The 205,763-nt window shown below is 52.0% G+C and overlaps 6 protein-coding genes and 2 long non-coding RNA genes across 35 annotated transcripts; 7 read left to right on the top strand and 1 right to left on the bottom strand.

The window, feature by feature from the left end:
* Positions 1–2,349: 2,349 nt before the first annotated feature.
* Positions 2,350–11,368, bottom strand: CRYBG2 (crystallin beta-gamma domain containing 2). Its single transcript, XM_064525023.1, is given in 20 exon segments — positions 2,350–2,842; positions 3,017–3,176; positions 3,701–3,859; positions 4,756–4,879; positions 4,991–5,130; positions 5,333–5,462; positions 5,590–5,702; positions 5,821–5,853; positions 5,962–6,088; positions 6,166–6,308; positions 6,587–6,713; positions 6,795–6,922; positions 7,007–7,042; positions 7,194–7,320; positions 7,400–7,539; positions 7,628–7,784; positions 8,168–8,286; positions 8,369–8,413; positions 8,504–8,803; positions 8,805–11,368. Coding segments are annotated over 20 exon segments (3,948 nt in total). The 5' UTR covers positions 10,356–11,368; the 3' UTR covers positions 2,350–2,753.
* Positions 11,369–17,470: 6,102 nt separating this feature from the next.
* Positions 17,471–31,621, top strand: LIN28A (lin-28 homolog A). Its single transcript, XM_064525046.1, has 4 exons — positions 17,471–17,748; positions 18,484–18,662; positions 26,773–26,957; positions 28,223–31,621. Exons 1-4 carry the CDS (start codon positions 17,718–17,720, stop codon positions 28,434–28,436), a joined length of 609 nt encoding a protein of 202 aa, XP_064381116.1. The 5' UTR covers positions 17,471–17,717; the 3' UTR covers positions 28,437–31,621.
* A 696-nt stretch (positions 31,622–32,317) lies between these two features.
* DHDDS (dehydrodolichyl diphosphate synthase subunit) lies at positions 32,318–46,424 on the top strand. Of its 13 annotated transcripts, XR_010392672.1 has the most exons (11): positions 32,320–32,392; positions 33,507–33,592; positions 34,463–34,579; positions 35,030–35,172; positions 36,586–36,702; positions 36,933–37,034; positions 37,688–37,802; positions 39,811–39,918; positions 43,112–43,353; positions 44,884–44,954; positions 45,093–45,561. XR_010392672.1 is itself a non-coding variant. In XM_064525043.1 (10 exons), the coding sequence occupies exons 2-9, from the start codon at positions 33,530–33,532 to the stop codon at positions 44,926–44,928; spliced, it is 810 nt and encodes a 269-aa protein (XP_064381113.1). In that variant the 5' UTR covers positions 32,320–32,392; positions 33,507–33,529; the 3' UTR covers positions 44,929–44,954; positions 45,685–46,424. The 13 variants fall into 13 exon arrangements, 11 of the variants coding, with proteins under 11 accessions (XP_064381106.1, XP_064381110.1, XP_064381113.1 ...); XR_010392671.1 differs by having other exon boundaries at positions 43,112–44,954; positions 45,093–45,517; XM_064525043.1 differs by lacking the exons at positions 43,112–43,353; positions 45,093–45,561 and adding an exon at positions 45,685–46,424.
* A 277-nt stretch (positions 46,425–46,701) lies between these two features.
* HMGN2 (high mobility group nucleosomal binding domain 2) lies at positions 46,702–50,537 on the top strand. Its single transcript, XM_064525047.1, has 6 exons — positions 46,702–46,910; positions 47,842–47,886; positions 48,242–48,271; positions 48,603–48,653; positions 49,053–49,148; positions 49,629–50,537. Exons 1-6 carry the CDS (start codon positions 46,896–46,898, stop codon positions 49,662–49,664), a joined length of 273 nt encoding a protein of 90 aa, XP_064381117.1. The 5' UTR covers positions 46,702–46,895; the 3' UTR covers positions 49,665–50,537.
* A 13,942-nt stretch (positions 50,538–64,479) lies between these two features.
* RPS6KA1 (ribosomal protein S6 kinase A1) lies at positions 64,480–106,785 on the top strand. Of its 13 annotated transcripts, none has more exons than XM_064525026.1 (24): positions 64,480–64,943; positions 72,010–72,054; positions 76,711–76,896; positions 87,777–87,830; positions 92,957–93,073; positions 94,264–94,345; positions 94,655–94,735; positions 95,565–95,644; positions 96,264–96,370; positions 96,962–96,999; positions 97,132–97,274; positions 97,817–97,887; positions 98,120–98,208; positions 98,430–98,494; positions 99,512–99,614; positions 99,920–100,047; positions 100,541–100,666; positions 101,150–101,239; positions 101,483–101,641; positions 101,868–102,029; positions 102,684–102,760; positions 102,936–103,053; positions 103,191–103,328; positions 103,654–106,785. In XM_064525026.1, the coding sequence occupies exons 1-24, from the start codon at positions 64,902–64,904 to the stop codon at positions 103,774–103,776; spliced, it is 2,424 nt and encodes an 807-aa protein (XP_064381096.1). In that variant the 5' UTR covers positions 64,480–64,901; the 3' UTR covers positions 103,777–106,785. The 13 variants fall into 13 exon arrangements, with proteins under 13 accessions (XP_064381096.1, XP_025953887.2, XP_025953884.2 ...); XM_064525025.1 differs by lacking the exon at positions 64,480–64,943 and adding an exon at positions 65,951–66,114; XM_026098099.2 differs by lacking the exon at positions 76,711–76,896 and having other exon boundaries at positions 64,488–64,943.
* A 5,365-nt stretch (positions 106,786–112,150) lies between these two features.
* LOC135330682 (uncharacterized) lies at positions 112,151–115,499 on the top strand. Its single transcript, XR_010392674.1, has 2 exons — positions 112,151–114,698; positions 115,034–115,499. It is a non-coding gene; the product is annotated as an uncharacterized LOC135330682 (long non-coding RNA).
* Positions 115,500–120,295: 4,796 nt separating this feature from the next.
* On the top strand, positions 120,296–140,643 carry LOC112982111 (uncharacterized). 3 transcript variants are annotated; one of them, XR_010392673.1, is made up of 6 exons: positions 120,296–122,256; positions 123,232–123,397; positions 123,899–124,145; positions 126,097–130,369; positions 134,397–134,518; positions 135,708–137,026. It is a non-coding gene; the product is annotated as an uncharacterized LOC112982111 (long non-coding RNA). The 3 variants fall into 3 exon arrangements; XR_003258905.2 differs by lacking the exon at positions 135,708–137,026 and adding an exon at positions 140,471–140,643 and having other exon boundaries at positions 120,296–123,397; XR_003258904.2 differs by having other exon boundaries at positions 120,296–123,397; positions 135,708–137,025.
* Positions 140,644–141,600: 957 nt separating this feature from the next.
* Positions 141,601–204,949, top strand: ARID1A (AT-rich interaction domain 1A). 2 transcript variants are annotated; one of them, XM_064525022.1, is made up of 20 exons: positions 141,601–143,265; positions 165,883–166,095; positions 166,783–167,244; positions 168,423–168,536; positions 183,221–183,461; positions 183,854–183,943; positions 184,624–184,791; positions 185,418–185,736; positions 187,037–187,182; positions 187,264–187,373; positions 192,034–192,240; positions 192,797–193,004; positions 196,920–197,052; positions 197,407–197,579; positions 197,766–197,916; positions 198,075–198,206; positions 198,317–198,413; positions 199,871–200,744; positions 201,043–201,173; positions 202,004–204,949. In XM_064525022.1, exons 1-20 carry the CDS (start codon positions 142,111–142,113, stop codon positions 203,726–203,728), a joined length of 6,849 nt encoding a protein of 2,282 aa, XP_064381092.1. In that variant the 5' UTR covers positions 141,601–142,110; the 3' UTR covers positions 203,729–204,949. The 2 variants fall into 2 exon arrangements, with proteins under 2 accessions (XP_064381092.1, XP_064381091.1); XM_064525021.1 differs by having other exon boundaries at positions 192,031–192,240.
* Positions 204,950–205,763: the final 814 nt, after the last annotated feature.

Here is a 205,763-nt window from a genome sequence, read left to right as displayed (position 1 = left end):
GCGCCGGCCCGGCTGGGGACGAGGGACCCGGCCCCGGAGCCGAACGGCCGGGGGCATCACGGGTTTCCTGCCTGACTCCCCCCAGTGCCCGAGGGAGGCCGGGGCCCGCCTGGACCCGGGGATGGGGCGCAGCAACCGGTCACGGCAGCCCGGGGCCCCCGCGGCCCCCACGGGCCGGGGCGCCTGGTCGGCAGCTGCGGCACCGCCCGGTCCCCGCCCTGCGCAGCGATCCCTGCGGGCCGGGCGGACTCGCCCTCCCCCCGGCGCAGCTGCGGACCAATGGCACAGCAGGGCTCGTTATTCCCACCAATCCGGTGCTGCCACCTAACTGCTCCCGGCCTATCCCAGCCAGCCGCTCCCGGGGCGGGGTATATAAAGCCGGGCGGGGGGACAGACCTGCTGTGTTAGTGTGGGCTGTGCTGAACTCCTGTGAGCTCCTGCCTCCACTCTGAGATGATGGTGCTGGAGCTGCACCCAGTCGTGTGGTGCAAAGGATGGTTTGAGGCTGATGCCAGCATGGGATTGGCTTGTGGCAGCAGGTGAGCACCAGGTGGCTGGTCCTGGCTCCCTGCTGGCCTCAGGGGAACCGAAGAAACTACCTTGAAAACCCAGCTGTGCTCCATCTGCACATCTGCCTGGCTCTCCAGAATACGGGAACATCAAGCTTCATCTTTGTCTCACCAAGGACTTGGAGGGGACACAGGCACTGTGTCCGCCTGTAGTGATGCCACCCCTGCCTGCACTGAGGGTGGAAGCCTCCTGCTCTCAGCACGGATGCATTAGCTCTCTTGCCATGTTGTCTGCTAAAGCAAGCTCAGCTGAAGGGGTGAGCTGGCCTGGAGCCCTTCCTGTCAGTGCCGTGACCTGGGAATGCCTCCCAGGGCTGCTGGTGTCACCCTCCGTGCTGTGGTGCTACCCTGAAGCCTCCTTGTCCTCCAGGCCCAGTATCACCCTGGGCTGTTCTGGTGCCTCCTGGAGCAGCGGGTGAAAATGCAGCCCTGCCTCTCACTGCCTCCATGGGGTGATGTGGACTCTGGCCAGCAGAAACCTGCCTGGTCTGGCACTGCAGAAGTGATGTGAGCACCTTTGAGCTCAGCTCCCTGGTGCAGCATGCTCTGCCCTCCTGTGATGTGGTGGTGTCCTCAGTGCCCGAACAGGTCTCTGGGCAGCTCAGGACATGCTTCAGCATAAAGATGGACATTTGATCACAGCTGTCCCTGGAAGCCAGAGTAATCACTGGCCACCTGAAGACACCTGGGATGTGGACTTCAGCCTACCTGAGTCTGCCAGAGAAACCTCCAGGGAGTGCCAGGATGGCTAGGTTGCACTGGGGGGTGGTAACTGATACTGCCCGAGTGACCTGCGTCTCCCCAGCTGGGCTGTCTGTACCTGGGGCTGTCCCGACCAGCTCAGCAAACCAGGTGCTTGTCAGGTGCAGGCTCCTCTCCAGCAAAGAGGACTGGAGCAGTTACTGTCTCAGTGCATGGACTTCTTCTCCCTGCATCCCTTCTGACTGGGCCATGTCGCTGAGGAGCTCCTGCCTCCTCCAGCCCTCTGCTCTGGTGGTGGAAACCTCTTTCCCGATGAGCCTGAGGACAAGTACCGACCTGTGCACTCTCTGCCCAGGGCTGGGCCAGGCCCAGAGCCAGGATGCAAAACACTTGCCAAAACACCAGACAGGTCTGGGGAGGGGGCACTGGTGGGCTGGGCTCCTACTTGAGCGAGGTCCCTGCCAGGGGCAGGGGGTGCCCGGGCCCGGGGAGAGCCTGGCAGGTGCCTGCTGCAGAGCCCCGTGCTCGCATGGGCTGCTCCGAGCCCCCTCTCCGTCCCAGCAGAGGTGTTTCTTGGGGGACTGGGTGGCCTGCCGGCAGCGCTGGGGCAAGGCGCTCCTTGGGGCAGGCCGGATAGTCTCCCCTGTGTGTTTGGGACCTCTCCTCTCTACATCCCTTTAGAAATGAGGAGTGAGATGTATCCAGAGCCCCTTTTATTTAGCAGCGGTGCTGCCCTGGGCCGGGGCCGCTCGGGGCTCGAGCAGCCCGCGTTGGGCTGCAGCCAGGCTGATGCCGTGTGACGCTGCACCGCTCCGGCTGGCACAGGGCATCCGGGGCCAGGCACGCTGCTGCCTGGGACGACACGCCAGCCTCTGCCTTGCCTGTTAAATCCAGGTCCCAGCTGCTGCATGTGGTCTCCGGACACTAGAGGGCACTGGGCTCCCATCCAGGGAGCAGGATTGGGCCTCTGCCCGGCTGCCGCAGGGCTCACGGGGGTGCCAGGCCCTGGCCTGGGGTATCTCGGCCCGCGGCGAAGGGGTGCACGGTGGCCAGCGTGCAAGAAAACCAACCTCGCGTGCAGAGCTGGCCCAGCGTGAGCGGGGCTGTATCTTCACACACACATAAATACAGTTTGGAGGGGGAAGCCGGGTGGGGAAGGAGCCTTGCCGTGCAGTGCTGCGCGCAGTCCTGTGCCGCGTGTCCCCTGCGTGGTCGTGGGGCCCTGTGCAAGCTGCTTGCTGGGGCTTCTGGCTCCCCTGTGCCCCAGGAGGGCGATGGGGTTGGTTTCCCCTCGGTGGTGGAGGCAGCACAGTAGATTGATGATTTTTTGGGGCATCCTTCATACCAACAGCCGGGGCAGAGGAGGACTTGGGGTGCAGCGCGCACAGGGAAGGAGACAGCCCGGCCTGGAGCGGAGGAGCTGGCGAGGTGTTCCCGTCCTGTCCCGCGGCACTCCTCGGAGCCAGGGCTCCGTGTGGCCCCTCATAGCACTTGTATGTCCCAGATCTGCGTGGGTCTTTCCTCAGCCGTGTCCCAAATGATGGCGTGATCCCGGTCGTACGACCGGCCGCCTGCGGAGGGAGGTGAGGGTTTGAGGAAGGCTCAAAGTACCTTGTGAGCAGACCGGTCTCTGTTCCCCCTGCTCCCGAGGGTGGGGAAGGGGTCGGTGCTCCATCTCGCAGCCAAACCCCCCGTTTCAGGGTGTCCCTGGAAAAGCAGCCCCCATGCTGCAGTTGAGGCCTCACCCTTTATATCCAAGATCATGTCCTCAAACATCTGGCTGTGGATCCGTCCCGAAGAATCGATGCTCCAGGTCTGCCGCGGCATCCGGTTCTGGGACCACAGCACGGCCTTGGCGCCCTTCCCGGCAGGCCCGATGACCTGCAGGCTCATGGTGGGGGCAACCTGGAATGAAACGCAGCCACCGGCTCGGCCCGTTCCCCTCCCTCATCTTCATCTGACGCCTTCCCTGCCACGGGTGCTAGCGTGTCTCAAAGGCTTTTGACCTGGAAGGTTTCCTTGATGGTCAAATGCAGCTGGTTTTGGGGTGGGATGCAATGTGGGAAAAGCAGGAAAACCTCTCAGTGAGAGGTGGTCAGGGCATGATCAGACAATAAAAGTCCTCCAAGGAGACAGAACATTTGGATCTCCAGGGGAGACTTGAGGAAGAGAGAATCAACTGATCTTCCTGCGCCTTGGAGACCAGGTAAGAAACCCTGGGCTCGTGCAGCAGAAAGGGAGCCTGAGGTTAGATGCTAGGAGAAGCTCTGTGCCGTAAGCCCTGAAAGATCACTCCAGGGTGGGAAATACCCAGGCAGGACACAGAGCAGGTTTGACACAGGCGGAGCAGATCCTGCCGGGTGTCTCCTGGTCCCCTCCGGCTCCCGTGCACCCCTCTGCGTCGATGGCGGTCACACGCAGGCCCTGACCTGGTTTTTGATCAGCCCCTCCTCGTAGTACCAGACAGAGCTGCTCTGGTCGCTCGGGCTGGAGAGCACCACGCGCCCTGCTTTCATGTCCTCGGTGTCATCGGGGACGGACAGGAAGCGCTCCAGCTCCCTGCTCCTGATCCGGAAATATATCCGTCTCTGGAAGGAGAGAGGTTTTTGCTTGGCTCTTTCGCTTGGGCTCTGCTCCCTGGCTCTGCGCCCCGAGGTCTCCCTCGCGTTACAGCCCTGGAGATCAGTTTGCTGCTCTCTGCAGCGCTGGGAAGTGCCTCTGCGTGTGTCCTGTGCCGTTCACCTGACGAAGGGCCTCTCCCAGCTTGGTGGCTTTGGGAAGGGAGGACCCGGACTCCGTGGCTCCCGCTGGGACAGGCCCAGCAGCCCTGGCCAGGGGATGCTCCACCCCTGTGTCCCCCAGCAGTGCCGAGGCGATGGCCGTGACTGGCCCATCTCCTTTGTAGCTGGCACGGTCGCGGCTTTCCCTGCCGGGATGCCGGCGCGTTTTGCAAGCCGCCTGCCCACAGGGAGGGTTTCACCACAAACGCAGCCGCTCCCAGGGCGGGAGCGTGGCGCAGGGATTAGGGGGGTGCTAATGACGGGCTGGTGGCACCTTTCATGGGCCAGAGCTGTCAGCGGCGTGCTGCTTTCCAAGGCCCTGCCCGCCCTGCCTCCTCCGGGTCACCCAGAGCTGCGGCTGTGTCTGCCTTCGGGCCTCTCTGTCAGGCTGAGGCTTTGGTGCTCTAGATCCTTGTGAGCTCTCCATGAGTGTCCCCAAAGCATCCGAATTTATTCTTGGGGACTCCCTGTCTCGTGGGCCCTGGGCAGCCCCCTCCTTGCCCATCAGCCTCATCTAACAACCAGCTTGGTTCCCCTTCCCCTCCCCTCCCGCAGAGCTCTGATGGGGACAGACCCCATCTCCATCCTCTCTGCACCAGCCTGCCCTGGGCTTGTTTCGGGGTCATCGTCGCCGCCTGCTCCCTCGGGTGCCGGCACGGGCAGCGCCGCGTCCCGTGGCCGGGCAGGGAGCCGGCGGCCCTCACCTGGCGGAGGGGGTAGAGGGAGCCCACGTGCTGGAGGCCGCTGTACGTCATCCAGCTGGTGATTTCGGTGCAGTCCAGCAGCCACTGGCGGCCTCGGAAGTCGCCGTGTTCGCACAGCACCCAGCTGAGGGCAGAGCGCCGTCACCCCGGGGCGCCGCGAGACGCTGCCCGCCGGCTGCGGGGCCGGCGGGTGGAGAGGGGTCGGGGAGCCGGGCAGCGCCCCGGCCTCACTCACATCCCTCCCTTGACGCGCACCGACAGCACGTGGTTGTTGAACCCCTCGGCCTGGAGGCTCCGCACCTCGTTGTTCAGCTCGATCTCCTTCCCTTCGAAGCACTCCAGGCCGTGCAGGAAGATGGAGGGCTCCGAGAAGAACTGGGGGATGGGATGAAGAGGCGGAGGCGTGAGGGACAGGCCAGGAGGAGCTGCAGGTGCAGAAGGGCTCCCGGGGCAGAGAGCCCGCGCGGGGCAGAGGGAGCCCGGGTACCGCGGCGGAGGCTGCTGCGGGGTTTCTCCCGCGTCGCGGCCCCGGGGCGGACGGCGGTGCTGGCGGAGGGAAGGGAGGGCCTGTACTCACCACCGGGACCTTCTGCAAGGAGCGGATGACCGTGGAGGAGAGGCAGCCCATGGCGCTGAGCGTGGGGTACTCGCCCTCGGAGAGCACGTGCTGCTCCCCCGCGAACGCCTGTCCGTCGAACAGGGTCCAGCTGGCAGAGAGGAGCGTTCCCGGGGGGGACGCGGCCGTCATGGCGGGGGTCTGATGCCTGCAGCCCCCCGCGATTGCCGGACCCACCTCTGCCCATCCCTGCACCGCGTCTCCCCGGGGCGTCCTACCTGCCCCCGCGGACTCTGCAGGAGCGCGGCACGAAGGCGGCGGGCAGGGCGCTCTGGTCGTCCTCGAAGCAGACGTGGTCCCCGAGGAAGTCGGGCTCCGAGAACAGCTGGATCTGGGGAAGGGGAGCAGAGGGGCTGCGTGAGATGGGGGCAAAGCCACCGCTGCCACCCCGCAACAGGCACCGCAGCGAGCGGCAGCTTCGCCCTCCCGCCGGCACCGCGCCGTCTCACCTTGGAGACAAAGTGCAGGTCGTGCTCCCCGACCTGGAAGCAAGCAGAGCGCGGCTGGTCGGCGTCTCGCTCCGGCTCGGCCACGGGGCCCTTGCCGCGACGGCGCCGGGACCCGGCCGCCCCGGGGGACGCCGCTCTCACCTGCAGGACGGGCTGCGCCGAGGCGATGTGGCAGTCAGCGGCGCCCCAGTCTTCGCAGCTGCGGTAGACGCCTTTCTCCAGGACGTACTGCTCGCCCGAGAAGTTGGGGCCCTCGTAGGCCACCCACCTGCCGGGGAAAGCCGCGGGCGCGCTCAGCTCCTCCCGCGGCCCCCGGCCCCCGCGGCCCGCCAGCGCCGCACTCACACGCCGCTCAGCACGTGGATGGAGCGGGTGACGGGGCCGTAGCCGGCCAGCTGCGTGTCGGGGAGCGCCTCGCTCAGCTCCACGCTGCCGCCCGCCTCGAAGTCCATGGCTTCGAAGAGCACCAGCGCCGGGGCGGAGAAGTCCTGCGGGAGAGGGGACCCCCCCTGAGGCCCTGAGCCTGCCCGGGGGCCGGGCTCGCTCCTGCGGGGACACCGGGGACTGGGGGACCAGCCCTAGGCACCTGGTTCATTGCGTGTGATGAGTTTGGGGGATCTCGGGCCACATCCAGGTGCCTGAGGCAGAGGAAGGGCTCTTTGGGAGACGAGGGCAGGACCGTACGGGGTCGGCTCGCCCTGCCCACACCAGCTCCAGCCCTGGCAGCCCCCCGGCAGCCCCCTGCCGCCGCCGGCCCTGCCCTCACCGTCCGTAAGAGGCGCAGGGACACCAGCTCCTCGTCGTAGCCGCCCCACTGCGTCCAGTCGTGGTACTCCCCTTCCTCCAGCAGGTACTGGTGGCCCCGAAAGCCTTCCTTCTCGTAGCCGACCCAGCTGGACACACGGACACGGTGACGAGGCCGCGCCGCTCTGAACCCGTCCCCTCCCCGCGGGCCACCGCCGCGAGCTGCTCACCAGCCGCCCAGGACGCGCAGGGAGCCCACGGTGGGCAGCGGCGGCCCCGGCAGGCGCCGCAGGTCGTAGACGTCCCGGCTCACGGCGAAGCTGCGGCCCTGGAAGCCCGCGGCCTCGTAGATGACGGCCTGGGGACACGGGGCGGGGGGTGAGGACCGGCGGTGCCACCGGGGCACGTGCCACCCCGCCGCCGCTGCCACCGCCACGCTCACCTGCGGCTCCCCGGCTCGCTCCACCACGGGGCAGCCCTGCAAGGAGAACAGCCCCGGTGAGGCCACCGCGGGAGGGGACCGCGCTCCTCCCAGCCCAGCTGGCACCGATGGAGCCCAAACCCTATTTTTCGCTCAAGAAAAGATCTTTTTGGCTTCGTTCTGCTTGCCGCCGGGAAGCGGCACTCACCAGCCGGATGGGGTGCATGGAGCAGATGGCCGGGTCCTTCGCTCCCCACGCCGTCAAGTTGGGGTACCCGCCCGGCTCCAGAACGTAGGGGTCGTCGTCGAAGAAGGGCTTGGAGTAAAGCAGCCACCTGGAGAAGGGAGGAGAGGCTCTTCCCACCGCCCGAGCCCCAGGCGCGGCCCGAGCCCGCTGCCCCGGCCCCGGCTCACAGGCCCGAGTGGACGATGATGGAGGCGGCGGCCAGGGCCTGGCCCCCCGCGCGGGTGTCCTCCGCCGAGTCGCTGAACGTCAGCCTGGCGCCGTCGCCGTTCTCCTCCGCGAACAGGCTGATGGCGGGGACGCGGTAATCCTGGCGCGGGGAACGGGCGCGTGAGGGGCGGCCGGGGCGGCGAGCACCCATTGCCGGCACCCCGCGCGCTGCCCGCCGCGGCGCTCACCCGCACCACCCTCCTGAAGGAGCCGATGCGGAAGGGCCGGCTCCCGCCGCGCGGCCCAGCCTGCCCGAGGGCCGTCCAGGGGTTGTCGATCTCCACGTCGCCCTCGGCCAGGACGCACTTGCGCCCGTGGAACCGCGGCTTCTCGTACATCACCCACCTGCGAGCGGGCGAGAGCAAAGGGAGACGATCCCGCGTGGACCCGCCGCCTCGCCGAGACCCTCTCCCAAGGGACGGCGGGGCGGGACGGGTCCATGCACGGGGACAGCAGCACCCGGGGTGGGCGGCCAGGCAGCCGGCGCAGGTAATGGCAGCGGGAGCGGTGCAGGATGCGGCCCCACACCCAGCTATAAGGAGCTGCCGGCGGCGCAGCGCGGGTGGGGACGCCCTGCCGCCGGGACGCTGCCTAACAGCCACGATAATTAGCACCGGCAATAATTAGCACCGGCGGGACGACGACGCCCAAACCCCAGCCCCGGGCGGTGCAGCCTGCCGCGGTGTCTCGCTGCCTCGGTGCTCCCCGCGCTGCCGCCGCGCGCTCACCCGCCTCGGACGACGCGGATGGAGATGGTGGGCGAGAGCTCCCAGGACGTGGCGTCGGGGACGTCGCCCCAGATCTCCCGCCTCTGCCCGGCGAAGCCCGGCTCGGAGAAGAGGATGATCTGGGAAGGGGCGACACAGCAGAGGTGGCACCGCGGCGCTGCCGCGGGGTTGGCAGCCCTGGCCCCGGCCCCGGCCCCGTACCTTGCCGGGTCGCGTGTTGATCTTGAAGGTCTCCTTGTCCTCCTGCTGCAAACACCCGAGCGCGGAGCGGTGTGAGGAGCGCGCGGGGACACCGGCCGCGCCAGCCATCTCCCCACGGCCGAGGGATTCACTCACCGGCGCGCCAGCGGGGCACGGGGCGCTTCCTGGCGCCGGCTCTTCGGTGACGAGAGGGACGTGGCCGGGACTTGGGGCTTCCAGCAAGGCCGTCTCCTGGGCCGCGTCCGGGCGGGCCGTGGGGGCCGCGGCGGGGGCCACCAGCCGGCTGTAGAGCACGCTGTTGTCCAGGCGCGAGTAGGGCTTGGCCTCGTCCGCCGCGGCCGCCCGGTGCGCAGGGAAGCCGGGGAGCAGCGCGGCGCCTTGGAGGACGTTGCCTCGGAAGAGCACGCTGTGGTCCAGGGAGGCCCTGGGGATGGCGATTTTGGCTCTCTCCTCCACCTCCGCGCCCGCCTCGGCCCTGCCTCCCCCGGGGAACGCCGCGCCGGGGTGCTGCCGGAGCCGGCGGTGCCTCGTCCCGGCTCAGGTAGGGGTTCTGCACCTCCTCGGGGGCCGCGGCGGCGGCGCGCTCCAGCAGCTCCCGCAGGGCAGCGGGCAGCGAGCCCTGGGCCCGTGGTGCCACGCGGCCCTCCTGGATGGGCGGCAGGGCGGCGCGGCGGCCCAGCGCCGACGGCCGCGGCTGGCGCGGCCCCTTGGGCCCCTTCCGCATCTCCGAGGGCTCCATGTTGCGCAGCGTGTCCACGAAGAGCTCCATGTCCACCACCAGCTCCGGGTCCTCCTCGGCCGCGGCCGGGGGGCTTTCCGCGAGCTGGCCGGTGGCTGGGGGCGGCTCCGTGCTGCTCGCCGGCTCTCGGGCTGGTCCCTGGGGGTCTTCGATCGTCTCTCCAGCCTCCTGCTCAACCTCTGGGTCCTCCAGAGGCCCCTGGGCTTCAGGTGATGGCTCTGGGCTGCTGCTCTCCTCTGCGGAGAGGTTTTCAGGGGTGCCACCAGCTCCCACGGAGCTCCCTGTCCTCGCTGGTGCAGGCGAAGCAGCGCCGTCCCCCTCCTCCGTGCTCCCCTCCTCCGCGGTGTCACCATCTCTCCGGCCACCACTTGTGCTTTCGGCTTGCGTGGAGCATTTGTCCCCCCGGGATCCCTCGGCCGAGGTGGCCGGGGGGCTTTCGCCACTGCCCGCGGTGTCGGGGACGTCGCTGCCCTGCCGCTCAGGGCTTCCCCCCGGTGCCACCGCGGTGCCGGGAGCCTCGCGCGTCCCGTCGGGTGCCTCCCTCCGCTCCGCGAGCCCCGGCTGGCACCCGGCTGCTTCCCTGCCCGCCCGCAGCACGGTGACCTGCCTGGCCCGGGGCACGGCGGGGCGCGAGCCGGGGCCGGACCCGTGCGGGGTGCTGGGGACCGGAGCGGTGCTGACCACCCCGGTGCCATCGTGGGGGGCCCCCGCGGGCGAGGGGCTGTGGAGGGGCACCGCTGCGGGTGGCTCGGTGGGTCGGGGAGGGCTCAGGGCACCGTGCACGTAGCTCTCGCAGTGCACGGGGGTTTCGCAGGGGGACCCCGCGGGTGCCGCGTTGGTGCCGTCTGCCCCGGGCGAGCCAGCGGCACAGGCGCTCCCGGCTGCAGCGTTTCCCCTCTCATCCTGCCTCCTCGGCTTCTGAACGGGGGAATAAACCTGCGAGAAGACAGGGCCGTGCGGGGCGAAGTCCTTGGGGAGGCTGCTGGAGGGGGAGCGTCGCTGGGGCACGGGCCCCGTCGCCGCCTGCTCCACGAGCTCCCGCTCCCAGGCCCGCAGCAGCACGGCCACGCGCGATGGGCTGCTGTCCCGGCCCCGCGCCGCCGCCGCGCTCTCCAGCCGCCGTGACGCCAGCGAGACCTTCTGGAAGCGGGGCCGGACCTCGGACGTGCCGGGCGCCGCTTGCCGCGTGCTCGGCTCCGTGCTGGAGGCGACGCGTCCCGCCGTGGCGCGGCGGAAAGGCGGCTCCATGGCGGCGCGGCGGGGAGGCTGCTCCGGCCCGGCACCGCGGCGCGGTTCCGGCAGCGATGCCGTGCAGGGGCTGGCGGAGCTGCGGAGAGCGGGCAGGAGAAATCAAGCTCGTGGGAGTTGGACGTGGGGCAGGAGCCAGAGCCCTGCCCCGAGCCGCCCGAGCGAGGCTGCCGGGGCTCACGCGGAGGCGGCGCTGCCCCAGAACGGTTTTATTGCTGGGTTTGGGCTGCGGAAAGCAGCTGACGAAGCACCTTGGCCTCGGCATCTCCCGGTTAAGTTATCTGGTGTCACCGAGGCGGCGAGAGCGGGCGGGGAAGGGGGCCGGGACTCATCCCGCGGAGGTTCCCAGCTGGGAATGGGGGCAGGAGGGGATGGACCTTCCCGCTCGCAGCTGGGAGGCTGGAGGGCAGCAGAGCCCGGCCCCGCGCAGCCAGAGCAGCTGGATTTTCCGCTCCAATTAGCTCGCGTCCCGAATTGCGACAGTGCCGCTCTGCCCCCCGACACGGCCCTGCCGGCTGCTGCCTGCCACCCCCAAAGGGCTTTCCCCGCCGGATTCCCAGCCCGTCTCCGGGCCGTTCTCCAGGGTCCCTCCGGCTTCAACACGCAGCCTCGGTGCAGCCCGCCGGGTCCTTTCCCAGCCGAACAGGGCCGGGGGCGAGCGTGGCACCTCCCGGCCCGTTGCCTCCCGGCGCAGCCGCTTCGCCCCGGTGGCCTGCCGGGACACGCCGTGCTGCCACCGAGCGCTGTTGTCGCAACGGGGCGCCCGGCCCGGCTAATTAATCACCCCGTGTCCAGGCAAAGCCGAGCCGGTCGGCTAATTTGTTGCCTTCCGCGGCGAGGGAGCGAGCTGCCATTCAGCAGCATCTCCACGCGCCTATTCAGGGCTTTGAGCAGCCGATTAAAAGGCCAAAAACGCCTTTTAGCGTCAGGCAGCGACAGCGGGGCCCAGGGCAGGTGGCCTCATCGCAGCAGTCGCCGGCTTCGAACCGGCGGCCGGGGGGAAAACCGGGGTGCCGGACCTGGCACCGCGCCGCCGTGGGGCCCCCACCTACCTGCGGGCCGGGGGTCCTGCCGCGCTGTCCTGGCCGGGCGGCGGGACGGGTGCCGTGCCGAGTGCGCCGCGCCGGGTGCTGCTCCCCACTCCGGGCACGCCGCGGCTGGGCGGACCAGCAGCGTCACCCGCCGAGCACCCAGCCCTCGCCGAGCACCCAGCCCTCGCCGAGCGGAGGCTTGGCATTCCTCCGGCGCCGACAGCCGGCGAGCCGGTCGGGCTGGTTCGCCGGGAGCCGGCTCCGGCGTGTCCTGGGGCTCGGCGTGGCCGGGAGGAGCGCCCGCCGGCCCCGCGGCCCCCCGCCGCTCCCCTGCCCTTCTCATCCTCGCCCGCCTTGCTCAGGGTCAGTGTCACCTCGTAGCAGACCCTGGTACCCCCCCCCGCCGAGGTGGCCCCGCGGCGGGGTCTCCCGCAGCCTCCCGCGGCCCGGCCCCGAGCTCCGTGGCCACCGCGAGGGGCCCGGGCATCCCTGGCTCCGTGATCACCGCCGGCATCATTGGCACCGCGGGCGTCCTGCGTGGAGCCTCCGGAGCAGCCCTGGGCTCTGGGGGGGCTCCAAGGTGGCTGGGGGACAGCAAGGGGCTCGCGGTGGCCCCAGGCCACCGAGAGAGGCTCAGCCTCCCGTTTCACCCTGGCCCGGGGCGCGGGTGCGGGCCCTCTTCCCGGAAAGGCTCTGAGCGGCACCGGAGCCGGCACCCGCCCCGTATCGGCACCCTGCCCTGCCTTCTCCCCAGCACCCATGGGTGCCCCACCAGTGCTGCCGCAGGGCACCACTCCCAGCCCTCACTGGCACGGCAGCACCCGGGCCACCCACGGCCCCAGGGCATGGACGTCTCCGCGGCCACCGGCACCCATGGGTGCGCTTGGGCCCCCAGAGGCCGTCTCCAGCCCGAGGTGCCCGGAGCACCTCCTTGCACGGCACCGCCCGGCCCCCGGTGCTGCTGGCACAGCTGGGATCCGGCCTCCAGCGCTGGCCATTTGGCGAGTTTATTCCCATTCTCCCTGGCCAGGAAAAGCTGCTGGATGTGGCCCCCCCACCGGAGCATCCACCTGCCCCCCCCCAAGGTGCCCCGCGCACACAACGGGGGACCGAGGCGCCCAGGCGTCCCCTCCGCACCTTGCCCGGCGGCGTCTGGGTCCGGCTGGGGTCGGGGAGCTCGTGTCCGTGCCGGCCTCCTCCTGCCGCCGCCTCCTCTCTGCCCGGCCTCGAGGGAAGCGCGGGGTCACGGCGGGGCCCGGCGACGCGTTCGGTGCTGCTGCTGCCGCCCTTCTTCCCACCGGCGAAGAGCCGCTCCGGGCATCTCCGGAGACCTCCCTCGGCCGCCGGCGGCTCAGCCCGCTCGCCCATGGGTGCTGGGGGCCGGCAGCCCGTGGGGCCCCCGTCCCCGTCACCCGCCGGAGCGAAGGTCGAGGCGGGGAGGCCGGCGCGGGGAGGCCGGCGAGGGCCCCGCCGAGCTCCCGCCCGCTTATCTGGAGAGCAAACAAGGCGGCCGGCGGCGGGTGACGTGGGCCGGCGCTCGGGGGCCGGGGTGGCACGGGCAGCGGGCAGTGAGCCTGGGCACCTGCCAGCACCTCCGGCCGGGCTTCGCCGCGGTGCACCGAGCGCACCGGGTCTCTGCGGGGGCACGCGGGCATCGGGACGCCCCATGCTGCCTCCCCAAACCCCCCCGCTCACCTGGGCAGTATTTCCAGGGGATTTTCAGCCCTGGATCAGGCTGGATCGCTGGCGATGGCTGTTTCCCCCCTGCTGCCTGGGTTTGCTGTTGGGGCAGCGGGATGCAGGCGGCGAGGAGAGGCTTGCGAGCCTCGATCTGCCCGAGGCTGCTGCCTGCGGAGAGGCCGGCCTCGGAGGAACAGCTCTTTCGGCTATCGATTTCCCTTTATCAGAGAGCAGGAATATGCATGGGGCCGCGATCCTGATCAATCCCCGCTGGCAGCCGATCGACCGGCCGCTGCCAGCCGAGGGCTCCGGTCGGGAGGCGCTGGGGACACGAAGGAGAGGCGCTGAACGCGGGCAGGACCCGTCTTGCCGGGCTGCCGCCAGCTCCTGGCTGCATTTCTCACCTTCCCAACTTATCCAAAACGCAGCGAAATGGCAGAAAAGCGGGGAGCGCCGCTGCCGACGGCGGCGATGAGCCGCGTGTCCCCGGCACGGGGGCCAGGGCGGGGTGTGCGGGGCGGCTCCGGGAAGGGGGATCCCGGCAGCAGCGGCCCCGCAAACACACCTGTGTCTCCGGCGGGTCGATGCGGCCCCGGCCCCCTTCCCCGCGGCCGGGGGGACCTGACAGTTCCTCAATCAGGGCCGGGGCTCATTAGAGGCGCCGAGCGGTGCGGCGGCACCGGGGGAGCAGGGGGAAGGGCTGGGGGGAGGAGCGGCACCGCGGCCTCCGTTATTGATCGCTCCGTAGCCAAAGGTCAGCGGCGTCGCTGCACGGCGTCGCTGCACGGCTCGGGGCGGAGGGAGGCGCGGGGCTGGCTGCTGGGGAGCGCGGCCTGGGGGGCTGCCGGGCTCGGGGACGGGGAGCACGGAGAGCTGCGCCGGAGCGGGGAGCCCGGCGCGGGATCGGCCCGTCTGCCTCCTCGCCCAGCCCCACGCGTCGGCCCCTTTGCGCTACGCTCCCGGGTCGCAGCGTGCCTCAGTTTCCCCACCCGCAGACGGGGCCGGGGCTGCCCCGCGGAGCGGTGCTCGGAGCCGCCGGGGCAGGGAGCCGCGGGAGCGCCGGGGCGGAGGCACCGCGCCGAGAGCTGCCTCGTGCCCACCCGGGGCGCGGAGCCGGCCATCTCCGGATCTCGCCGGGGCACCCGCGCTCGGGCCGGCGCGGGAGGCGGCGGGGCCGGACGGGCTGCGCTCCGATGGGGCGCTCGCTTTCCTCGCCTCGGCCTCGCCGCGCGGGGGAAGATTTACAGGCTGTCAGAGCGAGGGCGAGAGGTCAGCAGGGGTCAGAAAGTCCATTTCGGAGAGGTCACTGTCCACTTCTTTCAATCTAATGAAGCCATTATTTGTGAAAGCGGCCGCTTTGCCGGCTATTCCCTTGAAGCCGAGCAGAGCACAGCGCCGGGCGCTGAAAGGACAGGAAGGGCTCCCCTTCCCTTTCGCAGCCGCCATTCAACAGGCCCCCAAAACAAACACGCCACACACGGCAATGCAGCGCGGCGCTGGGCCGGCTCCGCTGCGGGCTGCGGCGCAGGGCTCGGCACCTCGAGGGTCCGTCGTGCGGTGGAAGCTGCCGCGCTCGGGGCTGCGGCGCCGGTGTAGAAAGAGCCGGTCACGGCGAACGGGCAGAAATCGGGGGCCGCTGAGGAACTTGCTGCCGCGTTTAAATAGAATTGCAGGAAAGAGGCATGTGGGGCTGCCGGGCTCTCCGATTGATCGGCTGCGGGACGGGAAGCGGCTGGAGGGAGGAAGTCGATGCACAATGATGGATTATTTTCCGAAGGATTAGTTTCACAGAAAGCGAGGACTGATTCCTTGCCACATCCTTCCCAAGCGAGCCGGCTGGCCGCTCCGCAGCTCTGCCCACCTCCTGCGTTGCAGGATGTCCTGCCTGCCCCGGGACACCCTCCGTCCACGGTGGGGGCTGTCCCTGGCCAGGCTTCCTGCAGCCGCTGGCGCTCGCGTGTCACCTCCGCCGGTGGCAGAAGGTGCGGGACGTGCGGGACGTTGCTGTCGGGGCTGTCGTGCCCCGAGGGCACGGGGGTGGTGGAGGTGCCTGCTACCCCCGGGGGCTCTGGACGTGCTCGTGGGCTTTTTGCTTCGCCTCTTCCAGGGGTGATGCAGGAGCGAAGCGCAGGAGCAGGCTGCGCCGATGGCTTCTTGAGCTGCAACTGGAATTGTCCGGCAGGAGAGAGTGAAAAGGAGGAAGCAGGAACAGAGAGATGGAAGGAAAAGACACGGAAGAGTCTCCTTTTTTTTTTTTTTCTCCCTCCCCTCTCTTCCTTCCTTCCTTCCTCCAAATTATCCCGAGCAAGCAGAAGAACAAGCCGAGCCTGGCCTGTCGCTGCGTGGCCGGGAGAGGGGGCCAGACGCAGCGCGGCTCGCGGCGCTCCCGGGCCGGGCCGGTGCCCCGGGGCCGGCGGCAGCCTGGGGCCGGGGCCGGTGCCCCGGGGCCGGGCGGAGGGAGCCCAGCCGGGCGGGCCGGTCCTGCCGAGCAGGCTCAGGAGAGGCCGCTGCGACAGCGAGTCGCCCCCGGGTCCCCGCTCGGTAGTGACCGAAAGTGACCGGTGTCGGAGTGCGCGGAAGGAGCCCGGCGGAGACCCGGCGGATGCCGCTTCGTCACCGCGTGGGGCTGAGGGCTGAGGCTGGGAGGAAGGAGCCTCGTTGGCGGAGCTTCTCCCCCCGCCCCGTCCGTCCCCGCGGCGCTGGCACAAAGCCGAGGGACAACCCAAGAGCTCCGCTGAATCATCAGCCCTGCGGAGTGCTGATAACAGGCCATTCCTGCTCCTCCTGTCCCCAAAGTGACTCTGGCTCATGTCCGCTGCGGGAGGTCACAGCCCCCCCCCCCCCCCCGGGCGGGCGATAGAGGGGAGGAAAAAACACCAAAACAAAAATAAAACCCCGGCTGCTCCGCTTTTGCCCCAAACGCTGCTTCTCGGAGCGCGGCGAAGCCGCGAAGCCCTGCGAAGAGGGGAAGAGGCGGCGCAGAGCCCCGGGGGGGCCCGGGGGGGCCCGGCCTTGCCCCGACGGCGGCGCGGGGCGGCGGGAGGAGGAGGAGGAGGAGGAGGAAGGGCGGGAGCCCCCAGAACCCTGGACAGGGAGCGGCGGCGCTTCAGCACCATGGCCAGGGCCGGCGGCACCGCGGCCGCGGCGGGCGGCGCCCCCACGCCGCGCGCGGGGCCCCACGCGGGACGGGCCCGGGGGGGGGGGGCGGGCAGGGCAGGGCATGGCAGGGCAGCCCCCCCCCGGCGTGGCCCCGCCGCCCCCCCGAGTGCCCAGCCTGGCAAGCGGGGTGTGCCGCCCCTTTCCTCCTCGCGGGGGTCCACGCGGGTGGGAGTCCCGCGTGGGGCACCGCCGGGGCGGCTCTCCTCGGGGAGCGGGCGGCGGGGAGAAGCTTTTGCAGCTCGTCCCCGCTTGCTCTGGGGGACGGTGCCGGGTGAGCTCCGCGTGGGGGCACCCCACGCAGCGGCCGCGGTCGCGGGGGGGCCCGGGGGCAGGGGCCGGGGCCGGGGCCGGGCGGGGCGGGGGGCGGCGGCGGGCGGCGCTGTGCCTCCGCCGCGGGGCCCGGCCGGATGGCGAGCGGGGCATTGTCCGCTCCGCACCGGCCACCGGAAATGGAGGCGCTGGTCACTCGCCCTTTGTCCCCGCCCGGCCCGGGGGGGGCCCCGGCCGCGGCCCCGGGGGGCCCCGCCGCCCCCGGGCCTGGTCCCGCCGCAGCACCGCGCCCCGTCGGGGGGCGGGAAGGGGTTGGGGGCGCCGGAGCGGGGGGGCGCGGGGCCCCGGGGTGGGGGGCTCAGGGCCCCGGGGGGGCGCACGGCCCCGCTCCCGGGGGGGGCCGCGGCTCGGGCCGCCCGAGCACCCCGCGTTCCCACGAGGTTTTCTCGCCCACTCGCGGTTCTGGCCCGGGCGAGGGGCCGCGGGGCCCGGCCGCCCCCGGGGGATCGGCGCGGGGCTCCGGGACCGACCCGAGGGGGGTCCCCGGGGCCCGGCCGCGGGTCGCAGGTGGCTTCGCTCGCGAGGGGAAGGGGCGAGCGCGGAGAAGCGGGGTGGAAGCCCCGTCCCCCCCCTCGGGGTGGGGGTCCCACGGCCCTCAGGCACCGGGAGGGGGCTCATCTCTTCCCCTTGACAGGTGGCCTCGCCCCGATTGGGGGTGGGGGGGACGGGACAGACCTCCCCCTCCCCAAATCCCTCCCGGAATGTATCGCTATTAACGCGGGGGGGGGTTAATTAGGGTCACGTGGGGGGGAGGGCGGGCGCCCCCCGGGCGGGCTCGAACCCGCGGCGCGGCGGGGCGGGCGGCGCAGGCCGGCGCGGCGGCATGGCGGAGGGGGGCCCCGCGCCCCCCGGCCCCGCGGGTGGGTGCCGGGGTGTTGCGAGGCGGGCGGGGGCGGCGGGGGCCGCTATTGTCTCCGAGAATTTGGGAGCCTTTGAAAAAACCCTCGCGCTCCCTCCCACCCCTATTGTTGGAGTGAAGATGGAGTCAAACCTCTCCCGGCTCCCTCCTGTCGGGGTCTAAGCTGGGGTTTTTTGTTGCTTGCTTTTTTTTTTCTTTCTTTTTTTTTTTTTTTGGCTGGGCTGATACCCTCAAAGCTGGCCGAGGAGGAGGAGGGAGGAGGCGGTAACAGCCACAGCGCGGAATTTGCAAGCGAGTGTCGGGATGGGGTCTGTTTCCAACCAGCAGTTTGCAGGTTAAGTTATATTATTGTCGCAGCCGGCCTCGGCTCGGCGATTATTAATAACGGCGCCGCGGGCCGGTCGCAGGCCCCCGCGCAGCCCCGGCCCTCCGCGCCCCGCTGCGCCCCGCAGCACGCCTGGGCCCCGCCGCCTCCGCTCCACGGCTTGGGCCGGGCGTTTTTTTTGCTTTTGGTTTGGTTTGGGGTTTTTCGCCTTGCTCCCTGTCCCGGGATGAGCCCAGAAGTTTGGGGCTGTCCCCGGGGGTCGGGGTCGGTTTTGAGCCGGGGGCTCCCGGTGCCACCGGACGGCTGGGGACTTGGGAGGGGGGAAGAGAGCTGCTTTCTCCAGCGCGGCTTGCTGGGGACAGGGCGATTCGGGGTTGGTATTTTGGGGGAGATTTTCCTTTTTTGTGTTTCAGGATTTGTTTGTTTGTGGGTTTTTTGGGGAAGGGGTTCAGCCTCTTTTGGGGGGAGGGAGGGACGGACTCGGGGGTCCCACCCCGGCACTGCCCGGCTCGTGCCGGGAGGAGCTGCCTTCGTTTCCTCCGGCTCCTGGAGCGATCCCTGCGCGCACCCGGAGGCAGAGCCGACCTCTGCGTTTGGGGAGAGGAGCTGCCTTTTCCCCGCAGGACCCGAGCAGGATTTGGCCCCCTGGGGCAGCGGGGAGCAGCCCGCGCTGCGAGGGGAGGCTCCGGGGTCCCGGGGCCCCTCGGCTCCCCGGGGCTCAGCCGCTTCCCGGTCTGTCCCCAGGTGCGAAGACGGGCGAGGAGCCGGTCGGAGAGTCGCCCAAGGCCGAGGACGAGCCCCAGCTGCTGCACGGCTCCGGCATCTGTAAGTGGTTCAACGTCCGCATGGGCTTCGGGTTCCTCTCCATGACCGCCAAGGGCGGCGCGGCGCTGGACTCGCCCGTCGACGTCTTCGTGCACCAGGTACGGGGCGGCGGGGACGGCGTCTGCCCGGGGGGGGGAAAGGGGGCACCCCCGGGGGATGCCGGTCGGGATGGGGACCCCCACGCCGCCTCCAAAGGCACAACCGCTCCCCCCGCTCTGGCATCCCCGGGGAGCTGGGGACCCCCCCAGCTCAGGGCTTGTCCCCCCCAGCCCGTCTCTCCCTCAGCCTGCCGGAGGGAGGGCAGGGGGGGCCGCTCGCCCCTCCGCGGCCCGGGTCTCCCCTCCAGGGACCGGCCCTGTAAACCGATCCCGGAGCGATTTCATTTTCTCATCATGGTTCCCCGGGGAGCCGGGCGGGGGGCCGCGGGCCGGGGGGAGCAGGTGCCCGCGGGCTCGGGAAGATGCCGCTCGCCCCGCGGGGCAAGGGCAGAGCTGGCTGTGCCCCCTCGCCCGGTGCGAGGTCCCGGCAGCCCCGAGCCGGGGCTCTCCCCGGCTGGCGGCTCATCCTCGCGGGAGGCTTTAGCTCTGCCCGGGGCTCCGGCGCTGGGAATTAGGGGAACAAAACGGTCTTTGGTGCGGTGCTGTGCGCCCGGTGCCTGTGCTGCACTCGGGGGGGACAAAAGTCCTCCCCGAAACTTGCCCTGGTGCGGGGATGGCGAGGCTCTTCCTTGCGTGGTTGCTCCAGCTGCGGCTGGCGCAAAGGCACGTGGAGTCACATACATGCCCCTATGGATGCTGTATAACATGTATAGTGTGTAATAGCGTATCGTGGTGACTGCCGGGTGTCGGGGTGGGAGCTGCAAGCGCCTTTCCGAGTGGGGCAGTGCCGCGTGCGTCCGGTCCGTGATCTGCCCCAGCGCAACGGGGAATCGCCGCTTCGGGGCTGCGGCTGCTCGAATCGCCTTGCCGGCGGGCGAAGACGCTGCCCGTGCAGCCGGGGCCGAGCCGGGGGAGCTGGGGACGGGCTCTAGGACGGCGCCCGAGAGGGTGGCGGGGGCTTGGAAACGCGGCTGCGCTGAGCGCGCCGGCTCCCCTCTCCCGCAGCCTCGGCTCTGCCGGGGGTCACGGGAATGCCGCGGGAATGCCACGGGAATGCCACGGCTGTTGGGGCCGGGTGGCACCAGCATCTCTGGAGCAAACACGGGTGTTTCCCTTGGTGCGGCTGGGAGCAGCCACGCGGGATTTGTGCTGCCCGGACCGATCTAGCAAGTGAGCAAACGTGGCTGCTCCGCATCCCTTTCCCTCGGGATGCAGCACGAAACGCTGTTTGTGGCAGCCGCTGTCCTGGCCCTAAATGCGGCTCAATCCGCCGCAAGGGCCCGGCTCGGCCGGGGGAGCCCACGCAGCCCCGCCGGCCCCCAGGCAGCCGCAGCGGCGCCGGGTCCTCGCCGCGGGGAGCCCACGGGGCTTTGCACGCCGGGGCGATTCGGTGCCAGCCAGTGCCAACCGGAGGGGCTGCGCAGGGTTGTCGCCCCCGGAGAGTCGAGTTTGGTGATTGCTCCTACCCGCGTTCCTGCGGGAAGAGGGGATGAGCCGGGGCGTCTCTGCCCGGTGCATCTCGGCGCCTGGGGAAGGCTGCAAGCACAGCGGGACGCGGGGAGCCCCGACTGTGGCGGCCGGCGGCGTGCGACGTCCCGGCACGTTCGGGACCGCGCGGATGGCTCCGGGGAGGGCAGCGGGGAGGCAGCGGGTGCCACGTGCGGTTGCCCCGTGCGCACGGCGAAGGGCAGGGAGCTTCCTCGCGGATTTGTCCACGCGAGGAACCATCAGCCCCAAGCTGCCTAATGGGCCGTGGGCTGCTACCGCGGAAAGTCGTTTCTCTCCCGCGGCTGAGCTGCGGAGAAACCAGGAGCATCATGGCTGGCGGCTCAGCCGTGCCGTCCTGGGCGTCCCGGGGAGAGGGAGCGGGCAGGCTCCCCGTCCCGGCATCGAGGCCCTCCCGCAGCATCGGTGCCGTCTCTGCTCCCCGGGCAGCGTGTCAGACCTCAAAGGGCAAAAGCCAAACGCTGCCGTGGGGGGGACGTGGGGGTGCCGGGCTGTGCACGGTGCCCCAAGCCAGACATTCAGGTTTAGCGGCGCCCCGATACCCCGTCCCTTCCCCTCCCCTCCCCATTTCCATACGTGAATGATGACCCACAGGAAGTAATTGTGGGAGAAAGAAGGGAATTGGCCTCTTTAGATCTATTAAATCACTTTATTACAGGAACCAGGTCTGAATGGCCCCTCTCTGCGGGGAGCGCGTCTCCATCTCTCTCGCCCTTTATCTGATCACAAAGAGATTAAAATCTCGGCAGGACAGGAGACTAACAGGGCTCCTCGGGGCTGCCTTTCCCCCTCATTGTGAGCCCAAAATGAGGCATTTGGGTTAAAATGCCTCCCCTGGACGCTGGCGATGGATTCATTTGGGGGCTGTGGGGAGGCAGAGGTGAAGCCCAGCGGAGCAGGTCGCCCCGGGGATGCAGAGACCTGAGCAGCGCCCACGAAGGGGCTGGGGGTCTTCGGCCGGTATAAATCCAGCTAATGCTGGTGAAACCCCCCAAACTGCGGTGTTTCACCCCGGGGATGCGGCCCTGGGTTCGCACCTCCGCTCTGGGCGTCCGGTTGCAGGAGCATCCCGGCTCGCAGGGGCTGCCCGGGCCGGGGGAGCCACACGCTGCCCTGCGCCTCGGCTCAGCACCTCGGGGCGTTTCACCAGCCCGGCAGCGCTAAAGTCTGGGAAAAGGCAATTTTAGCCGGTTCGTTGGCCCCTTCCCGTGCCCTTGGCAAAGGGAGCTTCCGGGCGAAGCTGGGAGCCGTCCGCAGCGCTCGCCGCGGGGGTTTGGTCCCCGGGGTCGTGGCGAGCCGGTCCTGCGCACGAGGGATGGATGCGGTCGGGCCTCGGGCAGGATGCGGCCTCCAGCCCTGAGCCGGCGCATGGGCATCCCGGGCACCACCGAGCGCCCCGCGTCCGCGTGCCGGGAGCACCCGGGGCCGAGCGCGCCCCTCGGGAAGGGGTCCCTGGGGTCGAAATGCACTTTGGCATCTCTGTTTTCATGGGGGAGGGGAGGCAGGAGCAAAAAATTTGTGTTTTTCCCGGTTGTTTTTTGAAACTGCTGCTGGCGCAAAGCTGCGTAGCGTGCGCGCCGCGTCCCGGGAATCCGGCCGCGACATCCGATCCCGAGCGGCGAAAGAGCGCGGCTTTATTCCGCCCCTGCAGCTCCCTCAGCGCACACAAAAAAAGGCTCCTGTCTCTGTCTAAAGATTAACTGATGGCTGCAGGCACATCCCTTCCCCCAGCGCCCCGGCCCCAGGCCGCGCCGGCAGAGAAAACACCCTTAAATGGTCTCCGAGATAAACTGGCCCAAATGAATGGGATTTCTGCCATTCTCCGAGGGGACTGGCGAGGCCAGGAGCCCCGCGGCTCTGAGCCCCGCTCCCGCCTTTCCCTGCTGCCCTTTCCCCCCTCTGGGGAATAAACCGGGTCCGAAGCCGGGCTGAGCGACGCGGCCGGGCTCACGAGCTGGGTGCAGCCGCCCCGCGACGCGCAAACCCGCCCTGCTCCCATGCTGAATTTGGGAGCATGGAATTAATACGCAGCAGCTGATCCCGATTAGCTTCCGTGCAGAGCCCGGTGCTCCCAGCCGCCTCCCCGCGCCGGGTCCGGCTTGGAAAGCCGGGGAGGTTTGGCTGCGTCAGGGGGGTTTGAAAAGCAAACGGAGCAAAGGGAAGCGGTGGGTTTGGGGCAGATGAGCTGGTGCGTTGGAGCCCCGATGGATGCTCGTCCTCAGAAGTAGTGTCTAGTGTTTGGTTTGATTTGCTTCGCTGCAGAAAATTAAGAGTATGAGTAGCTAAACCCGTATCTTGGCAGGAAAGTAACTTTATTTTGGTTGGGTTTGGATAAGAAGAAAACCCTTTGGGACTGTTGCTGCAGAATACAGTAGGGCAAAACTAGAAAGTAGTGGAAATATTTCGGTGAGGCTCCCTGTGCTCCCCGGACCGGCTCCTGCAGGCGGGTGTCCTGTTCATCTGCGTCCCAAGGGCTTCGGGTGGAAGAGGCTCCTCTTCCCGGGCCGCGTGTCCGAGCGGATCCCCGCTCCGCCCTGCGCGGGGCCGAGCCACGTTGCAGCAGACCGCATGGCTCCCGGCGCCAGGAAAAACCGGCGGAGCGATTGGGGAAGCCGCAGGGAATGGGGCGGGTGGGAACGGCGCGGCGTCCGCACGGGCTGCAGCCGCAGCAGCGGGTTCTCCCACGGGTGCTGGAAAATCCCGCGCTTGCCGAGCAGTGCGCTGGGTCCAGCCCGCGGCCGGGGCGTCTGCGGCAGAGCTGCGCCTGGGGCCAGGCTGTGAACGCTGTCTTCAAGCTGGGCCTAATGCCGTCTTCAAGCTGGGCCTGGCGCCCTCAGCTCTGCCAAGCTGGGCTCGCGGGGCTGCTGTGCCGGGCGCTGCCTCGGCCAGCTCCCGACCGCCCCGGCCTCGCGGCCCCAGAGCCGCCCTTAGCTCCGCGCCCGGCGTGTTTTCCAGGAGATCCGAGTTTAAAGGATGCCGTTTTCCCACGTAGATAAGGCTGGAGGTGCAGCGGCTGCTCTGCCCCGGGCCCCTGCGCACACAAAGATGGTTTGATTAACCGGCCGGCCCGGGAATAATGTGTCCTTGTGCGGCGCTGCCCGGCGCCGGGGCAGCCGCGGGGGCAACGGTGACCCCGGTGCTGGCCAAGCCCCCCCGGCGCCCGGCTCCTCGGTGGCCAAACGCTGGAGGTCCTTTGCCAAAGCAGCACCTCGAGGCTGGAGTGAATGGCGCAGCCTCTGCTGCTGTTCCTCGCCCCGATGGTTGACTCTGGATCCTAATGATGGCAAATTAAATCCCTGAGCTAGGCTATGGTTTAAAGCACGGTTTTATTGTGAGGATGCCAACGCTTTGTGAGGCCAACCCTGGAGCGAGTCTGGGGTGTTGCTACGCTACCCCTCACCGAAACCAACCCCTCGGGACTGATCCAGCCGCCGTGGGGCCAGGCCTGAAACCCTGGCACTGCAGCGGCGGGTCCCGGGGTGCTGCCCGCTCCCTTCCTTCCCGCGTCGCCCCTTTCCCCAGGGGTCCGGCTGGGTGAGGGGGAGAGCAGGGCTGGGGTGGGATCACTCCCGGGGGTTGATGGCTCCCCGGGGCAGGATCGCTCCCGCCTGGGCCGCCCAGCGCCCGCTCCCAGGGTTGACCACCACCCAACGGGGCGCGCGGAGGCGATGCCGGCCTCGCCGTCCGGCTCTGCCCAGCGCGGGGCTCGGCGAGGCCGTGTCCGCTCCGGCCTCCCTTCCTCCCCCCGCCGGGGGCCTGGAACTCGTGGAATTTGCCCGGCGCGCGCAGCGGACAGGGACAGCCCTTTGTTCTCGCTGCCCGGCCGGTGGCGCGGCGGGGGCCTCCCCTGCGCCCCCCGCCAGCAGCGCCGGCTCCTCGCGCTCCGAGCCCCCCCCCCAGCCTCTCTTTATTTTGGGGGGGGGGGCGGGGGCCTGGGAAGGCTCCCGCTTTGTGTGTGGTGCGGGCCGGGGGCGCGGGGCCCCTTCCTTTCAGATGCAGGAGGTATGCAGCTAATTCAATGGGCTGCAGTTTGATTACCTATCTGATAACAGAGGAATGCCAGCAATGCCTGTGTTTTGGGAAGGGGGCAGGGGATGCGCGGGGACCACCAGCCACTCGCAGCTCACTTCAAAAGGCCGCGGCGGGGGTGGGGGGGGGCCGGGGCGCCCCGGCCGCTGCCCCCCTCCCTCCCCGGGGAGAGGGCGTTTCCTTTGGCCTTTTGGCGGAGGGGGCCGGGGGGCCGGGGAGGCCGTTGTCATCCTCGCCCGCTCCGGGAAAATAAATAGCTTCCCCGGCACGTTGCGGCGGCTTCTGCCTCGGTCCCGCTCTTCCTCGCTGGCCCTGCCGAAACGGGGTGCCAGGCGTTTTGGGCTGGGGGGCTGTGGAGGCAGAAGCTGGACCCGGGGCCGTTGCATCCCGGGTGCCCACGGGTGCCGGTGGCCGGAGCCCGGGCCGCTCTCCCGCGGCTCGTCGGGGCGGCCGGGGCCCTTCTCGCCCCCCGCGGCGGCGCGGCTTTGTCCCGGCGCGCAGGGCCAGCGCCTGGGAGTTTTCATCCCGGCTCGTGTAAACACAGCTGGGCCGGCTGCGGCTGTAAACACCTCCGATAAAGATCTGCGGGAGGCGGCTGGCGCTCGGCCCCCGCGCTCGGAGATGCCCCCCGGGCCAGGGAGCGCAGCGCGGCTCCTCCTCGCCTCCGACGTGCTCCTGGGGTGCAGCGAGTTTGCCCGTCCTCAGGGGCCGACCAGGGCTCGCGCCTCGCTCCCGGTGCCAACGCTCTTTGCTGGGCGGCTGCTTCGGAGGCGAAGCTCCTGCTCCCGGCAGGGACAAGTGTGGTCCTGCCGCCAGGGCTGGGCACCTCCCGGGGCGCTGGGCACCTCCCGGGGCGCTCGGCACCGGGCAAACTGAGCGGCACCCGGCTGCGGCTCAGCGCATTCCCCGGCCTTAGCCCGCGCGGTATGGGTGGCGGGGCTGGCTGGACCGGCCCGGCCGGGCAGAGCTGGGTGCTGACGCCCGGGACCCCAGTGCGTCCTCACCAGGGAGCTGGTGGCTTGTGGCTCGGTGCTGGTTTTGGAGTGGGCCAGAGAGCAAAGGTTTCGCGCGATCCCCTCCCAGGGAGCCCGGCTCACCCTGAACCGCCCCAGCGGGCAAATGGACGGGGCAGATGGGCGACTCGGCCCGGCAAGCGGTTCTCCTTCCCCAGCACGCCGGCTCCGTCCAGCCCGGAGCCAGGTCCTGGAGCGGGGAAAGCCCTGGGAGAGGCTTGGGAAAGGAAGGGGACTCGGAGCCGCAGAGAAAGGGGGCTTGGGGGTCACTCCTGCAGCCGCACCGCCTCCCCGCCCCCCTTCCCCTGCCCCTGCGAGCAGGCACATCCTGGAAGAGCCCACTCAAAAACCAACCAGCCACCCTATTCCTCCCTCCCCGCCTTTATTGGGGTGTTTGCAGGCGGGTGCCGGGGGGGGGGGGGCGGGGGGGGGGAGGTGAGGGCAGCGCCCCCGGGGGCAGCGCACGCCCGGCGCCGCCGCGGGAAGAATGGGCAGCGGCGCCACGTGACGCTGACTCAGGAGCCCATGAATGGGCGAGAGGCTCCATTCATAAAAAAGCAGGGTCCCGCTCCAGGCGCCGGGCTCTGCCGGGAAGCGGAGCCGCCCGCGCCAGGCCGGCAAGGTGGAGCGGCTCCTCCTCTGCCAGCAAAGCCCCCTTCGCTCTTCGCTCCCCCTCCTTCGCCCTAGCAACCCCCCCCCCCCCAATCTGGGTCTTTCCAAACTCCCGAGTTTGATTTTGGGGTGTTGTGGCGATCCCGGGAGGGAAAAGAGCTGCAACCAGCATGGATGATCCAGGGCCAAACGGCTGCTTAGTTTGGGGAGCGTTTAAAGGGCTTTAGCTGAATGGAGCTGCAGCAAAAGCGATGTATCATTTGGGTTTAGCCAGACCCGGGGCCAGCAGCGCCAGGCTCCGGCAGAACAGGTTTTTAAGGATGCTCGGGGAAAAGGACCGCCGACCTGGGTGAGCTAAGGCCAGAAGAGACTCACATTTTTGGTAACAGCCTCGCCGTGTCACACCGGGAAACCGTAGCCTTCGGGCCCCAGAGAAAAGCTGCTCATTGTTCTGGGAAGCCGAGCAGGGAGGGACGAGCAAAGGCCTCCCTCGGGGCCCCGAGCTCTACACCGGCGTGCTACAGCCTCTGCGCTGTGGCTGTGGTTACAGAGAAACCTGGGTTTGCCAGTGCACGTGTGCGGGGGGGTCACTGCGCATCCCACAGGCCCTGCCTCTCCGCAGGGAAGCGCGAAATGCCAAGTCAGGGGCCGTCGTTTCGCTGGGGCAGGATCAGGTTGGGCGGGCATGGGGGGACGTTAGTGTCCCTCACGTCATGGGACGATGCTTGCGGGGCTGGGGCTCGTCGTGGCCCACCAGCCATGATGGCAAGCTCGGGTCTGGTGCAGAAGCGAGGGGCTCAGGACCTCTGCACCCCTCATCTGCACCCTGGGTAATGTCTGTCTGCAAACGCGGGGCCTCAGGGGCACGTTGGCATTTTGGGGCCCTCGTGCGCCAGCCAGAGGGTCCCTCAGCCGCGGCGCTGACCCCCTCCATCCCTCACCTCCCGCAGAGCAAGCTCCACATGGAGGGTTTCCGCAGCCTCAAGGAGGGCGAAGCTGTCGAGTTCACCTTCAAGAAGTCGTCCAAAGGCTTGGAGTCCATCCGGGTGACCGGCCCCGGCGGCGTCTTCTGCATCGGCAGCGAGAGGAGACCGAAGGGCAAGAGCCTGCAGAAACGCAGATCGAAGGGAGACCGGTAAGGGGCGAGCGGGGCTGGGGCCGGGGCCGGGAGGAGCCGCTGGGCTCCAAGCCGGCGGGGGCGAAGCACTGAGCGTCCCCGTCCGCTGGCGCCTCTTTTGCACCCCCGAGGGGTGCTTTGGCGCTGGGAAAGGCTGGGAGCAGTGGTCTTTCCTTGGGGGAAGACGCTTCCTTCAGGCTTTAATGCGTGGCAGATGCAGCTTTTTGGAGAAAGGGCAGAAAAGCAGCAGCGAGAGGGCAGAGGTCGGGGATGCGCCAGGCTGACGCTCCCGTCGTGCACGCGAGCTGTGGTCGCGTGATGGGGCTGAGCCGGCCGGGGGGATTTTTTCCCAAGAAAAACCCCTTGTTGGGGGTCAGGAAATGGCCGGACGTCCTGGCAGCATCTCCCGTGGCGGCACTCAGCCCCGGGGCGAGTTTCCTGCCAGCCTCCGCTGTGGCTCCCGTCACCCTTCTCCTCCCAGTCCCGGCTGCCTGGCGAGCGGCGCCTGCACCCGGCCGTCGCCACGAGCGATTTGCCGAGGGGTCGGAAGGGGACCGGGAAGGAGAAGGAAAGCAAATGGTTGTGGCCGTCCTAGACCCGAGCAGGATTTAAAATGGATATGAGCCAGCTCCCTCTCCGGAGGGGTCTGTGCCCATGATGTCTCCGGTTTTTGTGCCCGCCGTCCCTGGTTTCGGCACGTGGGTTTGCTGCCATCTCCTGGGTGCAAGCAGCACCACTGGGCCAGGCCCAAACTGGCCGTGCTGGAGCGGGACTGGGAGCTGCGGGGGCTGCGCTGCGAGAGCCACCGTCCTCCCCCAAAGAGCGAGCTGCTCCCGCGGCGCCGGGAGCCCCGCTGGGAATGGGGCTGTGCGGAGAGGCTGGAGCCCCCGACCCGGCTCCCGCGTCACCCGCGGCAGAGCCTGGCGCTGACCCTGGGGACAAGCAGTGCCCCACGTGCCAGGAAAGCAGGATGGATGGATGGACGGATGGATGGATGCCACCAGCATCCTCCCGGGGTGCGCGACCTCCTGCAATGGGGACGGGTCTCCGGACAGAGAAGGGGTGACTTCAGGGTGGCAGCGTGGGGCAGGGGACGTGTCCCTTGCAGGGCTGCTTTATGCATGCAGAATTTGTCGGGTGCCACCGGCCGGCCATGGCCGCTGGACCCGCTTGCACGTGGCAGCCCGGCGTCGGGACGTGCACGAGCGCGTCGGCCAGGCCCCGCTGCGGCAGCACCCGGCCTCGTTGGGGTCTCCCCCCTCAAACCTCTCCCCCGCCCCCAGATGCTACAACTGCGGCGGGCTGGACCACCACGCCAAGGAGTGCAAGCTCCCGCCGCAGCCCAAGAAATGCCACTTCTGCCAGAGCATCGCCCACATGGTGGCCAACTGCCCGGCGAAGGCGCAGCAGTCGCCCGGCTCGCAGGGCAAGGCTGCCTGCTGCCGCGAGGAGGAGGAGATGCACAGCCCGGGCCTCCTCCCCGAGAGCCGGGAATGATGGCGGGCGCCGGGGGGGGCTTCCGCCGGGGCCAAGCGGCTTTGACGGGGCACCGGGCGGTGCTGGAGGGGGGGGCAGGACGGGCGGAGCGGGCAGGGAGGGCGACGGCGGCGGCAGGGTCTCGCGGAGGGGCCCTGCCGCTGCCTCCCCGCGCGGCCCTCCGTGTGCCAGGCACGGCCTGGGAAGAGCCCTGCTTTAATTGGGATGGCTCCAAAACTGGGGGGAGGCGGTGCCCAGTGCACCTCTTCCAGCTTGAAAAAAAGCCGCATGCGATTCGCTTTTATTCCTTTTCTAAACGAAGCCAGTGAGCAGCATCGCTGGGAGAAGCAGAGCAGCAACATCCCGGGGAGCCGCTGGCGGTGCCTCCTCTCCCGAGCCTCCCACCGGCTCCGGCCGTGGAAGAGCATCGCCGGCGAAGGCAAGCTGCGTGGGGACCACTGCGGTGTCCCCCCGCCCCGTCCCTCCCCATGTCCCCAGGGATGCAGGAGTGACGGGGCGGTGGGTGCAGCGCGGGCAGCGCGGTTTCCTGCCGTCGCCCCCATCGCTGTCACCGGCAGGGCCCGGATTTGGGCTGCGTCCGGGAGGAAACCGCACGGGAAACCTTGAGCCCCAGACACAGCAGTGCCTGCTCCCCGGGATGTTGCTGGTAGAGTTTCCCCCAGATGCTGCATATAAAACACGCCCGGGGGCTCCGCGTACCGAAACGTGGCTTGATCTAGACACCGCGTTGCCCAGGTCTGGATCAAACCCACGTGGGATACAAACATGCCTCTGCTCCTCCCGCCCGGGTGTTTAAACCAGGCCCCGGACGCCCCCGGCCCGAGCCCCCGCCGCGGGCGGAGGAGAAGGGTGACGCCGCGCGTTGGCCGCTGCCGTCCCTCCCGGCAGCCCCGCCAGCCCTGCCTTTATTTATCGGCTCCGGCGGACCGCTCTCCCCCAGCCTCCCCGTCCGTGCCGCAGCCAGCGCCGAGTGAAACCTGCACTAGGATGTGCGTGAATGACGTATCTTTGGGTTTGTTTGTCGTCTTCGTTTTTTTTTTTTTAATATAAATATTCTGTTTTTGTATTTTTGTATATTTTAATCTTTAAGGAAAAAAAAAAGAAAAAGAGAGAGAGAGAAAGGACCTAACTCCTGCAACTTATTCTCAGGTATTCGAGCAATCTCAGGGATAAAATGCCTCTGCAGCCCAGCGCTGGACAGAGAGGAGGGTTTTTTCTAACAGCACAAAGACGTGACAAAGTTTGTACGGGAAGCGTAGATCTACCTCACTGGATGTTCGCTAGGTCGCCTGACGTGTCGTTGAGCTTTTTGGTTGTGTTTTTTGGTATGTTTGGGTTTTGTTTTCTTTCGAGCTGTATTTTCATAGTCTCTTTCCCTTCCCCACCGGACCGAGGAGGAATTTGGGGCTGTCGCTCCGCGCGAGGGGACGGAGAAGCCAGGCGGTGCCAAGGGGAAGGGCCCAGCTGCTAGAGCCCGCGCTGGCTCCCCAGCCCCAGCGTTTCTCCCAGCCCGGTGTCTTTGCAGACTCTGCTCTGCTCCTCTCTCGCGTTCGCGCTCGGGCACACGCGTCCGCTCGCGGCGGCCGGGGGAAGCTCTGCGCTCCTGGTTTGGGGCCGCGGACGGCGACGCTGTGTTAAACCTCGCCGCCCCGGGGCCGGCTGGGCCCTGCCCTGGGAGGCCACCTCGCCGGGCCGGCGTGCCGGAGCGTGGACACGCTTTCCACTGTTTTTTAGGTAGCGATAGGTGTAGATGTAGATCGGGACAGGGACAGGTAGGGAGCACCCGCTCCGTCCTCGCCACCAGGACCCATCGTGGGGCTGGCTTAGGCCGTCTCGTGCCGTCCAAACCCTACCCGTGCCCGGGGCGCGGAGTCGCTCCCCTGGCTGCTTCCCTGCTCTGCTACAGTAGTTTTTATGGTGAGGTGGTGGTCTCTTTTTCGGGAGGGTGGGGGAAGGCCTTTTAGTTCTTGAATAGCTGTGGGATCTGTACGAACCTGCTTCAGGATGACCGCTTTTGTCTGAACGGGGTAAATGCAATAGAGCGCACTGGGTTGCGTGTCTAAGCCCGGGCTTTGGGTCCCGCTGGCACGTTGCGGGGGGACCCCGGCCTTCCCGCGTCACCTTGCTTGTGCCGGGTAAACTGCTGCCCCCCAACTCTTGTATCTGTCTTGAAGAATCATGTAGAACCTCTCCCCTCCCCCTCCAATTTAATGGTTTGGTGACTTTCTGCTAGATGTCTAGTATGTGTAAATATCTCTGTAAATCTCTCCATTTTCTCTCAGTATTCTCCTCGATTATTGTTTACAAAGGTAAGAGAAAAAGAAAAAAGGAAAAAAAATAGCCAAAGCATCTAATAGGTTTTGGACCAGGGAGACAGGCTCTTCTCTGTGTACTCTGCCTTGCACCTCTGCCTGTGTGGGGAGATGACTTCTGTAACCATCCCTGTCCTAGACTAAAGCAAATGGTAAATGGCTTAGTGAATTGCTCAGGTTTTTCTCAGGGCCAGTAAGGTGCCAGGATTCAAGGAAAAAAAAAAAAAAAAAACAGGGATTTTTATCTGTGAAGGGAAGCCACGCTGGAGAAGATAGAATTTCTTGCTTTGCATCTTCTCATTGCATTTGCTCTTGTGGTTCTTCCTGTATGTTGACAATAATTAATAAATTGCTGCATCATCACCTGCCCTGCCCATGCAAGGGCTGCAGGCGCTGGGCACTATGCATTACGGGACCGCGTGAACTGCAGGTGGACGAGGCTGCGCACTCAGGGTCGAGCTGTAATAGGGGAGCATTTGAATGTATAAGGAAAAAATGTCCCTCAAGAGATGTTTTCTCCCCTGGTGCAAAAGCCTTGAGTCACACGATTGTCTACTAGGAGACGGAAGAATGTAACTCCATGTTTACTGCTAGCAACCAAAGCTTGTTTGTGTGAAACTCTTGAATTTTTATGAAGTGGGTGGGAGGGGGGGACAGAAGTGGTGGCTGTGCACCGCTCAGGGGTCTCACCCAAGCCGGGCTTTCCAAAGAGCAGATTTCCTGCTGGAGTCCCTGCAGCAAGATCCAATATTCCTGTCGCTGCAGGGTTTTTCCCCCTCCTTTCGTTTTTTTTAAATTTGTTTTTGTACCAACTATGTAAAATGTGTTTTTTTCTTTTCTGGAAAAATAAAAATAAAGACCATGGGCAATGGCTGCTGGTGATGTTTTGGGTACGGTTTCTTTGTTTTCCTCCCCCGGGGCTGCGAGGTTGAGAAACCCAGACCCAAAGGAGCGGGGGCTGCCAGCGGGCTGGGTGGAGGGGGCGAGCGGGAGGCAGCGCCGGGGATGGGGGCACGGGGGTGCCTGAGCCATGGGCAGCACGGCCCTGACCCGAGGTGGGATAATGGTGCCAGTGCTCCGCTCCTCCACCAGCCTCCGCCATCCTGCTGCGAACATGTGTGCGGGGGGGAGGCATGATCGGCCCGCAGTGCCCCACGACGGCCTTGGCCCTGCTGTCACCCTCCAGCCCCCCAAAACTGCTCCGGCCTCGCTGTCACCTTCCTGCCCCCCCCCAAACTGCCCTGGCCCTGCTGTCACCCTGAGGCCTCCCGCCCTAAAAACCGCTCTGGCCCTGCTGTCACCCTCCAGCCCCCCCAGAACTGCTCTGGCCTCGCTGTCAACCACCTCCTCCCGCCCCCAAGCCACCCCGGCCCTGCTGTCACCCTCCAGCCCCCCCCCCAAAAACAACCCCGGCCCCTCTGTCATCCTGCAGCCGCCATGACACCCCCGCCCCGCCCCAGGCGCCTGCGCACGCGCCCCGCCCCGCCCCCTCTCCCCGTGCACGCGCCCCGCCCCTCCCTCCTCGCCCGGCGCACGCGCCCCGCCGCGCCTGCGCGCAGCCCCCCGCCCCCGGCGCCGGCGGGTGACGTAAGCGGAAGGGCACGTCACCCTGCCGCGGAGGCTGAGGCGGCGCCGCCGGGCGAGGTAACGGCGGCAGCGGCGGCGCGAGCCGGGGCGGGGGGAGCCGCTGCGCGCGGGCAGGGCCGGGTGGGGGCCGCCTCCTCCTCCCCCCCGCGGCGGGCAGGGCCCCGGCGGCAGCGTCCCCCCGCGGTGCCGGCGGGGAGCGGGGTCGCGGCGGTCGCGGAGGGTCCCGGGGCGGCGGCTGCCCGGGCTCGGGCCTGCTGGCTGCGCACCGGCCGGTCACGTCGGTGCTTTTATTTCCCCCCTTTCTCGTGGAAGAAGCGGCTTTTCGCGAAAAGGGCTGGGGGCTCTAGCAGCGGAGCCCCAGGTTCAGCCTTCCCCTGCCGCCGCCTCCCGTGGGCGCCCGTCCCCTCCCGAGGAAGCGGGCAGGGCGGCAGGTTCGCAGCGTCCCTGTGGCCTCAGCCTGCTTCAGCCCTGCGCTGCCTGTTGGAGGGCTGGAGCTGGGCTTTGCCCCCGTAGCTCTCTTCTGGTGGCTGCTTTGCTGGCCTCGAAGTGCTGCTGGCTGGGAGAGTTGAAGGTTAACCTGGAAGTTTAGTGAACTCCTGTGTCCTGTTAGCTTAGACCGGTTATTAGTGTTCGTTGTGCAGGTGATGTGGTGAAAAAACAATGTTTTTACAGCTGCAGAGGCTAAAGTTCTCTACTTGGGAAGAACAAGAAATGTCTGTGGTGACAGTAGTGCAGCTGGTGATGTAGACAATTGCTTTGTTTTAGGGGTTTCCAGCAACTTCAACATACAAAAATATTGAAGGTTAATTTGCTCTTGTCCCACTTTGCGATTAGCCTGGTGGCAGCCCTATGCAGCACAAGTGCTTACGCTCCTGGGTCTGTACCGAGTCACTGGCTAGTTTTGTTGGAAGAAGCAGTAATTTTTTTTCTTACTACCAGCTAGTACAAAACAAGTCTGGTAACATATATCTGGAAAATTCCGTAGCTCATTTCTGAGATGTTCAGCTCCCTCACTGTCTGCTAAACAGTGTATTTGTACAAATGATAAAAAGAGCTCCAAAGCATAATCAAAGCTTATCTTTCCAAGGTGATCACTTGTAGTGTTACTTTGGGCTCAAACAGAATCTCCTGTATCTCTAACTCCTTTATTTTCATCTTCCTAATGAAAAAGAGAAGAAGCCCTTGGGATAAGACATGTCGTGGATCAAAGAAGGTGAGCTGACCGTCATAGAGAGACTTTGTGCCAACATTATTAAGGTAAGCGTGAACCTTACTGTGGTAGGCTCTGTGACAGCTCTGCTTTGGAAAGACAGTGTTGCAAGCAAGGTTGCGTATTAATGCTGGCACTGACTGTACATACCTAAACAGTATTCGGGGCTGGAAAATTACTTAGGCTTGGCCTTGCAAATTAGCAGGGCTGTAGGCAGCACTTGCCAGTAATGAGCTGAGATTACCAGGCTTCCAGTGTTTTATGCCCTTGCTGATCAAGGCAGGGTATTGGAGGAGGGAAAGCAAGATGGTCAGAATATGATTCTAAGAAATGAAGCTGAGCTGCTGCTGAGTGAAATAACAGTCCACCAATTCCAGGAAAATTCTCTGTGCTCAGCAGTCTTGAAACTGGTTCTGCTGTCCTTCTCTCAATAGGATCTGTCAGGTTTAGTGAGGTCAGCGGAAGGAAATGCTGCCCTTAAAGGGGGAAAAATCTGGTGACTTTATTTCTCTTCACTTAAGTTAATTATGTCTGCAGCAATACTCTTGAACTTTGAAAGAGAAAATACTTAGGATGACAGTAGTGTGGAACTCCCCTGTGGCTGCAGAGGTATCTGTGTCAGTGCTGTTCTCTCTCCTGAGTCTCTATCTCAACAGAATAGGGAAGAGCAGAGTTGTTCTTCACCTGAGGCAATCATCAGTACTGAAATGTTTTAGAGACAGCCTAAACTAGGGTTACCAAAAAGGCAATTAACCTCTTATACACTTTCCAGCTTCAGGACTTAAGGTGGGACTTAGCTATTGCACTCCCACAAATAGGTGGTGCTGCCAAGAACAGCAGGGCTAAACCATCTGTGAGGCAAGATGCCCGCTTCATCAGTAGCCTTCTGGTCTGTGTTGTTTTTCCTTATTTTCTAGGCAGGTCCCATGCCCAAGCATGTTGCCTTCATCATGGATGGCAATCGCCGTTATGCCCAGAAGTGTCACGTGCAGAGACAGCAGGGGCATTCACAAGGCTTTGATAAAATGGCACAGGTGGGAAGGATGTTTGCTGCCTCTGAGTTGGATGTTGAGAGTTTGAGCTGTGTTCCCTGGCTGACTCCATTTACCACTTTATGAATACATTTTGTTTTTTCTTCACTGAAATCTGGCCTTGTGCAAAGCTAATTCTGCTTCAGTTCATGAAGCAGGCTAGTCCTGTGGTTATGCTCTATTTAGAGTCTGTGCTGATAGAAATTAATTATGGATTAGACCTGTAAGTAGAGACATTTTTCCCCAGCTCTTTGAGATGCATCTGAAGTTCTCATCATCAAGTGGAATTCATTATCAGCTCTTGATGGTCTTAGTTTCTTTTGGCCCAGACTTACTGTAGTGGGGAATTGCAGAAAAGTTCTAGCAGCTGAGCAGGTGGGTCTTGCTGACCTGTTTGATTATCTGAGTCTGCTTATCTGACTTTAGTTTCTAATTATTTTTGTCTCCTTACAGACACTACGGTGGTGTTTAAATCTGGGTATCCAGGAGGTCACTGTTTATGCATTTAGTATTGAGAACTTTAAACGCTCCAAGGAGGAGGTGGATGGACTAATGGATCTGGCAAGACAGAAATTCAGCCGCCTACTGGAAGAGCAGTAAGAATCCTCTCGTGTCGGTTTCCCACAGGGTGGACAAAGGCAGAACATGCATAAGAGATGTTAAAGGAATGTTGCAACTTGTGAAAATGGCTTAAATGAAGGAAGCATTTCTTCACCTCTACCTAGAGACTTATGTTCAGGATCTGTGTTGACCTGGATGTGAAGTACAGCTCCTGAACATGCTGTGTCTCCAAGCACACAAACCTGTGTCTGTATCATATGGCTTACTATGTAATGATCCTGTCCATTTGCTTGAAACAGTACAGCTTTCAGGTGAACACAGCACAATTAGACATTTCTGCTTAGGACTTGAGTCCTAGGTGCCTTGTTTCCATGAAATATCAAAGCTTTATCTTGAATTCTGTCCCACTATTGTCAGGGGTCAGAGCTTTAACTCTGCAGCTTGCATCTGAGGAAACTTGAGGCTTGTACATACAGGCATGTAGTGTGTGCAGTCACTTCTTGGAGTTGGAGAACTAGTCCATGTGGTCTGTGTAGGTGGAACTAGTACAGCTTTGAGTGACCAAAGAGATTAGTGACCTGTTGCTCAGCAACTTGGTGCATATATTTGTACCCCCATGGCTGATGGGTGAGAAGAGCATGCCTATAGGGAGAGGGTGCTTATCCAGCTGAAGTAAATCAGTAAGGCAGTAAGGGAACCCAGCTGGAATAATGGGAGGGAAAGGACAATTTCTGTTCATTGGCAGAACTTGAGAAGATCAGGAATACCTGAGCACTGCAGTATATTATGAGTCAAGGAGGCCAAGAACTTGCAATCTGTGCTGCTTGCCCTGTTTTCTACCCAATGTGGCCCTTAATCACTAGGGAGCTTGTAGCACTAGTCAGACAGCAGCAGGAACCTGTGAAATGCCATGCGTTGTCCTGTCTGCTTGGAATAACACTATAGCAGGCAGGGATGGTTTGCCATCTCAGCTCGCTTCTATTTCTCAATTCCCTTGTTGATGTGCTAATCTTTCCTGAGACCAGAAAGTATTTCTGCTGTTGCGTGACGACCATTACTGATTGTTTTCTGTGCTCTTAATTTTCGATTAGTTAGATGTCTGTGGTTGTACTTTGTTTTCCAAATATGAATTTCATAACCTCAAGTAGGAACGCCTAATCTGTGATCATTAACTAGTCCTTTGATTAAGTCTGTAAATCAGAAATCCATATGTTGAATGATCAGCTTCCCTTTAGGGAGCGGTTTGGGATGATGAAATCTGAGCCAGCTGTGAGCATCTGAAAAATATTTGGTCATTATGCCTTTTTCTCATTTGTAATTTTGTTATAGTTATACCTACGGCATGCCTGCTGTTTTCATTTGGTGGATGTTATGCAAGGCAAACCTGGCAGTCATACAGTAGGAACTGATCTGTTTTCTGCAGTCCTCACTCTTGTTGTTGGGTGTAGGGAGAACTTGAAGAAACATGGTGTGTGTATCCGTGTCCTTGGGGACCTGCCACTTCTGCCACTGGATATTCAGGAACTGATTGCCCAAGCTGTGCTGGCAACCAGAAACTACAACAAGTAAGTAATGAGAAATGCACTGTTAAAAGTGGCCGGTACCTGATGTCTTCCTCTTGTACCTGAAGGCTGAGACTTGGCGGACATGACACAGACCTTTTTTTTTTTAATTTTTTTTCCTTTCTTTTTTTCTTCTCCTACAAGCACATATAACTCTCCTAGATAGATTCTTCCCTCTGCCATCTGCTGGGTCCTTCTCTAGGTTAGTTCCTTTAACATCTTTCTCTTTTCAGATGCTTTCTAAATGTCTGCTTTGCATATACATCAAGGCATGAAATCAGCAATGCGGTGAGGGAGATGGCCTGGGGGGTGGAACAAGGACTGCTTGAACCCAGGTAAGTCTTGTCTTTCACAGAGTAAGACTGTCTGTCTTACCTCCTACGCTTACTAATAACCTCCCAGAAACCAAATGGCTTTTAAATAGGTCCTATTAAACCAGTCTGACTGGAACAAATGACTTAAGTTACTATGCAATTGTTTGGTTTTTATTATTTCAATTGCCATGGTGATGGGTTCACAACCAAGACAGAAGAGAAACTAGGTCTGTGTCTTAAGTTAGTTTAAATGTGAAGGCAGATTTTATGCCACAATAATTGGCTTCTTGGCTGGCAGTCTTAGCTATGAGGTCAAACAACAGATGAATCATGAATATTGAACTGTTCCTCCGCCCTGGAGGAGATGGAGCAGTTAGCACTCTGCTCTCTCTGCTCCAGATGGAAGTTTTCACAGTCTGGGTCTGCCAGTGCAGTATGTTTCAAAGAGCATCAGGGAGATGCTCTGGGGGCTCAAACAGCATTTGAAATAGCCTGTGGAGCAGGCGGCAGCGTCCATCCAAAGGAAGCTAATGACTGGCTGTGGTACAACTCCAGCCACCTGATTTTAATCTGCAGTTTCATGTTTGTAAAAACTGTCAGTAATTCTGATTATTTAGTACTACCTCCATCAGGTTGTGAGAGTTATCTTAATGGAATGCACCTGTCTTCCTTAGCGATGTGTCAGAATCTTTGCTTGATAAGTGTCTGTACACCAGCAACTCCCCTGACCCAGATCTCCTGATACGAACCTCCGGAGAGGTCCGGTTGAGTGACTTCTTACTCTGGCAGGTAAAGTCTTTGACTTTTTCCTTAAAATTTTCCATCTTTGCATAGGAGAGTTCTGCTGGGTCCAGGCGTGAGCTGATGTGAGGGCTCTTAAACACTGTCTGCCAGGTTGTAGGTAGATTGTTGAATGGACTGAGTGTTGGGACAAACACCTCTGAGGAATCTGTTTCTTGCGGTTTCTGTGATTACCTAAAATACCTTCCAGCACAACAAGCTTGAAATTGTATCGTCCTGAAAGCACTTAATAAGAAATCATAATTTAGTCTAGTTCACAGCAGTCAAAGAAATCTTGAAGCAGTCATCTTTTGCTCCTCTTTTCACATTCTGGTAATTCCTCATTTGTTTGGTAAATTCTTGGCTTCAGATAGCTTAATCTGAAAACAGGTTTCTGGGGATGAGGAAATTCCTCTCCCAGGAATCTAGAAAGCCTTCCTGGAATGTGTCAAATGTTGTTTCTGTCAATAGTAGGTATTGAAGACTTACTCTGATAATGTATGTATAATTTGCATGACTGACTGTCACCATTTCAGAACTTTACTTGACTTTGGTAATGAAACAAGACCCCCCCCCCGCCCCCCCCCCCCCTCAGAACAGGTTCTGAGGATGGGAAAGTTGGATTAAAATGCGTTAGGCCACTAAGCTAAGACATAGTAAGTTCTTAACATGTGAAATTAATGTTCTGCAATTCCACTGCTATTTCTATTTCTCTTTCATGTGCTAGGCAATATTGAATTGCTTGTAACCCAGGCTCTGCAGAGAACATTTGAGTCAAACGGCTTTACTTAACATAATTTCTTTTACAATATGTGTAGTTTGGAGCCAAGAACCGGTTGCCTTTAAGCAACCACATCAAATATTCCTATTCCAAGTTATTTAATTTGCAAGTTCACGGAAGTTGCCTGGCCTGAATTGCAATTGCCCAGCAAGGTGTCCTTCTCTCCTCCCCATATTTTTGGGCACGTGTACACCCTGGACAGGTGACAATGCTGCAAACTAACGTTTCTCTTGTTCCTCTTGTTGGTAGTCCTGGCAGGGATGCCTTGGAGACTGAGCTTGTATGTAACTGATGAAGCATTACTGAGCAACTGAATGCTTTGTGAGTCTGGTTGGCAAGAGGCCCCTCTCCCATGCCACTGATTACAGCTTGTTCAACAGAAGTTGTAGAGGAGAATGTGTGCCTGTGCTCCTGCCCTGCCAGGTCACAGGCCGAAGTATTAGTGCAAGTTTCCCTTCACGGGCAGTGATCTGAGTCCTGACAACCCCCAAGCAGGAAAACTGTGCTATTCAGGGTGATTCTGTGGCATCAAAACATCCTTGCAGTGTTTTCTTGTGTAGAAGTGACGCTGAGATTTTTCTGTAGCACTGCGATTTTTAAAAAGAACATGCAAGGTCCTTTTAAGTGTTAAGTTTTATAGCAATGTTTGCTGAAAGGTTATCCGCTTACCTGAAACTCTGAGGGAATTGATGGCAAAAGTAGGTTTTTAACTTGAAAGCTTCCATCTTGCAGCTCTGGGATATCATCAGTGCAGCACAACTTAGATTCATTATGCAGTTTAAATGCTGTGAGTGGGCAGTGAGGAATATCACAAGATGTCATTTGGTAAATGTCTCAAATGTCGTGTCCTGATCCTCAGTTCATCTGTTGCTCCCCTAACTCAACCTTTGATAGTCCAGGATGGCTATTTTAGTTTTGCTGCATGTCTGTTTTGCTTAAGCTATTAGAAATACTTCTGTGAAGACCAGTATAGCATTTGAAAGAATTCTGCTGGGTACTTGTACACGAATGGATGACTCTTGTCACAGCATTAGAAACAAATTAGGTAGAAAGACTCTACATTGTACAATTTCAAAGTCTCCTGGCTGCTTTTTATTTCATTTCGAGTAGAATCTGATAACACAGCCTAAGTAAAGTCTTTGTGGAGAAACTAGCATAGTTTGACTGACTGAGCTGCATCTTGATGACTTTTCCTTCATCAGATGATTAAATTCTTGGTGATCTTGCTTTCTGCAGACAACCCATTCATGCCTGGTGTTTCAGTCAGTGTTGTGGCCAGAATACTCCTTTTGGAACCTGTGTGAGGCTATCCTTCGGTTCCAGATGAACCACAGTGCTTTACAGGTAAGGGAGCCTTAGGGAGCTGGAGAGCCCAACACAGTACGTTGTCTCTACAACAGCTCCGTAACATGCCGGAGAGCAAGTGAGAGTGCGTGAAGTGTGAACAGAGGAATTGTGCCCTTAGTGCATTTAGTTAAGATCTTGTTTCAGTAGCAGCCTATACCAGATGTGTGGCTTCTCCTGTACCCCTGTGGCTTGTTACAGCATCTTAGGATGTGGATAGACTCCTAGTCTTTCTCAAATGACTGAGTTATCTGAAGTCACCAATATCTCCACTGCTCATTGTCACTCCACCAGCTGGAAGGATTTGTCCCCGCTCCTCAGCTGGCAGAACAGAACAAGTAAGGACTTCTGACTTGCTACACGGCAAAACCAGCCAGTTTAACTCGATCCAATTCATGAGTGGTTTAAGCAAAGACCGCTGAATTTACTGTGGAGTGGGCAGGGAGATTTCACATGCTCTTCTGCTAATTCTGCTCTGTGTGGGGTTGTAAAAAGTGGATTTAGGGTTTCCTTTCTGGGAACTGACGTGAGGCTGCCTGGACTGTGAGACTGTGGACTGGTGTGCTCCTCTGGATGTGAATGTGCTTGTTGAGGAGGTTATTCCCACTGCTGGTTGTCATTGTTCCTTCCCTCCTAGATCTGCTGGTGTGAGGTCCTTCTGACCTGGTTCAGCTAAATCCAGCCAGTTTAGTAATGACTTGCTAATCTGGCTATTTTTAAGCAGGACAAGTTTGGGAGCTGGAGCTCTCTAATGAGCAGGTCAATAGGGAAACCTGGGCAGCAGCGGCCTGTGGCACAGGGACAGCAAGTAGCTGGCAGCAGGAGAAGGAGCTTGGGGTAGTGACTCTTACCTCCACCAGTCTAGCTGCTGAGTGTGTCTGTTCCTCAATTATATGGATCCTCTCTTTTTAGAGAGAGGCATTTTACTGGCCTCTGACCTTCAGGAACCTTGCTCATTTCTGAGATTTATCAAAGAGATTATAAACTGTGGTGAATTGAGTAAGATCCAACTAATCTGGAAGCATCCAAATTCTCCAAGTCCTTAACCTCTCTTTTATTCCTGTTTCTGCCCTGAGTCTGCCCTTCTGCTACCAGCAATTCATTGTTCTAAAATGTCTAATAACAATTCACTTTCTGAGTGAAGAAGAAAGCTAAAAGGCAAAAGGGTTTGGCATTGACATTAGCTTTACCTCCCTCTAGAATAGTAAGGTCACTGTTCTGTTTTTTGCTCCTAGTGCTAAGTTCAGATGGGGTAACAAATGCTCCTTCTGTTCTAGCTAGTTGTGTCTTTCTCAGTTCTTGTCTGTGTCTCTACGTGTCCATGCTATGCTGTTAGCAGGGTTCCTTATTGGCTAGATTTGTTCTTTGGTCGGTTTTCTTGCTGCGAGACCCACTTGTCTGCAGTGTATGGAGGCTGTCCTTCCTTCTGGGGATGCAGGTGTGTTTTGCAGAAGGACGGACTTCTCACTCAAAGCGACTGCTGAGGTTTAGGAAGTGGGGTTTTTTTGCATTTGAAATAGATGCTATTGAAAGCCAAAGATAGATACTTGGAGCTCAGAAACAAATTGCTGTGGTAGAAGTGATTCTTGTCAGTGAGAGTGGTAGGGTTAAGAGGCTGACTTGCTGAGAGCCAGAATGTATTACAGCAGCTGTGTCTATTTTGGAGGGTGCTGCTGTGTTTAGGACACCAGAGGCAGTTAAGACACAGAGGGGCAGCTGGATGGAAGGTTTGACAAGGCACAGAAGGAACGTGGAGGTTCTTGGAAGCATTGGACAAAGATAACCTCTTCCCTCCCTCCCCTTTGTTCTGATGGCACTACTGTGCCATCTCCTATCTACCAGACAGGTCATGCACTGTAGTCTTTGGGCTAATCTATTTTGAACTCATACAGCATCTGACTTAATTGCCATCTTCATTTTCCACAGTGAGCTTGTCTCCCAAGAGAGGCTGCTAGCTGGTTGTTCCTCCCCACTCCATCCCAGGGTCGGCTGTACCCGCTTTTGCTGCGTGGTAGTCCTAGGGGAGAAAATGTGAATGTTGGCTGGCAAGCCGCCTCCTTGGAAGTGGTCACACTGGGTCTTTTCTGGTTGCATGGGCAGAATCTCGCTTAATCCAAGGTAGAAGTGTTATGCTGAACAGGCTGATTAGCTGTGTATTTCAAATTTTTGTATTTTATTTGTATTTCAGAGCTACAGCAATGGATCGCTGTCGATTCAGTGGGCTTTCTGTAGCTAAGGATGTTTCTACCCTCATTCCCAGCACAAGAAAAGTTAATTTACAGTGCCAGAGCATAGACTACTGGGTTGAGCAGGGAGGAAGTGTAGTGAAGAGTGGGAGAATCCCTCATTAGAAAAAGTATTTCTGACATCTTGCTTGTTTGAAAAGCCAATATTTGCTTAGTGTGTGCATGTCAGGTTGTATCACAGTGACCACAGTCTTATTTCTTTGTAATGAAGGCTTAATCTACCCGCATGCAGATGCAATTCTTCTATTAGAGGCTCTGTGACTGCAGAGTAGGATATGTGCAATGAAAAGAAACCCAAAAGTGTTGCTCTGCAATATATTTCAAATACTTGAGGGTAGACAGAAAGACAGCTACCACCTTTTCCTTTCTCCTGCCCATCATGCTGTGTCTTGAGCTGGTACATTATTAGATCACAGGTATTTGGCAGTGCTGAGCCTGCTCTTGCTTTATTGCTGCAGCCAATTAGCTCTGTACCCAATCATCAGCTCAAAGAATTGCCCCATAAATCATTGCTGCTGAATCCCCCAAAACCCTTCTACTGCCATGTGAATAGGTTCAAAGATTCAGTGATGACACTGGCAAGGATAGCTCGTGTGCGAGTCTGTGATTTGAAAGTGCTCTTCTGCGCTGTTCCTCTCTGATTCAGATATCTGAGGCTTTTTCCACAGTCTGTCATGACCTTTATCTGTTTTAACTAGGAGTTAATGCTGTGAGCAGACTTGTAGCTCAAGGAGAAGGTCCTGAAGGATATCCCTGTATTTTCTGTAACCAATCAAGCAGCTACCTCAAAGCGGAGGAGGTGCACACAGAGCCTCTCTTTATTTAACCCGCAGATTGATGGCCAAGCAGAGGCTATTTCTGCTGTATTCTTTGCTGCCTTGTATGTGTACCACAGATAAGCTGAAAGGCCTGGTGAAGTGCTAATGCTCTACTGCTTTTCACTCTAGAAGGCCAGAGACTCCTACATGGAGGAAAGGAGGCGACAACAGATGGAAAGGGATCAGGCTTATGTGACACAGAAGCTGCAGCAGGAGGGGTTTGCATCTCATGGAGACTCTCGGCGTCGACGGACACTGTTGCAGAAATGTACCACCATGCGGGAGGAGAGAATCCAGGGCTTTCTACAGGCACTAGAGCACAAGAGAGTGGACTTCTTTGAAAGATTGTGTCCAGTGTCTGCATGACATAGGTGCTGGGTGGTTCTTGGGAAGATGGTTTTTAACTATATGAGAAGCAACAGCTGCCGCCCAGAGGAATTTGCTTGGTGTGGCCCTGCAGTCGGCATGCAGGGCTGCTGCAGGACTTTACATCCCCAGCGGCACTATCCACATGCTGCTGGGGATGTGCCAGCCTTCCTAGTTCTGTGAATGCCACTGAGGAAAGTAATGTCATCTTTCTGTCTTGCCTCTGTGCCCCTGATGATAGAGAATGCATGCTCCCTGCTTGTTCTCCACTCTCTGGTACTTTACAGGCCTGGATGTTTTGGGGGGCAAGTCGCTTACTAGAATGAGCTTCCAATTCTGTTAGGCTCCTCGTGACTTGGCTGAGGCAAAGCAATTCAGTGCTGTTAAATCGGGCTGGACTCGAATATTTCTGTGGCTTTGCAGTGGGGAATCTTTTGGTAAGATTTCCTTTGCTGGTTCCATGAGGTGTCCAACTTCCATTCCATATGGAAAGGATTATTCCTGGTGTATAAGGGGCCTGTACCAAGCAGTGGCAGAGATACTCCCCACTCCCTAATAGCATCTTGTCTTTTTTTCCCCTCCTGACTGCTGGGTTTGAGGTATCTGCTCTTGGTTTCCAAAGAACTAAATCAAGGTGGTGATAGCCTTACTAGGAAGAAGGTACAAAGCTTCACCTTGCTGTCAGGTCCTGTGAAATCTTAGCAGTGGGGGCAGGAGGGACCCAAATGCACCAAAAGCATAGTTGCTGTTGTTGGAACAGATTAATCCTTTTGTGGGAAGGAGGGGGAAGGCTCCCAGGAGGCAAGGAAAAAGGATTGATAGGGACCTAAATTAATAGCTTAAAGAGGAAAAGAAGTTAGCTAAAACCAGGTGATGGTTTCAGTATGCCAGATACATGTGAGACCTGTCTAAAGCTATGACATCCTGCTTCCAGGGTATTGGGATAGGCTTAGTTCAGCAATACAGTAGCCAAAACTAACCTATTCTCAATCAAAATGGTTTAAAAGTGCTATACGGCAGATTTGAATGGGAGTGGTTGGAGTAGCCGGGGCGTGGTATTTGTTCTCAATTCTCTATCAGCAGGAGATGGACTAGCTAATCTCCAAGATTATTTCCGTCTCTAACTTCTCCTGTTTCCGTCCCCACAGAAAAAATCAACAGAAGATGTTGTCTTGCTTTTGTTTCTGCTGCACGTACAGGTGCAGCAGTCGCAGCCATTGCTGTTTTTTTTAAAGAGTTCCTTTTTACCTCCAGATGAGAACTACAAAATGCAGATTTAAAAGATTAAGTGCTGCAAACTCAGCACACTGAATGTGATTGTGAAGAGGATAATTAAGTTGTCAAACCACAAATAAAGCATTTTCGTACCAAACATTTTTAAAATAAGCTGAGCATTTAAAACTCTACAGAACTTCTTTTCTAAGTTCTAATGAAGTTGGCATCCAGGTCTAATATGCTGTTGTTTAACCTGTGACAGATTCCTTATCTGATTCCTGTTAAAACAGAAAGGATTTCAAAGCTGTATTCTTTTACAGCACTATCTGAGCAATTTGCTGATGTCCCAAGACTTGACTGAATGAAGCACTGTGCAAATACATCCTCTTGCGTAAGTAGCCAACAGTAGCTTGGATGACAGTATGCTGAGTTGATGGGAGGTGACAATTTAAACTTATTTTGTGGTATTTTGTCTATCTTTACATTTTTATTTTCCTTTATGTTTTTATTTTGTCTGTCTTTATTTCAGGAAGTTGTCTGTGGAAATAGTTCTTATTCTCTGTGAGATTGAGCACTCTCCAGTGGGTTTTGCCAGGCAGATAGGGAGATTGTCTTCTCTCCAAGAACGTATATTTGCCTTGAAAAGAGGGGGGGAAAAAAGATCAGTAAGTCAGTTGTGTTTATGATAGTACAGACAAGCAGAACTACAGTGGTGACTTTCTGCAGAGGAGTAATACTGTTGCAGCTGTGGTAATTGAAGGATAAAAGTTGCACAAGGTTTCGAGAGAGTTTTGATACCTTTTATAAGAGTGATTGCTGTAGCTGAGAAACATCAAAACCTTCAGGCCCACGAGTCCTTTAGAAGAAGGTGGGGGGAGCTTGTGGTAGTACCTGACAGTTTGTCTTATTCCAGTTGCATTAGTTACTGTAATAAAATAGTAACTTTCCTTGTAAGCTTTGCCTCCTAAAGGGTGGACGTAAGTTACAAAGGCAAACCACTCCTTCTCAGGGGTCTGTCTGTCCAGGGAGTGTTTAAGTCACTGTTATGGACTTCTTTGAGTGCGAATCTAGCTTCCCTAATTCAGAAAGGTTGTTTACACTGTGAAGATGTGAATATTCAGCAGGTGACTGGGAAAATGTGCTGCTCTTGTATTTTGGGAGCCGAAAAAGCCTGAGAGAGCCCCTGGTGAGGGGGAAGGTGTGCTCCGTGTGCTGCTTTTCCAGGTAAGGCTCAACTAAAGGCAAAAAGTTTGGTGCGGGAACGAGGTGTATATCTAACTGGATGCTCTTTTAGTAGCAAAGGCACCTCAGAAAGAGGCTGTGCTTGTATTTAAGTGCGAGCAATGTCTCCTGTTGGCACGAGCCTAACTTTGTGAGCCACTTCAGCGTAAGTACCGTACGCAGCCAGATTTCACCTGGGGCAACTGCTTTAGCGTAAACTTTATTGCATTTGGACACGGCTTGGGTTTGGCCCTTTAGCCCTGCCTGCTCACCTCCCGCCCCCCCCCCCCCGGTGCGATTCCCCCCTCGAGGCGGGGGACGAAGCCTTTAGGACGGGGTGCGGGCCCCGGGGGGGGGGGGTGCGCGGCGGCCCGAGGTGCGCCTGGTGCTGAAAGAACAGCTCCGCTCACCTGCGCGCCGCGCCGGCATTTTGTGGCGCCCCGGCGGCGGGGGGGCGGCCCGGGGCCCAGCGCGCAGGCAGCAGCGTGGCCGCGCTCCCCCCCCGTCCCCGCCGCCGCCATGGCCTTTCGCGTCCCCCCCCCTTCCCCTCCCGGCTCTTTCCCGCCCCCGCGCAGCCGGCCCGCGCGCGCAGCTCCTCTGCGGGGCGGCGCGCGCGGGAAAAAAAAGGTGGGGGGGGAGAAGGGAGGGGGCGCGAGGCCCAGTTGCGCGCGCGCCGCCTCCTCGGCTCGCTCCCCCCTCGCCACCCCGCGCTGCCTGGCTTGGCCCCACCCCACGTGACCCGCGCGGGCCAATGGGCGGGCGGGGCGGTGGGGATCCGGCTGGAACCGGTTGGGCCGCGTCCGGCTCTATATAAAACTTTATAAACACCCGATTCAAATTAGTGGGGTCGGGAGCCAGCGTAGCGAGCCGGGAGGCAGCCCCGCCGCGCCGCCCCGCGCCGCCCCGCCAGCCAGCGCCGCCGCGGCACCTATTTTTCCGCCTTTCTTCCCCCCCCTCGCCCCCTCCCCCTCTTCTCGCCGCCGCCCCGGACCTAGCGAGCTCGGCTCCCCCACCCCCCTTTCCTCCGCCTTCTCCCTCCGCCCCCTCTCACGCCGCCCAGCCGAGCTCTCCCCTCACGCACGCACAACACCCGCACGCGCCGCCCGGAGACATGCCGAAGAGAAAGGTACGTGGCAGCGCCGGGTGGGGGAGCGGGGCACCCCGCCCCGCCGCGGCGCCCCTCGCCGCCCTGAGGGCCTACATTTCCCCCCCCCCCCCCCCGGCCGCCCGCGCCTGTGGAAGGGGGGGCGGGACTAGGCGCCTCATCCCCCTCCTTCCCCCCCCTTCGGGGCGGTAACGGTTGCGAGGTGGCGCGCGAGCGGAGGCCGCAACGGGCGCGGGGTGGGGGCGGGGCGGCGCGGGCCGCCGCGGGGACCGTTACCGGCGGCGCGCGCTGGGGCTAACGGCCGCGGGGCCGAGGGGGTTAAGGCGGAGGGGAGGGGCGCGCCGAGCGGAGCGGAGCCGGTCCGATCCGGCTGGTTTTGGCGGGAGGTCGGCGCGCGGGGGGAGGGGAGCGCCGGTGGGGCTCGCCCCTTTCCTCCAGCGCGCGGGAAAGGGCGGGAAGCGGCCGCGCTCCTGCAGCCCGGGCTGCTTTGCCGCCAAAACCGCCGCCCCATGGGGGCAGCCGTGGGCGGGAGCGGGGCCTCCCTGAAGGGGCCGCTTCGCCCCCCCTTCCTCCTCCCCTCGGGGGAGGGGGGGCCGCTCGTCTCCGCTCCCGCTTCGCGGTGGGGCGGGTCGGTGCGGGCCGAGGATTCGCCTCGGGATCCCGCCGCGGCGGGGCCGTGACCCGTGCCAAAAGCCCTGGCGCCGCCGATGCCTGCGGCCCCTCCCCGCATCTCTGGCCGCGCCGGGGCGCCCGGCCTCGCGGCCCAAACAGGCAGGTGGGGGTGGAGCCCCGGCGACCTGAGGCGCCGTTAGGGCCTAGCGCCCTCCGGGAGCCCGCCGAAAGCGTTTGCTTTACAGGTATTGGGGTTAAAAATAAATGTGCTGCTGCGGGTATGGGGGCTGAGCGTTCCTCCCCTTAACTTGTTGGTGCAACTTACGTTTCATGTTTCTAGGCTGAAGGAGATACCAAGGGCGATAAGGCCAAAGTTAAGGATGAGGTAAGAAGTTAAATATTTTGAGAAAGTTAAAGCATAAGGTGTTTGCATTGGAAGACTAGGTTTAACTTCATCGAAATAGAGAGCTAGAGCCGGGGAAACTGTTCTTAATTGATGCTGTCCTTTTAAAGTATTAACTGTGTGTCTCTTAACCGTGACAAACCTACTTAAGTACTGTTCCATATTATTCGTAGTGGCTTAAGCAGGATATCTTCTTCTTTCTTGATAATAGGAAAAAGAGAAGTGAAAACTTAAGCTCCTGTTCTGGGGTTGTGCTCCCTTGAAATAGACTTACTTCAGAGTTTTTGATAGTTTGCGTTCTGTCACATTAATTGTAATCATTTTTCTTTTTAAATAGCCGCAACGGAGATCGGCGAGGTTATCTGCTGTGAGTATCCCGTCGTTGAGGAGAGATGTCGCAACGTTTAATAGTATTAGTCTTGAGTATTAAATAATGTATCTGTGAGAACTGTAGGTATTCTGGAGGGATGCATTGTTCAGCTGAAAGAATGTTGTTAGCTTAACAAATTGCCCCATTGTGTAGTGTTATGGGAGTGGTAGAATAATTGTCAAATCAAGTAAGTGCTTCGATTTCAAATATTGCTTTGATTTGCTTTCCTAAAACTAAACTATTCGGTTTGAATTAAAAAAAAAAAAAAAAAGACTCAGTGTGTTTGTTTTAACTGCTTATATAATGAGAGGATTTTTTTTTCTTACAGAAACCTGCTCCTCCGAAGCCAGAGCCTAAACCTAAAAAGGCAGCTCCAAAGGTAAGTTGCTGTGTTAATCCTATTACTGAAAGGATTATAGGTTATGAAATGTAGGTTTGTCTAGTCATAATCAATAAAACTTCAAACATCGGTGTATTTATCAGTAACGGCAATCATTTGAGAATTTAGTTGCATTGTTGCTTCCATGAAGTTGGACTGAAAACTTAGATAGTTTTATGCAAGTTTTGTAAAAATATAAAAGACTAACCAGATATATGAAGAAACTTTTGTAAAGTTGTGAATCTGTCTCTCTCTTAAACACAGAAGTATTTGCGTGTCACTGCATTCTTTTTAGACCACCGTCCAGTGTTGGTTTTACTGTCCTAGTTTTTGGATTCTTGGGGCTTAACGAGCGGGTATCGGTAATTCTAATGGCATATGTCATTTTACATTTGGCAGAAGAGTGAGAAGTTGCCTAAGGGAAAAAAGGGGAAAACTGATGCTGGCAAGGAGGGAAACAACCCTGCAGAAAATGGAGATGCCAAAACAGACCAGGTATAATAGCATTTCTAGCAGCTTGCGTTACATCAGTGAACTATTTTTTTTTTCCATATCAAGTATTGGCAGGTCTATAGCTGTACTAATGAAGTGAAATTATTGCTCAATTATTTAGACCTGTTGCTTATGACATTAACAGTATGTCTGCAGATGCCTTTTAGAAAATACTGTTTGTATTGTTTGGTTGGTAAAGAGTTAAAATGAAAATTGTCTGTTTGCCAGTTGAAATGAAGTTACTATATGAAAGTTACTGTTACGCTTTGTTCTAAAAATGAGTAAAGTTAACACATAATAAAGCGACTTCAGGTTTGCTTTTAAGGTACTTCTAATCCTAGATTTTGTTTTGTTAAAAGTTACGGTGATGCAGCTCAGATAAGGCTTTTTTCTGTTGGGAAGATTGTTAATCAGGAAAAGGAATTTTCAATTGTTTGACGCAAGTATGTAGCGTATATTGACTGGTTCCCCTTTTTCTTCTAGGCACAGAAAGCTGAAGGTGCTGGTGATGCCAAGTAAAATGTGTGAATTTTTGATAACTGTGTACTTCTGGTGACTGTACAGTTTGAAATACTATTTTTTATCAAGTTTTATAACAATGCAGAATTTTGTTTTACTTTTTTTTAAGCTATGTTGTTAGCACACAGACCGCTTCGTTGTTGTGTTGGGGGGGAGGGGCAGTGGGGACAAATGTCACTTAGTCTATTTCTTGGAACCTGAATTTTAAAAAAAACAAAAGTTTTCCCCCTCCCCCGATTCTTTGGAAGAAGGGCTCTTCCTGAATAGAGGAGGAAGGATTCCTTCGTGCTGCACGTCTGTCAAGTTCTGTGAAGTGCATCAGAGTGAACGTTGAAGCTCCCAAGATGCCTGTTGCCGACTTCAAATCTGCCGTTTGTAATGCCCTCTGTGTTTCCTTTCGTGTCCTCATTATTTGCCTAGAGCTTATCACTCCAAAATACGGCAAAAATGGCATTTTGGGACTTGACCACTCTAAATGCATTGTCAGGTGATCCGGACTTCTCGTGTTCAATTTGGGATATAATGGCTCTAAAAGGAGCTGCATTTTCTCTTTTATATTGTGGATCTTCAGATTAAGAAACCTGCAGTTTTAATTTTTCCTCTAAAAGTCAGGGTAGGTTTGTGAAAAGTTGTTAAACAACATACTAAATGTGAAAGTGTCCACCCTCACTCTAAACTTTTCCCTCTTCAAGTATGAAATGAAGATTCTTCAGTTTTATAGCAACTTTTACGTTTTGGTAGTCCATGAAGGGAGGGGAGTTTGACAGTTGTTGTAAAATGTTGCAGATTGTAGCCCATGTCCTGCCTAAATTACCATGATTGTTTATGAAAAGTACCTTTAATAAAGCTGGATACGGTTTGGCTTGGACTGTTCTTAATGCCTTTCTAATTTCTCTTGCCTTTGTTTCATCTCTAACGTGGTACATGCTAGAAGAATATAGTTGCTGTGTACGTGCATGCATTTATATTTGCGCAATGTTTCACTAATGGTCAAGAACTTGTTTTAAGCACCTTAATTCAGATGCATAGGATAATCTTCATTCATAAGTGGAAATCAAGTTCTCCTTACTTCAAAGTTAGATGAGGTAACTTTTCTGTGGGATGTTTCAAAACTCATGACTTACGCGCTGCATTTTGGGCCTCCTAGTAAGTAAATCAATCTACAGAGATAATTTATCTTCATTGGCTAAGAACTAGTACTGTATAAAATGGGGGGGAAATACAGCAATTTTACAGTTGCTGCAGAGAAAAACAAATTGTGTTAAGCTTTTCTTTGTAGTGAAACCAATAATAGCTCCATAAAACTGCTTGTGTGTTAGACTTCTGCACTTAAGCTTGAACATTGTTGCTTCTACTAATCAAATGCGGACTTTGCTGTGGTAGTAACTAAGCAGGAAACAAGATTTGTTGAGTGAAAATGCACTGTTTCTTGTAGTTGCTACTTGTGACTATAGTATGGTGCCAAACCAGAAACACTAACGTATAAATGTCTCCTTCAGCTAACTTTTTCAGATGGAGTATTTTTTCCATCTCCTTGGTATTTCCTGGGACTTTAGCATCTGTTCTTGATTAAGTTCAGTGACTCGTTCTGACCTGTGCTGCTTTGGGGGAGAATCCAGTGGGTACTGAGGGGGAAATGTTTCATATCAAGAACTATTCTGTATCTAGTAAAAGTACAGTATATACCAGATGAAAATGTACCAACATAAGCTGTTTTTCAATCTTGCATTATCATAACTGGTAAGTCTTAACCTTTGCCCCAGCAAACATAAGAAAAATGATGTGGTGGGATAAACCTGCATGTATCCCTATGCAGTTTGGAAAAGGTCAATGCAAATACAGACTAATTCCCCAAGCTGCGTTTCAGTGACCAAGCGGTAGGATGCAGCTACTCAAAGGCTGCAACGCCCCGGAAATGGGAACGGGGAGGAGAGATGGTCGGTCTTCCAGGACACCTCCAAGAGGTGTCCCTTGAGAGAAGCCCTGGAACATCAGCGTGTGGGCCATGAGGTGTTGGGGGGGGAAGGCAGAAAGGTGAAGGATTTACAAGCTGCTTTGATAGGTGTGATCTGTTCTCATCCTCCAGAAGAGGTTCTGATTGCTCTAGCAAGGATGAGCAGTTAGTGACCCAAGGGAGAGGGCTGATGGCAGGTTTGAAGCAGTCTGAATTTCCCAGTGAGTCTGGATTTTCAAGTGCCAGAGTGAGATGAGCCTCGAGGCTGTGGGATGCTCTCAGACTTGGTCACCACAGTGATGGTGCTATAAATGCTTCTGCGACTCTGAAATTGGGATTTTAATGCAAGACAAGTCTTGAAATATCCAACCTGCCTTGATAGAACCTCATGGTGTCTGGGGCTCTACTAAGAGAAGGAGCAGTTCCAAATGGATTGGGTTTTGATGGGGTTGCTGCTGGATAGCAACTGCAGTGCTAGGTTGTTCTCAGAACTAATACCCTGATGGTTGGAAGGTCTTTTCATCCCCTATTCATTTAATAAGGTATGGCTAATAAAGTATAGTTACAGATTTTCTTTCTGCTAACTTACTGCTTAACTGTTACTTTATCTTTTTAATACCTAAAAGTCTTAATTGTGTGAATTGTGTGCTGCTACATTGTGCATTACAATGTTGAACACTTTCTCCAGCCAAACAGGAACGTGATTCTTTATTCTGTGTGATAACTACCATGTAAGTTTGTTTGTGGTAATTCAGCCATGTTATCTAACTGCTAACAATTGAACTTCAAGGTGTCATTATGTCACAGATGCTCTGAAAAATATACTTTAATGTCTGTGTCACGCATGTAACTTGGTGCTCATAGAATGATATATTTTGGAAAGTACTTAATGCTTTGCTTCTTGCTGCAAAACTCTTGCCCTGTATTTTCCTTTATTCTGGGCTGAAAGCTGCTTGCTGATGAGAATGTTCCTCCTCCTCCATATATCTAAAACTTGCTAGAGGAGTTTTAAATCTCCTTGATGATCTGCATCTTGACTACAGGAGGTGTCTGCCTCTCTCTTCTCTACATACGGCAGTGCATATATTAAGCACTGCAAGATTTAAACATCTCGATAGTTCTGAAGTGTGTGCCAGTGGATGTGCCCTGATACTAGAGTTATTTTTTTTCCCCGTTGGACATGATGTGACACGCAGGGCTCATCTATTTCTCCTTAAGCAAATAGTGGGTAGAGTGTACTAAAGACAGTAAATCCAGCTAATTAGTTCTGTAAATTAAACCATAAAGATTGGCCAACCCTGTGCTGCAATCCATGCATGTTTAGTGGTTAGAATAGCCGCAAATCTGCATCTCTGGCTGCCAGAATGCCTTAAGCTAAGAATAAATTTTTTTGTTGAATCATAAGCATTTTACATGGAGAATTGTCTCTGTGTATCATTTGGGAACGTGATTTATGCTATCAGACGTGTTAAGAAAGTTGGCCTATCTGGTTATCTTAGCATTGTGTTTTGTCCTATGAGTTTTGAGACTACAAACCACTAAGTTGGAGACCACCAGCATTTGAAGGAAACAAAGCTAATGTATGAGAAAATACACAATGATTTATAATGAAGGATAGCACCTTGCAGTGTTCCAGCAATATAATACTGCAGTACTATGCACTAATGTGCATTTTTTTGCAATTTTTCCCCCCCAAACTTAAGGACAGAGAACATCCTGTTTTGAATCGGACTGAGGAGTTGAGCATTACATTAACTTTCCTCAGAATACACAACTGTTCCCATATGCAGCAGATGGTAGGGAAAGACCGTGAATTGCGCTAACTTCAGGTAAAAAGAGTAAGTACTAGGTGTACTGATAAGTAGCTCTGTCCGAGTTCAGTTGCGTTATTGAGTTTTGCTTTAATTACTCTTTCTAGCAATTTGTCTCTACAGAAGAAGATGGCCTTTCTCTATTGTTGGTCCACTATGCTTCAGGACTTCTCAGTGTCAGTATCTTGGGGACCAACAATAACTTTTTTTTTTTTTGTTAACTAATTTATGATCCTGATCACATGCCAAACAGCTGTAGGGCTTCATTTTAGATACTTAGTATATGTCCTGACATCTGCCAGGTTGTCAGGCAGGGTAGTGCTGGGTGCATTGGAGGCATCCTGTCTTTAACGTAAGAAATGACAGCTTCTTGCGTTTCTGCGAATTATCGCAGTTCTACACGTTCACAGTCAATTTACGTGATAACTTCTGCTTTGCTGGATATGCTATGATACTGATATTTTGCTTTGCTATGATACTTTTCATACCTTTCCCACCTTCATTTTGACAGTCCTCTTACAGAAAAACTTGATTTGCACAAATGATGTGCAGTAAAACAGAACTTTGATTCAATATGCTGCTTGTTTCTGCAGCTGCTTCTATACAAAAGAAGTGACCACATCCAGGGTCCAGGAAGTCATCGCTGACAGCAGAAAGGCAAATGAGCAGGTTCAGTGTTCCTCACCAGGCCTCGAAGCAGTGGTTGTGTACCAGTATGGCTTGAGTCCATGTAAAATTAGTGGCTGTGTCAGTAAATTCTCAGGTTATTTCAATTCAAAGTGTCTGGGAAATAGACCCAAATCCCCCTTATCGTTTGTTTGATACTGGTTTTGTCTGAACTGATCTGACATTTTGAATCCGAAATCATTTTTGTGCCTAACTTCACAGGTAAGGTTGCAAAGAATGACTGAGTTCCTAGTGGTGCGGAAACCTTTGGCATGCTTCCAGCAGAGCCTGGGGATGATTTTCTGTTTTCCCAGTACTTGGATTTTTGTTGGCATCTTAAGAGCATTTAGATTACTGAGAAACGATAGTGACGTCTCTGGATTCCCAGAAGCAGAGCACTAAGTGATGATTAAGACTCAAAGGCTAGAACTTAACGTGAGCTACAGTTGCAGGCCACTAGTCCCTTACCGTACTCTTACAGAACCACCTTTACCACAACTGTTTTCACTTTCAAGTGAAAGTGGATAGTAGACCAAAAAAAAAACCGTGGGAACCGCTGAGCCACATCATTCTTAGGGAGTGTTCCCTGCGTAACAAATCCATGGCCCCTCTCTTCCCAGTGTGCTGTCCTTGGATAATGATTTTGGGTTTCAGGATAACTTACGCTTGCAGCAGTTTCATCTCGCCTTCACAGAGCTCAATTATATATGTAAAAAGTGATGGTATACTCACCTTGGCCAAGCCCTGACTCGGGTGGGTAGCAAAAGGAGCAAGGAAGGAAAAGAGACTCAATTTCAGTGTGTGCACAGTGAATATGGAGTTGCAGGATCATTTGTGTTGGAAAAATAGCCCAGCTCCGTAGGCACGGATTTCATTGTCCCTAAATCATCGCAGATGTGGTAATACCATATCCAGGGATGAATATCACTGACTATAATTTGTGAAGAACAAGTCCTTATCCAGCAATTGGTAAAGATAAAATGGAGCTATCCTTAAGCAGACAATTTATAACATATGCTTGTTCTCAATTGCAAGGGTTAGGGAGGAGATAGCAAAGGGGAATCTAATTCTGAGTAAAGCTTGATTGAGGCTAATGAGGATTAGGTACAGACTATTACAGAGCTTCAATAAAATGATTTTAGGAAGAATTTTGGTATGAATGACTGCCTGGTATTTTGTTAACTACTAATTTTTTGGTTTTTAACCATCTTCTTGCAAAGGGAAGTTTTAGGGTGCCAGAAAATGTGCGGCATGATAGAAGAAATAGCAACAGAAAACCTCAACATCAGGGAAAGGTTCCTAACTATGAAACCCTTTAAAATGTATTAAGGCCTCCAAATAACACAATTCCGTTGCCTTAGGTGCTTAAAACCAGCCTGGAGAAACTACTAAGAAAATGTGTGAGAAAGGCTGGCCCTGCCGTGGCCGCAAGTGACCTAGATGCGGGAGCACCTTTCTTTCGCTCCAACTTCTGACCCACCTGGAGGTACTGGACATCTTTGCATTTGCTGCTGGGCACTTAAAACCCAAACTTTCCAGGTTTCATCTTCTAAACAGCGGATTTCTGTTGCAGTGAATTTCACTGTATCTTCCTCCATTAACCCTACAAAGTTTATTCTGGGATTTTTAACAATTTTTCCCCCAGGCACCAACTCTCCTCTTCAGTTTTCTGGTTGCAGTTGCTTCGTAGAGGTCAGTATATACGATAACTATGGAGCAAGAGAGGAGTTACCCTAGATGAGAAACACCACTTCAGCATTGCGCAGGCAAGAAGAGATTAACTTTTGTGTGCCTTTATTCTACCAAAGTGGTATCTCTGTGCTTATTGTTGATGGGAATAAGAAGTATTATCTAAGTATAAAAACTGAATCTAGGTATATTAGGGGTTCTAAGTCTAGCCTGAGGACTAATGGTAAACTTGGGCAATGAAATTACTTTTTGTCTTAATTTCCTTCTCACTGGAGATGATACCCGAGATAGTTACTGTGCTTTGGGTGTTTGGTGGATAGATTTTGCTGGATGGTAGCCTGCTTCTAAATGCCCAGGTTTCCCTGTCAGAGCATAACGAAATGAGCTTCCTTGTTGGCAAGTGCTGCAGGACTCAAGGAAGGGAAATTCCACTGATACTGAATTTATCTCACTTGCAGAAATACCCATGGCTGCAGGAGGAAACTGGATCCGAGGCGTGTTGGCAGGGGAGCCCTGTGCTTGGCAGTGTCTCGACGTGTGTTCGCCACAGTTTGGCGGATTCAGGGACTGGGGTAGTCCTGCTTGTTCATTAACAGCGGCTTGATTAAGAGCCTATTCCGTCCCTCCACCACACGGTGGTACCAGGAAACACAGAATCGCTGCTCGGAGCCCGCAAATGGCAGCGGCGTCCAAAGACATCACGAGCTGCCCGTCAGCAGCCCTGGGGGGCTGAAGCCTGCTTTATTACAATCTAACACGCTATTCACTTTTCGAAAGCAGTGGGAGTGCTGCTGCGGTGTTCCCTATTGCCACGGTGCAGAAGATCAGTGTGAGACGGACAATAATCGCTTGAGCAACGTGAGTCTGCTTTTTGATCCCGTCTAATGTATTTATACAACCGTAGTATGTGAGCACTTTCTTTTTTTTTTTTTTTTTTTTTTTTAAGTTTTTGCTCAAACCCCATGTGGAGCGCTCAATTTATCAGTTTGCAGGCATACCTGGCATCTCACAGGAAATCCGCAGTATAGCAGGTCTTTGAACTTAGGCCTCCCAACGTCTATTTTAAGAATCCCTGGACCCTGGAATTCCTTTTTCTTTTTTTTTTTTTTTTCCCCCAAGCATTTATTACAGCTTCCATGACAAATGTCCTGAAAATTTAAGCCCAAACTAGACCTGTTATCCATCTCATCTGCCCTCAGCTGGGTAAGGGATGGATACTTCATCTTAAACCTAGATGTAAATAGCCTGGTCAGTTTGAGTTTTTCTGGTACAAATTATTTATATCAGACTTGCCAAATCTTCAAGCTGAGATTCCAGTATAAATTTTATTATTTCAAGAAATAATACTTTGCTTTACTGAAAAGCTTCCTACACTTTTTGTCATGCCTCCCTTTATGTTTGGATGCAAATATTTTGAGCGATTTTGTTTTTTCTCTGCAACCTAAGTACAATCTAGAAAGCAGAATTTTATTACTTGTGCTAATTCACAATGCTCTTTAGAAGTATAGCTTGAATGATTTTTCTGCTGCTGTAAAACTCAGCGCTACAGTTTGTTAGCCTGCAGCTCTTACCAGCCTGGCGTTAACGTTATCACCAACTGCACCAGAGTGACGTCCTGCGATACGTGCTGGGCTGGAGCAATACCGTCGTCCGCAGCGAGCTGTTTGTCCTTCAGCTTGTGCACTATGAAACACCTTAGTCTCGGGGTTATCTTCTCCTCACACGTGCTTTCCATGTTTACCTTTAACGAGCAGCCGTGCACAGTCGGGAAGGAAGTGGCTGCATCCAGGAGCTGGAGCAGCTGCATGTGAAGCACTTAACACCCTAATGGTACTTCCTTGAAGTGGATACGAAACAGAAAGATGAGCTCCTGGTAAGCCAAACTCATTATTCCTTTTCTCCGGTTCTCCATACTTGACCGGGGCAGGGATTACCTGGAAAGATGTATGTTTTGGGAGAAGTGGGCAAAATACCACACTAGATTACAGGGAAAAGGCAGAGGTTCCCAGTCACTGACAGATGCAAGTGCTGTGACTGAACATTGAAACTAACAGTTTCAGGGACATCTGATTAGGTGCCATAACAAAAAACATGTGACACAGATTTTATTCAGATGTCTCCAACAAACAGGCCCAGCCACTGCTATATCCTAGATAACAAACCTGCCGTGATTAGTCAGTGATTAGTCAAATGAGCAGACCAGAGTTCGAATCCATTTGCATGAGAATGCAAACGGGAGTTTGGTTTATTGATTAACTCAGTAAATGAACAATTTATACCAGCAAAGCAAGGATGAGCCAGCCTTAAGTTGCAGGTAGAGTTTGAATTGGGGGGGTGAAGGCAAACTCAGCCCAGACTGCTCAAGAGCCAGCTCTCCACCCCGTAACGGGGATGCTGATAGACCCTTCTTGCCTATCATTTGCTGAGGTGGTCCGGCTGGAAGCCTCACGGCAGCCTGAGCGAGCGTGCTGGCTGGACGTAAATGTATTGGCCCAGCTAGCGTACGTTAGACCCAGTGCCTAGCTTGCACACATGAGTAATCAGATTGTTTAAGATAGAACGGCCCAATGTCAGCCCAAGGTCCTCTCGCGCGCTGTGCGTGCTTGGCACGGGGTTTGGGCATTCGCCGCCTCTGTGCACCAGAGCAGTGAAAAGCACAGTGATTTATTTTCTGAAATCAAAGGCGTTGGATTCCTGCCCAGCATGTGCAATGGTGTCTGCACGCTGAGCAGGTAGCTCATTGCACAACCACGCACACGTGAAGGCAGGACTGAGGCTCCTTGCGTTCGTGTGCAGTTAAGCAGCAGCCGTTCTCACGCGCGGCTGGGTTACGCGAGGCTTCGTGCAATGCTCCGCTTCCCTCGCGCGGCTGGGTTACGCGAGGCTTCGTGCAATGCTCCGCTTCCCTCGCCAGAGGGATTCGCCGCCGCGTTGCCGCCTCGCACGCGCTCTGGGTCTGCAGCTGAGACACCGTCTCCATCTCGCACCGGGAGGCAAATGCTGAATTTCTCCAGTGACTGGTGCTAAGACCTGCAAGACCATGAAGGGTAACTACCCCGTGCTGCAGGTGTGCCGGTGTACCCTGTTCCTTGAGCCAGGCCAATTTGCTTCCTATCAACAACCCTTTTACTCTGCTGAATAATTTCTAAGGCCCTAGTGATGCTCTCTACGCCCAGCCATTTCCATGGCTGTTCCTGCCACTCCTGAAATGCTTCTGGCAGAGGGTGAGCTCGTACCGACAGCGATGCTGGTGATCTTGCAGAAGGGACGTTGTCCACTGGCAAAGTGACTCTCACGTTAATACTAGAGGAGCTGGCAAACAGCTGCCGAGTGACTGTTTTCTATTTCTGTTGATCAACATTACCTTTCAACGAGACACAGCGTTAGCTAATAGCACGTTGAGAGCCTGAAACACCCGTAGGCACGGGGGTACTCGGTGGTGGTGGGACCCTCTTCGCTACACCCGCAGCACTGGTAGTGCTTGGTGCAGCCCTTTTTTTAAATGTGCTTATTTTATGAATTCTTTAATATGAATCTTGGGACATGTTTTACTGCAAAAGAAGATATTTAGGCTCTGCTGATTAAATGCCCTCGTGGTAAAACTCTGCCATTTGGGCAACGCTGCCCTCCCCTCCTGGCAGTTGCAGAGAGAGGGAAGACGCAGCCCCTGGGTAACAGATCACTTTCAATCACGCAGAAGTCCACAAAGTTTGGAGGAAGAAAGGTAAAAGTAAACTTGCTTTTGATCTTAGCAATTCCAAAATTGTCTATTCTGAGCAATTCTGGAGACCGATGATGAAGTGACAACAGCACACGCGAATCAGGCAGGCAGAGTTTTAGCCTGCTAACACAGAACTCTGGGGCTGAACCTGGTAGCGCCTCTGTGGTCACTGGAGGGTAATTTTGAAAGAGGATTTTTCTGTTTAAAGATCAAGTAGCTCCTCCCCATCAGCAGAGGTGTAGGAACTCCAGGTAAACTCGCTGAGGAGTGCACCAAGCTCGCTCCTCTCAGAGAGCCAGAAAAGGCCCCGCTGGACAGTCCTGAGATTTCTAGCATAAAACATGAGGTATTTCTGTTCCAGCTTCTGGAAAGAAGCATGGCCCAAGAGCAAAGCCTCCAAGCTCCCTTCCTTTACTCCTCATAAAGGTGAGAGGAGGAAAAGGGCAATTTAAACAGCAGAAACAAAAAGTTCCACCACCGTTAGCAAGCTCTGCCCTGTTGTCAGATATTGATTCAGTCCTTGGGGGAGCAAAGGGGTAGTATTAGGAAATATTTGAGCAGAAAACTATCAACATCGCATTGCAGCACTGTTTTAGGGTGTCCTAAGAGACGTGCAACACAGCAAAGTATCTTGGGAGCTCACTAGCTCCAGAATCCTCTTTTTATGCTGATGAGGGACTGACAGATTTTCCTTTGCCAGGTAATTGTATTTCTGACATCGTTAAACCTGTTGTGCCTTTTGTTCGCTGCCCAACAAGGAAACCATTGAGCATGGTGCAGATGTATCTGCTACCTGTACCTGCAAGCCAGCTGAGTCATATCTGTGCTGCTGGGCTCTTTTAATCATCTTCTAAAACACAGACAGCAAGTGCTATTGGAATAGAAGTCGGAGACCGTTTCTCTCCCTAAATGATGAAGGCACCTCTTTCCCACACCTCGTTAGAAAATCTTGCTTGTATTTTGTTCTTCCTACATAATACAGTATCTATTGGTCGTTATACCAAAATAATTCCCAGACAGGATCACTTCTCTTATTTTGGAAGTGTCCTCTCTGTTTATTTTTGTGATGTGGCTTTTCAAGGCTGGGTGTGCGCAGCAGTCCCTGTTTTGTAACAGGAAGGAGAAGTAAAACAGTGCCGGTCATGAGCATATCAGTCTCGAACAAATCAGAAAGAAAGAAAGTTGCTATTTTTTTTTCCTAAGGACTGAATAGTTTTCTTGACATGGGGACTTTAAGTAAAAGCAAGCAGATGAGCATCAGGACTTCTGAAATTCACTTCCAATTTTGAAGTTGTTTCCTTGCTTTATTTTGAAAGATCTCTTCCCAAGCTGTGTGATGGGGTAATCGGGAATGGGTATTCATGTGTGCCCTCTATTAAGCAGGACGAGACTTGTTCGGTTGCATCATGAGACTGCGAATAGTGGAATGACATTTTCTTCCCCCTGGAGCTGGGTTTCTGCTGAAGTGTGTTTTCGTTTGCTGCTGCCGGGTTCCCTCACGCTGTCTGCGGAAACTGGGACCTGGGCGCCTGGGTTTATCCCGTAAGTAGCACAAAACTGAGGAAATATATTTGTGTATACTTAAAAGCCCCATCACTTGTTTACAAGATCTTAAACCTAAAAGAACTACAAAAATGGGCTGTACTTAGCGCAGCTGTTTACTCAGCTTTCTCCCTGGCGAGGGGACAATGAAAACAGGCCTGACAGTCTCACCCGTGTTTACAGTTTCTAATAGTTTTCTCTTTCATGTTATCACTCCCTCGCATAGCGCTGCAACGAAATAAGCTACAAACATAGCTGCATGCTAATAAAAAGCAAAAGTTGCCAGCTAACTGGAAATAGCTCACCACCTGGGCTGCAAACCCGGAGAAGCTTTAAAAACACCCCCCCAAAAAGTTTGTATTTATAGCAAACACTGGGTTTTGTAAAAGCCTTTCTCAGGTGTGGTTTGAGGCCACACTTGTCCTCCCGTTTTTGCTTTGAAAGGGAAAACTGGAGCCTTTGGGACCCGAGGAGCTCTGCCGGCGCGTGTCTGCCCGCGGGCGCTGCTGCCCCGGGCTCCCCGTTGAGCAGAGCAGCTCGGGGCCGTGCAAATTGCTCCTCGGAGGTCCTAGGAAATATCCGAAGGTTACAGCACGGCCAAATGCAGTTGGTCGGAGCGTGATCAAGCTCACACAGTTCAAATGCTGAAAAGGCAGGTCACCCTCCACTCTCCCGCAGTGCCGAGAGGAGATGCCTGCGCTTGGAGCAGGCTATTTCCCCTCTCTCCGGACACCAAGCGTCCTGTTCCGCGCAGAAACGAGCACAGACCACCACCCATTTACTTGCATCCGGGAAACGGAAGGTAACCGATATCGGGGAGACTGTCAGAGCGATTGTATCCATGACAACCGGCAGATATGGCCTCGCTGCCTCGGCAGCCTCCCTGCCCTCCCCAGGCGCAGTCGCAGCTCCGGCGGGTCCCTGTCCCCAAGGCCCCTCCTGCCTGCAGGCCGGCGTTCCTGGGAGGGAGGTGACGAATTCCCAGATTAAGAGAGTTTCCTGGAGGCAACAGCTTAACCACTTCTTGTCTCTGTTAGTAAAACTCTTCCTTGGCTGGAGCTGCATGTGCTTATGGCTGCTGCCCCCGGGAGCCCTGGGGGGGGGGATTTTAAAAACGGGTCTGCGGAGGAACCGCATGGTTCCCGGCGATGGAGGAGCAGCAGGCTGGGCCCAGCAGGCTGACGGTCGGTTTGCCAAAGCAGCAGGCCAAAGGCATTAAATAGTGCAAAAGAAAAAAGGAGTTTCAGACACACCAGGTGCCTTGATGAATGCAACGACTGGTCAGCTGAGCAGGCCCTAGGAGGTAGCACGATGCTTCCCTTCGCAGGCAGCACGGACAGAAGTTAAAGGTGTCCGGTCCGTTAACAGGCCTTCGCCTGCCGATACCCCTTTTTGGGAGGATGAGCACGCTGCCTGGAGCAGCTCTGCATCCCACCGCTGCTCCGGTGTGTCCGCTGGTGCCGGCTGCCGTCCAGACCGGCCGCAGAGCACGCTGGCATCGGAGGCAGCTGCAGTCGCGCAGAGCGGCGAGGAGCAGAACGAAATCCGTCACGAAAGGAAAAAAGCAATCGGCTGTTCAGCGCAGCCAAAGTTTCTCATTTACAGGGCCCCTGCTTTCTATCTCCCACGTGACGTTTGCACTGTGCTAAGGAAAAATGTCTCCCTGGGATCAAAACAAGGTGATCTATCATCCTTCCCTTCACAGTGGAAAAACAAAGCAGAAGATGCAAGGAAATGAGCTCTCAGACTGAGAGCTGGGGACGTGAAGACAGGACGTGGAGTTCGAGCCCCAGCCTGCCGACCTGGCGAAAACACGACTCGGTTTCTCTGACTGTAATGGGGATAACAACGAACTGAGGAGCTGATCAGTGAATCTTTAAAATGCAAAGAAGGCTGCTATAAGCTCTAATTAAATGACTGTCGTGGTGTGTACGCAAGGCAGATTACACCAGTCTGTCTCTGTAAGCTGGAGCAGGCGTTTGGGACTCAGCTTGGGAATTCTCCGGCGTGCAATCTTTCTGCATTTCCTTATATGTAGTGTAGCATGCAGCTAAAGAAAGATGCTCCCTGGCTCCAGGAAAAAGAAAAGAACGGATACAGCGAGCCATGGGAGCGCTGTGTTATTGCATGGTGAGGTGGAGAATCACTCAGGCAGCTTTTAACGTAACGAGGAAACCTCTGTGTCTTCAAAGCCCGATTGGATTTGGTAATGTGGATAAGGATGAGTCTCAATACTTCCGCTCTGGAAGTGGCTCTTTGGGGATAACTTAGTGGCTTAGTGAATGCTGTCAGCCTCCCTGAAGAGCAAAATGTGACAAACCAAAAGCCAGGCAACTGCAGAGGCAAAAATATCTACAATTATATTTGAGGATTAGATTTAAAAAAAGAAAGAAAAGCTGCAGCATTTTGAATTTTCAGCAAATGTAATAATGACGAAAGGGCCATCCAGCCAACGTGGAGATCTGTTTACCTGCGGCAGCAACAGTCTAAATGGAAATGTAGAAATCCTGCTGCGAACCTTAATCCAGCCTGCAGCTGTGTCAGAAGAATGCCAGTATATATGTTTTAATCACTGTATTTAGCCATAACAGTTACCCAAACAACAGGCTTTGGCGTTCAACTCAAAAAAATCATTTTTTCACCCAGCTTATGGCAAAGGGGCCGCGAGGATTTTGAGGATGCTGTGGAGCTACCTTAGCAAAGCTCTTTCCTAGCCTTCAATAAAAGCAGCTTCATAAATGGAGGACATAGGCGCACACAAGTCATTTTTGGTCTCCCTAGTATCTCTAATTTGCTATTTTATTATGAAAACCGGGCAGGATGAGTTGATACAGGTGCCACGCACTTAAACCAAAGTGGGTGCCGAGCTCTGTTCCTTCCAGCCTAAAGAAATCGTTGCTCCATAGAGCTCTGTAACTTCTGTCTTTTGTCAAACTCACTGTCAGCCTGCCTGTCCTTCTGCTGTGAAATATGAAGGACTTTCTGCATCCAGCAGACCTACCGGGGGGTGCGGGGGGAGCAGTGGATTCCTTTCTCCTCCCTTGCTGAACTCCAGCAGGCCTCATGCTGCATTTCGCACCGCTCCTCCGGATGCTGCTCACCAGCCTTTCACTGCGACCCTGAAAATTAAGCCTCGCTTTTCTCCTGGTTGCTGTACCACTCTGCGACTAGCCGGGTACCTAGTGGTTTTCAATATCTCAAAAGGAATTTCATTTTTTTAACTTTTTTTTTTCACTGTTTAGGGTAACAGTCATGACCTTGGGGTCGGAGGTTTCTCGGGGTTAATGACCAGCTTGATGCAGATCATCCCCTCAGCTGCTGCAGATCACTGCTGGGCACCCAGTCTTGCCTGACTCCCATGCACAACCCTCCTTGAAGCCGAGGGGCACCTGTGTGGGGAGCTGATGGGAAACGGCCTTCGTGCCTGTCACTTGTTATGGTTTAAATACTCCACTTTGGTTTTTCCATCTGGGTGGGAATCTCCAAGGGTGCTGGGATGTGATGTTCAAAGGTCGGCTTCAAGGGGCTGAGCGCTGAAGCAGAGCAGGTCGCGTCAGTGTTTCATCTTGTTCTCCTTCCAGAAAGCATGCGGAGCGTCATCCTTTGCTCATCTGTCTGCGCGTTCCTGTCCCGGCCCCATCTGACACGCACCCGCGGAGCAGAAGGAAATCCAAAAAGGGCGATGAATTTTGCAAACAAGTGAAGAAGGTGAACGGGATGCCAGTGCTGACATCATCGTGTTACGGATGCCATTTAAAGCAGGTTTCCGTCTGCACCAGCTGGAGGATGCACGTAACCAGACGGCACACTGCGCACCAGGCGAGAGGGGAAATTATGGACAGCTTTGGCGCTAAATGAATAACTCCGTGCAAGATCTGCTTCGGCTCGCTCCCGCAGTAAGTGACGTGAGTTTAATTGGGTATAACAGGACCTTGCTGGCACCATTCTGGTGGGTATTTAATGCTTTCGCGTGGGAGACCGACACGCGTGGCACGGAGAGGGGCTCTGAGCACGGGGTGGGAGAGAGCAGTCCCCAAACTTGACTCAAACAGCCACTGTGACCTGTGGGAGCTTTTTCTACTCAGTACCCCCCCCCCCATGTGAAAAAGATGACAGCACTGACACAACTCACAAGCAGCTTCTGAGGAGGACTTGCAAATTAGCTTCAAGTGCTGTGGAGAGCAGCTGAAGGTGTTAGGAGTGCTCTGCTCTGCTCTGCTCTTACTTCAGCTGCTCCCGCGCTCACCACGCTGCCGGTTTTAGGGCAGCGCTGGCTTTTGGAGGCAGGTGCCCCACGGCGTGCAGAACCAGAGCTGTGCGTGCCTTCACTCGGACTCAGTAAGTGATATTTCCAGCTGCGCCTGGATGAAGTCGATGCTTAGTGAGGCACCCTTTTAAGAAGAATTTGTTAGAAATTTTTTTTTTTTTTGTACAGAAACATGAAAACACTGTGCTTTGGCTTTTGGTATTAAAGAGTGAGGAGTACATTTCTCTATTTGAGAAGCTTAGCAAGTGAGGATAGCAATGAATTATGAATACTTGTGCTTAAGGCACTTTTCCTCTGAGGACTTCTGAACACCTCGGAAAGGTGGGTGTGTTTTTGATCCGTGTTTTGCTGGGAACAGGAAAAAGGGGGGGATGCGCTGCGACCGGTGCGGAGCGGCGACTCACGGCGCATCAGGGACCCAGGATCCCGCTTTCCCGGGGTGGTTTCCCGCTTTAAGCCGCGGTCCGAGCTGTCTGTCACCGAGTTCATCCCCGCAGCCCCCTTCGGGGGGGGGGGGGGGGTTCTTCCCGGTGCGGGCGGGGGATCCGCCGGCTCCGGCCCGAGGTAGCGGCACCGGCCTTCTCCCCCCCCCGCCTTCTCCCCGGGGCGGGCGGAGCCGCGCCGCCCCGCTCCGCCCCGGCCCGTCCCGTCCCGCCCCGCCGCCGGGGCCCGGGCAGCGCGGGGAGCCGGTGGCCAGCGCAGCGCGGCCCGGCGCCGCGGGGCAGCCCGGCGGCAGCATGCCGCTCGCCCAGCTCGCCGAGCCCTGGCCCAACATGGAGCTGGTGCATCTGGACACGGAGGTGAGCGGGGCCCCGGGCCGCCGCGGCGGGGCCGGCGCCGAACAAAGGAGCGGCGGGGCCGGGCCGGGGCCTCCCGGTCCCCGGGCGGGGGGCGGCGGGGGCGGAGCGCGAGCGGCGGGGGCCCGAGGCTGCCCGGCCGCCGAGGGTCCGGTCCGGTCCGGTCCGGCCCGGCCGGAGCACCGGGGAGCGAACGCCTCCCGGGTCGGGTCTCTCCCTCCAGGGCTCCCTCTCCATCCTTCCCCCCGGACCCGCTGCCCGGGCAGGGCTGCCCGCGCTCCCCGCCCCGGTACCCGGCACGCTTCCCTGTTATCCTGGGGGATGCTTTGCTTTTCCCCTTGCGATTCCTCCGCCAGCTGAGGCAGCGTGCTCAGGCAGCCTCTGCTTAAGCTTTGTCTCCTCCAAGCTGGAAGCAGCATCTTTCCTGAACGAACGATACGGGCGTTGGGGATTTTGCCCCGACCCCTTTACCTGGACTCAGCAGCCTCCCCTGCTTTGGGCCGTATGCGGTGTTCCCTGTCCTGCTCCCTTTCCTCCTCTCATGCCTAGCGATGTTGTGGCGGTTGAGTGGTTAGATTTGCTCGTTCCTATTTAAAATTGCCTCTGAAAAGATCTCTGCCTTCAGCAGAGGCAGCGTTTCACTCCTGCTGCAGTGCTAACACAGAGGTCTGCTAGCAGAAGCAGGTGAGGCTGCCTGACTTCCATCGGCCAGACGTGGCGAGGCTTCTTCTGGAGGCTTCCCTGGGCCCGAGGTGCCGCACGTGCTGGGGGGTCGCGGCGTCTGGGCTGGAGGCGCCGGCAGCGGCCTCGGAGCGTCCGCTCGGAAGCGGCGCGGGAGTCACGAGGACGTGTTTGTGCTCGAAGGTGGGAGAGGAGGGAGGTTGCTCAGCCTGCAGCGGCTGGCTTGTGATTCCCGAAACCGCGTCGTGCCTTCGGAGCCCAGCCGGGGCACCGGAGCAGCTCAGAGCTGGAAGACGGGGCTTTTCGAGTCGGCAGTTTCTCTTTTCCTAAATAGGAAGCTATCCTGAAAAGCTAAATGATGAAACTAAACTCATAACAGGAGAAAAACAATGCCAGCGCCCAGGGCAACAAATGCCGCTGGCAAGATCGGTTTACGGCTTAATCCTGCGCCTTTCAGGTGCCAGTCAGCTGGCTGTGTCCCATCACGAGATCTCCTCCGACCGGAAGCTGCTGCGGGAGCTCCCGTATATTTGTCAGCTGGAGTCAGCTGTGAAGATCAGGGTCCTTGCTGGTTTCCCCCTTGCACTAGTAACCGATGTGTTCATTGTGAACCGAAACTTGGGGTTCTGCCTCTCGGGTGTCCCCTTCCCCGTCTCACCTTGGCCAGGGCCCTAGGTCAGCTCCAGGGCTGGCAGCCGTTTGCGTGCGGCATTTCCAAAAATCGCTTTCTTCAAGCCTCGGAGGGCCGCGTCGCTGCGGTGGGCGGGACGCTAGCGATTTGTCCCCCCCGGTCTGGGGTGAGCAGGTCCGTGCTCTTGCTCCGAGGAGGAAAGCAGCATGGATGCTCTTGGCCTCCAGACCTGGCTGCGGTTGCCGCACCAGCATGTTCCTTCAGCTGCAGCAGCGAATCTGCAGGCTGCAGAGAGGCACCTGGGCTCGGGGGGTTTCTGCACCTCGCCAGGTAAAAGCTGCCGAGGGTAGGGGCCCGGTGGGAAGGTTTTAGCCTCTCCTGGGCAAGGTGGAGACGTTTCTGGAATGTCAGTTACGTAAATTGCCCTGGGCTCGCTGCCACCGGGGCTTAACCCGGCTTCCTCGTACCTTTGCTTTCTGAGTCACGGAGCGGCGGTGCTGCCACCGCGCCGGCGGAGGCATCGGGCCTCTCGCCCGGAGGTTTGGGGTTTTTCCACTGCCCCGCAGGAGCGCTGGCGGTCTGATCCCGGGGCCTGCTCACAGCTGGCACCCGCCGTCCTGGCCCGCCGGAGCTCGGCTTGGAGCTGCTCCGCGGAAAATGCATGGGAGTGGGTGGCAGCGGGAGTGAGGACTAATCCATCGCGGGAGAGAAGTGGATCCACCCCGGTCCTGGGGACTGAGCTAGTTTCCTCATGGGTTTTATTTTTCCCTGTTCTCTCTCATGCTTCTCTCATTCAGAATATTGCTTAGGCAGTCGAGAAATCCGGCTGGGGCAGAGAACCAGTGACAGAGCCGAGCTGGGTGACTTCATCGCCATAGCGATGGAGAGTGTCATCTAGGCCATGCTTTTCTTTAAACTCTTGTCTTGTTACCCAAACATACAGCAACGTAATGACGTGGGATTACCACAAACCCAACCATTTCAGGCTAATTATTTTTGCTTGTATATATGTGTCCTCTCTTACTGAGCAGAAGCTATTCACGAGCAACTATCTTTTCCAAGCATCTTAGCTGAACCGCGCACAAAACAACGATGAGAAGATGCAGGAGGAGGCTGTGTGACTTTGGCCTCTGAGCCTGGTGCACGGCACAGCCGACTCCTCAGTCTGCTTGGGCTATGGTGGTTTTGTTGGAGATCTTTATTTTTGCAGAATTATTTCTTTTCTCCAAACTGCACTAGGCAAGAGCCCTAAATTCCCCTTCAGAAATAATAACAGTAAAATGTCTTGTGTCAAACGAGCCCCGGGGTGACGGCTGCCTCCCCCCACTCCTCCTCGCTTGAATGTTTCGCAGCCCGTCGAAGCCGGGCGAAAGAGCTCCTTTGGGTACCGCCTTGTGTTATACACTGACCAGGCAAAGCCCAGAGGTCCAGAAATAGCAGCTGGCCGCCTGTCTTAGCAGAGCTGTCGATAATCCGGGGTGACTTGTGCTGATCGCACTAACTATAGCGCACGGGCCTTGGTGCACGGTCTCCCGTGCTCCTCGCCCTGGTCCCAGACCACAGCAGCCGTGGCCAGTTGTGTAAACTGCTCTCTGTGCTGTGGATTAGGTGGAATTAAAGGGGTTTAAAAAGCAAGATGTCCTAAGATAAATATCTCCAAGTTCAGCCTCGGCTGGCCGTTACGTAACTAAATACTCTTGTTTTCCCGTATACATTCCCGCGTGCTATTAAGGAAACTTATTAGAGCAGCAAGCGTGCAGAAGGGCCTTTGCGCTGCCTCGCAGGGGTTTAGCTGTCACCTCCCCAGAGGTGACCGAGCTGCCAGGCTGCCGCTCCACGTGGCCATCGGGGAAGGAGCTGGGCCGCCTGGCGATGCTTGCAGCAGGTATCGCTTGGTTACGGCCCGCGGGGAGCCCCTCCGAGCCGCTTTCAGGGTAGGACGTTCAGGCAACTCCTTTCCAGCCACGAGAACAATGTGCTGCGCGACTGTATCTGGCACAATCGGAGGCAAACGCACACGCGCTCGCTACCACGCTGCGCATGGTATGCGGGAGGAGGACAGAAATAAAGCATTTTAAAGAGACAAACATCAAACCGAGAAACCCACAGACTGTTTCAGCTGCACTTCTAACACGGTGAATAGCTGTTTTGTGAGGCGATGGCTCTGTCGTGAGCGTATTTCCATCCTGGAGGTTTACGAATGGCTCTTGAATCCCATATCAGGGAATAAATACTCCATTTTCCCTCTGGAGTGGAAGGAGAGCATTTGGCTCTAAATACTGCAGTTCTCTCTTTACAAATCTGTCCTGCACCAGCTTGAGAAAGTGACGGTTGCAGCAGGAGTTGGTGGGATGAAGCGGAGGAAAGCTGCTGAATGAGTGACCGAAAGGGCAAGTCCCCGCTGCCTCGCTCCCCGCTCTGCTCCGAGACCTTGTTCTGCTGGTGTCTTTCATCTGGAGAAGTCTGGCAGGTCCGGGGGTGGCAGCTGGTGTCTCCCAGCTTCGCCCTGAAGCTGAGGGTTGAGCAGACCCTGCATTCATTCGCCACGTGCTGATCTTCCCGAGGGACTGGAGGAGCTTGTCCCACGCTTCAGCTCATCCCCTCTCCTGACACGGGCCGGGTGGATCTGTTCTCCAGACCGTGAGCCGGGCTCCGCTTCCCCGTTTGACATGGAAATTCTGCTTCTTGTGGGACATGAGCTGTTTTAGACATAAACAGCCCTCCCAGAGTTATGGTTTTGATTAGCAGCAACTTATGAATTGTTGATCAGTGACAGCTGAGCCAGTAAACATGAGCCTGTTTCCAAGTCCGGCTATCTCGAGCACGTCTCCCCCCTCTTTGTGGAGGATATACATAAACACAACATCTTACTTCACTTCTTAGATATTTTTTATGCTAATGGCACCAACAGCTTTGTGTAAACATCAGGGCTGTGTTGCTCTGGAAGAACTCGGCTTGCATGGCAGTGCTGTTACTTTTTTCAGCCACTGGCTGAAAATATGTAGGAACTTAAAACCCGCTGCAGTTGGTACAAGGGCGGTTTGTGGAGCGCAGAATGGGTCCAGATCAATAGAAATACAGCAGGGCTAGGATCAGTCTAAGAGGCAGGTCTTCCTCTGCTCAGCTGGTGCCGCGGTGCTGTGTGTTGTGGTGGAATTAAGCCGTTCTGTGATGTGCTGCAGGCAGCACACCTTGAGTTGCAATGGGCGGAGGGAGGCCTAAGTATGGAGATACAGGGAGACTTTGGGCTATTGGCTGTGGATTTGGAGCATCTGAAGGCTAAACTTGTACAGAAATGAGTCTTTTGGCTCTTCTGTGCTACACCCTTTATTAGAAATTAGCTGCGAGCTGGTACCCAAGCAGTTTAAAAATGGGAGCGATGACCCTCCTATGGAAAACAGAAGGACGTAAACCTGGAAGCACCATTTGAATGGGGTAGAAACCTGCTGAGGCATTAGCATCAGGTTTTCCCAGTGGCTCCGAAAGCTCTCTGAAGATTAACAAATGCAAGTTTTCTCTTGCTTTGTGTTAAAAGGAAGTAAAATAAATGTAGCCCAAAGTGTAGAAGAGGGTAGCATACTCCTAAGACGTGTCAGACTGAAGTCTCCTTGCTTTTTCCAGGAAGGAGCTGGCCTTCTTTCTGTTAAACTCTTGAAAGGTTGTAAAACCCAGACACTGAACTAAGAATCTGAAGCTGAACTATAACTGCATTGCATCTCTTCTCTTGGGCCATAAAAGCAAAAGACAAGTGAATAACTTTGCTTTGATTTTTTTCAAAGAACGTGAGGACTTCCATGAATTTTTGCAGCCTGAGACTATAGTGTGAATCGACATCAAAGCAAAATCTTCTTGCCCTTGTTTCTCTCCGCAGTCTGCAGAAAAGCTTTTGTGCATGCTTATCGTGCTCTGAGTATCTGTATCTAAGCAAATCTCACCCACCTTTGCTCCTGCTCCTGCCGCCTTCCCCCGGCGCGGTGCTGTGCTGAACCTGATCCGCTTTGGTTCAGCTGCGAGCGTGACCGGCCCGATGCCATTCCAGGCGGTTGGGGTCACCTGTTGTGACTCTGTTAAAGAGCTCCAGCAGCAGAAACTTGACTTGCAGGCCGAAGGGGGTCTGGAGGCTGTGCAATGCACTCGCCGCCTTCGTGTCTGTGCTCCATCTCCCCAGCTCGCCGCTTCTAGCGGCTCCGCAGCGACAGCGGAGGGTGCAGCCGCGACGCGAGCGTGGGAGGTGGGACGGTGCAACCCCGTGGCTGTGTCTCTAGGGCAGTTTCTGCAGGGAGGGCTGCCGAGAGCGGGACTCCTGCGCACACCACCTCCGGGAATCCTAATTAATTGCTGGGGAGAGCGTGGAGGCACACCTTGGGCAAGAGGCTTATTTACACAAGGTCTCTTCCTTGGTGGAAAGAGTCTTTTGCATGTCCTCTAGACACGTGGGGAATTTTCAGCAATCCTGTACGATGTCTGAAAGTGGCATCCTCCTCTCTGTCCTGCACGAAAGGCTCTTGAACTAAGCAGTCCCGGGGGTGCGAGAGCAGCGGTCCCCGCGCCTGGCGTTTGCTAACGGAGGTTCTCTTGCTTTGCAGAATGGGCAGGCTGCTCCAGAAGAAGGTGGGAATCCTCCATCCCAGGTAAAAATGCAGCCGGCTTAAGTCTTTCACTCATCCCTCGGCGCTGCATGTGGTGCGTGAACTGACTCTGTGAATGGGTTGGGGAAGGCTATTTTTAAACCCTTTAAGCTGCTGCTTTGTAATCTGGATGAGTGCATGTGGGTGCGTGAGGGCCTGACGTGGGGGAAGACAAACCCTCTTTTTTCCTGTCTCTCTGGCCATCCAAACGCATCTGGAAAGCTTCCCCAAAGCAGCGTTCAAGGTGATCTTGAACTGTGCGCAGGAAGAGCCACCTCAGTCCAGCACACGGGAGATGGACCGGTGGCCAGAGCAGAGGGCCAGAAGCGAGGATCCCTGGGGTGTTCCGGTGCCACGTCTACACCCTGCTCTGTGTTGTCATCTTGCCAGATGGGGTGACAAATGCAGGAGTATTTAAGTACTTTGGGATAGTTGTCGTTGCTGAGGGCCTGGTATCTCAGTTTATTCCCATGGCCTCGTGGGGCTGGGAGGAGTCGCAACGCAAGTTGCCCTGTGTCCCCAGCGACGTTAGCAGGGAGTAGTAGAGGCAACCGAGCTGCTGTCTCCCATGTTTTGGGCTGTGGTCTTACCTGCTGGGCCTTCTTCAGACACCTAAAGTTCTTCCTGCTCTGCACACGAGCAACAGCATGTTGCGGGTCTTGATTTCTCTGATGTGAGCCCTTTCCAGGCAGGAGACCTGTTAACGTGGGTTTTTCCTACCAACGTAAATTGTGCCCGTACTTCTCTGTCCTGCAAGATACTGTGCACGGCAGTACCTGAAAGTGTAAGTCTTTCAGGATTTCCTTCTCTAATACGTACATGATGTGACCATGAACAATGTGTGTGTTTGATTTGGCTTGGGAGACCTTGCTGAATGGCTTGTCTAGGGTTCGTCCCACGCCCTACACTCAGTGAGTGCCCTGAATCATCTTCCTTTTCTGTGCTAAAGGGCAGGGAAGCTTCTTGTCCAACATCCCACAGCAGGTTGGGAAGGGAACTGCAAGGGCCCTGTGCTGGTACAGGTGTCCTGCTTTGCACTTTTCCAAGGCACCGTGGCCAAAATGCCTGTGCACAGTGTCCGACCATCCCATTTTCGGTAACTTCTTAAACGTGTGAAGCTCTGTTACGTGTTCCTGAAATAGCCGCTTTAGCATTTTCCAAGTTTGTACAAGGTACGTATTCTACCAGCACACAGACAAGTGAAATCCCTACTATAAACACATACCTTAAACTTCAGGGCTGACTCTGGCACTCCAGACCAGCCCTGATGCTCCAGATGGGGGAAGCAGGCAGGCAGTGAACTGAATGTCGGAGTATTTTTATGTTCTTTTGGGGGTAGACGCTGTCATCAGCAGCTTCTGGCACTGACTTCTTGTTTTTGCCCATAGCAAGGACTAAAGGAGAGAGCTAAGGCAGCAGTAGAGGTTTTGAGTTGTGTACTCTTCAGCTGGAAGCTGTTCAGGATCCCTTACGTGCCCCTCAAATTTAGCATGTGCTGTAAGGGTAATAGGCACCTTTATTCTAGGATTGTATTTGCTATCCTGTTGCAGCTAATTCTGTGATCTCTTCTAAAAATAACCCGAAGCAGCAGACAACGGGGATTACTCAACACCCAAACAGGAGTGCCAGCCCTCCCCCGTCCCCATAAGTGGGATGCTGCCAGAAGCACAGTCTTTATTTAGCTGGGCAATAACCAAAGAAACTTTGAAAAGGAGGAAATCCAAGAGTTCCTTAAAAGAGCTGGGAACTTTGCACCTGGTAGCACAGGACTGATGCTGTCTAGTGCCTTAGTCTTCTCTATCCCACCGTCCCACCTGCTGTTGCTGCGTGTTGGGGTCCCTGGGCAGGCAGCACAACGATGGTCACTAGAGGTGCAGTGAGGGGATGTTTTGGGCCGGGCTGGCTGTGGTCTCTGAATAGCCTGATGCTTTCAAGCTGCCTCTCTAACTGCAACTCGGCTTCCTGCTGAGGACATCTGGTGCATTTCACAACTTCTTGTGGCTTTTTTTCTTGTGTGGATTCCCACCTCGCGAGAAGAATTGTGGTGCACAAGTCCCTGCAAGTGTCGTACCATGGTGTTTTTATCTGAGTATCTTGGAAATGCCTGCAAGATCCTACGGGCTGGGCAGAGTTACCCGGAGTGACTGCCCCTCCTTGCATGGCCATGGGGAAAGGAACCTGGCTCTGCAGGGTCAGGGCCACGGCAGCCTCTTTCCAGCTTGGGTGCCGTAAGGAATTTGCAGGTTCGGAAGCCGAACCCTCTCCTGCCAGTGAGCACTGTCCTGAATTGCTGATGCCTGAATCTTTGCTTATCTGGATGTTCCCTACTGTAAGGAGCTTGTGATCAGCCAGGCAGTCCGGCCTCATCCCTAAAACCAGATTGCTAATCCAGTGCTAAATCGAGCAGGCCACTTTTGGAAGAGAGAGGTCTACAGGGATGGCTCTTTTTCCCCCTCCCCTTGGGGTTGTTGTTTGACCCGTTGGCATTTGGCATTGGCTGTAGGATGGCAGCAGTGCAGTCGGCACAGGGTTTCGGTGCAGCTTCTGGGGGCTGCTAGCAGAAGAGCTGTTCTTCCAAATTCATGTTGGCGGTGGAGGCCCCGTGGGGCAGGACTGCTGCCCCCAGCATCCTCCGCGTTTCGGAGAGGGCTCAGGGTCTGCTTCCCTCCGGTTTTACCTGTTTCCTTGGACACAGCCCGGGCTGCTGGGTGTCCTTCCACAGAGGGAAACATCTCCCGTGACAGTCTCTGGTTGACCCTCCAGCCTCCCCAGCGGTGCTGCTCGTCTGCACTGGTCTTGGTCTCGGTCTCGCCCCAGAAGCAGAGCGGAAGGTCTCTTGCCTCAAAAGCTGCTCTGTGCCAGGGCTAATTGGCAGTGCTGCGCGTTGGTCTCTAGGTACTGAATCTCATTCCCTCCTATGTTCTTTAGATTTTAATTGCCAGGTAGGCTGAAGACTTGTTCTCGTTCAGCTGGGGAACAGCAGCAGAGGGCTTGAATTCAGGAGAAAAATGGAACCTCTCAGAACCGAGGTTTTGCAGCCTGCTCTGTAGCCAGCTTGGCTGAGGGGTGAGCATGTGCTCCCCGAAGGTGCCAAGCGTGAGGAATTATGCATGAAAGTACGACACCCAATTAGAGAAATCACTTCATAATGAAGAGCAGAGGAGTGGATTTGCAGTGCTGAGTGTGCCCACTCTCTCTCTGGAGGTAACGCAGGCACAGGCTGGGGGTGCTGATCAGCTTGTTCTTGGGTGATAATCACAGTGCGCAATGAAAACCGGGGAAGTGAATAAGTAACCTCTTCCAGCTCTGCTTTGCACCATAAAAGAGACCTTTGAGACCTCGAGGCAGGAGCGAGGGCCTGCTCGGCTGTGTGTGCCAGATGCGCGGTGCCCCACCTGCCTGGTTCGGCTGCAGACCGTAACTGGGACGCGGGGAAGGGGAAGGCAGCTCTTGCCCAGATCTGTGCAACTCCTGCTAATTCATCCACGTATCCTGACCAGGAAAAGCTTACAGAGATCCCTCCCCCTGCATCTGCAGCAGGGGAAGGTAAAGGAGAAATACATATATCACCAGTGTTAACATTAGTCTGTGTTGCTCTGGACTAAGCACTCTGCTGTAATGCCCTAGTGATGACAAAGACCTCTGCAGATGTACATCCTTGTACCACTTGCAAGCACGGCTCTGAACTCAAATTCTTTGGGATGAGTTGGAGGAAGGAGGGTTGTAACCATCTACCCGACAGCTGGAAGAAGAGAGGCTGCAGCTCCGGTCTCGTCTTCTCTGTGGTTCAGCACAGAGCACTGCTCGGCTAGAAGTAAGGCTGGTTCTTATTTCTGCTGGATTCCTCGTACCCTGCTCGAGGTACTTGAGCCCAGTTCTCCAGTCTGACCTGCAGCCTGGGCGCAGCCAGAGCATCTTTGTTGCAGGCTGGGTTTCACCGCTGGTGAGGAATCCTCCTCTGACCTCCAGTCACAAACTGGGAGTTGTCCCCGCTCCTGCAGCGGGATGCAACGAAGGAAGTCTTTGTGCCGCTCCAGCGCGGCGTGCTGCGTTAGTGCTGGTTCCTAGCTCTTGTTTCCCGTGGTACATCTCTCTCCTCAGCCCAAGCTTTGTGCAGTGCCTGTTGCTGGTTGGCTTCGCTGGTTGTGTGGCAGAAACATCCGCTGACAGTTGTCCCGTCTTCTCTGGAGCTGCATGGCCAAGGGGGAGGTCAGATGGGGGAACGTAAAGCACCTGCTTTTCACAGCGTGGGTGGGAGAGAGTCATCTGAGACCTGCTGGCCACCAAAGGGCAAGTCCAGCGTGCCCAGGCGGTGGGGGTCTCTTGTAACCCAGGCCACGTGTTATCAGCACGGCGAGAGAACTTTAATTCCAGGCTGAGTGCAAATCTTGTTGACAGGGGACGTGTCCAGTGGTGTGATCCTCATCAATACTGGACACAGCTCTAATCTTGGCCTCTTAAAATGAAGGGTTTTAAAACAAACAAATGAAATGCTCTCCTTTGAAACGGAGACCTGGTGTGTTTGCACAGCTGCTGCTGTCTCCTCTAAGAGTCAGAAAGCTGTTTAGTGTGAGAAGAGACAGGTATCTCAGCAAATCCCTTCTGTCCAGTGTTCCTCTTTTTTTTTTTTTCTTTTTTTCTTTTTTCACCCCCCTGCAGCAGCTTAGCAAAGGTGATCCTGCTGATCCGGTGCCCGTGGTCTGTGCAGCACCTGGAATAACCCGATGGGAGCAGAACATCTCCTTGAGTGCGGTGTTGCCTGGAAATCTGCCTTCCCCTCTCCAGCGCGAGGACTGGCTGGAGCTACTGCCGCTCTTAACACTCGGCTTTTTCAGCCTGTCAGTGGTAAAGCTCTTAGTTAAACTGGCTGTTCCATATTGTCAGCTGAAGTAATCAAATGGTTTTGTTTTTAATGTAATGCCTGACAGCTGCCCAGCTCGTTCCTGCCAGAACGCTTGCTCTTCGTCCTTGGCAAGGCTGGCCTATGGTTAACAGCAAGCTCCTGAGCTCTTAAAAGAAAAAAAACCCCGACAAATAAATGCCTGTTTGAGGAGGCCGGTCTCTGATGAGCTGCAGACTCTAATGAATAATTGAAGAGGGGTCAGTTTACAGGACTCGCGCACGAGGAATGCAGCAAAGTCTGCAGAGCTCGCAAGCAGCGCTGCCCAACCTCCGCGCGTCGTGCCTGGCGTAGTTCCGACCCATCAGAACTGCTCTGGCTTCTCCTCGTCCCCTTTCCATCCTCCTTATGGATTAGTAGATCTGTATCCAAAAAGCCTCTTTTACTGGGGACGAGGTGGGGGGGGGAACAGCCCTCTTTTACTGCACGAGGTAGCTGGAGGAGACCTGTGTCATCCGTCCCTTCGTCAAGGTTTGCAGGATGAATTCTCGTAAGAAAATGAATGTAAAGGGGTGAGCGTCAATGCAAGAAGCGAGGGGATGCTCCTGCCAGCCCTTCCTTGGCCGTGTTTCTCGTGACTTTTTGAGCTGTGTGCCTCTTCTAGGGAGAGGAGTGAGGAAAGCCAGAGCGTGCTCTGCGCTTCCTCCGAGGGCGAGATGAGCCTTGTGCTGCTCTCTCTCCGAAGGAAGAGTAGGTTGGAAGTAGCCATGGAAGATGGGGTGGGGAAGCTCTGCGGTGGTGACGGTTCCCCGTGCCAGGGACAAGCAGCAGAGCCTGCCGACGCTCGTGACACCCCCAAAGAGCTCAGACTCGAGAACTTACTCATTTGCATTTGATTTTTGAAGGGGTCAGAGGGAGACTGTGTCCCTGGAACGTGCCACAGGTGCGTTATTTAACTCAGCTGTGGGTTGTGTTGGCCGGACTTGGGGGCAGCTGGCTTCGTCCCTGGCGCAGGTGCGGATCTGGCGCTCCCCCCGCAGACACCAGCCGTCTTTCCGAAGCTCCTGCAGCTTTGCAAGTGTCGGCGTTGCTTGGAAGCCGACGCGTGGTTTTGACACGAGCAGTGAATTCCTTCCCTGGTTCCCGGTGAACCTGAGAGAGCTCAAACTAGTGGCTTATTCGCCCGGTGCGGCCGCGGCGGTGAGGAAAGCAGGGGCACCGTCCCGGCTGGCCGGGCTTAGGAGAAACGCCACGGCTCTCGCGGTCATGATGCTCTAAGGCAGAAAGAGCCTTTCCCAACTGCGGCTTGAACCCGGGCCCTTCCCTGGCCAGCCCCAGAGTGCAGATCCAGGAGCTGCCACCCACAGATGATGAAAATGAGGGGATTCGTCTCTTCCCCAGAGGAAAAAACAGGAACGGGCTCTGTTGCGAGCAGCTGTCAGACCTCTCTGCATTTCTTATGCCCCTCCGCCTCCCGCTCCGAGGGAGCGTTCCTGCAAGGACTTAATCCACGCTTGCAGAAAGCACCGAAACCTCGGCCTCAGCAAAGCTTCTCGTGTGGGTCTAGGAGTCCCGAACGGCCCGATAGTCATTTTGTGCTCCCGTAAGCACTCGGGGACGTGGCAGTATTGATTCCTTCGCTGTAAGAGGAGGTGCGCTTAGCCGCACCGCTCTGGCTCAGGCTGGCCTAGTTGCGAGTCAGGAATACGCCGTGTCTGATTACAGAAGGGGGAGGTTATATCTGTGCGCTATCAGCAGGCCAGCGAGAAAGCGCTGTGTGCTGAACCGGACCGGGGCTAAAGGTGCCCATCGTGTCTGGGGCTGCCGCTGCTGCTGGGCTCGTTTATGGGCGCAGCGCTGGGACGGAGGAGCCTCGGGTCTCCGCATCAACAGAGCGGGGAAAGAAGAACCCCCTTAAAATGGCAGTTTTCTTATCTTGGGTGAAAAGGACAAAACGTGGTATTCTCAATATTCAGGATGACTGTAATCCTGTAACGTGATAGTTGGGAAGGGGAAAGCTGCCAATCTTGATGCTTTGCTGTCCTGGGCCAGGGCTAAGCAGTGTGTGGGGGGGGGGTTGCTGGCTGGCACAGTGTTTTCTACAGGCGTTAAAGGAAAATTCATGCTTGGTTATGGCAGGCGCTCATCCTGCATGCTCTCACCGGGGTGCTGGTAACGCGCAGCTCAGGGTGTGTTTTGCATGTGGTTTTTTTTCTCTTAATGCCGGCGTAGCTCAGAGCCTCCCCTTCGGATGGAGACAAACGCTTTACTCTCTCTGCATCTCGCACGTGTCCTTCCTAGAGGGTCAGACGGAGGTGAATTCTGTAAATGTGCACATACCAAAATCCGATGTGGACGGGGCAAAGGCCCTCCCGAGTCCCGAGACCGCTTTGGTGAGTATCTCGCAGCAGGAAAACTGCCCGCAGCGCGTGCTGTGGGAGGAGTGTGGAATTCGTGCCTTCTTGTGATAGAGAATAGTTTCCACATCCCACGATAACTCCAGGGGCAGCAAACAAGCCTCAGCTGTAGCTCTGAAACCAGCGCTGTGTTTCCTAACTCGGTCAGGAGGAGCCTTCGTTTAGCACCGCGCGGGCCTGGGCGGAGGGTAGGGCTTCGGCGCTGGTTCCCGAGAACGATACTCATTTAGAAAAGCCTGGGGCACGGTCTCTTGGTTTCACCACCATCAAAACATAAGTTCATCTGAGTTTGAGAGTGGACTAGCTTTTCTCCTTGCCGGGAAGCAATCTAGAGTTGCAGGAAGGGGAGGCAGTATCCTTTGCACTTTCTAAACGGAGACTAATTTGTTCCCTAGAAGCTACGTAATTAAGTTCTTCCTTATCTCCTGGCATTTGAAGGTGTTTTCCTCTTCGGTATCTCGTTTCAGCGGGTGCAAAGTCCTGCCTGCTGCGAGTGCTGCTCCTGTAGCTGCAGCTCTGCGGCAGGCCGGCGTGAGCCATGGGAAACCCTCTGTTCCGTGAAGGTTTTTGCCTGAGCTTGTGCCTTTAGCCCGATCTGCTCGTTGTCAGCTCATCCCAGCCAGTTGTGACTTGTGGTGCCTGGAAAGGGTGGAGAATTTTTTTTTTTTTTCCGTCTTTTAGAAACTTGCAGGATCTGGTGCCAGGATCCCTTCCCCGGAGAGCCTGGGCCAGGAGCGGGGAGGAGGACGGAGGACCGCGAGGGGGGATCCCTGTGTCCGTGCCAGGGCTTTTCTGCTCTCCCTGCATCTCCTCGCTGTTTGTCCCACGAGGGACCCGAGCTCTCGGGTGTAAAGCAGCTATTTTGGTGCTGCTGGTGAGATGAGTTGGTGACGGCGGAGCAGGTCGGAAGGGATGCTGCGAGGCGGAGGCTTCCCCTCTCTTTCCAGGGGTGCAGAATCCTCCCCAAAGCTATTTAGGCCGTGGGTCCGTCCCGCTCTTGCCTTCTGTTTTGAGAGCAGAAGCATGTTTTGGACTTTAAAGATGCTCCGAGTGCCACCTGCTGGGGTGAGCACGACCGGGGACCGGCGGCCCCGGCAGCCGTCCCTGCCGAGGTGGCCGCCCTGCCCTGGCGGCTCGGCCCGTTCCTGGCCGTGAGCCGGCCCGTCCCACGCTGTACCCGCCGGTCCCCGTGGCTGCTGCCCCACCGCATCCGGCCGGGCCGTCCCGTGGCTCGTTACGGCCGCTCTCCTGCGCGTTGCCCAAGAGCTGGTGCTGGTATCGCATTTGCGGCCTCCGGGATTTTGCAACGTTTCCTTCCTGTGATAACTCTGTCCACCTTCGTGGAAGATGATGTGGGTTATTTTTGTGCTTCCAAGAAAAGCGAGCTGGGGCTGTGGAGCGTGGCCCGGAGCTGCTCCCTCCAGAACTGGAGCAGCCTGGATGTTCCCTGCTGGAAGGAGCAATCCCCTTCTGGGGAATTGGCTGAGCCCTTCCTGCAAGCCTCTGGCGCAGCAGCCCTCCGTCAGGAACCACCCCCGTCGTTATCCGCGCTCAGGAAGCTCCGGCTGCCCGAGTCCCCGCTGCTCTTTCGCTGTGTTTGGAGAAGTGACTTTGTCCAAGACTTCCAGCTTCAAAGCTGCGCCGCGGGAGGCCCTGACTCCCCCCCCACCCCCCCGGGCTGGTGGAGGCTTTGGTCTGTCGAAGCAGCCTGTGCCCTTGTTCGGCGTGAGCGCAGCTTAAAGTGCGCCAGGACTAACGAAGCTGGCTCTTTCCCTGCAAATCCGTGTCTCAGATTGCTCTAAGAATCTCCCTCTTCTCTTAAACTCTCTCCGTGACCTGAAGCATTTCTGCTCTCTCGCTTCTCCCTCCTCCTACAAAAGCTGTTGTGAATTCTCTGATGTCAAAGGCCCGGGCCCGCCTCGTCCCTCCGTCTATAAAACCTCCAGCACTGAATTCTTCTGCAGCTTCTCCCGCTCCCAGTGCGGCTGGATCAGCCGAGGGGCTCCAGCGCAAGGCTTCGCGTCCCTCCTCCCCAGCCTCCTGCAGATGTGTGCCAGCACGCGCTGAGCTAAAGAAACCCTCTCTTAAAAAAACCACGACGAAACAGTGGTCAGACCTTCCCCTGGGGCACGCAGCCCTGCGATGGGTCTGTGCGGTCGGGGATGATGCAGGTAGCAAAGCTGCAGGGAAGGCCGGGTACGGCACAGGGAGTGTCGGCTAGAATTAAACCAGTTGGGACATGTGCAAGGGAACAGGACAAATTCTCCTCTTGGGCAGGAAGGTCTTTAAATCTATTTGAGGCGTCACATGATTTTTTTTTTCTTTAATTGTATGTGTGATATGTGTAAGCAAGAGCGATGGCTGCAGACTTTAAGCTCTCGAGTACATACTGGATAATTAAATGCCCACTTAATTAGAAAAAGCGAAACTCTTGAATCCTCCCAGCTGTTTTTTAACTCCGACAATTGAATGAAATTAATACGATCTTGCAAAATGTTCTGCTTGGCTGGATTTCTGGTTTTAACTTCTCTCCTAAGCTGCAGCGCAGGCTGCCTTGTCAGAACTAGGATTTAGCAGTGCCGGTTACCACGTTTTGGCTGACGGATTTTAAAATCTGCAACCTCTCTTGGTTCGCGAAGGTCGGATAAAGCGGGTCTGCTCCGGAGCTCCGGGAGCGGCCGGGGACTTCTCGGCAGGCGTCGGTCGGAGGCGAGGTTTGCTGCGGCGCTTGCCGCGCTTTCCTGGAAGGTGGTGATGGCAACAGCGAGCCGAAATCGGCAGCCGCAGACACGACCATCTTGCCGCTGTGGGCAGCGCTTCCTCTTGCGTCAAAATGGCTCCTGCCTCGGTGTCTGCGCGAGCTCGTCGCGGGTCTCCCTGCTCCGGTGCCTCCCGGCCCATCTCTCTCCGAGCGGGTCCGGCCCGTCGTCCGCGCTGGCTGATGGGCGCATGCAGGCGCGGGTGCCTTGCCGAGGATGCGCAGCGTGAAAAGCAGGAAAGATCTGTGCCGTGGGGTGACAAGGGCTCCCCGCAGGATTTCGCAGCCTGGGGTGGTCCCGGAGCACCTGAAGGTGGTCCACCAAAGAAGCGCAGGCAAAAGTACACAGCTGGGGCTGATTCTTTGGTTGCAGCTGAGCACAACCGTCAGCCTTGCCCAAATAAGGTCCTCGCACAAGGGGAGGCAGTGGCTGGTGAGGTTTCTTTGCTTTGTTTGTTCCCCTTTTTGAGAACCACCACCTTAAAAGAAAAACCCCCGAAAAACCAAAAAAAAAAGTTCCAGCCCGAGCTGGCTTGGCCTCTCCGCTCTTCACAGCAGCAGAAAGCGCCGTCGCTTCCTGCGCGAGGCTCGCGGGAGCCCTTGCTTCCCGTCTGTTGCAAGCTCCTTCTGGAGCAGGAGCGCTGCTTACCAGCAGCTGCTGCTCCTCCGTGGCGGGGATTCTTGCTCTGAAACATTGCACACCGCGGCTCCGCGCAAAGCTTCGGGAGCGTGGAGCTCCCAGGCTCCGGAGACCGGCACCCTCCCGCGGCCCCCAAGAGCGGTGGGGGCTGGAGGGGCCTCCACGAGCTGCAGCCCCAGCCGCGCGCTCAGGGCTGCAAGCGCCCGGGCGTCTTCATCGGCTTCATCGAGACCTTGGTGCTTCCTGGCCTCCAGCCGAAACCTCTCCTGAAGCATCTCTGCGGTCTGGCCTGGGGCACCAGTCCCGCCTGTGAAGCGACAGCAGCTGCCTCTCTTCGCGCAGCAGCTCTTCACGCCACCGGCTTCCTGTTTGTGAAGCGCCGGTCCTTCCCCCCCGCTTCGTGTGGCTGATACCCTTTCCAGCGCTCGCTGGGATGTAATGGGATCTTGGCAGGAGACAAAGGCCGTCCCTGGTTATTCTGGTTTAAAACTAGGCTTAGCAAGATGTCCTGTTTTACCGAGCTGATGCTAGACTTGCTGGAGCTTAGCCCTAAAGTCTCGTCTGCTGACGCAGAATTTAATTACAGCGTCTTTAAACCATGTACAGGGAAGCATTTATATCTGGCACCAGTGGACTTGGGGTCATCTTTCCTGGGAGTAAGGTGCTTGTGAGAGCAGGTTCACACGGGGTTATGGTTAGGTCTCGGAGCTTCGGTGCCAGCGTCTGCGCTGAACAGCGTCTGGGCTGCTGTTGCTCCGGTTGCCTCATCTCAGTTCTCCCGGGACCCTTGGGCATAGGAACAAGACGAATGATGCTGGTAAACCCAGTTCTGTCCCCAGCTTTTCGCCTCTGCCAAAAATACAGAATAATGCCTAGAAGCAACTTAAATCTGCTCTGAGAGGGTCAAACTCACTCTGCAGGTGTAAGGTCGCTTGGGAGTGTGACAGATGGAGACTTGCCGGAGCTCGGCCCGTGTGTTTCTTGCACTTAGACTCACGACCGGTCTGTTCACAGGCAGCCGCCCGAACCGCGGTTTCCCTGGGTATGTGCTGCACGCTTGGCCTCTCTGATATAAGGTGATGCTTCTCTGATGTATCCCCTTATGTTGGAGTTATTGCCTGTTTGTTTGGTACTGACCCCTCCTCTTGGGAGCAGAGAGAAGTGACCGAGGTCCGTTCTGTCTGCAGCAGCCCTGCCCTTGCTGCCTGTTAACTGCGTCTGCGGTGAAGAGCCGATGGCTTCTACTGCCAACCGATAACGTTTCATGGTCTCTGGGTTTAGCAGAGTGGCTGTGGGTTGGGCCTCCGCCTTGTGAAAAGGCCCAGGAGTTCAGGGGGCTGTTTCTGGGTGAGCAAAGGGGCGGGTGGGTTGAGCCAGACCCCTGGGAAGAGATGAGGATGCAGCTCTGTGAGTGAGCAAAGGGCCCTTGGGATGCTTCTGGGCAGACGTACCTGCAGTTTGGAAGCGGTTTTAATGCTGCAGTCCAGGGAGACGCTGAGCAGCTTGGCAGCTGCAGAAGTTGCATGCATCTGGAAGGAAATTCAGCTAGGAACGGCAATCTTGGATGTGGCAGCTGTGACTTTTAAGGTACGGAGTGGGCACAGCTAAAGGGATGCTGTTAAGTAGCAAGTGACCTTGCAGTGACACCGGTAAAACAGCTGGCGAACTTGTGAAACCATATAGGGCTTGCATTTTGCATAGATGAAATGCAGATGGCCTCCTGACGGGAACCGGGAGTAAGCACATGGCTCGCTCTTTTCCTTGCAAAGACAGGCATCGGGGAGGATTTATTCCGAGGCACAGGCCTGCAACCCTCCTTCCCCCTCCACCCCGGCTCCCGTGTCTGCGCCGTCTGACTTGGCCGGTTCCAGTTCCCATCTCCTTCCCCCCCGGTCACATTAGGACATCCCTGGACACAAGTGCGCTGCACGGAGCAGTGTCACTGGGCGGGAGGTGACTCCTGAGCAAGCGGGCAGGATTGTGCAACGCGCTCATAAGATGTCAGCGTGCAAACCTCACGTGGGGCCGCTCAGCACTTTCCAAAGGCCTGATCCAGCGGGGCGCAGGCTGCCAAGCACGGGGAGAAAGCGGCCAAGGGTGCAGAAAGCGCTTCCCTCTGGCCCCTTCCCGGAGCTGTGCAGTGCCGGGTTTGGACGGCCGATCGCACCAGGATCGCGTTTGTGCTGGAATAGGCACACACCGGCGTGCTGCTCGGAGCAGGGCCAGCGCGACTTCGGGGGAGAAACCTGGATGGAGCCTCCCTCACCGCTCGCTGGCTTACGTGGTGACTGAAGTCACTACTTCTGTGTCTCTTTTCCCATCTGTAAAGTGGGGGATTATAAAACCAATCCTCCTAAAAAGCCTGCCGAGATTTGCTGGTGGAAAGAGCCATGCATAGGCACCAGTAAAATCATCCAGCGTCTTCATTCGGCTGCCGGTATTGTGCAGCGATCGCCACACAGTGCGATTTCCCCATATGAAACCACAGTTTCCTTTCAGCGAAAACTCCCAAAATACATCCCGGTGACGTAACTACTACTTGGGGTTCTCGTGCTGGGCTGGGTGCTGCAGAGAGCTCTGAGTTCAGAAGCCAGCTTGCAAACTATGGGAGAATAGCAGCTTTGGAGATGCTGAGGCTCCTCTTTCGCAGCAAGCCGAGGATCCAGGAGGCAAGTGTCTAGCTGATAAAAAATATCTGCTCTGCATACAGTACTGTGCTCTGTTCTGCAGGACGCGAGGAGAGGTCGGTGAATCGCCTGACCTTAGAGAGCCAGGCCGTGTCCAGTTTTAATTAGCGACTTCTGTTTTGGAGCAAGGCATTTCTCGTGGTAGAGCTGTTCGCTAAGAAATGCCTTTCCTAGGTGCTGCCAGGATTTGGGAGTGTTTTGGGACCGGAGCATGTGTGAAGCAACAGAAATTAAAACAGCTTCTGGTTAGTTGTTGATGAATAGGAAGCTAAATGCCAAAAGCATAATGTGTTGCTAGCTCTTGCAGGGTTTTTTTTTCTTGCGTTCAGATGTGACTGTATCAACCAGCAAAGTGACAAAATGTAAGCAAAAACAAACCTGTCTCTTGGCTTCTGGCTTGTAAAAGTCTTCCTCAAAAAGGGGAAGAAGTAGGGAAGAGGACTTGTATTTTGAACTTCTTTGTCTTGGAAAGAAACTATATATGTCCCCAGCCCTGCTCTAGGATGACTAAGCCATCTGTGCAGTTAGCAGACGGCATTAAGAAGTTCAAAAGAAGTTGTCTCCTCCTCTGACTTAGAGCAACTTCCTGATTTCAAACCTGGCCGGTGGGCGTGGGTGTTCTTTAATTTTCCAGGAGCAGCAAATGTAATTTCCCAGTCGTGCAGGAATCTGTGCAAAATGGCATCCCCCGGGGCTGTAGGCGTCGGAAGATGGCTGAGAGCTCCCGGGAGCGGTATCTCGCGCGGGTAGGGTGGCCCTGCAAAGGGAGCTGCGCTCGCGCCTTTGGCAGAAAAATGAGACCCATCCCACGAAACGTGGCGGTTTGTGCACGCTCCGTGGTCGGGGCGAGGCCGTGGAGCCCAGGCGCTGGAGGAGCTGGTTTCCTTGTGGGTGGACGTGATGCCCGGAAGGGAGCGTTGGGGTTTCTGTGACCGCTCCCGGGAGCTCGGGAAGGGGTTCGGTTGTGGCTTCGTTAGATGTGTCAGCCAGCTGCCGAGGGCATCCGCTTCCCACCGCGGCAGAGCGGGACTGCTGCCGTATCCCGGATCGGAGATCTCAGCCGCCCCTGTGCCAAGAGGAGAGCGGCGGAGAGGGAGGAAGAGGTGAATGCAGTGGCCCCCTCTGATCTGATTCAGTCTTTCCGGAGCTCAAAATCAGTTAATTCTTAACTCTAATATCACCGTTTTCACGCAGCTTCTCCCTTCCCTCAGGGCTTGCTTTTTCTTCTTTCTTCTCGTCTCTCCCGAGCCCCTGTCCTACTTTCAGACCGCTGATAGCAAGGCACAGCCATCCTGCCTTGCTCTGCGCCCACCCAGGTGACCTCCTTGAGCCGTAGGACCCTGCCAGCGCCGCAGGCTCCCGTGTGCTGACCAACTACTTTAAAAGAAACAAGAGAAGTCGCTGCCCAAGTTGCTCTCCAGATCCCTTCTGTGTGCAGTCACATGAGTTTTATCTCCTCTGCAGCTGAAGACTTGAACCTCTTGGAGGAAATGTTTCAAATCTGATTTGATTTGGGGGTGATTTGTTTTTGATTTAAACTTCAGCTTATTCTTTCAAAAGCAGCTGAAAAAGCACCTCGCTGTGATAGCAAATCTACGTATGTGCGATAAAATACAGCAGGCCTGGGGTTCTGAGGTCTGACCTCCCAAAAACTTGCTCCTTCCCTTAAGTCTTGAGTTTTCGGGAGGAGGGAGTGCCACATCCCAGGTGAAAAGTGGTTCTTTTCTCAGCTCCTCTTAAATGCTGCTGCATCTCCCCCCATTTGGGTTCATAGGATCGTGCCTGGTCTTAGAGGCAGTGTGAACTAATATTTCTAATACTGCTCAGGGACCTGTTGTGGCAGCTGAGCTGGCCCTTCCCTGTCCTTGAGGGATGTGATGTGTTCCCCCGGATTGCTTTAGAAATGCTGAGTGTTCCCCTGAGGAGAAACCCGCTCTGAGTCCCGGGGCGAGGGATCCCAAACTTCGCAGCTTTGCAGTACTGGGAAGTCAGAACAGCGCTACCAGGACAAGAGATGCTTCTGGAGTTTGTCCAGATGTAGCTGAGAGTAAAATCTGATCTAGATGCTAATCAACTTGCCAAAAGTCCAGTCTCTCTCTTGAGTGGTGGGGCTGTGGATCTTGGGGAACGTGTGACCAATTTCCAGCACTTTGTCCTCCGCTGCCTGTTGTCAGGTCCATCGAAGCCTTTAATACCAGCTGGCTGCTCCTCTCCTGGCACCATCAGCACAACTCAAAATCACGTCCCGAGAAGGGACGTGTGCTGGGAATGCCACCAGTGACTCTGTGGATAGCTTGCCTGGTCCTGCTAAACTAGCCTGTTGGGAAAACATTAACCGAGAATCGCAGACCCTCTGTGCTGACGCTCATTTATTGTTCCGCAGGCAAAATCAGACATCACTTGGATAGAGAAAGACCTTGTGGACTCAGCAGACAAGGTAAGAGAGCCTGCCGCAGCCGCAGACGTGTCCCTCGAGGAGACTCCTGCGCTGAGTTTGCACTTTGTCCCATGACGGATAGTCCCAGCAGCCTGGCACGTGGGCATCGTGGGCGAAAGCGGCGTTCGCAAGTGCCTCTCTGAAAAAAACATCTTTTGCCACGCGTACCTCCCGGCCCATCGCGGCTAGGTGGAAATGCTAATACAGAAAGCAGCTATTAGTCACCTGCTCACGTGACGTCCCCGTCTTGTCTTCAACCTCCTCCTCTTTCCTCCCCAGCCCACACCCCTTCCCGTGCAATCATTTTTGTCTCCTTCTGTGGCTTTCTGATCTTGTCAGCTTGCTGGGGCTCCAGGGTTTTAGTGGCATGTACGTATAGCGGCTTTTCTGATTGCTTTTTAATGGCTTCTCTCCCCTTGCCGGGTGGCTGATAACAGAACATGTTAAGTTGTCCTAGCTGGGACAAAATTTGCCAGATCTTGGAGAAGCAGCTCCAGACCCACATGCAGAGACCGGCTGGCTGCTGCTCCTGCATGGATTAACTGAGCAGCTTGTGGCTGGTGATGCTCATCTTCGGGCTGCGTGCCGACGTGATTTCCAGTTTACTGGGACTCTGGTGGAATGAGTCTCCTGGAGACATCTCTTTAGCAACTGTTCAGCGCTGTTTCATACCGTTGATACCTACTCAACCTCCCAAGCTCCCTTGCTTTGGACTTCGTCACCTGTTGTTGAGGTTCCCTTGGTGGAGCTGGACCAGCTGGTGTGCTGGCGTTAAGTCATTTGTTTCTTTCGTTATGGGTTATCGGAGATCATGGTATGGGGGCGGAGAAGGCAAGACAGTCATAAGTAGTGCCGCTGGGTTCAAACCAAGATCCTCTTTTCAAACTCTGCGCTCTCTGGAGAAATTCAGAAGTCAACACTGACAGAGCTATTGTGAATGTCAAAGGCGTGTGGGTGTCGTCTCACTCATTTCAAGGGGTTTCTTTCTTGTCTGCACTTTCTGAGGTGTCACTCCAGAAAACATCTGTCTTTCCTGACCCAGTGGAAAGGTCAGAGGGGGATAGAGGCAAAACGATTGGTTTTAAAATAAAAAAAAACCAAGAAACTTAAAAACCTCTCCTCTGTCCTGCCAATAACTCTGAACAGTAGTGGGTTCAGAACATGTCCGCTCCAGAAATGCCTTTAAAAATATCCTGCATGGGATTTTCCTGAGTGGCCCTTCGGTATCTTCACCTTCCATGCCCAGGGGTCTCGTGCAGCGTAAAGCAAAGGTCACCCCTCCCTCCTGAATTGCAGAACCAGATGAATATCCTAGTGTGGACACTGCTGCCAGAGGACTTTCCCATGGGCTTGGTGCACCCTGAATCCCACCGTGCGTGACCCATCATCCCTAGGCAGGTGTGAGAGCAAAGATAGGTGCAGCTTTGCTAAGCGGTACCAGATTTCTGTGCGGTGTTTTGTTTGCTCTGCTCTTCCTTTTTGAAGAGTCAGTAACTTCTCAGAATATTCCCCCATTGTGGAAATACCCCAAAGCTCACAGCCTGGCATGAGAGTTGTGTGACGCTGGATGGAAGTCGGGCTGTTTAAACGAGACAGAGCCCGGTTTTTGTCAGAAAGCGTCTTGTCTGAACCAGGGCAACCAAATGTGAACGAGGAGCTGCGAGGTCTTTTTTTTTTTTTTTTTTTCCTTTTGAAAACAAAACCAAAAAAAAAGCCCCAACCACAAGCGCTGTTGCTGGGGAGTGGGAGCGTGAACCTGCCTCTCTGTGCGACTGAGCCGCTCGTCTTCACTGCGCATCTGCCGGCTGGGCTTTAACCACCTCTGTCTCCTCCGTCCTGCAACCTCAAACTTGCGGCGGCCATGTAGCGCCCGGGAGCCTCCCGCGTCCCCCGGAGCCTGCCGTGCTTCCCGAGGAGCCCGCGGCGCTGGCGGTTCCCGGGGCCGTGCGATGTTGAGCGGGATGGGAGGATGGAGAGGGACCCTAAGCTTCCTCGCATCTGCGCCTTCCTCACGCTGTGGCTGCACAGAAAACACCGAGCGAAGCCCTGCAGCCTGCCGCTGCCTGCCCCCAGCCCGCTCTCCAGCCCGGTTAGTACTGCCGCTAGCTCGCCCGGCTTGCAGGGGGAGGCTTTGGCTGTGGTCTGTGGCGCAAATCGCTCCTCCGAGGGCGCTGATGCTTCCGATGAGTCTTTGGAGCCTGTGGATGGGAATCCTGGTTTTGCTTTTTCTGTTTTCCTGCCTCGTCGAATAGTTTGCTTAATGGTGCCGTTGTAAGAAACTTATCTTGGGGCAAGTAAAGCCTGTTCATGCTGCAGATCAGTGGCACACGGGTGCTTTTGTACCAGAGACCTGTTCTGGAGTGCTGCTAAACAAGCCGTAGGGTCTGGTGTCCAGGGTCACTACTGTTGAACCGCAGTGGACTGGATGAGTCCACGGGAGGAAACCTCCTTTGTGTCAGAACGGTGCCAAATGGCATCTCGGAGCTCGTTCTCAGAAAGCTGTCGACACCGTCTCTGTAGGTGCCACTTTTGGTCTAGCTGGCACGTCCGTGTGTTTGCTGCCATGGTCTAGCTGGCAGGCTCCGTATGCAAATCCCTGCCTGCCTTGAGAGCACAGCTCAGCCTGGCGAAACCGCTTGCCGTCAAACGCGCTGGGTCCTGCTATTGGCTAAGGCAAAGAGTTCCCACAGCTGTGCAAATGCGTCGCTCCGCAGCTGGTGAGGGGCTGCGGTGGATGGATGCGTCCAAATTCCTCGGAGGTGGACACCAGAGTTAAGGGTTCCTCTCTGCGTAGCGGCGTGAAGCTACAGGCTGAAACAGGCCACGCAGCGACCCAAGAGCTGATGCTGTGCAGGCTTGGTCTCTCCCTAATGTTTTCATGAGGTCTGGGAGGTGGGGAGGGAAGAGCCCCCCCGTAGCCTACAGACAGGCCTGACTCGACAGACCCCTCCTGACGCTGATCTGATCTTCGAGGTGTCTAGGATACAGACTGTTTCTTGTACCACATCTACTGGTTTGGGTGACCCTGAGCAGGCCACTTCTGCACCTGAGCGTTTCGGTCAAGTGTCTGGCCACAGGACGGGGTGGGTGGCCGGAGCCGCTGCGAGCCTGCAGAGTTCCCCGGACTTGCCTCCGAGTCCTTCCCAGGGTCTCCCGCTGCTGCGGGGTCTCTCCTAGGAGAGCTGGGTGACACGGAGTGGGTGACGGGAGGGGAAGGAGGCCACAGAGACCTCCTGGATGACTAGTGCAGGCTGATGGCTCGAAATGGAAAAGTGTTTCCAGCTGTCTGCCATGGACTGAGCCTCCAACCGCAACCAGCAGCCTGAGGCGGCTGATTCAAGCTGAGAGATCGTATGGAACATGAAAACTTATCGTTAGAGAGATTGTAAGGTCTTTCTTGTCCGTGATTGCTGAGACCAGTGTAAGAACAGAAGGCAGGTTAACGCGGCGACAGCTTCCACCCCCTGCCCCTTCCCCGAGCTTGGGCTGCCCGTGCTGCACCGCTGCGAGTGCGGGTTTCTCTGCCGGGACTTTGGGTCTGAACAGTGCAGGGTCGTGAGAGAATAAAGCTACCAACCAACATGGTTTGCATGGAAGCAAAGCCACTTCCTAATCTAGAGAAAAGCCAAGCATGACAGTGGGAAAGGAGGGGTGCGCGGTGCCGTTCTGCAGGTAGGCAACCACATCCGCGTGTGTTTGGCGAGGTTGCCCTGCCCGAGACGGTGCTCGGAGGGTGGGGAGAGCGGGCCGGGGCGCAGCTCGTGTGGGAGGCAGCGGCTGAAACTTGGTTCCTGTTGTTTTTGAAAGCTGCTTTGATTAGGAGAGTTCCAAACCAAGACGCTGAATAGATTTAGAAAACAGTACAACCTTCCTCCCCTACTGCAGAAAAGGAAAAGCTAAACAGTAATTCCAGCTTTCTGGCATCCTCTGATGGCTACACGTGCACGAGGGTCAGGGATCAGCTGGGTTTAAAGCCCTTTGGAACAGAACTGCTTGCTTTCAGGTCTAAACAGTAACCAGCGATGTCGGACATGGGCTGGTGTGGGACTGACGTGCTGAGAAACCTGGACTTGCCCTTGCAAGGTGTCTGACCACGGGGAATTTCTGGCTGGAGTAAGATTCACGTCTGGAAGTGGGAAGCCGAGCGTAGCCTGCCCCGTGGGCTCTCCCCACCGTCGATCACGAGAGGTGCTGGAACACCGTCCGGTTTAGAGGAAACCTAGATGCCTGCATATAATCAGAGAGGAGTAGAAGGAAAGGCACAGCTGGAAGACTAGCGGCACAAAACCTCTCTTTATTTCTGGAGAGGCAAACAGAAAGCAGCACAAGGTGTTTCTACTGAGTTGAGTTCTGGGCTTTAGGCACCGCAGCTACAGACAAGTTTTGCTGGGGAAAGGAAGTGTTTCGGTATCACCTCAATGTCCGTGGCTGTTCTCATGCTCTGGTTGGGCAGACAGTTCTGGCCTAGCTTTGTTGGTCGATTTGTTCTAGTTACTTCCGACTAGATCTTTTCTTCCTACATATCTATTTTTTTTTGAATAAAAGAATGTGTTTTAAACAAAACATGTGCCAGAGACCTTGGCTTTCCCTCAATCTTCCTGAAGGCTTGAGTCTGTTAAAAAGCATCATCTGTATGTGCCGAAGATGCACTAAGACTTATGTTGCAGAGTTGCTCAGATTGCTGAGCAGATGGGCTCCAACATGTCTGATTTTTGCCAGCCCTGTCCATGTTTTGACAACAGTGCTGTATTTTTGTGTTGTGGGATTTTTAGTGGCATAAACACTCCTGTTTTTGCCACCCGTGCCTTAAAAAGGAAGGTGCTTTCAAAGCACTCTTCTGAAATGCAGTTCAAAGAAATACAACACCACGGGTGCAAGGACGAAGGCGCACAGCACTCGGGAGAGTGCAGGGTATTTAGCAAGGCTGCTTGGTGGAAACCTACCAGTGACTTATTTGTTCCAGGCGTTGAAGCCGGGAGATACCTATGACAAGCAGCAGTATTTATGGTTCTCTCAGATGTGGTTCCTGTGAGTTTGTAGCTACCATCCTTGCTCCTTCATCTGATAAGGCTTTTTTCCCTTGTTCGGGAATATGTTCCCCCTCAACCATGTGTCCTCTTTTTCAGGGCGAAGGCGTTGTGAAAGAAATCAACATCACGCACCATGTGAAGGAGGGCTCCGAGAAAGCGGATCCCTCACAGTTTGAGCTTCTGAAGGTTCTGGGACAGGGCTCTTTTGGGAAGGTGAGTTCACTTCTTCCTATGTGTCATGCCAGGCAAATTTTTTTGAGAGAGTAGGTGAGAAAAGGGACTGTCCCCAGTGTAACCACTATCCTGATTCTTACCCAATCATGGCTGGAACAACCCACTTAGCAAATGCTTGCTTCTGACTTGAGAGGCGGCTGCAGAGATGTATGTCCAGCGCTTCCCTGGGAATTTCTTTTTTTTTTTTTTTGATGATGATCGGGAGGACAGGAGTAGGATCCTGCTCGTGAACACAGGTGTTGCGGTGGGCAGAGGGACCTCCTGCAGCCCTCCGGCTGCCAGGCTGCTCGGTTGAATCGAGGACTTGGCGGACTCGGGCCATGCCCCTCGCTGTTCTCAGAAAGGATGCTGTATGCAACGGGCTGTCTTCAGCCCTTGTGTACGGTCCAGTTTCCCCTCTGTGAAGGGGGAAGGAAGTAGCCTGTAACTCTTATCTATTTCAACTTGCAAATAATCCAGGTCTCTTGCAGACTGCTCGTGCATTGAGTCTGTAACCTAATGTCAGTCAGTTACCAACACTAATAGTAAGGGCTTGTGTAGGACTGGGTGCTGCTGCTTGTGCAAACACAGCAGTGGGCTTTATTTGAAAGAATGGCAGTGTCTTTTCAAAGCTGTCTAGATCCGAGTAGCTCAGGACATCAGGGAAGGGAGGGAGGTAGAAATCCAGAGAGGGTGCAGGGCCTGAGCTCCAGGGAGTCGGGCTTGCTGTCACCGGGAGGCTTTGTGGTTCGCAGAAGCACGAGTGAGTCTGCCAGCGTGTCAGACACCGGGCAGCATTGCAGGGACTAGAAGCAGGTAAGGTTATTTCTGTTCCGTGGTGTTGCTTCAAGTTGAGGACACAAGGCTGGACAGGACTTTTAGTCACAGCCCTAGGCATCCCATAATCCCATGGTAGCTGCAGGAACGAACAAGAGGTGTGGAAGACGGGAGAGGAGGAAAGTTCAGTGTAAAAGCATGAGTGCTGTAATGGCTGGAGATAGGGTGTGAGAGGAGTCCTTGCGCACATCTTTGCTGAAAGCCTCATTGCTCTTCACCTGGAGATCTTGAGGTACAACTTGGCAGAGCTGTGGCCAGCTGCTTCTCAGGTCACTTTGAGGTTTGCTGCTTTGGGAGGCACCTAGCTCCTTGTGCTAGTGCTTAGAGCTCAGATACGTGTCCTTCTGCTTCAGGTCTTTCTGGTGAGAAAAATCACTCCGCCAGACAGCAACCACCTCTATGCCATGAAAGTGCTCAAGAAGGCAACCTTGAAAGGTAGGAGAGTCTTCCCGTGACATTCTTGTTCTCCATGTCTGGAGAGCTCTGGGGAGTTGTACTGGGAAAAATCCCACATCAGTCACTGGGCAGTGCTGCCTATAGTGTGATCTGTGTGAAAGAGAAGTCTTTCTATCTCAGCTGGACAGCCCTTCTCTCCATCTCTAAGAAGCTGTGGTTGCAGTGCTGGAGATGGAGAAGATCTGGCTCAGGCTGCCTGGGACTAAAGGGCTGGAGGCTGGGGCAGGCTGGTGTCAGGGAACCGTGTGCCTTTTCCAGTGTCTGAGCTGTTCCTCTCTTCTCCCACAGTGCGTGACCGAGTGAGGACAAAGATAGAAAGGGATATCCTGGCTGATGTGAACCATCCCTTTGTGGTGAAACTCCACTACGGTGAGTGTGGAGCAGCTGGGACACAGGGAGAGGGGGCACCCGGCTGAGCTTCCAGCTTTTAGGGGCTGCCACCTTGAACAGAGACTAACTGCTTTTGAACACAATAAAGAGAGACGCTATTACCGGTGTCTTTGCCATGACCAGGCAGATGAGCAGTAGGTATCCAGCAGCAGGCTGCTTGGAGGACGCTGAGAGATCCTCATGGTCCCTAGCAGGCTTCTGGAGATACCTGAAATGGAGAAAAGGCCCTTGTCAGTCAGTATGCCTCAATGGCTGGGCTGCCCTGGAGCCTTCACAATCCCCTTAAAACAAATCCTTTCCTCAAAAGGACTTTGGTCCCGTGCCCACTCTAGCTTTTGGACGGGGAAAACAGCATAGCCCAGGAGAAGAGGTTTAAACATCAAATCCTTTGGATTAAGATATTAATTAAGGAGAAATTGAGAAAGAGTTAACTAGTCAAACCAGAATTTGCCAGGATTAACGTTCTCACTCTGAGGAAAGCAAGAGCAGGTTTTTTTCCCTGGAAAGTGACTGGTGCCTCTTTTGGGAAAATGGCCCTTTCAGCAGGGCATCGCTGGCTGAAAGGGAACAAACCCTGCAGAAGATCAGGCTTTTGTGCAGTGCCAGGGTACCGCTGGTGAGCTCCCATTTCAACATCCTGGCCAGGCTTATCTCCTTTACGCCAAATAATTAGCCCTACCTGTGTTTAACCTAGTAACCACGCGGGGCATCTGCGTAACCGAAGCCATCGGGACTTAAGTGATTAAGTAACGCAGTTGAGCCGTCCCTCAGCAGAGGGGTCTGATTCCTGCTCCGGCTTGTGTTTCAGCATTCCAGACAGAGGGGAAGCTCTATCTCATCTTGGATTTCCTCAGAGGAGGTGACCTTTTCACTCGGCTTTCCAAAGAGGTGGGTATGCTCTGGCATCCGGGTGGGCTGCTGAGGTTCTCAGTTCGTGCGTGCTAAGCCTTAACTGCCTGGAGAAGTGGTTGACTCTTGGGAAATCTTTGAGGGGGGTGGAAAAAACCTCCAACCTGCAGCTAGCTCAGAGCTGGAAGCAAGAGAGGGTGTCTCAGGAGCCCTGTCCTCTGCCAGAAGAGCACCAGCATAGGTGGCAGGTCTCACCTCCTCCAGCAGCTTCTGCTGAGCATCACATCAAGGATGGAAACAGGCCACGTTCTGCTGTGGTGTCATCTGGCTGCGTTGCTTCACTGGGAGAGGGTGAGGGCAGGGCGTGGGAGGGGCAACGAGAAGCTGTGCCAGGTAACCAAGCTACGTTCCCTGTTGTCTTTAATGTAAAGGAAGAGTTTTTTAACACCTGTCTGCTGCCTAGCAACCATGTTTGTGTTTTTTAGTGTTGCTGCTTAATTGATACTTTAGGGTGGCGGGTGAAATCCTGGGAACTTAAGTCTGGAAAAGGCAGGATGGGGCAACATGGATATGAAGGGTCTTGTATGGGTGCACCTGATGTGGTCCCCCTGTCAGGGCTGTAACCTGGTGCCTGTGTCCTTCCTCTGCCTTCCTCCAGGTCATGTTCACAGAGGAGGACGTGAAGTTCTACCTGGCAGAGCTGGCTCTGGGGCTCGACCACTTGCACAGCCTGGGAATCATATACAGAGACCTCAAACCAGAAAAGTACGTGTGCCGCAACCGAGGCAGGGAACCGAGTCCTCCTTGCAGCTCAGTCCCAGGCCTGTAGTCAGAAGACACCACAGTCTCCTTCCACGAAGACAAAGCTGAGTAATGCCTCCGGGCCAACTAGATGGAAAGCAGCAGCGCAGATCGCCGAGGCTCCTGCTCCTCACGTCTGCGGAGGCAGCATGTGTGCACCACATGTCTGAGCATTAGTGCTTGGCAGGCTCTGGCCTCCAGCTTTAAGCGATTGGGAGCCTTCGGAGGAGAAAGGCACCACGTGGGGCCTCTGCAGAGACACATGCCAGCGGCATGACCCAGTTGTTCTTACCTGGGGGATGTGGGGGATCAGAGGTGATGCACCCTCTGGGGGCTATTTGCTCGATGTGAAGGTGTGTGTAGAGAGAAGGGGAGCTGCCCTTCCTCCTGTTTGTGCCTTGGTGACGGAGTTTAAAGCCTTGGGGTTGGAAGGGATAGTTAACTTTCTCCTTTGGAGTTTTGAGAGCATCTCTGACCAGCATCTGGGGTATGTGCTGATACACATCAGCCTTTCTTACTGCTAATAACATCTTGCTTTTTTCACTTGTGCTGTAGCATCCTCCTGGATGAAGAAGGGCACATCAAACTCACAGGTAAGAGGCTCCACAAAAACCTCGTGCTCCAGCAAGCTTCGTTCCTAAATGTGGAGGTTCTCTTAGACTTCTCCGCTCGGTGTGATAGTCCAGGGCAGGTGGGCGCATGCTAACAGTTTTTCTCTTACGTAGATTTTGGCTTGAGTAAAGAAGCTATAGACCATGAGAAGAAAGCCTATTCCTTCTGCGGGACAGTGGAATACATGGCGCCCGAAGTTGTGAATCGCCAGGGCCACTCCCACAGTGCTGACTGGTGGTCGTACGGGGTGTTAATGGTAGGTGTGTTTGGAAACCTGACTTCACAGCAGCTGCTCTCGCGGTAGCTCTGAAATACCCTTCCGTGATTCTGCGTGTCTAGCAGATGCACTGACCTGGAGGTACTCTCAGAGCTCCCTGAAAGGACTCTCTAAAGGGGTGTCCGAGCAGTGCGGGATCCAGCCAGGAATGTGCTGCTCGGGGGACGCAGAGCTCCTGGGACGGTTGCAGTGGGCCCCTGGGGCGAGCGGGTGCCCCCGTGCTGGGATAGCGGCTGTGATGCAGATCTGGTGCCACCATCTGGCAGCCACTGAATCTGAGGGCTCCTGGAGCAGCAGGCACCGGCTCAGACATCCCTGCTGCAAGCCTCGTGGAGCCAAGCTCCCCTCTGAGAAAATGACTTGTTTGCTAACTTTGTTTTTTGGAGCGAAGTTTCGCTTTGATCACTCATGCAAGCTTTTCACTAGTTTTGGAGGATTCCCAACTGAAGACGTAGCAGGATCTGTGCAGCCCTTAGACTTGCTGAGACATGTGACCTCTCCTTGTTCTCTTTTCCTCCCAGTTTGAAATGCTCACTGGCTCGCTGCCCTTCCAGGGCAAGGATCGTAAGGAGACGATGACCCTCATCCTCAAGTGAGTGTGTACGCGAGGCGAGCTCGCTGCTCTTTCTCTGGGGATGTTGCAACTTGGGGCTTCTCAGAACTTGATGGCACTATTTGGCAAGTGTTTCTGCATCAACAGCTAGTTTGAAGGTTGCAGTATAAATGCCAAACAGATTATTGTACTTTCAGGGGTGGAGGTGCTGCAGTCGGCTTGTGGGCTGACTTCTTTAAACCTACCGCTGATTGCGTAACTTCCTTTCCAGAGCAAAGCTGGGCATGCCTCAGTTCCTCAGCTCTGAAGCACAGAGTCTCCTGCGAGCCCTTTTCAAAAGGAATCCGGCCAACAGATTGGGTAAGACATATTTTCTTTCTGAGTATGCCTGATGCAGCGCCTGGGCCTCTCAGATCCTGGTGGGTCAGGTGCATGTTCAGACTCGCGCTGGGTTAATTTGCCTGTTTCGTTACAGCCAGGTTCCCCATAATATACCTGGTCATGTTGCATGTGTGGTAGCAGCCTTCACTTGGTCAGTGGTCCTGATTTGATGTTACGCACTCCTCGGGTGCATCTTTCAGGTTCTGGTCCAGATGGGGCAGAAGAGATAAAGCGCCATCCTTTCTACTCGACTATTGACTGGAATGTGAGTATCAAATCGAGAGATTTAAACCCAAACTTCCACACCACTCAGTGAAAGTACTGCAGTTTTGCTGACTGCAATAACAGCACAATCATGATGCTCGAAGTCTGACCAGTCGGCTATGGAGGGCTACCAGTCCGTGTTTCCAACTATTCTAGTAATCCTTCCGAAAACTCAAATTCCCATTTGTCATGTGAATAGCTGCTTAATGCCCGACTTGCTTATGTTCTCACCTTGTCTTGAATTTATTCTCTCAAAAGGGAAGTGCAGGTTTTCATTTGGAGTTTGGCACAACAGGGATTGCCTTGCCCAGAATGGAAAGGACTGAGAAAACTGTCCTGAAAAGGAAATACCCTGTTTCATCCATGGAAACAGTCTCAGGGCAGTAACTGAACCAGCACTGCTGATTTACTTTTGGCCAACTCCCTACTTTACTATACAGCCTAGTTTCTTCCCTGGCTGGTTTCCCTTGCTTTGTAAGGGATTTGAAGATCAGGCTTTTTGTGTTTTCAAGGCATCCAGCAAGTTATCAGAATGAACCTCCAGCAATGCTAGGAAGGCTTATTTCAAATTTTTGCTTCAAGAAGCGATTTAAAAGAGAGACTTTTGGGGGTGCTGGGAGGCGAACGTCCTCTTAGGGCAGTTCCTCCAGCCGTCCCTGGAGATGTGCGTCAGCAGCATCCGAATGGGAGTCGGGAGCAGGGGAAGAGCCTGGTAGATACTTCATGCTGCCTTTGTAGTGGGGGTCAAGCTGCATAGAGAACACTTTTTTTTTTTTTCCTTGACCAATGTATGGTAGATGTAGTATTTCTCCACGGCCTGACTCAAAAGCACCGTACTGGCCCAGAAGTATTCCCTGCAATGGCTGAGCCCTAGTTACATGCTAAGCCGCAAAATTGTTTCTTGTTTTGCAAAATCTCTTCTTGGCCTCTCATTCCTAGCAGGTGTTTACTCCCTTGTGAGCACGTATGAGAGTGCTATGACGTATCAGAGCGCTTTCAAGCTGTATTTGTTTTGCAGAAGCTGTATCGAAGGGAAATCAAACCACCGTTCAAGCCTGCAGTAGGCCAGCCAGATGACACCTTTTACTTTGACACAGAGTTTACGTCTCGTACACCCAAAGGTTCGTGCAAATTAGTGCAGCCAGAGCTTCCTGTGTGAAGTCATGCTGTATGGCTTAATATCTGTTTTGCCTGTGCCAGGCTATGTCTTGCCTCCTTTGAGCACTGCCAGCTTCAGATAGTAGTGGCACTAAGACAGAGGCCAGTGGTACACGGGCAGGGTGTTCGTGGATAAATGCAGTGCTGTGCCGCGCGGCTCCCGTCTAGGACAGCCTAGAGAGGAGCCGTGGCTCCTGGGAGGCGAGGGAAAGGCTTCTGCTTCAGCCGGCCTAGCCCTCTTCAAGGCGCCTCTCAACTCCCGTTGCAGATTCCCCAGGCATCCCCCCGAGCGCCGGGGCCCATCAGCTCTTCCGTGGCTTCAGTTTCGTGGCGACTGGACTGATGGAGGATGGCAAGGTGAAACCTGCCCAGTCCCCTCTGAACTCGGTGGTGCAGGTAAAAAGCCGGGACCGAAGAGCGACCCTGAGGTGCAGTAATGCCCCGAGCCTAGTGCGGGTCTGCAGGACCTCAGTACTGTTTTAGGGAGAGCTTAAGTAAAGCCTTAGACGAGAGTTTTGAATTCTTCTGTTTTGAATCCTTGCATCCTGTTGTTCTTTCATTTCTGTTGATTGTCCTGTGCGCAAAGGTCACCGAGGCACTTGGAATCTGTTTGCTTTCCTCTCCCTAGCTGGACCCATTTCTGTGCAAATGCCCGTGGGTTGGAAGGTGCCACAGAGATGCACCATGCTCAGATGCAGATTGCATTAGCCTAGTGACCTCTCTTTGCCTTGTTCTCTTCCCTTCCCTCTCCCCAGCAAGGAGGAGAGGCTGTGGGATGCAGCAGGCAGCCATCTGTCAGTTCGCTCTGTGTTACGGTTAACTCATCGCGTTGCACAAACCGTTCCCTGACCTCTCCCATCTCATCTGCTCCTCTGCTCTCCTCCTGCAGCAGCTGCACGGCAAGAACGTCCAGTTCAACGACGGCTACGTGGTGAAGGAGGCGATCGGCGTTGGCTCCTACTCAGTGTGTAAACGCTGCATCCATAAAGCAACCAACATGGAATACGCGGTCAAGGTCTGAGATTTACAGTCTGAACTGAACTCTCCTCTTCGATTTCTGTTCATCCCCATAACGGCCAAAATAATATCCAGGGATGGAATTCTTTCCCTGCTCATGTGGGACCCAAACAGACAGTTTCTGTGCTGCTGTGTGTGTAGCTGCGCTACTTTCTTATCTAGGAGTGGTGGGGAAGCAGGAGTGGAGAGTAGCGGAGAGGAAGAGTAGTGGTCTCACCTTCCTTTGCAAGGCTTGCTGTGGCTATATTGTGTCTTAACAAATAACCCAGAGGTAAAACTTTGGGCTTGGAAACACAAAACTGACAACGCAAGTAGAGGTTATTGCTAAAGGTTATTTCTAGAGGTTATTAATAAGGAGGGCAGGAGACAAGGAATGGATACAGCACTGTATCTCTGCAGCGCCCCAAATGTTCAGCTTATTTGCTGTGTCCTGGCCGCTGTCCCCTCCGGTTGTGGGTAACGCTTGTCCGTGCTCTCGCAGGTCATTGACAAGAGCAAGCGAGACCCTTCTGAAGAAATCGAAATCCTCCTGCGATATGGGCAGCATCCAAACATCATTACCTTGAAAGACGTGAGTGTAACTTGAATAACTTGTCACGTGTGTGCAGACTGGCCTACGGGGGTCCGAATGCAGGTTGGCAGCAGCTCTGGCACGTGCAACCAGTGTCACCGGTCATCATGTCGCTCTGGGTTGGGGCTACAGCCGAGCAGCAGAGATCCACCTCTGCGTCGTTGATGTCTGTCTGCTTCGTAGTAGAACTACAAAGTCTGGGAAGCAGGTTTTGGTTAACCCTTTCCACGTTTGCTTTGGTAGGTGTACGATGATGGGAAGTACGTGTATCTGGTGACTGAGCTGATGCGGGGAGGGGAGCTGCTGGATAAGATCCTCAGACAGAAGTTTTTCTCGGAGCGGGAGGCCAGCTCTGTCCTGCACACGATCTGTAAAACGGTGGAGTATCTGCACTCGCAAGGGGTGAGTGTGGGTCCGGTTACATCTGCTTCCCTCGGAAGCTGCCTAGCATTGCCCTGCCCTCCGTCTCCTCCCGGGAGTAACCGTGCCGGTCAGGACTCTTGTTTCTCCCTGGTGTTGCTGTCTTGGCGAGGCAGATGTGGGGCCAGAGCCGGGGTTGAGTATCCTGATGCAGCTTCAGACCCTCATCTGCTTGGTTCATGAAAGCAGCACTGTCCTTGCTCCGCAGGTGGTTCACAGGGACTTGAAACCCAGCAACATCCTCTATGTGGATGAGTCAGGAAACCCAGAAAGCATTCGCATTTGCGACTTCGGCTTTGCCAAGCAGCTGAGGGCTGAGAACGGCCTTCTCATGACTCCTTGTTACACTGCAAACTTCGTGGCACCTGAGGTAAGGGCCTTACTGACTGGAGACCTTCCTGTGGCTCTCGCTTCCCTCTCCCAGACTGCTTTCTCATCCTGCACAGACAGGTCTGCCCGGTGCTTAACTGAAGCCTGCCCTGGCGTATTCTGACTCCTCATCCGTAATTGCAGAAATACCAGTACTTGCACTGAGCGAACGTGGGGTCTCGAGCGCAGTTACAACGCACTCTTCCAGCTCGTGCTGTACCGTACTCCTTCAGCTGCTGGGAGAGAGTCTGCGGAGAGTTGTGAGACTTTAAAATCCCACTGATTTTTGTAGGCTATTTCTCTTGCTGATTAACTGACCTGTTAAAAGAGGTGGGTTTATTTTCCCTTCTGCTATATTGAAGTGGAGGAAAGAGAAAGGACTGGCACCCAGTGGAGCACACACGCAGCGTCGCTGGATTGAAACACGGCTTCTTTCTCGCTTGTCATTTTGATGCACCTGAGGGGTTTCCTCTGTTCCGTGAAACAAAAATCTCATCTGAATCCTGACCTTTAGTCCAGGACCTTGCTATTCAGCAGGGCTCCAGAAGGAGCTTTGCGTACAGGCTGCAGGCGGGGGTCAAGCTGCTCTTCACAGGCTGAAACGAGCTCTGTGACAAGAACTGAAGACGCTTTTTTCTTTGCTCATTCTGTGCAGGTACTAAAACGCCAAGGCTACGATGAGGGCTGTGACATCTGGAGCCTGGGAGTTCTCCTCTACACGATGCTCGCAGGGTAGGTGCCTCCCCGTCCCGCTGAAGGTTCCTGCTGGAGCCGTGACCGGCTTGCTCTCAGACGTGCTCCGCGGCAGCGGTTGGTACCTCACCACGTCAGTCAGTGTTAACTGGGACCAGTTCCTGGCCCAGTTATGGGACCGTAACTCACAGGCTTTCTTCTCTTCTCTCCTCAGCTGCACCCCATTTGCAAACGGGCCCAGTGACACTCCAGAAGAGATCCTGACCCGAATAGGCGGGGGGAAGTTCTCTGTCAGTGGAGGCAACTGGGACACTATTTCTGAGATAGCAAAGGTACGATTTGATATTCACCTGGGTTAAATTAACGGGTTGATCTTTAAACTCAGCCTCTGAATTTAAAGGGGTGGTGATATTTTTTTATTTAACGTATGAAGTGTTCTAAAGTTTAACTTTCCAAATGATGCCCTTAGGATCTGGTATCAAAGATGCTTCACGTAGATCCTCACCAGCGCCTAACAGCCAAACAGGTCCTGCAGCACTCGTGGATAACACAGAAGGATAGCTTACCCCAGAGCCAGCTGAATCACCAGGACGTTCAGCTTGTGAAGGTACAAAGTCTGGGCTGGGCGTTCAGCCGGTTCCTCTTGGATATCGTGCTCTTTGGGAAGCAGGGGTGCCGGTGGGGTGACAGAGGTGCGAGCAAAGCAGGATGCGAGGTCACAGAGCTGTGGGCCAGGCAAGGTAAGGCAAGCAGGACAACCTAGGAAGGTTCTTTACCTGCATCTCAGGAAGGGAGGGGAATTTAAAAAAAGAAAAAATGTTTCTGGCTTCATTTGTGGGCCAGGCTGTTCTGCTCCCTCATCTCGAAAAGAGCCCTGAGTCTGAAATACCTCTTTTACATCTAAACGACTTTTCTCGTGCCTTCTCTCCAAGGGGGCCATGGCTGCCACATACTCTGCACTGAACAGCTCCAAGCCAAGCCCCCAGCTGAAGCCCATCGAATCCTCCATTCTGGCCCAGAGGCGGGTGAAGAAACTTCCTTCTACCACACTGTGAATTTGGGGCAGTCTGCGGCAGCACTGTGCAATGCGATCACACCAGACCTTGCACGACCTCCTGAGGATAGGGGCAGGATGGTGGGCAGTAAATGCCTGCAAAGGAGCTCCCTTGAGGACTTTTTCTGAAATCCACATCAAGGCCAAGTGCCTTTCTGCTTCTGAAAGACTGGCTCCTCTTTGTGTGGACTGATCTTTACTGAGAGAACTTCACTGTAAAACTTTTTTGAAGTGTAAATTGTCAATTTTTAAAGACATCCATCTGTGTATATGAGAACTAGAATGTATAACTGATGTCAAGTGGCACTAAAAAGCAGCTCTGATTCACCCTCTCCTGTGTAGGGCCAGATCTTTGTTGTAGCTACATCATATCTTGGAATTGATCTTCTCCATCACCACTGCAGCTGGAAGACTGCATGATGTTTGGGTTTTAGGCTTTGGGTTTTTTCTTCCCTTGAAACTTTGTAAGTCCTTCCCAAAGTCAAACTTGCAGACTCCTAGCCAACAGCACTTGTGTTTGTAAAGAACTTCCCCCTCCTTCACTTCTTTTTTTTTGGTGTGCGTGTGTACGTTCAGATCGTAAGGTCGATTTTTCAGACTCCATTTCTTCCCATCTCTTCTGCCCTCCCCCAGGCCACGTGGCTGTTCTCCAAACAAAATAAACCAAGTGTTTTCCAAACACTCTCTCAGAGGATAAGCTGCCCAGAATACCTGCTAGATTTGGCTCCTTCCTTCCTTCCCATCCTCACGTGAATTCGCCCTCGCCCCCGGTGCTCGCTGGGGATGTTGTCACCCGAGCGGGTGTGGATGGCACAGGAACCTTCTCCGCGGCAGAGCTGAGGTTTGGGGCTGGCTTTGGCCGCTGCTCTTAACCACTTCTGTTTTCCCTTTCATTTAGCGGGAATCTGTGAAGCAAACCATACCTTTTTTTAATTTAACTTTGTTCTACAGCTGGTAACTCAGGGTTTCTTTCCAAATTGTACAATAAACATGTCATTCAGTTGATACTACTTTACTGACTGACTTTTAGCTGCAGACTAAGTGACCCTAGTCATTGCCTCCTCTGTAATACGGGCATAATGATTCTTACCTGCTTTTTGAGAGATGTGCAAAGCGTTTTCCTCTGCAGAGGTGTCTGTCCTCCACAGCTGGCCCTCTGATGGGAAAAGCAGCAGTGCTGCAGTAGGGCTGCGTGTTTTGCCCCCTTCTCCCAGGTTTAATACCCTGCTTTGCCGTTGGAAATCATTAGAACTAGTTACGGGCTAAGGCAGTAATCAACAGGAAAGGTGGCAGGATGCGGAGAAGGGAAACTTCTTACTCTCGAGACATCGTAGTTTAGTAGAAAGCAACCCTTGCAGGTGAGCTGTGCCAGAAGCAAGTTCCTGATCCCCTCTAACTCGCAGAGAATGGCGAGAGCTCTCCTAGTTACTGGTGGGTGTTTCCTGGGAGGACTGGAAGAACTAGGGAGACTGCAAGCGCTCAGAAAAGCGACTGAAGACAGCAGAGGTTCTCATGCGAATATCTGCTCCCTTTGGCTGGTCACACAGAGAGGAGAAACTTTCTTTTTGCCTCTCCCCTTTGCTTGGTCCCAGGAGACTTCAAAATAGAGAATTCCATTAAAAATTTCTCAGAGATGGGCAGCTCTCTTCCTCCTCCTCCACCCTCACCCAGGCAGGTCCTGTTTTACTCCCCGGAGCAGCCAGTGAGAAGCTGAAATAGTCAAGATGTTTTCCTGTATTTATTCTAAGTGTTGCCCTAGGTTTCAGTACCCTCTGAGAGGAGAAGGCCGGTGTCAGTGCATGCTGCATCTTCTCACTGGTGTTGCTATGAACCTGCAGCAGAGCTGGTTTTAATCCTTTGCTGATAGTGGCAGAGCACATCTGGTGCCGTCGTGCCCAGGGATGAGCTCTGCTGCTCTGCATGTGCTAGGTTAACTCCGTTGTACTTCAGGAATTAGCAAAAAAGTACATTTCTGAATGGCGTGAGTTGAACGGGCAGTGTTACTCTGCAGCCCATCACTTTCCTTGTGTCGATGTTAGAGGGTCTCACCCGGGATGACAACACTTTTGTGCTGAAAGAGCTGGACCTTGCGTGCTGCAGGCCTGGCAGGGCCTGTGTGAAATGCCTTCATCAAAGATTCTCGCTTTCTCCTCTGGCACAATTTTTGCATTGATGCCAATGAACCTGCCTTACGTTTACTACAGCGGTGCAGTCACCCTTGTGCCAGTAAAATTGTGTGCAAGTTTTAGCTACCCTAAATAAATATAACAATTATAAACAACTTCTTTTGGGAGCTTGGGGTCAGTCCCCTTGGGTGTTGCTGAAATTTAAGCAGACACCTCCCAACAATTTTTAAGAATATTTCCTACGTTGCACTTCAAGAGTGGACTCTTAAGAGGTTACGTGGGTTTGACGTGTTGCTGGTGTTCACCACTCACCATCAGCCTCCAAGCAATACAGACCGGTCGGGATCAGTCCTAACACCAAATGTTTGTCCTGCTGGAATGGTAGTTGGCATATTTGTGTGAAATTGTGAATGTTTTCAAGTTTTTAATCGGGATAAACATTATACCCTTTGCTTAATCCTCCCTGTAATGGTGCTGGTGTGAGGCCAAGTGGCGACAACTCAAGGATATGTAGGATAACCAGATGCAGAGCACTGTCCGCACAAGGAGAACAGCCTGCGGTTGCTGCAGAAGCGGTGCTGGCGGTAAGCAACACCCGGCACGTCAGACCCCTCCGCTGTGACTTTTTGAGTGGAGCCGACTGCCTCACGGTGCTCAATCCGAGGAGCTTTCTGCGTTCAGTTCAGCTGTATCTGCTTGGACCTACATCATGTTGGAGAACAGAGCGAACAAGAAGGGCTAAACCGTGCTTTCGGTATTTTTAACCAAGTTGTTGCGAATGATCCTTCCATAAGTACAAATAAGTTTTGATTTTTAGTTCCAAATAATTAAGTGCTGTTAATTTTTTTTAATTCCAGTGCTCAATAAAAATGGACTTGCTGATCCTTCTGTTTATGAGACCTGTAAGTGTTTGTAACGGGTCAGGTGGGCCCCCTTGTTCCTTTTCTGCTTTTGTCCCAACAGTATTAAATCTTTCCCAAAATGCAGTTGGGACCAACTACTATCATCTTAATTGAAATCACATTATTGGAGGTGCAAGTCGGACCTATGTTGGGCTGGATCGCTTAAACCTTTTGCAGGGAGCTAGTAGATGTCTTGCAGAAGACCAAATGATCTGCTGGCATGAGAGTTCAAGGTCCTTCAGCTTTAGCTTGGTACGAAGAGGATATACAAGTTACCTTCCGTCTTGATTTAACAAGGGACAAAAAATGTACTTAACTTTCATACGTAAGGAAACCTTTACGAGGAGAAGTGCCTGTGTTATTTCAGGTGTTTAATGGTCAACTTGACCTTTAAGGTTTTGGCCTGTAAGTGTATAGGAAAGCTCAAGGGAGTAGAAATCCCGGAATCCAGTCTCTAATAGCTGAGTCTACCTGGAATTAAGCTACGTAGAAATATTATGCTAAACCCTAGGCATGGACCCTGAAAATAATATTGACTGTCTCTTCTTTCTTTATATAATACAGCTTCCATGAAAGAAGGTTAAACCTTCCTATTTTGGGGCATAAATCAGCAGCTTTTTCTGTTGTGGAGGAGGTTGACCTGGCAGAAAGGCTGTTTTATAACCTTTTCTCCCCTCTACAGTCATGCCTTCCTCTTCATGACGTGGTATTGACCTCTGCCAAATTAAACTGAGCAGAGAAATGTATTTTGGCCTGATCACATCATGATTATTTAGGTTGCCTTTAAAAATGAAGGCCAGTAACCTCAGCAATCATCTTTTTTTTTCCTCTCTCAGTGAAATTTCGCTGAGCAAACGATCATCTCATTTCAGAACTTGAGTCTCACCGATGCAAGCGTCACCGTCAAGTCCTCAATTTCAAGTTAGTCCATGTAAACTTTTTCTCCAGTCTTTTGTGGATTTGAGGCTGCGAATCGTGGTGCCGTTGCCTCCCGGGCACCACCACTGCCTGGTGACAACCACCTTTTTGGGAAGCAGAGGCTTAGGCCACGGCGGCTGCAAGCGTGTTTGACGGTATGTGGGGCGGACGCTGTGCTTTCATGTAATATTCAACGATTTAATCCCTCTTCTAAAGCAAAGCCAACATCTAAAATATTTCAAGGTCTTCTTTTGCAAGTACATGGGGGGCTCTGAATAAAACCTTCATTCATGCTATGAAAGCTGGAGGTCCGCTGCCATTCCATTTTCTTGCTGCTGGTTATTAAAACATCAAGCTGTCTTATTACTTAAGCTCAGCTAACTTGCTGCCTTCCTCCCTTTGTGCAGCACTGGAACACCTGCCATTAGCACTAATTCGACTCCGGAGGGAAACTCCCTTTCAGATATGCTTGTCTGAAAATAAATTGACATGTAAAAGGTCTCTTTTGTCGAGAAGTGTATGTAAAGTGCCGGGGTAAGAAGCTGATCGCTTACAAAAGGAGCCCCTGACTCTTTAAGCGATGCGTGTGGAGGGGGTTACAAATGTTAAATTTGGTGGATGATGTTGTAAAGGGGCTGACATGATAGGACTGAAGCAGGAGTGCATAGCTGTATCCTCTGATTTTTACTAGACTTTAAGACTTTGGCAGGGTTTTTCGTATAAACTTGAGGTGATTAAAAACACTATATTGTCTCCGGTGAGTGGCTGGACTCCATGGGAACCCATTTGGAGAAAACTTTTTTTTTTTATAAAAAGTGGTGGTGTTAGGAATACCCGCCTGCTTTTTACGAAATGCAGCAAAACTCAGAGGGTTGCTGGTGAGCACTTTGGCTGAGCTGTTTAATGAACTCCAGGGCTCCGTTGTTTTTCCTGGGACAAAAATACACCCCCCTTTCAGCTAAAGGCAGTAAGAGAAACTGTGGTTGGAGTATTTATTCTATCACGCAGGCAGCAGTGTGAGACAGCAAAAGACAAATATTTTGATTTTTCAGCAGAAAGAAAGATTTCCTTTGAGTTGATCGTTCCCTGTAGGGTCTACGGCTCCCTTTTAAGAAAAAGCTTTTAAGCAGGTTCGTTGGGTTGAGTTTGGGAGGGGACTGACACTGCTTAGAAACCAGCTAAACACCGAGAAGACCACAGCGACCGCAGGAAAGCGCCGTGTGGACTAAACTCTGCTCGGTCATGAGCACCCTGAGCACAACCCAAAACCGGAGCAACTCCGGGGATGCCGCGGCCGCAGACCAGGATTCAGGGCTTGTGGCGTGGGGCTGGCCAAACCTCCCAGTGCTGCTAAATCTCTGCTGCTCGCTGGCTCTCTACGTCCTCCAGGGAAGAAAAACCTCGCTTCCTAATTAAGACCAAGACGAAATACATTGAGGGCTTGGAAGAACCGAAGTGAAAAGCACCAATTACACAACCCTTTCCGTGTGAGCTGTTTGTCACTTCTGGGCTATCAAAGCAGCACAAACTCCTGCGTGATGGTGAGCTCAAACGCGGTCTGATGTTTAAACAGCAGATGGTGCTTTAAACCTGTCACAGGTGGAACCTCTTCAGCTTTATGTGCGAGAGCAGAAGTAACGGCAATTCCTCTTTTCCCTAGGGGTAGTTCCTTCATGAGATAAACGGCAAGCTGGCCATCTACTTTATTTATTACAGAAGGAAAAACTTTTGAAACATACATGTGCATAGGAAAGCAAGCAATTTTGGTTTGATTTTTTTCTGTTTATAATAAAAGGCACCTGCTAATGTTCATAAGCCTCCGTCAGCAGCTCTCAGAGCGAGATGGAGGGGGAGAAAGGAGCTCCTGTGCCTCAAAATCTCATGTACGCCAATCTGCTGTAGCCTGTTGGTTTCTTGGGTACGATAATAGCACTTCACATGCTTAAAGTGTGCTATAAACGTTTAATTACTCTAGCATTGACTCAAAGCCAGAAATCTCCCATTCATCTGAATCTTGCAAAGTTTGGGAGAATAAGCTTCAAATTCCAGAATTACAGCAAGGGCTGAGTTCAAACGTCGCTTAAAGACACCTCCGTCCGTGGAGGTTTGTTAGCGCTGCCTGTGCTTGCTCCCAGATTTACAAAGTGAATTACTGCTTTAGTAGTGGAAATGTGAAACCGGTTTTGAACACATATGGATCGGAGGATTCGCCAGTATCCCGGGATAGGTGGCTGTGTGTTCACCACGTTGGGGAGGCGATGTGCTAAAGTCTCATCAGCCTGTGCCGTAGGAACTCCTAAAGCAGCCGGGGATCTCAGTTGTGTCTGGACTTAGAGCCATGTTTGATTCCCAGTCTCCAGCGTGTCCTCTGCTGCCGTAAGTAGTGGGAAAAAGATAATTTGTTAAAAGTCACTTTTTTCCCCAGCTACCTGGGACTGTGACGAGGCTTCCCCACCCCAACCTCCAGTTCTAGTTTCTAAAGCAGGGAGAAATGCAGACTTACACAACGACTTTTCTGCTGTCCCACCAGCGCAACTGAAGCCAGAGCTGCCCAAAGGGTCTCTAGCAGCCGCTGCCTTGCTCAGCCCCGTGTTCCCGGGGCTGCGGGGAAGCCTGCAGCAGTAATGGATCTTGTAGCATCAAGTGGAAGTAGCAACCAAAGGTAAGAAAGCTTGTATTGCATTAATAATTTCTATCTAACCACATGCCTCTTTCACCAACATGCTTTTCCACCATGAACCGTGCGTGCTTTTGAGCCAAATCTTTTGCTTCTCAAATGTATATGTTTATAATGAGTTGATCCATTTTGGATAAATTCGTATTTCAAGAAGAGCCAATGCAGCAGGCTAGCACAGAGCAGGGCTGTCCTGTGCAGCGAGTTCTTGAAGGAAGACCAGGTGTGCAACAATAAAAATAATTTACTTCCCATAAAAAAATAAAAGAAGTTTGTTGGCTAACACTACTTGCATCCTCATCAATGCATGCAAATCGCTGTTTCTGGCCAGGGCAGGAAACCCGTATGAGAAGCTGCTTCTCTGTGAGCAACGTATGAGCCAGCTCTGATCTCACCGTTTTATAAGGACTTAGTTTAAACTATAGAGGAGCATCTCAGAAGAAAAATGAGGCCTGCAACCGATAACAATTCTCTGTGTTTAGACATTTCCAGTCTTTATTGTAATTCTGAAGATATATTTTGAGCACAGCTTTAATAAATGTCACTGCTGGCAATTAGATCCTTCTGGACTAGACACATCACTGATTTCCAAGCCCCGAATCCCTTGCTACTACGCTCTCGCTCTGTTCAGTGAGCTTGGAGCACGCGATGAACGGCGACTCGTGAAGTTAAAGGAGACCCTTTCCCTGTGCCGTTTAAAGACGGGGCAGGCAGCTCTTCTGATGTTTCATTAAAGCTGGCTTTTCTCCTTGTGGCAGTGCAGATTTAATCAGACCCGCCTCCTAGTTCCAGCTGCTGGGCTTGAACACTCTGATCTGTGCACTGGGTGCACTTCTAATTACGGAGGCAATTCCCATGGATACCAAGAAGAATTGTCTGTACCGGCAAAAACGATCCCAGCTGGGAAAATGAATGGTGAAGGAAAATGAGTTGAAATATTCAGGAAGAGACTTCAAAAGTTTCTGGAGATATAAGTGAAAAATATTTGTGGTGTTATTGCACCCCAACGTGCAAATCTTCATTGCTTTAAATTTGAGATGCACACTGCTTTCACTCTGGTTTACAAGCGTTAATCCAGAGTTACTGACTTTTTTGCTAGCAGAGGGGTTACCAGCACAGCAAAGCAGAGTTTGGCCCCCTTCGTTAGCTGTACCCACTCGGGACCGTTCCACCGCCCTCGCCTTTGCAGCCCTCCACGTTTTGCAGCACGAGAAGGCTTTTTCAAGAAAATGGCAAACAGTTCTGTGTCTCCACGAAGGCAACACCCTGGGTGAGGCAAGGCGCTCTCCGGGGAAGACACCCGCTGAACGGCTGGTAATTCTGGTTCTATTAGCAGCGCTGATGCTGATACGTGTAACTTCGGTAAGTAACTCCCCTTCCTTTATGCCTCGTTCTTTTGAAATGTATGAATTTAAATAACTCATTTTTGTATGAATTAATATCTGAAGGGTATATTCAAGTGAAAAGAACATTCCCCAACAGGAAGAGAGGAAAATACCTAGTCAAGCACTGTTTGAACGTGGAAAAAGAAATAAATACGATTTAAAATTATTTTGTAAGTGTTCAGCTGCAAGGCCTTGTATTCAAATTGCATGGAGAACAGTTGTATTTTTATTTAAATGTGTGAGCAAAAATATCTTTTTTGAGGGTTTTTCATTTTGGGTTTCTTTGGAGGCATTTTTTGGAACACCCTAATCAACTGTACAAGAGTTGTAACGTGTATTTATTCCATTAATTTATCTCCAGCGGGAGCTCAGACACTTTGGAAGATGTTTCTAGCTAATACAAACATCCAGGACAAGAAAAGCTGCCGCAGCATTAGGTTGGATTTCCATCTCTTTTTCATCCAGGGCACCTGCTCCCCTTTCCCTCCCCCCAGTCTTCCCAGCTGTCTGTCTGTCTCATTTATGTCAATTAGAGATTCAATGCTGCCTGATTTAATTGGCCTGACTTTCCCCTCTAACAGAAACCCAGCGGAAGGCAGGGCGTGCAGGCGGCTCTCTGGGCAGGCCGACCGACCGACCGAGGCGGCTCTCGTGGCCGCGAGGGCAGCGACGTGTTTGCAGAGCACAATAACCTGTTTGTCATCATCCGCCAGGAATCGTAAGCGAAAGGCTGGCAACCTCCTAATTGGGACCGGGACAACGGCGTCGTTAAAAGCGCAGCGGTGCACGTGAATCGGTGAGGAATCTGTGCAACTGGTTGCTCACCTTGGGTTGTTTTTTTTGGTGCTTTTAAAGAGGTCGACGGTCGCTCCCCGAGCTGAAGCTGCCTCCTCTTTGGAGGCCTGGTTGCAGGACTCCCCTGACCGCAGCCGTGGAGCTGCCATCGGTGCTGCTCACCGCCAGCGAAGGTGGCCGAGGGCCGGGCCTGGCGCCCGTGGGGCAGCAGACCTGGAAGCAAAATGGCTCGGCAGCAACCTCCGCCGTCCCCCCGCCGTCCCTCGCCAGCCAAGGCGCGGGAACTGGACCTGACCTACTTCTGCTCCCGGCTCCTCGCTTGCATTTCCCTGACAAATTAGCAGGCCCGTCCTCATCGCTCAGAAGAAATGAGTTTCCCAAGTAGCCGGCCCACGGAGGCATAAATATTAAACAGCAACAGTACCATCTAGTGACTTTGACTTACAGGCAACATCAGTTAAGAAGAAGAAGAGGAAATCTGAGAATTAGCGAGGCCGAGCAAGGCCCCAGGGCTGCGGAGGAGATCTTATCCTTTTGCTCGTCCTGATTCAGGAGGTGAGCCTTGCCCGCGCCGCGACCGTCTCCCCCGTGGAGCGCGGTGCAGTGATGGGGAGGAAGCAAGACCATCGCTACCTCCCAGCTGAACCCAGCGCTGACCCACGCTCCCTCTGCTGGTACTGAGCTCCCGTTTTTAATGTGTTCACAACTTTCTGCCCAGACACACGCACCAGCTCCTTGCAAAGGCAAAACGTGAGATTTAGCGCTGCGGTGCTTCCTCAGTCCCAATAAATACGCACCTTTGCACTACGGAGAGCCACCAGTCAACTCATGGAGGAGACACGTGAAATAAACACAGAAAATTCCACTTAGGACCTCAAAAACAGGCCCCCAAGCTTCGCCTAAAGTGTGTGCAAACTCACAGGCCTCCTCCAAGCCGACCTGGGGTTACATCCCATCCGTACTCAAGGTGGCAACTTTTCACAGTTGTTTTCTAACACAAATGCGCTACCTATTTCCCAGTTAAGAGGCTTTTACTATGTGCATGAAACGCATGTGACGGAAGAGAAGTGACAGAAAACACAATACTGCCCAACTTAAACACTTAAATGTTATACGAAGGCTATTAAATGCCATCAGTGCTTCCACAAGAAATTGCTTCACCGTCTAATCGAATGTGTCCCCTCTTCGCTATCGTGAGCGCCGCTCTGCCCGGAGTCCAGCCAGCCTTGCTCGTGGGCTGATGGGTGCCTGACAATTTTCTGGTTTCAAATTAAACAGAAAACTAAATTAGCAAATTAATTGTTTGCCGTGTTTTTCCTGGCTCCCCATCAGCTGCCTCAGGAGCTGCAGCCAATCCAGGGCCCCTCTCCGCAGTCCCGAGCAGGAGGTGGAGCCCCGCGCCGGGTCCTGCTATCTGCCAAGTGTCAGTCATGTTAATTTTAAATTACTTTTGTACAGCTTGGTGTCAAAACGATTAAAGCATGAAAAGAAAAACTGAACTAGAGAGCGGGAAGTGGCGGGGAGAAAGAGAGAATGAATAATTTACCTTGCATTTACAGCAAGGACACTTAGGTTTCTCCAACTCCTCAACTCCAAGAAGCTGAAACTTTTATTTCCTCCTCTCTAACCTGCCCTGGGCTACGTCTTCTGAGCAAGTGCTCTGGGTCCTCACAGCCTGCAAGGGGCAATAGCTGCTCGCCGCAGAAAGCCATGATATTATCTCCATTTCTTTCCAGGTGAGAGTTTTCTCTGCATCGCATTTGCCATTTGTGGCACTCACCAACGCAAGCCAACAAACCCACCCACCCGCCTGCAGGCATCTTCTCCCTTTCTCGGCGCTCCGCTCCCCACCGGGTTTGCTCCGAAACCTGCACATCCTGTGCTGGGTAATTATATACTCAGAAAATATATAAACACGTAATCAGCTGCTGCCTGAAATGTGCAAGGAGAATTAGTGTCTCCTCAGACTCCCTCACGCATGCATAAAACGTACATTCAAAAAGATTTGCGAAGAGCGCAACTTCACCTGCAAAGTTAAGACAGGCTTAGCCACTTTTGTTAGTGTTTACCACGTCTTCGGAATCATACATAGGAGCATTTTTCCATCCAGTAAAGGAAAGAGTGTAAGTATTTTCAATTATTTTTTAGCTTGAGGGACTACAAATTGCAAGGAGATGTCTTCTGCAGAAGATCAGTAGTAGGTAATGGAGATGTTTGGGAAATGCAAGGGGCTACATCCTCAAGTGTAATGCATCTTGCAGGATACGTGTGGGCTTGATCCGATTTGTCAAATTTGAGCAAAGAAACAATTCTGCTAATGTGTGACTTCTGGAAAGTAAGCGCCCTGTCTTGGCAAGTTTTGTTCTTTCTGGTGCTACCTTTGCACTCGCTTTCCTTGGCAGCCACAGAGAGGTGACACCCTTCTCTTCTAACTGCGTTTTACTCCTCCTGTCACCAGGATTAACGCAGACGTGCCAGGTCCCAAACAGGTCGCGCGACTGGATGAAAAGCGCTCTTGAAATTCGCTTCTCCGAAAGTACTTGCCCAACTTCTCTAGCGTGTTTGCTTTGGCTCCGTAATCTCCGCATCTCCTAATCCTCACGGCTACAGCTCCTGCGACCTGCAGTGCGGTCTCCAGCGAGAGGTGGGAAGGCAAACAGAGACGCCCGCAACTGCATCCGCGCTGCTGATGTATTTGAGCAAACTCCGCCGTCCCATTCTCCCCAGTATTTGCGTTGCCTCCACTTGGAGCATGGAAATGCCGTATTTTTGCAGAGCCTAGGAACTGCGACTAGGCTACAGCGTTGCACAGGCTTCGGCTTAAACATGCAGGCGTGGAAATGTTTCTTTCATTAACAGTGGGATTCCCTTCACATGGCAATGTTTCTTCAGCTGCTGACCCACAAATAAATCATTTAACTGACTTTTTTTTTATCCTTTCCTATTTGGGAAGCTCCTGCAAACTTCCCTTATCCTCTGCCAGAGGCCTAGCAGGAGGCTTGAAGGATGAAGAGCACAGTCTCTTCCAGCATGAGATATTTTGGTAATGCCACTTCAGAGGTACCGTGTGGGAGTACTGAGTATCGAGTGCGCCAGTCTGATAGCTACATCTTTCCTTGTTTAATATGTGCTTAGCGTGAAAACAGCAGCTATATAAAACTAACACCTTTTTTACTAGATTCTGTAGTCCAGATTCAGAACGATCTCTGCTCACATAAAGAACTTCTTAAATAAAAAGCGTTTTCACCTAGAACATCAAAAATACAGGTATAAAATCTACAACCGATGCGATAATTTTTTTTAATGAAGCACAAGTCTCAAACAGGTTATCTTTTCTTTTTCCTAGTCAAGCAAGACTGCCCTTCTGCTTGGCACTGAAGAGCTAACATAACAGCAGAAGAGGGATCTGTATTTGATCTATTATCAACAATGCAGTTAAATCAATTCCTATTGCAAAACCTTTATGTATCAGCTATGAATCAGTTTTGGGTTCTAAAAGTCGTCTGCAGGCCTCGCAATTAACATTATTGTTAACTAAACAAGCTTCAGACATTGAGTAATTGATTAATACTTAATCACGGAGCCCCAAACTTTTCAAAGTGTACCTTTACCTCTTAAATAGCTGTGTGTTTGCTGAACTGAGAGTGCGGGAGGTACCCATCACTCACACCGTTTTCAGGAATCACTAAAAATATTCAAGTGGTTTAATATTAAAGTGGTCAATACTAGAGTGGTTTCCATAAAAACAGGAAGAGAAACAGTAACTTACTCAGACTAGCGCACGCTAAATGGACATTTAGGAGTAAAACACATTGCCTCAATTAAGCGTTCATGAAATCAGGGAGCTGTAGGGGGTTTTTCTCTCCAGAGCTTGCGTTTCCTGCAGTTGGACAGTAAGAATTTGAGTTCTCCATTTTAATGTGTAGGGATTTTTTTAGCTTTCTGACAATTGTCCCACTGATCATTTAAACTACCTACCAGGCAATGTAAAGCTTTTTACTGCAGACTATTGAATACATTCTTTATTGGTAGTCCCTTTATCCCCTTGAAGTATCCTAGAAGATTTATTCTAATGGGACATGTAGACAAAATGACATTTTCCTATCTCCTGCTATCTAAACAGAAAATTGCAATTACGCCAAAACAACTTACATCAGAATCTGGTGCACTGTTGGCTTTTCAGTAGAGGCTGTTTATTAGCTTTCCCCAGGACCTGCCTTTTTTATTGAGATAAAAAGGATCTGGAAGCAATCGGTTCTCAGCCAAAGTTTTTTGGAGTTGTTTTTAATTTGCTGACTTGCTTCAAGGAAAGCTGTCTGTGTGTAAATTCATAGATCTGCTGATGAGTAATCAGTAAGCTTTTGTGTTTTAATATTTTGATGGTAGAAGGAAAGCAGGGTAAGACTGACAGAATAAATACATATATTTACAAGATGTTCTGTACCGATCGTAATACAAAGACCAAAATAATAAAAGTGCAACGAAGCGCGCAACTAAAAGTCACATACTAAAAGGGACCTCAGGCTTAATATAGAGCATAGATCATCTTTAAGTGACCAGTGCTGGAGGAGCTTACGCTCATTAGATGCTTCGCTCCTTGTCCTGAAAATTCTTATGAGCTGAAGGCTGGAGTTTCCAGTATGCCCTGAACTACTTAATTTAAAGCAATAAACAATGTAGGAGACAGTAACTTCAAAGAGATCAGCAGGTCTAGGCCAACTGGGTCTTCTTAACCCTTCACCCTCAATTTACATTTGGGTTTTATGTTTGTAAACGAACCCACATACAAATTTAGAGGACGGCGATAAGGAAATGGAGGCTTATTAAAGGTGCTGGGCATCTAGAACCCGCGAAATTCCTGTGGAAGTGCTTGATTGCTAATAGCATTTATGGGCAGCTACTCGCTCTAATCAATCTTCCTCTTCCACATAATTTCATTACATGTTGCCTCTTTCACTGAGTGTAACCCCAACACTGCTGAAACTCACAGATGCAGCACAGAAAGGTTTTTTTCATGTCAAGAACTATGGGAACCGGCAGATCTGGAGAGAACGGGCAGAGGCTAGAGGAAAATACTCTGTGGAAATAAGGTCTTCAGCTGCTGGGCAGAATCACCAGAGTCCGTATCTAACGAACCGTACAGCATTTATTGATGCCGTGTGTACTTGTCTTCCCTTACGGACATTCATCAGCGGCCGTGCTTTCCCCTCCTATTTTTCTCCTTTTTTTGTGGCTTACCTGCACTTTGCGTTTTTATTCTTGTTACGAGGGTGCACTAGTGCAGGTACTAAGGGTGTAGACCCCAGAGCCCTCTGACTTTGCATGTGTCCTTCAGCTGGATCTAATGGGAATGTGTTTTAGCCCCTTAGGAAGAAAGTCTATTGTTTGGGACTGAGGGGAATAGAGGTGCATTCACATCCAGGAGAAAGGAATAACCTATTGTATTCAAAGTGAGAAAACCTACACAGGTACGAGAGCTGGATTCATTTGTTAAATTTCTCCACCAGAGAAAAGTACATGGGTTTCTTGTTCGACATTAAAGTAGGGAAATGTGCTCATGAGGAGGACCCGACTGTCGAAGCTCAAGGTGAAAAAAGGGCAGGCATAGAACTACAGGCCTCATACGGACCTCCACACGCCTTTGTGCCAATTCTGCCCGGTTGTCTAAGAAGGCAGGTGCCGTTCCCCGTACAAACAATTGCAAGTAGCTGGGAAGAGCCAAGAGTTTAGCAGGTACCTTTTTATTTTATCGCACTTTTTGCTGAGCGCGGTGGCAGCCAGGGGGCAGCAAAGGGAGGGTTTTTTACTTTTTCTTTTTTTTTCTTTCTTTTTTTTTTTTTTTTTGTTCTCAGCCCTTTGCAGTTGGAGCTTTCCAGCCCGATTGTGCTAAATGCTTATGTACCAGTGTTTCCATTTACAAACTCTGCCTCCCCTCCCCCCCGCTCAGGCGCTCTCGCATTAACTCTGCTGCTGCTGCTGCAGCTACCGAGCCCGATTCACCTCCCTTCCCCGCCAAGGAGGGGCTGAGCCCCGCCGGGGCATTTGCCTCCCCCGTCTCCAACCCCCCAGGGAAACGCAGGGGGGTATTTGGGGGGGGCTCGCTGCCCCCTTGCCCCCCCAGCCGGCCTGTATCTCCCCGTGCCCCTTTCCCCTCCCCAGCCCAGGATGAAGGGCTCTGCGTCCCCGCGGCCGAGCTAAGCTGGCCCTGCCTCTCCCGCCCCGCCCCTCTTTTTTGGGGGTGCTGCTCCCCCTGTTATGAGGGGGGGAAGGGGAGCCCTGCCCCCCCCAGCCTGCATGGGGGGGGTATGGGGGAGTTTATCCCTCACTCCTCAGTGCTCCACACGGGCAGGAAAAGGGGGGTAGTCTGAGGGGGTGTCGGTGGGCTCGGGGGGTGTCCTGGCTGCGTGTGCGCGTCCCCGGTGCGGCGGAGGGAAGGGGGCCGTGGCGCCCCCCCCCCCGCCCGCGGCTCGCTCCCGGCCTGGGACTCTTCCTCCCCCCCCTCCGCTCCTAAGCGGGAGTTTCCAGGAAGCGCTGAGAAGAGCCGCAGCACCGCGCAGCCTCTCGCACACCGGGCCTCTTCCGCGGAGACCGTGGCAGGAACGCGAAGTAGTCCCAACCGCCTCTCCGCCCGCGGCCGCAATAAGGCGCCGTCCCGCTCTTCCCCTCGCGGGAGGCCGTTACAGAAACGGGGAGGGAGAAGCGTCGCTCCCCCCCCTCCGCGGCCTTGGGCGGGATGAGCCGGGAGGAAGGAGGCAGGGAGGGGGAGGGGAGGCTAGGTGGAAAAAAGCGAGCGCCGGCTGCGGCGGAGCGGTCGGGAGGCGCGGAGGAGTGAGGCGGCGCGGGGAGCTCGCGGCGAGGGAGGGGGGTGAGCGGGAAAACGCGGCGCGGAGCCGGGAACAGCGCCCCCTCCCCCTCCCGCGGGGGTGGGGTGGGGGGGCAGCGCCTCGGCCCCGCCGCCCTCGGAGGGGGGGGGCCGCTCCTCGGGGGGGGGGGCGCCCCGCCTTCTCGGGGTGCCGCTGGCGGGGGCCGCGGGAGCGGCAAAGTTTGGGAAAGTTTCCCCTTCCCGGGGCTGGGGTCGGGCCTCCCCCCCCCCCCCCCTCCGCCTCCACACGGCGCGGCGCCCCGCTGGCGGCCGCCGCCAGGTGAGCGGCCCTCGGGGCTTTGTTCCCCCCCGGCGCTGCCCCCTCACAGGGCCCGGGGGGGGGGGGGGGGGGAGAGGGGGCAGCACCGCTGCCCTCTTCCTCCTCGCTCTTCCCCGCCTCGATTTTCCTTTCTTATCCCGCCGAGGAGCCGCCCGCACACCTGGGCCCGCCCCCCCCCCCTTGGTTGGGAAGCCGTTGGCGGCGCGGGTGGGGCGCCCTCCCCCCCCCCCGGGATAACTTATTGCCTCGTTTTTCCGCCCAAACAGGCCCGTGGGCCGCCGAGAGGCGCGGGGAAGTTCGCCCCCGCTCCCCGCCCGGCCGCGGGGCTTCGCGCGGGACCCCACAAGCCCCAAGCGCTGCCGGTGCCGCCCTCCGCCCCGCGGGGACCCCCGGCCTCGTGCCCCCCCCGTCCCGGTGGCACCGGCTTGGCGTCCTCCCGTTAACCCCGCGCAGGGAGGACAAAAGCCAAACTCCGGTGCCGCTGCCGCTCCCCCCATCCCGTCCCCGGCGCCGTGGGCTTCGACGTCCTCCCGCTCGCGCTGAAAGGAGAGAACAAGAGCTGCTGCTGCCTGTAAGGCCTCGCTCGGCGCCTCCCCACCCCCTCCGCCGTCCCCATCCCCCACTGCAGCTCCCACAGCCTCCTCTCCCTCCCATTAACGCTGAAAGGGGAGGACAGCAGCTCTGATGGGTTTTTCTCAGGCTTACTCTGTTTTCCCCCCCCCTCTCCCCCCCAACCAATACCGGCTGCATAAGTGCAAGCCGTGCACCCGAGCTCTGCTAGCACACCCACTAAAATGCCCCTTCCCCCGAGCTCCACAGCCCTGCGAGGAAATACTGATCCCCCCCCCCCGCCCCGTTTTGCTTATTCATTATAAGGGGTTGGTAGTGTGCTTTTAAAAATGGGTGAGCTCTTGTTTTAGAAGCATCTGTGCTTTAGGAATAAGGTTTTGTCTTCTGTCATCTTGAATGTAGCTCTTCAGAATAATCTCTTGAAGTGCTCCATTTTTGTCCTTAAAGTTGTATTTTATTGCCTCTTCTGGATCAGTGAAGGTCAGTTTAACCCTTTCTCTATGAAAATCAGCAGTCACTTCGGAAGAAGGTTGCCTTTTTCTCTACTAATTCATGGTTATGATAATATTTTATTGAGTGAGGGTTTTTTCCAGACCAGTCATGATGCATGCTGAAAGAAGCGTGTGCTTCAGCACTGATTAAAGTCATGTATGAGTTAATGAGAAGCTTGCAGAGTATGTGAAGCAAGAGAAAATCTTTAACCAGCTCTGCTGTTCCTTCTACATACCACAAACTTGTAAGCTGTAACCAGAAGGTGGATTGAATGTGTGTGTGAAATGCTGCAGTAGGGGACTCTTGTAACTGCATCACAGGTGGATGCTTGCTTATTTGATGTATTACTGTTTTCAGAATACCTTAAAGTTTATATTTTTTTTCTGAAAGTGTTGTGAGACTCCATATTTCAAAGGAGGGATCCTTGGATGAAAGATGTAACAAACCTAAAGAATATTATTTTCTGGGTTAGCTTTTCATTTTAAACAGTCCCTTTTTATTCTCATGCTGTCTTCCAGATTAATAGATTGCTAATATGTAAGAGACTCTCAGGTGTTGGAGGAATAGTAGTGGTGATGTCAACACTTTAGCTGTGGGACTTCTAATTTAAGAAACATATTGTCAGAAGGAATCAGATCAAGGCTGACTCTTCCTCGCGTTTAGGTCCAAATATAAGATACACGTTCTAGGGAGTCCCCAATGAGCACTGATAGTAATTAAGTAAATAAACTTTCCACTTCAGTCCTGCCCCCCTTTTAAACATAGACACGAAGGTGCAACCCTGTTTTCATTATGCATCATGATGCTTTGTATTTTTTATTGCACTTGCATCTTAAATCCTCAAGTGACATAATTTCTGTGATTTTGGGGTATTTCTAGATTGCACTTTTAAAGAAATTGTGGCCCAAAAGGAACTATGGAGCAGTAATTCTCATGAAAAGACTGTGTTCTTACACCTTTGCCTTTTTTTTTCCCTGTAATTTTCATACTTAATTGTTGAATTCCTCTTTATTTACATTAAGTAAATATTTATTAGTACCAGTTGGATTTTTTCATCTTTATAAAAGAACAGAGCCTTGTCACTGAGACAATCACTTTATACGGTATTGAGGATATGACATACAAAAGGAGCGAAGGAAAGTTGTCTTGCGCTGGGAACATCAAATGCCATTTCTGGAAAACAATACTATAGGAAATGGAAATGAAAAATATGTTTTATGCTGGTGAGATCTGTGTAATTAGGGTAAGAGGATTTGATGGCTCAGAAAACCAATCTTTACAAGCAAAAAAAGTAGGACTTTTCATCAATTGCAAAAGTTCTGTGGCTGAATATCCTTTTGGGGAACTGAAATTTGGCTCAAGTGTTCTGTTTATGAACATCTGTTCAATGGAATTTTTAAATGGCACAGATTATAATCTTAGTTTCTGTTGATTGTTTTAGCTAAAATAGGCAAAACAAAATGAAGGAAATGTATCTGTAAGTAACTTTTTTTTTTTTTTAATAATGAGCTGCATGAATGTTCCATACTACGGATTACCTGGTTCTAGCTGTGTAGCCCATGAATTTTTCTCTTTAACATATAAAATATAGCCTCCCCCCATTCTGTCACTGTTTAATTCTGTTTGACTGTTTTTCTGATACGGCTTTCAAGTTTTTATTGCACCAAGAAACTTTTGGATATCGGTGCGTCCCTGAGATTTTTGCAGAAAGAATATAGTTATCTCAAAATTTCCTCTCAGATATATAAGTTGGGTATTCCCAGAACTGAGGCCAGCTGCTTAGATTCACATCCTGCCCACCTGCCTTCAACTAGGTTCTGTAAATGCAATCACTTTATGTCCACTGTCTCTGGATAGTACTACTTCAGCATCTATTTCTGCAGTGTTTGTGACCCCCTCTTATTCAGGGAGGTCTTCACTGTAATTTTCCCTCCTATTATTTTGCCTCTTTTGCAGCCCAGTGTTTTTGCTGTTGTTTTATATTCCAAGCAAGGATCCTGTGAATGCTTCAGCTCAAAATTTAGGTCATCTCTGATGGAGGAAGGAAAAGGAAACCGAAAAAGTAAAAATAAGATTTCAATGTGCTTTTAAAAGTGACAACTCTTAGAAAAAAATATACAAATTCATCTTTATTTCCTGGCTCTACGGAGTTTGTCTGAGACTCCTGGGGAGAACGGAGGAAGCCGTTTTTTGATTCCCGAATGAAAGCTAAGTATCTTCATATGAGTGTGGTTTCTTTTTCCCATGTGCCTTACTAGTCCTTTTTATTTTCACACCTGCTTTGAGCTTTAATCACTCAAATTATTCATAGACTTGCCCTGGAAAAGGAAGAGAATGACCTCTTCCCATCTGGAGTACATGGATTTACCATCAATAATTGTAAATGGACTTGGATGACTTAATGATTTTTATACTTAAAATTTTTAATTCTGTGACTTCATTGCTTTTTAAGGATCCTGTACATGGTCTTCTCCCAACTGATAAATCTCAGTGGTATAACTTCAAGTTATTTCTTGCAAATTATATCTTAGAATTGAGCTCACATTTACAAAGTGCTGATGATCACTCGTGAACTGCTGAGTCATCAAAGAGCATGCAGCTTTCACAGAACCAGGCCCGTAAGTTACAGTCGTCTTTTTTCTGTAATTACATACAATGCCTTTCATTACAAAGAACCTCAAGACAATTTATGAAATCAACAGCCGCAAAAGTAATGCGGTCCCTGTTGGGGGTTATGCATTCACATTGATTACAATTTAGCAGTCCCTCAGCCTGAGGATACCTAAGGGGACATAGAGGCAACAGCTTTTCAATTCATATGTGTTGCTGTAAGCAGCAAGCTGGAATTGATAGATATCTGTGGCTATTGCCAGCAACTTTTTTTTTTTTTCTGTTAATAACTTAAACTATGCTGCTAAAGTAAGAAACTTGTGAATCTTTTTTTGTTTGTTTTTTGCTCTTCCTACCTAGCAGCTATCTGTGGTTTCATATGTATTAAATGTGCTAAGCTTCGTCTGGCCTAGATGTATAATAAATACCTTAGTGAATTTGGATAAGTCCGGTTTCCTTTATTAACTCGGAGAAGATTTGTTTCTTATCTGAATTGTTTCTCCATTCAGGAGAGAAGACTTGCATAGCCAGAGTTCACCTCATAAATCACCTAGACAAATCCAACTCGGGGCAGAATAAGACACAAAATGAGAATAGTTGTGATTTAGACTCAATGAACTTTGTGGTGTTCTGCTGTGGAAATGTACTTGCATGAGACAAATAGAGAGAGCCACCTGTCACCAAATGCATCTTCATGATGGAGGGAGCACCATGAGGGGGACTTCAATGGGATCAGCAATCATGCAGCATATTTAGGTAGTTGTTCCATATTTCTTTAATGCTGTCTTTTGGACCCAGTGCTGCCTTTTTCTCTCGGTGATGCCTTTTCTGATGCTCAGAATGCTTTTTTTTTTTTTTTTTTTCCCTCTCTCTCTCTCCCCCCTCTCTCTCTTTCTCTCTGGGTACAGACAGATTTGTTAGACAGTTTGGTGTCTTCTCAGTGTGCTCTCTCAGTTCACAGGACAAGGTACATCACTTTCAGGCACCGATGCAGTATTCACTGCAGTTGTATGGAAGGATCTCTTCAGAAACCAGCAACTCTTCATTTTCCTGGGTTTTATGAACTGAGCTTGATCTTTGGTGCTTAGTAAACAGGCATATTAAAAAAATGTATGGCCCAGCAGTTTCTCTTTGAAATTCCTGCAACTTATCAGCCAAACTCGAGCACCCTTGCCTGTCTGTATTTCAGTATCTCCCTCATCCTGCAGTTTTGGCTTTTCTGTTGAAGATGGAGACATAGCATCTTTAGGTCACAGGTTGTATATGTGGGTACAGACAGCAGTATTTTTGGCGCAAATAAGGGAAGAAAATACTCTCCAACTTTTGAATGTAGGTTTGCTTAGATCTTTCTTAACATAAGGTCACTTGTTTTTCCTTCCCTCTGCCTCCCACACTTGGTAGAATAATAATTGGGATTAATCCTAACAGTTTCATAAGTTAGTAGATGTGTTTCACGGGCCTGTCACTGATGAGAGCAAATCTTGCAGGGAAAAAAGGAATAAACCACTTCTTTTTGTTGTAACTTCTAACAATTGTTAGAAATGTTTAAAATAGTTACCATTTTCCAATGGATGAATGCTTAACCAACTACTCCTTCAACTGAATTGCAGTTGTGAACTAAACCCACTTCTTGAGCATACCTCCCTTTACCTGGACGTATCCTCTGCATTAGTACAGTATTTGGTGTCTTCCATTTAAGTGTTGTTCTGTTATTGATAACTTCCAAGCCACAATCGTTCCTATGATTGGGAGGGCAGGTTCTGTACCAGATGATGCTAACATGCAGGCTACATCTCTTCCTGACCCTGTAGTAATGGTCTGGCTGTTTCTGGTTATTAGAACTCTTCTGATTAGTTACCAAGCTGCTTTTTGCTTGGTGTTCTGCTTAATGTAAACAATTTATCTTGTCATTATTCAGTCCAAGGATATTTTCTACTATCAGTTCTTTTATAAGGTCTTCCTTACTTATTGATTACAATTCTGAAATAGTTGGGGGTTGCAGGGTGTGGTTGTTTTTTGGTTTTTTTTTTTTTTTTCCTTTTTTTGGTTCAAAGAGCATTTGAATATATTTGCTGGCATCTGCAAATTCCATCCTTGTTTTTTCTGCTCATTCCATATTTACTTTAAGGACCCTTCAAAACAGTCTTGACTCTCCTAGATACTATGGGTCTTTTCTGCTAGATTAGAGCTTCCTGTTGGTGTTTTGTCATTTCTGAGTAAGAAAAGTCTGAATTCTTTCAGCTCCACTGTTACTTCATCTTCTCTGCTCTCCCAGGGGTCTTGCATGCGCTTTCAGTTCTGCCTTACATTTTTGATTGTGTGAGTTTCCCTACTATTTACATTTCTTCATATATATCATCTTCATGCCATCTGCTACCTTATGTTTTCTTCATCTCTGAAATTCAGTAACCATACTTCATGCAGCATTATTCTCGTACATTGTTTTCTTAAGACTGAATTAAAAGGTTGTAAAGAACAAAGCAAATTAGAATTCACTCTTTCTGTGTAGATGTTTTTAACTGACTAGGGAACAGCTCAATAAAGACCTTCAAATGCCTTGAGACAAATGAATTTGTAATAGAGATTTTGTACCTTGTTTATCCAAAAGGTGTATTATCAAATCAAACAGAAGAGTTTTATTGTTGACAAAAAGTAAGGTTACTGTTAAACAATGCAGTCTTGTATATAAACTTTTTTTTGCCTCTAGAAACCTGCAATTCCGCTATATAGTATTTACTTTTGAGTGAGCGTGTGACTGTGCCTTATGAGATGAAAGCTGCAGCACTGAAACTGTTTTACTGAACTTAGCTCCTGACCTACCTTCTAAGGCCATGTCTACAAAGGAATGATACATCGGTCTAGTTTGATCTAATTACAGCTATTTAACTATATTGAGCATAAGTATGTTCACCCCACTTTGTTATGCTGATTTAAGGTGCTTTCATTGTTAATCGGGTTCACACAGTTTTTTCTTGCATGAATTCACCTATCAAAATATTCTGAGCAGTTATCCTATGAAGCTGTTTTCTGCTACTCAGCTGTATGTTTTTTGGTTTTTTTATAATGCTTTATCTTCATTTTTTTGTAATGCTTTATTTAACGCAGTATTTTTTTTCATAATGCTGTGAGGTTGTGTGAAGAAGAAACTGGTAAAAACATTAGTATGCATGTTCCTGTAAGGTTGCACATGCGAAAGGATTTAGTTCTGCAGTTTCATAGAGTTTTTGCTACTTTAGTAGTGGAAGAAATGCAAAAAGAGGAGCAGTAAGATGTAATCAACCTGTTACTTCTGGAGAATATTTATCAGGAACAGTTTACTCGACGGTGTGCTGTTTCTGGGTGTAGTCAGCTCGCAGTGACTGATAGCACAAGGTAGTGATGCAGAACTGGGATGACCAGGAGTGGCAGCCGCACATCAGGATGACAAAATCGCACTCCTAGAAAGCTGTGTAGAGCTCAGCTGCAGAGCCAGAATACAAACACAAGGATTTCCCTTAACACACAGAAGCCTATTGCCATCAATACTGTGGAAGCACATCATTTCTGATTACCTCCAATTGAAAACTTGCCAGTTTTATACCAGGGATATTGTCATGGAGTTTTTATGTATGTGTCTGAAGAAGGTGCTGATCTTCTGTGCCATAAAGCCTGGCAGTGCGTAAGAAATTACTGACAGCTTTTCCCAGGTACGGCCTGTGAATCAAATGAGGGTTATTGGGGTTCAAAGAATAAATGTCTGTCGAACCAGGAGAAAGTTTATGAACACAGAGAACAACTTCATGCTTGTACAAGGCCTTGCTCATCAATGTAGATGATTACTGTTGATTTTTCCCAAAAGAATGTAAATTGGTGTTATAAAACTTTTCCAGGCCAGAATTTTTAGAAATTTGGCCTTGTCCTGATTTGTACAACATCTGTAAGAGGAACGGAAAGATACTGAAGGGTGGGTAGAAACAAGAAATTGAGTCTCTCAACGTTATGGACATCCAATTAAAGTGGCTATTTTGCAGAAGCTTTTTATCAGAAAACTATGTGCTATGATTTTATGAACAAGAGGTAACTGAGCAGATTAATCAAAGAAATACAGCGTTTGACTTTGTTAACAATTGCTGTAAGTGATGTTATGCTGCTGTTGACTGAGGTGTAGCTCAGTGAAGATCTTCATCAAAAGAGTATCAAAGTAGTTGGACTTAGCAACATAAAATGAATGCAACAAGTACAGTTAATCTGAAATGCCATGTAGACTTTAAAGAAACTCAGAGTTCACTTGTATTCTCAGAAGTGATGATACGCTGCTTCATCTATTGTGGAGGCCGGAAGTTGCAAGAAAGTAACTTACTGAAATGGTGGCCCAAAATGATGTGTTCGTTGTCTAAAAGGAGAGTCTGCTGTTGAAATTGAAATACACCTTTCTTATCACTACTTTTCTTGCTGCATTTGCTCTAATAATAAACATAGCAGTCATGCAAAGAGACGTCAGGAAGTCATTTGGTCCCATGCCTACTCTGAAGCAGGACAGGTATGCTTCGAATATCCCGTGCAGGTGTTTGTGTATCCTTTCCTTACAAAACCATAAAGGAGGGCATTCTGCAGCTTCCCAAAGTAATAGTTCCATTGTGTGAATGTCACTGTTGTTAATCTCTACCAAATCTTACTATAAATTAAGTCTACCACCTATTTTACTTCCAGTGGGTATAGGGAACATTTGATTGCTGACCTCTGGTGCAACAAAATGGAAGACTGGTATTTTTTGGTCTGTCTGTCTGTCTCTTTTTAACTAAACAGATCCAGTATTTCAACCTCTTCTTGGAGGTCAGATTTTCTAAGCCTCCCAGCATTCTTGTTGCTCTTTTTGTACTGTTTCTGGTTGGTTTATATCTGTTTCTACTTTTTATGTGGTACCTGAAATTGGATACAATATTCCAGCTGAGATTTCACCAGCACTGAGCAAGATAATGGTCATGGGTGTCCTACGTAAAAGAATCTTATTAAATATTTCTGTGATGTATTATCTTTATTGCATTGACTCAAATTCAGTTTGTGATCCATTATAACCATTGGCTTCTTTACTGCAGTATTGCTGCCCAGCCAGTTATTCCCCTTGTTGTACATGCTCGCGTGTTGATCCTTGGTTACAGAAAGACTTCCCTGAAAATGTCATGCCTGTAAACAAGGGGGGAAAAAAGATCTGAGGAGGTTTTTCCAAATGCAGTTTTTTTGTGAAGTCCAAGTGGGTCCGGTCGCCAATGGGAGAGGAACTGTCAGCTACTGTCCATTTTCAATAAAGGATGGAGATCATAACATGTCTTACTATATTGCTGAAAAAATGTTAATTTTGTAAAAGTCCTAATATGAGCTGGAACAGGAGTATTTACTTGCTAGTGCAAAAAAAGTGGTTACAGTATATGAGTCTCAGACAATCATTTTCTTGCTAAACTTTTTCAGTCTCCTGCTATCCACAAAATGAGCAGAATGACTTTGTCAATGTCCCTTAAAAAAAGAAAAAGAAGAATAGAAGTGGCTACTGGAATTGAGATAAACCAAAGTTAAATCTGAAATACAGTTGAAGAAAGAGGAAAACAACAACCAGAAACGTTACGTTTCTGATTTTGTCCAAAACCCTGAGGACATATGAAGTTACAATCCCATGGACATGAGATGTTCTGTTGGCCTTTCATGCGGTTATCTGGTCAAAACACTGCTTTAGAAGAATAAAAGACCAAGGATGTATTTCTGCCTTGTGCCACTGCATATTACTGTTTAAAGAAGGAAGAAGAGGTGGCAGATGCAAGGAATTCGTCTTTAGCAGCATGGAACACAGTGCGCTTGAAATCATGAAGAATGTTTCCAGTGGTCAAATAACTGAGAACAGACAATTGCAAGAAGAACAGCCATGGTCTGTTTGTTAAAGAAAAATACTGCTAAAGCAGGTATGTTTTTGTCTGGAGAGATTCAGAGATCTTAGACTGAAAGAAGTAGGTGGTATATGTTCCTGGTGACGTTGTTTGTGAGGGAAACAAGGAGCCATTAGGAAAAACGAGAAATATGATGGCAGGAAACTTCGCAGCCTTTTATCGTCTTCTGGGGAGCTACAATAATTTGCCTTTGAGACAGTTTCAAGCCCTACCATCTGAAAGGACTGTTCTTTCAGTAGTTCTCTACAGTACTAGAGGACCCTTATGCTGCCGAGGTGATGTGTGTGTGTATAGGTTTGACTAGAACAAGGATCGCTGCCAAGTTCTCCAAGTATTGTCTGACACCGAGAATTTGCTGGGCTGGTGGGTATTCCAAGGCCAGGTCAACCTACGTGTTATTCACACTGTATTTTGTGCTTCTTTATACTTTAGCAGAGAATTGAGCAGTGTGTTCAGTTTTCCTGCGTAGGGTTCTTAACGGTTTTGCCTATCTTAATCCAGTTCCCCGCACTGTGGTGCAGTCTCTAATTACAAATCAAATCATATAGCCTGCCTTCTCAAGACCTGTCTCATTCAATGAATATCTTCCCAGAATTTCTTTTTATCCTTGTTATTTGATGTTTGCTTACATATTTTATTTATTGCATATAATTCAAGTGCTGCAGTAAATACAGAATTACTAATTGTAATGGATTTTGTGTGATTTCGCTGTAGTATCTGAATACATTTTAACCACCATAAATTTATCTTCACAATGTTCTGAAGAGGTTTTACTCTCATTTCACTGATGAACAGCAGAGAAATTAATGGCAAAGCTATAAAAATTCTCCACTGTATGTTTGTTCCACAGTGACAATAAACAAGTTTGCAACTTGCCCCAGTGAACTAATCTGTAAATAGCTTCCTCATTAATCATCCACCAAGTTGCAGATGAGCATTCAAAGGGTGCTGCTGATGCTGGTTATTCCACGTGTTTGGACTTTCTTAATATTGGACCAGAAGAGCCTCCTTGGGTCACCAAGCCTTATTCCAGGCTTTTACAGGCAATCATATCTCATTTTGTCCGTAAGTACATCAAACTCCATCATAAAAATGGTTAGCCCCTCTTAGCCTGGTAGCCCTACTGGAAGGATTTTTTCAAATCTAATTCTTCTACTAGTAAGACACCTTATTCTAGCTTCTATCCTAAATGTACTCAGGCCTTTATATGTATTTGGTGCCAACATAATCCTTTAGTTTAAATAGCTGTGTTCAGACCATAATCTATTTATACAACCTAACCCTATCCTGTATCAGCCTTTCTTTTGAGATAGCGGAAATAAAACTTTAGTCTTTTCTTATGATAGATTCCTTGCTCTTGTAAGCTTTTTCTGTGCCTATTCCAGTTTTCACGTATCATTTTTGAATATAAACTCTACACAGAATTCTGTAAAAGCGCCATTGCAGTAAACATCGGGGTTTGCCTTACCTGGTCTTTAGATTAAATTTGTCCTCTTCATATTTGTGACATTTAGTCATTCTGTGACTGAATAATGCTTTTGACTCTATTCTTCTCTATTACCTGGGATGAATTCCCAGTTTACAATTTTGCTGTTTGTCCCAATGTGGATAGCCTCGTGCTTTGCATTAATCTTCTTATGGCACTGCACTTTGGTTTTCCGTTCCTCAGGTCATCGGGTTCTTCACCTACAATCTTCTAGTCTTCCTCTGTATTGATGCCTTCTAATTTTGTCACCAGCTAGCTATATTAACACTCTTCTTTCAATTCCTTGTGTTAATGTCACTTAAAAGTAATAAATAGTACCACTCCTGGAGGAGCTTCTGAAGTAAATCACTCTCTAGCCCAAAAGTTCCCCTTTTAACACAATCCAGCATATTTTCTTTAGCCAGTTTTATACCCACAAAATTTTTCTTGTACTAATCTTCATCTTTTCCAGTTCAACTTTTAGTTTCAGTGTGTGGCACCAGATCAAATGCTTTACTGAAGTTTAGGTTGATTAGATCTACTGCATTTTCCTTTACCAAGAAAAATCTGTTTTCTTATCAAAAAAAGATATCAGATTTGTCTGGCATGATTACCTTTGTTAAACTTATGTTGCATTTTATCTGTTTGTTTTCCTGTTTTCTTCCACATCTTTAGACATTTTTTTTTCTCCGGGGAAAAATAACTTAAGTTTTATATCTCATTGAGGTCAGACTAATTAATGTGTGTAGTTGTCTGGGCACTACTTTCCAAGTCTTCAGTTTGAGCTTGATTTTTTTTTCTTCCTCTCCCAATGTAAATTCTAGAATATTTTTGCATCCCAAGAGTGGTTAGAAGAAAATTGATTAATTTGCATCAAAAGTCAATTATAGTGCTTCACTTTCTTTCCTCTTTTTTAAGAAGGATGCTACACAATGGCTGTTGATTCAGGGGGGAAAAAAATAGTCATTAATTTTGAAGAACTGCAAAGTCCTTTAAAAAAAAAGAAAGATTTTAATGAGAAGCTTCTTAACTAATGATCACTGATTTCAGGGCTCCAGTGCCCTGTGCAACTGTTGATAACTGCCAGTGGATCATTACAGCCTCTGGCAACAACTGATCATGGATATATGGAAGTTATGTTCCTTGTGCTCCTGCTTCAGCATAATTTCTGCTATGATTTCTTTGCTTAAATAGAAAGTAAAGTGTGCTGGCTACTCTACAAATAGCATATAATAATCCTTAAGAATTACTGTCTAAGAACAGACGAAATAAGTAAAACAATGCAGTAAGAAGGCAGTTGAAGTGGCCTGTCAGAATTACATAGGGGAGACTACAGCAATTCTCAATGACGACGTTAACTCAAGCCAGTGGAAAACCTAGGTCATTAACTATGTTTTATGAAGATAGGAAAAAATGTAAATGCCTGTAAATGCTTTGTTTCATAATGTATGTAGTAATAATCCTTACTAATAGATATAATGAAGATGAATCTTTTTCAACTTGAGCACATTTCAATTTGAGCACATATCACTTAGATACTTAATTATAGAAGGTAGGAATGTAAAAAACCCAACCCTAGAATGCATTTTTGCTGAGTATACTAAATATTTATAAAAAGAAGTATTTGCAAATTATGTATTCTTTATGTTTCTTCAGCATGTCTTGAGCTCAGGATTCTGTTTTACTGAGAAAGCAAACAGCTCTGACCAGTGCCTTTGTTTTACTGAAAGTGTGTGCGATAGTATCAGCCTTTATAAAGAAGTAATATTGCTCAGGTTTTATTGTGGGCCTCTGTAAAGTCATAGATAACAGCTAGATAAAAATGACCTTGTTTCACAGTTCCAGTACTGAATTCCAAAAGTTCCAGTGAAGCTGGTCTATATGTGCTTAAATTTTTGTTTTTAAGGCAAGCAGATTTCACTGAGGTACGTGCTTGTCAAGCTAGGAATCTTACTTTAGGCCATGGGCATTTGAGCAAGGTTGTGGGATGGAGGCCTTCAAAAGCAGAAAGGCAGTCACATCCTACAGGCAGACCTAAATGCTTGTGTAAAATCCTAAAGCTCCCCATGTGGATTAGATTACAGAATTAAGATTTTGAAATACACACTTATGGATGACCGCTGAAAGGTAGGGAAGTAGAATTCCAGCCCGGCCCCTTCATGGTCAAATGTTTCCAAGCTGCTCAAGAATTTGTTTATCTGGAATATTGCAGTGTTTTGTTTTATTAAATTTTCTATCAGTTTTTGTACCTTATTTTGTATATCTGAAACGAAGGGACATCATTGCTTAGTATTCTCTCCATACCATCTATATTTAATAGTTTGTCTTTGTATTAAGTAGTGTGTATGTGTGTGTGCGTGCCTATATAGCATCAACAAAAAACTCTTAAAATCAAGTTTTGCAAGAGCTTTTCAAAGCACAACATATAACTGAGTCACAGCGTATACTTCTCTGAATAAACCAAACTGTTGTAGAATCTTACATAAAACACTGGAATTAACTTGCCAAATTGTCAAATTTCACAAATAATCCTGGATACAGCTGACTTCCACTAGAGGTTTTATTTCAGGGTGGTTTGAGTCTGCAATATTGATGAACCAGTGTCTTTCAGAAATTCACAATCTTTAGCCCCTTTTCAAAAGAACATTTTCTTTGTTTTCTCAGATGCACAGATACTCATTTTCTTGAGCTAGGGACTGGTATGAGTATTATGGGCGGATCCTGCAAAGTGCTGAGTACATGGTTAACTTTAAGGGAGTATATGCTTAAAATCACTGGGACTGCTGATGTTTAAAATTACGCATGTACTTAAGTACTCTGATGGCCTCAGGCCAGTGGTTTTTGCATCTTCTAGGACTGAGCCCTAAGGAGCCTATAGTTAATTATTGCAGCTGAATTTTCTTTCCCTTTTTTTAAAAAATAAGGTTCAAAGCAGAAGTTTAATTAAAGTAGTTATATTATTCCAAATGCGAGGGGTTCGGCGTGTGAAGTTGATGCGCCTGGTTCCTTTCTGCCTCTCCCGGCATCCCCGCTCGCTCCTCTACAGCGTTAGTGCAGGGCTTGCAGTTTTCATCGTGCTCCATTCCCGCGATATCCTGGTCCGGCTTTTCCATGTGCTTCATTCTGTTTGGAAAATGGCAATGTAGAATGTGTTTGGTGTAACCTTAATCCTGACCAGCATCTGGGCTCCGTTTAAAAAAAAAAAAAAAAAAAGGCAAAAAAAAGCAAGCATCTACTGCAGGCAAGGTTTCTGTATATGCTTCCCTGCTCTGGTAGAACAAAGTTGGGGGGTGGGGGGGCAACCCCAAATGACCATAGTAAAATAATTTTATTTTAACCGACATGTTCATTAACATGTAGGTTTTAATCTCTTTTTTTTTCCCTGTATGTGGACAAACCGTTGCGGCTGTACTTTTCACCTCACCGCTGTTGTAGCGCGTGTCACGTCAGAGGTGCACAGGATTTGCACCATTTTAGAAAGAAAGGAGAAAGGGTGGTTCTTAAATCTTCTAACAGCCACTCTGTTAATTACTCACAAATATGTAAAAGTTAATGCCACCATAAAAATGTGATGAACTGGAATTCCTATGCGATGCCTTATGACATTTCCCTATTAAACTTTTACAGGCCTTTTAGAGCTCCCCGATGGCAACACGATTTTATTAAATATTCCGGCAGAAAGTAATGAAGATGAAATCGTGGCAATCCAAGTGCGAGCGCTGAACGCTCCCTGGGCTCCAGCCGTCCCGGTAATACTTAATTATTCCGTAGAGGATCGCGACAAAGGGCTGGGGGGAGCCGGGGAGCCGCGCTGGGCACCGGGCGCCTTTGCAACCGCGGCGCTGGTTCCTGCAGCACCTGGCGCCCGCGCACGTGCCCCGTCACTGCGCGCCCCGCGGAGCAGCTTTGGCGGAGGAGCCGCTTCGGAGCGAGCGCCGCTCGCCGGGGCCTCACTCCTCGCCGCGCCGCGCCGCGCAGCCCAGTGCGCTCCCCCCGTGGGGTCCTTCCCCCCCGCCCGGTTTTGCTTTTTGCTTTCCCAGCGCAGAAGTCGGTACAGTGGCGCGTCTGCCCTGTGCGCTCAGCTCAGGGTGGTTGAACTTCCCTCCTCAAACAGCCACAGAGGTCGCTTCTGAGCAGCACGGCACAGTTTTTCCCCACCAAAACGCTCGGTCCCTCATGGCCGGAGTGGAAAAGCACGTTTAAATCCTTAACTCGGATTTCCCACGTGGTGTCTCGCTGAGCCGCTGTCACAGGCACGCCGCACGCTCACTTCATACGGCGTGAATGCACTTATTTCCTGCTTTTGTTGAGCATGCAGAAGGTGATGAGCGTTTTTAATCATACAGTATTTTCAGGACAGCACACAAAAAAAGCTTGCACAAAATGCCAGCTCCCGTCATTAGCAGTTTCTTGCTTTTTGAATCTGCCACCAAGTGTGCAAATGAGGTGATTAAAGTTCTGCTCCGGCTTTTGTGGGTCCCTGCTCACGCGCTCCAGGGTTGTCAGCTGTTTGAGGGTTAATTCAGACAAGTTTCTCCATGGTGTTTGGCATTCTGGGTGTGTATACATGCAAACAGCATGTGTGTTTTTGGAGGGAAGAGCTAGCTATGTGTACTGGGAGACAAAAGCAATTGTTTATATGAATATTGGATGTCCTGGGTATGTGTATAGGCATTAAATCTATGCAGTGGGGGTTTTTTTTTAGTTGTCTTGTTTTTCACCCCATTCAAATACTAGGGTCATAATGGTGTTTCAACACTTACTGGGGGAGAAGGGAAACAGGGCAGGGAGGGAGGTGCCTGAAGTTGCATCTGGTCTTCTGACCTCCTCGTAATTTCTAAGGAAAGGTGTCCTCTACCTTTAATTATTTTGCTTGGCGCGTGACAGACCTATAGCTCTCCTCGTCTTACTTTAAGGCCTTTTTTCTGATGTCTCTAGGAGGCACCCTTCATCGAGCGAGCAGATAAAATCTTGGCAAAAGGAGCACCAAAGGATGTGAACCCCTCGGAAAATTCCACTTCCTGTGTACTAATGCTCGTCCTTGGGTCTCTCACTCATTCCCATGCATTTAACAAGGGATCTGCGCCCGAGGCGACGGCGCTAACTTTCTAAATAAATGCAGTGCTGCAGAGAAAGAGCGAGCTCGCTGCTTCTCCCTTTTTGCTGTTGATCTCGGCTCAGTATGATCTGTCTGCTCTCTGCCTACTTCCCTCCATTTTATTTCTCTGCTGTTTTTTCAGCAGACTCCAACTCTCTCCTGCTGAACTTGCTGTGAACAAAAGGCTCCGTTCCAGATCCAGCCCGGAGTTGCCGTGAGAAACTTCACTGCAAGCCCTGTCTGTCGCTCTGCCTCCCTCGCTCGCTCGCTCCCTCCCCGGCTCAGTAAAATGGCAGTGCGAGAGCTTTATGAAAAGGGTGAAAAACCTCCTTTCTCGGCGCCTGGCTCTGCCCGCAGGGAAATCCTCCACCCCACTCGTGACTCCTGAACTCAAACTTCTCGAAAACCCCACTTTAGAGGGGCAGGATTTCACGGGCGTGGGTATTTTTTACACTCCACTGAAAAGAGCAGCCGAGGGTGGGAGAAACAGGGACAGACTCGCTCAGAGTCGGCAGCTTTCTGTATGCCGGCTAACTCGCCGGTGATTTCATCTCTCTGCACGGCTTTGCCAGTTCCCAACTACTTGAAATGGAATAATAGTTTTGCCTCAGTGGGAAAATCCAGGCCCAGAGTTGAGGGCTTTCTCTCTCTGCAGCTTTAAAAGCCTTTTTAACCCCTCCGAGTGGGGTTTCCCGTGTAACGTGGCTGCTGGTGCGAGCCCACCAGACGGGTCCTAAATCTGGTGGGATTCAGCAAAAACTAGACGGTTGGTTCCTGATCCAGTGCAGGGGTTTTTAGAAACTCCGGTCCGCGTTTTGTTTTATTTTTTGCTTTTTTTTTTGCCTTTTTTTTTTTTTTTTTTTTTAAGTAGATTTACTCTTCCTTCTCCAGGAGAGCTCAGCCCCAGCGAGCTGGTGGCGGAGGCAGGCTGTGGCGCCCGTGTGCACAGCCGCGTGTCTAAAACGAGATCCGTTTGCTCTTTCACTGCACTTTATTAGTGTTTTCCTCCTCGATTTGTCCACTTGCAGATCATCTGCCAGCTCCCTCTGGCTTTTATCCGCTCCAGCTTCGCTCTTTGCTCCTTCCCTGATGGGTAAGGGCAGCGGCGCTCTGCTCCATTCCCCCTCTGGACCCGACGCTACCCACGTGTGCACGGAAACTCGCCGCCGTTCCACTTCTACCACCTCCCTCCGGGGCCGGAGGGGGCCGGAGGGCGCTGCCGCCCCCCCGGGCTCCGCGCGGCTCCGCGGGGCGCGCTGCGGGCTCGCCCGCCCCCTCCCCTCCCCTCCCCTCCCCGTCCCTTCCTCCCAGCAAACTCCGCTTCGGCTTTTACTCCTCCGAGCAAGGGCCGCTAAAATAATGCATTTCCTTGAGTCAGCCCGAGTCCACTTTCCGCCCTTAATATGCATCCAAAGTTTCGCAGCTCCCTGTCAGATGGGAACAGGCGGCCGGAGCAGCGGCCGGGCCCGGGGGGCAGCACAGCCCGCGGCTGCTCCGCTCCTGCCTCCGGGCCGGGCCGCTGCCTGCAGCGAGCTGGCGGAGTTACTTCTGCCTAAACTCCGCTTCACTTGGCCGTGCAGAGCCCTCGTGCCGTTGTGTCGGCGCTGGAGAGGCAGATTGTACAGTATCTTGACATTTTTTAAAGAGGATAAATAAGCATTGTCTCGTACAAAGCCCAGCGCGTTAGCCACTCACGGCAAACACATAATTCAAATAATAGTAATCTTAGTGGTTATGAAGCTGCAACAAGGGTGCTTAACCTAGATACGATAGTGTCTAAAATATGGGAAAGAATGGCCTGGACAAATATAAACATATTTACAGGAAATGTAATTTTCTTTAGAAAAACTACTCTCAGATAAGCTGGGGAACTGTCGATAACCTTTCCTTGTTCCATTCCATCTTTTGCAATGCACTCGGTGAATTATAATAGATTGGTCTCTTGTTCTTGGGTCCAGTCTGCATATCTCAGCACACTGCGTTTCAGGAAAATGGAAGAGCATCCTTCCTCTCCCAACTATATTAATTGCTTCTCAGATTTTTTTTCGTGCTAGCTTAGATGTGCTAGTTAATACTTTCCTATGGAAACTCTACCCAATTCCTGAAGTAGGAATCCAGTCCACGTTTGTAGCAAGTTTAAAGGCTGGGGATAATGATAACTTGTGTGTGTGTGAGTGCGAGGGAGCGCAACTGACTTTAGTCCGGTTTCCATGTCAACGATTCAGTCCATATTTGCCATCACACAGTTGGCAGAGCTTTTTTTTTCCATGGGGGAGACACTGCTCCTGTTTCTAGTACTCTAATCTACACCAGGTTTCCTGAACTGCCTAGGCGCTGGGTTAAATGGCATGGCCACCTTCATGAAGGAGACTCCGCTCAGGAGGAGCCAGCCTCGCGTGGTGGCCTGCGCTGCCCTGCGAGAGCGCCGGGCTCGTTCCCCAGCCTATCTGAGCAGCCAGGGGCTGAGCCTGTCCCGGAGGAAAGCGTGCTCGGCACTGAGGGAGGTGGGGACGAGACGACCGCTGCATGCTGCTGAGCAGGGATCGCTCAGGCTGCGGAGAGTGTTGGCGCGTTGCAAAGAAAGTCTTGTCCACTCCTGCGTAGCTGGAAGGATGCTAGTTACAACACAGGATGACAGGACTGGTGGGAGGATTTTCAGCTATTAGATGGAAATGTTGTAAGAACTATACTGTCATCTGTTTTCCAAACCCCATAGTTGGAATTTCATTGAATGCCTTAGTATTTAGTAAAGTGCCAGGGCCTCATTTATGAGGCATATTCCAAAATCTGCTTCAGCTTTCACAAACATTTGGTAAAGTGAGTGTCTCCTTATTGTGTGGGTGGCTGGGGAATCCAGTCTGCTTTTCACATTACAATCAACACCAGGTTTCCTCGTCTGCCATAGCGTCCTTTGAAGAAGTTTCCAAAAGACTGAGAAACTCGGAGCAGCCGTGAACACGGAGTCTGCGTGTGGATGCACCTGAGCCGAAACTTGGGCTCTTGAACTCAGTTTGATAAACTTCCAGAGGTGCTCAGGTTAGATGGCGGGGCTTTCGTTCAGGAAGGCGCCTATAGCTTTGGAGTTGGGGAGACTATTGCTCAAGACTGCTCGGGTTAAATGGCATAATTGTCTCCAGTTTTGTTCTCTAGGTACACAAGTTTATAGCAAATGGGACGTTTGAAGAAGACTATCTTGGCAGTTCTGCTGCTCTGCGGTCCACCACAGCCCACCATAGATACTAGTACAGCCTAAGGGCCTCGCTTGCGAGAGTCTAGCCTCGTTTGTTGACTGGGAATTTCCCTCGGCTTTGTTTTTCTAGAAGCCGGGGTCTGCTCAAGTAACAGAGGCTGCTCTGAGGGCCGATTAACTTTTTGTTCTAGAATTTTCCTCAGATTTTAAACTCTTCTGAGGTTTTCTATAAAATGCAGAGATCGAGCGTGTTGAGAAAAGGCAGGGAACACAGTACCAATGCCCTCAGCAGTCTAGGAATTTGGATCGTTTCTGTTGATCTCTGCTTCTGAATTACAGGAATTTGAAATTGTTATTCATCAGTTAAGCCAGTTTCCGCAGGAGTAACGTGTAGCCGTTCCTTGGCTTGCGAAGCCCTTCGCTGCCCCAGAGCGCCTGGCAGAACGCACCGGCAGGGAAAATCCAGGTCCCGCTGGGCAGTCAGGGAAGTGGCTCCTCCACCAAATACTTCTACAGTTTTGTGGCCATTGGTAAAGGGCAACTGGGAAGCAGACTGCAGTCCTGTTTTCCCTCTAGACTCTTCTCTTACATTGTTTCAGACTGGATTATAAGCTTTTTCCAAAAAAAATGGGTTACCTATCCGTGTAGCGCCTCATATGCTGGGGCTCCAACCTCCATGAAGGCCTTTGGGTGCTATGACTATAGATGTCCTCATTTGTTATCCTCTTCTTTCTGATGTTTACTTACTGCTGTGGAGAAAGACAGACTGATGGACCAATTTGTTGAGATGGAATCTGTTCTGTGTTGCACAGTCAGCTATAAAAACTGTACGGAGCGAAGCTGTCTTTGCTAGGGAGCCTACAGGGCGGTTTATTGCTCTAGCATACATGTAAAATGTTGCTATTTATTGACTTGTCCAGACTTCCACCCCACCTTCCATCTTTGGAATAAACCCTTTTGCTCAGCCGCCTGTGTTCTAGGTATTGAATATTACAAATTTAGTAATGCTTGCGCAGGTTGAGCTGATAGTAGTAGACACTGAAAACTTCCGATCATCTAGTACCGGCAGTGGTTCCATCTTTATACGCATTGTCTTGCCGCTTGCTCTGGACTGGTTTCCCCAGTGTCACCGGTGTTGTTGTGGTGGGATTTCTCGTGGTACGTCCTGCCGATTGTTAGAGCTGGGCCGAGAACCCTGCTTTCCTCAAGCTACCGCAAAGCACGCGGCCGCTCGCCGCCCCGGGTTACTTCTGACCTATTGCTTGTGGCAAGGTGATGCTCTAAAATGGAAGTCCACACGTCAGAGGTGTCTTCTGGCTCTTCAGCCAGTGTTTTCTCATGTTTTCTCTCACTTCATAAAGTTGTATTTACTTTCTTAAACTTCACTTTTTCAATTTTTTCCATGTTGTAAAGGAGAGCCCCTCCTCCACACTGCCTGGGTTCAATACGCAGAACCACGATCCGAACTGTACGACGACTGCTGTTTTTACTGGGCGACTGTTGCCTATGTTTTTAAATCTAAGTAACTTCTCTTTTTGTATGAATCTTAGGATTTTTCTTGTTAAATAAAGCAAACGAGAACCCTCCATGCTTTGCCGCAGGCCTGTATCATTTGAAGTAAAAAGCCTAGCTGCAGAACCGGCTGGCATAGGACATGGTGCCTCCAGGACGGAGATCCAGGTACTTGTTTCTCTCCTTCCCGCCCTTGGGAAGGCCGCTGGGATGAGGAGGTGGGAATCCGGGTCTGAAACGGTTAGAGAGGAGCATGGCCCGATCCCCAGTTGAGCTCTTGGCAGCTGGGAGTCTCCGCTCTGTGCTACCCCGTGAGATTGCCAGAGCATCCTGTCCCGTTGCTCAACGCGCTGTGTCTAGACACGTTCAGGTGGTTTTGGTCCTCCCCATCTAGCCGCCCCGAGGGAGCTCCTGGTCCGGTGCCCGCCGCCGTCGCTTTGGCAGGAGCGGGAACCGGACTTTCTTGGATGTCCGTGCGCAGTTATTATTTTGGCGCGTCGCCAGCTCCTTTTTCCAGAGGGACACAACCAGCAGAGAGGAAATGACAGTCTTTAATAGTTTATAAAAGCTAATTCTGCATGGAATTTCGCGAGACAAAGGAAAGGCGCTTCGTGAACCCGGGGCCCAAACCCGAGGGCCGCCGCGGAGCCCCGCGGCATCGCGCCGCGGCCGCTCTGCCCCGGAGGCGGGCTGGAAGTCCCCGTCCGGGGGCAGAGGTAACCGTGCCGCCCGGGAAGGCGAGGGAGGGCCCCGCCGCCGGGGCCGCAGCCCCGGGCCTCGCCGGCACGGCCCGCGCCCCCGCCGCCGGGAGCTGCCCCCCGGCAGCCCCGCCGGGCGCCCCCGGGCCGCGGCGCTGCGCCGTGCGCCTGGGCTCGGCTGGGCTCGGCGGCGGCGGCAGGCCGGGCTCGGCTCCGCGGATCCGCCGCGGGTTTTGCGTGCGGCAGCCTCCGCCGCGCCGAGCCGCTGGCGGCCGGGGCCGGCCCGCTCCTCCTTTGTGACGGGGGGGAGGCTCCCGTCCGCGCCGCGCGCCGCTCCGCTCCGGGTTTGGCAGGCGGCCGCGGCGCTGGGTAAAATGGCAGTGCTGAGCCTCGTGTCGGAGTGAGCCGCGCTCGGCGGACCGGAGTCGGAGGTGCCGCGCGGCTCGCCCAGCCCGGCCCCGCCGCCGCTCGGCCCGGCTCCGGGGACGGCGCCCGCCCGCCCGCCGTGTCCCCCCTCCCTCCCTCCCGCCTCTCCCGCACCGGGAGCCCCGTCCCGGGTCCCCCCCTCCTCCTCCTTCCCCCCACTCCCTCCTCCTCCCCTTTCTCCGCCGGCTGCAACCGAGGAGGTACAGCGGGGCCAGGCCCCGGGAAGCCCAGCCCAGCGGAGCCCTCCCCGCCTCGCCAACCAGGCCGGGGGGGAATGAGCCCCCGCTGCCCTGAAGAGCCCGCCGCCGCCTGAGCGGGGAGCAGCAGAGCAGCGAGGCCTCACGCCGGCCGGCCAGGCAGGGAGCAGCTCGGGGGGACCGGTCCGGGGGGGCGGCTGGGTGGGGAGGGGGGGGGATCATGGCTGCTCAGGTCGCCCCCGCCGCCGCCAGCAGCCTGGGCGCCCCGGCTCCAGCCGAGCTGAAGAAAGCGGAGGCGCAGCAGCGGGATTGTCCCCCGGAGGAGGCGGGGGGTGAGGCGGCGGCGGAGCGCGGCGGCGGCGGCGGCGAGAAGCAGGCGGAGAGCGAGGGCCCCCCGGGGAAGGAGCTGCAGGACGGGGCCGAGAGCAACGGAGGGGGCGCAGGGGCCGAGCCCGACCTGAAGAGCTCGAACGGGAACCCGGGCCCCAGGCCCGCCGCTGCCGCCGCCACCCTGAACAATAACCTCCCGGAGCCGCCCGGTGGCGGCGGCAGCAGCGACGGGGTGGGGGCGCCGCAGCAGCAGCAGCCGCCGCAGCAGCCTCCCCCTTCCCACCCGGCCGCCTTGCCCCCGCCAGCCTACGGCTTCGGGCAGCCCTACGGCCGGGGCGCCCAGGCTGCTGCCGCCGCCGCCGCCGCTGCGGCCGCCGCCGCTGCCTTCCACCAACATGGCGGACAACAAAGCCCTGGCATGGCAGCGCTGCAGAGCGGGGGCCTGGAGCAGTCCTACCCGGGGCCGGCGGGAGCCCCCGCGGGGCCGCCCCCTCCGCAGAACTCGCACGGCGCCGCCGAGCACGGCTTCCCCAACCACCAGTACAACTCCTACTACGCGGCCGGGGCCGGGCGCAGCGCCGGCGCCTACCCGCCTCCCCCCCAGGCCTACGCCCTGAGCTCCCCCCGGGGCAGCGCGCAGGGCTCGGCGCAAGCGGCCGCCGGCGCCAAGGCGCCCGCCGCCTTCCAGCAGCAGCGCTTCGGGGTCATGGGGCCCTCGGCCGCCGGCGGCGCAGGCGGCGGAGGAGGAGGGGGCGCCACCCCGCAGCCCACGGCCACCCCCACCCTCAACCAGCTCCTCACCTCCCCCAGCTCCGCCCGCGGCTACCAGGGGTACCCCGCGGGCGACTATAGCAGCGGGCCGCAGGACGGCGGCGCCGCCGCCAAGGGCCCGGCCGCGGCGGAGATGGTCTCGCAGTACGGCGGGGGCAGCGGCCAGGGCTGGGCCGCGGCGGCCGCCGGGGCCCCGCCGAGGAGCCACCACGCGCCCATGAGCCCCGGCAGCAGCGGCGGCGGCGGCGGACAGAGCCTCGGCAGGAGCCAGCAGGTAACGGGGCGGCCGGGGGCGCGCCGGGGGGGCCGGGGGCGGCGAGGGGAGCGGGGCCGGCGCGGGCGGGGGGGGGCCGGCGCTCTCCCGCGGGTTCCCCCCGCCGGGCCGGCGCTGCCGGGGAGCTGCCATTGTCTGCGCTGCTCTCGCTCTCTAAAATGGCTGCCTCGCCGCCTTCCCTTCCCTTCCTCCCTTCCCGGCCTTTGTGCGAGGCTCCCGGGCCGCTGCCTCGCTCCCGCCCGCCGCCGCGGCCCGCTCCGGGGGCTGCCGTGGCCGCGGAGGGGGGAGCCGGCGGCGGGGGGGGGGCGCGGAGGGAGCCCGCGGCCCGGCCCGGCCCGGCCCCGCCGCAGGCCCGGGCGCCGCGGCCCGGCCCGGCGCGGCCCCGCCGCCGCCCCCGCCGCTCCCCCGGGCGCCCCCGCCGTGGGGGGCCCCGCGCCCCGGCCGGGGACCGGCGGCTGGTCGCGGCCTGCCCGGGCTCGGTGGCAGCGGGGCCCGCCGGGGCCGGGGCCGGGCTGCCCGGCGGGGGCCGGCGGCCGCGGGCTGCGGCTGGGAGCGCCGGTAAACAGCTCGGCGACGGGAGCAGCGAGTGCAGATTGCTTTGGTTTGGGATTTGAATTATGGAGGTAAAATCCTTCTGTCAAAGCCAGGAGACAGTTGGTCTTAGGTTGACATCCTATCTGTGATCTGATTGGCTCCCCATCTCCTGCTCTTGGCCATTTATAATTGCCTCTGATGTAATGGTACAACAATCCTGATGAGCTCATAAACTTTTACACTCGGCTTTTCCGCCAGCCCGGACCCGGAGCAGCCGCCGCCGCCGCCGCCTCGTCCCCCTCGCCCCGACCGGCCGTGACCTTGAGGAGGGCCGGCGGCACGGCCGCCACCGCGGCCCCCCGGCCGCCTCGCCTCGCCTCGCCTCGCCTCGCGCCCGCCGCGAACAAAAGAGGAGGCCGCGGCGCTCCCGGTTCGCGCCCGGGTCTCCTGCCCTCGCGCCGGCCGTGCCGCCCGGGGTGGCGTCCGCGGCGCCGGGGCTGCTCCCCGCCATGGGCCCGCGGTTTGTTGTCGGTGGTGCGACTTGCGCCGGTGGCGTAAGCGGTTTCTTTGGTGGAGCTGAGGATGCGCTTGGCGCCCGGCTGGTTTTGACCCTTTTCGGAAGTGAGGCTTGTTTGGGTTCTGCGTTAGGTGGGGGTCTGCGGTGGGATGAAGCCTTCGGGGAAACAAAAAGAAACGACAGCCCAAAGCAACCGGAGCCAAACTTGTGGCCAAAGCACTAAAAATGGTCACTTATTAATTGCACTTAATAGACAGCTTTAATATAGCACAGGCTTGAGCCTCTAGCTGTAAATATCAGGGCCCATTTTAATGCTATTTTGACTTGTTTTAGGTGAGCCCTGATAGTGCCTCGGCTTCCCCTTTTTTTTTGAATAAAGGGACATATTACAGATGTGGAGATACTTCTTAAGGTCAGGTTCAGCAGTGCCATGACTCTTTGCTCTTTGGCGGAGCGGTAGAACAAACCCACGTGAAAATTACAATTATTATTACATGGGTAGAATTACTTGTTTGCTGGAAACATGGAAGGCCGGAAAACATGCAGCAGAGAAAGCGGCACAGCGTACCCATCAGACATTTTAGATACAGGGAAAAGGGATGCTGGAACCTAATATCTGAAACCTGTGATTAAAAGCAGGTAACGCGGTGTGTTTAGACAGGCCTGTCCAAGGCCCGCAGTGCCTGGTGCGGGATCGGCAGACTTCCCTTTTCCTTCTGTATACTTTGGGCTAACTTCAAGCCCTGGGTCAGAGACACTCGATACCTGTAGTGTGACATGCCGCCTCCAGAGTTTCCCTTCTCGCTCAGCACTTCTCTCGCATCGATCTGAAAACTGCTTAATTTTTGTTCCTTGATTACTGAAGGCGAAGCTTGCTCCAGCATCTTGAGTTACTTGATTGGCTTTTCTGTCGGATGGAAATAGTGCTTTCTGGTAGGGTGGATCTTATCTCCGCCGTGGTTGTCAGACCGTCCAACGGCAACTCGAAGTGAGCGTTTGACTATTCGAAGGGAAGATTTTGGTTGCGCAGGAATATGCTCATACAGACCCGCGAGAATTTTGCCCAAACGTCATGGGAGCTGGTGTGTTTACTTGAGGGCACTTTCTGTATCCCGTAAAACTTCAACCTGGATAAAATGGGGGCTAAAACATGGCGTCAAGTTGCGCTTTTCAAGGAGGTAGTTCCTCGCGGTGTGTATCTGACAAAAATGTATTTCTATCACGACTCTGATTTGAATTTACAAAAAAGAAACTTGTTTTGTCCTGGAAGGTGAATTCAGCTTGATTCCTCGCGCTGTTTGTGTTGAGCGCTGTCTTGTGCGTTTGTAACACCCGAGCATCTGGTCTTATTAACGCAAACTCTTCATGAAGAGTTCTTCTGAGACTTAATTTAATTTTAGATAGCACTGATAGTGTAGTACCAATAATGTACCTACAAAAAACTCCCCAAACCAAAACACCATAAAAAACAAGCAAAACCCCCAAACCCTTTCTGTGCCAAGGATTATTGGACTCCAACTGACGATTCCTTTTTGCTGTTGTGAAAAGAAAAAGCTAGACTTACCTAGTGTTGCGAGACAAGCTTCCACATGTCATCTGTGCTGCCCACAAGAAATGGTTGATTAATAATAATACTCCAGTCCTGACTTTTGGTGTACTCTGTTCTATTGCCTAGCCTGGAAGAATTTAGAGCTTGAACTTGTGTCTCGTCTTTGTCTTGTACAGCAGGGAGCAAAGTGGGGACTTACCATGTAACTTTGAGAAACTCTAGGAGAGCGAGAGGAGGATGTAACTCATCTGGCCAAAAACTAGACAGAGGAGCATCCCTTGGTACAGGCTTGGAGAAGATGGTGTGGGCTTCCTCCGCCTAGGCACGCTTGGGATAGAAAACCTGAGGTTTGGGGGAGAGGAAGAAGGATTGTGCAGAAAAGAGAAGTGCCTTTAATTCTCTAAACTCATTAGGATTTATGAATGATGCCATAAGAGGAGTTTCTTCACATCGCTCATCAAGAAAAGTGAAGTAATTTCTGGCGTGAAAGTTGTTTTGGCAGAATATTTCCGGTAATAAATCGAGAATATAATCGCTCGCATGCAGCTTGGGCAGCCGTTTGTAGCCCTCGCTAGCGCGCGGTGGCCGGGCGATCCCCGGAGCGCGGCGCCCGCGGGGAGCCCCCGGGAGCCCAGGTGTGCTCGTGGGGCGTTCGGAGGGGCTGGCGCGGAGGTCCAGGAATTCGCGATTTTTTCCTGGTGACTTATAGCTGGGAAATGTAGAGTAGGGTCAAGAGATCAGGATGCCTCTTCTGCAGAACGTGGGATTAGGAATCTGTGGTTTTCTGTGGGAATGACTGGTAAGAAACCCATCCAGGGCTCTTTGTTTTCCATTTTTCCATTTTGCTAACAGTTCTATCGTGTGTTTGTCCTCTTCCTCCCCTTCCCGCAGAGTCTGTAGCCCTCCTTAATGATCAGCTGGCCTTCCTAGCGCCTTGAGACTTCAAGGAAACTGCTTAAGAGAGTTGGCTTCCCTCCTTTGCTAGGTGGGCATTTCTCGTGGAACAATCTTGCGCTCCAGCAAACGGCATCTCCTGTAACGGGAGATGCCTCCGCATTGCATTAAACATTCACATCTTGGATAACCTCCCCATAGGTGTGCTGACATCTCTAGGCCTCTGTTATAAGTTCAGCAAAGTCAGTTTAAAAATGGTATGTTAAAAAAACGCTTCCGGGCCGGTTGCCATACAATAGCTATTTTTTGTTGACTTAGATCTCAACTTCAGTAGCAAGTGAGGCATGAAAAATGTTGTTGAAAATATGGTTTTTAAACTAAATTGGCACCAAATGGCTCTGTGCTGCCAATGAGCTGTGATATCTTGGAATCTGAAATTGAGACCTGGCTCCTGTTGGCTTCTGTCGCAGGGTTTTTCCTTGCTTAGCATTGTAATGCTGGGAGGCCTCGAATTGCTCGCGGGGTGTAGTAAACGCGAGACCTTTCCAACCAAAAGGAGCGGTGCATCTTCTCTTTCTGAGGTGGGGCTCCGCTCTGAGTGAGCGGTAGTTTTGGGCCTTCTCTGCATTAGAAAAATGCAGTATTTAAATGTCATCGTAAGGATGGATCTGGTTAATTCTGAAGTGGATGCTGCAGGTTTTCCTGGATTACCTTTCCAGCCAGTCTGCTCTAGTCTGAAGTAGCCAGTGTTGCTCGATTCTCTTAAGATATCCTGGTTCTGAAATACCGTCGTCGTGATGCTCGTTTTTAAGGCGACTGCTGTTCCCAGGCAAGGGGTGCGTTAGTTAGGATACGGGACAGTATATCTCAATTTTGACTCTTGTCTGGAGCTCTTTTTTCCTGTCCTTATCGCTGGCTTACTAGGAAACCTGGGACGAATCGCATGAGGGTTCGGTCCTGCATTTCTCCTGCCTGCAGTGGGGCGGGCGATGCTTGTTTACCTGTGTTTTACCAAGCGCAAGTTAAAGGCAGTGTCGGTGCTCGGCTGTTGTCTGGACGAAGGAGGTTTCCCCATGTGCTGTCTCCTGCAGTCGGGAAAGGTCGTGCGTTTGACTTCTGGGCCATATTTTTTGGCTAAAATACTTGCCAGGTTCCTAAAACTGTCTGTCAAGTTTTAGCATTGTAGTTAAGTAGAAGGAATTAAACTGTTGTTTCTTGAAGTGACTGTTGAACTTTGCGGAAGCTCTTTTTTTTTAGACAGTGCTAGAAATTGGGCTTGGGGGGACCATGGGAGTCAAATGTTCCCGTAAATCTATGCCTTACTGGTCTCTTCGGTTTAGTATATTCATGATATCTTGTTTTTCCACAGTCTTACTTGAGAGCACTGCTTAATGAACGCTACCTTATGGAAGTATTAATGTGAAGACCCTATTAAAATCCCAGAAGCTTTACTTCAGAGAGAAACTAAAGTTTAAAATTAAGCTAAATAGTGCTGCTGTTTTTCCCCTTTTTTTCCTTTTACCTCCTAAGCGACTTTTCCACCATTTTTCTTTCTACTCTTTTCAAAGGAACACCACCAACTTGGAAATCCAGTTGTTACCCTGCACATCTGAATCTGTGATCTCCGTAATTAAAATATTAGAGGCGAAGGATGCCCTTTCCGTTTTTTCCTCTGCGAATTTGAAACGCTTTGTCTCGTCAGTGTGATTTCTTTTCTGAATCGCAGCTCCTGTGTGATGGATTGCTCTGGGGAAAAGCTCATCAGCTGCCGCTGCCCAGTTCCTGCCAAGAGCGTCTGAAACTCCCAAGCAGCAGCGGTAGCAGAGCAGAAACCGAAGGCAGGCATAAGTGCGGGGGGGGAATGAAAAAGATAAGACTTAGTATTTAGTATTGCTGTGCTGTTGTGGCCACTTGCTTTCTCTTCCAGAAGGGCCCTTAAACTATCAGCGTGGATGCAAAATAATATCTCCCATTTCTTTCTGGTGAAAAAAACAGGCTATTTTCTGGGAGGAAGAAAAGTTTTCCAGAAAGAAAGTTCTGCAAAAGCTTTTCTGTCATGTGCTGATTCAAGAAATTCAGCCTTTAGCTTATCAAGTGCATGCTACTGGTAAAACTATACGAGGTGCCTGTTAGCCAAAGCTATAAATCTCCAGCTAGAAGTGAATGACAGGTGGGATTGGAGGAAAAAGGCAGTTTTCTTTGGCACACTGGACTGAAACTGCCGTGCATTCTGCCCGGGTCCCTGCTGTCCACCTGTTCCTCGACGGCATTAGCAAAGTTGATGATGCCTCGTTTGTTTTTTTATTGTAGCGGTTGAAAAGGCAGAGGAGTTGAGCAGCCAAAGAGAGGCGGCACGTGCTTTCTGCAGGCTTGGGAAGACCACGCCGTATCCGTGAATTGATTTCAGTAAAATCCCGACCATAAATTAAACGTCATCTCTGCAGTATGAAGTATATGCTTGTTCTTAAGGCTGAAATTGCGTAGAAACTTGGGCTCCGGGCAGTCTTGTGTTTGTTCCTGGTGCGTAGATGAGGAACGTAAGGTGTTGAGCTCTTCCAGTGACTGTTTTGCAGTGCAGGGGCTGAGGGGGGGACGTGCCAGTGAGTCCCAGCAGTGAGGCTGGGACGGGCCCGAGAAGGGAGTATCGGTCTTCCGAGTCTCATCCTGTAAATGTGGGACCGTCGCTCCTGCCTGGTACATGGTTTTAGCTGAATGCGTGGTTAAGACCTTTTAATGGAGTTGTGCGCGTAAAGAAACAGCATCCAGAGCTGCCCTCAGAGGCTTGTTGAATGGAAGAAGCAGGGCTGGAACAGGAGGAGCTGCTCCTCTCAGGACTGATCTCATGCACATATTTTACTTGTTCCTGTAGCGTCTTAATCAGATGATAATATGTATTAACATATGGACGAGGGAGGGGTTCCTGTTTCTCACTCTTCTGTGCACCTGCACTCCCAGCGTTGGAGCTCAGCAGTTCAGTGCTGCAACTTGAGCGTTTTTTGAGGTTTTGTGGGATTCATCAAGAAGAGCATTTCCAAGTTTGCCATAGTTTCCTTTCTGGAGTATTTCTGAGTTTAAGCGACAGCTCAGTGAGTATTTGCACAATGTAGGCATGAGCTTTCTGTAGCGAAATGTAAAAGATGCTACATAATGGTAGGTAAATTTAATAAAAGCTACTTCAGAATTTCTCTGCAGATAATTCTTTGCTTTATATGTTCAGAGTAAAATGATAACTGTAGCTAGAATCAGGTTTCTAAATCTTGTTCCTTTTTATTTTTTTTCAGAGAGAAAGGGGTGAAAAAGGGGTAGGAGCAAGTGAAAAAGGGGATTCGTTTCATTCCATAAACACTCATGTTAAAGAAGAAATGTCCTGTAGGGAGATGAGTGTGTGTGTGTTAATTCCTATGAAATTCCCATGAAAAATCAGTTTGTGTAAGTAACCCTGAAAAACCCACCGGTCCATTATAGTCTTCGGTGTTTCGTGCAGTAACCAGCGTGCGATTATTTCCTTAAGTTAACTGTGGCAATTGAACCTCTTTCAAGGACAACTTAAATTGCTACTAACTTTTTTTTTTTTTTGAAAACTTGCGTAACTTCCTGTTGCTGCTACGTAATTAATATTACGCCTAAACTATCCCAGCAAGCTGCGAGCTGGAGGCAGGGAGCGGCTTGGGGAGAAGCCGAGGGAGACCCCGAAGCACCGGTGCCCGGGGGGGCGCGGACCCCGGCTGCTGGCCCCCGCTGGGGGTTCGCCCCGTGTTTTGTGCTAGCCCGGGAGTTTTTGGCCGTGTGACAAACCCGATCGGGGCCTGCAGTATAACTTTTTCGTTTTTGCTGGGACGTGACGGTGATGTCCTGGAGGAGGCTGGGAGGAGGGAGCGTTGCAGCGGCAAACCGTGGCCTAAAGTAGCTGTGACTTTCCGTCCTGAGAAATTCTGCGACTCTTCTCAAAGAGAAGCTTTTGAAGTTAGGAGGACTCTGGAATTTCCCCAGGGGAGACTTAAACCAAGTCCCGTCCCCCCCCCCCCCCCCCCCCCCGGGCTTGTGAAATTTCATGCAGGTCTGACTAAGAGAAGCTCTGAAAATTACCGTTTCCCCTCTGATGTCAGCACCGCGCTGGCAGCTTGCCTGTGAATAACCGAACAGGAATGCTTTAAAACCTGCGCCCAGGCCACAGCTGCAGCTGCACCTCCCGCCGCCGCGCAGGAGGCCGCTCGGCCCGGCGATACGGGCGCCTAACCCAGCCCGCGGTAGGGTTGTGCTTCTGTTTGTGTGACCCGCGAAGGGTTTGTACTTCTTTAGCACTCTTAGTTTGCAGAGTGCTGGTGACAGCAGCGTGATACAGGCTTGGAAGCACGAGTGCAGGAGAGGCGGGGTGCATGCTCCGAAAATGGAGGGTCTTTTTGGGGTTTGGGCACTGATTTTGATCTTCCTGGCGAGGAGAGTGTGCAGAGCGCTCTGTCCTGCCTGCAAAACCTTGCTGGCATCAGCTTGTTGCCTGTGCGCTCTTCGTAGGTGGCTCTATGGCTTTATCGTTCAACAGAGGTCTCGATCTCAACTCAAAAGGTCATCCAGCCAGTTCTCCTGCCTCGGGGCAGGATCAGCTATACCTAAAAGCGGGATAGGCAGCGATGAAGGCGATGCGGCTTCCTCAGACAGACTGTTTCAGTGCTTTGCTCTCCTTAACGTTAGACATTAGGGAAAATACTCCAGCCCAAGTCATCTTTATTTGTATTTATTCTGTTCTTGTCCTCTTGTCCTTTATCCTGTTCTTGTCTCTCTAGATATGAGGAACAGAAGCAAAAGAATGGGGCAGGCTGCTTTTGAAACGTGGGGCTTTCCCCTTCCCCTAGCTCCTCCAGATAAACTTGCCAGTTAAATTGCAAAATGTCTCCGTTGACTTCTAGATTTCTGTGCTTGCCAGGGATTGTTTTGAAGGGATTGGACTGTCCCGTTTTACCACCTGAACTTCTTCCAGGGTCCCAGAGATGAGCGGGCTCAGTCTATAAATAGCTTTCCTTTGCTGTTTGGGATCCTTCCTCTACTCTTGTTTTGAGTTTTGTTCTTCGTAACAGTCTGATGATGGATTTAAAGTCCAAGTGACTGTAGGACTATGCACCCTGTACAAGTTTAGGAGGAGAATCTGGTATTCATTAACTGTATGTAAATAATTAAGCTGGTGCCAGACTGGAGGTGGTCTTCCCTCAGACGTACTTGTGAAATAGTTTGAAGCAAAGTTCTTACCTCTGTGCAGGAGAGAGATTGAAATGATGGAAGTGCTAGCATTAGATATAACTTGATTTTCTTTTTTCTTTAAACGGAGTATCTCTGGCATTGCTAAGCAAGGAGAAGGCTCCACGTTCAAGGCCAGTTTGCTGAGCGTGATCACATGTTCCCAGGAACTGCCTTTTTGTTGTGCTGTGGCTGCACACGTTGTGACAGTGGTCCAAGAAGTACTCAAGTCCTGCCCTTTGGGCCCGGATAGATGTGTGGGTGTTGAGTATTAAAAAAAACAAAACAAAACAAAACTCATTTGCTTACTGTGGCATCAGGGACTTGTGATAATTACACTGCTTTGGAGCCCCTGGAAAGGACCCAGGGCAGCTGCGGCATGCAGCAGACTTGGACATTTTCTCTAATTGTGCATGGGTAATTGGGGTTACTGTGATAGGAACCATCTAAATATCAAAGTGTCTCCTAGTCTTTCATGATATCCATATCTATATATATTTCATGATATACCTGTGAAGCTAGTAAGTGCAGTTCTCCACTTTCTCGATAGCTTTTCCATGCCTCTAAACCCTGTGATTTGCTGCATGGGAAATCTTCAGAGTAGGTACTCAAAGCCCTATCTCACAAAATCAAGGTTAATACTAAAACTGCTAGATCGTACTTTCTGGGCATGGGAATACACCTGGAACAGTTTTCTTTGGTTTTAGGAAAAATCATCTCACTGGAAATGTCGGTTCTGGTTGCCTGTGGCTTTTCTGAGGGCAGAGCTTGGCTCCCCTGGAATAGAGTATGTTAGCGGGGAAATGACTTTCAGGTAATGAGTGTGCTAATCCTGGATCTGGATGAAGGTTCATAATAGAAATGGCATAAAAAGCACTCATTCAGCTAATGCTCCGGAGGAGAAGTGCAATGCCTGGCTGAAGTTTATCTCCCAGTAGCTACTGTTGGATGTGTGCGAGCGACTGGCAGGCCCATCGTGAATTATCCTACCTGCCTGGACTTTAAAGGTACTCCTAAAATGCCTTTGCTAGCTCTCCTGTTTGGTTCACAAGGCATGACAGCGATGGAAAAGCTTGTTTCCACGTTAATTGTGATTGATTACCTTGCAATCTAGGACAAGCTTTCCTTTGAAAAGCTATATGCTGATACGGTGTCAGGAATTAAAATCAGATGAAGTGATTAGTGTTCTATGAAATATCCCCGAGCAATCGTGTGCTCCTTGTTGGCTTTCAACAGTGCTTTGGCCCTTAACCCTTGCCTCCCTTTCCCTTCTCTGGAGCAAGATGCTAAATCTGTTGTCTGAATGCTTAGGAAAAGAATTTATTGGGCGTTTTGTAGCAGAGAATAGTGGTATAATTCGGTTCAGAGCTTCAGAATAGAGGTGTATTGGCTTTAATGACGAGTGTGGAGTGTATCGAGAGCGCGTTGTGTCAGGGCAGCAGTAGTACTTGTACTGAATGGTGAACGTGTATTAATGTTAGCTTTAAATCCGATCACTCTGTAAATGGCAATAAACTGTTTGGAGTTGTCACTGCTGTCAAGGTACAGTCATGTCTTATTTTCCTTTTCTCGTATGAGTTGTCTTACAGTTTCTTGTTATACCTGTTCCTGAAACCAGTGAAGAGCTTGCAACGTTGGCTGTTCCTCCTCCCCCCATGGCATTGGCACAGTTACGAATCTGTATCGTCTCACCAGCCGCCAGCACGCACTCTTCTTAACTTGCTAAACAACTCCCCGCGTTGTCGTTTTGCTTTAAAAGAAGCTGAAAGCTTCTGGGCATAGATGGGATAGAAACCCAAGGACAGAAGCTAACGTGGGGTTGTAAGACCCAGGCCTCAGTATTGCTATAACTCGCTGTTTTTTTGTTTTTTTGTTTTGTTTTTAATGATGACCTTGTGTCACTGTAGGATCAGGATTTGTGTTGGGCTTGCCAAGAGTAACGTTCCTGAATCAGGACAGTGTTGGCTTGATGAAGGCTCTATCAGTGTCTTCACTGCTCTCTGAGCGCCTGCTTGGTTGCAGCTCTGAGTTTCTTGCCTGCATGGTCTCCTGCAACCTCCTCCCCTTCCCAGCACAGGCAGGACAGCAGCTCTGCTTTCTGGATGCAAATAGATTGTGTTTGGGTATGTATCCTGGAAATTGGTTGTCGTTTACTACAAAGTTATCAAGGGCATCACTGGTAAATGCAGGTGATAACTTGCCATTACTGCAGTTCTAAGTATTTTTGGTTCCATGGAACCGAAGTGGAGCCTTGAAGGCTGAATTTTAAGGCTAAAATAAAAGAAGGCTCCGCAAAGTGCACAAAAACAGCATCCAAATTTATCAGTTGCTGTAATAAGAGGGGAAATAACTTTTTTCTTCTTCCTATTATGAAAACAGAGCTGTGTTACCTTGTATCTTGTTGCATCCCTTCTATAAAGCATCAGGGTGGGGTCAGGAGGGAGGGACAGTGTTTAAGGAGTACTTCTTAATGAGGTGACACTGGGACTAATCCTAGTGCAATACAGAATGTGCTGTGAAGCTAATCTGTAACCAAGGTACGTTTGAGATATTCTGGAAGTAATCAGCAGGTCGTGGCTGCAGCACCCTTGGCTGGGCAGGGGTGTGCCTTCGGGCCGTGAGGTCCACCACCGCTGCTGAGCAGGCAGCAGAGCTGAGGGTCTCGCAGGGAAAGGTGGCCACGGGCTGGTGGAACGCTGAGTTTTGTTTGTTGTTCAGGTGTTAAACTGAGACTGTCTGTCTTTCCCACAGATTATTTCCAAAATTTAGCTTCCTTGGATTATTTGGGTCTTCCTTTGTGCTGTGTTGTCCATGCTTTTCGATGAGCTCGGTTCTTGTGCAGAAGCGAGGGAGAGCCTGCGTAAGTCTGAAACGTGGCTTGTAGGAGCTGCAGGCCCCGACATGCAGCTCTTATTAAAGCAAGCAGCTGCTCTGGACAAGATGGAGCTGTGCGTGCCGCGCTGAGGTGGCCTCCGAGAGCCCTGCCCCTCGCACCGAGGAGCGTGGCAGCGGCCTCCTCCATCCTCGTGCTGTCTGCTGCAGGAGGGTTAGGAGCGCTGAAGGACTGGGGTGTTTTGGAGCCCTGGAGTGATCCTGAGAGGCCCCTGGGATCCACCCTTCCCAGCTCGGCATGGGAAGCGGCGACGGGAACGCGCTTGCCCAGTGAGTCTGTTCAGCCGCCCTTTACCCGGGTGGAAGAAGAAAAATGCAAAATTATGAAATGTTCAAATACAGATTGTGCTTTCTGGACAGACCCTGGTGGGTAGAAACCTGTAATGCGTATTTATTGCTGTTTTATGGGTGAAAAGCGAGGCAGAGGTTAAAATGACAAAAGCTGTCTAATGGAGTACAGTCAGAATCTGGATCTCCTTAGTTCTGCAATTTAACTGTATCTGCTCCTTCCCCTCCCCTAGAAGTTGCGTGACAGGCAGCCTGACCCATGACTTCCTTCTGAACCGCTTGCAGCTTTCCTCTTCTGTTGCTTTGGAGTGGGAGAAGTTGAAATGCATGAACTCATTTTCTGTCCCAAAGCTCTGGAGCTCGGAGAACGTATAACTGGTTTGCCATCCAGGCCCATGATGCGAAATTGTCTTTAGAAAGTTAGGAGGAGGGGCTGAAGGTGCCTTACCTGAGTTTTGAATGTGCACTGGGATTTTTGTGCACATAGGGCTTTTAATGAATTGATGAAACCAACTTTGCTGTGGAAAGTGAGCCCTCTTGTCTTGGGTCTCCCTTCAGGCCTAAAGTTTTGGAGGACAAATTAAATGTCAGCAGTGTTTGGTATCACAAGACATCCATCTTTGAGATCTATATTGCTTGTTGGAGAGGAAACGGGGCTTTTGGAGAATTAGCTGGATAGTGGTTACCGGAGGTCGCCGCAGGTTGCATTTGTCTGAATGGGTTTACCGGGTTTCCGGAGCTCTTGCAGGTTTTCTGTAGCGCTTAGTGGGAGTATTTTGCGTCTTACTAGCGATCTGGAGCAGCTGGACTCTGAGTGATTGAAATTAGATCACTTAAATAGTGGTGACACTTAGAATAATTCTGCTCTTCCATCCGAGCCCTTCCTCCTCTTGCCTTTTTTACAGCCTGCTCTTGGCCAGGTCCCATTTCTGTGGTACAACATGAGCACGCTTGCTCCTTCCAGTGTGTAAGGAGGCCTGGAACGAAAATGCTGTAATCAGACGCTGAACTGCCTTTTCGTTGACTTGCTTCCAGTTCATTAGAGCAGATGTAGGATGTTGGCTAAACCTGAAGCCTGATTTAATATTCAGGAAGGAAGTTTCTTTCCATCACAAAAGGAACACCATCTCATTACAACTGTCGCGTTTTCTTTGGGATCATCTCCCATGGAGCTGAGATGCTGTTTTTTGGATGATGCAGGGTTGCTTAGAAGATGACTTTGGAAGGTGTCAGCATTGGCCCTTTGGAAATTTTGGGCTAAATTGTCTGAACAGTGTGCTTCTAAAATGAGTTGAGGTTTGAGAGTGAGGGGATAGCTAGTTACCTAACTGTGGGCAAAAGGAAATTATTTTTTCTTGGGTAAATGTAAGTTGAAATTATTGGATGCACTGGAGATCACACTGCCCCTCTAAAGAGCAGACTATGTAACCTGACTCCAACTCCCTCTGAAATGTCCAAAAATTTCACTAGTTTCCACCTGTTGCAGAAGAATCATAACCCTGCATTAATTGAGACTGCCACTAATTCAGCAAATAGCGTTTGTCAGAACCTTGTCCCATGTCAAAATAAGCTGTCAGCTCCTGCGTCCACTTCAGTGCCTCTTTGCTGAGGAAGAAAAGACATCTTTGCTGACGAGGGAGAGCAAAGGCAACCTACTGCCCAGCCACATCACCTGGCCTGGGCCGGTTGTCGGACTCGGATGCCGCTTGTCCTGCAGACTCCTGCAGTGCGAGGATGAACCGTAGCCTGGGGAGATGCTGCTCAGTCTTTGGTTTGTTCCCTTCTCTGCAGTTCAGAGCCCCTGCAAAGGCTTTACATCCCCTTATTTTGAAACCAGGTGGATGCTTAGTCATGTCATCAGTGTCGTGCTGGCAAAACCAGTTGTAGGAAGAGTGAAAAGAAACCTCTGGTCGCTCTGTTGCCTCATTTGCAGGTGATAGGGGGTTGCTGGTTCGGTGTTTCTACAGGAGGTGTGCTTGACACCGTATCCTGAGTTTGCACCCAGGAAAGGAGTCCCCGAGGAAGCCGGCGGTGCATTGCCTGTGTGTCTCGTGGGCAGCGTGGTAGACACCAGTTGTGCGAATCCGGCTGTGGGCAGGGTTGGGCCGGTGTGCCTGGCATCTTCACAAGTGCTAACTTTCCATAAAAATAGGGCAGAGATCCCCCGTCACCCAGTGCAGCCCACCTCAGTATTTACAGTGTAAACCTGACGTCAGGTCCTCTTGTAGAGCAGCTTTTCAGAAATGTAGAAAAATGCCCTGTTAATGTAAGCATGCGTCTGCCCTCAAGGAGGTTCTGAAGATTGCAGAAAACCAGTTGTTTGTCATCTTTAGCTATGATAGCTGTTGAAATAATGCAGCAAGGGTCCTGAGAGATACCTAAATAATGTGGTGTGATAAGCGGCATGGCTGTACATCAAGGAGAATGACTGAAAAAAGGGCCTGAAATCTAGAGCCTTGGTAAGTACGACTTGTTGGATTTGTTAAGGAGGGCTTAAAGCCCAGTTGGATGGAAAGATGAGATCAACGAATGCACTTCGTTAAAACGGAGGCTTTCTTGGCACCCCCTCTCCCTCCCTCCTCCCCCTTTCCAAGACAGAAAGAATCCAAGAGCCATCGTATTTGGGTACGAACACTGTACCCCGTTGGGTTATTTCTGAGAAAGGTTTGCGCTGAAGCTCTGGTTTTGCTCCACCGGCTCATCTTCTCCTGGTTTACTCCTTCTAGGAACAAAGTGTTCTATAATGATATATCCTGTAAGCAAAACTCTGGTCAGTTTTAATCAATTTGAAGAGTGTTAGTAAGAGTGGTGCTCAGGAAAGTCCTCTGAGATGTATGGACTGGCCTCTTGCTGAGAAATGTTAATAGGGTAATTACTGTATTATGTTTAACCAGGAAGAGGCAGTTCAACATGGTAGGTATTTGGAGAAAACTTACTCATCTTTTTTCACTGGAAAACTTAGTATCATGGATTTACAGGAAATCTCCCAAAAGCAGCCAATGCAATAAATGTTTATCAAAGAAAGGTGCAACATTGAACAGGGCTGATTTGTGAATCTGCAGGAGCTCCAGGTAACTCTTGGTTAGAAGCAGGTGAATGAAGTCATTTAGAAAATGCCCCTTTTTTCCCTGCGTGTATAAAGTTGACTTCGTTAGCCTATTCTGAGGTCTGTGTGTTAGCAGATCGTTAGAGGAATAGAAAGTATGTTCAGTCAAACTCTGGCCTGCTGAAAAAATCAGAAGAAAAACTGAGCTCCCTGTAGTTGCAGAACTGAAACTGTTAAGCAGAGCTCAGCTCTTCAGACACCGGTAACCAATAATTTAATCTGCATACATCATTGATAATGAGAGAAGCTTTTCATTGCGTGGTTACGTGTTCCAATCTAAATTATATTACACATGGAGAGGGGGTCAGTTTTACTTTTCTGTAGCTCACCTAAAATTGGCTTTGTCCCTCAAATTTCTAAAGGATGAGTGTTTGTCACCCTGAAACCAACCCCGAACTATGTTCCAAAAGTACAGTCTACAGTCGATGCAGAGTGTGTGCTTGGTTGCTGTCGCTGGTCCGGTGCCTCCAGGAGTTTAGTGCAGCCTCTCGGAGATGCCGACCCCGGTCCGCCCGGGACTGCCCGTTTCCCAGAGCGCTGGGTGCGTCCCCGGAGGGTGGTCAAGGAAAGCGCGCGCCGGGGGCCGGGCAGCACCCCCGCCGGTTTTGCATGTTGCCCTGGCGTGGCTGCGGGACTGCAGGCGGTTGGCGGATTTCTCAAGTTTAAAAAGGGGAGGGGAAGCAAAAAAGGGGAAGTGCACGCGTCTGCGATGATCTGAATAAAACACAACTACGGTTTTAACTATCCCAACGGGACGCTTGATCCACGTTAGCGTGGTGATTACTTCTAACGGGGTTTTCTGAGTCTTTGTCTTTTGGGGGCATCTTCAGCTATTACGGGAGGATTTTTTTCTTTTTATCTTAACTTTAAGTTCACCTCAGCCTCTTCCATCTCTTTTTAAAAACGGACGGCCGTAAGAAGAGAGGCGATGAAGCCTGACCCGGTACGCTGGCCCTTCAGAAGGCTATAAAAGGTAGCGAGTTCAGGCTGGGATCCTGACCCCGGCACAGCCGGTGACATCTTAAATAGATGGCATGAAAGTGCTCCCGGCTGGCAGACGACCTGTGTGTGCTCACTGCTGCTCGCTTGTGCTCGTTTCTCAGCTTGGACTCTTTAGACGAGTTACGGGGGAATGTGAGCGGCGCGTGTGGGGTTTCGGGAGTTGCGGCTAGGCAGGAAAGTGCCCAGAGTGCGAGCGCAGGGCACGGGGGTGAGCTGGAGCTGCTGGAGCGCCTCGCGTTGCCGCCGGCTCCTCCAGCTCCGGTCTCCCGGGCTCCTCTGTTCTGCGCTATGACGTCACCGCGTCGCCATGGTTAGGTGACGTCATATAACTGCCGGCTTCTGGCAGTTTTGGTCAGTGCGAATCGCCACGGCCTGCTCGGTGGTGGTCGGGCAGTGGTGGCTCGTGCCGGCCGAGGGTGATCCCTCTCCTTCAGCGAGCGCCTTTTCCTTCCGTGCCGTCCGCGCGGACGCCGTTGCCTCTAACGGGCTTTGGCACTGGTGAGTGTGGGGAAATTTCACGTCCGTCTCGTCGACGCGTGCTGTTGCCTTGGTGCTTCAGATAGCTTAGCTCTGATAGCACCCTTTAAAATATTACCGAGGTTTAGCTTGGGTGGAGGGGATCGGGGTGGGGGGTTAAATGCCTCATCCCCGGGGTTGTGTGGATGCCTGGTGATAGCGTTGGTGCGGGGACCCTCGGGAGCAGGTCCCGTGTTCGATGCCTCGCCGCAGCCGGGGCGCTCGGCCGGTCTGGAGGACGTGGTTCTCCTGCACAGCCTCTCCGCTTGGGTTCGGGTTGCGTTTTGGAAACAGCTTTACTGCTCTGTTGGTACTTGGCTGCTTGTGATCAAGACAAAACATTTTTCCTGACTGATCCTCGATTTTTGCCGGTGGTTCTCCCATCCCTTCCGTGGGATGGTTGCTATGTCTCAAGGGGGTGGAAAGGTGGTGGGAAACGGGCAGGTAAAGCCGCTGGTTTGGAGTCCCGCTCGCTCCCGGGAGCTGCTGCAGGTGTTGCCGGCGCGTTGGCTGCTGCTGCTGCTGTTGCTGGGTTCCCACTTCTGCGTGTGCCGCTTGTGGAGTTTGATACAAGCACCAGGGAAAGCTGTTGGGAGCACAGGCGGTTTTATCCTCTTGCCTTCTTTGAATAGTTGAATCCGATACAACCACGATGCCGGCTGGCAGGTTCTTAGGGAGAACGACTCCCCTTCCCCAGTATCGTCCATCGCCGACTTCACGCTTTTGGCCAACATGACAGTCTGCTTTATAACTAGCCGCAGAGCCTTTGTGCTTGGGAAATGTGGAGCTGGAGACGGGAGGAATGAGAACGACGTCGTACCAAAACCTACTTTCTTCGTTGCACTGTGACCCCCGTCCCGGGAAGCGAGCGGAGCTGCCCCGGGAGCTCGCGGGGCTTAGCGCTCCCGTCCCCTCGGCGGCCTCCAGCCTTCGGCCGCCCCCGTCCCCCGGCTGCCTCTGGGGCTTGGCCGGGCCGGCCCGGGCCGTTTGCAGCGGCGCGCGGCCGCCAGACAGCCGTTTGCGCCGGCGGGGCCATGTGGCACGTCACGTGCGCCGGTGCTGTTGCTGCCGGGGTCCTCGCCCATCTGTTCCCGGCTCTTTCTGGGTTATCAGGCGCCGGTCCAAGTCCTCGCAGGCAGCCGGCTTCGTGGCCAGCGATTACGAGCGCTAACCTTCCTGGCAGGGCCCGGCGCGGCTTTGCTTTTATGCAGATTAGCCATGTGCTTCTCGCTTCAAGGCGTTGCGCAGGAAAAGCCGTTTCCTGCGCTGGGCTCCCGGTGGGCGGCTCCGGGCCGGGGCCTGCGCGCGGCGGCGGCGCTCCGAGAGGGATTACGGCGCGCTGCCCCCCCTCCCCATCCCACCTCCGCGGCTACGTCACCACAACACAACCGCACGCGCTCTCATACTGTTGGTGTCATTCATTCGGTGCCAAGATTGCTTTAAAAAATTCCCTTGGCCCCAGTTCAAACAGGAGTACAGCTGGGATGTGTTAGATTTTAGGCAGTCTGCCCTCAATTTGAGATGAGTTATAAATAGCAGTGCCGACTTCCTTAACTACCACTCTCCGAGGTAAAATGCAGGTTAATTACTGTGGGAATCAATTAGGGCTTCTCTCGGTTAAACAGCCAGCAATGCTTTTTATTATTTTTTATCACCAAAAACGGACAGCAAATCTGCTCGGGAAAAGATTTCAGATCCAAGGTGAGAGCCCGGTGCCGTTTTTTTTTTTTCTTCTTCTTCTTTTTGGCCTTTATTTTCTTGGGAGGCCGAGGGAGCCGGTCGTGGCCAATACCCAGGTTTGCCAATAATTGAGTGATGCTGATCTGAGACTGGAGATTTCAGTAAAGCGCTCCCCTTCCTTTTCTTCCTTTGCCTTTTCTGGCCCAATAAAACACAAATATGTAAGAAGAAAATCGGGGGGGTGGGAATGACGCCGCGCTCTGCGGCCGCGGAGGGCTGGGCTCCTCGGCTCTCGCGCCCAACGTGGGATTTGCCTCTTCTCTTTGCTCCTTTTCCTGCCGGGAAGGAAGTCTCCCCTCTAACCGCGCTGCTCTTGGAAGAGGTGAATTTTCCTTTGACTAGACAAAATTAGAAAAAATTGGATGTGGAATCCTCTTGTCTGCTTAGGCTTTTAGGGAAGCCGTGCCCGTTCGCTTGCGGAGCCCAAGTCCCGGCTGCCGGTTGGTTTGTTTCTCCGCTTGGGGCGATTTTTGCAGTTTTGAGGCTGCCTCAGCCCGGTCGCGCAGCCAGAAAGCTGGCGTTATTTTTGAAGAATAGCTGTTTTTCACGGTGCTGTTTCGTTTCAGAGGTCTGACATATTTTACATTACACATATTGATTTGGAGCATTGCTTTGAGTTGGGCAATTTAAGCTTGCTCCGGGCTTGACGTTACAAGTTCTCTGCCTAGGAATATCTTAAATTTTATTGAAAGCTCAGCGTTTTCTCCGGTCGCTTTCGTTACGCGCCGTACCAGCGCCTTTGGTTTCGGAAGTTAGGCCGGTGGCAGAACTATGTTTTGCCAGGTTTGGGTACTTAGCGGTGTTATAAAACAGCAAAGATTCTGCGAGGGAAGGGAGAATAGAAGCAATTTGTGTGAATGCAAGGAGGTGTAAGCAGGGGGTCTGGACTTCAGTGATCAAGGAGCAACACTTTCTCTCAATTATGTCTCTCTGTGGCAGGGCCTTGGCTTTTGAAGTGTAATCACAGTAATCTACTCCTGCGGTTTCCTATTGAAAGGATTTCCCATGTATCAGTCCGGAGAAGCAGCTCCAGCCTTTTGCAGTCAGGGTTTGGTATTTCCTTATTTATCCTGAAGTGTTCGCGCAAGCCAACAGGCTTCGCTTCCTCTTGGCTTTCCCGTCTCGCGTTCCGTCGGCGTACGGAGGAGCCGGACGCCGGCCCCGCTCCCCCCAAGGCCTTCACGGGAGCGCTCCGATCGATCGGCACTTCGCTGCATTTCAGCTTCGACTGCTCTTTTCCTGAAGCATGTGCAGTTAAATTACCTAAAAGGGTTGAGATGGCAGGTCGGAGCAGGCTTGCTGATGGCGTGCTCTTTAAGCCAGGGCGACGCTGCTCCGACTAGGGCAGCTAAAGCCCAGCCAGCGAAAGATGTGTGGTTTTAATGGGAGATTTCCAAGGAAGACAGCGTGTTGCGGTATTTCGGGTGTCTGCGGCGGCCCCAGGGAGCGTGAGCTAGCCCGTCGGTTTGCAAAGTGTCAGGAACTTGCATACGAAATTGTCCCTTTAATGGAAAATAATTGGCACTGAGTTTTCTTTTGTTTATGGATTTTTGTTTAAAAGGCTGCAGTTGAGCGTGCTGCTCTCCCCGTTTGTTTTTAGCACCCTCTGGGCGCTGGGCCCTCGTGGAAGAGCGGCGGGTTTTGGAAGCGTGTCGTGCGTACTCCTACGCTGAGCCATCGAGGAGGCGACGTGGTCACGTCCTGGAAATACACTTTTTTGTGTTTGCGTTGGGTTTTTTTTCTCCCTTCATGGCTGCATAAACGGTTCCAAATGTTTCTTCGAGTTTTTTTTTAACAGCTTCCTGTAGGAGTCATGGCAAGAGTGGATCTTCACCTTGTTTCTCTCCTTCCTGAAGATATGGTTAGCTTTGTGGGTGACCACAGACAAGCAAATCTGTGCAGAGGAGGCAGCATGTGCTGTGTGCGTATTTAAAAAAAAAGAAAAGAAAAAGAAAAAATACTCCTCAGACAGGGATGCATTTGAACGCTGCCCTCCCGTAGCGTGCTGCGAGGATGAGGTAACAGCCAGGGGAAAGCCAGTAACGAGCGGAAAAGATGCTGAAATGTTTACTCAGTAACCAAAAGTTGCGTTTGATGGGGAGGAGAAAAGAGGGGCGGGTGTGAAGTAGGGGCGAGGTCGAAGGTCCTGGTGGTGCTGTTTTTGCATACCAAAGAAGATAAAGTGGGGAGGAAAAAGATTTCGTAATCTAGAGTGATACCCACAAGGCAACACTCAGGAAGCATTAGGGACAATTGCTTGGACAATTGTCAACAAATTTGCATCCGTTAGGGTGTATTACAGCTCCACATGGATGCTCCCATTCAGGAGGTAGTTGCTGTAGCTCCGAGGATTCAGACTACAGCAGTCGAAGACCTTTTTTTCCATCCCCCTGAGTGAAGCTCCCCTTCGGAGGCCCTCGAAGCCCCGCACGGATGCGGGTGACGTTGGTGCGGGTTTTGCTGTTCGGGAGCACCGTGGGCTAGGGCTTTTCCACGCTTCCTTCTCCGAGTTACGGCAGCCGAAATCCGTGTTACTCTTCAGCAGTAGCATCTACGATAGCTTTAACATAAAACATGAACTGTAACTTTTGCAAAACTGTGTTAGTATCGGTGTGCACTAAAGGCACAGATGAGCATGGCAGGACATCTCTAAATCTGTTTGTCTTGATGGAGAGCATCAAGTTGGTAAAGCATGCGTGGTGGTCTGTGAACGGCTTCTGCAAGATGGCACATACCGTTTGCAGGGCTGTCCAGGGCTGAACTGAAGTGGAGGAGGACACTCGGGTCTGGTTCTTACTTGATTTGTGCCGTCGTGGTGCAAATTTGTCCAAGACAACCTGATTTCGGCTAAGCGGGTAGCCCCCCCGTTCACCAAAAATCGGGGTGCTTCTCCTGCCATTTCCACTATTTGAAACCCCCTCCATGCCCCCAGCTCCTGTTGCCCCATACGCGTACTGCTAGCTCGCTGCTGTGGCCCCGCTCGCTCCTGCTTGGCGGGAGCGCGGTGCTGGCAGGCGAGGAGCAGCAGACAGCTGGTCAAACAAATGGTCGCAGGGGCTGCGTGTTGGGGCTCCAGGCCGTGCTGGCTGTTGGGGCAGGGTTTTCTGAAGTGCAGCATACTGCATGAACCCTCTCCTAGGAGGGCAGATTCTGCAGGTGTGTTCCAGTCTCTGGGATTTTTGGGGTTTCCAGCTTTGCTCCATGTTGGCTTGTGCAGGCCTGCAGTGCCACTCCTCAAGCACCTGATCGCAGCAAGAGAGGGTGGATCTGTGCAAATACCACCCTAGGGCTAGTTGCAGGAAGGAATGGTGTAATAGGGAGTCCATTGTCATGGTGATCTGGTGGAAGACTTCTAATTAGTGTTAGGTAGGTCGTCAGGAGATGAGTGAACAGTTCTTAGTCTGAATGGTGGAGGTTAAAGACTGGGCCTGGGATTCATTTAGAGGTTACTATGCTAAAAACAGCCTGATGACAGTCCTTGCTTTAGTCCTTGCTTTAGTGCAGGAATAGTACCGCCTGGGTAGAGGAGACACATTCAGAGACTGTGCTTTGAGGTTTGTAGTATTTTCAGGAAATTTGATTGACTGTCCTTATGTCTTGGCTCCAGGCAGAGGGAGTGCAGGCTAGGAAGTCTTAGTAAAGTTGCATTTGTTCACTTGTCTCATGATGTCTGCTCTAAAACTCAGGGACTTGACTTTCAAGGATGAATAATTTTTTTTCACGCATCCAAAGAAATTCGATTTAGAAACCTTTGTTCTACAAAAGGCAGCAGACACAAAGCACACACAAAAAGTGGGCAAAATGGAACTGCAGTCTTACCGTGAGCACTGGTGTGAACATTGGTAGGACTGCCCAATGTTAGTACATCAGTATGGATTAACTCAAATGTGTAAGTGTGAATTAACTGCCCGTAGTGTTTTGGGAGACCTTGTTGTACGCGCAAGAAGCAGTTTCTTGTGAATATTTAAATTTTCATCCTAAACTTACCTTGTTGTGGAATATCTGGACATTAAACTACTCCCTGCTATGGAGAAAAGTCACTTCTACTGATAACGTAGCTTTCTTAATGATCTTCCCTCTAATTTGCTGCCTCAGGCCACAGGGCTGATGTCAGCATCAAATGACCTCTTCACACTGGGTTTGTTCTTTGCACGGTATCTGTGGATTTGAAAGGGCAGCAGGAGTGGTGCTGTACTTCAGAACATAACGTGGGTTTCAGCGCTCACAGAGGCAGACTAGCTCTCATTCTCCGCACCTCCTGGTGAAGTTTTCTTCTGGGGTGGTTTGGAAGTTGCGAACAGTTCCTGTATGCAGCTGGATGTACATCATGTGTCACAACTTGCTTTGCAGCCTTCAAGCCCAATGGATCAGATGGGGAAGATGAGGCCTCAGCCGTATGGAGGAAACAACCCATACACACAGCAGCAGGGACCTCAGGCGGGGCCGCAGCAAGGACATGGCTATCCAGGACAGCCATATGGGCCGCAGACTCCCCAGAGATATCCCATGGGAATGCAAAGCAGGACGCAGAGTACAATGGGCAGCATCTCATATGCACAGCAGGTAGAGCACCCAAGCTTCTTGCCTCTGTCGTCTCCATTTACAGCAGGGGCAAGCAGAAGAGCACCAAAATGCTGTGTGTTCTGAAGGCACCACCTTCAACTGGGTCAGAAACAGTTATTTGGGTGGAAGGGCATTTCTTTAGGCTACGTGTTGCACCACAGCTGGATCTAGGTGTGATGTACAGGGACCTGTGAAATCCTTGCTTCCAAGAGAGGCAACAGCAGAGCAATGAGTCAGAAACAAGGGAAAATAAAGATCTAGTGGGCTAAGATCCACTCTCTACTATGTTCTGTTAAAGTCACAGAGGTTCCTTAGAGTAGGAGTGACTTCCAGGTCAGTCTTGGCTCACTGCTTGATCCAAGTGGCTCCTGCGGGACTTTTGCAGGACTGAAAAGGCTGCCTTTTTTTTGGAGCAAGCCTGCATTCCTTTTGATGTTGCTTTTGTTGAAGGATGGTCAGATAGGGATCCCTAAGAACTTAGCGGTGGTTTGTTACTGCCAAGGAAGATGTCATACACAAGTGACTTCTGCTGTTGTCTGGGAGGTTTCCTTATCTAGTGGCATTTCCAGTACCTCCCCAGTTAACTGCTCTGCACAGGTCCCCAAATTGTTTCTTCTTGAGCGTAATCTCATTTTTTGTGTGTGTAAAATACCTTTTCAACTGGTACAATTCTACCCTCTTCTGCAGATTCCTCCTTACGGACAGCAGGGCCCCAGTGCATATGGGCAGCAAAGCCAGACTCCGTATTACAACCAGCAAAGCCCTCATCCCCAGCAGCAGCAGCCTGCGTACTCCCAGCAGCCTCCATCCCAGACCCCTCACTCTCAGCCTTCTTATCAGCAGCAGCAACAGCCTCAGTCTCAACCTCCGCAGCTGCAGACATCCCAGCCTGCCTATTCGCAGCAGCAGTCCCAGCCGCCCCATCAGCAGTCCCCGACTCCGTATCCTCAACAGCAGTCCACAGCCCAGCAGCATCCACAGAGTCAGCCTCCCTACTCCCAGCAGCAGTCGCAGTCGCCCTACCAGCAGCAGCAGCAAACTCCGCAGACGGCTTCCTCGGCTCTGTCTCAGCAGTCATCTTCATACCCTCCATCGCAGCCGCAGCAGCAGCAGTCTGCGTACTCCCAGCAACGCTTCCCCCCTCCTCAGGTAGGCAGTCTGCTTCGTTTCCTTGCGTAAGTGGTTTTTAAGAAAGTTGGGCAAATCCTTTTCTTTGCCTGTTTGAGTAGATTGGACTGCACGTCAACATGCTGACTGCAATGATCACGATAATAAATGTGCTGCCTTCTCTGGTGTGTCTAGATCTGTATCTCTGAGCTGTTTGGTGGTAACAGGCTGAGCTGCGTTAATACTGCAGGTTTGAAGGCTAGTGCCGCGTAAATGCTGCTGATGGGCCATGCCAGGCTAAAGGATTTCATACTGGAGCAGTTTTCAAACTGCGGTCTGTGGAATATCTCCAGGTGGTCTACAGAGCTACTCAGTTTAGCACAATAGCAGAGCACTTCTGAGTCTTCAGAAAAACCTATTTCCTGGTGCTTTTGTGTCTCAGCCCCAGACTTCGGGAGGCGTATTGATCGCCCAGAGGAAACGAGCATGGGAAAGCTCCTCGAGTTCCTTGCTGCTTGGGTGGAGTTTTTCCACATACGTTTACAGATGGCAGCAAAAATGGAACAGGAGCCAAAAAGAGACAGTTAGTTTGCAGAGTGACGCAGAGATGATGACGGGAGAGTTTGCTCTTAAATGTAAAACCTGGCTTTAGGGAGGAGAAATAAAGTAGTGTGCCTGTGGAATGAAAGATACAATCATGAGGCAGTTTTTTCTTTTAAATTGCATTTATTTTCAGCAAGCCTTAGTAATAGTTATACAAAAAGCTAACTAGAAGCCTTTCAGCAAACATTGCATCGCATCAGAGGTAGCTTCCCAAAAGTTGGAAGATTTTTCCCTTTAATCGCCTTGCATTGTTTGTGTAATGAAGTACTTCACTGCTATTGTAAGATGTTAGAAGACCAAGAAGCGAAGTGGGCAGTCTCCCAAGACAGGCTCTGCTCTTCGGGTTCTGTAATAAGGGAAAGCCAGAGAATTACTGTTTTGTCGTGTTTTAGACTTCCAGTCCTGACGGTCTCTATAGCAGTCCGGCAGCATTTGTCCTCCTGCAGAGCAGTAGGCGTGCTGACTTGAACTCTTTACTGTCTTATTTCCTGTTTTGGGCAAATGTCACCAAGGGTACATAATTCTTCCACAATGTGAGAATATACCAGACCGGTTTCGGCAGAGCCTTTATTTTATTGCCATTTGTATGTTGTTTTTGCTGTCGCTTGATTTTTCAGGAGTTATCTCAAGACTCATTTGGGTCCCAGGCATCATCTGCTCCCTCACTGGCTTCCAGTAAAGGGCAAGAAGATATGAACTTGAATCTTCAGTCCAGACCTTCTAGCCTGCCGGTGAGTGGCGAGCTGATCTAGAAGTGAACGGGGCGAGGGCAATCAGAAGCACAGCAGGATAAATTAGCACTGGTAGTATTCCGCATGGAGATGGGAATGATGGAGGCTGCCTGTGCTTTTTACTAAGTCATTAGCTTCTGGCTTCCCACTGGAGATTAAATGTAATTTACAAAAGTAATGGATCCGAGAGTAAAGTTTAACCCTAAAAACTCTGGTCTGCATGTTCTAGATAAAAGGTTTCTTGAGCTTTCTGTTTGCAGTGTCTGAAGTACCTGATTGCTGCTCGAGTAGGCCCTGACCTTCAGGGGAAGGTGTCTCGTTTTTATTTTATTTTATTGTTCATTTAGCCCACTGTTTTTCTGGTGGTTAGCAGCCCGGTAGAGCTGTTGCCTTTCTGTGTCAGTGGATCCTTATACTGCCAGTTTAAGCTGCTTTGGTCCAATTGGGCTGAATGGCTGGTGAAAAAGACAAGTTTATTAGTACCTGGAGTGAGGAAGATCAGGCACAGATAGTTCCTTCCCCTGCAGATGGAGAATTAATTTTTTTTCCATTAGTGTTCTAAATCTGCTTGCTGTATGTACAGTGAACGGTTGGGTATCAGATTAGTACCTAGTGTTCCAGCAGTTTTTGGACTAGAATAGTTAAACTTCAGGTTAAAACTTCATCAAGAAAATTGAGGAGAAGGATTAAAAGTTTAGGTTAGTTTGCCCAAGTTGGTCTGTGCCTCTGGCTTGGAAGAACAGTTTGAGTTGCTGAATTTCTGAATCTGCTGGTTATTGTCACTTGTACCTAGTAGGAGGTGAGTGAGTCTTTTTTTTTTTTTTTTTTTTTTGCCACTAACTAAATCTCTCTGTAAGCAGCACTTGGATTGGTAAAAGGAGAGTGAGCTGTGTATATCGCGGAGTTATTTTTGCCTTCAGGAGTGGTAACAGGTCTGTTGCGAGCCCCTTGAAATAATTCCTTTGGGTTGTGGGTACAGATTGTCACCCAAAATACATAGCGATTCTAGTTTTGACTCCCTAATGGGAGTAGTTGTGGGTTGTTTCTTTTTTTCTTTCTTTTTTTTTTTTCTCCTTTTGGACCCTGATTACAAAGATTTAATTTGTTCTGAGGCCTGGGGGAAAATCCTTTTAAATAGCATGTTTCTTTCCACTCTGCCTCTCCACAAGTTCTTCCATGTGACCCATCTTCTGGCAAAGAATGTAGGAAAAGTGAAGCCACTGAAGTAATTGAAGAAATTGCTGCAGCTCCGAACGGTGGGAAGTCCTGTTTAGTGGCATTGTTGATACTGCCTCCGTGAGTCCTACCAATCAGCGCCCTCTGACTCAGATTATAGGAATTAGTTGCTCTGCTTAGCAGAAGTGGCTCCGTCTCAGCACCAAGTGGGAGTTTATTTTATACCTTGTGGTTAGATGCATTTGGCCCTTTTCAGGTTTGCCTTTTCCAAATAGCTTAAGAAAACATACCCATCTCTCCTGGAAGAGTGGAGGAACCTAGAAAGGAGGGAATTTGATCATGTTTAAGAGTTTTAAATGTTAACCCGTCCCCCAGTTTCTGATCAGGCACGTGGGAGGTTTTCTGGAGAGAAATCCAGGGCGCAAAGAAATTGGTCCAGCTTTTGGAATTGGCTGGCTGTAAGGTTTGTTTTGTGTTTTAAACTGATGTTTATAGTCATCTTGACTTTCTGACTCTATCACTAAATAATTTGCATTTAAGAAGTCAGTGAGTCTTTAGCTTACCCATGCCTGGTGTACTCTTGGGCCTTCTCTTCCTAGGTAAGCAAAAGCTAAAAAAAGGAGACGTCCTCCTGCACAAAAACTCACCCTTATTGTCGTAAGTCTTGCAGATTTCTTTGTCCCCCAGGTAGGTAGGACAGGATTAGCACCTCTGGTTGTAAAGTGGGAAGTGCATCAGGCAGTGATGCTGGGGAATGGTTTAGAGAGAGGAGCCCTGTGGCAGCCACCCCCTTGTTTCAGTGATCAGCCCTCCAGTTTGGATGGGGGCTGCTTAGAAGCAGAAGCACTACGTGGAAGGGTGTTACTGGTTTCTTTTAATCCTCCTTATATTGCTCATTCTATCTGTTTTAGAAAGTTTTAGCCTACTCGGGAGAATTCCTAGATCTCTGTTTTGCCATATATATGATTTACAGAAGCATAGTTAGTTTGTGGGCTTTTAATTTTTTTTGTTGAGTTCTGAGTTCTTTTCCAAGGCTCAGCAGGCACTGTGGGATAGCTCACTGGGTATCTTGGAATCCAGGCAAATCATACCATGCATCATCTTTAATTAAACATAGTTCAGCTCTAGTAGGAATAGAGAATTTCAGCTGTTAGGCCCTTAACTTAGGAAATGTTATATTTGTGTACCTAGAACCGTCACGATAGTCTTTGGCTGCTACACGTTTAATGTTGTGCTTCAGTATTAATGTTGGAATTTTTGGCAATAAAGGGGGAAATATTTTTTCAGCAGATCCTATCACCGTTTCAGGAGATGGTAATCCCCAAGAGATGCAAGTGTGAGTATGGTAACGTCGATAGGAGTTGAGCAACTTGACAGCTCTTGTTGGCTCTGTTAGGATCTGCCTGAGAAGTGTCATGTTGATCTTTCTGGGTGGGGGTCTTTAAGTTATCTCTCCAGTAATGTTTTTTGTGTCCCTAACTAAACTTCCTCCTGACAATGTTCCCATATGCAGACTTTCTAACAGCAGAAGAGTCAAACGACTGATTTCTCTAATGCTGTATGTACTCATCTGTAAGCAGCAAAATGTCTGGTCTTCCATTTCTGCTTGTGTTACTAGGCTTTTCTAGCTTAAATATTCTCTGATTTGCTGTTCCCTTTCTGAAGATTATACGTACAGTATTGGGGGAGAATGCTGCCACTAACTTGAATTCGCTGATGCCTTTTAAAGGGTAATGCATCTGTGTGAATGTCCTGGCTGGCACTCTTTTCCCGTAGTTGGCTGGGTGAGGAATTTCTCTGAAGAATTCTCTGCTTCCCTAGGGAGTTGCTGTCAGGATTGCAGCTAAACTAAGATTGCTATTGTGTATGGGAGAAGTGAAGTGTAGTCTTTTGTGCCTGGGTGTAATAGCTGAGTGGTAATCCTTGGTATAAATCTCTTTCTCCCAGGAGAATCCCGAGTCTCATCTCTTCAGCAAAGGATTCTTCCTGGCAAGTCGTATCCAGTTTATTTGGAGTCTCTAGCTTTTGAGGCTTGGATTCTGAGCCTGTAGGACTCAAATATTTTCAGCTATTAATTTTTGTTTAGACTTGAGAGATGCTGGTAGCAAGTAGAGGGATGCAAATAGGGTGTTAGGACATCCAGTTAGGTTTGGATTGCGAATCAGTTCTGTTGCAAAGATCACTGGAGTTCTGGGTTTGTCGGGAGGGATTTTGTCTCTCGTTAGCGAACATCCAGCAGGTCGTTATGTTGCCCCAGTCCTTGTCTTTTGGGTTGCCTAGAAGGAGTCGAGCACCAGTTCCTTGCGCCTCTGAAGCGGGGATGTGGAGGAGAGCATAGCGAGAGTGGTTGCCATCCTAAGCTGTTTATAACTTTCCAAGCACAGAAGTTGGTAACTGTGGTGTCAGGACTTACTGATCGGCCCCAAAAGCTGTTTATAAAGCAAAACTGATGTGCTGCCAGTATTTACTGGCTGTATGTGCTTTCCACTGGATCTTCCAGGATTTCTTCAGTGAAGTTTTTCTCTCTGTTGAAACCGAAACTTTTGTGAGAAGCACTGTTTTCAGCAGTGCTTTGATGGGAAAGGTCATCCGTGGGATGAGGCCTCTGGTCAAACCAAGAGGAGAGATATTGTCAGGGTTTTGGAGGTACTGAAATATGGCAAGGATGCATTTGAGTAAGTGCATGATGAGGCAAAATGAAGCAACTCGTACAGATGTTTCAGAATCTCCATCCCAGAATGTCCTTTTTTGTTAGGGTACTGTGTCAGCTGAGGGAGAAACCCCGTCCCTTTCCCGGGCAATATAGTTTCATCTTGATGGGGAATGGGAATTATTTTAATCTCAATACTTTGCACCATTACAAAACTGTTTTATTTTCGTTCAGCTGTGCTTCGCTTGTTTGTTCATCACCGACTTCTGGTCTGAAAAGCATCTTACTCATGAATGGCAGAAAGGAGTATGATTATAAACAGATTTCTGATCTGCATTTAACTTCTGAACGTGCATCCTGGTCTTGGATCCTTGCAAGATGGATTTGACAAAATTAGGGCTTGGAGGTGGAGGAGAATGAGGCTACTGGTTTCTCACTGGGGTGGAAGGAGCCCTTCTGTGCGTATGCCCTCCCTCCCCAGCAGCTCTGGGGGGTTCATTTGTTTGATTACTTTTTCCTTCCTTAAGTAGTCTTTGAATTTGGGCACTTTGGAGGTGCTCAGGGAAGCACCAGCTGGATTTGCCAGTCCTGCCAGATCGTCACTTCAACTGGTGCTCTGTAGATCCTTGAAGTGGAATAAAGTTGAGCTCCGTCAGCTGCATCCCCTGACCTGGAAATAATCAATACAACAGGCTGAAATGCAGCTAAAAACTGTCTCAAAGCTGCTGTGGATGGAGAGGGAGGCGCAGCCCAGGAAATGAATGTTTTCTTAAAAATTCTTTGCGCTCCATATCGGTCATTTTGGTGATTTCTCTTGGGGAAAGGGAAAGCAAAGTTTTACAGGAGAATGTGGGTGTCACTTCAGTCTCTTTCTGGACGCGGCCTGCTGCTTCTGCTTGGTTTGTATTTGGCCTTCTGAGCTTGTCTTATTGCTTGCTTTAGGAGAGGAATTGGCGATGTGTGCGTTTCGGAGCGGTTTAGTCGTGCGCCGTGGTGCCTGGGCACCGCAGCGATGCGCGGGCAGAGGCGGTAGCACCCGGCGGCATCGCCCCGAGGTGCGCGACACCCAGGGCTCTGGAGTGTGAGAGATGGGTGCATCCCACTTTACGCTGATATAAAAGGTCTCTCTCCGAGTTATGGTGATATTAAGAGTTAAAAATGGTTTTCCCTGACCAAAGCTTGTAAGTCTCAGTGTGTGACTGTGACTATTATTTTTATGTGGTTTCTAGGGAAGGCCATGCCTTTTCTTTTTTGGTTTTAACTTTGCTGGTAGCCTCCGCAGCCGCCAGCAAGGCTCCCCCAGCCCCCCGGTGCCGTGCCGGGGGCAGGCGGCGTGCGCGACCCGCTTGGCGGGGGCCGCTCCGCTATTTGTCCATGTGGCAATTCCTCTCCTCCCACCCCTTCCTCCGGGCTCGGCGCTGAGCTCATCGGAGCCGGTGCGCGGGGAGGAAATTCCCCACCCCCGGGGCGGCGCGGTGTGCAGGCCGGGCTCGGGCCTCGGTGGGGCCGCGGGTGCCGCCGGCGGCTGCGCCGCGCTCGCTGCGGGCCTCGCTTCCTGTTTCTATTCCGGGCGCCGCTCCGCTTCCCGCCTCCCGCCGATCCCCCGAGCCTTCCCTCCGCTCGGGAGCGACTTCGGCGGCCGGCTCGGCCGGGATGCGATGCCGAAAGCCGGGCGCCGGCCTTCCCCGCTGCCGCCCGGCCCGAGGGCCCGCTCGATGACGAGGCGGGCCGGGGCCCGAGCCGGAAATCGCTGCCGGCTGAGCCGTTGCGATCTTGGATCCCGGACAATAGTCTGGGCTCAGTCACGCGCATCCCCTGAACTGATGCCGCCGGGAAGTCCGTAGCCGTTAGTTTGCACCGTGACGGGGGGAGCGGGCGCCTCGCGGGGCCGCCCGGTGCCCCGTAACGACCCTCCCGGGCAGCTCGGCGCGCTCGGGCGGGGAAATGGGGTTTTCACTTCCTTTTTGCTGCTGAGCTGGTGACGCCGGAGGCCCGTTGCAGCGCGCGGGAGCCTCCGTGGCCCCATTGCAAGTGCTAATGTCACCCCCCACCCTTTCCACCCACCAAACTGAACCCCGCCGGAGCCCCCCTGAGAGGGAGAAGGGATGGGGGCTGACCTTGGCTGATGTTTGGCGTCCTGAGCGGTAATTGGAGGAGGAGTTGGGTTATTTATTTATTTATTTTTAATTGAGCCTTAACCGGGAAAGTAGCATCTTTGCTCACCTCTCCTCGTGCACGCTCGCTGCTCTGAGCTGCCGCGAGAGGAGAATCCCCTCGACTTTTTAAGCGCATCCTCGGCCCCATCCAGGCCAGCGGTACCCGAGCGCGGTACGTTGCGTAGGACAGATGCGCGTGAAAGCAGCTTCTCTAGAGAGCCCCGGCTGGCCGCGTCCGAGGGCTCGGCGGCCGCCTCTCCGGCCGATGGAGCTTTCGGGATGGGGCTGCCGGCTTTCAACGGGCTCCTCGGCAGCCCGTTCTCGCGAGAGCTGCCATGCTCATTGGGCTTGCAGATACCTGCTGCCTTTAGAAAGCTTGTTCTCTCCTAAAGTCGCTTTCTTCCTTATGCTTTGTTAAAAATTAACTGTCACTGTCTTAATTGATTCAAAGAGGCTGGTAATAACAGCAAAAGCTGAGTCGTCTTAAAACCCAAAGTACTGGCTTTAACAGGTGCCTTTAATTTTTTTTAACTATTTTAAACTCCTGCCTTTGCTGCATTTCTTTGCCCACCCAAACTCATGTGGTTGGCATGGTGGCGTAATCACATGCTGAGATGACTAAATGCTTTGTAGTCTAAATTGAACACATCAGAGATTGGAGAGTGCCTTGCAGAGGCAGCACTGCTGCGGGATTGGAATATCCTTACGGCTGGCAAGAAGCGGGGAGCTTCCTCCTGCCTCTGCCGCGATTTAGCTTTGCGTGCGATCTGGGGTTTGTCTTCAGGCTGCAGCAGAAGAACACTTAAAAAACAAAAACCTCTGGGAAGAAACCCCAAAGCTCTTTAAATAAACAGGTTGTGGTCTGTCATCTGTGACCCATACTCGTTTCTCACTTGCACTTTCCTTCCCAAGGCCTGGTGTCGGACCAGCCTGTCTGATTGATGTGGTCAGCATGTAGGTCTCGCCCTCAGCCACCCCAAACACCTTCCAAAAAATCACCGTCGCTGAGAGCATCCCTCGCCGCTGTTGAGACAGTGCTGCTCGTTGTGCCTGGGGTCACGCACGCTGCTTTCCTGCAACTTTTTTAAGGGATCGGTGTAACTATTGAAACTTCAGTTTTTATCCTCTTGTTTTTTGCTGCTGCTGCTAGGTGGCATTAACGTTAGCCAAAGTGTCACTAGGCTAGCGAGCAAAACCAAGCGTTCCCCCGTTACTTTGAATACTTTGTGCTGTATTAACGCTCAGATAAACCTGGGAACACTTTCAGAAGCTGAGCCAGCTCTCGAAGGGTTAAAAGGAAGCTACTTCTGGAGAGTTTTGCTGCTGTATTTCCTGGGGTCCTGCAGAGGAGCTGAGCACCCGGGCACCCGTGATGGGAACGCCGGCCTTCCACGCGGTGGGTTTCCCTTCGGCGACATCTTGCTCTGTGGATGAATCATGTTATTCCTTCCCTACTTCGTGCTGCAACTACAGCTTTTGCATCTCTCCCCTCCGAAGGCAGAGCGAGAATATGAAAATTGTTAGTCTGCTCAGTGTTCGGAGGGGGAGGAAAGGCCCCTTTTTTCTTTTTTAATTTTATTTGGAGGGGAAGAGAAGGAGGGGTGGCACGGAGTAGGAGCAGTAGATGTGATTAAAGCTCCTGCCGAGCAGATCTGTGGGAGTGGAGTATCGACCTCTGAAAAATCAATGGCTGCTGCAGTAGCAGTGCTGGCTGTTTTGCAAGGGCTCCCATTGCAGGAATGTAGTAAAGCCAGCAGCGCTTCCGTCTACCTTCCTTCCTTTTTATTTTGTACCTGCTTTCTGCCAAACGGCCAGACTCACCTAGATTTACTGGGGCGGATTAGAACGGCAGCTTATTTTTGCAATCAGAGTAAAATTTCTTGTGTGACACCGAGCCCCTCCTCCTGCCAGCCTCCTTTCCAAATGCTCTTTTTCCTGCAGTGCAGCTACAGCCAGCAGCTTCTACCAGTTTGTCTAAAGCCAGCCTGGAAGAATGAGCTTTTCAGCCTCTTTTCTGAGCGAGGAAACTGTACAAATCTCTCTTGCACGTTCTAGTCCCCATCTTAGGTTTGTAATTGTCAGCACTGATGCCCGAGAGGAGCTTAAACTCCTCATAAGGGAAGGGAACATGGACTCCATCTAGCAGAGACTAAAGCCTTGATAGTGTTACCTTACCGTTGTTTGTTTTAGTGGGCTGATGTTTTTTCCGTGAAGTAGTAAAAGCCTGTTACTTACTCCTGCAAGCAAGCTTTAAAATAAAGGAAGTAAGTGACATGTAATAGGACTTGAACATTTTTACACATCCTTGGTTTTGCAACCTGGATCTTAGGTTCGTCCCCAGAAGAGCTCGGTGCAGAACATAAGCGTCTAGTTTGTAGTTGCTCACATGTGGTCCTTGCTCACATCAGAGGCTGCATTTCCACGGACATATTTGAGGGGCAAAACCAGTGCTTTTGTTACATAATTAAAGGTCTTCGTTCCTTCTGGTCACTGATCTTTGTCCTGTTTTGAAGGGTATATAAGGGAAGAGGCCAGGCTGTGAACCTGAGGCTTTCACGAAGGCTTGGGAGAGGTGCCCTGTGCAGACTCAGGCTACTACGGCAGTGATTTTTCCTTCTAAGCATTCCCTGTTACTTATGCCAGGAGAAAGTTATCTTCTCCTGTTAAACTAAAATAAACTTTTTCCACACTTAGGAGAGTAAGATATAAGAGCTGCAGCAGTGGCAAGGAAAGCTGTACGTGGTCAAGAGGACACCAGCTTGTATTGCTAGACTTGGCTAGTGTTTCATTAGTTTTTAGTCATCTTGGGTAGCTTGGGAATGTGGTTGAGCATGCTTCCTGCACATGTATAAACCCAAACTAAATAACAGGTAAACTTACAGCTCAAAAATACGTATTTTTGGTTTCTACCCCACTGCCCCTGCCCAGGTGTGTCAGGGTACAGAGCAGACAGGAGCAAAGCGTTTGTTACCAGGATCTTTGAGTTCACTTTAAATTCCAGAAATATTCTAGGTTGAGAGAGGTTTTATTGGAGAGGGAGTCTGCACTCATCCTTCCTCCTCCCCTTTCTCTTGCCCAGCCTGTACGCACACGGAGAACGATGGTCAGGAGGTGGTTTTGGTGCTGTACAGAGTGGTCCATCCACCCAGTCGTGGAAGAGTGGAGCGAGCCGAATGGTGGCTCTCCCTGGGGCAGCTTGTGTATTTTTGGGGTAGGAAGGACTTCTAGGAATGTGCTGTGGCTATGGAATAGTTCTGTTCCTTCTCGTGGCACCGGTAGGTCTTTACGTTCCTGCCGAGGACGCTCAGCTAGCCGGCAGCTTCCTAACAAGTGCCGAGAGCCCGTGTTCGGTGGGGTTCATGTCCGTGATGGTTTGTGCTGATGGTCCATGAAACGCGGTGGTGAAATCACGCCGGGGGTCGCCCAGGGCTGTGGGAGCGTGGGCCCTTGTCAGGGTGTCCCCTCCGTAAGCTGGACTTGGTGCCTTTTCAGCTCTGAGACTGAAAAACACAGTTCTGGTCGGATTTTTATCTAGTCTCAGGTTCTGTAATTGAGTGGCGCTTTTATTATGGGATGGGAGACCCGTTAAAGCGAAAGGATAGGAAGTCTCTTCAGTTTGCCGGTAAGACAAAACTTTGGAGATAGTAGATTATAACTCCTAGAAGAAAATTAAGCTACAGTAGGCAGTGAATTAATACTTAAGATCCCCAACTCTAGATTTTGTTGGGGAAGCAATCCCAAGGGGACGCGTGGTGCGGAGAAAGGTGGTGGGGGCCTCGGGGGAGTCAGGCCCCTGTCCAGACCCTTCTGTCAGTTGTGGAAACCTCAAGCCAACTTTGCAAGGTGGCTCTGTGCACCTGCAAGCTGGGAAGTGAGTCTTTAGGTCTCGAGTGAGCGGAGCATTGAGGTCCCCAGGCCGCTTTGTGTGATGAGACGCGGTGCTTTGTGAAGCAGAAGATGCAGGATTCGGTTGTGTCTGGCTGTGAAGGAGGAACCCGTCTCTGCAGCTCCCCAGGACAGCGGGGGGATCCTGGCTTGCCAGTCAGCTGCGTAGTTTTTGTGATAGTGTAGATTGAGGTATTTTGGGTGTGGAAATGAAGGGGAAGGAAAGGATGAGCTTGTGATTTTCAAGTGTTGATAGTTCTTGAATGAGTGGAAAAGCAACTGCAGAGAAAATGAAATTGTAATAGAAAGTCGGTATTGCAATTAGTCAGAGGCAATGAGGAGGCTTTTTCCCTTTCAGAAAGAGTCGAGGAAGAAGTTTAGCCGTTGTTCTCTGGGTTTGCTCGTGAGCGTCTGTGGAAACAACTGCCTTGACGGAGTTTCTAAGCTCCGGCACGTGCTCATCTCCAGCTCATAGTTTCCTTGAGTGCTATCTAGTGATCCGATGGTGCCGCCGACCATCGCGGCCCGACCGCGCTCCTTCCCTCTTCCCCCGCACTTTCCGCGCGCGGGTCATGCCGGGGCTTGCAGCCCTTTCCCCGCGGCAGCCGAGCTCCCGGCCCCCTCGGCTGGGTCCCGGCTCGTGCGGTTTCAGGCATGGTTTTGTTGTGGTGCGGGAAGGAGGCGTTAGCTGCTGAGTCCTTGTTTGTCGGCAGCGCTGACGAACCCATGCTGGCACCGGCGCGGCTTGGGCAACCAGTCGCAGCTGGAACGGTTATCGTTTCAGGGTCCCTGTGGGCTTCTGCTATCAGGTCACATCCCAAAATAGCACTGGGCAGTATTTCAAGTGAAGAAACTCAGGCTTTGGGGCTGCAGCCAGCCTGGAGTGTGAGATTCTGTGTGAAATAGTTGGAATCCCTCCAGCGTTTTTGATCTGCATGGCAGATGAGCAATAAAATGCATAAAAAACACATTGGAAACACGTGAGGAAATTCTCCAGACCCTGACGTTTCCTTCAAGTTGGCAGAGTTACTGCTGTTGAGGCTCACCTCCTGTCTCGGCTCGACGGGCTGCGCTCGAGGAGGAGGGAAGGGGAGAGCCCTCCTCGTGCTGCTGCGTCTTCCCGGGTCTCCTGGTGCTCCGTGGGCCAGGACAAACCTCGCTGGCCCTCTCCGCCGTGCGCTTGATCCATAAACCACCAAAGGCAGTGAGGCTCTGTTATTCCAACAGGTTTATTTTTATTTTTTTTATTTTTCCCCCAAGACTTCTCTGCTATAGCTGTCCTTAAAGCAGTCCGTAAAAAGCAGATTTCCCTCCCCCCCAGTTTGTTGTGCGCTTCAGTCAATGGGATATCAGAGTTTGAGAGTGTCCTTTAGGTCTGGTTACAAAAACCACTCTGTGCCTTGATTGTTGGCATCCCGAGAAAATACCTTGATAGGAGGAAAACAGCTCCTTGCTGATGAGCTGCTTGCGCTTTGCCGTTCCAGTCCCTGCTTCTCTCCTTCCCCTCGCAGAAATTGCACTTTCTGAGAAATTTACGGTATTGCAGAATACAAAGCTGAATAACAAACTTAGAAACTTTCTGCTGGGCTGGTGGAGCCTTTCTTTGCTGGGGAATGGCTGCGTTGTTGGGATCCGTAAAACTTGACAAAGCTTTAGAGATGGAGGTGGCTTCATGGGTTACGTGATTTGTATGGTATTGTCCTGTTTCGGTTCCTACGCATTGCCCTAACATCCAAGAAGGGTTTACATGTAATTCATTTTTAACGTCTTCAAACTGACTGAGGGTCTGATCCAAAGCCTTGAAGCTGGGAGGCCTATTTCTCCTGTATGTGAGGTCCACGGCGGTATGCTAACAATGCAGAGGGCCCTCGCTTGCGTGTCTAAAGCAACCCTGTATTAACCCGCCTAATTAAAACTGAATGTTTTTAAATGACTTGCAGTACTTAGGTTAAGCTTTGATGCATAGGCCAGGTCGAAGGCATCAACTTTAAAGATTTTTATCTAGTTACTTAGGAGTTAATATTCAAACGGTTTTTAACACTGCTTCATTTCCCGCGTTGCAGATACAGTCATTGCCTGGCATTACCAAGCTGTATACACTTACTCTGCCCAGTTCACGTAGGAATATTGCTTGTATCGTGCAGAAGACAGTGACCTCCTCAGATCCTGCAGGCAAACCTTTTACCTCTTGGTGGTCAGAAGCACATCCCTTTTGGTCCTGATAACAGAAGCAAGCTTTGACACTTCACCTTGCACACTAGCCCTCTGCCTGTCCTTTCATGCCATTATTCTGCCTCACGTGTCCATTTATAGTGTGTTTCTCTACTGAGCCTAAAGTTGCTCATCTAGGTAGCTCCCTGCTCTGCCCCTCTGGCATAAAGGTTTAACAACTCTGAAACGCTGTCCTTCGTTCTCCGACACAGGTCTGACAAAGCCAGTGATGGTGGAGGGTTTTACAGCTGCAAAGGGGTTTTGGCCTCCAACTTCATTTCTGTCAGAATGAAAATGGAGTGTTTGGATGCATTTGGTGATTCAGCCTAAAAGTAGCTTAAAGTATTTCAGGAAAATGCCAGCAGACATTAGAAATAGTTTTAGGTCGGACTGAATTGGCGTCTGGACATTGTGAACCCCTCTGACTAGCAGGGAACCGTGATGCATAGCTTACACCAAGGACTGAAGTTAGGTGTGATTAATCCCCCTCTTAAATAGGAGTTACAGAGGGGAAAGGAGCTTTTTGCTCTTCATTGTTTGTGTTGATTGATGTATTTTAATGCAAAATGTTGGAAATATTGTCCCTGTACTCCCACTTCAGATGGCTTTGCTGTGCGAATGTGGGTTTTGTCAAAGTTGTCTGGGGAAAAAGAAGCAAGGAGCTGCATGAACTAGCAATGCTTTTGATGTTACAATAGGAAGGTAATGCAAATTGCAAGTTCTCATAGACATTATTTTTAGGGTTTTTTTCCTGCAAATTTGTAGCTTTCATTGAAATAAAACAAAGCTTTTCTTTTTTCAGGAAGATAATACTGCAGCAGTAAGCAGATATACCTCTGAGACTGTCTTGCAGGAAATGATCTCCCAAACAGGAGCAGTAATGGCAGGGGAGGAAGGACATACTAAGCACTAAGTCATCCCACCAAAGGTCTGGCATTTGCAGCTCAAGGGTAGCATTTGCCAGAAGCGCTTTGACCAAATTCTACTGTTAAAATAGACGAGATTGCGCTACTGCCACAGATGTCCTAATGCCATCCAGCTGATACCCAACTCTCCCGTTTGCTTGTCCTTTTGAATGTCACCGTCTATCCAACAAGTGCGATGAGGTGGTTGGATATCTGCTGGGGCTTTTTTATTCCTATATTACTCCCATTTTCCACTTCCTAAGAGGTGGTGAAGTACTGCTCTCCAGCCGAGATGTTGGGACATGCTGTCAGAGCCTTTTCACACATCACCTGGCAGACAGGTCTTACGGAGCGATAGGGCTCTTGCTTCTTCTGGAGGCTGATAACTTTGCAGTATCTTATGTCTGAGGTCCTTCCGCGTTGCACGGAGCTGGGGAAGTGTTATCTGAACTGCTGCTAAACAAGGAATCATCCAGTCAGTGTAAATGAGACCAGAGCGCCCAAGTTATTTATCAGTTGGCTTAGCCTTTCCGCGTGGTGTTTGAAATGAGGTTGGCTCTGTTCATGCTGGTCAGCTGAATGCTGTTCAGATCTGAAATGACTTGAGGGCTCAGGCCGGAGCACTTCTCATCCAGGATTGATTGCTCTGACGGACTTGCAAAGGGTAGGCGAAGTCCGGGTAAGCTCGGGTCTGCCGCTTCTTCACCTGCTGTAATCCTTTGAATCTCTGGCAGAGATTTTATCTAATCACTGGAATAGTTATGACTTCCCGGTGTTCTGTTCAAATGTGCCACCGCTGTCTATTCATCTTCCTCGGTCTTGGACTGCACCTCATTCATTTACTCCAGGCCAAGTCTGAATACATGATGCATCTTATTATCAAACAGCCGGTACAGTTGCACGAGTTGGATTTACTTGGAAGATCTGCTTGGAAGCATCCCCATTTCACTGACTTGCCGACTGATTTTTGGTGCTGTAGTTTTGTGGCTACTGTTGTGGCAATTGGAGATTTCAGCTCTTAAACAGGCTTTTCATGCTCCTCTTTTTTCAGGGTGGATAAATGCACTAGGAAAGGTATTTTCTAGCCTTACCTTCAAGAAAAGCTGCAGTTTAAAAGCTGACATTGTAATCGCTAGTTTTTGCTCTCTCTGAAGAAGCGGAAGTGGGAACTCTGAAAAATGTTTTACAGTTTTCTTTTAAATCTCTGTATTTACTTTGTTTTTATCCATCTCAAGTGAGTAGTTTCCCAGCTCATCTGAGGTTTATGAATTAATTATGGGGAGACGGGCGTTCTCTGCCTTTCAAAGGCCAAGCCACGTTTCTCTTCCAAGTCGTGATCACGTGGACCATCTCCCCTATTTGCAGTTTTACATGTATCATTGATGCATTCTTTGATTTGTAGCCTCTAAACTGAATTAAAAGAAGCAAATAAGAGGATTGGCCAGTTGTCTGGACCATCAGCAAGCACTCAGCAAACCAGCTAGGGAACTCTTGGATTCAGGAACAGGCAGCGGGATAAGACACACGTGGCAGTTACCTCAGCCTGTGCAGCAGCTTTGGAACTGACAATAACACGAACCGGGTTCATTGATTTCTATTTGTAGTAAGCCTGAGGGGGAAATGCACTCTTTCGTGGTGGTAGATGAGGAACAGTCCCACGTCTCTTTATTTTTGCCTGACCTGTTTCTCTGTGTATTGCAGGACCTGTCTGGTTCAATAGATGATCTGCCCATGGGTACAGAAGGAGCCCTGAGTCCTGGAGTAAGCACGTCAGGGATTTCCAGCAGTCAAGGAGAGCAGAGTAACCCAGCTCAGTCTCCTTTCTCTCCACATACCTCTCCTCACCTGCCAGGCATCAGAGGACCCTCCCCGTCCCCTGTTGGATCTCCTGCTAGTGTTGCTCAGTCCCGGTCTGGTCCACTTTCACCTGCTGCAGTACCAGGTAACGCTGTTTGGCACGTGTCAGTCCTTTGATGCGACTGCCTCATGCAGCTGAAAAGTGAATTAAAATGGCCTGTGAGGAGGAATTGGCCAGTATTACGTGGTCATTGAGATCTTGTGATCTGATTTGGTTTGTTTTAAAACACGGCCATAACTTGTAAAGGGTGCAGTAAGAAGGGTGGGCTGGCGAGCAAACCAACAACATCATTTTTCCAAGGTTTAATAAGGAAATATTAATGTGACTGATCTTCCCCTTGCTGCTGTTTCTCCTTGCTGGGGCAGACATACTCTTCTCTTGAAAATGTTTGTAGTTCTGGTATTTAATACTCTCGCATCATGGATTTTGTGGCATGCAGGTTTTTTTCACTAACCACCCTCCTTTCTGTTGCACAGGCAATCAGATGCCACCCCGACCGCCTAGCGGCCAGTCGGACAGTATCATGCATCCTTCCATGAACCAGTCAAGCATAGCGCAAGATCGAGGTGTGTGACATGAGTTAAAAGATTTAACTAAAAGAGCTGTAAAGAGTTTGTAAAGCTAGACACGTAATTTAAAAATACCTGGCTTGATGGCATGGATTCTGTGGTGATACAGTGCTAAAAAAAGCTGCCCCAGCTTTACAAGCTGCAAGTGTTTCAGGCACATTGCAGGAAATCCAGCTGTTGGCCGTGCTTGAGCCTCTTTAATGTTTCATCCAAGCTAGTGGTTTGACTTGTAAGGTGTTTTCTCTGGCTTTTGAAACACATTTCTGTGAATGTTGCTTGTCCAAGGTCCATGACCTTATACTTCAAAATAAGGGCTGCTTGCAACGATATTGTGTGCCCCCATAAGAGACTAAGGTGGGGGGGGATGTGTATAATTTCAGCTTTTATGGCTGAAAGTATATAGTTGTTACCTGTTTAAAAAGAAAAAAAGGGGGGATTTGCTGAGTTATGTTGTCTGTTCCCCTGACACCAGTCTTTCTCTGGTTAAAAACAGGAATTTGAGTATATTGTCCTGATGAATAACATGGGCTCCTTACTAGCAACTACTGTAAAATCTGTCTAGGCTGGAAGGATTTTGTTAGTGGGTCCTGGGGACTGTTGTTACCTAAGAACGTGTGTCCAGTGGCACCTCTGAATAGTTGCACTGATGGTTGTTTGCTCCACACTCTGGTGCCCAGGTTACATGCAGAGGAATCCTCAGATGCCCCAGTACAGCTCGCCCCAGCCCGGCTCAGCCTTATCTCCCCGTCAGTCTTCTGGAGGTCAGATGCACGCTGGAATGGGGCCGTACCAGCAGAACTCCATGGGGAGCTACGGACCCCAGAGCGGGCAGTACGGACCTCAAGGTGAGGCGCGGCAAGCTTCTCAAGGTGGCACTGAGCTCAGAAACGCACAAGACTTGTGTTTGCTGTAATATCTCCTGTCTTTGATAAACTGCGTTTATTTGTCTCCTCTTAATGCGTGGGTAATGCAAAACAATACACTCATAAGCTGGAAGGAACAGTGCTTTGTGTTTCATGTTCGAGATTGATGAAATATGCTGCTTTCGGGGCTAGTTACACTTCTAAATGCAGGATCCTTCCTCTTGGTTTATAAAGATGTAGGTACTGCCTCCAATGCAGTGGAGAAGAAGATCCAGTCCTCTTTGGAGAGGAAGAAATTTGGTCATGTTACATGTTTTGGAAAGGGTTAAGTGAATTTTCTACATCCTGTCCTGCATCATTTAGCTCACTCTGCTCTGTTGAGGTTTGGGAGAGTTTCAGGCAGCTTTTGAATCGATGTTGTTACTTCACTGTGTCAAAACACATTTTATGTGGCTTATATCCAAGTACTTTGACTTTTTGTTGAGGTGTTAACACTCCCCCTCATCTCTGTTAGTGATCTTTAAATATTTGCTGATGGAAGATTTTTATAGTGATTCATAAACTAACTAGTTGAATGATGTTGTCTTCCCCTCTTTTTATTTCCTTAGGAGGTTATCCCAGGCAGCCAAACTACAATGCTATGTCCAATGCCAACTACCCCAGTCCAGGAATGGGAGGAAGCATGAACCCAATGGGAGCAGGGAGCCAGATGCACGGGCAGACTGGTGTGCCACCGTACAGCGGGCTTCCCCCGGGGAGGATGAGCCATGCGACCATGGGGAACAGACCTTACGGACCGAACATGGCAAATATGCCCCCTCAGGTGGGCACAGGGATGTGCCCCCCGCCTGGCGGCATGAACCGCAAAGCACAAGAAGCGGCTGCTGCTGCCGCCATGCACGTTGCTGCCAACTCCATCCAGACCAGGTAAGGAATGAGGGTTTTTGGGACTCTGTTAGGTCCCTTCCCCATGTCGTATCTGGGTGTTAAAGCTGTGGATGAAATAACCCAAAGTTGGGGGAATGCTGAATATATATGCCCTTGGAGGCATATTCATCAATCTCAAGTGTTACAAAAGAAAAAGAATGAAACTTGGATGAGCAACATTTTTGAATATGCTGTCAATGACCTGTTTAGGGAATTTTCAATATTCGTAAGAGAAATCTGTTTAACTTGGACATCCCTTCAGTTGTTTTGGCTTTCTGGTCTACTTTGTTGGATCAGTGACTTACAAGATGCTCTGTGTGTGGTAGAGCCCATAAATCTAGTAGACAGTCATCCAGTTGCATTTGTCTCAACCAAGGCATTGCTCGTCCAGTGTAATGAACTTTTTCCTTTTAGGGTCTTAATGAGCAGCTAAGAAATGGGAGCTGGAATTCAGTACTAAATTTTGCAACTATGTTCTGTGGGTTTGGGTTTTTTTAGTTGCACATTTCAGAGTAGGTATATGTTGCCTATCAGAAAGCCATGAGAGCCATGAACTTGCTTATAAATCGGGTTCCCCCAGTGAAGCTGTTAGATTTGGATTTATTTGTGGTCTGACTGGGCGTCATGCTCTTTATGCTGGCTTGTCTTAAGGGGCCTTTTTCTTTTTTTTTTTTTCTTTTTTCGGTGCAGTTCACTGCCTGATGTTACCTATGATTGCTAAGAGGTCAAGTTCCCAGACACCAGTAAAGGCATCAAAGCCTGCCCCTTTGAATAACAACTTTCAGTGACAGCTGTGTACAGAGTTTCCTGATACATATGTGTAAAGCTATGTAGCTTATATGGGTAACAAGGAGAAAAGAAAGAGAGAAGAATCATTAAATTTTGTTGGGACACTGCCCTGCCCATCTATGCAAATAGTATATTTTCACTTAAATGCAAAGAGCTGCAAAATTTGCAGATCTGGTCTTCCCTGTATAGGTGACTTAACAGCTGAAATGAAGTTCAGCTTGGGGATGCAGTAGACCAAGATAAAGGGTGAAAATGTTCAGAACTGAAATCCCTCTTTCAAAATGGTTTACATCTCCATTTCTTTTGAGAATGAGACTTGGGGTCTAGAGCAGTTAAGCTTTATAAGAGGCTCCTGATCTTTGATCAGTTCTGATGGACGGGTGGTCTGGAGAAAGTCACTTATCCACTTCCTCTGCAGAAGGTCTCTTTTAGCAAACCTGCTTTGGTAGAAGATAAGATAGTACTGTTTAGTATTTGGAATAATAATCTGTCTGTTCCTGTCCTCCTTTAGGCCTCCTGGTTATCCCAACATGAACCAAGGAGGGATGATGGGGACTGGACCTCCTTATGGACAGGGGATTAACAGTATGGCTGGCATGATAAACCCCCAGGGCCCACCCTATCCAATGGGTGGGAATATGGCCAACAACTCTGCAGGTAAGCCTCACTGTTGGGAGTTGCACTGATTTCATGGTATTGGATTAAAATTGGTGTTAAAGGTTCTGTTTAACTTCCTAGGGATGGCAGCAAGTCCTGAAATGATGGGTCTTGGGGATGTCAAATTAACACCTGCTACTAAAATGAACAATAAGGCAGATGGGACGCCAAAAGCAGAATCCAAGTCAAAGGTAAAATGTTTTGGTTTTCTGATTTTTTTTTTTTTTTAACTGACTCCCATCTTCCCCAGTGTCCAGGGAAATAAAATTGTCATGTATTAACTTGGGTTGAACATGGTATCTATCTAGTGAGTGTGTTTCCCGAGAGAAACTTAATTTGATTTGCCTTTCTTACCCTGAACAGACTTCTCATTAGCGTGGTTGTCCTTGTAATATGTGATCTGACTGCTACTTGCGACCATGGTTCTTGCTCAAGGGTGTAGTGAGTGAGCTGGATATCCTCTTTTGGGATGCGTTATGCTTTGGAGTATAATTAAAGAAATAAGTGTCTCAAAATGTATGTGTAAGTGAGTAGGCTTTGGCTATATTTTGTGATGTATTACTCCTGTTTAAAAGCCACTAACTATGAACATATGCTAATAAAGGCACTGTTCAGGAGCCTGTATTTGTGATGTGTAGTACAAACCGATAAGATCATCATCTCTTCCCAGGGAGATGCTTTGGTTTCCCCGTCCAAATCTCAGTGTAGATATCACATTCCCCTTTCCTACCATGGGTGCACACACGTTGGTTCTCAGGGAGGTGCCATCTACTCGTTAATATATTTTCTGCTGTATTTGAATCCTGTATGGGGCCTGTGATACAAGAACAGCTACACCTGAACTCTCTACAGATGCCATCAGGGCACACTTCTTCCCTTTGGGTTTCAGTCTCTCACTGCAGGGTTAGAATTCCTTCAGCTCTCAGAGGTGTTTGACCTTTAACGGCAGGAATAGTTGCTGCGGGATGTAAGCTAGACCGTGGGACTGTGGTGTCCCATCAGCACAGCCGTGCTCCCTGGCTCTGTGGTAGGCACAGTGCCTGCCGTTCAATACTGCACTCCCGCATCATGGCAGTTTGTCTGCGCTGTTACCTGTCGCTGAGGGATTTATCAATATGTTGCAACTAACCCAGTGCTGTTACGCAAATTCATTGCGAGATGGCTGTCTTGAGTCCTTGGCAGCACATTGGCATTTTGCGTGAGGGTGTATCAATACGCACAGCCTCATCTTCTGCTCTGCACCCAGTGTTTTCCCTGACACTTAATGTCCAGTGCTGTCTTCTAGCCCAGCATCGCTGGTACCTAGCATTGTCCACGTTCACATTGATCTTAGGAGGATCCAGTTCCTTGTATACACTCAGCTTTTGGGTATATTAGCACCCTTCTTAAAATCTGCATTAGAAGACTTCAGGTCACTCTTCCGTGCCTTCCTCCTATGAAGAAAAAGCTGGAAGCAAAAAGAGTTTGGAGTTGCCAGTGATTAGAATAGGAAAGCGTAATTATACTCAGACAAATGAATATGCACGTGGTTATGTAGCTGACCGTGGTGTATTTGCAGATCATGTTAGATCTCAGGTGTTGCCCCCATGTGCTGAGCCTTGTGGGTAGAATACCCAAATCCTAGAAAAAAACTTCTGTAAATCTGGCCTGAGCTTACCATGATGTGCCCTGGAGAGGCCTAAAAGCTAGGAGCAAAAGCATGAGCCATACAAGCCACTGAATGAGGAGACCCTGCCATCCTTTACAGAGACCCACCAGCCATCAGTAAGGCTGGGAAAGGGACTTTTCCGTTGAAGTTCACATGTCCTCCTCTGTTGAGGACTCAGGAATTCAAGTCTCCATCTAGAATTTCTAACGGATGCCTCATACACCTTGAGAAATGGTCCACATCTCTAAACACCTGGGCATCTGTCATCCAGGGGCTGCTGGGACCTGCAGGAGGTTTGTGGTGTGTGCTGGCATCTCCTCTAACGTTTGCGCCGGCTGGGAGAAAGTGCCATTCTTCCCCTGTCCACGCGCAGGAATTTGTGTGTTCTCGTTTCATTCCTGGGTCAGTCTTGCCTTTACTAGCTGGGGAGAAGCTACCTGAGCAGATGCTTCTTCTGGGTCAGCATTTTTTGAGTCTCCAGATGCTATTCATATCTAATTACAGACTGCGGCTTGAACCAGAAGTGGTCTCAGAAAGGTAAAGACCATCTAGTTGAAGTGGTAGGTGTAAGGAGATCCAACGTGACTTGCCCTTGATGCATCCAGCCCAACGGGCTGTGCTTGGGCTGTGCCAGTGGTTCTAAGTAGTTCTTCAGGATTTGTCAGGAAGATTCAAACAATTGACGATTTTACTTCTGCAATTCATCGACTCTTCCGTTCAGAAATGAAGGAAAGCCCTTTCCTCCCAGGGCTTCCAGGAGTGTTTCCTAGCCCTTTGGGAGTAATCGGACTCAGCTGCAAAACAACTTTGTAGTTTTAGGAATTATCACCCATCATGATGAAACTGCCAAAAGAAGTATAAACAAACCTAGATTTGTTTCTGGTGCAGGCTTGGAATTAGTCAGTTATCACCTCTCAGCTGGTAGGTGGTAAACTAGAGTGCTGCAGTTGTTTCACAAACAAACCTCTTACTAATCCCTGTATTAAAGCCAGAAGGAGGAGGCAAACGAGTTCTTCAAGGAGTATTTTTCTTTGTGTTACTGTTACGGTTTCAAAAGAACCTCCAAAAAAGCCATTTCTAACCCTGAGCCCTTAGTCTCCTTTTCTGCTACCTGAAGGAAAATGCACACTCTGCAAGTTTGACACCAGTACCAGAGTCTGCAGGAAGATTTAGAAGATCTCTCACTTCTGCTCATGTGTTCTGGCAGCTGCCTTTCTATTTATGAGAAACGAGGACTTGAGTGCTCTTGAACTAGGAGATCCTGGAAGCTGCAAATAAGAGATGTGTCCTCCTGGCCTGCACTATTCAAGGATTATCTTTGGCTAATGGACTTCCCTCCAGAACATGAAACACACAGTAGTGCTTTTGAGTTCAGGAATGTTAATTTTACTTCTGTTACGCTCTTTCCCAAAAGAGGCCAATACCACGTGCTGAGCTTAATAAGCATGCTGTTTGATTTGACGTTCAGGATGGCGCATCAGCCTCTTTCATGCCCTTGTTAGACCGAGACTGGCTGCAGCTCCTAACTTTCAAGTGTATCAGTTCTTCTGGTCTAAAGGTAATAAGTTGGACTTCTGATAGGAGCATCTCATTACTAGCACGTCTCACACATCACTGAAGGGCAGGACACTTTGGCATTACAACACCTGGAAGAGTTTTGCTGCGTGTGTAGCTGTTGCGGCAGCTCCTCTAAGGTGACAAGGAAATCAGATTTACTAAAACTGTAGCCAGGGCCTGTTAGAGGCTTGCATCAGTTCTAACATCAGTTATGAAATTTCATCGTTGTAGCCTTCAAATCCACAGCTTGTGCCTTGAAGTTTGCTTATTTGCCTCGTTGACTGCATGTGGTATGTGGTCAAGCCCAACAAATTTTCCTGTGAACCTATTAGAAGGGCTCCCTTTGGGTGTCTACAGGATGCTTTTCTCTGTACGTCTTTCTGCCAGGATAGTAGCAATGAACACACTCTATTGTGCGTGTAGGGCTTCCAAATTTGAAGTTCATGTTCGCTTTGGAACTTCATTCTTAAGTAGGTATTTGGCATGCCAAAAACATTTCTACCTTTACTGCAGCTGTATGTGATCCAGGTGGTGAAAGATGAAATAACGTTGTCCTGCACTACATCAAATGACTTGAAGGGAAGCAAAGATCATTTCTGCTCTCTCAGCTTTCTTGTAGGTACATCCCAAATCAAAGCACACCGTAGCTCTGTGCTTCCCTGGCCTTCACCTTCTCCTGGCAGATTGGCACAGTAGGCCAAAACAGAGCAAAGCAAGCATCAGAAAACTTACTCCAAAGAAAGTCTGTGCCATGCTTTTCTTGACAGGGGAGTTTTCTCTTCTAATCGTCAAGAACTGCCTGCGATGTCCTCTCGTATCCTGAAGGCCAGTGAAAATTGAGGCAAGATGCAGGACTGCAGATTTTACCTCTAAATAGACTCCCAGGCAACTTAGTGAAGCAGATGTGTAGGAACCAGTGGGCGATATGCATACTTTATGGCTGTAAACTTGTAATCCTTATTTCTACGATACATTTCCATATCAAACAGTCTTCCTGGATCCCGATGTACAAGCAGTAGCAAACCCATATGGGAACTCATGTCACATCCAGGTAGCAGGAGATCCCTGCACTTCTGTCAGGGAATAGGGAAGGGAACAGAGATCGTTTTGGGGGTTCCCCTCACACATACTGGTCAAGCAGTTGCCTGGGGCATGTTTATTTATATTCCCTTTGCAATGTTTCGTGCCAGTTTATCCTCTGCTTGTGTAAGAGGAGAGACTGACTGGAGGGCAGTATTCACCATGGCAGAGTGCGGCAGCCATGGGAATCTCATCTGCAGTTGAAACAGAAGTTTTCTCATATATTTAGCAAACGAGCCCACGAAGGAGCTCTCAAAGAGATGGCTCTCTGCAGAGTCGTCTTGAGGTTCGTTTGGTTTCTGTAGCATTTCTAAAACCTTTCACTTTTTAAAAATAGGTATTCTGTGAATTCCTCGAGTAGCAGCTGGTTTCTTGATACCTTTGTCAAATAACACTTGGCTTTTAGACTGACCCCGACCTAAGACAAGTGTAGGCCTAATATAAGGCTATTCTCCATATAACAGCAGAATTTTGAACTTTCATCTAACTGGTTTTAAAACCATCTTGGGTGTGAACTAGCTGGTTTTGTATGCTCAGTCCTGATATCTGTTTCTTTCTCCTAGAAGTCCAGTTCCTCTACTACAACCAACGAGAAGATCACCAAACTTTACGAGCTGGGTGGTGAGCCTGAAAGGAAGATCTGGGTAGATCGGTATCTAGCCTTTACTGAAGAGAAGGCCATGGGCATGACCAATCTCCCAGCAGTAGGCAGGAAACCCTTGGACCTTTACCGGCTCTACATCTCAGTGAAAGAGATTGGAGGATTGACTCAGGTGAGTGTCTGGCAGTCACAAGTCAACAGGCAAAAAAAGTCAAAAGTAGTTTTGTTGCTAGGTGTGAGCCATGACTTAGCTATGGGGGGGGAGGGGGGTTTGTTTGGTGGTTAATTTTTTTTTTAATGCCTATAAAACCCAGCATCTTTTAAGTGACCCAAATATCTGTCCTCCTGTTGTCTGGTCAAGAACAGTCTGTGGTGAAATGCAATTCAAGGGCTTTCCCTTTCCCTCTGTCTAGTGTAAAGACTGGTGACACTGGCTTTGTCTTTGCATCTGGCTGTCAGCTGACCTTGTGGCTAGTTATTTTTGCCAGTTGACCTTATCCATCCCTGTTTAAACAATTTTCTTGAGGAGCAAAAAGAGAAGTTTACTAGTTCACTCTCAGAAGAAGAGAGTTTACTCGTTCTTGGTTTTAAACACTACTGAAGATGCTCCGTTTAGCCCTTACTGCATCCTTTGTTTTAGTTGGAAAGTGTAGATTTCTTCTCAGAAAGTGTCCTGGAAGAGAAGGAGCTGGGATTTTGAGTTTAGAGCCTCTTGTTTGGTTGTGCAGGTCAACAAAAACAAGAAATGGCGCGAGTTAGCCACAAATCTCAACGTGGGCACGTCCAGCAGTGCAGCTAGTTCTTTGAAGAAGCAGTACATCCAGTGTCTCTATGCCTTTGAGTGCAAGATTGAGCGAGGTGAAGACCCCCCTCCAGATATCTTTGCAGCTGCGGATTCGAAGAAGTCTCAAACTAAGATACAACCTCCATCTCCAGGTGAGTTTAGAGACCGGTTTCAGGAGTGTGGTGATTGTCTGAACCAGGTGGTTCAGACCCTGCAGGCCTGGCTCCCCGTGCTGTGGGCCAGGCTGGTTGCAGTCTTCTGCAAAGTCCCCGTGTCCGTTCCTAATCAGATCTCTTGTTGGTTGTGGAGATTAAATTCTCTCCTAATGTGGGAGTGAATGATATGGGGAATAAGCCAAGCCTCTTGTTGGGTACGTTTCATTTTTTGTGTGTCCCACCCAGGTACAAAGTTTAAAGAAATGAAAACATAAATATATACATAGGTATATACACACACCTCTATGATTACTAATGCATCACTGCGATACGAGAGTCTGGTGGAGAGAGAAGTCTGAAGTCAACTTTTCAAGGCAATCTCTGCATATTCTAGCAGCAAACCTTGTTACTGCTTAGCTTGAGGAACCTTCTAGAAAAGCAGTGCTTGCTTTGACTATGCAAGTACTACCTTCTGGCAGTAAATGCTTGACGTGGGTGTGCGCTCATCTTCCTCCTGAATTCGTTCTGTGTTCAGCAGGAGACAGCGAGGCCTTTCTGAGGCTCTGTGCTCAGAGGCCTTTGTAAGCCTGCTTGGAGTTAGATGCTCTAGGATTTGAGACCTTTAAAATGAACTTTTTAAAAGTTACGAATTCATTAATCTTTATGCTGTTGTTTCAGATTTAATGGGGATCTCCTGTTTCTGAACATTTAGCATAGAGTCCAGTTCAGATTTGTTAAAACAAACCAAAAAAAAAAAAAAAAAAAGGTAGAAAACGGCCGGGCTGGCAGTGCACGTTACAGTCGCTCGTCTTCCGGAAGTCTGATTGTTTCCGTCTCATTTGCATTAAGTTCATTGCTTGAATTGCTGCTGAACTTGCCAAGCCTTTAAGCTTCAGTTTTCCAGTTTGTCTTACAAGCAGAACCCTCAGATGCCTTTTCTGGTCAGGAGCCTGTTCACGTAGGTGAAATAAAAACTTTGTCTGCTTTGAAGTTCCTCTAACGTTTGGAAAAAAAATGCCTTTTTGGTTCTGAAACGTGGGATCTCTGTCTCGCTCCTGAGGAGTGGAATAATGAACCCTTTTTTGATTGTACTGCAGCTGTATCTCAGTCCTGCTAATCCCTTGATCGACAGTGTGCTTGTCCGAATATCACTATTCTGGTGGCTACTACATTTATCTATCCCCTCAGTCAAAGAGACTTTTTTTTAAAAAAGGACTAAGTAATGTCTTTACACTAGTCAGGAAACCCGTCCCAGTGTGGCTTCAACCTTGGTGTATTCTGCAAGATAAAATGACTTTTGTGTCATTAGACTAAAATTCTGTCTAAAGTGGTGTCTGAGTTCCATTTAAACTAGATCACAAATCCCATCTCTCTTTCTTTCCATAAACTCTTTCTTGCCAGCTGAGATACTAGACAGTGGAACGGAGATGTTAAGAGCATTTGGAGTTTATCTGGATGGGGCTGAGGCATTTGGGAAGCCACTTAAAACTTCTTGTAGCACTAGGTGCCTGCCAGAATGGGTTAGATGGTGCATCAGTTCTTATTTTGCTTTAGCCGATGTGATGGTACGTGAAAGCCCTGAGACTGCCTTCCAGGGCTGTGGTGAGACCGAGCTCTTGCTTCAGCGCTTCAGCGGTAGGAATTTGCAGGGCTTGTACTCGGGACTGCACGTCTGTGCGGCTCTGTTGACTCGGTCTGTAGGTTTGATTCCTGCTATGAGAGGACTGTTCTGCGTTTCACATTTAAACTGCTCTCTCTGCTTGTCTTAGTCCGGAGTTCTGCAACTGGGAATGTGCAGAAGCAGCACTGAAGCACAGCTGGTTGCTGTGATCCTTTCAGCCACGTAACTCGGCGTGTTCATGCTCCTTCGCTTTCCTTTTCCTCCTCTCTTGCTCCCCTGGATCAGCAGCGGCTGAGGAGGCTGGGGACAATGTGAGTTGCTCTCTCAACCTCGGCTCCAGGCTTAGGAGCCTGAGAGGAGCACTGAGTCCCGAGGAGCACTCCTGCTCCAGGGGTTGCTGAGGCCCCTCTAAGGCAGCATCCTCCAGCCTTGCAGGCGCAGAGGCTTCTCTCCCAAGGAATCACGCTTGCTGGAGGGTAACGTCCCTGCTTGAAAGCTGAGTGGAGAAAAGCAGGGCATCTTGAAGTCCCACCGTTGGGATGCAGGGCTCTAAGCCATCCCGCAGAGAGATGTGTGCTTTGCTCTCCTTGCAGACTTTAGAACCTGCTGACATTGGCTTGTGCTTCATTCCAGCCCATTCAGTTGTGAAAACAAGCTTCTGCATAACTTTGTGAAGATCAGTGTATGCTTCTGCTTTAAATATCACTTTTTGTGGCTGTGGAGCATCTGAAGGCCTTGCTGGGCGATTGTCTGGGTAGAGCTCTTGGTGCCAGAGCTGTTTTCTGTGCACTCGTGTGCACTCGTAACCCTCCAAACCCAAAAATTTTGCAGAAGGCAAAATTCTGCAGAATTTTGCAGAAAGGCCTTGCCTGAAGTGGACTGGGTACTGCTTTGCGGGCACTCAGCAGGGGTTTCCTGCAAACCTTCTTGGGTCCTTCTCACGAACGGCAGCGTGTCCCCGGGGAGGCGTAATCAGTCTGCTCTTGGGTTTTAATTCCCAGAGCGTGGAGTTGGCCCGGCTCCAACCGTGTGTAAATTTGTGAGTGGGAGGGACAGCAGGGGGTGGGGACAAACACCAAATGGCAGCGATGCAGGGAATGTCTCCAGGCCTCTTCCCGCTGGTGCCAGCGCTCCGCTCGCAAGGCGGCGGAGTCGAGCGGCGAATTCCTGGGGGAAGGAGGGGAACTGAGCCGCTGCTGGCTGGGGACGGAGAGCGCCGGGGAGGGCTCATGAATGGAGCTCCCCGCTGAGCTCGCCTCTGCCCTTCCTTCTCCCGAGACCTCCCCGGGCTGGGAGGGAGTCACGGAGCGGAGGACAGGGTGCCAGGAAGGTGGGGTGTAAACAAACATGCCCTGGACGTGACCTCGGAGGATTTTAATGAATAGCTGAAATGACTCATCAGCCAGCAGGGCTGAAGCTGAGGGATATCGGGTGCTGGGGCTGGTAACTAATGGAAACATTAATTAAGAGTTCAGCCCTTGCCAGCTGCAAGGAGTGTACGAACCTGAGAGCTGACACTGCCGCCGCGATCCAGGGGCAGAGCAGAGCTCCTAGAGCTGGCGGCACAGCTGGATTGCACATGACGGCCTGGGATTTTTGCTGAAAGTTTATTGTAGCGTAAAGTAACTCGCACAGAGGCAGGGAACTTGCTGGACGGGTTCTGTTGTTCAGTGAAAGATCCGGCATCTCCGGCATTCCCTGTTCCAGGAATCTTTGGGAGTGGTGCTTGAATTAACCTGCATGAATTAACCCGCTGGAAGGGCACAGCAGACAGAGGAGCCTTGTTCAGAGCTGCTTAGTGACTTCAGCTGAAGTGCTGGAGTTTCCATCACTGATAAAGAACGTGACGTTGCAGGAGAGGGCTCAAACCCACCTTCCTTCCTGGGTAGAAAGGGAATGTGAAGGTGACGGGACTGTAGTTGTCACTTGAGAGGAAGCATCGTATTCCCCTCCTCATGGCACACTGTAGAGCGTCACTCTCTGAAACTAGGTAACCTGGGGAATGTGACCGCTGTGGTGGCATGGTGCATAAAGGGGAAGATGGCTAAGAATGGAGGCAGGGGAAAAAATGAACATGTCCTCTCAGCTTTACGTTAATGTACGTGGTCCTTCTGGGAAGTTTGGCCTGGTGGTACATTCCTGCAGTGTTGGACTCTATATTTTGGCCATGTTTCATCTGTCGCTGTCTTTGAGGATTCGTCACTCTCTGTTCTTGAGATTGATATTCTGTGAGGTTCTGGGTTGCATCTGTTGAGTGCAGAGCTGCTCATGCTACATTTCTGTTCTTGCAGCGGGTTCAGGCTCCATGCAGGGTCCTCAGACGCCTCAGTCCACCAGCAGCTCCATGGCAGAAGGAGGAGACTTGAAGCCGCCAACTCCAGCGTCTACGCCACACAGTCAGATGCCCCCTTTGCCAGGCATCAGGTATGAGACCATTGCGCCCTCTCCCACCAGGATGGCCATGAGATGTGACCGAGGCTTTCTCAGGGTCGCTACCCCATGGGGAGCCATGGGGCTCCATGGCTTCGCGCCTCCTTTGTTAACAGCTCACAGCAACACTGTTGACTCCGCATCTCTCCGTGTGTCTGTATAATCATTGCTTTTGGGATTGGGACTGAGGAAGGTGTTGCAGAAGGGCAGTTTTCCTGCTTCAGTTGGAGGAGCATGCCTACAGTCCTTCTAGGGGACAGCAACACCTGAGAGGGAGTGTATGGGGTGAAGAGTCCTGCAGAGCATCATGGACCCCTGTAACCCTGTGTTTGTGTTTTTTTGGATCAGGAGCAACTCAGTGGGCCTTCAGGATGCCTTTGCGGATGGCAGTGATCCCACGTTCCAGAAGCGGAACTCCATGACTCCAAATCCAGGTTACCAGCCCAGCATGAATACCTCTGACATGATGGGTCGCATGTCTTATGAGCCAAATAAGGATCCTTACAGCAGCATGAGGAAAGGTGAGGAAGTCCTTGCCTGCTCCTCTCCCTTTTCTCCATGAGTGCTAATCCCTGTATCTGGCTGCATGCTGGAACATGCTGTAGGAGTATTTAGACCTTCTGCTTGCTCTTCTTCCCTCAGAAGAAGGGATTTGTCTCTAAAGTAGATGTAGACATGTTTTGTTGATCCTTCTTTCAATCTTTCAGCTCCGGGAAGCGATCCCTTCATGTCCTCAGGGCAGGGCCCCAACAGTGGTATGGGTGACCCTTACAACCGTGCTGCAGGTCCCGGGATGGGTAACATGGCCATGGGACAGCGGCAACACTATTCCTACGGAGGTCCTTACGACAGAGTGAGGTGGGTGCTTGAAACCAGTGAGAACCTGGTTTGCTTGACTCATGTGAAACGATTACCTTCTCGTTACTACAGTGATTTTCCTGACCGTCCTTTTCCATTTGAGGAGTAAGGGTGAATTTAAGTGAACGTGTGGGTTTTTTCTCTTTGTTTCTGTGTAGGACGGAGCCTGGCATGGGACCTGAGGGCAATTTAGCTACTGGAACTCCGCAGCCAAACATCATGCCTTCCACCCCTGAGTCGGGGATGTACTCTCCCAGCCGCTACCCGCAGCAGCAGCAGCAGCAGCAAAGGTCTGTGTAGGGTATTGCCACAAACGGCTCTTCCTACTTAGGGAGCTTTGAGACTGTTAAAATGAAATATGCTTTTGATCAGAAGAGTAACACATCTGTGTCTTCTCTAGACATGATTCCTATGGCAATCAATTCTCCACTCAAGGCACATCCTCGGGCAGCCCTTTCCCTAGCCAGCAAACTACCATGTATCAACAGCAACAGCAGGTAAGTTATCAGAAAGTTTCCAGTTTGGTTGATTGAGAGGAGTTTTATCTGTGTAAACTGTGAAAAAGGAAGGATGAAAACTCTCTGGGCAGTGTGTTTGCTTTATGGACATGTAGGCGTTAGACAGAATTAAGTACCTTATACAGGTTTTTGTCAGTTTCCAAATAGTGTAAAGAAATTTTAATTAGTGTTTCCAGTATTGTGTTAGAAAACACACCATGTTCTGAGGATGGAGGCTGTGCAGTTTGGTCAGGTGTGCTTGGGGTTCAGGAGGCAGGAGATCGGGAAGCTTTATTGGGCTTCTCTGCCCCTCTGGAACTTTCTGAATCCCTTTGTGTTTCTGTACCAAGTTGATCCAAGCAATCGGAGGGGTTTGTTTGGAATAAGTGCCTTGATAGTTCTGGTGAGCTGTTTCAGGTGGATTATTCCACACATCTTACTGAGCCTGCAGGCAAAGGCTTCAGAGCTGCCTCCGCTCCCCTGTTGCCCCACTGCCTCTCCTACTCAGAGTTTTGTTTCAGGGAGAGTTTGAATGAACATATAGGTCTTTCCATAATCCTTAGGTATAACTTGCTCTTTGTATCAGTGCCAGGACCCATAATATTTTCCTGATAATTCTGAGTTCTCTGGTTTAGGAGAGTACAGAGAGGGCACTTGCAGAGCTGTGCTAAGAATAATTCCAACTGCTCTGCAGTTTGGCTCTGCAACCAGAGCCACGGGGCTCTGAGCCAAGAGTTCGAGTTACTCTGGTGCTTGTCATCTTTAAAGCCCTAGAGCTCCATCTGAAGCCAGTCATGACAGCAGAGCTTCTGAATCGACTGGTAGTAGTTAGAGCACAGACCTTGGAGGCAGGAGGGATCTGGGTTTTAATTTTGTCTCAGCGATTGACTGTTTTCTCCATTGGCACTTAAAAGAAGTAGAGGAGCAGAACAGTTCTTGCTCCTTTCAGTGCCATATTTTGAAATCCACAAGGAAAGGAAGAAGCAGGAAGTAGAACAGCTTTTAGTGCATCTTGTTCAATGATTCGGCAGAAACTTCTGTTTTCTGGGAAATCTAAGAGAAAGAGGGTCTGATAAAGTTCCTGGATTTGCAAGGGAACAAGTACCTGCACACAGATTAGTTTGTGGTGAATGTACAGTAGGGCTGAACCTTTTCTACAGGAAAGTCCTTTCTGTGGACAGATTTCTGCCCCGAGGGCATCCTCGTAGGATCCGCAAGGAAACTACGCAGCCTGCCGCAAGAAATTGGCCTCGGCTTGTGAAGCTGAAAGGTCGATCTAACTTCTCATTGGATAGGGCTAACAAAAAAAAAAAAAAAAAAGAGAGAAAAGAGAAAGGATGTGTCCCCATGCCATGGAGACAGTCTCTGGCTCTGCGTAAATCTACCCACCGATTTAGGATTGCGTCTTGCTAAGTGAGCGCATCTCATTGTTGCCGATGCCTTTGTTTTCCTCGTAGAATTACAAGCGACCGATGGACAGCAGCTACGGCCCGCCTGCCAAGCGGCACGAAGGGGAGATGTACAACGTACCGTACAGTGCCGGGCAGGGGCAGACGCAGCAGCAGCTGCCTCCTGCGCAGAGCCAGCAACCGAGCCAGCAGCAAACTGCACAGCCGTCTCCCCAGCAGGACTTGTATAACCAGTATGGGAGTACATACCCTGCTGCTGACCGCCGCTCTGCCGCAGGGCCGCAGAACCAGTTCCCATTCCAATTTGGCAGAGACAGGGTCTCGGCTCCCCCAGGCTCCAGTGCTCAGCAGAACATGCCTCCCCAGATGATGGGCGGCCCCATACAGTCTGCTGCAGAGGGCCCGCAGCAGGGCGCCATGTGGCAAGGGCGCAACGAAATAGGGTACAGCTATCCGAATCGGCAGAGCACCGGCTCTGCGCCCCAGGGGCCTGCTTATCACGGAGTGACTCGAACAGATGAAATTCTGCATTCAGACCAGAGGGTAAACCATGAGGGACCATGGCCTTCCCATGGGAACCGGCAACCTCCTTACGGTCCCTCTGCCCCCGTACCCCCAATGACTAGGCCCCCCCAGTCCAACTACCAGACCCCTCCTAGCATGCAGAATCACATTCCTCAGGTATCCAGCCCAGCACCTCTGCCCAGACCTCTGGAGAACCGCACTTCTCCTAGTAAATCTCCATTCCTGCACTCGGGGATGAAAATGCAGAAGGCAGGACCGCCAGTCCCTGCCTCGCATATAACACCAGCAGCTGTACAGCCTCCCATGATACGGCGAGACATCACCTTCCCTCCGGGATCAGTAGAAGCTACGCAACCTGTGTTGAAGCAGAGGAGGCGGCTGACAGCAAAAGATATTGGTAAGAGGAAGCTTGTGCTTTTCGGCTTGTGTCCATCAAGAGGTGCTGCTACCTTTTGGTACAGTGCTGCCAGGCAGAGGGGCTCTGGCTCTGTAACAGCTTCATTTTTGCAGGATAGTTGCCTTTTCAGCTACAGCATCTGTGTTTGGCATTGTCTGCAGAGAGATTGCTGGTACATACAGTTCGTACAACATCTTAAAGCAGGCTCTGCTCTTCATGGGACCAGAAAGCAATATCAAGTATCTCCTTTTTGTTTTTAAACTCCAGGAGCTGGAAGTATCATGTGTTTATGTTACAGGAACTCCTGAAGCCTGGAGAGTAATGATGTCTCTGAAGTCCGGGCTGTTGGCTGAAAGTACGTGGGCCTTAGATACCATAAACATCCTGCTCTATGATGACAACAGCATAATGACCTTCAACCTCAGCCAGGTGGGTGCAGATGCTCTGTGACACAGGTCTTTGAAGTGCTAATTTTGTACAGTTTTCTGTCAGCAAGATAGCAGAAAGCAGCTCGTGCCCTTGCAGGGCCAAACTCCCAGGCATCCCCGCACCTGCAGCGCACGCCACGCCGGGGAGAGCGCGGGGTCTGGGTGGCTGCGTGCTGGTGACACGCTGGCCTGGGTAATTTCCGTGTTTATTGGTATGTGAGTGTGTGTCGTCTCCTCTGTGGTGAGATGTATTGCCTCTGTAACGCAAAGGAAGTGAATGAGGGTGAGGAGGCTAAAATGGACTCTGCAGCGTGGGCACCGCGAAAGGCTGGAGGCTGCTCGTGTTTCCTGGCGTCGATGGCGTGCGCCTCTGGCTCTGGCTTTCCCCGGGTCTGTCTTTACCGAGGCTGGGATGCTAGTCCGGAGAAGCTAACCCTCCTCAGTTTGCTGCCACGTGCATGTGTGACTGTTGTAAAAACCGCTCCACAACACTGTAAAGGCTCTTTTGCTTAGGACTGCCCCTTGGCTCGCTGTGTATTAACTGGAAAGGAGAAATGACCAAGAAAGATGTGGTTTGCAGAGTGCATGTGTATGTTGTGGCAGGAGGGATTGGATACTGACTATCTATTTTTCCATTTGTTCCTTTTCTCAGAGGACAGAAAACTCCCTTTTGCAAACGCAGTTTATTGCCAGCGTAAAAAGAATGCATTAATAGTACTGCTTAAACTCTTAGCCCTTCATGCCCTGCTTTCCCCGTTGCTCACGCTGGCTTAAGGTGGTTTCTGATCGCTGTTCCCTTCCTTCCCCTCCTGTTTTTCTCCTCCCTCGTAGCTGCCGGGCTTGTTGGAGCTCTTGGTGGAGTATTTCCGGCGTTGCCTGATCGAGATCTTTGGAATCCTGAAGGAATACGAGGTAGGTGACCCAGGGCAGAGAACACTACTGGATCCTGGAAGGTTCTGCAAAGCTTCAAGTCCCCTTCACGAAGAAGGGGATGAAGACGTTGAACCACGGCGCCTGAACTGTGAGGTGGAAGAGGAGGGTGAGGAAGAAGAGGAGGCTGCATTTGCGAGCAAGGACAAAGCACCCCTAGAGAGCAGCGAGGAAAAGCTAGTTAGCAAATTTGACAAGCTTCCAGTCAAGGTCGTGCAGAAAAACGACCCGTTTGTGGTAGATTATTCAGACAAGCTGGGGCGAGTGCAGGAGTTTGACAGCGGACTGCTGCACTGGCGGATCGGTGGCGGAGATACCACCGAGCACATTCAGACCCACTTTGAGAGCAAGACGGAGCTACTGTTTTTTCACAAACGAGCTTCCTGCAACTCTGTCTTGAGGAAACGTTCAGCGGCTGAGAGCAATCCAAGCACTAGGGAAGGAGAGACTCCTGTGTTCGACAGCTCCTCAGAGAAGAGGATAACTGCCACCATGGACGACATGCTTTCAGCACGTCCGGGCTCCCTGGCAGATGAGGAGGAAGAAATCAAAGCTTCAGAAACTGCGAAGGAAAGCAGCAAGTTTCCATTTGGCATTAGTCCAGCTCAGAGCCACAGAAATATAAAAATTTTGGAGGACGAGCCTCATAGTAAAGACGAGACGCCCCTCTGCACCATCCTAGACTGGCAGGACTCTCTGGCTAAGCGCTGCATCTGCGTCTCTAACATCATCAGGAGTTTATCATTTGTGCCGGGCAATGACTTTGAAATGTCTAAACATCCCGGGCTGCTGCTGATTCTAGGGAAACTGATTCTCTTGCACCACAAGCATCCAGAGCGCAAACAGGCACCCCTGACGTATGAGAAAGAGGAGGAGCAGGACCAAGGGGTGAGCTGCAACAAGGTGGAGTGGTGGTGGGACTGCTTGGAGATGCTGCGTGAAAATACACTGGTCACGTTGGCCAACATTTCTGGCCAGCTGGACCTCTCCCCTTACCCGGAAAGCATCTGTTTGCCTATCCTGGATGGACTCCTCCATTGGGCAGTATGTCCGTCAGCAGAGGCCCAGGATCCCTTTCCAACACTGGGGCCTAATGCTGTCCTCTCCCCTCAGAGACTGGTTTTGGAAACACTCAGCAAACTCAGCATCCAGGACAACAACGTGGATTTGATTCTTGCAACTCCTCCCTTCAGTCGCTTGGAGAAGCTCTACAGCACCATGGTGCGTTTCCTTAGTGACAGAAAGAACCCGGTGTGTCGAGAGATGGCTGTGGTACTACTGGCCAACTTGGCACAGGGGGACAGCCTGGCAGCAAGAGCGATTGCTGTGCAGAAGGGCAGCATTGGCAACTTGCTGGGCTTCTTGGAGGACAGCCTGGCCGCCACGCAGTTCCAGCAGAGCCAGGCCAGCCTGATGCACATGCAGAACCCGCCCTTCGAGTCGACGAGCGTGGACATGATGCGCCGAGCTGCTCGGGCGCTGCTCGCCCTGGCCAAGGTGGACGAGAACCACTCAGAGTTCACGTTATACGAGTCGCGGCTGTTGGACATCTCCGTGTCGCCTTTGATGAACTCTCTGGTTTCACAAGTTATTTGTGATGTACTGTTTTTAATTGGCCAGTCATGACAGCTGTGGGATCCGAGACCCTGTGTGCGTGTGCGTGAGTGGAGAACTTAGAAACTGACTGTTGCCCTTTATTTATGCAAAACCACCTCAGAATCCACTGTCTGCCCTGCGCTGTCCTGCTTCTCCCTTGGGGAAAGATGTCCCCGTTCCCTCTCCCCTTCCCCTGCCCTTCAAATTTGTCCTGAACCCCTTATTAAAGGAGACAAAGTTCTGTCTGCATAGAAGACTTTTTTTATTTTAACCAAAGTTACTGTCGTTTACAGTGAGTTTGGGGAAAACGACTTGCCGTGTTATCACATTGACAGGCGCCACTTTCATAACTGTTTTTAATGGTAAACTCTGAAGGACAAAAGTGACTGCTGAACTCTGTGTGGTTTATCGTTGTACATTCACAATCTTGCAGGAACCAAGAAGTTACCAGTTGTGAACAGACCTTGTCCAAGGGAGGCCTGTGCAGTAGCGTGTAGAACTTCATGTACTGTACACCTTAAACTGTAAACATACTGTAATAACGTCTCACATGGAAAAAAAAAGCTGGATCAGCAGCAAGCTGTAGTTTTTAAAAATGTTTTTAGTTAATGTTGAGGAGAAAAAAGGCTTTTCCCCCAAAGTATCATGTGTGAACCTACAACACCCTGACCTCTTTCTCTCTTCCTCCTTGATTGTATGAATAACCCTGAGATCACCTCTTAGAACTGGTTTTAACCTTTAGCTGCAGCCTGAATGCTGCCACGTGTGTATATATATATGACGTTGTACATTGCACATACCCTAAGATTCCTTGCAGTTTTGTCCCCCTCTCCCTACCCCTTTATAGTATGACGAGTTAACGAGTTGATGACCTGCAAAAGCGAGACACAATTATTTAATCTCTTGCCAGACATCCCTCCCTGGAGGATGCTGTACAGGTCTCTGTGTATAAAGTCATTGCTGTCTCAGCAGCCAATCAACTTATAGTTTATTTTTCCTGTTTTTTGTTTTCTTTCTAATCGAGGTGTGAAAAAGTTCTAGGTTCAGTTGAAGTTCCTGATGAAGAAACACAATTGAGATTTTTCAGTGATGAATTCTGCATATTTGTATTTCAGACGATGTAGCTAAAAACTTGATGTAAATTCCTCCCTTTTTTCCTTTTTTGGCTTAATGAATATCATTTATTCAGTATGAAATCTTTATACTATATGTTCCACGTGTTAAGAATAAATGTACATTAAATCTTGGTAAGATGTTTGTAAGGGGTTTTTTTTTTTTTTTTTGATCAGCAGAATTGGGAATTGACTTCAGTGCTGTCAGGGATATAGACTTAATGTTCTAGGCCAGCTCTTTCCATGGAGCATACAGGCCTCAAAGGTCCTACCCGGTACAGCAGCTTACTTGGCAGCTAATGTGGATAACAAAGTCCTTCTTTTTCTAGAAACCCTACTGCGATGTGGTCCGGCTTTTTGTTTTGTCTTCTGCTTGTTTCAGTGATGAGGTTTTCACTTGAGTGCTGCTTACACTCAGAGTGATTTTGCAGTGTAAGGTGAAGCTGTGGCAGTGAAGGATAGACGCTCGGTTTATAGGGTGAAGAGAGACATGTTTTAGAAGGCAGGCAGTTCCCTTTCAGCTCTAAAATGGAAAATTTTCGTTCCCCCTGCATTTTTCACATTTTCTTGGAACTGTAATGTGGACTCTGACTTCCTCCAAAGGATGGGGCTTTCCAGCGGACAGAGTTCTAGCGCCCTTCAGCAAATGGCCAAAGTTCAGTCTCTTTGTATGAAAATCTGCCCATTTTCATGGGTTAGTAAATGGGTATTTTATTTAGCCTGAAGCTTCATCCTCAAGTTATAATTGAAGCAGGTTAGCTAGCCTTCAAGCAATAGAGCCAGTTAAAAAGGAGAAACTTTTTTTAGGCAAGCATCTGAAATGTCTGTTTATCACCAGTAAATGCTGGAAACTGCTTCTTTTTGCCTAGCTGGCCAAAGAGGAGTCCTTAAAGTTGATTTTTTTTTAAGTTAGGAATGGTGCTGGTCTTCCTTGGCTTGTAAAAAAATAAAAC

Source organism: Dromaius novaehollandiae, chromosome 23, assembly GCF_036370855.1.
Source record: "Dromaius novaehollandiae isolate bDroNov1 chromosome 23, bDroNov1.hap1, whole genome shotgun sequence".
Classification (NCBI taxonomy): domain Eukaryota; kingdom Metazoa; phylum Chordata; class Aves; order Casuariiformes; family Dromaiidae; genus Dromaius; species Dromaius novaehollandiae.
The sequence above is the reverse complement of the archived record's forward strand: the minus strand, read 5'-3'. Positions and strand labels throughout refer to the sequence as shown.

Coding starts and splice junctions, on each gene's coding strand:
- ARID1A (XM_064525021.1), top strand. CDS start 142,111: ATGGCTGCTCAGGTCGCCCCCGCCGCCGCCAGCAGCCTGGGCGCCCCG. Junction 187,374..192,030: donor AAGCAGAATCCAAGTCAAAG/GTAAAATGTTTT, acceptor TCTTTCTCCTAG/AAGTCCAGTTCCTCTACTAC. Junction 201,174..202,003: donor TGACCTTCAACCTCAGCCAG/GTGGGTGCAGAT, acceptor CCTCCCTCGTAG/CTGCCGGGCTTGTTGGAGCT.
- LIN28A (XM_064525046.1), top strand. CDS start 17,718: ATGGGGTCTGTTTCCAACCAGCAGTTTGCAG. Junction 17,749..18,483: donor TTCCAACCAGCAGTTTGCAG/GTTAAGTTATAT, acceptor GTCTGTCCCCAG/GTGCGAAGACGGGCGAGGAG. Junction 18,663..26,772: donor TCGACGTCTTCGTGCACCAG/GTACGGGGCGGC, acceptor CACCTCCCGCAG/AGCAAGCTCCACATGGAGGG.
- HMGN2 (XM_064525047.1), top strand. Junction 48,272..48,602: donor GATCGGCGAGGTTATCTGCT/GTGAGTATCCCG, acceptor TTTTTCTTACAG/AAACCTGCTCCTCCGAAGCC. Junction 49,149..49,628: donor GAGATGCCAAAACAGACCAG/GTATAATAGCAT, acceptor TTTTTCTTCTAG/GCACAGAAAGCTGAAGGTGC.
- RPS6KA1 (XM_064525025.1), top strand. CDS start 66,052: ATGCCGCTCGCCCAGCTCGCCGAGCCCTGGCCCAACATGGAGCTGGTG. Junction 94,736..95,564: donor TGTGGTGAAACTCCACTACG/GTGAGTGTGGAG, acceptor CTTGTGTTTCAG/CATTCCAGACAGAGGGGAAG. Junction 97,888..98,119: donor ACGATGACCCTCATCCTCAA/GTGAGTGTGTAC, acceptor CTTCCTTTCCAG/AGCAAAGCTGGGCATGCCTC.
- DHDDS (XM_064525036.1), top strand. CDS start 33,530: ATGTCGTGGATCAAAGAAGGTGAGCTGACCGTCATAGAGAGACTTTGT. Junction 33,593..34,462: donor TTTGTGCCAACATTATTAAG/GTAAGCGTGAAC, acceptor CTTATTTTCTAG/GCAGGTCCCATGCCCAAGCA. Junction 36,703..36,932: donor GCAACCAGAAACTACAACAA/GTAAGTAATGAG, acceptor TTCTCTTTTCAG/ATGCTTTCTAAATGTCTGCT.